Consider the following 288,358-nt stretch of genomic DNA (forward strand, 5'->3'; position numbering starts at 1 on the left):
AGGAGGCTGAGGAGGAGGAAGAGAGGGAAGAGGAGGGGTTGTTCTTACTGTGTCAGGGGTGGCAGAGGCAGGAGAAAATCCACATACCACTGAATGTGTACAGTTCAAACCCATCTTGTCCAAGGGTTAACTGTACTCACCAGTCAGCCCGAGCACCTTCCCCGTCTGCCATCTCTGCACGCACAGCGTCATTCCCATCCTTCTTGTTCCTCTCTTGGCAGACATGACCAACAGCTGGGACCTCCTTCTGTGTCCTTCATGCCCACTCCCTTCCCCCGTCTTCTCTTTGCTCAGTTCCCTGAACTAGTCATGTGAAACTTCATTTTCAAAATATTTTACCGTGATCCTGGCTCTTCAGAGAACTTCAAAATGCTTCAAAATGCTCCAAGTCTTTCTTTAATGATTGTGAATGAAGCCCTCATCCTCTAGTAAGAAGCTACCCAAGAGCCAAGTGGAATAGCAACATACACATATCTCATTTGAGACAAGAGATGTTTTTTCCTCGAAGCTGCTTGTGTTTTGATTTTTTTAAACTTGAATTTTAACTGCACGTATGGGTTTGCCATTAGAATTCCAGTTAAAATTTGGATTCTTCATTTCTGTGAACATAAGGCTTTAATGGGTGACTCTGTGCACACCATGCATCCATTGTTTTCTTAAAATGAGACACACCTGTAGTACAGACTTGGATATTTACAGAATGCACATTAAGAAGAATCAGAGTTAAATGTAGGCCATGAAGAGAATGCTAAATTCTTAAAACTGTAGCCACGTGAGACAGGGAGCTATACAAAGCCAAAAATAATTCTTCTTTTTCCAAGCCTGTCTATATGGCATGCAAAAAAACCAAGAAAAGTAAGGATGTAGCTAGGAGTTCCACTGTAATGCTTCTTTAACACACGCACTCAACACATCTGCTGGCCTTGCTCTCTGTATGGCAAGCCAGATTCTGCCCAATGCAGGTGTTCAAATGTCAATGCCTCTTTAATATACACAAAGATGGCCTCAGATCATTAGGGGTGAGCCAGGGTGAAAAGTGGGTCCTGCCTTAATGCCCATGCCTGCAAGAGTCTTATAATCTACCTGTATCCATGAGTGCAGATAGGAGTGAAGCCTCTTGGGCTTCCAGTCTGCAATGTCTCTGTCACGTGGAAACCTGATGGGTGCCACTGTGAGTGGGGCCAATTATGCACAGTGCACACTAAACACAGATCATTTTAGCCTTCCTAACTGGCCACTAATAAAAAGACGCTGAAGTATCCTGAAGATCAAAGAGAGATTTCCACCATGCCTCAATACAAACCCCAGTCCGGGCCTCTGCATGACAGGTGTTGTGCCTAGTGTTTTACACAAGTCATCTCACCTACATGATTTGCTTAAGGGGCACCTCTCTGTCTGGCTCTCTTGTCTCATCTGCCCCAACGTCACCCAAGTGCTCCTTGTTTAAATGTTCTGCCCAAGACACACAGCCAAAAAATCTCTAATCCCACCTATCTCCACTGGGGCTTTTTCTCTGACCTTTCCAGCACGAAATGTGACTGTTTATTCCGTGTGTCACAACTGGTTTCTTGTCAGCCCTAAGTAGTTGGTTATTGTAGGGACAGGCATATTTTATTCCTGACAAAAAGCTGTGCCATGTGGAAATCAGAACATTTCTTTTGCTATCAGGCTTGATATCAACCAGGCACACTTTCTCCACATCTTCACCTTCCCACCTAGAAGGCCAGATTTACTTCATGTCTGCAAGTCCTCTGATTCCAGCGGTGTATGCGGCAGCTCTCTTGCATAGCCTTGCCAGCGCTCCTAACGTGATGGATTCTTCCGAATGTTTTTTCTTTTCTTTTTTTCTTTTTTTGAGACAGGGTCTCACCGTGTCACCCAGGCTGGAGTACTGTGTGGTGCAATTCTGGCTCACATGGCAACTACAGGCGCACACCACGCCTAGCTAATTTTTGTATGTATGTATGTGTGTGTGTGTGTATATATATATATATATATATATTTTTTTTTATTTTTATTTTTTTTATTTTTTGTAAAGATGGGTTTTGCCATGTTGCCCAGGCTCGTCACTAACTCCTGGGCTTTGGTGATCTGCCTACCTCAGCCTCCCAAAGTGCTGGGATTACAGGCATGAGCCACCACACTGAGGCTTCAAATGTTTTCTCCTGGAGATTCATGCCTTTCCTGCCTTTCTTCAATAGAAACAAGGAAGGCCAAACCTTACAGACGAAGAATGAAAAGCTTGAGTGTGAACCTTGAGTATATTCTTAGCACACTCCATTAGTCACTTCAGAAGAAAAAAAAACCTACAGGGTTTGGTCAGACATAATTCAATTAGACCCTTTGCTGGAGATACTTACTCAACCCACAGTCTAGCTACAATATTCACTCATCCTTTCTGCCTACTAGAAAGCCAAAGCAGAGAATACCTGAACATGAAGTAGACATCGCGGAGACTCAAACCGCTTTGCTTCTGCGTTGCCCTTCTTGCTGCCTGGCCCATTTGTCAAGCACAGTCATTTGACAGCTCTTCTTTTATCTAAGCAGGTCATGTTCCCTACATGGACTCTGGTCAGGGCAAAACACTAGGCACAGCACCTGTCAAGCGGAGGCCCGGACTGGGGTTTGTATTGAGGCATGGTGGAAATCTCTCTTTGATCTTCAGGATACTTCAGTGTCTTTTTATTAGTGGCTAATTAGGAAGGCTAAAATGATCTGTGTTTAGTGTGCACTGTGCATAATTGGCCCCCCTCACAGTGGCACCCATCAGGTTTCCATGTGACAGAGATGCTGCAGACTGGAAGCCTAGGAGGCTTCACTCCTATCTGCGCTCATGGATACAGGTAGATTAGGGAACTGCTACAGACTGTCCCAGAGGTGTACTGCTGCCTTGAATTTTATCATGCATGCCACTCTCTACTTTTTGAATGCAAGTTTTCAATAATGTGTTTTAGTTTGCTGGGACTGTCACAACAAAAGACTATAGGCTGGGTGGCTTCAATAAAAGAATTTTATTTCTCACAGTTCTGGAGGCTAGAATTTCAAGATCAAGGTGCCAGCAAAATAGGTTTCATTCTGATCCCTCTCCTAGCTTGCTGGTGGCCACCATGTTGCTGTGTGGTCATATCACCTCTTCTGTATGTGTGCGCCAGGTAGGCAGAGAAACAGAGCAAGCTCTCTGGTGTTTCTTCTTATCAGGCCACTGAGCCTTTCATGAGGGCCTCCCTCTCATGACCTCATCTAGCTCTAATCACCTGCCAAAGGCCTCATCTCCAAAGACCATCACACTGGAGGTCAGAGGGTCAACATGAATTTGTGGGGATACATTCAGTCCATAATAATATACATAAAGTTATTCAAGGCCCTAATAACATAATAAGCCAGAACTTGGATATCAGATGGGTCAAAGGCTTTCAATGCTTAGGAGGCATATTCTGCTTAAGGCAATGGTGTCCCTTGAAGGCTATCTGTTTGCTTTTGGATAAAATGGACAGAAGGGCCAAAGTAAATACTCAAGTATTAGGGTTAGTGATGTTATATAAAACACCAAGCACAAATAGATTAAGATTGAGAAGCAAGATTGTGAGTAATGTTCTCTCTTACCAAGCTGATGAGCCCATCATTGCTGAGAGCAGGGGCAGTGGTTAGGCTGGCTGGTTTGTAGTAGATTACTCCTGTTTAAAATGTGAGAACAGTCATTCAACATGTTTTAAATTCAAAACACATCCTTTGACCTAGCGACTTCTACATCTAAGATGTAAGGTACTGGAATAATATATAGTTCAAGTACAAACGTCACATCAAAGAAATATCTAATGAACTCTATGCATCTCTGAATGTGTCTGTCAAATGTGGATATTTATACAGTCTTGCACCCATTAGGACTGGTTTTCCTTGGGGTCCTAAGCCAGTGCTATTTAGCAGGATAGGGGGTTCATTGGAGCAGTGTTTATAATTGCAAACAGTTGGAAACAACTGAATGTCCACCAACAAGGGAATAATTGAACAATTACGGACATCTGTACAATAGAATATTACCTCATTTAAAAGAATGAGATAGGTCTATAGGCACTGACCTGAAAAAATGGGGCATATTAAGTGAAATGTCATGAGATATATGTAAAATAAAAAACAAAACTTGTTGCAAACCAGTAAGTAGAGCATGACCCCCAAAAATGTGAGCAGGTGTGTGTGGCTGACTGTACAAATCAAGGAAAATGTCCAAACTAAGGAACAATACAGGCTAAATTGTTAACAGCAGTTAGTTACTTCAGGGAATCAGGAGGAAGAAAGGTAGATTAACTCAGTAAGGCCACAGTTTGCAGAGTTTTTTTAAAGTATTGGACTTAACAATTTTTAACTTTTTGTCTCCCATTATTTTTATATTTTTAAAAAGTGTAGAAAGTCCCATTATTTACTTTCGCATAAATAAGTAAATAATGCAAATCAGTGAGTGGTCTGTGGACTCCAAGTCACTCTTTTATAGTGTCTCAAACTCATTTATTGGCTATGTGACTTCTGAGTAAGTTATTGATCTCTCTGAAACTCAACTGTTTTCACCCTACACATCAGGGAGAATTCCTACTCTCATACCGTTATTAAACCAAAAAAATTAAAATGTGAAAAAAGATCAATTCAAAAATAATTTAAAAACAGAAGAGCAGGCTGGGCGCCTGTAATCCCAGCACTTTGGGAGGCAGAGGTGGACAGATCGCCTGAGGTCAGAAGTTCGAGACCAGCCTAGCTAACGTGGTGAAACCCCGTCTCTACTAAAAATACAAAAATTATCCAGGCATGGTGGCACACACCTGTAGTCCCAGCTACTCGGGAAGCTGAGGCAGGAGAATTGCTTGAACCCAGGAGGTGGAGGTTGCAGTGAGCCAAGATTGTGCCATTGCACTCCAGCCTGGGTGACAGAGCGAGACTCCGTCTAAAAAAACAAAAAACAAACAAAACTAGAAGAGCACTGCAGGACTGTGAGGCTGTAGTGGTAGAATTTAAGTTTTTTCTAAGCTAGAACAAAAATCAATTCCATTTAATTTTCACTTTAATACTAGAGCTCCCAGTTTTTACTAAGAAGGTGTGCATCTTCTGTAATAAAGGCTTTTGGCAGTACTCACAGACTGCCCTGGCTCCAGTTCAAATGCTTCACCAGGGACAAGTGTAAGATGATCTGGCTGCAGAGCCTCGACTCATGAGCTGGATTCGCTTCTTCCAATGCAGCCGACACTGTTTTTCTGCCTACCATTTCCTGCTTCCGAGGGCAGAAACATCTACATGATGCATGGAGTTGATCTTTCCCCTTTCATGCTGGGATATACAATTAGGCATTAGTGGGTTTTTCATTACAAGTAATTTTGGCCACCCCCAAAAATATCCAGGTGGGTAGCTGCTGACAGAACAAATGGTTCCACCTACTTCAACAAGGGCTATCATATGATGATCCATAAGCCATGATTTTAACTAGAGCGAACCTGAAACTAAGGGAGAATATATCATTAATAGCTGTGGACCAGTGAGCCACCTTGAGCACAACTGCCAATTCTACAGTTCAGGCTATTTCTCTAGGCATTTATCAACTGGTGTTATGTAGTTAAAATCAGTAAAATACTACATGTTACATTACATTCTTTTTCTCCCAGCTTTACAAAGGTATAACCTACACCTGAAGTACACCTACCACCTCAATTAAGATAAAATTTCCATCACCCCAAAAAGTTTTCTCTTAACCCACTGCAGTCAGTTCTCTTTCCTGAGGTCCTGCCGACCACCTGCTTTTGACTTTTTTAGACTCTCAGGTAAATAGAATTAAATAGAGTCTTTTGTGTCTCTTGCTTTCACTTAGCATACTGTTTTGAAATTCATTCATGTTGTTTTGAGGATCAGTAGTTCATTCCTTCTTATTGCTGAGAAGTATTTCATAGTATGGATATACTGCAATTTGTAACTACTATAAGTAACACTGTGAACACTTGCATAAAAATCTTTGGCCATATGGGTAAACCTAGGAATAGAATGGCTAGATGGTAGGTGTATGTTTCAAGAGACTGCCAAGCTGTTTTCTAAAGTCACAATGTAACATTTTACATTGTGACTCACCAGCAGTGCATGAAAGTTCCACTTGCTCCAGTCTCAGCAGTATTTGATTTATGAATCTTAAATTTTAGCCATTTTAATGGGTATGCAGTTTGTCATTGTGAATTTTAGTTGCATTTCCCTGATGACTAACGATGTTGAGGATCTTTTCAAGTGCTCATTCATATGTCATCTTTTGGGAAATGTTTGCTCAACTCTTGCACATTTTTAAAAAACAGTTGTTTTATTTTTACTATTAAGTTTTATTATTAAGTTTTAAGAAATCTTTATGCATGCTGGATACAAGTCCTTTTGGCATGCATTATTTTTAGAGGGCATATTTCATTTTTAAAATGTTGTAAGGATCTGCTTATAACAGAGCTGTGAAGGGTCAGCTGGAAGTGTGTGTGTTCACAAATCTTACAGAGTTAGACACTGCTGCCCCAATTCAAGGTTGTAATATGGTCAGGTTTTCTCCTAGTAGTAGACTCAGCAAAAGATCCATAAACATAATTCTTATTTCACTATCTTTGTTAGCTACTTCTTCTTTTTTTTTTTTGTAGACAGAATCTCACTCTGTCACCCAGGCTGGAGGGCAGTGGCACAATCTGGGATCACTGCAACGTCCACCTCCTGGTTCAAGAGATTTTCCTGACTCAGCCTCCCAGGTAGCTGGGACTGCAGGCCCACACCACCATGCCTGGCTAATTTTTATATTTTTAGTGGAGATGGCATTTCACCATGTTGGTCAGGCTGATCTCGAACTATTGGCCTCAAGTGATCTGCCCACCTCAGCCTCCCAAAGTGCTAGGATTACAGGCATGAGCCACAGCGCACCCAGCCTTTGTTAGCTATTTCTACTGGGACTTTAAAGTATTATATTTTATCATATTTCTTATTACTTCAATAGTACCTGGGAACTTGTCTCAAACATGAGACCCAGCTTTTTTCCAGAGATGGTACCTACTGGAGAATTCTAGATTGAAGTAAGAAAGGAAATTAGGATATAAAACAAGGAGGATTGGCTGAAGCTTAGCTTCAGAAAAAGAGAGGTCTAATATCTCCCTGGGACAATAGAGAAACTAGTAGCTCAATTAAGTATTTAAAACCATGATTTTATAACTGACTGATTACAGTAACATGTATGGCCTATGGCAAAAATAAGCTTCTCATTGTTTCCTAATGTTCATACTGCATTGATATCAATACTTGTCCATTTTAACTCTTACAGCAGAACAGATCTTTGTTGCATGTACTCTATCTTAGAGTATCACAGATAGAGTAAAAAATACCTATGCACCCTCACATATTTTGAATCCTTGTATTACAGATTTTTCTTTCACTTTAAACTGACCTCAGAAGCTATAATTGTTGGACCATAATTGATTCTTAAACGTTTTCTAAAAATATTGTTATTTTAGTGTTTCTCAATGATGAATACATGTCAAATGTAGAAAATCAAAGCTAAACCCCTCAGTTATCTCGAACTCATGCAACATGAATTCTCATCGATTATCTTGTTTTATCAATAAGGAAAGAAATGGGATCTTGTTATGCAGGAGTAATCCGTTCCAATGTGATGTTCTGATGTCTGAGGAGCACGTCTGCCTTTCAGAACAGATCCTGCACTCTGCTAGTGCATTTCTCCAGCACTCCACGGGGCTTTTACCCAACAATGCAGCTTCACACACAGACACCACACTGGTATATGGCACAAGCTGGCCTAATATGCAGGGAAAGGATGGTCTCTACCCACACAGCCAGACAGTGCTTTCTACTTTATTAAACATCAAAGCCCAAATAGATGTTCCCTGTGGAGGAGGACTTAAGGACACTAGGGGAGGAGAAAGGGACACCTGGGAAGAGAATCACACCACAGAGACCAATCTTCACAAAAAGGGTCCAACATTGATTTCTAGGGAGGAGCAGGGCATGGTCAGCTCAAATTTGGTGATAACGTCAGGATGAAGGACCCCAAGCTTCCCGACGCTTTGACCCCTGGCAAAGATCTCTGCACATCGCCCGGGGAAGAAAGCAGGCCCTGAAAAAGAGAAAGTAAGAGAAAAATCAATGTTTCTTCTGGCAAAACATCAATAGACATTTAACACTAAAAGCCCACTAGTCTACTTTAAAAATAACTATTCTTTAAATCACTGGCTATGAAAAGAGAACGCTTCCTCATACTTTCTAGTATTTAAAAGAAGGATTTGCTATCAAGAAACTCTTGCAAGGAAAAAATCCGGGGCAAATATGAAAATAAGGGCCCTGTATTTTTGGTAACAGGGACCCGAGCAGGAAGGATGAAATCATGGAGGCTGCTGAAGGTCCACAGTCAGAAGTCCTAGGGGAACTCTGCCTGCACTTGGAACTGGTCCTAAAAAGGCCAAAAGGAAAAAAATGAAACATAAAACTGATGAACTTAATGGGAAGAACCTGTTTTCAAACAGGTTTTTCCATAGCAACGCTCACTGGATAAGACATCGACACTGAATTCATTTGCTCTGTACAACTCTTCCTCACTCTTTCTCACCTTATTACATAAAGAAACTGGAGCCGCCGTGTCATAGGCCGGCTACTGGGGGAACCACACCTCTGATGACAGGCCATGCTACCAGAAGGCAACCCACATTCCCATCTGAAAAGAGCTTTCTAAGCAGTTCTGAAGCATCTACTGTAAAACCACAGCAAAGGCCAGCCTAACACAAGTCTGGGTTGATGCCTCATTTACTTCAAGACAGGCAGAAAGTTCTCTTTATCTGGGTGCCAATGCACTGATACAGCTTACCAAGGCAGTAACAGTTCTTGAGATTTACAGAGCTAAAAATGAACATATGGGCCCACTCCATATTCATGAAATTACCAGTGCCACAGTAAATTATCAGTGTTCTGTACTCTTCTGAAGTTTACAAATATGCTGACTCACTGCTCTCACCACCAACTTGAAAAGGGATCAGGCCTGCAGCTCCTGACAGATTCAACAGAAACATTTACTGGCATAAACTATAAACACCCATGCAGAGCTGGGCCACAGTGTCCAGCCTGCCACTTCAGAGTGAGTGCATTATTGATGAAAGAGTAAACTGCTGAGTCTCTACTAATGGTTCCAAGGTCAGCATGCTTAGGAAATACAGAATCAGGTTGGAGGGGAGGGGAACCGGCTACTGTCAAGTTAGTACCACAGAGACAAAGGACAATTACATATATTTCTTGACCAGCAGAGAAGGATCTTTGTTTATATTTCTGGGGAAAGAGCTGGAAAATATTCTAAATTGTCATTCTTAAGTAAACCCAAAGCAACAGAGGTGAAATATTAAGGTGGCCTCTTTTTCACATCTCTCCAAACTAAACAATTCTGCCTCACTGTCTTTTAAAGCAAGAATTTCAGTGACTGCATTTAACTATCTGGCTCTGCACACTAATCCACACTTGGGGTGAGGGATAGGGAGGGAAACCAAATAAAACAATGCAGAAACCAAACCCAACTAATATTATAGAGCCTTAGTTTCATATTAATATGAATATTCACATTCATATGAATATTACTAAATCTGATAAAGATGGCACATTTTAATTCTATCAAAATAAATGTCTAACTTAAAAGACAAAACTCTCCTCCCCTCGACTCCCCAAAGGAGAAGAAAAATCTTCAAATGACATGTAAGTGAAGATTATATAAGGTGTTGATGGTAAGCAATATAATCAAGAACTGCAGAACTGGAAGGACTGCTGGGAATTATTTATCCCAGCACCCCAGCACCCCTATACAGAGCTAGACTTGAATACAACCACACTACCTGAAAAAAGACACCAGCTTGCTGTGGTTTTTATGAACTTTTATCTTATTAATAGATTCAACGGGTACGTGTTCAAGTTTGTTACCTGGGTATATTGTGTGATGCTGATGTTTGACACCAGTCTATTTTTAAGGGACACTCAGAAAGGCAATGTTCAGGATCTTCCCTGATAACTTTACTGTGTTTAAGAATCCTCATTGTACCAAAATCCATCCTTTCATCTATCTTCAATTCCAATTTGATTGGTTTCATTTTTACAAGCATAAAACCAAACTATTTTGGAATCTAAGCCAGATGTGCTAGTTCTAACAATGTTAGCAAAATAAAGCCTAAGAGATAAGAGCTTAGAATTTTTACTTCATAAAACAACTTTTCGAATCAGCACTTTTTTTTTTAGCAAAATTCAGTTATATTCTTCTTCAGTTGCCAGATCTACCTCTCTCCAGAAGTTGGGATCAAACTTTGCTTTAGCTCATTAATCAGTTAGGTACTTGATCAGACAAAAAATATTTGTGTCACTAAGTATAATTTTCCCTCTTTCCAAAGAAAAGCAAAAAAGAACTAAAATTCATACTATGCTTTATTTAAAACATATCCAAGCATATGAGTATTCTACATAACATAAATATCAAAAGCTCTCACCTGTCACCTGGACACATAGACCCATCCAGGCCACTGCAGCATCTCAAACTGCTCTGGGGTCAGAAGGCCTTCACAGCGGTCCAATGGAGCTGACAGCACATACAGGAGCCTGCTGCCCTCTTGTCCAATACTAATCATCCTCCCCTACCAACTCACACGTAAAAAGGAAGCATGCTGCCCTATCATCCAATACAAATTATCCTTCCCTACCAACCCACATGTAAAAATGAAGCCCAGTCATAAGATTCCTGTATAAACTCGACTTTGCTGAAACTGCACACTTTATATCTGACCTTGTGAAAAATGAAAAAATGGCAAGTTAAAATTGTCATCACAGGTTAAACACTTCTTGTGATTTTCTTATCGACTCCTCTTTTCAGCAAGGTTAAGGTTCTGTCCTCCTCATACACAAATTAAGTGGTACGCACATAAAAGCTCCTTCAAGTTGTCTATTGGTACAACAGAGAGAACCTAAAAAATGTGCCACTTGACAGATATTACATGTAAACTAGAAATACTGAAGGAAAATATAACGTTACTAAAACAGAAGTATTTCTTAGTGCTTTTGAAAACCTTTAAGGTTCAAACCAAACTTTGCAGGCAGAAGGGAATTGCTTCAAAGGATAGAAGAGAGAATAACTACTTCACTAAGAAAACAAGGGAGATATAGCTGACCTGGGCAACCATTAGGCCCTAGAGTTCAAAGATGAGAGCATCTCTCTCCACTGTTGGCAGAAAGGGGGTAGTTGAGCACAATAACTCCGGTAGATTAATGTGATCATAGTGCTCTAGCTAGGACTAATGTGCCGTAAAGCAGAGTATTTCCAGAAATAAAAACAGTCACATCGAAATGGAACAAAATATGAGTCTAGGCTTGTGAAAAATCAGACCTGGGTGGTAGCCAAAGGCTAACCTTATAGCATCAACAAACAAAAACATATTTTTAGAGAAAGAGCAGCATGCTGTGTCTAGAAACATAAAGTTGCCATTTCAAAGAAAATGACATTGCTTTGTGAAATGGGAATTCTAAAATTCAAATTCTATAAAGTACATTAGTTTTCTCTTACTGATGTTTCAAGATGTGTAGTATTACAATTTTCAATCTAAGCCCAAAATGCTCCCCAGCAAAAAGCCTCCGAGCCCGCTTTTCTACCTACTTCCTTATACTGGTTAAACTCTCAGCTTTGCTGCTATCACAGTAAACGGCTTCCAACATAAAACAGATGTGGGGGAAATAGTGTTCTCTGTTGAAATACATGTGAAAGTCTGGACAAAAGAAACATCAGGTAAGCACAAAAAAGAATTCAATTTCCAAAACTTAGTGGGGTGTTAGTAAGTCCCTTAATTAAAGCCTTTGTAGCATCTCCTAGAGGTCTGTAATTGTCTCTGTGCTCAGACGGCAGGACCACTCTGAGGACCTTGGGGGTAATTCCTGGGCCTGTAATCCAGCACAGCACCCAGGCTTTAGCACATTTTCTGGCTAATTGACCATCAAAGAGTTTGTAAGCTCCCTCTCTTGCTCATTGCTAAACACTTTTCACAGTTTCTTTTTGCCTCATCTTTTTTTTTTTTTTTAAAGAGAAATATTATAGGCCCAAAGTTTGGATAAGCTTTACACGTAGAGTCATTCCTATAATTTTAGGGAGCATCAGAAGTAGAAGCTTAAGGAGGTAACTGAGCAGACCCCCTAATCTGAAAACATCAGAAGGTGTTATCAAGCACCTTCTTAATCAGGGTCTTAATTCCTGATCTTCATCCCCCTGCCACTGGCTATATTCGACTCAATCATTTGGTATTTTATTTAGCCCATCTGTAAAAAGTCATCTACTCATACAATTTTATTTTTCCTTTTTTTTTTACATTACTAATACATGATGTGAGGCTCGAACCCACATATTGTACTGCTTGCAATCTGATACTTAACCACCCAAAATTTCTGCAATAAAGAGATAAGAACAAAATATAAAGGGGGGGGCAGGGAACACTGGAAAAGGAATGTCCTTATGTCACATATGTCATAGCAAACAACAGAAACTATCATCATGAGTTTTAACTATACATAAGTCTCCAACTTCAGGGATGAACTAAAAAAATACAAAATTATATAGATATTGTAAGCCACTGGGCCAACTGAATGTACTGTAAATATGTTCTAAGTGAGTAATTATGTACTATGGAGTGAAGGGAGGAATAATCATTTCACAGGCTGATTCGGGGGCTGGCATCTACCCAAGCCCTTCTCCTCCCAGAAAAGGGGAATAAAACATCTCCAGTGTTCCATACTGGGGTGAAATTGACAGGGTGGGTGACAAGGCAAAGTGTGGAATGAGACTGGAACCATAATTTCCTACAGAGGAGGAACTTCCTCCTGGTTTCCCACTAGTTTTCTGAGAATGCAGTAACAGGAATTGTAGGACTCTGCTGCCAGCTCATCAACATCACCTTCCTTTTCTAAACAATGTTGATTTAAAGGAAGAGACAGCATATAGAGGCTATAAAATGAAACACACACTTATCCCACGTGAGCATGGTGTCATTCTTAAAGGTGGCTGTTCTCGAAGTTTTAGAACCAGCAGTTTTTTGAGGGCACCGATGGACTACAACAAGGGGAGAGAACTCAAGGGGGAAAACGGTACAATGTAGGTAAGACATTAGAGCTTATAAAAGGAAAGAAAAAGGTTTAGGAATATGAGGAGGAAAAAAATCATTATTGAGATATAAAACACACAAACATTTTTTCAGATCCTAGTACACTCAGTTGGGAGAAAATGTCTCTGCAAAGACCATTTAATTTGTAAGTGGAGACTGAATAATTTCCAACTGGTAATATAAAACACCTATTTTCCCCTGATGTATACAATTCTTCACCTTGCATTTGAAGTGAAATATTTATGGTACCTAAAGTCTGTAAAGAGAGGGGACCTAATCCCTTGAGTTTAATGACCATCTTTCATCCCTTTCTGAAGATCAAAAGAAAGAAAACCCCCTCACACAACTTTACAGTGCTAATCCCAACACACCTGCAGACACCATTAACTCTTAAAGTGAAGGCAACTGGATGTGAGGGAACTGGTACCTACTTAACCCCACAGCATGGAACTCAGGGAGCCCATGACGCAGCAACATTCCATCAACACAGGGCAGGGTATACTATTACAAATCCGGACAGGATCCTGTAGGACCTTATGCTTCAAAAGAAATCAGCAAAACCCACACTACCTAGTCCTCTAAGTGATGGAGCAATGTCTTCAATAAACAACCATCTTTTAACAATTACCACAATCTCCTTGTGACTAAATATTTAGAATCGTAACTCCAAAATTTCCCAGTCTTAATTTGTGTAGAGAAATTTATCATTTATCATTTATTCCTGTGATTTTTACTTTTTAACATTTCTTATGAAACATTTAGTTAATTAGGGCAAATACGAAATGATTAAATAGAAAATGCTCGGGAAACGTTGAGATCTATTTTAAAGTCTAATCTTAACTATGTGTCTCTCATGCACACATGCACACTCATATTTTAAAACCTAAAGGAGGTCAGGAATGTTGGAAGAGCTTCAAGATGACCCAGCTAATTGTAACTTTAAATCACTCTCAAACTGTGTAAAACCAAAGGATTTTTACCTCTAGGTTAAAAAGTACCCTCACTGTCAGTCTGTTTTGAAAACTTCTGTTCTTAAATAATGCCATCATCCTATATTTGTCTGACACCCATATCATTTTCCCCCAAAATTTTCACATTTCTTCAATATGTATAGAATATATTTAGAATAACAACTTCAAAAATAAAAGAAATCACTCTGCCTTCTTGGGCCAACAAATGGTTCTTTACCCAGTCTTTCACCTGACAAAAATCTTTAAGGGGATTATTTCTCAAACCAAAAGGAATAATTTATTACTTCCTCCACAAGTACAGTGAAATAATTAAAAAGAGACTGTGGTAGGGCTAATTAAGGAAAGAATGGAAATGTCGACTATATGAGATTGTATCCAAATTTCACAATTAGTTAACTTATTCAATTGAGACCTTTAGCTAACTTAGTGCAAACATAACTTTAAACATGTAATTTTGATAGCTGTTTTAGTTTCAGAGTAAGATTTCAGGTGACAAGTAGGGCATGTAAAAGAAAAAGGAGGCCGGGCACGGTGGCTCACGCCTGTAATCCCAGCACTTTGGGGGCCAACGCGGGAAGATCACGAGGTCAGGAGATCGAGACCATCCTGGCCAACATGGTGAAACCCCATCTCTACTAAAAATACAAAAAAATTAGCTGGGGCCGGGCACAGTAGCTCATGCCTGTAATCCCAGCACTTTGGGAGGCCAAGGCAGGTGGATCATGAGGTCAGGAGATCGAGACCATCCTGGCTAACATGGTGAAACCCCATCTCTACTAAAAAATACAAAAAAAATTAGCCAGGCGTGACGGTGGGCGCCTGTAGTCCCAGCTACTCAGGAGGCTAAGACAAGAGAATTGCTTGAACTCGGGAGGGGGAGGTTGCAGTAAGCTGAGATCTCACCACTGCACTCCAGCCTGGGTGATAGAGTGAGACTCCATCTCAAAAACAAAGAAAAGAAAAATGAAAGAATAATGAAATTGCAAAAACATGGCACCTCGCCTTCTATTCACTCATTCCCAGTGCAGCCCTGGCCAAGCCCTTTGTGGGACAGACAAGTTACAGATGGGAAAAAGTGAAGCACAAGGAGATTAGGAGGCTTGCCCTAGGCAAGCAATAGTAGAGGCTGGAGAGTAAGCAAAAGGTGAATAAGGGCCGTGGAATCAGCTCTTCTGTGTGTGGCCCACAGGCACATAAGGCCTAAAGCAGAATGTTTTTAAGCTTTTGGTCAAGCTGTCCATTTCGTGTTTACAAACTTCTTCTGGTTTACAATTAAATAAACAAACAAAACTTAAGAGAAAATAAGAAAGACTGACAGTTCATCATCTTCCACCTTAGGACATACCCAAGTAGGGTCTGTAATATTAATACAGCACAATACTGACAAAACCTAGAGCCTTCCATGGAAAACAGAACTATTTATTTTTTAAATCCCATATAACACAGGTACTTGTATGAATAAATTTCAGATTCTTGAAACAAAGCTGGAATTATTTCAGCAGACAAGTACCACAGGGACACCATCTACAAAGGCAAAGAAAAAGAGCTGAAATGTTAGAACTTGTGGCAGAAACTCCTTCTGAATTTAAACTCCTGCAAACTCTTAAAACTAGAAATGACCTTGGAAGCAATCCTGTCCATTTCCTTCACTTAATATATGAAAAAAATAGATACTAGACAGGTTAAGAAAACAGGTAGGAGCAGAATTGAGATCAGAACTCAGGTTTTCCTGAAACCCAGTCTGTAGCTCATCCAACGTTGCTTTTCTGAAGACAGATAGACCTAAGATCTACTCCAAGTTTACTCTGAGGAGATTTACACATTCCAAAATGCTTTCACAAATTCTTGCAACTGCCTCCCCTGACAACTCTAGGGTGTTGATGGGACAGATATCGTCATTGCCATTTTACAGATGAAGAAACTGGCGTGAAGGAATTAAGTCTTTAATAACATGGATTAGTGACAGAACGACTTGCCACAACACTCAGTGTTAAATGGACTCTATCACAGTTGATTAGCATGCATCCTAAGGTTTTACAAACAACATATTCATTACATATAAGTAAATATTATATACATGAATATTATACATAATAAATATTATATATAATGAATTAATGTCTATTCCATCTTGGGAACTGCTTTTTCAAGTGAGTTTGTATTCACGTGTCTAAAGACATTTTAATCACATTCCACTATATTTATATGTCATAGCTTGTCAACTTATTCTTTAAGTATTTAATCCTGAAGTTGTTTCCTATTATTCATTAGTATAAATAAGGCTTCTGTAAGCATAGAGTCTTTCTTGGATTACTTCCCTTTTCTAAAAGTAGTACTAAAGGTGAGGCATAGTGGTTGTACACCTGCAATCCTAGTGCTTTGGGAGGCTGAGGCAGGAAGGTGGCTTGAGACCAGGTGTTCAAAACTAGCCTGGGCAACATAGTGAGACAACATCTCAAAAAAAAAAAAATAGTGCTACATAGGTAAAAAGAAAATGAATCATTGTATAGCTCCTTATATAGCAAAATGTTAAACAATGCACTTCTAGTAGTGGTACTAGCAACAAACCACAAATAGATTATATTGATCTCATCTTGTACAACACCAATAAAAAACTTTCTCCTGCATAACACAACTACTGCCTTTAAAAAAAAATTCCACTGGTAGGAAAAAAAAATGCCCCAAATCAACCTAGGAAAATAATTCCAAGAGGAAACCTTTTTTCAGAGAATGCAATTCACAAACTAAGGGACTTTAGGGATTATGAGAGTGACTAGAAACCTTTATCTCCTGAAAGGTGAGCGACAAAATATAGTGACTCGGAAGGGGGAAAATGAGGGTTCTGGTTCTTGGAAGGGGAGAAGTAGAGGAAAGTACAACTATAACACAAAAAACCCTACAAGACAGGAAGGGCCAGGGGGTCTTGAGACATTTTACTTGGCCTCATAAGACCCTCAGCAAGAAGATCACATTCCTGACCCACAGCCCACATGAGCCAACAGGTGCTCAGATGTATTTCCAAGGTTGCCCAAGTCACCCAAATGAATGACAGCATTCATTTCTCAAAAAGCCCAAGGTTAGGCCACAGCTATTCAACCCCAGTGTAAAACAAAATAATTGGTCAAAGTAAAAACCACAACTGAGACTTCAGTAAAGTTAACGGGCCTCCTGTCATTTTTATGAAGGTATTGGGAATACTTTAAATGAATGTCAATCTGTTGGATTTCTGCAATGATGTAATATATATATAGAAGAGTAATTTAAGCTAAAAAGCAGAAAGGAGTCTCTCAAAAAAGGAATAATATGGGAGAGAAGAAATGTGCTGACAGATGAATGAAACTGGAGAAGACAGATCTCTAATGGATGTTCTGTTATGTTTCTGCATCCCCACTGCCCCAAAAGTCCATAGTAAAAGAAACATTTCCAATTTTTAAACAAAGCAGACTATGGATTAACATATTTTTAAAAATCAGAGCAAGCATTTAGTTATTAAAGGTTTCTAGAATCTTGCTTGTTAGAAATAAATACAGGAAATGTCAAAAAAGTGGTTTTTCAACAATTTTCTAATTTCCTAGATAAACCATAATAGATATGCTATTAGCTTCTGAGCAGTTGGAGTCAAAAGACAGTTGACAAACTGAAAAAACAGCATATGTATATCACGAAGGGTTGACAGCCACACTACATAGAAGGTTCCTAAAACTAGAGAAGATTGACAAACCTAAAGAAATAAGGAAGAAGACAGGTGGATCACAGAAAAGGAAATAAAAATGTCCTTGTAAACATGTAAATATGTTACATTTGCTCACGGCAAGGGAAATTCAATTAAAACTACAGTGAGACACCATTTCCCATCTGAAAGACTGGCAAAGACAAGAAGTCTGGTGACCATGGCTGTGGAGAAATAAGTCCTCTCAAGTGTTGCTGCAGCGTTTGTACAACGTTGGAACTAGAAATCCTATGGAGGGGTGTTTGGCAGTGTCTAGTGAAAATATGAATTTATTTACTTTGTCCCAGTGATCCCATACTTCTAGGAATCTGTCCCAGAGATACAGTGGCATTACCAAATAACATATGCACAAGACTATTCTCTGTAACACAATCTGTAATAGCAAAAGATTGGAAACAACTCAATGTTAATCAACAGGAAATTAGTTGATTACACTGTGGAACTCCATAAAATGAAGTACCCCAGAGAAGTCAAAAGAAAGGAGGAAGATCTCTATATGCTGCTACAGAATCATCTCCAATGTAGGCTGTCAGGTAAAACAAAGAAAGGTACAGAACAGTGTGTAAAGTATCAGCCCCTCAGCTGAAAGAGTAGAAGAGAATATGAACACACACACACAGGTGTGTGCACACATACATCAGAAGGATAAACTGAAAACTAATAAAAATCATAACCTATAGAGGCAGGGAGGGAACGGTGTGGAAGCCAGAGTTCTCTCTACGTCCCTTATTTATAGCCTATATTCTAAGTACAAAAAGTAATAAGGATAAATTTTAAGCTGCTTTCAATAATCATATTGTTGATAATAGTATTTTTATTTTGAAACTATGATAGATAAATAGATAAACAGAATGAGCAAACAAGCAATAATGTAAATTCGGGCGCAGTGGCTCACGCCTGTAACCCCAGCACTTTGGGAGGCCGAGGAAGGCAGATCACTTGAGGTCAGGAGTCAAGACCAGCCTGGCCAACATGACGAAACCCCATCTCTACTAAAAATACAAAAAATTAGTCGGGTGTGGTGGCAGGCACCTGTAATCCCAGCTACTCGGGAGGCTGAGGCAGGAGAATTGCTTGAACTCAGGAGGCAGAGGTTGCAGTGAGCCGAGATCACGCCACTGCACTCCAGCCTGGCAGACAGAGCAAGACTATGTCTCCAAAAGAAAAAAAAAAAAAGAGCAATAATGTAAATTCACTAGGAACCAAGATTCTCACTAAAGAAAAAGAGATAAACTAACACAGGAACAGAAAACCAAACACTGCATGTTCTCACTCATAAGAGGGAGTTGAACAACAAGAACACATGGACACAGGGAGGGGAACATGTTAAAAGCAAACTGAAGCCAGCTTCAAGGGACTCCTGCTGGCCAAACTGGGGACAATTTGAGCATCAAAATAAATGACTGTAATGGATCTAAATACACTGACTAAAATCAGCAGCAATGAGTCCATACTGACATAACTAAGTATATAGGAAAACTGATTAGAAACAGTATATTTACATAATTTCAAAGCTCTTCCCCCACAAGACATTTATTAATTATAATGGAGAAAAGAATAACTTTACAGTACAGATGACTGGTAGCTACAACCTTAATTAAGTGATTACAGTGAACATTATCAGTTATTGGATAAATGAAAATTGCGTGCCACTTCATAGCATGCATTGGGAAGTTAGCATTACTTCTCTACCATTCCTCCAAAGATGCCTAACAGGAATTTAATTAGTGAAGAAACATCAGACAAACCAAAATTGAGGAACATGCTACAAAATAACTGGCCTGTAATCTTCAAGTGTCAAGGTCATGAAAGTGAAGAAAAGACTATTCTAGAAGTCACCAGGAGACTAATGAGACATGATGGCTGAAGAAAACAAGTGACTCTTTGCTATTGATATGGTTTGGCTGTGTCCCTACCCAAATCTCATCTTGAAATGTAGTTCCCATAATCCCCATGGGAGGGTCTGGGTGGGAGGTAATTGAGACATAGAGGCAGTTATCCCCATGCTGTTCTTGTGATATTAAGGGAGTTCTCACAAGATCTGATGGTTTTTTAAGAGGCATTTCCCCCTTTACTCACTCTCACCCCCTTTACTCACTTTCCTGCCGCCCTGTGATGAAATGCCTTTCACCATGATTTTAAGTTTCCTGAGGCCTCCCAAGCCATGCAGAACTGTGAGTCAATTAAACCTCTTTTCTTTATAAATTACTCAGTCTTGGATATTTCTTCATAGCAGCATGAGAACGGACTAATACAGCTATAAAGGACAATTGATAAAACTTGCATAGGGCCTGAGGGTTAAATGGTGGTTAACATAAACTTCAATGTTCATCTGATTTTGATGATTATTATTATGGTTATAGAGAATGATGTCCTTGTTTATAGGAAATATACACCAAAGTATTCAGGGGTAACACGATATCAGATTAGCTCTCAAACAGTTCAGAAAAAAAAAATTTTGCATACCACTTGCATTTTTAAAATAAATTTTGACTATTTCAAAATAAAAAATTAACAAAATGGGGACTTCAGTTATAGAAGTTGCTTAAAGGGAGTTTCCATCCAATTCCCCCCAAAAAAGTTTTAAAAATTATTGCCCTGAATTTGGGGTCCAAGATAACCGAATAGGAACAGCTCCAGTCTACAGCTCCCAGCGTGAGCAATGCAGAAGACAGGTGATTTCTGCATTTCCAACTGAGGTACCAGGTTCATCTCACTGGAACTTGCTGGAAACTAGGTGCAGCCCATGGAGTGTGAGCCAAAGCAGGGCAGGGCATCTCCTCACCCAGTAAGCACAAGGGGTCGGGGAATTCCCTTTCCTAGCCAAGGGATGCCGTGACAGACGGTACCTGGAAAATCAGGCCACTCCCACCCTAGTACTGCCCTTTTCCAACAGTCTTAGCAAACAGCACACCAGGAGATTATATCCCATGCCTGGCTCAGAGGGTCCCACGCCCACGGAGCCTCGCTCACTGCTAGCACAGCAGTCCCAGATCGAACTGCAAGGCTGCAGCAAGGCTGGGGGAGGGGCATCCGCCACTGCTGAGGCTTGAGTAGGTAAACAAAGCAGCTGGGAAGCTCAAACTGCGTGGAGCCCACCTCAGCTCAACAAGGCCTGCCTGCCTCTGTAGACTCCACATCTGGGGACAGGGCATAGCTGAACAAAAGGCAGCAGAAACTTCTGCAGACTTAAACTTCCCTGTCTGACAGCTTTGAAGAGAGTAGTGGTTCTCCCAGCACAGAGTTTGAGATCTGAGAACCGACAGACTGCCTCCTCAAGTGGGTCCCTGACCCCCGAGTAACCTAACTAGGAGATACCTCCCAGTAGGGGCCGACTGACACCTCATACAGCCGGGTGGCCCTCTGAGACAAAGCTTCCAGAGGAAGGATCAGGCAGCAACATTTGCCGTTCTACAATATTTGCTGTTCTGCAGCCTCCGCTGGTGATACCCAGGCAAACAGGGTCTGGAGTGGACCTCCAGCAAACTCCAACAGACCTGCAGCTGAGGGTCCTGAATGTTAGAAGGAAAACTAACGAACAGAAAGGAATAGCATCAACATCAACAAAAAGGACATCCACACCAAAACCTCATCTGTAGGTCACCATCATCAAAGACCAAAATTAGATAAAACCACAAAGATGGGGAGAAACCAGAGCAGAAAAGCTGAAAATTCTAAAAATCAGAGCACCTCTTCTCTTCCAAAGGAATGCAGCTCTTCGCCAGCAATGGAACAAGGCTGAACAGAGAATGACTTTGACAAGTTGACAGAAGTAGGCTTCAGAAGATCGGTAATAACAAACTTCTCTGAGCTAAAGGAGGATGCTCGAACACATCGCAAAGAAGCTAAAAACCTTGAAAAAAGATTAGAATGGCTAAGTAGAATAAACAGCATAGAGAAGACCTTAAATGACCTGATGGAGCTGAAAACCATGGCAAGAGAACTATGTGACGCATGCACAAGCTTCAGTAGCTGATTGGATCAAGGGGAAGAAAGGTGACTGAAGATCAAATGAATGAAATGAAGCCAGAAGAGAAGTTTAGAGAAAAAAGAGTAAAAAGAAATGAACAAAGCCTCCAAGAAATATGGGACTATGTGAAAAGACCAAATCTACGTTTGATTGGTGTACCTGAAAGTGACGGGGAGAATGGAACCAAGTTGGAAAACACTCTACAGGATATTATCCAGGAGAACTTCCCCAACCTAGCAAGGCAGGCCACCATTCAATTCAGGAAATACAGAGAACCCCACAAAGGTACTCCTCAAGAAGAGCAACTCCAAGACATATAATTGTCAGATTCACCAAGGGTGAAATGAAGGAAAAAAATGTTAAGGGCAGCCAGAAAGGTCCAGTTACCCACAAAGGGAACCCCATCAGACTAACAGCGGATCTCTCAGGAGAAACTCTACAAACCAGAAGAGAGTGGGGGCAAATATTCAACATTCTTAAAGAAAAGAATTTTCTACCCAGAATTTCATATCCAGCCAAACTAAGCTCCATAAGTGAAGGAGAAATAAAATCCTTTACAGACAAGCAAATGCTGAGAGATTTTGTCACCACCAGGCCTACCTTACAAGAGCTCCTGAAGGAAGCACTAAACATGGAAAGGAACAACCGGTACCAGCCACTGCAAAAACATACCAAATTGTAAAGACCATTGATGTTAGGAATAAACTGCATCAACTAATGAGCAAAATAACCAGCTGACATCATAATGACAGGATCAAATTCACACATAATAATATTAACCTTAAATGTAAACGGACTAAATGCCCCAATTAAAAGACACAGACTGGCAAATTGGATAGAATCAAGACCCATCAGTGTGCTGTATTCAGGAGACTCATCTCACATGCAGAGATACACACAGGCTCAAAATAAAGGGATGGAGGAAGATCTACCAAGCAAATGGAAAACAAAAAAAAGCAGGTTTTGCAATCCTAGTCTCTGATAAAACAGACTTTAAACCAAAAGATCAAAAGAGACAAAGAAGGCCATTATATAATGGTAAAGGGATCAATTCAACAAGAAGAGCTAACTATCCTAAATATATATGCACCCAATACAGGAGCACCCAGATTCATAAAGCAAGTCCTTAGAGACCTACAAAGAGACTTAGACTCCCACACAATAATAATGGGAGGCTTTAACAACCCACTGTCAACATTAGACAGATCAATGAGACAGAAAGTTAACAAGGATATCCAGGACTTGAACTCAGCTCTGCACCAAGTGGACCTAATAGACATCTGCAGAACTCTCCATCCCAAATCAACAGAATATACATTCTTCTCAGCACCACATCGCACTTATTCCAAAACTGACCACATAGTTGGAAGTAAAGCACTCCTCAGCAAATGTAAAAGAACAGAAATTATAGCAAACTGTCTCTCAGACCACAGTGTAATCAAATTAGAACTCAGTATTAAGAAACTTACTCAAAACCACACAACTACATGGAAACTGGACAACGTGCTCCTGAATGACTACTGGGTACCTAACGAAATGAAGTCATTAATAAAGATGTTCTTTGAAACCAATGAGAACAAAGACACAACATACCAGAATCTCTGGGACACATTTAAAGCAGTGTGTAGAGGGAAATTTATAGAACTGAATGCCCACAAGAGAAAGCAGGAAAGATCTAAAATCAACATCCTAACATCACAATTAAAAGAACTAGAGAAGCAAGAGCAAACACATTCAAAAGCTAGCAGAAGGCAAGAAATAACTAAGATCAGAGCAGAACTGAAGGAGCTAGAGACACAAAAAACCCTTCAAAAAATCAATGAATCCAGGAGCTGGTTTTTTGAAAAGATCAACAAAATTGATAGACCACTAGCAGACTAATAAAGAAGAAAAGAGAGAAGAATCAAATAGACGCACTAAAAAAATGATAAAGGGGATATCACCACCGATCCCACAGAAATACAAACTACCATCAGAGAATACTATAAATACCTCTATGAAAATAAACTAGAAAATCTAGAAGAAATGGATAAATTCCTTGACACATACACCCTCCCAAGACTAAACCAGGAAGAATTTGAATCCCTGAATAGATCCATAACAGGCTCTGAAATTGAGGCAATAATTAAGAGCCTACCAACCAAAAAAAGTCCAGGACCAGATGGATTCACAGCCAAATTCTATCAGAGGTACAAAGAGGTGCTGGTACCATTCCTGCTGAAACTATTCCAATCAATATAAAAAGAGGAAATCCTCCCTAACTCATTTTATGGGGCCAGCATCATCCTGATACCAAAGCCTGGCAGAGACACAACAAAAAAAAAGAGAATTTTAGACCAATATCCCTGATGAACATCGATGCAAAAATCCTCAATAAAATACTGGCAAAACGAATCCAGCAGCATATCAAAAAGCTTATCCACCATGATCAAGTTGGCTTCATCCCTGGGATGCAAGGCTGGTTCAACATATGCAAATCAATAAACGTAATCCAGCATATAAACAGAACCAAAGACAAAAACCACATGATTATCTCAATAGATGCAGAAAAGGCCTTTGACAAAATTTAACAGCGCTTCATGCTAAAAACTCTCAATAAACTAGGTATTGATGGAACATATCTCAAAATAATAAGAGCTATTTATGACAAACTCACAGCCAATATCATACTGAATAGGCAAAAACTGGAAGCATTCCCTTTGAAAACTGGCACAAGACAGGGATGCCCTCTCTCACCACTCCTATTCAACATAGTGTTGGAAGTTCTGGCCAGGGCAATTAGGCAGGAGAAAGAAATAAAGGGTATTCAATTAGGAAAACTGAAGTCAAATTGTCCCTGTTTGCAGATGACATGATTGTATATTTAGAAAACCCCATCGTCTCAGCCCAAAACCTCCTTAAGCTGATAAGCAACTTCAGCAAAGTCTCAGGATATAAAATCAATGTGCAAAAATCACAAGCATTCCTGTACACCATTAACAGACAAACGGAGAGCCAGATCGTGAGTGAACTCCCATTCACAATTGCTACAAAGAAAATAAAATACCTAGGAATCCAACTTACAAGGGATGTGAAAAACTTCTTCAAGGAGAACTACAAACCACTGTTCAAGGAAATAAAAGAGGACACAAACAAATGGAAGAATATTCCATGCTCATGGATAGGAAGAATCAATATCGTGAAAATGGCCATACTGCCCAAGGTAATTTATAGATTCAATGCCATCCCCATCAAGCTACCAATGACTTTCTTCACGGATTTGGAAAAAACTACTTTAAAGTTCATATGGCACCAAAAAAGAGCCTGCCTTGCCAAGACAATCCTAAGCAAAAAGAACAAAGCTAGAGGCATCATGCTACCTCAAACTTCAAACTATACTACAAGGCTACAGTAACCAAAACAGCATGGTACTGTTACCAAAACAGAGATATAGACCAATGGAACAGAACAGAGCCCTCAGAAATAATACCACACATCTACAACCATCTGATCTTTGACAAACCTGACAAAAACAAAAAATGGGGAAAGGATTCCCTATTTAACAAATGGCGCTGGGAAAACTGGCTAGCCATATGTAGAAAGCTGAAACTGGATCCCTTCCTTACACCTTATACAAAAATTAATTCAAGATGGATTAAAGACTTAAATGTTAGACCTAAAACCATAAAAATCCTAGAATAAAACCTAGGCAATACCATTCAGGACATAGGCATGGGCAAGGACTTCATGACTAAAACACCAAAAGCAATGGCAACAAAAGCCAAAATAGACAAATGGTATCTAATTAAACTAAAGAGCTTCTGCACAGCAAAAGAAACTACCATCAGAGTGAACAGGCAACCTACAGAATGGGAGAAAATTTTTGCAATCTACCCATCTGACAAAGGGCTAATATCCAGAATCTACAAAGAACTTAAACAAATTTACAAGAAAAAATCAAACAACCCCATCAAAAAGTAGGCGAAGGATATCAACATGTACTTCTCAAAAGAAGACATTTATGCAGCCAACAGACACATGAAAAAAATGCTCATCATCACTGGCCATCAGAGAAATGCAAATCAAAACCACAATGAGATACCATCTCACACCAGTTAGAATGGCAATCATTAAAAAGTCAGGAAACAACAGGTGCTGGAGAGGATGTGGAGAAATAGGAACACTTTCACCCTGTTAGTGGGACTGTAAACTAGTTCAACCATTGTGGAAGACAGTGTGGCGATTCCTGAGGGATCTAGAACTAGAAATACCATTTGACCCAGCAATCCCATTACTGGGTATATACCCAAAGGATTATAAATCATGCTGCTATAAAGACACATGCACACGTATGTTTATTGCGGCACTATTCACAATAGCAAAGACTTGGAACCAACCCAAATGTCCATCAATGATAGACTGGATTAAGAAAATGTGGCACATATACACCACGGAATACTATGCAGCCATAAAAAAGGACGAGTTCATGTCCTTTGTAGGGACATGGATGAAACTGGAAACCATCATTCTCAGCAAACTATTGCAAGGACAAAAAACCAAACACCGCATGTTCTCACTCATAGGTAGGAATTGTACAATGAGAACAGTTGGACACAGGAAGTGGAACATCACATACCGGGGCCTGTCATGGGGTGGGGGAAGGGGGAGGGAAAGCATTAGGAGAAATAACCTAATGTAAATGACAAGTTAATGGTTGCAGCACACCAACATGGCACATGTATACATATGTAACAAACCTGCACATTGTGCATATGTACCCTAGAACTTAACAGTATTAAAAAAAAAAAAAAGATATCCTACCCTTTTAGGCCAAAAAAAAAAAAAAAAAGACAATTGGGAAAGGGGGACATTGACTGGATACTTGGATACTTGTTGATATTCAGAAATTATTGTTAATTTTGTGTGATGATATTGCAGTTATGCTTTTTAAAAGAGGAGTTCCTGTATTGTAGAGATGCATCTTGTTGTATTTACAACTGGGAATAATGCAATGTCTTAGATTTGCTTCAAAATAATTTAGTAGTGTGGAAAGTGGGTGAGGGTACCAATGAAACAAAATTGACTCTGTACTGATCATTGTTGAAATTAGACAATGGGGACATCGGGACTTATTATGCTAGTCTCTTTATTTTTATGTATGTTTTTAATTTTTTATAATAACAAAGTTTAAAAAAATTATTGCCCTAGTCCTACACCTTGATAGAAAAGGAAATAACTAAATGTGAACACATCAATGGAGATGGGACTTTTGGAACATAGATAAACTCAATAAACTCATTTGCTTGGACACTGGACATATCTACTTAAAAAATAAAAGAATTAGCTGGGTGTGGTAGTGTGTACCTATAGTCCTGGCTACCTGGGGAGGCTGAGATGGGAGGATCACTTTTGCCTAGGAGTTGGAGGCTACAGCGAGCTATGATCATCAAGCCAGGGTGCTCCAGCCTTGGTAACAGAGTGAGACCCTGTCTCTTAAAAAAAAAAAAAAGGAAAGAAAGAAAAAGAAAGAAATACGAGCTGAACCATCAATGTTCTGGCAGACATTCCTTTTTAAGTCGGTGTTAATGAAAAATAATTACTCTTAATTTTCCAGTATCCAGAAATGTCAAAAACCTTCAAGCACCTAGAGTTCCTGTGCAACCGGAACTAGAGAACACCCAAAGCCTGAAATTTAATTGATTTATGAATAGCTAGACAGATATCAATCACTTTTCACACTCACAATGTACCACCTCTATGTGATATGATGAGTTGGTATTGCTACAATCTTAGTACTCATAATCACAGCACACAAAAGAAAAGCAAGTGAAAGTAAGGTAGAAAGAGAAGAATAAAAATGCCTAATCATCTTTGCTGTAGCATTCATAAACTTCTTCATTTTCTACAAGGGTGGGCTTCAAACTTTTGTAAGACAGGTAACCCTTTGTTCAAATCTTACTTGGAAGCATATATACAATTTTTTTTTAAGTGGCTTATCAGTGGGAGCCAAGAAGACATTTTAAAAGCCAGTCCTCTAAAACATATTTCCTGGGAGTGGCCAATGCCTTCATTAGCAAATGCAAATGCAAACTGGAAATAAATGCCAATGGTTACCAGTAATAACCTTAAAGGCAATAATTTAAAGTGTGTCCAGGAAAACACTTTACATGTAGATACAAGAATGAGCCATCTAAATGTGTTCAAAATAAAGGGTTATAGTGGGGACAGGCAATGAATGAGAATGAACAATTTCACTAAGAATTTTAAAATAACTTAGAAGTTAGCTTGAAACTTGATTCAGTTTAGAGCTGGATGGCATCTTAATACTGCCAAGGGGTTCCGGCAAGTAGGAATTAAAATATGATTTGTAAGTGAGGATTAGTTTCAGCTTTAAGAAAGAAACTCCCAAATGGCAATGGTTTAAACAAGATGGAAGTTTTATTTCTCTCTCTTGTTAAAGCCATAGTAAGTGCTCCAGGGGAAAAAGGCCTTTATTTTTTGTGGTCATGTGCTCAGGAGATCACTCCACATTACCATCCCTACCTAGGGATTTATTCAATGTGTTTTCCTTCTTTCCAGCCACCCATCCATCCATTCTCTTAATCCTTCTGGAGTAGAGCTGGAACTGGCCACTTAGAGCGTTGACAGTTTATCAGAATACATCATGTTCTAGGAATTCCCAGGACAGTGACTCTTAACCAATATGCTGCAGCACACAAATGTGCCAAAACCGAGTGCTGCCCCATTTTGGCCAATGCATAAAACTGCTGATACCTGAGGAAAGTAAATCTGTCTCACATGTATAAGATAAAAACTGAGTAATCAGAATCATCCTAAAAATCCTTTGAACTTTCAGGACCCGGGCCCTTGAAAGATCACAAGCTAAAAATGAACTTCTTTTATAATTCTTTGTATTTGGGCCACAACATCGTTTTCTATAGAATAGTGGAGGCCAAGATCTAGTATGGATGCAGAAGAGAAGAGAGGACCATGAGGTAAATGAAAATATCTTCCTCTTTTTTTGCCCAGTATATACAGCTGGATGTAAATACAGTAGTCTCCATTTATATGCAGTTTTTCACTTTCCGTGGTTAACTGAGGTCTGAAAATATTAAGTGGGAAATTAGGGAAATAAATCATTCCTAAGTTTTAACTTGTGCACTCTTCTGAGTAGCATGATGAAAAACTGAGTAGAGTTGTCCCTCTCTGACCTCCCCAGGACATGAATCTTCCTTTCGTCCGGTGTGTCCACAGTGTATACACTACCTGCCCGTTAGTCACTTAGTAGCTGTCTTGGTTAACAGACTAAAAACGTATCATATATATAGTGTTCAATACTATTTGCAGTTTCAAGCATCCATCGGGGGTCTTGGAATGTATACCCTGCAGATAAGAGGAGACTACTATAATTCCAAAGTATTCATTATGTTATAGCACGCATTTTCCACAGGGGCGGAACTGGTTCTTAGAGGAAAAGGGGCGGGGCAGGGGGGTATGAAAAAAATCTTCCATATTAAAATGGTTTGCATTGCTCCAAAGCTGAGCCCTACTTGACAAAAACCTTACTCCTCAGTATTTAATTCCTCTCATTGTGTTTTCTTGGGTATCCCACAAGCAACATTAATATGGAAGATACAGTAAATGTGTGCAAGAACACTGCTATAAAACTATGGCAGCAGATGGCTGTGATTGGAAGACTCTATCCATTGCTAGATCTCCAAGTCACATTGAATGGGAGGCCATTTGACTGCCTTGTGGCTGATCTTTAGAGCTTTTGTGTGTAGCTTAGGCTCTGATAATTAAACAAAAATAGTTTATATGTTACTATTTAATTCAAAAGGTTATTTAACACATCATTAGTTATGGTAAGTACTCAAAAGACTAGGCGTGGTGGCTCACACCTGAGGCCAAGGCAGGAAGATCACTTGAGGCCAGGAGTTCAAGATCAGCCTAAGCAACACAGAGAAACTGTCTCTAAAGAAAACAAAACAAAACAAAACAAAAATTAGCCAGGCATGGTGGTACGTGCCTGTAGTCCCGGCTACACTGATGGCTGAGGTGAGAGGATCACTTGAGCCTGGGAGGTCAAGTGGTGATGGCGCTACTGCACTCCAGTCTGGGTGACAGAGTGAGACCCTGTCTCAACAACAACAAAAAGTACTCAAAAGAAAAAAATGCTGACAATATCTATCAACTAGATAAAAGTTATTTTCTTATATCAAGGAAAAGTTAAAAGTTAATTCACTAAAAATTATTTTAGCTGGGCGTGGTGGCTCACACCTATAATCTCAACACTTCGGGAGGCCAAGGCAGGTGGATTGTTTGATACCGGGAGCTTAAGACCAGCCTGGGTGACAAGGCAAAAACCCGCCTCTACAAAAAAAAAAAAAAAAAAAAAAAAAAGAGCTGAGCATGGTGGCATGCCCTGTAGTCCCAGCTACTTGGGTAGCTGAAGCGGGAGAATCACAGTGAGCCATGATCATGCCACTACACTCTAGCCTGGGCAACACAGCAAGACCCTGTCTCAAAAAATAACAACTGTTTTACTTTTGCTAAAATAAGTTTTGAATGATTTTTATAATTTTTTATTACTATTACTATATGTATACATTGCTGATTGGCAAATATAATTTGATACACTACAGTTTATGTAAGTAAATAAATAACATTAAGAGTTACCCAGCAGATATAAAGTGAAATGTTAATCATTTTTAAATTTAACTTAAAAATTTTGCTTAGTTATTGATAACCCTGCATCGAAATTTTTAAAAGTAAGCTTTACACTTACTATTTTTATGTATACAGCACAGCTATACGTACAGTACATAATAATACATATATACAGTATATATATAGTGAATCTGTGGTATTAAAATTTCATGAAGGAGCAATTAAGGAAAAAGAAAATATCTAAAAAAGGCCCTTAGTGGAGAGATTAATTTTAAAAAGGTTAAGAAACACTATTACTACAATATCTATCAGAGGGAATACCAAGCTGACCAAGCCATTCATCTTGGGACTTTATTCCAATTTGCTACAAGTACTAAAGTATCACGAAAACATCAAAATACCTACCCCTCAAAAAGAGTTAAGTGAACATGAGTGGAGAGAACTTTGCCTTGTGCATACAAGAGAGTGAGGCAAGAGCAGTAAAAACAAGGCAGGGCTAAGTGACTCATGTGATGATTGCTGAAGCTTCTATAAAAACAGTGCCTGTGTTATACCACTATTCCAACTGTGTAGGAATCACTGCTTATTTGTTTAATATTGCTTTGTCTTTTAATTCCTTCAAAGAAGCTAAGAAAAATGATAGTATTTGAAAGCTTGCCTCAAACACAAAAAAGCAGACATCCAGAGGAATCAAAACTGTTTCCATACAGACTAACCAAAGGTCAGAAGCTTAAAAACTTCCAATTTTTTTCAACCTGTTGTCTTCACAATTTATTTGTTGATGGTAACTAAATGTGGGCATGCTAGAAAGATCTCCCTTTATTATAGTCCAGAATGTTTTGTATAAATCAAACCATAAATTGAACACTTTTACTTCAACAAGTTGTTCAATAGATATTTTTCTCATATATTTCCAAGCTCATGTTACACTAAAAACCAGTGTGATGACCAGGGAAACATCACAATTTCACCCATATTTTTTAGCATCTGAAATCTTTCACAGGTGTCCTGAAAGGGGAAAAAGGTCATGAACTCCAGGTCATTAGGTATTACTGTAGCAGAAGGTACTACCCACTGTGTATACAGATGGTACAGGATTAAATGTGCATATTACTTACAAGGTTATTTTTCATTTCACAAAATGTATTCTGAGCAGCATGAAAACTAGAATTGTCAAAACTAAAGTTCTAAACCTTTTGTCTCTCCAACAGGGATCTTGTCACAAGTTAAATTCAAGTTTTCTGTAGAACTGTAAATAATCAAAACTGAAATAGGTAACAAGCTAAAGGGGAAAAAAAATCACAGGCTCAAGTCAACGCAGCCAATCACACACAAAGCCCATACATTCTACAAGAAATAATTTTTGCCACTGATCTGCCCGGCAACCACATAACTGTTCCAAATACAAAAATGTGGAGAATTTTCCTTGCCCAGAAGTGGTTTTTGAAAAGGATAGATGCCTCTTAACATACATAATTAAGTTTGCAACAAACCACAAAAAATGAAGGGGAAGAAGCCTGAAAAAAAGAAAAAGCATATATATATATATATGCCATAATAATCTGATCCAAAGCCACTAAAATATTTGGAGTTGAACCCTTTTGAAACTCTTAAAATGCTCTGCAGTCTGCTAAAAAGTTAAAGGTTCTTCTTTTTTTCCCACTCAACATTGATCTTATTCTGTCATCAACTTGACATTCTATCTCAAGTTGTTAACTGCAAGGATGCTCAGCAAATAAGAAATATGTAAGACCAGGGGACCACGGCTTTTCACTCTAGCTACAACTACGGGCTTTCTGGGTGCTTTTGCAGATACTCCACATGCTGCAGAGGACTGCCCCCTGCATAACAAGCAAGGTTACGCTCCAATGTCAACAAAACTCCATAGGTTAATGCGAAGATCAATCAGATGAATTTCCAGATTTCTTATAACGCACGGAGCCAGGTTTCTCAAAGGTGAATCGAGTTCTGTTCCATTCATCCCTACCACCAAACAAAGCAGTACAAAAGAAAGCTTAGTAGTGTACATTAAAAGGACAGGAAGAAATAGGTATAAGTGCCGACGTAACTGACATATGCAGGAATCTCTGGAGAACAGACTTAGCTCAATTATAACTGCAAAGCCACTAGAGATTTTTAATTATTAAAAAGTAAGCCATATGCCAGAGTAATATCAGACAACTCAGTAATCAAGAATGGCAGGGAACAGTAGTTCTTAATCTGCTTCCACTCTACTTTTTAATACTCTGAAGACCTTTTCTTAGTTGAAAAAGCTGTATGTAAAATAACAATAAACTGGAGGAAATGATGCAGCTAAACATGCCCCAGTAACAAAATTCCTGTGTTTACTGATTTGCTTAGGAGTCTGAAAAACAATTTTGTTCCTTAGTTGTGGTATGTATGTGTGTACGTGTGTGTGTATTTTATATACACACACACAAACACATACATATATATTAGATGAAAAACTTAATACCAACTTTATTACTGACTTATTTTGACAAGCCACTTCTTTATACATTGTTTTCTTCAACCATAAACAAAAAAGGATAATCATACTTGCCATTAGATAATCAAAACAGAAATCCCTATGAGAAATGAGGAACCATTATTTGTAATGATACCAATTCTCTGTGGCTTGATGGTTCTTGCAGAAAGCACCCTGAGAAAAAAAGCACTCAGAGCTAGATGTGTGCCCAGGACTCCAAGAGACTAATGCGGCCAATGATGGTGATAGGGGGTGAAAGTAAATCTCCTGCCCTTTTCCAAAGAAAGCCCGTTAGATATACTGAAATACATACTGATTCAGGCTGCCCATGTGTAAAAAGCTTTTCATGTTCATAAATCTTGGACATTTCATACATGGAAAAACTTCAAAAGATTACAATGTTCTACTATGACAGCCAATGTAGATTCAAAAGGAACCACAAGTCTGAGTCTGTAAATATTCATGCTAAATCAAAAACCAAAATAACAACCTGGCCTAACAAAATTGAACATAAAGACCTACAACCACATCAGAAGTAGTGACAGTTTAGGAATGTGTATTTCCTAATTAAAAAAAAAAAATTCTAAACAAAAACAGCAGACATCTACATGTTAGGAAACTAGATACTAAGTATTATATTCTGTATGGGTGCTAAATTATATGGAATTCAAATTATAACATCATAAGTTTAGAATTAGAAAAACCTGACTTTTAAGCAGAAGATCAACACAAATTAGCTGTATCACAAAAAGTTCCAAGTGGCACTATCACAAAATTTTCCAAATGATGAATGCTGTGGCTTCTATCTTCTTAAGGTTTCTTAAATCAGTCCTTTCCTTGGATCCTATGAGCACGATCCAGGCCAAGTCCTCATTATCACTCCTCTACAATGTGCTAAAATCCCTTCCCACCATTCTCTTCACCTCTGCTCTCCATCCCACCCAACCTACATATTGCTGCTAAATTAATCCTTTTAAAGTACAGATCTAATATCACCTACCTGCTTTAAAAGAAGAAAAAAAAGAAGCTTTAATGCTTTTCTCCTAACTAGCTGCAGCCTTTCCCTAGCATTCAAGACTCCAAATATAGTTTCAAGCTCCTTCCTCACCCTATAGCCAAACCACACTACACTGTCTGCTGTGTTTCCAAACATACAGCCTGTGTTTCCTATCATTAGTTTGCCTTGCTTCCCCTGTCTCCACCTATTCTTCCAAAGGCCCATCTCACTTTGCAGAAACTCCCTATTGTTTTTCTGGATGCCCTGAAGAAGTTGCACTTTCTTCCTCTTCGGAAACATCAAGACAATCATTTTAACATCTTGGTTTGAGGGTCGGTATGTGGTGGTCTTTTCCCTGGCTGGTTGCTTGACAGCAGCACCTGTGTCCTACTTATCATTGTCTTTTCTGAAGTCTGCCTTATAACTAGGAACTCACACTCTTCTGATAAATAAATATCTAAGGAACTGATTGAAGCAGGAGAAGTCACAATATTAAGATACCAGTTTACAGAAATATTATCCATCTAAAGGTTACACAAAGCATCACATCCACCACAAGCTATGCTCTCATTTACCATTTCAGCTCTTTGCAACCTTTCAAGTATGAAAGAAATTGGACCTCACGTTCAGGACGCAATCTGCATCAAATTTTTATCTAGCTAAACTGTTTAAGAAATAAGATTTCTGAGAAGATTGTGCATGGAAGGAAAAGAAATGCTTCACATCAGCTTACAGGTTGCCATAAGCCTGGATGACCTGGTCTTAAAGCAAAATTCTAGGATGGTAAACTGGTGAATGAGTATATACAGGCACTAAAAAGGCAGACAACACTGGCAAGGATACTGGGAGGCAGAAGCTGTGGGGTCAACATGCATGACCCGGCTCCGGCTTCTTTAACTTGCCTAACCCCAGTTCCCTCACTCATAAAACCGGGCTCGTGGGCTGGATGAACTCCAAAATCCAGTTCTAACATCTAGAACTCCACAAGCATAACAATGTCTGCATTTTATTATTTCTCATGGAAAGTGGGTAAGAAACAACTTCCTGCTTATTTAATCTCTCATTTATTTAAAAAAAAAAAAAGAACCACACACATCTTCAATCTAAAAAAACCCATAGATTTCAGGGTTATTTTCAAAGGAGTCTCAAAATGAAAACAAAAACAAAAATTAAACAACCACCAACAAAAACAATCCCTGAGGACTAATAAATAAAAGAAAAAAACATATTACCCCACCAAATCTCATTACTAACTGTTAAATAACACTTTAAAAGTAAATGTTCTGTTAGAAATTTAAGATGCCAAATAGAGTTATAAAGCACAGTGAGGTAAACGGTAGGAATAAGTGGTGAAATATTTCTCTCAAGTTGTTTCTGGACCTTTCATCTAACAAAATAAATTTAGATTGAAGCTGCAGAAATATGAAAAGCAAAAATTTCAGAGTTCCTTGGATAATGAGAAACTATTAATAGAATATTAGGAGCACATATATACCATTTAGTTAGCCTAGCTTAAACTCTCCAACAAAGATTTTACTGTACTTGGGATTTTATACACGAGGATTCCCACCCTTGCTCTGCAAACTTTATGACTTGATTAACATGTGTGAAATCTTTCAGAATAACTTCTGAGGTTTTTGTTTTTGTTTTCTTTTTTCTTTTGTCTTAAAGCCATCAGACAGGCAGCTTTTGAGTGCAAACCATCACTTTAGGTCTTACCAGCTTCCAGTTAAAACTTCTGGGTTCACCATGTGCTGATGGCTTAAAGGTGCCAGTGATTTAGCCATTTTGATGGCTTAAAGGTGCCAGTAACTAGGGGTTACAGCTCAGTTGGAACGAAAGTATACTGTGCAGCACTTACGAGAGTTCTGAAAAGTGTTTTCTTAAAATGCTGGAGGGAAAGGGGATATTTTCTGGATAATATTGACAATTAATTGAAATAAAACTCTCCCTTTCTTTCTAAAATCCCAAATCAAAACTACCAACTTCATCAAAAACAAGGTGTAGCCTCTTCCTGACACTGTCACTAACTCTGGATTCGGCTCATCTGTCTTACCTTCTGATGCTTTGATCACATATCCCCCCTTGTCTTCACCAGGAGGCACATCGAGCAACTGCATAATTCTGTCCAGCAGCCCATGAATGATCTCAAACCCAGGATTCTTGTTGTAATAAACAGCACAGAGATGTCTGTAGTTTTTTGCACCTACATCTAGAAAAATAAAGGAACTGGTCACAACGCTGTATTAACCATTGCTTAAGAAACTGATTTACCCCAGTACAAACTTAGAAAAAGTCAACAAAAAAGAAAACCAAATATTAAACATTCAGAGAAGGATTCAACCTCACAAATGCAAAATAAGATAAAATAGTCTTTTTTCAGCTCATCAAATTCCCTAAGGTGTTTTATTTGGGGGAAAGAGTGAAAAACCCTCAATGCTGACCAGGGAAAATAAGGCTTCACTGAGGTATAAGTTGGTAAAATTCTTTGTAAACAATTTACCAATATATCAGAGCCTTAAAGCTTCATACTCTCTTATTCATAATATTAATACTACCCAAAGGAAATAATCCTAAATTCAAAAAGGCTTTATGTAGAAAGACATTTACTACAACATTATTTCCAATAGTAAAATTATAAACAACCTATATTAGGGATGGCTACATAAAGTACAGTGCAATCACTCATCAGGATACTAAGCGGCTATTAGAAAGCATCTTTATGATGGTTTATCATAACACAGCAACAGCAAATACTTATCATAGTAAATGAAAATTAAAAAGAGACCACAAGGTTCAAAAAGAGGCAAAACTAAATTACATTGTTTAAAGAACAAACATAGATTGGAAAACTATGAAGCAAGTAAGGTAATGACTATGACCAAAGTTAGGCTAACAATTACCCTAGGTTAAAATGAAGAATCTGTGATGGGGAGGGGTCATATAAGAAGCTTAGGATACTGGCAATGTTCCATTCTTAATGTGGCTGATGGTTACACTAGTGTGTACTTTGTAATATTTTAAAAACTACCTATGTTGAATACATTCTTCACAAAGCATAAAAAAAGCAGAATACTAAAGTTTATGAAGCTATGCTACCACATGGGTGAATCTTGAGGACATTATGCTAAATTAAATAAGCCACTCACAGTAAGACAAATACTGCATGATTCCATTTATATGAAGTATCTAAGTCATGAAACTCGGAGAAACAGAAAGTAGAAAGGTAGCTGCCAGGGGTTGGAGGGAAAGGGAATGGGGAATTGATATTGAATGAGTATAAAAGTTTAGCCATGCAAGATGAAAAGTTCTAGAGACCCACAACAACGTGCACATAGTTAACACTACTGTAACTGTGCACCTCTAAAAGTTTACTAAAAGGGTAGCTCTCATATGTTTTTTACCACAATAATAATAATTTTTTAAAGTATATGAAGAATAGGGCCAGGCAAAACAGCTCATGCCTGTAATCCCAGCGCTTTGGAAGGCCAAGGCAAGAGTTTGAGACCAACCTGGGCAACATAGCAATACCCCATCTCTACAATAATAATAATAATAATAATAAAAAGATGAAAAACAGAATCACAACTACATAAATATAGCCATAAGCCAAAAAACCCCATGAACAGAGAAAAAGACTGAAAAGAAATATACCTAAATGTTAACAGAGGTTATGTTTGGGCAAGGATAATTTTTTCCAACTTTTATTTACTTCCCAGTTTTTCCATGATTAGTATATATTATTCTACTTTGAAAACTAAAACAAACTTACAAACTCAATATTTCATTTTATTTCACTTTATTTTTTGAGATAGGGTCTCGCTCTGTTGCCCACCCTGGCGCAACCACAAATAATATAAAAGTGCACTGCAGCCTCAACTTCCTGGGCTCAAGCAATCCTCCCACCTTAGCCTCCAGGGTAGCTGGGACCATAGGCACACGCCACCACACTCAGCTAATTTTTTAATTTTTTGCAGAGACAAAGTCTCACTCTGTTGCCCAGGCTGGTCTCAAACTCTGGGCTCAAGTGATCCTCCTGCCTCAGCCTCCCAAAGTGCTGGAATTAAGGTGTGAGCCACTGTGCCCAGCTAAAGGCAATATTTTAAAAAAGAATTCCAACAGTCCAAATGAACACTGATAACAAACTGGTACATCCATACAGTAGGATACCACTCAGCAACAAAAAGGAACAAACTGTAGATAGACTTGACAACCTGGATGACTCTCAAAGGCATTACGCTGAAAGAAAGAAGGCTCTCAAAAGGCTACAGACAGTATGAGTCCATTTATATGACATTCTGGAAAAGGCCAAACTTATGGGAACAGAGAACAGATAGTAGTTGTCTGGGATTAGGTATGGGAAAAAAATGCAACTAAAATAAGGCGTTTTTAGGGTGATGGAACTTTTTGATCTTGTAGTGATAATTATAATCATCTAAACCTCTCTCAATTTACAAATCTAATGTGATCTTAAAAAAAATACCAATAGAATTGAAAAAAATTACATAAATGGATTCTAAAGTTCATATAAAAAAACAATAGTGATAGAGGGAGACTACTAGATATTAAAATTTATACATCTACAGCAATTAAAACAGAGTGGCAATAATTTGTGAGTAGTCATACAGATGAGTGGAACAGAACAGTTCAGAAACAGATCTAAATACTTACAAGAATTGAGAATATGATAAAGGTGGCTTTTCTTTTTTTTTTTATACCATATTATCCAGTAATTCTACTTCTTTTTTTTTTAATTTTATTATTATTATACTTTAAGTTTTAGGGTACATGTGCACAACGTGCAGGTTTGTTACATATGTATACGTGTGCCATGTTGGTGTGCTGCACCCATTAATGAGAGAAGTGATATCTTTATGATGCTGCGTATTTCTATGAAAGAACGTGGTGTATCTTCCCATTTGTTTGGGTCTTATTTCATCTCTCATTAGCACTTTAACATTTTCTACAAATAATATTTCTTGTGTTTATTCCTAAGTATGTTATCATTTATGTTTTGTGCTATTATAACATGGGTCTTTTCTTCCCTTAGAGCTTGAAATTAGACATATTGTATCTATAAAAGCTATTGATTTCTGAAAATTAATTTATTAAATTTTTATTTTGTAAAAAAAAAAATCATCTAAACCTGTAACAAAACTCATTTTTAAAAAGAAGTACCTAAGTATAGAGAGGAAGACTGAAAGTCAGCAGTCATCATTTAACTTTATAACACTTGTGGCCCTTCAATACATTCTGGAGACCGCTGCTCTAACACAAACATAGAACGAATGCTGGCCTCATTTTGCTTTCCAAATTAAAAAGAGAAAAAACAAACTAATATCTGAGGGAATAAACTGAAAACAGAAAGCTGCTTCATGTTAGCATACATTGAGCAAAACTTCTTCCACGGATTTACTCCCATAGGTAAAAGCTACTAGCAATAGTTGACATAAAATACAGAATGCCTTTTATCTTCTAGATATCCAAGTAAAACATGAATATTTTAAGACACTGTACTCTAATATTAAAATAATATAAAAGTAAGCACATAAATGGAGGAAAACGAAAACTAACATTAACTGTTAATCTGTGGTATCGATTATCTGGCACATGCTAGGTATTAACTATCTGTCAATTTATCTATAATCTTATTTAATTCTCAAGACAACCATGCAAAGTAAGTATTATTATTCCTATAAAACAGATGGAGAAACAAAGCTCAGAATGATTAAGTAACTTGGCCAAAGTCAAACTAATTGGCTGGAGCTAATACGATTAATTATATTATTATTAATATAATTAATATTATATTATATATTATTATATATATTAGATAATAATAATAAATATAATATTAATTATATATATTAATTAATTATATTGCTAATACGATTAATTATCTGGTCAAAACCAGGATTTGACCAGAATTAACTGACTGTAAAACCCATGCTCTTTCCACTATAGGGTACACCCAAAAACATTTAAATGAAAACAAACAATATAAGGGCAAGCTTATGTATGGCTATATATCCACTTAATATGGTCAAAGATGTGCATTGTTGAGGCCAGGCGCGGTGGCTCACGCCTGTAATCCCCGCACTTTGGGAGGCCAAGGCAGGCGGATCACAAGGTCAGGAGATCGAGACCATCCTGGCTAACATGGTGAAACTCCGTCTCTACTAAAAATACAAAAAAAATTGGCCAGGCATGGTGGCAGGCACCTGTAGTCCCAGCTACTCAGGAGGCTGAGGCAGGAGAATGGCGTGAACCCGGGAGGCAGAGTTTGCAGTGAACCGAGATCACGCCACTGCACTCCAGCCTGAGCAACAGAGCGAGACTCCGTCTTAAAAAAAAAAAAAAAAAGATATGCATTGTTGAAATGTTTTTTATATGATAAACAGATGTTTTATTTTCAAAAGTTTTTGTGAAACTTAAGAATTCCATTTAAGCAACTGAAATAAATTATTTTTAAGAGTCAGTGAAGTTTCTAGCCATGAAAGTATTGTTACTTATGGAAAGTATATTCTGAGTTGAACTTCGGACTGAACAGATACAAAGAAATAACTGCCCTTGCCATTTAACATTTCTCAGTACACACTATATTCAAGGCGCTCTATTCTAGATATTCTTTGATGATAGAGGTCAAAGCCAGTACAAGACATCTACAACCTAAACCGTCAGTAATTCTTCTTTGTTTCTTTGAGACAGGGTCTCACTCCAGTAGCCCAGGCTGGAGTGCAGCAGCATGATCTTGGCTCATTGCAGCCTTGACTTCCCAGGCTCAGGCGATCCTCCCAACTCAGCCTCCTGAGTAGCTGGGAGTACAAGCACACATCACCATGCCCACTGAATTTTTTTTTTTTTTTTTTTTTTGTATTTTCAGTAGAGACAGGGTTTTACCATGTTGCCCAGGCTGGTCTCGAACTCCTGGGCTCAGGCAATCTGCCTGCCTCAGCCTCCCAAAGTGCTAAGGCTACAGGCATGAGCCACCATGCCAGACCTCAATAATTATTTTCTGAGTAAATGCCTACAGCCTAAAAAGAAGATAAGCACACACAAATAGCTATTAAACAGGGCCAGGAGCAGACAGTGGGCCATATCTATGCCAGCTGAGATAAGCGAGGAGCATACCACTGTCACCTCCATCATTTCCATTTTTAAAGATAAAGAAATTTGGTATCTAAAAGCTATAAGTCGACATTAAAATCAGACAGGCACAAAACCTCACTAAACCAACCATATTCATAAACTAAATTGAAGAGCCTGATTCCACTGTAGGAATACAAACTTTCTCTCTCTCTCTCTCTCTCTCTCTCTCTCTCTGTGTCTCCCTTTCTTTCATTCTCTCCCTCTGAAGGGAAAAAAATGAAACGAAACAGAACTAAATTATCCCTTTCATACTACTGACTTGCTTCTGGGTATTTTTGCCATGTGGTACCCATTTGTTGGTGTGGATGTCACATGCTTCCACTTTAACACACAGGCACGTATTGAAACAACTTTGGAGTTCCATTTTTGCTGTGAGAGAAGAGCCCAACAGTAATACTACCATTAAGAGAGAGCTTAGCAACTAAACTGGAAGCTTTATTTTGGTAATCTTTGCCAAATTCCAAGTACTTTTTTCCTGATTTCTAAATTATGTAAAGCTTTTATATTTCTGATATGAGCAGCAATATCTGGATTAAAAATTTAGAATTTTAAAAAACAAATTAAGTAAACTTGTGATGAGAATAATAAAATCACAATTAAAAAATATAGAATGTAGGCCAGGCACAGTGGCTCAGGCCTGTAATCCCAGTACTTTAGAAGGCCGAGGCAGAAGGATCACTTGAGCCCAGGAGTTTCAGACCAGCCTGGGCAACAAAGTGAGACTCCATCTCTACAATAAATTATTTAAAAAAATGTAAAGATTAGCCAGGCACACTGGTGGTGTCATATGCCTGTAGTCCCAGCTCCTTGGGAGGCTGAAGTGGGAGGATCCCTTGAGCACAGGAGTTCGAGATTGCAGTGAGCTATGATCATGCCTGAGTGACAGAGTGAGACCCTGCCTCAAAACAAAAACAAAAACAAAAGAGAACTTAAAAAATTTATACTCTATTTCATTCAAGAAAGGTTTCAGGATGTTTATAGCATACACATACAATAATGAACTATATATTTTTAGATTTAATTTTGCAATATTTTTAAGAAAAGCCTGATTTCTAGGGCTTTGTATTAAGCCCACCGTAATAATTAGATTAACCTCATTATTTAGGCGCCCCCTCCCAACTCCACACTGATTGGCTGGCTTTTTACGTTTCCCAAGGGTTATTGCTCTCTCCGGACTTACTTCCTTATATCTTGCTAAGATACTCCCTCTACTGTAGCTGAACTGAATCAAAGGAGAAAATAACCACAAACTTATTTCCACCCATTCCTCCTTGAAATTGCTGGGTATAGTAACATTCCCATTTCCTAGTATGTTGCACTAAGAGACCATACTACATCATAGAAAGTCCACTGACTACACACCACAAAATAAGAACTATTTAAAAGTCATGCCAAAGCTGGGGTTTGTTGGAAATGCCTCAGTTCTTTTATAACTCAGTTAACAGACTGCTTGTGTCATGCCATCAAACAATTCTGCTTTTTAAATGGGCCTGGCAAGTATGTCAGCCTAAATTATCTATGTATTTCACAGACTTCAAAGTACTGCCTGGAGAGGGCTGATCTAAGCTGCGCAAAGGAGGGGCGGCTAGCTACAATTCTATAAGATGAAAGAACACGCCAAATGATTTTTTAACAGAAAAGAAAAAGGAGTGGTACATGATGTCCCCTTGTAAATGACTATTACATATAACTCAAATTTTTCAAATAGGCTCCTGTTTGGTATAGATCCTCTTCCACCAAAGTACCAATGATTAAAAACTAAGGTGTTTGGTTATGTTATCATACATGGCACAGACTGGAAAAGAGCAGAGTCTTCCAGAGAAACTTTCCACTCCTATTCTCACATTCACCTAAAAGCCCAAAGAAAGATGCTAGGAGAAAACCTATTGGGAGACCAAAACAGCTTCTAGAATAATCAGAGGCTGATGTGGAGCTTGAGGTTAATAGTCTGGCCAAATTCAGAAAATAAAACAAAGCAACTTGATTCTTCTATTCCATCCAACAAATTTATCTCACATTGGAACCCACAAGACTATAATTTATATTGCAAATTTTATACATCTCCTGAAGAATTTCAGTGCAGGCCTAAATGATTCACAAATGCAACAAGAATCTTGTGAAGACATAATGCCTCCAAAAATCATATCAAATGTGGGTAAACAGGAACCTTTCTCTTGGTAGGATGCTAAGTTTGTAAAAAATCCTTTTATGAAGAGAATTCAACAAATTATCACACATTTAGATGTTTACACCTATGGAATGATCAATTCTAGTTCTAAAAATACCTATTTGTATAAAGGTACAAGGACATTTCTTGCAACAGACATAGTTTAGCAAAAGTTTGGTAAAAATCTAAACATTCATAACAATCTAAGCAAATAAATTATAGTACATTGATATGATGGAAGATTATCCAGCCATTAAAAAGAAATGAAGTTGATAGAATGTGCTCAGAGGAGAAACAAGGTGCAGAACAAGACAGGTAAAGTATATCCCATTTGTATAAACATTAAAAAGTATTTATCCATTATCTATGGCTGTAAATAAAAGCATAACATATGCTTGTATGAGCACAGAAAAGGGCCGGCAACTAATTCTAAGAGTAGGACTAAGGAGAAGTTGGATATTAAAAAAAAAAAAATAAGAAAAGATTAGAATTGCTTTTAAATTAAAAATACATATTCATGAAAGGTCTTAAAACATCACAAATATATTTTCAATTTTTTTAAAAAGAAATAAAGCTTAAGAACAATTTTCCTTAAAATGCCCTCCTATATTATAGCACCAAAGTACAGAACTTCCTTTTTAAAATAGTGCTGAAAAGCCAAGAAACAAATATGAGGAAAAATCTATGACCTTCTCAACGCATGAAGGAAAAAGTACGTCCTTGTGGGTTGGCTTTTATTTAGTTAATGTAAACCTGGAATGGATTTTTTACCTATTAAAAAAAAAACACAATATTCAATGCATGACAGGACACATTATACTCACGTTAGCAGATCTTAACTATGTGGAACCAAATGTACTAAAATAACTTTCTATATTAAAAATGATGTATTTACACAGTTAAGATGCCATCATGTATGCAAATGTGTTACTTCAAAAATTGTTAATGTCGATGCTCCTTACACCCATATTTTTTGAATTAATAATTGGAAATTCTACATGCCAAAAATATGAAATGGTGAAATTAAATTAATCCAGACTGATGACATAAGCTCTCTTTGGAAAACCACATTCCACATGTGGACGCTAGATAATCCTCCATTATTTGAGGGCTCCAGAATTACTGGATAATTTCTCAGAACTGAAGTATTTCACAAGCCCACAATGAAAATGCTTTTATTGAGTTATTTTTAAGCATAGAGTTACACAAAAACCTTTAAAGATCTGACCGCTATATTTTCGTAACTTATAAGACAGATACACAAACACCAACATACATATATGATACAAACCAATAGCAAATTGAAAGAACAAACCAAATCATAAAAGAACAGTGAATTAGGTTTGTTCTGTGATGGCCTTGGTGGTCAAGGGAGGAGAAAGGAACAAGAATCTTAAACATATATTGTGACTAAAGTTTAAAAAAAAATTCTGTATTTCTACATCCAAACTAAGCAGGTAAGAAGAAGTAGATCATTCGCTCATTTAGAAAAGTTTCAGGGAAAATGTGAAATTTTAAAAACTATTTTGTCAGTGATTTGAGGGGTAGAGGAAATGTAGCTTGCACCAGGACTACAGCAATGCTTTAGAGAAAGTTAATAATGCTCTGAGCAAAAAGTGAAGGCTTAGCCTGCTTCATGAAGAAAGTGACACTAACTGGAGCCCTATGAACGGTCAAGAGGCTTTAACCTATCCTATTCCATCTATGTTTATTAAAATCCAACATTTTGTAAATGTAGTAGTTATAAACAAAATGCATGGCAATTTGATTTTCAGGGTTCTCCACAGATATATGTCAAATTGACAATTGGAGGATTGTATCTTACTAAATCTAAATCACCCTCTTACATTGCAAAGCCAAACCAATCTTTCTTTGGCTCTTGTTCCTTTTACACTTAAACTCACTCAACCCAGTGATATGTTTTCTCTTGCCATTTCAGAGAGATTCTATCTATATACATTGGCAGCTTCAGTGACCATAAAGGAATAAACTGCAATCACAGAAGTCAATCTGTGTTTAAGAAAAAGCCTGAATATTGGATTTTGCAAAATACAGTTGCTTTTCTGGGCATAAGGATTAAGAATTCACAATTAGGTCCTTTGTTCCCCAGAAGTCATTTTTCTTTTAAACTATTTTGTTTATAGTTTAGTTGTTCCTGACATTTAACAGAAAAAATTAAAATGTTAAGGATTTAAACCAATCACCAACCAATAGCTCACACAGCAGCCTGATATGGCAGCTTCAATGCTGCGTCTGCTGACTTCCTTGTTATCAACTGAAAAATTTACCCCACAGCAGAGTCTGCATTCAACTTCTCATTCCAAAAGCATATGCCACTCTGCCCAACAAAATGCATAAATCAGCTGAGTCCCTTGAGTCATGACTAATTTTTTAAAATGTTGCAGCAACTTCATATCTAGAGTCTCAATAAATGCAGTGGTTGGCTCAGCCTCAAAGAACCTGAATGTGTCTGATTTAGAGTGGAAGTCTTAATGCTCAAAAAGTGTGCCTGATGCAGTCTCTAAACTGGCAGCCTGACGGCCTCATACAACACGGATGGTCAGTCAAAAAAGTCTACATTAGAATAAGAAACTGTCCAACGAGGTCAAGCATGAAAATAGGGCTAGGAGTCTTTCATCTACTCTTACAGGAATACTGGTCACATAAAATGTGTGGGAGGCATATCGAAATCCAGTATGGATTCTATTTTCATTTTGGAAGACATGCTTGCCCACCCCAAATTGATACAAGGCTGGGAAGGTTGGGTTTTTCCTTAATATTAGAAAACAAGTTAATGGCAACTGTTGCTCCCTTCTGAGCTACCAAGGGGCAACTGGTACATTCTCTCAGCATTATCTGTAAGAATCTGCTCACAGGTTTGTCTCCCTTAAGACTGGCAACTCTTTCTCTGATATTCTAAAGCAGTCTCTAGCAATGAAAAAGAACTTAAAAATCTTTTCCACCAATGTGCTGTGCTGAATGAGACTGCCTTGCTCATTCTTGCCACTCTATCTCTACTCTTTTGAACCAGTAGTTTAGGTACTGCTCCCACCAATGAAAATCTGAGGAATTTTCACATCAACTGGAAAACTATGGTTTAGACTTTTTTCTTCAAAAAAGTTTCATTATTTAGAAGGAAATTGCTAATGTGAATCCAACAGAGAAAAATGGTTACTGGTTTGAGAAACAGTAAAAACATGTTAATTCACTCAAAAAAAGTAGGTGACGAATTACTCAAAAAACAACATTCCTGTTTCCATAAATAAATTCCCACATTCGTCTGTTTTAGTTTTCTTATTCTAAAAATAAAAAATAGAAAAAATAGAAAATAAAAATTAAAAAAAAAGCATAACAGAACCAATTAAGTCAAAAGTTAGGATAAGAATTGGCCCCAAGTGCCTCAGCAAGGTGACATTAGCCCTTTAATGGACAGCTAAGGCTTTCAAGTCATTCTAGTAAAAAATTCCCATAAACCAGGATGCTAAATTATCTGAGCTTAGGAATTGTAAATATCTTAACAACAAGACCAAACACCAACAGTTCTTATTACGTGGCTAGAACTTTTCAAACTGCAATTTCATTTAATCCTTATAACATATCAATGAAATAAGTGCTATCATTATTCCCACTGTACAGATGAGAAAGCTGAGCCACAGAGAGAATAAACAAATTGTCCGAATTTAAGCAGCTGGTAAAGGCAGAACCATGACTCAAAGCCAAGCACTCTGGCTGCAGAGTCTCTCTATGGAACTGTGGTGCTTTGCTGCCTCCCCTGTTGTCCTCTATGTACAGCAGATGACAAGTAGGGAATCCATATGTACATTTTTAGAATACTCCATCAGAGAAGCTCATTTTGTTATGAAACAAAATCCAGGCCTACCTAAACAGAAAACATACTCCAAATAAACTAAAGCAAACCTATGTTTTCAAGATGGTAGACTTACCAAGCACATTTACCTCCCTTCATTTCTCAAATCCCATTGATGATGGAAAACTTTTTAAAAAAAGAATAAAGAAGAATGGTACAAGACAACAGGCAAAAGTAATACCAGAAATGAATCAATGGAGAAAATAGAGTGGTGTAATTATAACAAAAGACAGATATAGAAGAGGTTTCCTACAGAAATAGAACTATCCTTCCCAACGAAACAAAGTACTGCAGAAACGCAAATCTAAAAGATATATGAACTGAGTTTCTGGGATAATCACCTAAGTAATTTGTTCTTTCTTTCTTTCCTTTCTTTCTTCTTTTTGGGGGGGCGGGGGGGCGCGTGGGGGAGACAGGGTCTTACTCTGTTGCCCAGGCTGGAGTGTAGTTAGTGTAAACATAGCTTACTGTAGACTCAACCTTCTGGGCTCAAAAGGTTCTCCCACCTTGGCCTCCCAAAGTGCTGGGATTACAGGCATGAACCAACACACCTGGCCACCTAGGTGATTTGTTAGAAGATGGCCTATAGCACTAGCACTTAAGAACAGCTCTCTCAATAGGAAGTCATCCTAAGCATAAGCCTTCGGGCCAGAAAGAGAAGCAGAGTACAGTCTACACCTGGGCCTTTCCAACAAACACAAATTAAAACAAAAATAGCAAAGGCACCACTACCCAGGACTAAAATACTGCCAAGTGCCCCATCCCTACAACAGCCCCAGCTTCCTCACCCGCACCCTCTGCCTGGTTGTGAGCATGCCCAGCCCCACAGAACCGTGCATGGCCCTCAGCGAGCCCTAGCAATTAGGGAAGAGGCCTACTGCTGAAACAGTATTACAAAACTTTTGAGGAAACCTAGTGTAATTAACCTAACCCTGATTTATAAATGTAACCATATATTTATAAACATGAACAGATCATCAAGGATCAAAACAATACAAAACCCAAAGAAATAAGATGAATGGAAACAACTCAAGGCTAACAGAAAAATTTGACAATGGAATTATATCAAATTCTCAGTTATCTCTACCAGTGGAGGATTTAAGGCACAAGAACACTCAAAACTATTTGCAGCTGGCACTAAACATGTTTTCTGATTTCTATTATAGTAAATTTACCACCTAAAGAAAATTCTACATAGTGATATTAAACACGAACTTTCATTCTCTAAGGATGTGTGACTGAGATCTGTACTATGGCTCCAGCTCCAAGTTCAATATTTTATGCAGCCCTGGGCAAATTACCACTTTCTGTCTTAATTTGCCAATCCATTAAATGGGACAATATTGGGGAACAGATGGAATCCAGCCTTGGCTGGAGAGTTTGCCATGGACAGTAGTAGCTCTGGTCATACCTCTATAATTCCTAAGATAGGTCGATTTACAGTCAATAGTTGTGACTACTTTGGAAAGTTAAGAATGATATGTTTATCCTCTTCTGGAGAAATTGAGAATAAGGTCTCTGCTTTTGTCAACTGATTCAAAAGAACACACTCTGAATTCTGCAGAGTCTAGAGTAAGCATCGCTGCATAAACACTGCTAGTAATTGATCTGTTAAATCCAGAAACCAAGGAAACACAGCAATTGAGTCACTTAAGGTATTGCTCACCAAGGGACCAATGCACATACAGCTTCGAACAGTCAGATTTGTATCAGAGACTGGAGATGTGGAGTTTGAACAAGACTGAATTCCTTGGCAATCAAGTGGAGGTACTTACTAAATATATACTCATTAAATAACCACCAACCACCACATTCCAAGTGTTGGACCAAGCAACCCACTGTACTAACAAGCCCAGGGCTTACTCAAAAGTAACAAAAACTGGTAAAACACATTCGCAGTCACTGGTACAATGGTAATGGTGGACAGTCACTGCTAAACTAGAATGACATGATATCAAGTATGTTAAGACAATATGCATATAAATCACGCCATATAAGAAAATGTTCCACAGTGCTTGTCAAGTTGAGGTTTTAACAGTAATCTTCTTAATTATTAAATTCTTTGTTGAAAAATGCTTTCCATTAAAAGAAATGAGAGACATAGCAACCAAATAGCTGGACCTTAAATTCTGATTCAAATAAATTAATCATGAAAATTAAATTTATAAAACAAAACTGAAGTGGTAGTGCTTATCTTTTAGAAATACATACTAAAGTAGTTGGGCGCCAGTGGCTCATGCCTGTAATCCCAGCACTTTGGGAGGCTGAGGCGGGTGGTCAGAAGTTCGAGTCCAGCCTGGCCAACATGGTGAAACACCGTCTCTACTAAAAACACAAAAATTAGCCGGGTGTGGTGGCACATGCCTTTAATCCCTGCTGCTTAGGAGGCTGAGGCACAAGTATCACTTGAACCCAGGAGGCAGAGGTTGCAGTGAGCTGATATCAGGCCACTGCACTCCAGCCTGGGTGAAGAGTGAAACTCTGCCTCCAGGAAAAAAATAAATAAATAAATACATACTAAAGTGTTTGCTGATGAAATGATACAATGTCTATGATTCATATTAAAATAATATGGGAAGTTGATAGTGGTATAGATGAAAGAAGCCTGTCCATGTGTTGGTAACTGTTGAAGGTGGGTGCTGGGTACATAGGGGCTAATTATACTATTTTTTCTGCTTTTATGTATAGTTAAGGTTTTCATAATGAAAAAAATGTTTTAAATACACAAATCAAATCAAAGGTGACTTATTCTTACCTGTATTAGAATCTTTTATTACAATGTCAGAGATTTCAAACAGTTTCAGTGGAAGGGGCATCTTACGATTTGCTGCTATGGTCTTCAGGAGGCCAGGAAGAAGGGTAGTGCGTGCCACCTACAGGAAAAGACATGAAATTGCACTGACCAAATAGGACCCAAACAAAGACACTTGGTTAAAGACAAAGACCATGGCAGAAAGACTATGGCTTCATAGGAAGACACTTCTGGAAAATGCATTGCCCTAAAATATCCAAGTCACTTTCAATTTTCAATTCCAGGACACTGAAATTGAACTGAAAAGAACTGAAAACATTCTGGCTTCCAAATTTACAAAATGAAAAATCATAAATTTGATTAAAAAATAAACGAGAAACAAATACAACCTAAATATGTTTGCTTATATCTAAGCCTTGGTTATTTTATTCATTATCATTCATTATTTTATTTTTTCTTTTTTTAGAGACACAGTCTCACTGTTTTGCACAGGATGGAGTGCAATGGGCACAATCATAGCTCACTGCAGCCTCAAATGCCTCAAATGGCTCTAGTGATCTCCTGCCTCAGCCTCCCAAGTAGCTGGAACTACAGGTACACACCACTGCACCCAGCTAATTGATTATCATTTTAAAAACTAAAGTTTGCTTTCAAGATTTCAAATGCATGTTTGCAAGTTTTCATATCCTGCCTCATTTCACAAAGTAATTGAAATAGACTACAAGAAATACAAATGTTTAAATAGATTAAATATAGGTCAGGCACAGTGGCTCATGCCTGTAATCCCAAAGCTTTGGGAAGCCGAGGTAGGAGGAACACTTGAGGCTAGTAGTTCAAGACCAGCACGGGCAACATAGCAAAACACCACCTCCACAGATTTAAAAATTAGCTAGGTATGGATACATGCCTTTAGTTTCAGCTACTCGGGAGGCTGAGGTGGAGAATTGCCTGAGCCCAGGAGTTCAAGGTTACAATAAGCTATAATCATACCACTGCTCTCCAGCCTAGGCAACAGAGAACCTGTCTCTAAACAAATAAATAAATAAAACCATAAATAAATTAAATATGAATTAATCAGAATTAGGACCAGGAAAAATGTAAATGCAATTAAAATATCACAATGAGGAAAACAGAATACAAATATGTAGGTGCTAAAAAATATATACAGCTGCTATGGGTAGGCTGTAACTACAGTTCTAAACTTTTTATTAACTAAAGCAAATGTGAAAGAAAGCATGTACAGTCATTTCATTCTTCCTATTCCTAAGAAATGCATACCCTGGTACATTAAAAAAAAGCAAAAATTTCCTGCTTTGTCTGTAAAACATATTTCTCCCTGTAAGCTATACGGAATATATTAGCTTCCAACACATGTTACCAGAAGAGTTTTATAAGCAGTGGTGTAACATTATTGTGAGAGTCTGGGCTCTGCATTCAGACCACAAGCACTATTATCTTTTCCCCAGACTACTGCATAACATTCTTAAGCTGGCTTCTGTGCTTCCATTCCTGCCAACCTGTGGCCTATTCTCCATACGGAGTGGTCCTTTAAGATGGAAATCAGACCATGCAACTCCCCTGGTCAAAAATCTGCAAGAGGTTTCCATTAAATTTTGAATAAAATCCATGGCCTACCTGGGGCCCTATGTGATGTGCCCTGACTCCCTCTCTACCCTCAACCCCTGCTGCTTCCGCAGGCTTACTGCACTCCAGCCACACTGGAGGCCACACTGGTCAGCAAGATTTCCATCCTGGGGCCTCCATGCTTACTCTGCTCCTACATTCTTCCTCTAGGTTCACATGTGGCTTCCTTCCTTCCTTCAAGTGTCTGCTCAAATGTTCTCTCCTACAGAGGTTTGCCCTGAACACCCAAGCTAAAACACAGACACTCTTAGATCCTGCACAAGTAACCATAAGACCCTAAATGGAATTGTTAGATTGTGTTTTGAATGAAAAAGAGAACGTCTTTCCCATCACACTCACTATACCAACAAGCTGCTACTCGCCTTCAACTTGGTGCTTCTTAAATATTATTCATTTTCCCCATTGGAGGGCAAGTGCCCAAACCATTCACAAAAACAAAACTACAATGTTAAAAGTTAAAAGGAAATTTAACTTATTGAAATATAATAAACAAACTACTGTTATAGAAAACTTTTCTTAATTTTATCAGTGTATTTTATAGATATGCCTTATTTGCATATTTAAAAACCTACAGAAATACAAAAAATTAAACCTGAATCTGATCAAGCTTCTATATCCAACTACCAATTTACTGGAAATTTAGGGGGCCATTGGAACATATTCAGCAAAATCCTAAATGTAAGAATTCTATAGGACAAATGACTCAGTTTCTTCAACAAACTGAAAGGAAAAGAAAGACGGAAGGATGAGAGGTGCAAGTTGTAGATTAACAGAGACATGAAAAGCATATAAATCAATGTCAATGTATGAACCACATTTGAATCCGAACTCAAACTGTTAAAAAAAAAAATTGATGGGAGGCCAAGATGGGCGGATCACGAGGTCAGGAGATTGAGACCATCCTGGCCAACACGGTGAAACCCCGTCTCTACTAAAAATACAAAAATTAGCTGGGCGCGGCAGCGCGTGCCTGTAGTCCCAGCTACTCGGGAGGCTGAGGCAGGAGAATTGCTTGAACCCAGAAGGCGGAAGTTGCAGTGAGCCAAGATTGCACCACTGCACTCCAGCCTGGCAACAGAGTGAGACTCCATCTCAAAAAAAAAAAAAAAAAAAAAATGACAATTGGGAAAACTAAAACAATGACTGGATATGTGAGGTGATTAAGGAATATTATTGTTAATTTGGAAGGGGTGTGGTAATATTCTGTAAGTTTGTTTATTGTCACTATAATAAAATTTTACATATTTTAGCCAAGTTACATTTTTATCTTGCCCATTCTCCAACATATTTACTATCAAAAAAGAGCCCAAAGTTAAGAATTATGCAGGAGAAGGAAAGGATTTAGACAAGAAACTGAGTTATAGGCCCATGAAGAACTTTACATTTAACTTAACCATAAATATAAACCTCTTAGCCAAATTAATGATGGTAGGACTCACCTGTTGGTAAAGCAAGGTAAAATATAGAATCTGTTAGGTCAAAAGACAGGCACTCTCTTTGATCTTTAAGGTACTTTATGCAGAAAGATTGATTCTTTTTTTTTTTTTTTTTTTTTTTTTTGAGACGGAGTCTCGCTCTGTCGCCCAGGTCGGACTGCGGACTGCAGTGGCGCAATCTCGGCTCACTGCAAGCTCCGCTTCCCGGGTTCACGCCATTCTCCTGCCTCAGCCTCCCGAGTAGCTGGGACTACAGGCGCCCGCCACCGCGCCCGGCTAATTTTTTGTATTTTTAGTAGAGACGGGGTTTCACCTTGTTAGCCAGGATGGTCTCGATCTCCTGACCTCATGATCCACCCGCCTCGGCCTCCCAAGAAAGATTGATTCTTAAGTGTGCTAAGCCACAGCTATTTATAGTGACATTTAATGCATTTCTGATTATTTTCCTTCCACTTATATAAAATAGAAAAGACAGGATGTAAATCCTGAAGAACATAACAGTTACCACATCTTAAGAAATCTATCAAGCTTCACTAGGGGAATACAAGGCGAAGAGAGAGGTGGGGAGCAAGAGCTGAAAAACTACCTATTGGGTACTATGCTCACTACTGGGTGACGGGTTCAGTCACACTCCAAACCTCAACATCATGCAATATACCTTTGTAATTAGACCCACGCATGTACTAACTGAATCTAAAATAAAAGTTGACAAAAGGCCAAGCGAGGTGGCTCACACTTGTCATCCCAGCACTCTGGGAGGCCATGGTGGGTGGATCACTTGAGGCCGGGAGTTCGAGACCAGCCTGTCCAACATGGTAAAACCCCATCTCTATTAAAGTACAAAAATTAGCAAGGTATGGTAGCACACACCTGTAATCCCAGCTACTCGGGAGGCTGGGGCACAAGAATCGCTTGAACCCAAGAGGCGGAGGTTGCAGTGAGCCAAGATCAGGACACTGCACTTCAGCCTGGGCAAGAGAGCGAAGCTCTGTCTCAAAAAATAAATAAAAATAAAATAAAGTTTTTTAAAAAAGTAATCAAGCTAGATAAGTAAAACTGGGAGAAAAAGGTACATTTCGAATAAGCAAAAATCCATTAAGATTTACTGAAAAATCATTCTATGCAAATGAATTTGAATACCTCTTATTAAAAGGAACACCATGGGCAAACTTTAAAAGCAATAGGAAACTAGACCTCAGAAAATAAAATATAACAACTCATTACTACAATCCTTCCAAAATTAGTATAAGGATTCTTCAAAGTTCTGACCCTAAGTATAGATAAAGAATTCATATACTTGATATATATTACCAATTAGTTCTTTAATTAGTCTAGCTCTAATCTACAACATTAGCAGGTGGTTCTATAGATAAACTTTAGAATTTTTAAATTTAGTTTTAAACACTTTTAGAACTTTTAGAATTCTTTTTAGAACTAACCCAGTCCCTTATTTTTGTAGAAGTAAAAACCAAAATCCAAAGAAACTATTTCAAATCAGAATTCAGATATTATTTATAATAGCATTAACCTTCTTTAAAATATAACCTTCCAGTTCTAAGATTCCCCTTGATTCTAGAAGAAGACATGATTTTCTCTAAAATCTAGGTTAAAAAACATACAGACTTGCATATGCAAGAGAAACAGCACAAGAGCTTATCAGTATAAAAGAGAACTATTTAAAGTTATTAATAAGCAAAGATGTTATAATCTTAAAATGCCCTCCCTTTATAGTTAATATCCTAGTCTATAACACAAATCACTTAATACTCAATATTAAAGCAGTATCATTCTCATTTAAATATTCCTAACCTCTAAATGAAACTGCCAATAAACTTAGACAATTACAATAAAAGACATAAGCAGCACAGTCAAGAACTGATATAATGGGCAATTTCAAAGTGAATGACTTACGAAGGAACTGGGAACAGGTTTTGATTCATTTATTACAAATGAATGGAAAAGAGATGAAACCTGGCTAGGTGCTCATGCCTGTAATCCCAGCACTTTGGGAGGCTGAGGTCACTTTGCGGATCACTTGAGATCAGGAGTTCAGAACCAGCCTCGCCAACATGGTGAAACCCCGTCTCTACTAAAAATACAAAAAATTAGCCGGGCGTAGTGGCGGGCGCCTGTAGTCCCAGCTACTTGGGAGGCTGAGGCAGGAGAATGGCGTGAACCCGGGAGGCGGAGCTTGCAGTGAGCCGAGATCCCGCCACTGCACTCCAGCCTGGGCGACAGAGCGAGACTCTGTCTCAAAAAAAAAAAAAATTTAGCCAAGCATCGTGGCATGCACCTGTAATCCCAACTACTTGGGAGGCTGAGGCAGCAGAATCGCTTGAACCCAGGAGGCAGAGGTTGCAGTGAGCCGAGATCGTGCCACTGCACTCCAGCCTGAGCAACAGGGCAAGACTCTGTCCCAAAAAATAAAAATTAAAAAAAAAAAAAAAAAATGAAATCTGAAAATAGTATTAAAAAATCAATTATGAAATGGAAAGTTCAGACAAGAGAGATTGGGCCAGATAATACAAAGCAAGTAAGAACCCAGTATGAAGTTAATCAAGAAGATATTATTTTTAAAAGTGTAAAGAATTTTTGGCAGCAAAGCACGTAATAACCAACTATAAACTTACCCAAGAAGATATTATTAAAAAGCTCTAAGATTTCACCATCTCAGGTATAATAACTGAAGAGACTTTTCCTAACTCATGTACTACCTCTAGGTTTTTACATGAATTCTCACCTACTTAAAATTCTTACCTGAAATTCAGCTGTTTTAGGATTACTTATGTGGACTGCCTTTGTTGCAGAGATATCCACACCTAGTTTATCAGCAATATCTTCTTGGGAGCACTGTGAAGTACACACAAAACAGATTAATATGGAAAAGCAATTACTTAAGTTTAAAATAAAAAGTAATGCTGTAAGTCAACTTCTAAGAGCAATTTATATTCTCTACACATATCAGCAAGTTAAGAATAGGCCTGGTGTGAGCTGAAGTAAATGTAATAATAATAATAATAAAAAACAAACAAAAAAAGAATAAGCTAACAATAAATACACATCAATCTCAGGCCCATAGCAGATGGAATTTAACATTAATACTTCTTTCACAATGAGTCCTAGCCATCATACAGAGCTAAAGTAAATTTTTCACATGGAGATGGTATAAACTGTACTCGGGCCCTTCCTAAGCTAGTTTCCCATTTACCTTTCCAATCTAATCTCCCATGATGCCCTAGCCATTCCCTAAACCTTATGTTTCCCTACCTTACCTGAAATGTCCTCCCAGCCTCACCTGCTACCATTCCCTAAGGCTGACTTAAATGACCTCTCTTCCATAATATTCCTAATGACTCTAGTCAGAAACTTTCTCTCCCTCCTTGGTATTTCATGACTTTCCATTTTGACTACCATTATAACCCTTGCTAAATCCATACTGACTTGTGGCAGAACAGTAGGACTGACAACAGAATTCAAGTGACTGGAACTCTGCCCAGTGTTCTTTACTGTATCACTTAACTTCTGTGCACATGCCTGAAACTCATAACAAATAAACTGCTGAGTACCCACCAATCGAAGAGAAAGATGCTTGCCACCCTCAGAAACCAGCATTGTAGGCAGAAGTTATGAAATTAAAAACTCACTGACGATTAGATACATCAAGTCTAATAATAAATGATATAATGAGATAATGCAAGTATGGTGCCTGGCACAGAGTAAGCACTCAAAAAATACCAACAATGATGATAACTGACAAATCATTACTAAGGATAAATTATTATCATGTATATTAATGCTAGCTTTTTGAAAAAGCATTTAAAACGTAACACAAAAACTGATGTACCATCAGATTATTGTACTATTGTCCAATGTTAGGCAATATTGTTCATTATGCTGTTCTACAACTAGTTTTCAAAGGCTAGTTGGCCTGTATTTCACTTATTAAAACAAAATGATACACATCAACTGAAATGGTAAAAAGAATTCATTTCATGTCAATGTCAGTTCTAGTGATTCTTGCCATGCTTTCTTGAGAAAGATCCTGAAGCCACATCCAGCCATAGCAGAAAACAGCTCCCGGATCTGCTACAGCTGCTGAGATGGAGAATGGTGACATGCACACTGGGGATAAGCGTTTTCCCCACAGCATAAAGAAGTTTTACAGCAAGACTTAGGTATAATGTGACTGATTAATTATGAAATGCAACTGACATGAAGCAATCTATTCTCAAATGAAACTAGTCCTCTCTGTGTAAAAGAAAAACACTCTGCAGACACATGGCAACGCAGCTGTGTATCTGAGTGAACTTGTATTTTATCATGGCAATGGATAATAAGGGATAGTGACAAGAGGCAATTTAAATTAAGCTACCCTGAAGTGGCAGTAGTTAGTACACAGTAAGAAACTTTTTTTTGTTTGAGACAGAGTCTCACCCTGTCGCCCACACTGGAGTTCAGTGGTGCAATCTCGGCTTGCTGCAACCTCCACCACACCCGACTAATTTTTGTATTTTTAGTAGAGATGGGGTTTTGCCATGTTGGCCACACTGGTCTCGAACTTGTAGCCTCAAGTGATCCGCCCGCCTCGGCCTCCCAAAGTGCTGGGATTACAGGCATGAGCCACCATGCCTGCCAGGAACTTTTTTAATGTTAATATTTATGTGTTTATTTTAATGTGTTAGAAAAATACAACAAGTAAATGAACCTTATAGTTTTTACAGATATTATTCCTATAACAAGGCTGAAGTACATAAGCCAACTTAAAAGTGAGCCAATTTAAAAGAAAATATTACAACTACTATGCAGATATAGCAAAAATCAATATGATGAAGTGTGAATTATTTACACTTAGAAAGTCAGAGACTAGGCTTAAAAAAATGGCTGTTACTCTTGTGCAAAACTGGATTTAACAACATAGACCATCTTTGCTCAGCGATGCTTAGGCTTGCCTATAAACATCTTTATAAACATCTTTAATGTTGAAATTCCTACAGGAAAATTTAGTACAAATCTGAAACCCTCTAGGAGCTCACTCCTTTCTCTTCCCCCCAGTGATAAACATTGAATGTATTAAAGTGACTTTGGACAGCTAAACAGACTGTTTCTAACATCCCTGGTGTGACAGTTCAGTCACAGGCCTTGGATGCAGACAGGCATGGGCGGGAATCCCTGATCCACAGCCATGGCGTAGGACAAGTTACTTAAATTAACTGCTGTGAAAGACAGGAATGCCCACTTCACAGGAGTATACTGAGAAGAAATGGAATCATGTACACAAAGCCCTTGGCACAGGGTAAACATTCCCTGCAGAGCAGCCACTAGTCAAGACTCGGCCTCTGTGCTCCTTCGAAGACACATGAGGCTCTAAGGTCACAAAATCAAACTGGCAATGGATATTGTAATAAGTATAAAGTATAAGTATAAAAAGGATAAAGTAATAAGTAACTTTTTTCAAACTGGCACCACTAATATAAAAGGGCAGGGAAAAATGCATACCCAAGTTTTAACAGCAGTTGTTTCTGGGGAGGAAAAGAGGATTCGAAGTGGGGAAAAGAACTGTTATGGTTTAATCTACATGGTTAAAGTATGAGTCCTTTAAAATAAGATGTATTCCTGTGACACTCATATGTTTTAAAAAATAAAAATATATTTTTCAATGTTATTTTTGGTACTTCATTTTATATGAAATCCTGGATGCTCACAACTACAAATGTGTGTATATATATGTGCAAAGATGAATGACATGGCATTACAGACCTAGTGTACACGGTATGAGACCATGGAAAAGCACTGTTCTAGGAGGCTAAAGGTCAGGACCCTGCTCATGATATAATGAGATCATGCAGGTATGGTGGCCTGGAACACAGCAGTTCTCCTGCTGTCCGTGTAAAATGTGCTACGTACTTATCCTCTCTCAGCCTCAGGCTTCCTCATTGGTGCAGTGCCTGACATATAATAAATGCTCAACAAATGTTGAATGAATGACTCCTGAATCAGAAAAATCTTAATGCTTAATATTTATTAAGCAAACTAGAAGTAGAGTCCCTTAAATACTCTAAAATATTGAGAATTTCAGAGGTAGGGCTAAGTTGCAGGGGAGAAAAAGAAGAAGCTTCCTTTCCCCTCATAGATTAAACATACTTGAATGCTCAAGAACTACATTGCAGGCACCACAGAAATGCTCAGCAAGAGGGAAAAACGGAACTACAAATTGCATACACATTTTATTCTTTCAAATGGTCAATCTGGTGGGGGAGGGAAATTTCCTTCTGATTTTGTAATAAAAGTCATTTCCTGATTTAGGCCTTTTATGTCAGCTTTTCAACTCAAAGCAAATGTTTGTGAACATGTTCAAAGACAAAGAAATTAATTTAATGTGGAACAGTCCACAAGCCTTTACCCAGGACGGCATCTAGTGGGCACAGCCATAACCAAATTAAGACCAAATATTCTAACTTAATAAATTTGGTTATGAAATACATTGTGAACTCTCAACACTCACATGAAACTATAAAATACTTTGTCATCTCTCATTTGAGGTATTTTTTTCTAGGCCTTCATTTTCTTTTGTGGCTGTAAAAACAAAAGCTTCAACATTACTTTACCAGGAATTGTATAATCTCAAGTAACAAAGTTATTCTTCCAGAATCTGGAAGTTCTAACAGTCTAGATTTTATAAATTCTTATAAAGCATCATAGAATAAATAATTCAGAGAGTCTAAGTAAATAATCATCTGGGCAGAAAAAGCATGTAAGACATACCAGGGCAAAGGTAAGTGCTTCAGTGAAGCCAGCGGCTGCCATGTCATGTCGGAGAAGTTCAGTGAGCTTATTAAGAGGAAACTGAAAAAAAAAGCATCCACTTGATTTCACCGCAATTATTTCTTGTTTTTTAAAAGGGAGATTTATACAGAACATGCCATTAAAACTTTTTTAAATAAAAATGTTTAAAAGATTAAAAACCTTTTCACCCTTACTAACGTACTGCTAATGCCACTATTTCCCTATCAATATTACCTCCTCCCTCCCCACCGCTCTGCCACCCCTCTGCTCCTACACAGATGTACAAACCACCCCCACTTCCATCTCTCCCACACACAGCTTCTGCCTTCAGGCCCAAGTTGAGAAAATGAATCTCTGAGAGATTCAACAAGGGCTCCAAACTCAAAACTTGTCTTTCTTCAAAGAACTAGTCATCACAGGTTTTCAACTTACTCTAATCATTTGGGCATCTGTTTTGTATCCTCTCCACAGCAAATGCCTCTCATTGCAGAGCATGTCCAAATACTGCTTGATTCCTACGTTCTGTTTTCTCGAAGCCTTCCTGGCATTAAATAATCAGTTTCTAACAATAAGGAGTGTTTATTTAAGGGTGCAATCTTACTTGATTAGCTATGGTGTAAGTTTTCGGGAGAGTCATCTGAATGTTGTTATATCCATAAGCAATAGCTGCATCTTCTACAATATCACATGCATGGATAATGTCAGCTCTGGTTGGAGGGATTTCAATCTCAATCTGATTCCCATCACCTATGACTTCTGATTTTAAATACATCCTGGTCAGAAGTTTGGCAAGATTTTCTGGAGTTTCTCTGAAAAAGGAATGAACAAACCATAAACTTCATTGGATTATTTTTTTAATGTTTACATTGTGTTTCAACATATGCTACTAGCTGAAACAGTAACCTTTCTTTTTGAGTTCTATCAGAAACCAGATATCTTAACTGATGTTTTATCATTCCTTAACAGACTCTGAAGGATCGCAAAAAAAAAATTAGTCATACGTGTACTTTGTTCTTGAATTAAGTGAAGTTTTCAGAGCATACCTGATTCCAACTTTTTTGTTAATTAGGTCAGCTCTCACCATCTCCTTTCGGTAAGCTAATTCCTTAAATAGAAAGAGTTTAAAAAGTAAATCATTTCCCATCAGATACAGCTTTAGAGTCTTTTCCATTAGTCATTATTGCAGTTCTATTACGTTCCCAAGAAATTGTCATTAGAGCCACACATTGAGAATAAACTTGATGTTTCAAAAACAGTATTATGAGGGATAAATTTGCTATATTAGATTCATATATGAACATTCTACTTGCTAGACAGTTTGCACTGCCTGGAAATAATATAAAATGCCAAACAATTTTCCCTTTCAGATAGTCATTCCCCATTCCCCACAGTAAAACACTGTTGTGCTACATCATTCCAAAGACGTTTATAAATCCTGCTAAAGATTTTCAGTCTCGTCCTATGCAAGCAGATGGATATGACCAAGAAAGAGTAATTCCAATATCACAGTGTCCATCATACTAAGTCTAAGAGCATGATGAAGATATTCCTTTCTTACCATTTCCAGGTGGAGAAATGCAATGATGAATTTGGTACTCAGTCTCCTTCAAACAGTATATAACTCCACCGTATTAGTGAGGTGAGAACACACACACATAAATCCCAGGCTTTTCAACACCTTTGGAAATGTCCTTATGAATATTTCTTATCACTCATTCACTCTCAAAAGTATAACATGCCACTAGCAAAAAGGCCATAGATTTTAAAACCTGTTTTGATTCAAGTAAGGCAATGGTCTGGAACCTTGCTACTCAAAATGCGGTCCTCAGAGCAGAAGCACTAGCATCACCTGAGTGCTCGTGAGAAAGGCTGACTGCAGGTCTTGATAGCTAGTGGCAGTGACACCAGAGCTACTGAAGCCCAATCTGCACGTTTTCAAGATCCCCAGGTGATGAGAATGCACTGCAGGGTTTGGGAGGCACAAGGTGAAGATTGCAAAGTAATAATAACTTTTCTCAATAGTTACTATGACCTAAACAGTTATTATGAGCTGAACAGTACGAGATGCATTTTAAAGATAATCTTACTTAATCCTCACAACAGATGCTATTAGTATTCTCATTTGACAGGTAAGGAATTTGAATTTTAGCTGAATAACTAGTTCCAGGTCAGAATAGTAAACTGCCAAGTCCAAGTGCTGCTATATGCCCAGTGCTTATTATCTGATTATCAGATAATAAGCGTTTGGTATATGTATTTAATAAGTGAATGTATGCATACAAGAAGTAACAAATGGCTGGGCGTGGTGGCTCACGCCTGTAATCCCAACACTTTGGGAGGCCGAGGTGGGTGGATCACCTGAGGTCAGGAGTTCGAGACCAGCCTGGCCAATGTAGTGAAACCCCATCTCTACTAAAAATACAAAAAAGTTGGCTGGGCATGGTGGCACAAGCCTGTAATCCCAGCTACTCGGGAGGCTGAGGCAGGAGAATCGCTTGAACCCAGGAGGTGGAGGTTGCAGTGAGCTGATGCTACTGCACTCCAGCTTGGGTAACAGAGCGAGACTCCATCTCAAAAAAAAAAAAAAAAAAAAAAGAAGTAACTAATGAACAAATTAATGAATTAATAAATTAGGACAACCTAATTCCAAAGTACACACCATTAACCATTAGTCTGACTACTGACAACTTATCTCCCCTAGTTCTCTTATTTTAAAACTTTATTTTTTTCTATGAAATAACAAAACACAAGAAAAAAAATTTTCAGAGTTTGAGAAAATATGCTATTTCATGTGAGAAAGAATCAGTTTCCCCCAGAGGATCCTTCCCTAAGAAAAGCTGTTCTAATTTAAGTTTAGGAGGAAATAAATGAACAAATGCCAAAACACTCATGCAGTACTCCTTTTCAGAAAGCCCACCATTTCAAATTTACAAAAGGTCTCTATATTACAAATAAATGATTTTAAGGGTTTATCCATATGAGGAGAAGAGTGAACCAAATATTAAAATATATTTCTCCTTTTCTTCCCAAAAATATATAATCACTTTTATTAACACTTGACAAATCATCATATTGAAAAGAGGCTGGATGCGGTGGCTCACACCTGTAATCCCAGCATTTTGGGAGGCCAAAGCGGGCGGATCACAAGGTCAGGAGATCAAGACCATCTTCTCTAACATGGTGAAACCCCATCTCTACTAAAAATACAAAAAAAAATTAGCCGGGCGTGGTGACGGGCGCCTGTAGTCCCAGCTACTCGGGAGGCTAACGCAGGAGAATGGCGTGAACCCAGGAGGCAGAGCTTGCAGTGAGCCGAGATCGCGCCACTGCACTCCAGCCTTGGCGACAGAGGGAGACTCCATCTCAAAAAAGAAAAAAGAAGAAGAAGAAAAAGAAACTTTTCTCTGGCATTATTTTAAAACCATCTAAAAAGCTATGTCCAGCTAATCCCAATTGCTACTGTCATAAACTGCAAAAATGGCCACAAATTTCTCCCCTCTCTGTATCCATGGCCTTGCAATGTGACACTGCCAATCTTCCAATCAGGAGATGACATCTATTTCTCCACCTGTCAAATCTAGCCAAATGACTGGCTTTGGCCAACAGAATAATGTTTGAAAAATGCCTGGGCACTGGGCATGCTCTCTTGCTGCTAGGAACCCTGCAACCAACCCCAAGTCAAAAAGCCCAAGCTAGCCTGCTATATGATGAGGGACATGTGAGTTGTTGACCCCACTGCCAAGAAGCAGACGTGAGTGAGGCCATCCCAGATCATCCAGTTGCTAGCCAACCAGTCAACTGACTACATATGGGTAAGCCCAGCAGAGATTAGCCAAACTTGCTCAGACCAGGAAAACCACCCTATTGACCAAAAGAATCATGAGATAAATAAATGGTTGTTGTTTTAAGCCACTAAGTCTTGGGGGTAGTTTGTTAAATAACAAAAGCTAACTGACAATAGATATTTAATCCAAATCAACTTTTAAAAACTAATATTGCCTATATAATTTCAGTTATGCTTCATACAGTTATGTTTCTTTTGAAGTATAATTAACACTCTAGAATAAAATATGATGCTAAATGTTAATGTCTTCCGGAATGGGGAGGTTTTGATCTTAGCAGGTTTCATCTACTGTAAAAGCTATTTAAATAGCAGAAACTATTTCAGGCTGTGATTTACTTCATAAATGGCAAGGGAATAGTGAAAGATTCAAAGGGGAAGGAAAAGCTCATCAAAGAATGCTCTCACTGAATGAGAACCACGAAGTGACTGTGATACTGTTATGTTTTAGAACAGTCATCTTTATGTCAAGTCCCTTGGGGACAAAACCACCCAAGAATAATACTGGTTTAGATTTTTTACCAAGATCTTACGCTTGAAAATAACTATGTGGTTACTACTAAATTAGTCTTAATAATACATTTGAAATTATTTATTAGTTACAGTGATGCCTTCAGCAACTGTTAATTCAAGCGTGAACAGACTATGTTCGGAGGGCTGAGTAATCTTAAAAGGAGTGAGACTATAAATTACTTATTTAATAAGTTCTATTGTTCTACAGCACTGTAGGATGCTACAAAATAATTAACGACAATTTATTGTATATTTTCAAATATAGAGGAGCAGACTACGAATGTTCCCAACACAACAAAATAATAAATGTCTGATATGATGGATATGCCAACTACCATGATTTGATCATTACATATTATATACATGTATAGAAACATCACACTGTACCCCATAAATATGTACAATTATTATGTGCCAATTAAAGAATAAAAACATTTTTTAAAAAACTACTCAGTTAACTAGTTAATAGAATAAATCATAGGAATTATGACCACACAATGTTGTTGTATAATGTTGTGTTTACAGCTGCTGTCAAACTGTCTGAATTTAGATCCTAGCTCTACCACTTAAAAATAATAAGCAAGGTATTTAACATCTCAAGGTCTCAGGGACTCCATCTGGAAAAAGCTTAATAAGAGCACCTACCCTCACAGGATTATGGTGAAGACTAAATCCATGTAATGCACATAGTGTAGCGCCTGGCACACGGGTGGGTAGGTAGGGGATGGATAGACAGACAGAACATGAGTGCTCTATAGCCATTATTATTAGCATTGTTGTCATAATCATGAAGTCATTTCTTAAGCACTTACTGGAAAGGTATGTGATTTTCCATTAGGAAAAACCACTTCAGCAGCTTCGACCCTGAAAACAAAAGCCAGAAATAAAATACTTAAGAAAAAAATGTGCCATAAATTACAGACATGAGTATGGTTATCAAATCTTTCATTTGGGCTACAACTACAGCCTCAACATACTCCATCTATCGCATTCCAGCACTGTTTGGATTGATCTTGCTATAAACAATAATACTCTACTGTTTCATCTCCTAGGGCTCCGATGTCCTTTTCAGGCACCACCTACTTGAAAGGTTTATTTTCCAGTACTGCAAAGCATGCATCCGACAGGGACTCCTTGCCAATACTGACACACACATTCTAGGCTTTACCAGGGCAGTGTGTTACATAATAAAACTGAAAGAATCACTGAAATGAAAATCAGTTGAAAAAAAACTGATACTGCCCATATAATTTCAATCATGCTTTCTACAGTTATATATTTATTTTCAATTATATTAATATTCTAGAATAAACTATGATGCTAGTACCAAGGACCACATAGATGTGTTAAATAGTTTTTTAAACTAAAAATATGCTTTGGAAAAAATACAGTAATCTTACCGACATGGGATACATGCTTTGCTCTTATATATGCTTCTCTACCTCTGTTTAGCTGCTCTTTTGCTGTTCCTCCATCTATATATTCTCAAATCCAATGATCCCCAAACACAGCTTAAATTTCATTGCCTCCATGAAGCCTTCTCAGATTGTATCAGCTGGCAGTAACTTGCCCTTACAAACAGCCGGAATATCACCAAAACTTTTTAAAGTACTTAATGCTTATGACTTTATCCAATATTTATGCGTATGTCTTATCTCCCTGAACAGATTATATGTTCTAGTTATAGGAACCACATTTTTAATCTTTATATTTGTTTATTCATTCATTTTTTTAAAGCCAGTGTCTCATTCTGTGACCCAGTCTCAAGTGCAGTGGCACAAACATAGCTCACAGCAGCCTCGACCTCCCAGACTCAAGCAATCCTCCTGCCTCAGTCTCCCCAATAGCTAGGACTACAGGCGCAGGCCACCAAACCCAAGTAATTTTTTAATTTTTTGTAGATATGGCATCTTCTTGTGTTGCCCAGGCTGGTCTTGAACTCCTGGGCTCAAGCAATCCTCCCGCCTCAGCCTCCCAAAGTGCTGGGATTATAGGTGTGAGCCACCGCACCTGGCCTATCTTTACATTTAGCACAAAGCCTCGCCTTCAGAACAATGGGCCATCAATAAAGGTGCTGGATGAACTTACGTAAATTGATTCTCACAATATTCACTGAACATGGTGACAATAATATCAAGAACTATTTTTGCCTGCAAAGAAAAGAAAAACAAATATAGTAATCTATAAATATATTCTCTTCACTCAGATGGAAATGAATTAATATTTAATATAATTGTGTCCTCACATCTAATGGACCTTTACGTATACATTTTAAGAAAGGAAGTGGAATAAAAACATGAGTAGGCCTAGCCTTATCTTCAGGTGTTCTGCATTTACGCAGTTCTCTGACAGTTATAATCCATGACTGAGACAAATCGTTTCGTTCCCCAACCCCCAACCTCAGGTTCACTGGGCTTCAACAGAGACAAATGGCTAATTACTGGAATAAATCTTAACAATCTCCTAAGTCTCTGAGGCCAGGCTGCTTGAATCCTGGCTCAAGCACTTATTAACAGTATGACACTAGGCAAACCACTTTTCTTACCTGTTAAGGAGATAATGAAAATTCCTATCTTGTCTGGTACTTACAAAGATTAAATAATTGGCATGTAGTAAACACCATATAGATTTGTTAAATAATTTTTCTATTTCAAAAAAAATTCTTAGAAAAAAAATACCGTGACCTTATTGGAATATATGCTTTACTCTTATATAAATATTTCACTCCTATATATACAGGCTTCAGGAAAGACATTCAAGGTCTGTAAATGCACGAATTAAATTTTTTAAAAAATTAATATTAAAAGCTGTACTACCCTGACAATATTTCTGAAGGCAAGGAGTACCTAAAAGTTATAAAGGAAATACCTTACAATGGTCTCTAATCCTATAAGATGTACATGAATACCATTTATTTGCCCTATTTCTATACTCCAGCCTTCTCCTGCCATTTGAGGTTACCTTTTTTAAATTGTTTAACTGCCACCTCATTTAACATATGTAAAGAAGTCATATGTCATAGAAAAAGCTTTCATAGCAATCCATTCCAATAGATGAACTGACTCAAAGTGGGTGAAGAATTATATTCTAGATAATTTTGTGTGCATAAACCAACCATCTATCAATTTACTAAATAAAGCTTCTTCATCGCCAGTTCCTTTTTTTTTTTTAAGATTTTAACAAGTACACAAAGGTACCAAATTACTCCGCATATAAATTAAGTCAACTAGATAAACAATTTATATGGATTTCGCTATAGTACTCATTCCATTTTGTGTTTTATAGTTACGTATATGACTAACTCTCCCCCTAGGAGTTCTTTGAAGTGAAGAGACATGTAACTCATTATTAAATTCTTGGCACTGGAAAGACATTTGGTGCTCACTAAACATTTGTCGAATTAATGAAAGCACCATAACCAAAGTGTAGAATATCTCTATCTTTTTAATTGTCTAAATTTCTAAAATATGTTCCCACCTACAAAATGCACATATTTTAAATTTTAGCCACTTAGTCTTGGTCCGGAAATAAAATCTATCCCAGCTGATCATACAAAAATTGAGTAAAAGTTTTACTTACCTTAGTAAAGTCAGTTCCCGTGCATTCAATAAAAATATTTCTAGTATTTACTGTTATTCTGGAATGATCCCCTGCAATGAACACAAAACAATAACATTAAAATAACTAATTTCAGAAATAGAAGTGCACTATTAAGCTCAACAAAACAGAAACTACATTTTAAATGTAAAACATATTAAAAACTAACACCTTGGCCAGGGATGGTGGCTCACACCCACCAGCACTCTGGGAGGCCAAAGTGGGCGGATCACCTGAGGTCAGGAGTTCAAGACCAGCCTAACTAACACAGAGAAACCCCTTCTCTACTAAAAATACAAAATTAGCCAGGCGTGGTGGCGCATGCCTGTAATCCCACTTACTTGGGAGGCTCAGGCAGGAGAATTGCTTGAACCCGGGAGGTGCAGGTTGTGGTGAGCCGAGATGGTGCAATGGCACGACATGGTGCAATGGCACGACATGGTGCAATGGCACGAGAGTGTGCCATTGCACTCCAGCCTGGGCAACAAAAGCAAATCTCTGTCTCAAAAAAATAAAAATAATAAAAAAAAAACCTAACATCTTAAGAGCAAAGGGATAAACAACTTATATTTAAAGCTCCTACTGCAAGTTGAAGAATAAAAATAAAATAATTAACAGGCCTTTACTGAATGCATACAATGTGTCAGGTGCTATGCCAAGCACTTAACATAGGTTGTCTCCTCTAATCTTTACCACAATCCTATGATGTAATTGCTGGCAAGAAACTAAATTCAGAGAGATTAAACTATTTGACCATGATCATGAGCAGCAAGGCTAGGATTTGGGTCTAGAACTGGTTAACTCTGGGGCCCATGTTCTTAACCACTGTAACTACTAGGGTCCAAGATCTTGAGAAGAAGCTTCTCCTTCTCATAGCAAATCAGCTAAGCCTCCTTCTTACCTCCAGAAACGCAAACATCTATGTCTCAGACATCATTAAGTTTTGTAAATACATTCAAACTGCCTCATAAAAATAGCCTTCAGAAAGGAATTAAGAGGGCAAAATTTAAATTAAAAGTTTTTGTTTAACTATATAACTAGGCAAGGCCAGGCACGGCAGCTCACATCTATAATCCCAGGGCTTTGGGAGGCCAAGGTGGGAGAATCGCTTGAGCCCAGGAGTTTAAGGTTGCAGTAAGCCATGACTGCACCACTGCACTCCAGCCTGGGCGACAGAGCAAGAGCCTGTCTCAAAAACAAAACAAAAAACAACAACAACAAAAAAAAAAAACAAAAGAAAAAAAACTACAGACATGACAGAGTTTGACTTTGAGTTTAACCAAGTGAATTACTTGCTAAAACCAAAACATCAATAACCTTTGAAGAAACATAATAGAACCCAAAACCTAGCATCAGAAAATATTTATAAATGTATGAGCATAAGTTACATAAGAATCACCAATAAAATGTTGTTGAATAAATGAATGAAAAGAATGATTAGAATCTACAAAAGACCTGAGATACTCAGATTATGAGTTATTTGAATTTGATTCAGCCAAGTCTATTGAGAATTCTACAGAAATGCTGAAGATTAAAAGGAAACAGCAAAGATCTGTGATGCTTATAAAATAACTCACCATTGATGATGGGAGGCATTGAAAGGACGACACCATTGCTATCATAGATAACTGGATACAGGGGTTTGTTTTCAATGATATGTAAATAATGTTTCAGGTGATTGTCAGTCTGAAAACAAATTAAGTCAAATAAAATTAGTTTTTTTTTTTAATTTCTATCACTATAGTTCACATACTGACCTAATATTAAAAAAGAAGAGAACGCCAGGTGTGGTGGCTCATGCCTGTAATCCCAGCACTTTGGGAGGCTGAGGCCGGTGGATCACCTGAGGTTGGGAGTTCAAGACCAGCCTGACCAACATGGAGAAACCCCATCTCAACTAAAAATACAAAATTAGCCAGGCGTGGTGGCACATGCCTGTAATCCCAGCTACTCGGGAGGCTGAGGCAGGAGGATCACTTGAACCCGGGAGGCAGAGGTTGCGGTGAGCTGAGATTGTGCCATTGCACTCCAGCCTGGGCAACAAGAGCGAAACTCCGTCTCAAAAAAAAAAAAAAAAAAAAAGGAGGGGAAAAGTTAGAAAAACATTAAAACAGACCCAAATTAAAGAAAGCTCTAAATTTATAAGATTTTCTAATATAAATTAATATTCCAGTATTCAATGAACACAATTGAATCATTTCTCAAGAGTGAAAACAGATTTGCACTGGTATGCCTGAATCATTTCAAAGGAAACATAAACCATGACAAAACTATTTAGATAAATACGAAGAAGTCACTTGCAAATCAGGGCAAGGATGACCCTGCTTTTTCTAAACGACACCTATTTTTTCTACTTATTAAATACAATTCAAAGTGACTACTGAATTCATTTTCGCTGCTGGACTTTTAAATAATGGGAGATAGACAGCTTGTAACAGTATTTCCCACAAAAAACACTAGCTAAGTTTTACTGTTCTTTATACTTGCATGAGTTTCAATTGAAGATTACAATGTGGTATGGTCTACTTCAGTGGTTCTCAATCCTAGCAGTACACTGAAATCATATCAGAGGTTAAAAATTTAATAATAAATAAAATAAAACTATGTTCAGGTCCCACTCTAGATCAGATGAATCACTGTCTCTAGGTTGGAGTCCAGACACTGCTATTTTTTAAAAGTATTGATTACATTTCCCTAGTTGCAAGGCTTGACTTTGATGGAATTTCATGATTTTTGCAAAGCTGCTGCATAATCAAAAAGAATATTTACCTTGTATATGTTCATCAGTTCACAGGCTGTATACTCCTTGGTCTTATTTAGAGGCTTGAATTTGATATCTGAAGGACGCTTTGCAGTATAAGTAAATGGGCCCGACAAAGTGTCCAAATCATGGGTACCAATGGCAACCAGTGCTCTTTTCCTAATTGTTGAGAGGTTGAGGGAGAAGGAGGGAGGAAAGGAAAGGAGGAGAATGAGACAGATTTGAATATTCTAAAGCCGAAATTCTAAAGATAACATAAATATAGACTACATATTTTTTTTAATTATTTCAGATACTTCCCTGAAACAGCATATTGCTACTACATGGCATCATTAGTGGCATATAATGAACAAATTCTCACAACCATTAAGAGTACTGAGAAATCACAAAACTACCTGAAATACATGATTTCAGGAGCTGAAGAAAATTCCTTGCCATTATCTTTTCCCAAATATTGTTTCTAGGATATCTTCAAAGTTAGCATTTCCTTTACCTCTTTTAACCTATTTCTTCTTGATATACTCAAGTAAACATGTTTTAATAAATTAGAACGAACTATCGAATTGTGGGTTTTTTGGCTTTTCTATGTTTTCCTAAATTTTATCACATAGCTGCATTACCTTAGTCATGGAAAAAATTTAATTTTAATTTCAACAGCTCTGAATTACAGTTCAAGTTTACTTTAATGTATAAGGAAAGTTCAAAAGGTATTCATTTCACTTGTTCTACAGTTTATCCACAAAGGATTTAAGGTAATTTTAGGAAATTACAGCAAGCAACAAAATAGGAGAGAAAGAAATAGAAGTAGGGATGTAAAACCGAGCCAGGAAATGTTAATTCTGAATTAGAATCTAAAAGCCTAAGTCTTACCAGGAAAGGACACAAGTTTGGCTTTCTAACAGTCAATTTGAAAGGAGGAACTTGGTCAAAATTTGTGTTCTTAACATTCTTTAGTTTAAAGTGTATGTGCACTAAATTAGTTTAAAATGCTTAATATTAAATTTTGGTCAACTTCTAGGACTGCAGGACTGGTGAACTACAACTTTAATAAATAGGGTTAAAAAGAATTGCTAACAGGCAATAAGGGAGTGTTACTTTACTCAATTAGTCATATGCTTACAGAAGATAATAAACCCAGAACTATCATAGGATAAAATATGCATGGTTTGATAAATGCAGGTAAATTAATAATTGACAAATGCACAGGTAAGAAAGTCTGTCTTCTTAGATATTAACATTGGTCCCTTAATCCTAAAACAGTACCTCAAAACATCACCAAAATTTCAACTTCAAATCAGCAACAAAAAAACGTAACTCCAGATGAATCAAAGACCTAAGCATTTTGAAAAGCAAAAGACAAACACACAGGCACACATACAAAAGACACCATAAAAATTATTCAAAGAAAATACAGAGGCCAGGTGAGGTGGCTCACGCCTGAAATCTCAACACTTTGGGAGGCCAAGGCAGCAAGACTGCTTGAGCCCAAGAGTTCAAGACCAGCCTGGGCAACATGGTGAGACCCCATCTCCACAAAAAATGTAAAAATTAGCTGGCTGTGGTGCCACACACTTGTGGTCTCAGCTACTTGGGAGGCTGAAGTAGGAGGATCACTTGAGCCAGGAAGGTCAAGGCTATAGTGAGCTGTGATTGCACCACTGTAGTCCAGCCTGGGCAACAAGGTGAGACTCTGTCTCAAAAAAAAAAAAAAAAAGATAAGAAAATATAGAAGAATATGCTTAGGCCGCACGCGGTGGCTCATGCCTGTAATCCCAGCACTTTGGGAGGCCGAGGCAGGTGGATCACAAGGTCAGGTGATCAAGACCATCCTGGCTAACATGGTGAAACCCCGTCTCTACTAAAAATACAAAAAATTAGCCAGATGTGGTTGGCGGGCGCCTGTAGTCCCAGCTACCCAGGAGGCTGAGGCATGAGAATGGCATGAACCCAGGAGGCAGAGCTTGGCGCACTCCAGCCTGGGCGAGAGTGCGAGACTCTATCTCAAAAAAAAAAAAAAAAAAAGAATATGCTTAAAACTGTAGAGTCAACTTCCAGGACACCACTTCTTAAGTAGGTCATAAAATCTAAAAGTCAAACAGGAAGACTGATAACTATACCCAAATTAAAAACCTTACATGTCCAAAAGAAACTAAAAGTCAAAAAACACAAAAAAAGGTTTACAACATATATACAGTAAAAAGATTAACATTCCAAATATAGTAAGATATGAAAAAACTAAAAATATTCAGAAATCAAGGTTTTATCTAACATAATGGTAAAAATTTCAAAGTCTTGCTATAATAGAGCAGCAACTGAAAGCTGAAAGAACTGAGCAGAAAACTGAACCACTGCTGAGTCTGAATCTAGCTAAGTATTCAAGTCTTTGCCTGAAAGAACAAAAACCACTCTTCAGAGAAACATAGCAAAGTCAAGACTCTTCCCTAATATGATATTCTATATGCATCAAAAGGCAATGGACATGAGAAGAAATATGGAAGACATGACTCTTACTCCAGACAAAACTAGTCCATAGAAACCAACGCTAAGATGCCCCAGATTCTGATACTGCCACATAGATTTTAAAGCTGCTACTAAAAAATGTTCAAGAATTATGGAAGAACATACACATAATAAATAGACGAGGAAATATCTGCAGAAAAGAAGGAACTATTTTTTTTAAAAGGCAGTGGATTGCAGAGATGAAAAGTAAAATAACTGAAGTAAAAGACTCACTAGGCACTTCAAGCCAAGACAGAATAACACACTAGATTTACTCTTGCCTGAAACAACCGAAGAGCAAAATATATGGAGCAATAGTTTTTATGGCAACTAACAGCAGGCAATAAAGGGCAGCAATCCCTGAGACACAGGAAACAAGTGAGGTGAGCCCTGACTATAGGGCAGGAAAGCAGGCCCAGTGGAGTCCAGGAGACTCCCTGAGAGCAAGAGACATAGCTGAGAGTTTGGGGAGGCCAAGGTGGGCAGAGTCCCAGAGAAAACCAGAGAGCTACACAGAGAGAGAACTCTGAAGATATGCAGAGGGTCCCACTGGAATACTGGTGAGCTCAGTATTGATCAGAACATGCAGCTGAGAAAACTACCCAAGGCCAGGAAAGAATTACTCAACGGAATTAGAGGAAACAGTGCTCCATGCTCACACAGACTAAAACTTCACTGCTCATGTAGCAATGGATATAGTAGGCAAAGGGTCTTGCCTCAGCAGTAGGGACTAATTAGCCTAAAAAAGAGGCTTAATCAATAAAAATAGAGGAAAAAATAAGAGAAGAATCAATGAAACCAAAAGTTCATTCTTTGAAAGATCAATAAAATGAGTGGTTCATAACTGTAACCCCAGCACTTTAGGAGGCTGAAACAGGAGGATCACTTAAAGCCTATAAGGCCAGCCTGGACAATAAAGCAAGACCCCTGTCTCTACAAAAAAATTTAAAAATTAGCCAGGTGTGGTGACTCATGCTTGTAGTCCCAGCTACTTAGGAGGCTGAGGCAGGAGGATCACTTGAGCACAGGAGTTCTGGAGTTACAATGAGATGATCATGCCACTGGACTCCAGCCTGGACAACAGAGAAAAACCCTGTCTCAAAACAAACAAACAAACAAAAAGATCAATAAAACTGATAAACCTCTAGCCACACTGATCAAAGGAAAAAAAAGAGAGAAGACAGAGGAATGAAAGAGGTGACATCACTACAGATACCACAGATATTAAAAGGATAATAAAGAAACATTATGAACAACTTTGTCAATAAATTTAATAACTTAGACAATATCGATATATCCCTTGAAATACGTAAACTTCCAAAGCTCATTAAAGAGGTTAATTAGGATTTACTGACAGAAAAGAACTCTGGCACACCAAAGTATTAGGATGTGTTCAATTCTTCCCCTTAGAAAAAGCTCATGATTTCCAGAAATACCAAATAAAACAGAGCTTAAAGTTAAATTAAGTAAGAAAATGTCTGTTTAGATTAAAATAACTTCTTAAAATAAACAGATAATAGAGCCAGAGCAGATAATCTGGCTCAACCACTTAAGTTATACCTATACTTGTCAGAAATCTTGTATTTTGTTCTTAATTTTGAAATTATATTTAAATTGTTATTGTTTTGCTTAATAATGACATATTAGCAAGCTGACATATAAACTCTTTTATATACAAGGACTGGGAATAAATGCTATTTGGAATCTGAAAAAAATGTTGCTACTACCACATGGACAAAGATGTTTTTCACCACAGCAGAAAATGTCTACGGTTCTCCCTCTATCCTGTCCCTAGCCCATCCCATACACATAAACCCCTCCTAGGCTCTACAGTTTACTAAACTACAATTATTAGCAAATAGCTGCAGCAGATCTCACACAAAAAAATAAATAAAAATTCTTTTTCTATTTTTATTTGAGACATATATAACTATCAATCATACCTTTGGATCAACATGCAGTAACTTATGCTGATCTATTTCAGAACCAACACAAATAAGCTTAATATGTTAGGCTAAAGTCTGAGGTTTCTCATCATCAGTAAGTATACAGTTTCCATTAGGATTTTGAAATACTTAAATTTGTTCAAGGATTCCCGTTGTTACCTTCACTGACCTTTAAGAGTTCAGAAATTATACAGGTGTGAAGATTATTGCCCTAAAGGAGCTGTGCAGGAAATTATGCATAGTAATGTAAAGACTGAATAAGTAAAATTTAGTCATTTAAACTCAAGTTCTGTCAATTTATAATTACTCTCACTCAAAAAGTGAGAATAAGCCAAAATGTTATTTCCATTTTAAAAATGATATATCATACTTCATTAACACGGTTTATACTTAGTAGCATAATCCACGACTGATCTGAACCAAAACAACAACAACAAAAAGCAGGGAAGTCTCTAGGACTAGATAATTCTTCTCTATACAGTATTCAAAATATACCTCCTGTTTCTCCATGCATATGGCATTTACAAGCAGTAAAAGGTATCTGGTAAAGCAAAGTGAAATTCTCATATTCTGTCACATACTATTAATTTAGAAATGATTTGTAAAAAATCTGCAGAGGAAGAAAGGAAGGAGAGAGAGAGAAAGAAGGCAGAAGTGGCAAGAGAGAAGAGGGAGAGGGATCAGGATGGAAAGGAGATAGGGAGACAAAGGGAAAGGGGAAGGCAAGGAAGAAAGAAAATGCAACCACAAACCTGCAAATATTCTGATGTAATTTCTCCTGAAGTTCAATGAAGCTGTCATATCGATCTTTAGTAAACTTTATATTACGGAGAACTGCTGCTACCGCAAAAGGACGTATCTTAGCTGTCTGAAATTCATAATATCATTAGAGATAGCAAACAGTAAGGCTTTTCTTTGTAATATCTTGTAATAGGAAGGTAGCTGCATTCTTGCCACTGGCATACATTTTCATTCAAACAAGTATATATTAATTTATTCAGTCAACAAGTAATAAAGTGGTAAACAAGAGAAAAAGTCACTACCTTCACAGAATTTATATTTCAGTAAGATTTCTGAAAATGTATTAAATAATTGAGAAAAAGTTTGCTCATAATTCATATATTTACCAAACAACCCCTCTGAAAAGTTTAAAATCTTTTAAAATTTCATTAATGTTCCACAATTTAAACAATTATATCTCAAATGTGTTTTAAACATGCATTGGATATTATTATCCAAAATTATTTATGGAAAGCAAAGGCTTTGTTCTTTTTCATTCCTAGGTTAAAAAAAAATGTTTTTTTAAGGGCTAGGGGCTAAGTATATAATCATTTTAGCAAATGATCAAAGAAAATCACATTTTTTAGAAGGGTAAGCTTTGGACCAGGCACAGAGGCTCACAGCTATAATCCCAGCACTTTAGGAGGCTGTAGGGGAAGGATCCTTTGAGCTCAGGAATTTGAGAGCAGCCTGGGCAACATAGTGAAACCCCATTTCTAAACAATACAAAAAATTAGCTGGGTGTGGTGGCGTGTGCCTGTACTCCCAAATACTCAAGAAGCTGCAGGGGAAGGATCCTTTGAGCTCAGGAATTTGAGACTAGCCTGGGCAACATGGTGAAAACCCATTTCTAAAAAATACAAAAAATTAGCCAGGTGTGGTGGCGTGTGTCTGTACTCCCAAATACTCAAGAAGCTGCAGGGGAAGTATCCTTTGAGCTCAGGAATGAGACCAGCCTGGGCAACATGGTGAAACCCCATTTCTAAAAAATACAAAAAACTAGCCGGGTGTGGTGGCGTGTGCCTGTACTCCCAAATACTCAGGAGGCTGAGGTGGGAGGATCACTTGAGCCTGGGAAGCAGAGGTTGCAGTGAGCCAAGACTGCACCACTGCATTCCAGTCTGGGCAAAAGAGCCAGACCCTGTCTCAAAACAAAAAAAAAAGAGTAAGCTTTGTTTCTCTTTCCTCCCCACTTTATACAGACATGTACAAAAGAAAATTTTTAAAAGAAAAATAAGAATTTGTCCTTATTACCTCTTCTGTGATAATCAATTTCTGGATTTTTCCATCAGGCATTACCCGTTTATACACTGGAGCCTTTATCCTAAAATAATATTTAAATGAATTTACTCATAATTAATCAAGACATTATATAAAATAATTACATTCTATGCTGTATATAGGAAGTATACAAAATGAATTAGGGCAATGGGTTGAGTTACAGCAAGTCAAATTTTGGCTGAACACTAAAAAAAAAAAACAAAAAAAAAAACTAACAAACTTTTTAACATTTAAAGTTGTCCAAAAATGACATAAGATGCCTCATAGTAATGTATTTCCTATCACTAGCATCCCAGCAGAGGCTACAAACCATTAACTGAGCAACCGTTTAAGGAGCATTTCAACATCAGCTGAGGGACTGGATTAGATAACCTTTAAGTTATGATAGTTATTCTAACCATGAGATTCTGAGCTTCTAGGAAGAAACAGAGCTTATGGAAAATACAGATTCCCTGGTTCCATCTGGCCCTACTGAATAAAATAAGTGAAGACAAAGATTTGGTAAATGGTGCATTTTGAAGGCATCTCTAGGGAACTCTTATCATAGGGAGAAGTTGGGAACTACTGTTTTAAGGCAGTGCTTCTCAAATTTCAATGTGCTTACAATCAATTGGGGAGTTTGTTAAACCACAGATTCTGATTAATAGGTGTTGGGTGGCGACTAAGACTGCATTTCTAGTAAGTTCTCATGTGATTCAGATGCTGCTGGTCCATGGACTCACTTTAAGTAGAAAACATTTTAAGTTGCTTTCCTAATTCTGTCTGATCATAAAAATCACAAGGTGACTGGTAAAAATACAGATTCTCACTGGGCAGGTTTGGGAAACGAACTCTCAGGAGTTATCCTTGATCCTAAAATAAAAGCATCTGATTGTCCCATAGGAAACCAACTGAGTCAACTCTAAAATTTTAACCATCCTTAACCTAATGCCTAATTATCACCATTTCACCAATACCCATCACTCACCTAAACCCTCACAATTTCAGAATCTAGCCCATCAGTTAGAACTCTTATTCTTTTGCAGCTGACCAGATAATGAAGAAGTAATCAAAAATAAAAACAATTTTTAATAGCTGTTCATTTTTTTCACTGTATATATTTGTTATCCTCTATCTTTTTTTTTTTTTTTGAAACAGAGTCTCCCTCTGCTGCCCAGGCTGGAGTGCAGTGGTGCAAATCTCGACTCACTGCAACCTCCACCTCCCAGGTTCAAACGATTCTGTGCCTCAGCCTCCTGAGTAGCTGGGATTACAGGTGCACGCCACTATGCCTGGCTAATTTTCATATTTTTAGTAGAGACGGGGTTTCACCATGTTGGCCAGGCTGGTCTTGAACTCCTGACCTCAAGTGATCCACCAGCCTCGGCCTCCCGAAGTGCTGGGATTATGGGCATGAGCCACCATGTCCAGCCCCTCTATCTTCATTAAATGAAAAGCTGGAAGGGGCCTTATAAATCTTCTTCATTATAGATTAGGAAATTGAAACTAGAGAGGCCAACTAACTTGCTCAAGATCACAGAGCCGTCATAAGATCTTTGGTTTTTCCAGTTAGGAGGCTTCACTCCTGAGCTTCCTTAGAACTCATAATGTAAGGGTATTTATTGCTAGCTCTCCATTTCCTCTCAACTTTTAACACATCCAGTGAACTACTCATTCCAATTAGATCACGGAGGGGAATCACACACACCTGCTAAATAATTTTTTAAGACGCCATAAAAGCATTAAACACCAGTTTTAAAATATGTTCTCAAAGATGAATGGCTATGACTAAAATTTTCATGGAAATTTTCAAATGGCTACAATCTGCATGAATCTAATTCCTCAAATCAACCCTCTATTGAGAGCTAAAGCTACGTTCCTCTACAAGCTTTTTCCTAGAAATTTAAACATGGCTGCTGATAATGACAAGGAAAGAAAAGAAAACCCAACTTAGCAAAGTCTTTAAGGAACATATTTCCTTACCTTTCTTTGAAGACCTGAAGTCCTCGAACCAATCCTTCCAGACACAGGAGATCATATCTATTGGCAGGGACGTCAATTTTGTAAAGAACAACATCAGAGGCTCCTGCTGCCTTTACATTACCTTGTTCTTTACTTATTATTTCCTTCTCAGATGTCTAAAACAAGCCAAAAAGTAATGATAAAAATTAAATAATTTAAACTCTCTTTAAAAAGTAAAAGTTGTCAGCCCTATAAGGCAGTAACTACATTATACATATTTTCTATAACAAGAACATGGGATTATTATATCCACGACAAAAACAACATGAAAATATTAAGTGTTATAATCATAGCAGACAGAAAAATACTTCAGCTTTAACTGAGTTCAGATATCTGGCAACCTCAATCACCCCAGAAAAGCACAAATCCATCTAAACAAGGGTCAGCAAGCAATAGCCCCCTGGCCAAATCATACCTGATACTTGTTTTTGTAAATAAAGATTTATTGGAACACAGACAGACCCATTCATTTACATATTATCTACTGCTACTTACACACTGCAATAGCTGAGTTGTAACAGAGACTATAGAGCCAAAAAGCCTAAATATTTACTATCTGGCCCTTTACAGAAAAAGTTTTCCCATCTCAAGCTAAAAGAAAATTAAAACATCACCAAGAACATAAAGTAACAACAACAAAAGTGTCAAAGGGGTAAAAGAAAGATGATTCACTAAATAAAAGAAACACAACTTCTTATAGGATGACTCTAAAACCTAAATCCTGTGGGCACCCAAGTCCACATGAGAATGAGAGGGGTAGTATAAAAACTAAAAACAGTCAGAGACCATCAGACACTGGTAAAAATTAGAAGGGATAATAGGTACAATGGGAAGCAAACTAGTGATAGCAAAGGGATAGTGCAGCAGAATGAAGGCAGCCAAGAGGGAGATGACAGAAGAAACACCACTAGAATCACGTTTAATGCAGTGGCAAAGAGTTTAGAATATCTCAAGCACCACACTACAGCAGAGTAACAGATTTTCTTAAACATAACCACTGCAGAGAAGTTACACTCTATTCCTTATGTTTACTACAGCAGGGAACTGTAAATATATTTAAGAAATTTTCACTTGAAATGATTACAAGTTGTATTCCAACTGTTAATGTTACGCTTTAATTATGTGGAAACTCCACTTAACCAGAATTCCTACTATTTCCACCACCAACAACCTGCTAAAATAACTGATGGATTTCTATCAAAATATGTAATGATTTTTGTTTTACATGATGCCCTCCCACTGCCACAATATAAGTAGTTCAAATTTTTGTCCAAATTAAGAATTATATCCACATTTGCACAATATGCAGAGAAATTCACTTCTGGCCACGAGTATTATGTGCCAAAGTCCCACCTGAGGAACCACAGGAGTCTATGCAATGCTGGGGCTGTACAAGGTGGTGCTGGGCTCCAAAAAACCTCTACCTTGGGCATCTCAAACTTAGGAGGCAAATTTTTATAATTAGGGAAAATGAAAAATGAAAAACAAGAGAATGAAGAGGAGGAGGAAGGAGTAAAAAGGGGGAAAAGAAAAGAAGGGGAATGGGGAGAGGCAAAAAGAGAAGAGGAAGAATTCGAGTTTAAACAATGTTCAATCAAAGGGGTTAATAAAATTACTGTTTCAATAGTGAAGAAAGCTGAGTCACCTCCCAGGAGATGGCAGATCTCAGGAGGGACCTATATACAGAGAAGATAATATAATAACCGGAGAAATGAAGGCATCTGCATTCATTTTTCAGCAGCACCCCCTTATCCACAGGGGATATGTTTCAAGCTCCCCAGTGGATGCCTGAAACATTGGATAGGACTAAATGTTACATATACCATGTTTCTTCCTATACATACATACCTATGAAAAAGTTTAATTTATAAATTAGGCACAGTAAGAGATTAACAACTAATAATAAAATAGAACAATTAAAATAATATACTATAATAAGAGTAATGTGAATGTAGTCTCTTTCTGTCTCAGAATTTCTTATTGTACTATACTCACCTATTTTCAAACCACAGTTTGCTGCAGGTAACCAAAACTGTGGAGGCAAAAAACTGTGGATAAGGAGGAACTACTGTAAAAAAAGATCTAATTCCTTTGCAAAAAAAAAAAAAGACACAGAAGCTTACATCTTCTTTCAGTTTCAGCATCTCAGCTCATACAATGACCATATGTAAAGACTGAATTTGTCAGTGCTACCTGACAATAATCTTACAGAAATTTAAAATCACATAAATTTCAGAGTCAAAAAAGAAAACCATAAAGATCATATAATCCAAACCCCTTATTTCACAAATGAAAAGGAGGCCCAGAGAGACTCGTCTGGACTATAGAGTTCAGACAGGCAAAGTAATTGTCCATAGTTACACAGCTAGTAAATGTTAGAACTAGAACTCAAATAATCTAACATCCAGTCCAACACTCTTAGATATCACATAATTTCAAACATAATTCTGAGGTGTAGTAAAATTACGAATAGCAACTTATAAACTACAGAAATCTCAGCCAATTTCTCAAGTATACAAATAGATTAGTACAAAGATGATCTTTCTGTAACATTAGTAAGGCAGCAGGAAAAATAAGGTAAGATAATGTACAATTTTTTAGCCTGAACATTTTTTAACTTTACACCTAAGGTAGTGTTATAAAAGCACTGAATAGGTGAAGATAGAAGGCTTAGGAAAAAAATAATACTAACTATCAGAAAATTATCTTTTAAATTAAAGTATGTCTTTTTTTTTTTTTGAGAAAAAAATTGGGCTTTTATTGGCAATTACAAAAGTAATAGATTTTCTTACATAATACGTTCCTTCAGTAATATATTTTTCAAGTATTTTACCATAGAATTTCTAAAGTACTTTGTCATTGACCCCATAATTTATTATAAAGTAGGTCCCATAATCACATTTTTTGGAAGTTGCTGAAATTGAGATAAAAAATATTGTTTTTTTATGAGAAAAACTGGACAAAATACAGAATGGCCAAAACTAGATTAACTGGCTCAGTTATGTCTACTAGGTGAAAGAAAATACAGAATCTGTTACTGTAGAAATTTTAAGAGGTTTTGAGTCAGTTCCAGTATAAAAATAAGGCCAAAGTTCTCCTGTAAAATCATCATTAAAAGTACAGAGAAGAGATCTATCATTCAAATTATAAAAGGAAACCTCATTCATTTCACAGTCTAAAAAAATGCCAATCTTACTAGGTGTTACTTTTGGCAGCAGAATAATTTCCTTATGGCCCAATACAATATAATTATTCCGACTAGATTACCAAATTCTCCATAATCCATCCTGTACTAAAATTGGTTGACTCTTCCTCCTTGTGGGAGGAGAGTCACTACAGACACCAAGAATCCATTCAGGCATGTCTTTAACTTCTACTTCCCGGTACTGCCTGCCACAATTTTATCCCTTAGAACCCAGAACAGCTGGGAGCAGATAAAATCTTCTTGGGTTATGAGGTAAGTTTTGTGTTGTATTTCCATATCGCACAGTTTTTCTATCTTCTGAGACTATAAGTTTACGATGTGCTGCTTCAGGATCTAGAATTACATCTACTTGAAATCGCTTGATAATTTTGTTTTGGCCACAATATTGTGGAGACAGATGGTAACCATATTCTTTTAATTTGAATAAAAAAGGTTTAGGGAATTTTAAATTCTTATGTCTGTGATAGATATCCTTAACATCAGCCAGTAATTCCAGTTCTGACTTCACATATATGCTCTCTATCTTCTTTAGTAGATATTTTAATGAGGAGGTATAATCTGAAAATTTTGTTAGGCTTTCATTTAGTTGTGCTAAAATATCCATCTCGTCATCTTGTAATTGCCCAAAAACAGTCTCTTGCTCATTTTGCAGAAATAACCTAAGTTGCTCAAATTCAGACTTGACTTCTTCTGCCGTATGTTTTACCTTTTTCTTCAGTTCCAGTGATTTTCTGGTTTGTATAGTTATGACTTTTTCAATTAGTTCCACTCTCTCCTTCCACGGTGCATTGTATTGCTCCAGTTTTTTCCTGATAGGAGGCAGCCTTCTTTATGGGCCAAACACAGCGATGCTGGTGATCAGTGGACAAACTGCACCTTGGACATAAAAGCTCTAGGTCTTTCTGAGAGAAGAAAGTCAAAACCTGATTATGCTTCTTACACACATGCTTCTCTTCCTGCCTCTTCCTCTTGCTTCTTAGCTGGAGTTGCTTAGCAATTTCAGTCAAACTACCCAGCTGGGGATTGCTTATAAATTTCCTTTCTGGACAGCACAAGTGGCAAAAGGGGCAGGGGAAACTATCATCTAGATCCTTCCAGGACATAATGATGCAGGAGAGACAGAAGTTATGCCCACAGCTGATGGTCACTGGGTCTTTCAAGTAGTCCAGACAGATGGGACAGCTAGCCTCTGCTCGGAGGTCAGCCAGGGCTGTCACAAATTCTACGGAGCCTGGAACAAAGATGGTAGGTAAGGTAATTCTTTTATTTTAGCAAGGCCTAGCTCTCTAGAGCTCAAGACCCACTATGCAGTGGATTCCTCCCCAGACCTTGAAATCTGACCAGCTTTCAGTTTTACTGACTTGGCATGTTGATGGCAGCTTCTAGAAACTTGTTAAGCCCTCAGCTCCTTAGCTTCAGACTTCACAGCCTGCAGCCTATTGCATATTAGAACTTATTAGCTGGGCTGCTGCTCTTCCCACTAAATGAAATAAAGTCAAGTTTTCTTCAAGAAAGCAGCCTCAGGTCCAAGATAAGGACTCCTTCCTGTAATCCCAGCTACTCAGGAGGCTGAGGCAGGAGAATCGCCTGAACCCAAGAGGAGGAGGTTGTGGTGAGCCAAGATCGCGCTGTCGCACTCCAGCCTGGGCAACAGAGTGAAACTATATAAAGCACATTGGGCCAGGCATGGTGGCTCACACCTGTAATCTCAGCACTTTGGGAGGCCAAAGCAGTGGATCACTTGAGGTCAGCAGTTCGAGAACCAGCCTGGCCAACATGGTAAAACCTCGTCTCTCCTTGCATTATAATCACCTGGAGGGCTTGGTAAAAGGTTGCTTGGGCCACATCCCCAGTTTCTGGTTCAGTAGGGCTGGTTTTTTCCTAAGTTCCCAGATGATGCTGCTGGCCTGCGGACTGTACTTTGTGAACTTATGCTGGAGCAGATGGATCAGAAACCCCGGCCAGAGGATGCTCAGGACCCATCAAGCCCCCGCGAGGAAGGACTCAGACCCCCAACCCCACCAAATTAAAGTATGTCTTTAATAGATAATCATTATTAACAATATTAAAATGTATAGCCGACTTGATTTTTTTAAATATTGTAATCATTATACAATCAAAAGTCAAAGAAAATGCTTCCTCATTTTTATAAGCAAGTCCTTAAAAAATATTAGTTCATTTTACAAGACCAATGAATATAGTAATGCATTAGTACTGGTTGAAGAGGCACGGAGGAAGGTTATGGGGGCAGAGGAGCTGAAGGAGGAGGCGCTGGAAGTGAAGGAGGCAGGGTAACTCTGGTTGAAGCAACATTTCTACTGCTTCTTGGTCCCTTTCTGTGATTAATTTGCCAAAGGAGGGAGCTTACTTTCATACTGGGGTTATCTAACACATTCTATCCATTTCCACAGCATGAGCCTGGTAACAAGGTGATTGTAGATGGAATAAGGCATGAACTCCTTTTGAGATTTTAGTCAAGGCAACAGACAGACATGGAGCTTAGCCCTCTGAACACAGAAATCATGGCCCACAAACATTATCACCTTAGTCTAACTATAAGGTAACAAAGATGAAATACAGTATAACCCTGAAAAATAAGCTTATGCACACAATCTTTGAAAAATAGACAAATATCCAATACATACAATTTCATCAAGCTCCAGACCAAATTCAAAACATAGTTCATCAAATTCTTCGTCAGCTAGGAAAATAAAAAAGGAGATGGTTAATTTCACTCTGTTCAGTATAAGTGAAAACTACATACAAACTGCATTTTCTTATTACTAATTGCCTTACACCAATCATACTACTAAATATCAGGCATCACATATTATCATTTAAAAACAAACAGGCCAGGCATGGTGGCTCATGCCTGTAATCCCAGCACTTTGGGAGGCCAATGTGTGTGGATCATCTGAGGTCAGGAGTTTGAAACCAGCCTGGCCAACACGGTGAAACCCTGTCTCTACTAAAAATACAAAATTAGCCAGGCATGGTGGCGCATGCCTGTAATCCCAGCTACTTGGGAGGCTGAGGCAGGAGAATTGCTTGAACCTGGGAGGCAGAGGTTGCAGTGAGCCGAGATCATGACATTGCACTCCAGCCTGGCTGACAAGAGCGAGACTCCGTCTCAAAAAATTAAAAAAAAAAAAAAAAAAAAAAAAAGCTGGGCCAAAAAAATTTAAGATAAAAAAAAGAAAAAACTATTAAAGGCTTGATTAATCTACACTAATATCAACTGTAGTTTAGGTTACCTGCACTGGGAAGTTTGCATGTACACAGAAGAAAAACACCTGTTCACCTGTTAAGTAGAGATCAGATATAAAGTAGGCTCCAAATCACAGATCTCACACAACAGAATGTCACATAAGTCCTATCAGGTAAAATGGTCTGAGGTGGCCTGACACTTTTGGCTTTGAAGCCAAGTCAATCAGAGTTTGAATTCTATCCCACTTATTAGATCTGAGAGTTTGGCACCTTATGTAAACTTTCTTGGTATCTTGTGTCAACATTACAGCTGCCTCATCTATAAAATGGTATTTCACAGCCATTATGGCATGGTACTATTGGAAAGATTTAAATGCTAATGCATAAAATGGACCTGGCATAGTACCCTGAGACACAGTGAGTCTACAATAATTAATAGTTTATTAGCAATTAATAAAATAAGTTCTCTTCCTTATTTTAATATTATATCCTACTGTTTAGCTTTTCAGGGTTCTCACATTACCAAAAATTGAACACAAAACATCATTAGCAGTATATTCTAGCGAAAACTGGTCTTAAGATTCCTGATTCAGACACTAAATTTCAATTTAACATCTATGTACTGAGTACCCACCTTATACCAGGCACTGTACTAGGTACCAGGGTTACAAAGATAAATAAAACACAATTCCTGCCTTAACTACTTCCTCATCTAGTAAAGAAGCCAGATGTGTAAATAAATATGACTGTGTTAAGTACAAGGTACAGGGCTGGCACAAAAGAAGTAATCAGTTTCTCTTATGGTCAGCTAAACCTTCACAGAAAGGATGAGTTCGTTAGGCAGAGATTGTGGGGCGTGAAACAGCATGGCAAATTTGGAAACTCTTAAGTAGTTCAACATGGATGAAACATAAAGTTCATATCAGAAGATATGATGGAACAAGGAGAAAGGGGTCAACTAACAATTTGCCCTCTTTCTTACAGGCAGGCAATGGAGAATTATACTGAAGGGATTCTTCGGCTGGGCAAAAACATGATTAGATCTGCATTCTAAAGACTGCTCGCAGAGTAGAGGATGGATTGGAGCAGGGAGTCTACTGCAATAGTACAGATGCGATAGTGAAGACTTCATTTAAAGCAGCACCAGCAAGAATGAGGAAGAAGGGATTAATATGAAAAACGTTAAAGAGGTGGAATGTATAAGGCTCGATGGCCGAATGATGGGAGGTAGGAATAGGGAGTGTGTAGAAGGAGTCTAAGATGACTCCCCGATCTCTGGTTTGGGGGAAAAAATGGGTGGGGATATCATTAACTAGGGCAGGTAGTAATAGGTACCCAGCCTCCAAGACGGCCTGTTCCATGATCCCTGCCTCCTTGTATTCATGCTCCTGTGTGAACTGAGGTCTGCAGCAATCACCTGAGTGAGTCTGGAAGCAGATTCTCCAGCCCAGCCAAGCCTTGAAATGACAGCAACCCCAGCTGACAGCTAGACTGCAACATGGTGAGACCCAAAGCCAGAACCACCTTCCTAAGCTACTCCCCGATTCCTGTCTCTCAGAAATTTTGTAAAATAATAAAGGCTTGTTTTACACTCCTAAGTACCAGAGTAATTTGTTACGTAGCAACAGACTACTAATACTTTGGAATAATTTGTTACATAGCAATAGATTACTAATACAGACTTTAGTCCCTGGAAGTGGTGTACTGCTGTAACAAAAATGAAAAACATGGGAATGGCTTTGGAACCAAGCAGTGGGCTTTGAGGCGTGTAAATGAAAACCTCAAGAAAGAAGCCTCATAGTCTTTGGTAAGGATGCAGGTGAGGACATGGAGGAAAGTGAGGTAATGTTATCAGAAAGCAGAAGAAGAGGAATCCTGGTTAAGAAGAGGCGGAAGGCTTAGCAACACCATTCCTTGCAGTAATGTGGACTGTAAAAAATCAATGGGGTGATGTAACTAAGATTTCCAACCAGTGTTCACAGTGCCACCTGGGTTTTTCTTGTGCTTATGTGAAAAAAAGAGATAAGCTAAAGGAAAGGCTGTTAAACAAAAATGAGCCAGGATGTTGGGGATTTAAAAAATTCTCATCTTCTCCAGATGTGAAACAATGCTAAAATTAAGAAATAACTTCTGAGCAAAGACCAAATCCAAGGCACTGCCAGGAAAACATGGTCCAAAGATAAAATCAAGGATATGACCATAAAATCTTAAGACCCAGAAAGATCAAAGGCACTAATCATTCCAACAAAGGGTGCTATTAAAAATTATAAAGAATGCACCTCATAAATCCAATTAATCACACAATAGGGCTTAATTAAGAGCACTGTTATCAGCAGAAACTCAATATATTTCAGAGATGTGTAGGTGGTGTGGCTTTTGACTAATAAAATGGAAGCCAGTAACATGCACCAAAGACCTTCCAAGTTTTTAGAAGAAATACATATGCAGAAGCATTGCCAGCTAGAATTGAAAGGGATAGAAATAGGATAAAATAAAGTCTTTGAACTCTCAAAATTCTATTAGCAGTAAGTAGACTGAGAAAACCAACCAGCTGTAAAGCACATGCTTTCTAGGGATCACTCAGAGGGGTGGAAACCAAGAGCCTAGAGGGCAGGGCAGACAGCCATGGAGAATTATTCCAGGCCTTCAGACCTAATCAAGAACATCCAACATTTGCCACTTGATTCCAGAATTGCCATGGACCAATGACTCCTTTGTGTCTCCCATTTCCGCCCCTTTGAAGTGGAAGGGCTACAGGAGTTATCCTATGCCCATCCCACCACTGTATGTTAGGTATATGTGGGGCAGATAAATGGTCTCTCGAGTCTCTCAGGCCAACAGTGTACTAAAGAAGCTATACTGAAGGAACTACACCCAAGGAGCCACATCCACATCTGGTCCTGATTTAGATGATGAGATTCTAGATTCTGAGCTGCTGCTGTAATGGGATGACACTTCTGAGGGCCTTGGGAGGGGGTGAGTATATTTTGCATATGGGAGGAACTGAATCAGTGGAGGTTAGAGGGGAAACGGTGGTAGTCAGCCTCCAAGATGGGCTCCAATAATACCGGCCTCCTGGTATTCACACCCTTGTACTGTTCCCTTCCACATTGTGCTAGGATTGGTCTGTGATCAAGAGAATATGAGAAGGGCTAGTGTATCACTTCTGAGCTGTTATTGAAAACAGGCGTCTATCCTCGGCACTCTCTTACTTACCTACTCTCTCGGACCTCTCCATCTGGGGCAAACAAGCTAACATGTGCTAAGTAGTCCTATGGAGAGGATAAGGTGGGAGGAACTAAAGCCTATGGCCAAAAATCAGCAAGGAACTGAGGTTTGCCAACAACCACTTGAATGAACCTGAAAGCAGTTTCTCCAGACCCAGTTAGGCCTTGAGATGACTACGGATCTGGCAAACACCTTGACTGCAATCTGGTAACAGATCCAGAGCAAAAACCACCCAGCTAAGCCAGTCCCCAATTCCTGACCCTCAGAAACTATATAACAAATGATAGCTGCTTTAAGATGCTAAACTTTGGGATAATTTAGTATGCAGTAATAGATAACTAAGTGGTACAGAACTATTAAAATACGCTGAATCCTAATTATCATATGTTTTATTCCTTTCAGCTGTTATTTCATGGGTTTCTATACAAAGAAAAATCAACAATAAAATCGTGATTACTAATTTCCTCTAACGAAATGACACATCAAGTAACCACACCTTAGGGGTGTATATGATATACACAGAAGGTTCTGCCACTACTGCCAGCTATTACACCACGCCAGAACAGGACTATAATTGAAGAGCAGTGATAATAAATCAGTTAACAAGAAAAGGAGTGGCAAGAGGAAACCATCTGCACAGAAAGTCCGTTGAAAAGGTAGACTAAGGAGACAAAACTGCTCCAAAGGAGTCAGAAGAGCAAAATAACCAAAATGGCAAACAGCTTGAAAGAGAAATATCCTTGCTAAGCAAAGAGGTGGTAAAAAGGAAGGTGGGGACTGGTAGAAACAATGGAATTTCAAATAGAAAGCAACCCTTGGAGGGACTAAAGAGAGAGAATGTGGATTTTAAAAGTGTGAATGAGACATTATCTGAAAACAAGAAAAAAAGAGGAAGACTGGGGAAAAAAAAAAAAGGTAAGAAACAAGATGTATCCATACTACTTGGAAACCACATGTTTGCTGAACATGCTTTTTCAATTCTGACCTCAACCCAGTTAACAGTTTCAAGCAAGAACACAATAAAGGTAAACTAATGAGGAGAATCATTTCTGACCTCTTGAAAGTACATCTCAATAAATAACATCAATCCTTCTGACTGAATTTTTTTTTTTTTTTTCTGAGACAGGGTCTCACTTTGTGGCCAGGGCTGGAGTGCAGTGGCTTGATCACCGCTCACTACAGCCTTGACCGCCTTGGTTTAAGCGATCCTCCGGCCACAGCCTCCCAAGTAGCTGGGACTACACGTATACACCACCACACCCAGCTACTTTTTGTAGAGACAGGGTTTTGCTGTGTTGCCCAGTCTGGTCTCCAACTCCTGAGCTCAAGCAATCTGCCCACCTCGTCCTCCCAAAGTGCTGTGATTACAAGCATCAGCCATGTACCTGGACCTTAAAAGATTCAGTAGCTAACAAACACATATTTGTGAAAAAATCAATCTTAATTGATCACTGACAATATGAAAAAAAAAGGGAAGCAGACAGAATATGTTAAAACATCAGATGATAGTAAATAGGTTATAAATCTCACCATTTTTAAAAATCTGGATTATTTCTTACCTCCCTAGAAATGGAGACTGGGATGGGAACTGATTATAGATGTTTTGAACAAATATTTGCCACCTACCATCTTAGGCAATTCAGGTATACAGACTGAGCATTCCCAATCCAAAAATCTGAAATCTGACATGCTCCAAAACCCAAAACCTTAAAGTGCAGACATGATGTCACAAGTGGAAAATTCCACACCTGACTCCATGTGACTTGTCAAAAACACAGTCAAAACCTTGTTTCATGCAAAAAAAAATTATTTAAAGTATTCCATAAAATTAACTTCAGGCTATGCATATAAGGTATATGTGAAATATAAATCAATTTCATGTTTAGACTTGGTCCCACCCCCAAAATATCTCATTATGTATATGCAAATATCCCAAAATCCAAAATCCAAGACGCTTCTGGTCTCAAGCATTTTGGATAAGGAATTATTAACCTGTACCACATCCCATTAGTGAGAATATGGTTTAGAAGGGCAGGTAAGAAATATAAATAAGCTCATTATAAAATAAAGCGATTAGGCGATTAGAGCCAAGTACAAAGGGTAAGAGTAATACAATACCCTTGTATTTCCTTTACTTTCAGGGACTTATGGCAGAACTTACGAAGAATATCACATAGAGAATAGGTACTATCTAAAAGTACACACTTAGGAAAGATTCTTAAAAGCCAGCTTTATTTTCACTGTAACAGTAATCTTATTCTGGGAAGCGGTGGCTGTCATTAAACCAATTAGGCCTTTGTTAACACACTGAGCCCTAAAAACAAAAAAAACAGCTCTCACGAACCAGTTGGTCCAGCCTTTATACAAGCTAAAAATTATGGGGTGGGGGCCGGGCGCGGTGGCTCACGCCTGTAATCCCAGCATTTTGGGAGGCCGCGGCAGGTGGATCACGAGGTCAGGAGTTTAAGACCAGCCTGGCCAAGATGGTGAAACCTGGTCTCTCTAAAAATACAAAAAAATTACTCGGGCGCGATGGCGGACGCCTGTAATCCCAGCTACTCGGGAGGCTGAGGCAGAAAATTGCTTGAACAGGGAGACGGAGGTTGCTGTCAGCCGAGATCGCGCCACTGCACTCCAGCCTGGGAGTGCAGACTCCGTCTCAAAAAATAAAAATAAAAAAAAAAATAGGGTGGGGCAGCTGCTACGGCTGTGAGGTAACTGATAACTGCATTTAATATCTCCCTCCTTTTTTTCAATGGTTGTGTTTTTAGAACTGATTAAAAGATGAAATGTAGAATGAAGTCTACACCCATTTAATACTCCCCATTCAGGTCTCAGATCAAATGTTACCACCCTATCTAAAGTTGTTCTTGGCACAACACCTTTTCTTTCCTTGATGGCATTTAACATTATCCGAAATCATTTTATTAACGTGCTGGTTAATTGTCTGCCTCCATCAGACAGAACGTGGACCTGACGTGTCGTGTGCACAGCTCTAGTCCTAAGCTCTTAGAACAGTGCCTGACACATAACAGGCGCTCAGGAAACATTAATAAAACGAAGACAGGTGGAATGCCGTTCTCCACCCCGCTGCACAAATCTCTCCTCCTACCCCCTTATAAACTGAGTTCCCACAGCGCTGCTATTGCAATTAACTGGCTACGCTCGGGATGCAACCCCGGGTTTCCTTCCTGTTCTATCCCCTGGCTTGGATGTCGGTGCCAGGCACGCTGTAGGCACTCGATGGCAGATCGCTGAATGAATGACACGGCAAGCCGGGCACAAGCAGTGGCACCGCTGCGATGCCGGTTCCGAGGCTACCACAGCCCAGCCGGACCGCCACCATCATCGGCCTTCCCGCGTAAACCCCGGCCTCCCGGAGCCAAAACCTTCAGGAAGGCATGAATGTCGCCACATTGCCCTTTTGGAGGGAGGCCCTGCCTCCGAGAAGAGGCGTAGGGCCCAACGTATAGGGCCGCCACTCACTGTAGGTGCGGCCCAGGGCTTGGAAGAGCAGATCACGCTTCACGCTGACAGTCGGCATGGTGTGTCGAACTCACTGCGCCTGCGCAGCGAGCTGACCCGGGCTTCCCTAGCGAAGCGCGTAGGACCCGCCTCTTCTTGTGCGTGTTGTCTTGAATATCGCCATTCTGCTGGCAACAGTTCCTGTTCTCTTTTTAACCTAAAAACACTCATCATGCCATTACCTCGCTGATTAAATGTATCTTTATGAGACTAATAGCTTAAAAGCCTGTAAGAAAGATATAATTTGATAGAACTGGCTAGGATTTGTCAGGCATTGTAATGTACTGACCCTGAAGTCCCGGATGCTTCCAGGGCGCTAACGGCCGGGGACGCCCACCAGGTGGGCGGGGCGAGAGTGGGGCGCGTCAGGGAGGGGGTGGGGCCTCCACGTGGGAGATCTTGCCTGGAGGTGGTGGAAATGCGAGTGGAGAGGGTTCAAGGCTTCCTGCAGAGAAAGGTGTGCAAATCCTGGCGGCGGGAGAGGGGCTGTTAACAGACCTCAGTTTTTACTTCATTCTTTAATCTCTCCTCTACTCGTATAAGTGATATACCTGTGCTTTGTTTGAACTTTACGGCAGCCCTATAAGGGAGGCATTGTAAGAGACCTCTTTTTTTGTCTATTTGCTCAGTGCTCTCTGCTGTCAGTGGGCTGTGCTCAGCCCTCTGCCAGCATTAAATTTCCTCCTTAAAACAACCCTGAGTGTAATAGGCTGAATAACGGCCCCCAATAATATCAGACCCTAATCCCTGCAACCTCTAAATGTAACTTTATATGGAAACAGCGTCTTTGCAGGTTAAGTTAAGGATTTTGAGATGAAGATTATCCTGGATTCGAAAGACGAACACTAAATGGAATCACAGTATCCTCATCAAATCATAAAAGGGAGGTTGAGAGAGACGATTTAGCCACGGTGGCAGAGATTGGAGTATGGCAGCCACAACCCAAGGATGCCAGCAGCCACCAGAAACAAAGAGACAAGCACACACTGGGGGTGAGGGGGTGGAGGAGCGGGGAGCATCAAGAATAGCTAATAGATGCTGGGCTTAATACTTAGGTGATGGGATGATCTGGGCAGCAAACCACCATGGCATACATTTACCTATGTAACAAACCTTCACATCCTGCACATGTATCCCTGAAATAAACAGAGACAAGGACAGATTCACGCCCAGCCCATGGGGCAGCCCTATAATGCATGCTGATTTGGGCCCAGTGAAACTGATTTTGGGTTTCTGGCCTCCAGAACTGTGAGAGCATAAATTTATGGTTTAAGTCAGCAAGTTCGTGGTAATTTGTTTCAGCAGCCAAGGGAAACTAATACATCAAGATAGGTACCATTATCCCTGTTTTACAGGTAATGAAACTAAGGCACAAACTGGCAGTTCCAGGGGGAGCCTTGCCCTAATCCTTTCTACTGTACAGTGAGTGAGGGCTTCTTCCAAAGTCCTTCACATGAGGGGAGAAAAGCTGAGCCAGATGTAAGCCACCCTAACTATTAATCAAGCAGTTTTTCACTATACAGTATTAGCTCCCCTCCATGGGAAGGCAGTCCCTTCCCAGTGACCAACATAACAGATTGGCAACACCCCATAAATGGCAAACATCCCCAATGCAAAATACAGCTTTCCACCTAAAATTGGTGCTTTCTGCTCAATTAATAAGCAAAGGACTAGTGCCAGGCATGATGGCTCACACTTGTAATACCAACACTTTGGGAGGCTGAAGTGGGCAGATCACTTGAGGTCAAGAGTTGGAAACCAGCCTGGCCAACATGATAAAACCCCATCTCTACTAAAATTACAAAAATTAGCTGGGTGTGGTGGTGGGCACTTGTAATCCCAGCTACTGGGGAGGCTGAGGACTGAGAATCACTTTAACCCAGGAGGCAGAGGTTGCAGTGAGCCAAGATCACGCCACTGCACTCCAGCCTGGGTGACAGAGCAAGACTCTGTCTTAAAAGCAATAACAACAACAACAACAAAATAGTAATAATAAATAACCAAAGGACTTCCTGCTGACCTGCTCTGCTTTGGGCACTCCAAAGTGTTCTGTGGCCTCTGAACCTCAGTTTCCTCATCCATAAAATAGGGATAATAATATACACCTTAAAGAATTATTGTGTCCCATATCTGTAATTCCAGCACTTTGGGAGGCCGAGGTGGGAGGATTACTTGAGCCCAGGATTTCAAAACCAGCGTGGGCAACAGAGTTGGACCCCATCTCTAAACAAAAAGAAAAATTAGCCAGGCATGGCGGCAACACACCTATGATCCCATCTACGCGGATCACTTGAGCCCGGGAGGTTGAGGCTGTGGTGAGCTGTGATCGCGCCACAGCACTCCAGCCTGGGTGACAAAGTGAGACCTTGTCTTAAAAACTAAAAAAGAATTATTGTAAGAATTTGAAATAATACTCATAAATAACTAGTATAGTTCTTATCATGTCAGAGGTCCTGGAAATGGGGCAACTGTCATTTTTTTTAATCCTCCTAGTTAGTTTTCTGCTAGTCTCAGACCACCAAGGGGCATTTTGTTCCCATCTCTCACATCCCCCAACTGACCTATCCTACTTTTTATCATTGCACATGTTACAGGTACTCTGTCCCTTCTCTGTGAGAAGCTAAACTGTTAGAAGATTCTAATGGAAAAGAGGAAACTAGGCCACTAGGGCTCATCACAAATGGCATTAGCTAACTGAAAGGAAAGGTACATGGAAAATGATGAGATCGTATATCACAAAATGTAGGTACATGCTTCTTTCATCTAACTTTGGGGCCAGACTGAAAGCAGGAATGAGGTGGCAGCATTTCCTAGGAAGGAAAGACGAGCTGGACAAAAGGCATGGAAAAACTCTCAGCTCAGCAGAAATTAAGGAGATGCAAATAAAAATTATAAGGACATACATGTTTATACCTAGGAGACTGCTAGAAGTCTTAAAGTCTGAAAAAAATCAGATCTTGGCAAGAATTTGGGAGTATAAATTGATATAACCTCTTTGGAAAATATGGCCTTACCTAGAAAAATGGGGCATGTCCATATCCTACTACCCAGCAATTGCACTGCTAGGAATATTCCCCCAGAGAAACTCTTACCCATGTGCACCAGAAGACTCAAATAAGAATTTTCATGGTTACATTGTTCATTATAACAGAAATCTAGGAACAACCCAATGTTTGTCAGTACTAGAATGGGTAGACAGTTATGATAAATGTATACAGTGAAACACCATACAGTTATGTAAACAAATGAACTACACCTGCATGTATCAACTTGGATAAATCTTACGTTGTAATTTTGAGGGAAAAATGTAAATCACAGAAGAATATGTATCCTTGATGCCATTAATATAAACACTAAAAACCAGGCTAACCTAAAGAGTATATTGTTAGGCATACATAAATAGAATGGTAAGCCTGTAGTAAAAGCAGAGGATGACAAACACAAAATATGAGACCAGTGAGTTCTGAGTGAGTTGGCAGGGCTGCAGCCTGGAGTGTTGGAATACCTGTATTACTCAGAGTCCTCCAGATAAATAAATAGGAAACAAGTAGACAGATATTTATTATAAAGTATTGTCTCACATCATTATGGAAACTGAGAAGTCCCACAATCTACCATCTGCAAGCTGGAGACCCATGAAAATGAGTGAAGTAGTTTGAAGCCCTGAGAGCTGAAGAGGTGGTGGTACAGATGCTGTCTCAAGGCCTGAAAGCAGGGAGAACTGAGAGCAGGGAAAGATCTATGGCCCAGCTCAAGTATTCAGACAGAGAGTGAATGCAGCCTTCCTCCCCCTTTTTATTCTCTTCAGGCCCACCATGGATTGGATAATACCTACCCACATTGGGGAGGGCCATTTGCTTTACTCAGTCTATCCATTCAAATGCTAATCTTGGCTGGGTGTGGTGGCTCACGCCTGTAATCCTAGCACTTTGGGAGACTGAGGCAGGCAGATCACTTGAGGTCAGAAGTTTGAGACCAACCTGGCTAACATAGCAAAACCCCGTCTCTACTAAAAATACAAAAATTAGCTGGGCATGGTGGTGCACGCCTGTAGTCCCAGCTTGGGAGGCTGAGGTAGAGGAATTGCTTGAACCCAGGAGGCGGAGGTTGCAGTGAGCCAAGGTTGCACCACTGCACTCCAGCCTGGGCAACAGAGCAAGACTCCATCTCAAAAAAATAAAAACAAATGCTAATCTCTTCCAGGAATGCCCTCACACACCCAGACATAATGTTTAACCAGCTACCTGGGTACCCATTAGCCCAGTCAAGTTGGTACATAAAATTAACCAACACACTACCCAAAGGGTTTCAAAAGTATTGGTAGTGTTCTATTTTATCTGGTATACCTTTGTGGATGTATTTTAAGAAAGAAAAGATGAAGGTGGGAAACAACAGTTGAGTGTGGCACTCTATTTCAGGGGTGGGGAGACGAATGCTGGGTGGCAGATGGCTGAGCAGAAACACAATAGGAATACTTGACAGTTGATTTCGCTTTAAGGTGTTCTTTTTCTTCATAAAGGGCTTTTTTTTTTTTCCTTTTGAGATGGAGTTTCACTCGTAGCCCAGGCTGGAGTGCAATGGCCCATCTTGGCTCACTGCAACCTCTACCTCCTGGGTTCAAGTGATTCTCCTGCCTCAGCCTCCTGAGTAGCTGGGATTACAGGCACCTGCCACCACGCCCAGCTAATTTTTGTATTTTTAGTGGAGATGGGGTTGGCCAGGCTGGTCTCGAACTCCTGACCTCAGGTGAATCACCTGTCTTGGCCTCCCAAAGTGCTAGGATTACAGGTGTGAGCCACCGCACCCGGCCTGGATAAAGGGCTTTTTAAAAACTTTAGTCTAATTTATTATTCTTTTCCTTTATAGATTATGGGGTTTAGGTTATGTTTTAAAAGGTCTTTCTTAATCCCAAGATTTTTTTTTTTAAGTATGTTTCTCAGAGTACTTGAATGGGTTTTTATTTTTCTTTTGCATTTAAATCTCAGATCTTTCTGAAATTTGTTTTGGTTTTGGAGTGAGTGAATGAACCAGCTTTATGTTTGTTTTTAAACAATTCAGTTAATACATTATTTATTAAATAAGCTTCTTTTTACTCATGGATTTGAAATACATTCTTTATTAAATTTCCATATATATATCTATATATTTAGGTTTATTCCTGAACTGTGTGTTCCATTGCCTGTACGAAGCTTTTTCAATTACTATAGTACTATAATACATTTTAATAGTTGGAAAAGTTAGTAAGTTAGTGTACCTTCAATGCCTTCTTTTTCAAAACTTCCATGACTTTTATCTCATGTTGATTTTTCTAGATGAACTTTAAGATTTTTTCAAGTTCTGGAAAACATTCTTTTATCATGTATTTGGAATCAAACATAATTTATGGATTAATTTAGGAATCTTTCCATCCAAGAACCACAGGCTCCATGTAAGTTCTTAAGTGTGCCAGGCAGTGGCTCACCTTAGGCCTTCTGCTTGAATGTTCTTGCCCATAGATTCCCATAGAGCTAGATCCCTTGGCTCTTTGAAGTCTTCCCAGAAAAGCCTATCCCTGACTATACTATTAGTTATGGTTATTAGATATATACGTCTCTCTCTGCTAAAACATGAGCCTGTAAAGGCAGAGATTTTTGTGTTTTGTTCACTAACACATGCCAAGAACCTCAAACAGTGCCTGGCAGAGGGCAGACCATCAATAAATATTTGAAGTTTTAATGTTAGGAATACTTGCTATATTACCTTTTCTTTTTACAAATACATACTTCAGTACTAAAAAAATGAGCAAAGGAAGTGAGCACCAATTAAATACAAACAAAAAAAACAAGAAGAGAAGAGAATGTAAATTAAAACAACAATACAAGTTATGGATATTTTCTCCAGGGAGACCGGCAGGCATTAAAGAAACAAATCATACCGACCCTGTATTGGCAAAAATTTAGGAAGCTGGCACTTTAACTCCTGTTGGGAATATAAGTAGCAGTTTGACAATATAAATCAACATATTAAAGATTTTTTCTCTTTGATCCTAAAATTCCACTCCTATAATTATTCTAAGGAAATAATGAAACAAGTCTTTGCAATGTAGAAAATGTTGAAACAACCTAAACATTCAACAATATGAGCTCGATTAAATAGAGTAGGATACCTTTATGCAGTAAAATACTATGCAAACATTAAAAATGATGTTAGCTATCTACCTTTTTTTTTTTTTTTTTTTTAGATGGAGTCTCCCTCTGTCATCCAGGCTGGATTGCAGTGGTGTGATCTTGGCTCACTGCAACCTCCGCCTCCCAGGCTCAAGCAATTCTCCTGCCTCAGCCTCCCAAATAGCTGGGACTACAGGCACACGCCACCACGCCCGGCTAATTTTTGTATTTTTAGTAGAGACAGGGTTTCACCATGTTGGCCAGGATGGTCTCCATCTCTTGACCTCGTGATCCGCCCACCTCGGCCTCCCCAAGTGCTGGGGTTACAGGTGTGAGCCACCACACCCAGCTCAGCCATCTACATTTTTTAACATGGTACAAACTTCATAACAAGTGAACTTTATGATATGAAAGTACAGTTACTAAGCAATATACTTTATTTTTATTTATTTAATTTTGTTTCATTTTAGAGACAGGGTCGTACTTTTTCACCCAAGCTGAAGCACAGTGGCATGATCATAGCTCACCGCAGCCTTGATCTCCTGGGCTCCAGTGATTCTGCCACCTCAGCCTCCCAAATAGCTGGAACCACAGGCACACACCACCACACCTGGCAAATTTTTTAACTTTTTTGTAGAGACAGGGTCTCATTATGTTGCCCGGGCTGAACAATATACTTTAAATGACCAATATTTTGTTTTAAAAATGCATATATAGCTGGGCACAGTGGTTCATGCTTATAATCCTAGCACTTTGGGAGGCTGAGGTGGGCAGATCACTTGAGGTCAGGAGTTCAAAACCAACCTGGCCAACATGGTGAAAACCCATCTGTACTAAAAATATTTAAAAAATTAGCCAGGCATGGTGGTGGGCACCTGTAATCATAGCTCCTCAGGAGGCTGAGGCATGAGAATCACGTGAACCTGGGAGGTGGAGGTTGCAGTGAGCTGAGATCACGCCATTGCACTCCAGCCTGGGCAATAAGAGTGAGGCTCCCTCTCAAAAAAAGAAAAAAAAATGCACGTATGTATGAGTGTGAACAAAATAAAATGGCTACCATGATATACAACAAAATGTTAGCAGTCGCTATTCTTGGATTGGTGAGATTTTTTAAAATTGTATCTTATATTTTACAGAATTGTAACTAGCAAGTATTATTTTATTATGAGAAAATAAAACCAAGGCTATCATAAAACACAATCATGCTCACTCCTTTTCCCTGACTAATCAGACATTGGTAGATTGTCCAGCTCTCTCATTATCACCTGGAATCAGAGCCTGCACCCGTGGATTGTTTTTGCCTATAAAATATGTAATAAGCTCAGAGAAAATTTCTGAAATGATTGTGTCACTTTCCTGTAATGCTTGTGGGTTGGCCAGTAACTGTGAAAGCTATGCTGTCAGGTCTGAAGTTCTTCTCACACAGGTCCTAAATTGCAGTACGGGGTCAGATGACATTTTACACTAGAGCTACTGATAGCTTAAAGGGGCATGCTGATACTGTGTAGTGCTTTCCTGTCCAAAAGCAAACAGGCTCCGCTTGCAGCCTCAGTTTCTTCATTCACAAAATGGTGATAGTATTCCATCTGATGGTTGTGAGGATAAAGTATGTGGAGACAATTTGAAACCTGCAAAGTGCTATTTGATTAGTAGATATTTATACTGAAAGTAATTACCCAGTATATTACCTTCAGTATAAATTACCCAAGTGATCTGAGACTATGACCTCTTTCTGGTGTGAAGTTTAGTAAAACTTGAGCTGCTATCTCCCAGAGGGTGAGGCAGGGCTTTCAATACAGGTAATGGATGATACAGTTTACTGTAACTGGCCTTGCTTTTACTTGCTGCATATCCAAAACTGGTTCTGTTCTATCCATAATCTTATATGCCTTTCCTATAAATTTCCTGGGTGCACTCCAATCTCTCTGTAGATTACTCTGAAACTTTTAGGACATAACCAAAGTCCGTACATCTTTTTGGGTTTCTATTGCTAGATCCATCTAGAATCAAGAAGGTCTGAAAGACCTCACAAGAATCAGTTTGATCAGCACTAAGGAATTTGTCAAAACGATGGTCATTTTAAATTGGATTTTTTTTTTTTTTTTTTTTTTTTTTTGGAGATGGAGTCTCGCTTTGTTGCCCAGGCTGGAGTGCAGTGGTGCGATCTCGGCTCACTGCAAGCTCCGCCTCCCAGGTTCAAGCCATTCTCCTGCCTCAGCCTCCTGAGTAGCTGGAACTATAGGCGCTCGCCACCATGCCCAAGTAATGTTTTTTGTATTTTTAGTAGAGACAGGGTTTCACCATGTTAGCCAGGATGGTGTCGATCTCCTGGCCTCGTGATCCACCCACCTCGGCCTCCCAAAGTCCTGGGATTACAGGCGTGAGCCACCGCACCCGGCCTAAATTGGATTTTTCAAATAAACTCATTACACATTTTATAGTATTGACAATTCCCTCGTTCCTGATATTCTCCTTCCTTAGTTTTCCTGACTCCAGGCTCCTGATTAGCTCCTTGGATTTTTCTACTGTCACTATGCGATAGGCAAAAGCAATACAACATAGTATTGAGTTCTATCAGTCACAGATTTAAATCCTGGATCTACTGTTCACTGAGACCTTGGACCAATGACACAATACTGATGAGCCTCAGTTCCTCATCTGTAATGTGAAGATAACAACAATACCTACCTTGTAGGTATACCATGTGATGGTTGTGAGAATTTTAAGAGAAATAGTTCGTGTAGGGTTTGGCCTATCATGAACACTGAATAAATATTAACTCTGTTGCGGCCTCCTCTACCTCCTACACTGCACTTTCCCTTCCTTCTATGTGGGGTGCTATCCAGAGTTACGTGCTTAGAAATCTTCTCCTGGAGTGAGGTCTGCAGCCTCCACTACCACCTAAACACAGACGGCTCCCTTCCTATCTTCAGCCTTTATCTCTCTTTTGTACATATTTCTTTTTTTTTTTTTTTTTTTTTTTTGGGGATGGAGTATCACTCTGTCTCCTGGGCTGGAGTGCAGTGGCGCTATCTTGGCTCACTGCAACCTCCACCTCCCGGGTTCACGCCACTCTCCTACCTCAGCCTCCCAAGTAGCTGGGACTACAGGTGCCTGCCACCACGCCCAGCTAATTTTTTTTTGTATTTTTAGTAGAGACAGAGTTTCACCGTGTTAGCCAGGATGGTCTCGATCTCCTGACCTCGTGATCCGCCTGCCTCAGCCTCCCAAAGTGCTGGGATTACAGGCGTGAGCCACCGTGCCTGGCCTCTTCTGTACATATTTCTTACCAGCTTCTGAACATCTGCACCTGGCTGTCCAACATGCTGGCATCTCATACTCAACATGTCAAAAACTGAAGTTTCCCCAAGATTCATTTTTTCCCATGTCTGCCTTTCCTTTTCAATGTCACCACCATCCACTGAGTTATCCAAATTGGAAATACTGAAGTCAACTTAACTCCTCCTCACTCATTTCTCCCTTCTGATTGGTTTTGATTGCAGAAGCTTGGCATCATCTGCCCAGAATTTTCTTTCTCTGCTACAAGGGCAAATTTGACAGCCACCATGTTACAGCAATGGGACCCTGTATCTCATTTGAATGAATTGATACAGAAGTTGACGCCTGATGCCAGCTGGATTTTGGACTTGGGACCATAGGGAACTTAAGTCCATTTGATTTAAAGGCGGAAGCTGTAATGTACAAGTGTAGGGCCATTAGTGGCCATGTTTCCCACCCCATGGAGAAAATTAATCTCCAGCAAGGTAAAATGACTCTCACAGCAAGAGAGAAGACAGAGAGAGAGAGGGCCTAGACACATCAAACTGACTGGTTGTTCTTGAGACCCATGTGTCTCTTCCTCCTGAAACTTGACTGTTCAACAACAAATTAAGTTCAGAATTATTAAAGCTTAGCTTGCGAGTATTGGAAAGTTATAGCTGAGACTCAAGAAGTGAGATGTAGATGACCTATAATGCAGAGTCCAAAACCATATTAAAGAATTTGGACTTTATCTTGACAGCAATTGTGAAGAAATTCAAAGATTTTAAACGATGTTTGAAAAGTAATGGAAAAGATCACACTGGGCACGTTGTGGAAAGGGGATAAGGAGTAGTGGTTTGGAGGGTAAAACTCACAGCAAGAAGATCAGTTAGGAGGTTGCAATAATGCAGAGGAGAAATGATAGCAGTCAGGACTGGGAAGATGGCATGTGTTGAAGCAAAACAAAACATCCACTGGATTGGACTGTCTTTGTCCATTCAGGCTACTATAGCAACATATCATATACTGGGTGGCTTATAAACAACCACAATTTATTTCTCACAGTTCTAGAGGCTGGGAAGTTCAAGATCAGGGTGCTGGCATGGTCAGGTTCTGGTGAGGGCCCTCTTTTGAGTTGCAACAGCTGACTTGTTGCTGGGTCCTCCTATGGCAGAAGGAGCAAAAGAGCTCCCTTCAACATCTTTTATAAGGGCACTAAGTCCATTCATGAGGGAGGAGCTGTCATGATATAATCACTCCCCAAAGGCCACACCTCTTAATACCATTACCTTGGTGGTTAGGATTTCACCTAATGTAAATTTTGGGGGACTTGGGGAAAAAACAAACATTCAGACCATAGCCTGGATCTTCTTGGAAACTGGAGCTAAGTAATGGAAACTGCTTTGTCGTGTCCCCAAGGGCACTGTTGTTGGAGTTGCTGACTGCCTCTTTTATAAGATTGCCTTGGGTTCAGGACAGTTGCAGTAAACCTTCCGAATCCCTTTCTTCTTGTTCCTACCTTGAGTGTGTTGCTGGACCTCCAATTACTGTCCCAGGGCAAATGCAAATGAAGGTGTGGGTGAGGGTCATGGGAAGAGAAAGGATATTTAATAAATACTAGTCATTATCCTCATAATTTCTAACAGTAATCAGTCATAGTGTTACAACAATTTAAAAGAGCAATTAGGGGCTGGGCACAGTGGTTTACGCATGTAATCTTAGCACTTTGGGAGGCTGAGGCAGGTGGATTGCCTGAGCTCAGGAGTTTCAGACCAGACTGGGCAACAACATGGTGAAACCCCATCTCTACTAAAAATACAAAAAATTAGCCGGGCATGGTGGTGCGCACCTGTAGTCCCAGCTTCTCTGGGAGGCTGAGGCATGAGAATCGCTTGAACCTGGGAGGCAGAGGTTGCAGTGAACCAAGATCGCCCCACTGCACTCCAGCCTGGGCAGCAGAGCAAGACTGTCTCAAAAAACAGACAAACACACAAAAGGAGCAATTAGAGAAGCACATATTTTGTAGAGAAAATGTCACATATTAACATAAATTAACTAACGGAGAGACAACACTTGAACTTCTATGAATGGAGTTTTCGAAGGAAAATGTGAAAGGAAGGAAGGCAGGAATGGTACATGGGGTCTGAGACCTTGTGTGTACTTGTAGCAATAAGAAAATATGGAGGAAAGGAAACCTTGGATGGTAACCGTGGGGCTACAAAGCCTCACCTTCTCAGGCAAGGTTCCTGCAACTTTCCCCAGAGCAAACATACCCGAGCCTTGTCAGATTGATCAAATAGTTAATTGAGAAGACAATAAGAATGTAGAGGGACCACAGCAAATTTCTTAAACTTTGTTCAAAAGAGCCTTGAAAATAGAACTTCTTAAAGCACATTCCATTGAAACTACCATAGTGATGGCCTTCTATTTTACTTTAACCAGAGCTGGCCGCTCTCAGTGTTGTGTGTTTGTGTGTGTGTGTGTGTGTGTGTGTGTGTGTGTGTGTCTGTGCGCGCACGCGTGAGAGAGAGAGAGAATACTTACTTTTATGATTAATGCATCTTATGAAAATCAGAACCATGACCTTTGCCCTAAACTATCCCCTGTAAGGACTCTGTCTAGACAGAATACTAACAGAATACTATTTCCTTTTTAACCTAACAATGAGAACATTTTTACTTAAGTTACAGTAAAACGTCATGTTATAGAAAGACATTGTCACCTTTCTACTAGTAGATGTTAGTTATAGTAAAGTGCACAGGAAGAAATAATTAGAACAAGGAAATGATTTCTTATTTCTCAATTCCAAGAGTAGCCTTTCATAATTGTTGAGACAATCTGGCCTGTGACCTTATTTCTTCATCAGAGTTGAGAAGTAGAAAGAGGAACCATACCCATCAGTGGAATCCCAGATCTTCAAAGGGACTGTGTTGGTTCCTTCCCCAGGACTTGCCACAGCTGTGGTGCTTGGTACATTTTCATTGAATTATTGTAAACATATATATGTATTATTCACTCATATTTAGCCAATTCCAGGCCCATAGGAACAAAGCTGACACTTCTGCCAAATGTATTTTTCTTTAATCATTTGCTAAAATATTTGTTGACTGAATGGATAACTACACCTCAACCCAAATGACAGGTTCAGTCATCAGCACTCTTCTACTTACCCTTCAATGACTTGTTCCTCTGTTGTGACAACACTCCCTTTCTTCCTTATATTATTTGAGAAACAGCCTAGTATAGCAGTTAGGCTCTGGAATCTTAGGTTCATTTAGAATTGTTTTGAATAGCTTGATGAATTAAAACTTTCCCACTATGTAAATCCAGTGATCACTTAACTCAAGTAACTTGGCACACAATATGTAAACAAATAAATACATGTTGAATGTCAAAAGGATGAGCAAATAATTTAATTGTTGATTAAAATGGTGATGGACTGTTGCATTGACTGAGTGCTGGTGAGTCCATGCTTTGTTTCAGTTGGCTGTGATGGCTGTGACAGGATATGACAGTTCTTATCTATCAGCTTAGTGTTCTGGGAAAGTAACAAATACATTACTAAGCAAGCAAACTCCAAGTGATCAGGATCAGGAGTTCTCGGTGTTTTGCTCTTCTTTACCGACAGATTCGAAATCCAATGAATCAAAGAGTCCTACCATTTATATGTCCCATGCATATCTCAAGTCTATATTTTCCCAAGCTTCCACATCCTCTACAATCATCCTACAATAGCCTTCTTAGGGGATATGCCTACTTCCACTCTTGCTACCTCCAATCTGTTCTAAATAGGTGCCCATTATTCTGTATCAGCCTATGTGTTTCCTTCAGGGCACTGTCACACATTTGGTTGTCTACATAGGTAGGTATTTTCTGTTTCTCCCACTAGACTGTGAGCTGCAGCAGGACAAAGACTTTTCTTATTCACCATTGTAACTCATCTCCTTTCCCTACCCAGTGCCTAATACATAGAAAGCTTTCCACAAATAGTCAATAAGTAAATGTGTGTAAATTCTCAAAGGCACAGAGACCTCATCTTAATTCACGTTTGTGTCATCAGTACCAAGGACAATGCCCAAGGCAATGCAGGCACTCCATAAATGTTTGTTCTATGTTTGGTTCAGTTGATGAAGGGATGACTCGCCTCTCCAGGTTTTATAGAAATTTGAATCTTCTCTATTCTGCCATTTACCAGCTGTGTGACTTTAAGCCCTAATTTCCTCAGCTGCAAAGTTGAAGTGAATGCGTACTTTGTAGGGTTTTTGAGATTACGCCTGTGAGGTCTCTGCAGAGTGCCTGACATAGGGTGTGTTCGTAGTGTCCCCACCTAGCACTGGGGGAAGATTCAAGGAAGAAATCTAAAAGGAAAGAAGAAAGTGACTCCTTAAGTAGGAGGAAAAAGAAACCCAAACAAGTTTTGCATACAAAAAATCACAAACAACTCCTCCAAGTGGCCCTGGTATTTGTTTTAATCCAACTCCCTTTGTATTAAAATGTTGAAGGAGAAAAGGGCATAGGATGGGGGAGAAAGGAGGGCCAACTATATTGTTTTGCCCTGTTCCAAGTCCTCTTCAGCAATGACTTGACAGCTGCTCATCATTTTGAGTTTTTCAACTATGTGGTAATTAATATTTATAAATAAAGTGCAGTGGTTGCTCCCAAGGACTAGGCACTATTTAGAATCTAGCCATCCATTTAGCACATCGTAATTGAAACCCTTCAGTGTCTTGTACTGCTCTTGGGGTTCAAACTTGAACCCTAACTCAGTCTGCAAGGGTCTGGACCTTGCCCACCATTTTTGCCTGATGTCACCCCAATCTCACCCTTGTCCCCCAAGCTCTCACTCTTTGAGCTCTTCTTGGAGTTCAGCCACAGGACCTTTGCATATGTGCTTCCCTTTGCCCGGATGACTCCTGGGTTAACTAGATTTGGCTACAGCTCAAGTAAGGGCACTTCTTCAGACACTTCCCTGACCGTGCAGCAGTCTTGGTTTTGGAATCTTCTAGTCATTCACAGTAGGGTCTTACTTGTAATTATACACCAAATTGTGTAGTTGTTTTGCTTATGTCTGTTTCCCCCTGTACTCTGAGAACAAGACAATGAATAGCTTGTGTCAGGCCTCTGAGCCAAAGCTCAGCCATTATAACCTCTGTGACCTGCATGTACACATCCAGGTGGCCTGCAGGAGCCAAGAAGCCTGGAGCAGCCAAAAAAAACGCAAAGAAGTAAAACAGCCAGTTCCTGCCTTAACTGATTAACCAACATTACAACATTTTACCATTGTGACTTGTCCCTGCCCTACCTTAGCCGATCAATCGACTTTGTGACATTCTTCTTCTGGACAATGAGTCTTATGATCTCCCCACCCTGTACCTTGTGACCCCTTCCTCTGCTAACAATAGATAACCACCTTCTACTGTAATTTTCCATTACCTAGACAACTCCTATAAAGCAACCCCTTCCCCATCTCCCTTCGCTGACTCTTTTTCGGACTCAGCTGACTTGCACCTAAGTGAATAAACAGCCTTGTTGCTCACACAATGCCTGTTGGTGGTCTCTTCACACGGATGCGCTTGACAGCTTGGTTATCCAAGCGCCCGGATGGTGCTCAGCAAGTGGCAAGTGCTCAATAAATGTGGGTTGAATGAATGAATGGGTGAAAGATTCCCGGAGCTCCTGTAGGGAACTGAGGACCCAAGAGTGAGGAAGCCAGGTCCCCTTCCCCATCCGCGGGGAAATTGGAGGTTGCGGGGGGACACAGATCAATAAACTAAGAAACAAGTCTCGCTCATCTCTCCAGCTGGTGTGCGATTCCTCAAACTAACCCTTCCCCAATCACCGAGGGTTCGAATGAAGGGGTGGGATGCTGAAGGCAAGCGCTGGGTGATCGATCAGCTGAACAATGGTCAGATCCTGGTGGAGATCCCAGGTCCTCAGCCAGGCGGCAGGAGCCCGCGCTGCCCGGCTCGGGCTGGCTGCCAGTTGACCCCTCTCCCCGTCCCTCGTGTCCCACGCGGCGCACTCTCGCCAACGCCCGGCGCGCCAGCCAATGCGCCCGGGCCGCTGTAGCTGCTCCGGGGCCAGGGCGCTGGGCCAGCTCTGGCGCCCGGCGCTTGTGATTGGCTGCCCCCAGCCTCAGCCCAGCGCGCCCTCCCACCCAGGGCGCAGTTGGGTCCCCGCTCGCTGCCTAGCCTCTGCCTTTTCCTCTCCGCCCAGCCAGTGCCCAGCGCGGGGCCCGGATCCGGCCGGGCACTTCCCACAGGCGCCGCAGAGCAGCGTGGGTGCAGGCTGCAGTGGCTGGCGCCGTCCTCGCCCGGCCAGGCCATGAAGGTAGAGTTTGCACCGCTCAACATCCAGCTGGCGCGGCGGCTGCAGACGGTGGCCGTGCTGCAGTGGGTCCTGAAATACCTGCTGCTCGGTAAGGACCCCGCCCCCCGGGCCGCGGGGCTTGGGCTCCATATCCTCCCTCGGGACGGTCCGGATTCCAGGACCTGCATAGAACCTTCCAACCCTCGTTCCCCTGTCGGCCAGAGCAGGCAGGTCAAAGAGGGCATTTGGAGCTAACGTGGACTCTGGTTTCCTCACGAGAACCTCATCGCTAACGACTGTTTAATTTTATTTTCTCCTGCGTTACTTTTTTAAATTGAGGTGCACCTTGCCTACAATAAAAGGCGCAGTTATACGGATACAGCTCGATGACTTTTGGCGACTGTATCTACCAAAATGTAACCATGACCCCATCGAACGCATGAGCACTTTAACCCCTCAAAAGTTGGCAAACTCGTTTCTCGAACTGTTGATTCATAGATGGCAAAGTAATGCCTCAGTAGTTAAAACCTTGTTCCTTCTCCCTCTTTGTCTCCCCACCCTCCTGACAAAGAGCAGTGTTCCCTTTCCCGTTTTGGAGATTTCCTGGATGCATAGCAGTACCTTTCTGTAAAGAAGGCTGCACCACTCATTGCATTTGGTTGAGCGGTTTCTCTCTGGAAATAGTTTGACTCAGTAGCGTGTGTGTTCCAGTTGGTTCCCAAGTTGAGCCCATGAAACATACACGAGCCGAATCATTAGATGGGGCAAAAACGTGGGTGGTTTTTCTTTTTGTTTTTTGTTTTTTCCTTCATATTTGTTCTGCTCTTGAAGTAAATAGGGGTGATGTGGGAGGAGGGAGGAATTTGGGGGAGACCCTTCTATTGAAACATAAACTCTTCTGAAGACTAAGATCATGTGTATGCTGTAAGATCATGGATTGTACAGCGTTGGGGTGGTAATAATAGTAATAAGCCCATTGCATTGGAGAGTTTTACACTTTTAAAACTGCTTTTACATTTCGAAAGCCTGAATCAGTGGTTCTCAACCCTGGCTCTAGATGAGAATCACTGGAGAAGCTTCTAAAAAGTGCAGATGCCCAGGCTCCATCCTGGAATTTGTTTATTATTATTATTATTATTATTATTATTATTATTATCTTTGAGACGGAGTTTCACTCTTGTTGCCCACGCTGGAGTGCAGTGGCGCCATCTCGGCTCACCACAACCTCCGCCTCCCGGGTTCAAGTAATTCTTCTGCCTCAGCCTGCCGAGTAGCTGGGGTTACAGGCATGTGCCACCACATCTGGCTAATTTTGTCTTTTTAGTAGAGACGGGGTTTCTCCATGTTGGTCAGGGTGGTCTCGAACTCCCAATCTCAGGTGATCCGCCTGTCTCAGCCTCCCAAAGTGCTGGGATTACAGGCGTGAGCCACCGCGCCCGGCTCATCCCTGGAATTTCTAAGTCATTTGTTTCAGAATGAAGTCTGTACACCTTTTTTTTTTTCCTTTTTCCTCTTAAGAACTCTCCGAGTGACTCTCCTGTGCTGCTAGGTAGAATTTACCAAAAAAAAAAAAAAATGTAATTCAAAGTGTTAACTCATTAAGTCCTCACAGACTACACCGTGAGGCAGGGTTGCTCTGGATCAAAGCACCATGGAGATAACAACACACGACCTTATCTAGCGCTTGGTATGTGCCAGGTGCTGTTCTAAGCAACATCCACGATTAACTAGCAATCTTCACAACATCCCTGTGAGGTAAGGACTATTCCTACACTCCTGGTACAGATGAGGGAACTAAGAGATGAAGTAAATTGCTCAAGGCGATGCAGCTAGCAGGACGTGGTAGAGCTGGTTTCAAACCCAAGTATTCTGCCCAAAGTGTCTGCTTTAACCACTAAACTGCTCTCTTAAATGGCCTGAACTTGGAGTCCGACTTCCTAACCGATCATTCAACACATCTCTGATAGCCACTGTTCTTTTCTTTCATGGCACTTATCATTGCTTGTATCTGTGTATGGCTGTGGTGACTTCAGAAAGTTCTCTATGGCTGTCTTAGTCTACAAGCTTAGTGAGGAAACACACAGTATATGTCTGGCCCATGGAAGATATACACGAATACTTGAGATATACACAAATACTTGAGATATACACAAATACTTGTTGAATGGCTGTTTCTGGTCTATCACCCAGAATAGGAATTATGCACCCACCAGATCCCTAGAGTATTAACTCATGTAATCCTCACAGCAACCTGGTGAGGGAGGACTACCCGTTACCCTCATTTTACCAATGAAGGAACTAGGAGATAAAGTGAGTTACTCAAGATCACATGGCCCAGTAGTGGAAAGTCGAGACACATGTGACCGCATGTGAGTGGATTAGTGACGAGGACATGGCAGATGCTCAATGACCTGTGTCTAATTTGAATCAAACTACAGTGGTTCTAGATCCAATTCACCTCAATGTTTTTGTTTCACACATTTGACATTAGTGTTAGCAGGAGCATATTTTGTATTATATATCTTGGAAATTATATTGTGGGAAATTTCAAACATACAGAAACTAGAGAGAAGAGTATGAATTCCCATATACCCATGACCTAGGTTTATAATTATTTAATAATTTGCCATATATGTTTTATCCATTATTTTGCAAAAATATTTTAAAACAAATCACTTTTTTTGTATAATTTTTTTTTAAGTTTTAGGTTCAGGAGTACATGTGCAGGTTTGTTATGTAGGTAAATTGATCATCATGGGGATTGTACAGATTATTTCATCACCACAATAATTGGCATAGTACCCAGTAGGTAGCTTTTCCTCCTCATCCTCCACCCTCCACCCTCATGTAGGCCACAGTGTCTGTTGTTTCCTTCGTGTCTAGTGAATTCACACATTAAGATATTTTAATACTAAATACTTTAGTTTGCATATTTTAAAAATAAGTATTTTGTGTGTAACCATAGTACTCTTGTCATACCTAGCATAGTTAACAAAAATTACTTAAAATCATGTAAAACAAGTTCAGATATCCTAAATTGTACCAAAACTACACCTTTTTTCTTGTTCTTTTTTCTTTTTGGTAGAAATGGGGCCTCCTTATGTTGCCCTGGCTGGTCTCAAACTCCCAGGCTCAAGTGATCCTCCTGCCTCAGCCTCCCAAAGTAACGGGATTACAGGCGCTAGCCACTGCACCCAGACAAAATACACTTTTACTAGCAATTTCTTTGAGCCCAAATCCAAATAAGACCCATGCATTATATTTGGTTTTTATGTCTTTCAGGTAGAACAGTGTCTCCCCTTTGTTTTCTTGTCAGTGAAACCTTGATGAAACCATTTGACATGGGTCCTGCAGGATGTCTCACTTTGTGAGTTTGTCTGCTTCTTTGCAGGGTTAACTTGTTCCTCTATCCCTTGTATTTCTTTTAAAAGATGGAAGTTAGAGCTAAATGCTTGATTAGATTTAGATGAAACCTTCTGGGCAAGACTTCTTCCCAGGTGTTGCTGTGCACTTCATGTTACATCACATCAGGATGCACAGAGTGTCTGCTTGTCTCATTATTTGTGTCTACAATTGGTCAGTGGGTCTAGGAAGGAAGTAATCCGAGGTGATGACTGGCATGCTGCAATCTTTCATCTAGTGATTTAAGTCATGATGCTTGCCCGAATTACCTGTTTTATTTGAAACTGCAAAATGGTAATTTTCTTTTTCTTTTTTTTTTTTTTTTGAGACGGAGTCTCACTCTGTCGCCCAGGCTGGAGTGCAGTGGCGCGATCTCGGCTCACTGCAAGCTCCGCCTCCCGGGTTCATGCCATTCTCCTGCCTCAGCCTCCTGAGTATCTGGGACTACAGGCGCCCACCACCACGCCCGGCTGATTTTTTGTATTTTTAGTAGAGACGGGGTTTCACCGTGTTAGCCAGGATGGTCTCGGTCTCCTGACCTTGTGATCTGCCTGCCTCGGCCTCCCAAAGGGTAATTTTCTTATTCTATCATTTATTCTTCATTTATTAGCTAGAATTTCTGCAGTTAAAAATTTTGTCTCATCATGTAGCACCATTTGACTACCCTACAATTCAATTCTTACAGGAAATAAAGGATAAATACTCTTCTTTCCATTTAATTATCAAGTTTCAAGTAAGGAGTTGATACAATAGTTACTTCCAGTGGTGACGAGAGATGTTTTATTAATGATGTTTTAAGATCTCTAAATCAAAATCCCAGAATGCATTTTTCTTCCCATCACCAGGAAAGTGAGTTTAAGCTATTAGTACTTGGAATATATTTTAAAGTAGCAAAATGTTTCATTTAGTAATAAAATCAAACAGTAAGCCCTCCTTCTCTGGCCCCCAACCCCCCTTCCCAAGCAACCACTGATCTCCTTTTTTTTTTTTTTTAAATACAGACGGGGTCTCTCTATGTTGTCTAGGTTGGTCTTGAACCCCTTGGCTCAAGGGATCCTCCCACCTTGACCTCTTAAAATGCTGGGATTACAGGTGTGAGCCACACTGTGCCTGATCTGATCTGATCTGATCTGTCACCACAGATTAGTTTGCATTTTCTAGAGTTTTGTATAAATGGAATCACATCATATATACTCTCTTTTTGTCTGGCTTCTTTCACTCAGTGTAATTATTTTGAGACGGTTTCTCATATATATCAATAGTTCATTGCTTTTTGTTTCTAAGCAGCATCCTCTTGCATGGATATATTGCAAATTGTCCAGCCATCTATTGATGAATATTTGGCTCATAGCTATTATGAATAATACCACTGTGAACTTTCACCTACAGATATTTGTATGAACATATACTTTCTTTATTCATAGGTAAACCAAGAATGTAATGCCTTGATTATATGACAGTTGCAGGTTTAACTTTTCCAGAAACCACCAAAGTTTCTTCCAAAGTATTATATCATTTTACATTCTCACTGGCAGGGCATGAGAGCTCTAATTGCTCCATGTCCTTACCATCACTTGATGTAGTCTTTTTAATTTTTGCAATTTTTTTCTTGTGATACTGATCAATTTTAATTCTAGCACTTGAAGCTATATAAGGGTATGCTCTATAAACTTCATGGGATTTTTGTACACATTCAATAAAGTGACAACTTTGTACTTTAGTATCTAAAAATCAGGAACATGCTTTTGAATTGTTTAAACACAATCCACAGAATTAAAAAACAAAGTCAGAAGCCATCCACAATTATACTAATTGTCAACTAAAGTTTTACACTTCATACTTGAGATATAACAGTCAATATCTAGTAGGGAATACTGAAAATGATTTCAGAGTCTCATCCTGTTGTACTCTATTGGGAAGGTTTCTTGAGCAGATATGTGACTGGCCAAAGGTGGGTACAACCAAAACCAGACCAGCAAGTAAAAGTTCTACCACAGCTTCTATAGTTTCCACTTTTTATGTTTTGTCAGTTAAAAGTGAACAATGAGAATTAAATACTTATCTTTACATATTTACAAGGTATGTTGTGAAGTATATTTGCTCATAAACATATAAAAATACTTATTGGCTGGGCACAATGGCTCACACCTGTAATCCCAGCACTTTGGGAGGCCGAGGTGGGTGGATCACGAGATCAGGAGATCAAGACCATCCTGGCTAACACGGTGAAACCCTGACTCTACTAAAAAGCTACCACGCCTGGCATATATATTTTAATGAAATCAGAAATTTTGAAGCAGCCTTGGCATTTCCTTTAAATTTGTCTGGAAATGACTGTTATATTAGCTTCATGGGAAGGACTTACCAGCTTCTAGGTCTAAGGCTAACGTGATGATCATTTGTCTAAGGCTAGAAAGGTACTAATGAGATGTAAACTATAAGGAGAGAAAAAGAAGATGAGGGCTTTTCCTGGAGGCTGATAGCTAAAACTCAAAGGATTCTAGAAAATGACACAGTAGCAGCCTTTCTTGTCTTTTTCTTTCCGTGTCGATTCTGGTGAAGAAGGAAGTTACTGCTCTTGAAATTTCCTTATAACTTGGACAAGTTAATGGAAAGCTTAATCTACATTCATTCTAATCTTTGCTAATGCCTTCTGGGTATGCTGCCTTAAGTTGCCGTACTAACTGTGTCCTTCCTGTGTTTCTTGTCTTTAATGATCCAGATCTGCTTTATTGCCAAATAAAATCATTGGAAACTCATCATAATCCTTTACTCTGAGAATCTGTCTTTGAAATGTATAGATTTTTTCCAAAACTGCCTTGACCTGTGACTCAAAAGACCAACAGGAAGCCCTCACCAGTTTTGATATTCTGTTGTCTCATGGCTCCAACCAAACTCTTCTTGTTCTGCTTTATCTAAAATATCTAGCCAGCCTGCTGTGTTATCTGTCACACACTGCTTTGCATAGGAATCTTAAGTGATTGGGTCATAACCCATTAGAAAAAAGGACTGGATTAACTGGATGATGAGTGCCGACTTGCCCACATACTTCCCCCACTGACCACCAGGAGCCAAGAGAATGTTGCTGAGTCCCAATTTTTGCAGTTTTAATAAGTGTGTAGTGGTGTCTCGATGTGGCTTTAATTTGCATTTCCTCAGTGACTAATGACCGTGAGCATCTTTTCATGTGCTTAGTTGCCATCTCTATTCCTTGTTGAAGTATCTGTTTAAATCTTTTGCCTGGTTTTTATTGGATTGCTTGTTTTCCTATTGCTGAGTTTTGAGAGTTCTTGTGTATTCTAGATATAAAGTCATTTATCAGCGATGAGCTTTGTATAGATTTTTCTTTCAGTCTATGGATTATCCTTTCAATCTCTTAACAATGTCTTTTGAAGAGCAGAAGTTTTAATTTTGATGAAGTTAATTGTATCCATTTTTTTAATAGATTGTGTTGGGTGTCGTATCTTTAAAATCTTTGCTTAATCTGGCTGGGTGTGCTGGCTCATGCCTGTAATCCCAGCACTTTGAGAGGCCGAGGCAGGTGAATCACCTGAGGTCAGGAGTTCAACACCAGCCTGGCCAACATGGGGACACCCTGCCTCTACTAAAAATATAAAAATTAGCTAGGCATGGTGGCGGGTGCCTGTAGTCTCAGCTACTTGGGAGGCTGAGGCAGGAGAATTGCTTGAACCCGGGAGGTGGAGGTTGCAGTGAGCTGAGATCGTGCCATTGCACTCCAGCACCTGGGTGACAAGATCAAAAAACTCCGTCTCAAAAAAAAAAGTTCTTTGCTTAATCCAAGGTCACAAAAATTTTCTTCTATATTTTCTCCTACCAGTGTTAATAGTTTTAGGTTTTCCATATAGATCTATGATCTATTTAGGGTTAATTTTTGTGTGTGGTACAGTGTCTAAATCCATTTTTCTGCATATATATAATCCAATGGTTCCAGCTCTTTTTTGGTAGATCACTATCTGCTCTCTACTGCATTGCCCTTGTGCCTTTATCAAATATCAATTGCCCATATATGCATGGGTTTATTTCTAGACTCTCTAGTCTGTGCCATTGATCTGTTCATCTATCTTGATGCCAGTACCCTGTTGTTTTGATTATTATAGCTTTATAATAATTCTTGAAATCAGATACTGTTAGTCTTCAAACTTTGTTGGTGGTATTGTTTTTCACAGGTGTTTTGATTATTCCACGTCCTTATCAGTTCCATATGCATTTTAGGATCAGGTTAACAATTTCCACACCAAAAAACCCTCCTGGGATTTTGATTGGGATTGCTGTTTGATTGGAATTAGCTTATAGTTTAATTTGTAGAAAACTAACTGAACTGATTACAGTACATATGTCCTAAAACCAAGAACATTTCTCTTCCACAGCCACAGTACAATTACCCAAATCAGAAAAATAACAATACAATACTATGACCTATAGACATTATTCATATTTCAGAAGTTCCCTTACTAATGTCCTGTATAGCAAAGGAATCCACATGTTGTATTTAGTTGTGTTAAACAGAAATTATGAGCAGTCATTGTTTTGGACTGAGCTCCTGCACTAGGCTCCAGCAGACCTGAGCAAACCAAAGTGGAGTCACTCATCCTATGTGCCACATGATCAAACTTGAAACTTCAAGGAAGCAGGTAGATCTCCAAACAGACCAGTTTTCCTGAAAACAGGAGATTCAGTCTGCCTGAGTCCGTGTAATAAGGAAGTCTGCTTTGCTTTAACTTTATGAAAAAGCAACCTGAAGTGACATGACAATAGCCAATCCACTTTTTCTTCCCTCTTGTTCTGTTTTCTTTGTTTCTACCTTACCCACTGTTCCACCATTTCTCGGTAAAAGCTCTCCTTCTATTTTGCAGAATGGAGGCTGCCCTGATTAATGAATAGTGAATAAAAGTCAATTAGCTCCATAACTAAATTTGCTGTAATTTTGTCTTTTCACATTATTTTGTCTTTTTAGTTCCTTCAATCTGGAAAATTTGGAGAAAGTACATTTTAACATTACGCAAGGGATTCTTGGGCTTTCATAAACACTAGTGTGTCTCTTTTATTATGGATTATCTCCATGGATTTCAGGTTGAACTATACAAAGTATTTGTGTTTATAGAAACCTTCCTGAAAGATTTAGAACATGGGGCTGGTTTCAGCCAGATCTTTGTTATAATTTATTTGCCTTCATCAGGCAAGGAAGTAGGTTCAATATTGGCTGTGCTATAAAACAAGAGAAAGGTATTTCCCTGTATGTAACACTTTTTAAAAGCAGTGTAGAATAAACACACATATGAAGAAAACTAGGCTGCAAAATTCTGCAAAGGGGTCTGATGAGATTTGTCTTTTAGCACAATCCTTAAAAACTCTGGGAGGCAAGTTCTCTTAAAATAGAAATTTTTAAAATCAGAAGAATTTACACTTACATTCTTATATTCTACAGATGGCACGGATAGGTATTTAAAAAATATAGTGTCTCCGGGAATAAGAAGGAAAAGAGGTGCTAATGGATTTTTGCTTGCCTCTGAATTTTACTTACTTTCTCCATACTACGTTAAATGGTTAAAATAAGTATGGAAACAGTTTTCATGCAGAAAAAAATGAAAATTTTTTGGATGAGAATAGGAAGAAACAATACATATACAAGTTAAAGTCTTAAATTATTTCTTAATTATGGTCATTATTTAATGCAAGTAAATAAACATTCAGTGGCTTTCACAATGTTTTGGCTGATGCAGGTTGCTCATGGAGATTTTATAGAACAATTTCACTTATTGTAAATAGCTAGGTGAGTGGAATGGAGTCAGAAAGGGTAGCGACAAGAGAGGGAAAATCATTAATGTATGGGAATTGTCTGTGTAAGCACTTAAGCGCTTTCAAGAAGCCACAGACCTGGCCACCACTCCTTGTCGAAAGTCTTCAATTCATGGAAACTGAAAATTTATGTCCCTGGTTTTGCTGGACCAACCCTTCTCCAACTCTCCAGACACCAACTAGGTATTCTATAGTTCAGTTCTGATGCTGTCTACCTGGAGCTAGGTCTCACAGGTGAAGAGCTCAGTCTACAAGACTGCCCCAACTTTAGATGCCAACCACAAGTCCAGGTTGGCACTTGTGCTTCTTTCTGACGGCTACAAATTGAGGATTCACACGACCTCCTCCTTGGACTCTGTCATTTGCTATGATGGCTCATAGCACTCAGGAAAACACTTATGTTTGGCAGTTTATTATAATGGATATGATAAATGATATAGATGATTAGGTACCCAGGTAGGGGTCTGAAATGTTCCAAAGCACAGGAGTTTCTGTCCCCATGGTGTTGGGGTACACCAATCTCTCAGCTTGTGATTGTGTTCACCAACCCAGAAGCTGTCTGAACCCTGGACTTTATGGAGCCTTCCTCATTTAGGCATGATCAGTTACTAACATGATCAGTCACTAACTCAATTTCCAGCCCTTCTCCTCTCCCTGACGATGGGGGTGGGGCTGCAGGTTCCAAGCATCTTGGACTGCTTAGTCTTTCAGTGACCAGCCACCATCCTGGAGCCCACCAAGAGTTGTCTCATTAGAAGAAAAGACATTGCTGTCACTCAGGAAGTTCCAAGGGATTGGGAGCTCAGCGTCAGGACTGGGGTCCAAATATTAAGAACAAAAGATGGAAAGATGTACCTAGCACCCCTGTTGATCAGGAAATTACAACCGTTTTAGGAGCCCTAGGCCAGGAACTGGAGGCAGAGACCAAATATTATTATGTCACAGATATGGTACTTACAACTAACAATACTGCGTTATATACTTATTTACACAAATGTTTGTTACGAGGGTAATTGCATGTTAACTGCTCTTACCATAATAAAATAAAAATTTTTGAAAACATATTCCTTTTTATCTAGATTTAGCAACTTTTTAGCATTCTGCCACATTTGCTTTCTCTCCCTCTCACCACACACACACACACACATACGTGTGCACACACACACTTTGTTGTTGCTGCTGAACAATTTAGAAGAAACTAAATTGTAAACATCATAACACTTCATCTCTAAATACTGTAGCATGTATCGCCTGAAAACAAGAATTTTCTGTATAATCAAAATCCTACTATCATACCCAAGAAATTTATCAGGGATATGATAATCTTATTTAATATATGGTTTATATTCAAATTTCCCTCATCGTCTTCAACTTTTCCTTTATAAGTAGACCAGTTCCTCTACCTTTAATTTGTTTTTAAAGCTTTTACAAGGTTGATTATTTTTAAACAGCCCAAGCCAGTTATCTTGTAGAGTGCCCCCCAACCTGGACTTGACTAAGGTGATGGAATGTATTTCCCATTAGATCCTATGAGGAGGCATCATGTCATTTTGTCCCTTTATTGGTGGTGCTAAATTCGATGATCACACTTACACTTTGCTGGAGCCTTACTTGTTTCAAACATGTAGTAAGGTTCCAGTGATGGGGGCACTGTGGCATTCACAGTAGCCAAAGGTGGGAGCAACCCAAATGTCTGTCAACAGATGCATGAATTATCAGATTACAGTGTATATGTAAGTGGGAATATTGTTCGGCTATAAAAAGGAATGAAGTACTGATGCATGCTACAACATGGATGAACCTCAAAACCTTGATGTTAAACAAAGGTCTACAAAAAACTTGATGCTAAACAAAAGTCTACAAAAGGTCACATATTATACCATTCCATTCATATGAATATCAAGAGTGGGTAAATCCACAGAAACAGAATACAGCCAGGTACAGTGGCTCACACCTGTCATCCCAGCACTTTGGAAGACCGAGGCAGGTGGATCGGTGGAGCGCAGGAGTTTGAGATTAGCCTGAGCAACATGGCAAGATCCTATCTTTACAAAAACTACAAAAATTAGCCAGGTATCATGGTGTGCACCTCTAGTCCCAGCTACTTGGGAGGCTAAGGTGGTAGGATCACCTGAGCCCAAGAGGTCGAGGCTGCAGTGAGCCATGTTTATGCCATGGCACTCCAGCCTGAGTGACAAAGTGAGACCCTGTCTCAGAAAAAAAAAAAAAAGAAACAGACTTTAGATTGGTAATTGCCAGTGGTGGAGCTGAGGGAGGAATGGGGAGTAACTGCTTAATGGGTAAAGGGTTTTATTTTGAAATAAGGGGATGTTTGGGAACTAGATGGTGGTAGTAGTTGTACAACATTGTGAATTAAATGCCACCAGAGTGTTCTCTTTAAAATCGCTGGTTTTTTATGTTATGTGAATTTCACTTAAATTAAAAAAAAAAAAAAGGACCAGGCGCAGTGGCTCACGCTTGTAATCCCAGCATTTTGGGAGGCTGAGGTGGGTGGATCACCTGAGGTCAGGAGTTCTAGACCAGCCTGGCAAACATGGCGAAACCCCGCCTCTACTAAAAATACAAAAATTAGCCAGCCATAGTGGCACGTGCCTGTAATCCCAGCTACTTGTGAGGCTGAGGCAGGAGAATCACTTGAACTCGGGAGGTGGAGGTTCAGTGAGCCGAGATCACACCACTGCACTCCAGTCTGGGCAACAAAGTGAGACTCCGTTTCAAAAAAAAAAGTGAGTGAGGGACAGCTTCCTCAACAATCTGGAGAAAGTAGAATCTATGAGAGCTAAGTGAAAACAGAGTGCCATTGATAGGAAGCCAAGTTGTGGTTTTTAATCCAGAATAGAGATAAATCAACCCAGCTAAAATTCAGGCCTTCAACTCAACTTGGTTTGTGAATCTAGACAACTTTTAAAGTTATCAACATAAGTTTCGAGAGCTGCACAATGTAACAGCGTAGACCTTTGTATCTTCCTCTTCTCTTTGAACTCCAATTTAGAAGAATCAGATTACCCTGAATTGCTTAATGAGATAAAAATAGAAAATAGAGGTTATCTAGTCACCTAGTTTTTATAGTGTTTTCTTGTTTCAATCCCGTTTAGAATCAGAGGATTACAGGGCCAGGTGCAGTGGCTCATGCCTGTAATCCCAACACTTTGGGAGGCCTAGGTGGGTGGATCACCTGAGGTCAGGAGTTCAAGACCAGCCTGGCCATCATGGTGAAACCCTGTCTCTACTAAAACTACAAAAATTAGCTGGGCATGGTAGCACATGCCTGTAATCCCAGCTATATTCGGGAGGCTGAGGCAGGAGAATCCCTTGAACCCAAGAGGCGGAGGTTGCAGTGAGCTGAGATCATGTCATCGCACTCCAGCCTGGGCAATGGAGTGAGACTCTGTCTCAAAAAAAAAAAGAAAGAAAGGATTACAAAACTATTGTGATGCTCTTTATGATTTGAAACAAAAAATGTATGCAGTATCTAGAGTGGGAATTTAAATTAGAACAACTTCTTTGGATAGCAAAATATCAAAGTGTATCAGCTGACAAAGATGTTTCTGCTTAGCCATCCAGTATCTTACTTCTTTTTTTTTGAGACAGAGTCTTGCCCTGTCACCCGGGCTGAAGTGAAACGGTGCAATCTCGGCTCACTGCAACCTCCGCCTCCCAGGTTCGAACAATTCTCCTGCCTCAGCCTCCCAAGTAGCTGGGATTACAGGTGCCTGCCACCACGCCCAGCTAATTTTTGTATTTTTAGTAGAGACGGGGTTTCACCATGTTGGCCAGGCTGGTCTCAAACGCCTGACCTCATGATCCACCTGCCTCGGCCTCCCAAAGTGCTGGGATTGCAAGCGTGAGCCACCGTGCCCAGCCGTATTTTACTTCTTATTATCTTATGGAAGTAAATCAAAATGTGGGCAAACTTTATGCAAGATTACATTTATAGAGAAAAATTGTTAGAATCACAGATATTTAAAATGAAGAGAATGGTTGAATTAGCACTGGTAATCAATAGAATATTGATCAGTCGTTAAAAATAACATTGTAATACCAAACAGCTAATGTGAAATAATTGTGATAAAATACAGAATATTTAAAAATGTGTGGTCAGCCATATTAAAGAAACATAACCTGTTCATAGGGGAAAAAAGGCCAAAAGGAAAATTTTAAGAGTAATTTTTGTTGAGTGACAGGAACTTGCCTCATGTCCCATCTGCAGCTACATTTTGCAGTCTCCAAATGTGTAATAGTAAAGAAAGTTATTATAACAGTGGCTCACATTTGATGAATACCAGTTCTGTGCCAGGAACTGTACACCCTCATGTTATTTATTCCCTTTGTGGCATTTGGAAACAGGAGCTGTCATAAGCCCATTTTACTGGCAATGGAATTGAAGATCAAGAGCTCATAGAATTTGTCCCGGGTCAGGAAGCTAGACAGTGGCAAATTCCAATTAGCAGTTCCATTCCAGACCTACATCTTAACTATTATACATGCAAAACATGTAATGAGCATTAAAGAGATATGCAGCATGTATAGAAAATAAAAAATAGACGTTATCTAGTTACCTAGTTTTTATAGTGTTTTCTTCTTCTTCTTTTTTTTTTTTTTTTTTTTGAGAGGAGTCTCTCTCTTGTTGCCCAGCCTGGAGTGCAATGGTGCGATCTCGGCTCACTACAACCTCCGTCTCTTGGGTTTAAGCGATTCTCCTGCCTCAACCTCCGAAATAGCTGGGATTACAGGCACCCACCACCACACCCCACCAATTTTTGTATTTTTAGTAGAGACAGGGTTTCTCCATGTTGGCCAGGCTGGTCTCAAATTCCTGACCTCAGGTATCCACCCACCTCAGCCTCCCAAAGTGCTGGGATTACAGTCACGAGCCACTGTGCCCGGCTGTGTTTTCTTCTTTTGATGTAAAACATGTAATGAGCATTAAAGAGATATGCAGCATGTATTCAGGTAGCCGGGGTTCGGTTAGTGAAATATTGAATTAGTAGCTTGGGGACATTATTTTTGGATCTGTTCCTGGCTCACTCTATGATTAAAATTAGGTCAGTTTGCTTTTGGTGTCAGTTTTTCCATCTTTGTAGAAAGGAAAACAGAACCTCCCACTTGCCTGCTTCTTTATGCTTACGAACCTGCTTAAGCACCTGTAATAAGTTAGTCTACAGTGTTATTACCATTAGCTGGAGGATAGCGTGGCTTTGTGAAAAAGTGCATGGATTTAAGGATTAGGCAGATCCAGCTGCAAATCCTTTGGACGCTCAAATTCCCTGAGCCTCAGTTTCTACAACTGTAAAATGGGGCAATAACGTGTACCTTGGGGTTTCAAAGAGGAATAAATGAGATGCCCTATATACAGTGAAGGATAATCGTTCTCCACTCAATAACTATTCTTTCCCTGCCCTATTTCACTGTAGCTTATCTGATCAAACTTTGAGTACAAAAGAATGAGGCCCACATGTTTCCTGTCATTTTTTTGCACATCTTACCAAAATAAACAGAAAACTAACCAATAGTGGCAAATCATCAGTACTCAGATCTGGATAGAAGAAAGCAGAGGAAGCAAAATGGAATGATCCTGGTAGGAATGAGGGCAGAGGGCACTCTTTACAGCATGCTTTGGACTCATGGAAGCTTTTCTGGTGGGTCCAGAAGGTAACAGGATACCCCACAGAGGTGTGGAGGACACATGCTACCTTAACCTTTCATCCAGTCTTTCAACCTTTAACCAACTCTGGAGAGAGCAGCAAGTCAGTTTCCTGACTGGGTTCAATGATATATCTGAGAAATTTATTGATTTATATGTATCAAGAAATATAAATAGTCCAGGTGCTGTGGCTGACACCTGTAATCCCAACACTTTGGGAGGCTGAGGCGGGTGGATCACTTGAGGTCAGGAGTTTGAGACCAGCCTGGCCAACATGGCAAAACCCTGTCTCTACTAAAAAATACAAAAATTAGCTGGGCGTGGTGGTGCGCGCCTATAATCCTCGCTACCTGGAAGGCTGAGGCAGGAGAATCGCTTGAACCCAGGAGGCAGAGGCTGCAGTGAGCCAAGATTGCACCCATGCACTCTAGTGTGGGCAACAGAGTGAGACTCCATCTCAAAAAAAAAAAAAAAAAAAAAAAAAAGAAAGAACAAGAAAGAAAGAAAAAATATATATAAATGTTGTTTTTGGTAAAACATGTATGTCAGTATATATGTATATATTTCAATAACAGATTAAACGCTATTTCTCAGATACTTTGGTGGATCATTTGGGGACAGGGTTGTCTTTAACAAAGTTGATTGGCAGTAGATAAGAGTTTGGGGGTGGAAATGAACCCTAGATTGGAGACTGCAGTGTGTTATAGAAGAGAAAGCAGCAACGGCATTCCTTAAAGTCATAGTAGCTGACATTTAGTGAAGATTTGCTATGTGCCAGGGTTTATGTCTTCATGAACATTCTCTTGTTAGCATGTTTCTCTTTTCATAATTTTTTAATTGTAGTATATAACATAGACATTTAAAAAATGTATAGCTGAGCTTCATGTGTTACTTGAAGGTAACCATTCTTGTCACTACAACCCAAGTCAAGTTTTGACAGTTTTTGCCCCGTGTATTTTGAAGCTATGTTATTAGGTGCATAAACAATTAGGATTGCTCTCTCATTATCACATGTTGCAAGAAGTGATGCATGCTAAGATCTGAAGAGTCCCACCTTTGCTATTTCTGTCTCTGACAGTAGAGTTCCTGAAAATGAAGTTTGTTGCTAGAATGTGCCCTCTTTGTGGGCACATGAATAATGGCTGCTTGGTCAAGGTAGGAAGATGGAATTTTCTGTAGTAGGAAATTCTCTACATCCCTCCTGTCGGTGATGATTCTTCCATATGTTCACATAGGGGAGCCAATGTAAAGCTATGACTAAGTAGTTAGACCTTAACATCAGACAGATCAACCACTTATATGCTGTGTGGCTTGGGCAACTCACTTAACCCTTCGATAAGCTTCCATTCTCTCTTTTTTAAAAAGAACATTATGGCTCAGTGTTTCCTCTACCGATTCCTTCCACCTCCCCCTTCAAAAATAAAGAGTACTGTGGCTACTTTATTGGTATGTGGCTATACGACGATTAAATAAAAATACCTTGGCAGGGTCCATAACACGATGCTTGGCATATAGTAAACACCCAATAAATGTTAAATAATACTGTGTCATTACTGTCTTGTTATATTACCTTACCTGAACTGAGGCTCAGTTTGACATATCTTATATGTATTAATCCCCCTGCCATGGGCCACTGCAGTGAGCAGATACTAACAGACTGATTCCATGAGACTTTTTCTTTTCTTACAGGGCCGATGTCCATTGGAATCACTGTGATGCTGATCATACACAACTATTTGTTCCTTTACATCCCTTATTTGATGTGGCTTTACTTTGACTGGCATACCCCAGAGCGAGGAGGCAGGAGATCCAGCTGGATCAAAAATTGGACTCTTTGGAAACACTTTAAGGACTATTTTCCAATTCATGTGAGTACAGTTGTTTTATAAAGTATTATTTTGATTTAGGAGAAGAGTGGAAATTTGTTTTCATCACATATATCTCAAGCTTCTTTTTCAGAGGGGATGTCTTAGTCTGTTTTGTGCTGCTGTAACAGAATACCAAAGACTAGGTAATTTATAAAGAAAACAAATTTTTTTCTCACAGTTGTGGAGGCTGGGATCTGGCAAGATACCAAAGATGCTGGCATCTGGCAAGAGCCTTCCTGCTGCATCAGCCCATAGCGCAAGGTAGAAGGGCAGGAGAGGGCAAAAAAGAGCAAGAGGGGGTTGAATTCATTCCTTTATAAGGAACTCACTCCCAAGATAACAAACCCACTTCTGTGATAATGGCGTTAATCCATTCACTCTGCTTTCATTCCTAATTACCTCTCATTAGGCCCCACCTCCCAACACCGTTGCGTTGGGGATTAAGTTTTTAAACACTTACTTTTGAGGGAAACATTCAAACCATAGCAGGGAGAAAGGCTGCAATTTGGTTCCAATTACTAAATGAACTGTAAGCTGACTTGACAAAATCTAGAAGGCTATATATAAAGGGATCTGGGCTCAGAAGATAGTTTAGAAATTTGGAAACAGCTCCAACCCAGGGAACAAAAATGAGTCATGTTCTCCATTTTCTCTTGACATAAAAACTAGTCCTTTTGTTTCTCATTGGAAAATAATAAGGGAAGTTTCTTTTTTTTAAAATCTCAATATGAATGTGCTGTAGCTTATCAAAACTCAAGATTTGGATCCAAGTCACAACTATATATTTGGGTTTCACCCCCATGGAATAATGGCAGTTGGAGCCTTTGGGAATTTTTCTGTAAATTATTCTGACTTCAAGGACCTGTTTCCTGGCTTTACTTCATATCTTCACGTGCTGCCACTTTGGTTCTGGTGTCCTGTCTTTCGAGAATATGTGATGAGTGTTGGTAAGTGATGGCAGATCACTGTTTCCACAGTGCTTTGGGGTAGCAGGAGCACACAGAACATTCCCTCCCAGGCCCATGTGTGTTTATGGTCTCTTAGAGTAAAACCTGTTTTATCCTCATCTGGCACTTCCTATGGTGTCTGGGTGTTTCCTGCCCTCCCCCACTGGACTGTAAGTGGCAGAAACACAAACTGTGTCTTCTTTTCTGTTCCATCCCAAGTATCCAGCATGGTGCCTGGAACATAGAAATGTTCAATGAATATTAACACAATGATCAAATAAAGTAATGAATGCAGTTTGTGTATTCAGATGTAGAAAAAGAAATCAGGGATCAAGTAAGTGACAAATCACACCCTTGGAGAGGCACCATGCATGCTGTTACGAATACTAGAAATGGAAAATGTCTTTCATTGTGTCTTGAAGTAACAGCAGTGATAAAACTAAGCATATTCAACTTGCTGTCTTCCTAGATGAAAAATAACTTGGCTCAGAAATAAGAGTCCAGGCCGGGCGCGGTGGCTCACGCCTGTAATCCCAGCACTTTAGGAGACTGAGGCGGGCAGATCTCTTGAGCCCAGGAGGTTGAGACCAGCTTGGGCCACATGGCAAAACCCTGTCTCTACAAAAAATGCAAAAATTAGCTGGGCATGGTGGCACACATCTGTAGTCCCAACTACTCAGGAGGCTGAGGTGGAAGGATCACCTGAGCTTGGGAGGTCAAGGCTGCAGTGACCGGAGATGGTGCCCCTGCACTTCAGTCTGGGTGACAGAGAGAGACCCAATCACAATTAAAAAAATAAATAAAAAGAGACGAGGGCAGTGACTCACACCTGTTATCTCAGCACTTTGGGAGGCCGAGGTGGGGTGAATCACTTGAGGTCAGGAGTTCGAGACCAGCCTTGCCAACATAGTGAAACCCCGTCTCTACTAAAAATACAAAAATTAGGGCATGGTAGTGGGCGCCTGTAATCCCAGCTACTCAGGAAGCTGAGGTGGGGGAACTGCTTGAACCCAGGAGGTGGAGGTTGCAGTGAGCCAACATTTTGCCACTGCACTCCAGCCCGGGCGACAGAGCGATACTCCGTCTCAAAAAAGAAAGAAAGAAAAAAAAGAATTGTTCATGGTCCTCTAGACTTTTATTACGTCCTATTAATCTCTCAAGTCACTACTGTCATTATATACCTGGTAGCATATCACTAAGCACCCAGGTACCAGAATTCACCGCTGAGTTTTCAGGTTGTTTTCAAAGTCCAGCCTGGTCCCGAGGGCACACTAGAGGGCGCACTAAACCCTCCAAGCTACCGGAAGATCCGGCATCTGGCCTGCAGAGGGTGCACTATCCCCCTCTTAACCACCGAAAGTGGGGTTGGGGGGGAATTACTTCTCTTCCTTGTTTTGTATACATTGTGTTAGAGTTTTATAAAAGGAAGACAATTACAGAGAAAAATGTTTAAATTTCACAAAAGCACAGAAACATATTTAAAGTGTAATGTTTGCTTATTCAAAGCATTGCCGCAGTGAGTTTGAGTCGTATAGTTAAGAGCAGGTTTGGCAAATTCATGGACAAGAGATGTAGGTACCCCCTTCTCCATAGCCTTATCAGACACATATACTCCATCTTAGAGTCTTTCTCCGTATAGTGCCCCTACAGCCACTGCAGTTTACTAGAGTTGGCTTTGGAGAGGAAAGCTGTTTGCAATCCCTGGTTTCTTTTTATTTATTTATTTTTTATTTTATTTTATTTTATTTTTTTTGAGACGGAGTTTCGCTCTTGTTGCCCAGGCTGGGGAGTGCAATGGCGTGATCTTGGCTCATTGCGACCTCTGCCTCCCTGGTTCAAGTGATTCTCCTGCCTCAGCCTCCCAAGCAGCTGGGATTACAGGCTTGCACCACCATGCCAGGCTAATTTTTTGTATTTTTAGTAGAAACGGGGTTTCACCATGTTAGCCAGGCTGGTCAAGAACTCCTGACCTCAGGTGATCCACCCAGCTCGGCCTCCCAAAGCGCTGGGATTACAGGCATGCACCACTGCGCCCAGCAATCACTGGTTTCTGACATCATGAATAGTTTTCTGTGGTACAACCTTCAGTTCCTTAAAAGGTAAATAGAAATACTCAAACTTTCAGCCAGTGGAGGTTTGGACTATCCTTGTTTCTAAGTCTAAAGAATTATCTATACTTCCCAGAACCAGCTTCCTAGGACAGCCCTTGGTCCAAGGCTGCCCCTCTCCACTGTGCCTGCCCAAGCGGCTGCCTCTCTGGGTGTGAAAGACTGACAGACATAGGCACCAGACCTCACGTAGTAAGGAACCATAGGGCTTCAGAGGGCCTTTGTTGACAGCAGTCTGTTTTGCTCTTACCCAATAGGATTCTGCATCTGTAAGTCCTTTTAAATCCCACCTCCAACCCATTCCTCTTGTCCCATTTTGGGTGTATCTATACCTATCAGGTGTCAGCCAGAGCCAACTGCGTTTCAGGTTCATACTTCTTTCTGTTTACCCCTTAAGGCTGGACAGGTAACAGAATCAGATCACAACAGCCTTATATACCATACAGAGGACTTTCGATTTTATTTTGTAGATAAGCCATGGGGAACTTGGAGGGATTTTGAGCAAAGGAGGGATCTGATGGATTTGGTGTGATAGAAAGATAATTCAGGCAGCAGCTTGGAACGTGGTTACAGGCAGGTAGGCCTGGAGACTGATGATGGAAGCGGCCTGTTGAGTGATGAAGGGAGAGGTGATAAGGGCTATGCTAACAGTGGCAATGGCACTGGAGATACAGAAGAGGAGATTAATATCAAAAATATTTGATACAGTCTCTAAGACTTAATGATTGATTCATCCTCATGAAGTCAGTAACTATTTTGTCATTATTATCAATACTTAGCCCAGTACCTGGCCAGTAGCAGGTGCTCAATAAATGCTTTTAAATGAATGAATGATCAGTCAATGTGGTGGCTAAGAAAGGAGAATGTGGCTACATATGGAAGAAGCTGTGTTTTGACCAGATAGATGATGGTCCCATTCACCTTGATAAATAATGTTGGAAGAGGGACAACTTTAAGGGAGAATTTAATGCATTCGGTTTGGAGACGTGTAGTTTGAGGTGTCTTAGAGCTGTCACTGTAGAGCTGTCAATTGGGCATTTGGAGATATGGGCCTGGAACCTCAGGAGGAAGATCTCCTGACAGATGGATTTGGGAGAACTCAGCATACATAAATGGTAGTTGAATCCATGGGTGTAGATGAGGTTAGAGGACAAGAGAGATAAGGAAGGACCCCTAAGAAATAGCAGCATTGAAGGATGGCCTGAAGACAAGGAGCCTGAGGGAAAACGGAGGAGTGGCCAGAGGCAAGCTAGGAGAGCCAGGGGTGTGGAAACCCAAGAGGCCCTCTTCCTGGTGGAAGAGATGCACCCAACTCTCACTCAGGTTCACACAGAGCAGAATGGCATGTCTTGACCTCAGTGAAGGTTCAAACCCATCTAGGCAGGCTCAGGCTCTCTACCTCTAACCCAGCATCCTCTGCCTCTTAAGAGGGCAGTTGGTCATTCAGAATCCTGTCATAATTCCTCCCATAATAGAAACCCAGAGTAAAATTAGCATATCATTTTCTTCAAGTGATGAGATATGCTATGTCTTTATAAAGACTGTCTAACACTTTCTGTTATGACTAAATAAAAATGGATAAAACCCAGAATGGAAAGAAACATAAGACATTAAAAAGTGATTATTTCTGAAATGTAGTTCAAGACTGGTTTGTATGTTTGTCTTTATTCTTTCCTATATTTTCCTCCAAGAGTATGTAGAACATGTGAAATCTGAAAAGGAATCTTTTAAGTTATTTTTACATGGGAAAGCCTGAAATACAGACCGAACAATTATCTAACTGTTTTAAATGAACAATTTACCAAAGTCAGACTATACTTATTGGAAACATGTAGAGATCTGGCAAGTGATCTAGGTTGTCAAATGTCTTGTTTTTTTTTTTTTTTTTTTTAACCATTTTGTATTAGTTCATTTTCACACTGCTGATAAAGACATATCCAAGACTGGGAAGAAAAAGAGGTTTGAAAGACTTACAGTTCTACATGGCTGGGGAGGCCTCATAATCATGGTGGAAGGCAAGGAGAAGCAAGTCACGTCTTACATGGGTGGCGGCAGGCAAGGAGAGAGCTTGTGCAGGGAAACTCCTCTTTATGAAACAATCAGATCTCATGGGACTTATTCACTATCACGAGAACAGCATGAGAAAGACCTGCCCCCACGAGTCAGTTACCTCCAACTTGGTCCCTTCCACGACATGAAGGAATTGTGGGAGTTGCAATTCAAGGTGAGATTTAGGTGGGGGCACAGTCAAACGATATCACATTTATATTATAAATCCAGGTTTGGAAAATAATGATCCATATAGAATATCTGAAAACAGGCCATTATATATTCAGAAAATCCACTGCAGCCTCTTGGAGAATATACTTTTTGGTTCTGTGTAAAAATTCGCCATGATAAATATCAAGGCCACCACATACAGCTGTGCAGGTTGTGCACTGAACAACTCCAGGGGCAGGGGATCCTTTTACTTAGAATGCAATATAAATGGTGTCCTCTAGAGTTCAGTAGTGCACAACCTACCTAAACAAACAAGTGGTAGACCTAGTAATGACTGAATGACATTTTAAAGACCTAGCCCATTACCTGCCAAGATGTTAACTTATTAATAGAATACATTACTAAAGATTTGGCTATGAAAAATTACAAACTTACAAAGTGCTCCAAAGGTAAGCAGTGTAGGAAATTTTGTTAAATGTTTACTATTGTCATGGAATATTATGATAAAACATTGTAATATTGTTAGAAAAGGATAACTAGTTACTTTTTGTTTTATTCACTAAGGGCTGGTTTCAGTTTCCAAGAAAAGTGTGTCCTACATGGTAAGCAAGGAGGGAGGTGGAAACATCTCTGTCATTGTCCTTGGGGGTGCAAAAGAATCACTGGATGCTCATCCTGGAAAGTTCACTCTGTTCATCCGCCAGCGGAAAGGATTTGTTAAAATTGCTTTGACCCATGGGTAAGTGGCTTTTTGTATAAAGTAGGGGGTCAGAAAAGTTAAGACATTATTAAACAAACCACGAAGAAGTAAGGTGATTTTCTAGCCCTTAAAGACCTCCTCCAAATCGATCTGACAGTAAAAGCAGGTGTGGATGTTCTTGGGGAATGGAATATGACCTTTTTACTACAGTAGCTCAATGCCATGACATTCAGCAATTAAACTTAACTCTAAAAGCAAAACAACGAGAACAACAACAAAAACCAACATTCTATATATACAGTGTAATTTTCCAGCCAAATCAACAGTGGCCAAAGCTATAGATAAAAGAGAAGTTTCCTGGAACCCTAATTTTCTATAGAATAAAATCCTGTCAATGGCTAGCCTGCTGAAATTCCTCCCTAAAGAATGTCAAGTTTAAGACAGTTTCAATGAACGTGAAGTTAGCAATATAGGAAGGCTTGGGCACATTTAAAAAATTTTTCAGAAGTTGTTGCAAGAGTCAGCTAAACAGAATAAATTATTTGAATCCTTTTCATTGAAAATTCTCACCCGTCCCCTTTGTTATTGCAGCGCCTCTCTGGTCCCAGTGGTTTCTTTTGGTGAAAATGAACTGTTTAAACAAACTGACAACCCTGAAGGATCATGGATTAGAACTGTTCAGAATAAACTGCAGAAGATCATGGGGTTTGCTTTGCCCCTGTTTCATGCCAGGGGAGTTTTTCAGTACAATTTTGGCCTAATGACCTATAGGAAAGCCATCCACACTGTTGGTATGTACATAAAATAACTACAACTATTAGCTTACTTTAAGCAATGTTTCTTGTTATTGATTGAGGTGCTAATGCAAGGGAAGTGGCTTTGAGTAAGAACTTCCTGAAACAATAATCCTGTAGATGTTATTTGAGTTTTGTTTCTGGTATTCCTTTTATTTATGAAATGACTACATTTTCCACTAGAATAGGAATTGATTACTTTCAAGAATACTGCTATTGCACTACAAGTAAAATCCAATTTTCAAAATAAAGTTTCTAATACTCTATAATGAATCTATTTCTCTGTGCCAGCCAATTATAGCATAGCAATTCTTTGATGACAAGTCATATCAGAGTTTACAGATAGATGAACATTTCTGTATGATAAGTGTCCTCATTATGTTCAGTTCACATAAGCATCAGTTTCTATAGCAAAAGCTTTTTTTTTGCAGCTAGCTGTTTTATATATATTCTGCTATTCTGCTATAGACTTATTTTTTTTTTATTTCAGTAGGTTTTTGGGGAACAGGTGGTGTTTGGTCACATGAATAAATTCTTTAGTTGTGATTTCTGAGATTTTGGTGCACCCATCACTGGAGCAGTGTATACTCCACCCAATATGTAGTCTTTTATCCCTCACCCCTCTTCCACTCTTTCCCCCGAGTCCCCAAAGTCCATTGCATCATTCTTAATGCCTTTGTGTCCTCATAGCTTAGCTCCCACTTATGAGTGAGAACATACGATGTTTGGTTTTCCATTCCTGAGTTACTTCACTTAGAATAATGGTTTCCAATTCCATCCAGGTTGCTGAAAATGCCATTATTTCATTACTTCTTATGGCTAAGTAGTAGTCCATGATGTTTATATACATATATCACAATTTCCTTATCCACTCAATGATGGGCATTTGGGCTGGTTCCATATTTTTGCAATTGCAAATTGTTCTGCTATAAACATGTGTGTGCAAGTATATTTTTCGTATAATGACTTCTTTTCCTCAGGGTAGATACCCAGTAGTGGGATTGCTAGATCAAATGGTAGTTCTACTTTTAGTTCTTTAAGGAATGTCTACAGTTTTCCCTAGCGGTTGTACTAGTTCACATTCCTACCAGCAGTGTGAAAGTGTTCCCTTTTCACTGCATCCACACCAACATCTATTATTTTTTGAATTTTTGATTATGGCCATTTTTGCAGGAGTAAGGTGGTATCGCATTATGATTTTGATTTACATTTCCCTGATCATTAGTGATGTTGAGCATTTTTTCATATGTTTGTTGACCATTTGTATATCTTCTTTTCAGAATTGTCTATTCATGTCCTTAGCCCTTTTTGATGGGATTGTTTGTTTTGTTCTTGCTGATTTATTTGCATTCCTTGTTGATTCTGACTCTTAATTAGACTCATTTTATTTTAAAAAGCTGCATGTTTGGGAGAATCCAGTTGAGGGAGGAGGGTGAAGACCATGTTGATAAAAATACTGAGGAGTTGGCCAAGTGTGGTGGCACACACCTGTATTCCTAGCACTTTGGGAGGCTGAGACAGGAGGAATGCCTGAGCCCAGGAGTTCGAGACCAGACTGGCAACAAAGCTGGACCTCATCTCTACTAAAAATTTTAAAAATTAGCGGGGCACCATGGCATGTGCTTGTAATCCCAGTGCTTTGGGAGGCTGTGGAAGAAGGAGCACTTGAGCCCAGGAGTTGGAGGTTGGAGTGAGCTATGATTGTGCCATGACACTATAGCCTGGGTGACAGATCAAGACCCTATCTCAGAAAAACAAAAACAAAAACAAAAAACCCAGGAGCAAAGTATTTAGCTCCCTCAGATTGGAAGAGGATTGGAGAGCTAAAATGAGAATGTGCTGAGCCAGGCACTAATAGCAGAATTACTAAAACTATAAACATATTATGAAGCTGGAAGTAATATGTTCACCATGGATAGCCCATTAAGTAAAATTCAAATATAGTCAAATATTGTTTTAGGTCTGTTTTGCTAGGCTAGGATTTTACTACCATCAGTTTATAAGTGCTTTCCATTTAATATGCAATCACATGACATTATTTTTCCCACAGTAATTACGTTTATTATTATTAAATCTTAAGTATCTGAAAGGTATAAATGTGGGTCAAATGGAAGAAAATAGGAACTGAAATAAAACTATTGCAGACGCACATGAAGAGTGACTTTTCTGGTTTTCAATCTCTCTGAAGGGAATATTGAGGAGAGTAATTCTGATATGGAACTGAGTTGGGGATATATTTCTTTCCTGGGAGAAATTCCTGTGGAAGGGAGACAATTATCAGAATCTTTTTTTTTTTTTTTTTTTTTTTGAGATGGAGTTGCACTCTTGTCACCCAGGCCGGAGTGCAATGGCATGATCTGCAACCTCCGCCTCCTGGGTTCAAGCAATTCTCCTGCCTCAGCCTCCCAAGTAGCTGGGATTACAGGCATGCACCACCACACTCAGCTAATTTTTTGTATTTTTAGTAGAGACAGAGTCTCACTATGTTGGCCAGGCTGGTCTCGAACTCCCGACCTCAGGTGATCCATCTGCCTCAGCCTCCCAAAGTGCTGGGATTACAGGCGTGAGCCACCGCCTGTACAGAATCTTTTTTTTTTTCCTTCAGGTCAGATGGGTAATGTGCCGATGTTGTAACAAGGTTCAGAGGGTGGCACATTTCACATGTGCCCGTGAGCACCCAATCTTCACGCTCATGAACTACAGAAGGACCGAATTATCAGACTCTTAATGGACACAGGAACATATGTTTATAAGACATTGAGATTCTTATGACAAGAGACATCCCTGTAGGGAAGCAGGTCATAGACATAGCAGATGGGGTTTTAGTGAGAGACTGGAAAATGAATAGCATGAACTGAAATAAAATAAGGATTCCTTGTGCATTTGGTAGTACAATCTGGGGAGTAATTGCTAACTTCTCATGGACTAGTTGACCGTCAGGACAAAAGATGTTACTTCCATGTATTTCCTTTACTTCAAAAAGTTTCTCAATCCCCCAAGTGTAAGGGTGACATGGAAACAGGGAGGTGACATTAGATGTTGAGAAGAAAGCAAGCTAAATGTTATCTCTAAGCCAAGAAGGTAGACAACATTATAGATTTCTGAGGCTGGTTGGTGGCATATAAACAGGACTTCTTGTGACTGGTAAATATGTATATGGACCCTATCTCGGAAATGCTGGTGATCCTGAACAGGAAACATGAGATTCCATCTTGTACTAGTCAGAGAGATAGTCTTTCCTGCTTATGTTCAATTTCCCAGTGTCTCGAGTAGCCCTTGCACTGGCCTCACTTTCCTACTCTGTTGTTGGTAGTCGCAGCTGGAGAGTCAATCACCTTCACCTAATGGTTCAGGGAGGCTAATGGAGGGTCTCCGGCTTCACCATTGCCACCCTCCTCTCACACACATACCACCTCAACTCTCAGCAGTTCTTTGAGAAAGCCTTTCCATGGAGGATGGTCACACAGCCTCTGCTTCTTAGGGTAGTGCCATCTATTATAATATCAAAGAGTTCAGAAGAGTAAGGAGTTCCGTCCTTCCATAGCCAGGCCTTGCCATTGCCCGGGTGGAAGAGCCCTGTCTGATAAGAGTAGAAAAACTCAGAGTAGCTTTGAGACACAGCAAACTCCAGCATTTCTTGTGTGTTTATCTTTGGATGGTAGAGTTCTTAGCAATGCAGATATATTTACATTTTTGCCAACTTTCACTGTCTTTTTTTTTTTTTTTTTTTTGAGACGGAGTGTCACTCTGTCGCCAGGCTGGAGTGCAGTGGCACGATCTCTGCTCACTGCAACCTCGGCCTCCCAGGTTCAAGCAATTCTCCTGCCTTAGGCTCCCAAGTAGCTGGGACTACAGGCATGCGCTACCACACCCAGCTAATTTTTGTATTTTTAGTACAGACGGGGTTTCATCATGTTGGCCAGAATGGTCTCGATCTCTTGACCTCGTGATCTGCCTGCCTCAGCCTCCCAAAGTACTGGGATTACAGGCATGAGCCACCGCTCCCGGCCAACTTTTGCTATCTTTATAGAACTGGTAGCATTTGTCCCCATACACCTATTTTTCTGGACATAGGTTGCACCTGTGTACTCCAGCTTTGTTGCAGAGCTCATGACAGAGTTTTTCAGCCACATGCTTCAGACTTTCTGCAAACTTCATGTTCTGGGCTGGAGGAGATTTGACCTGTTGGGAGATATTTCTTTTTTTTTTTTTTTTTTTTTTTTGAGACGGAGTCTCACTATGTCACCCAGGCTGGAGTGCAGTGGCACAATCTCTGCTCACTGCAAGCTCTGCCTCCTGGATTCAGGCCATTCTCCTGCCTCAGCCTCTTGAGTAGCTGCGACTACAGCTGCCCGCCACCATGCCCGGCTACTTTGTTTTGTATTTTTAGTAAAGACGGAGTTTCACTGTGTTAGCCAGGATGGTCTTGATCTCCTGACCTTGTGATCCGCCCATCTCAGCCTCCCAAAGTACTGGGATTACAGGCGTGAGCCACCGCGCCCAGCTTCTGTTGGGAGATATTTCTTAATATTTCTTCCTTTTACGAGATGGTGTCTTGCTGAGTATTCGAGAGCTGGTATTAACTGAAAAACTGGAGCAGAAATGGATTTCATATGACATTATTCTTAAATGCTGTTTAATTAATAAAATGGAATGTTAACAGACTTGATCAGTTAGGGTAATGGGAATTTTGAGATAAATTTAAGTTTGCAATGGTATTGTTCAAGATAAGCTGGTTACTTTTTTGGCATAACATTCATTAACCATTTTTGATCTCTTATATGCAAAGTACTATTGTTAGCTTTGGGGATGATATAAAGGAAATTGTAAGGCATGATAATAGGAACTAAAAGTTTAATGAAATGTAACCATATGCTCACATGAAATAAGCTGTTGATGCTGAAAGCAAGTGTAGTCTGTAGGCTTAAATGATTGCACTTGTCACCTGGTTAAGCTTTTTTACTTTTTAAATGGTTTGCCATTTGATATCGCCCAGTTATACCTCTACTGACAAATAATCATCAGTCAAGGGTTGAATGGAATTACTGAATCTGAATTAGTTGTCAAGACTGGAAAACTGCAACTGTATTAACTTGTTTTCACTCATACTTGTCCAATGTGCTTCTCTTAAACATTCAGAAAGGGGGAAATTGCTTCAGTCCCTCCCTCTACTTACCCTGCAAACAGTTACAATGATTAGTAGTCTGTATCATCCTCAATATCCCGTTGTTGTTTCAAACGTTTAAAAACTCAAGCTAAGAATATGTTTTGTATATGTTTCATAAAGACTGACCTGCTATGATCTTAAGGTATAAGAATGGGAGTCCATAATGTAGAGCATCTCGATTTGTGTGAACTAGACCCTCAAGACTGTATTTAAAGACTTATTTACTTGAAAAAACACAAGTGGAGGATAGAACATTTACAATTCCATAAAAAAAGTAAAGCCATGTGTCAATCAAATGCCACAGAGAATAAAACACAATATAAGGCTGAAACAGTGATGTAAATGACTGTGTTCATTTCTATTTTAAATCATGCACTTGAAATGCAGTGTGGCTTCATTGCTGACTCCCTGACGTGAATTCTCCCTGTCCTACCCCAGGAAGGATTCAGGCAACATCTCAGAGCGGCAAGTTATTCTGTGGTCCCTCTGCTCCCTCTCCTACTTTATTAACTTAAGTAAGCGCTACCTTACGTCATAAGATAAACATCAACTCACTCAGTATTAGTTGGATTCATCCCAAATCATCACCTTAGCTAAATCCTCTCACAGGTGTCCAGAGAAGCCTGGATTCTCCATCCTTTAATAGTTTCCCGTGGCTGGCCGCGGTGGCTCACGCCTGTAATCCCAGCTAGTTGGGAGGAAGAGGCATGAGAATCACTTGAACCTGGGAGGTAGAGGTTGAAGTGAGCGGAGATCGTGCCACTGCACTCCAGCCTGGGTGACAGAGTGAGACTGTCTTGAAAGAAAGAGAGAAAAAGAGAGAGAGAGAGAGGAGGAGGAGGAGAGAGAGAGAGAGAGAGAGAGAGAGAGATAAAAGGAATTAAAGAGGGAAAGAAAGGAAAGGAAAAGAGGAAGGAAGGAAAGAGAAAGAAAGAAAGAAAGAGAGAGAGAGAGAAAAATAAAGAAAGAAAGAAAGAGAGGAGAGAAAGGAAGGAAGGAAGGAAAAAGAAAGAAAGAGAAAGAAAGAAAGAGAGAGTGGGGAGGGATGGAAGGAAGGAAGGGAAAAGAAAGAAAGAGAAAGAAAAAAGAAAAAAGAAAGAAAGAGAAAGAAAGAAAAGAAAGAAAAAGAAAGAAAGAAAGGGAGGGAGGGAGGGAGAGAAGAAAGGAAGGACGTCGGGAAGGAAAGAGAAAGAAGAAAGAGAGAGAGATAAAGAGAAAAGAGGGGTGGGCATGGGAGGGGAGGGGAAAGGAGGGGGTTCTTTCCATCCATAGGCGTGCCCTGATGGCTTGTGGCTGATGCTCCAGCGCTGGCCACATAGAGATTGATCTTGTCATTAAGAGGCATTTATTATGCAGCAGCTGGATGTACAGAAGGAAGTGGTATGGGTTTGAGGTCTGACTCTGAGCGACTTTGAATGTTTCATTTATCTTCTCCGAACCTCAGAGTTTACAACTATGAAAGAAGAGACCGTTAAAATTATTCTGTCTTCTCACAGGGATATTATGGGGATTAAATGTCATGATACATGGGAAGGCAGTCTAGACTCCAGGTGCTAGGCAAATGCAGGTTGGCAAATGGAGTAAAGGCCTCCTGCCTAGCTTGTTGAGAGCTTTCAAATGTGTTTCTAGTTCCCTGTGTAAGTAACTTGCCAAAATGTTAATCTGAATCAAATCATGAGGAAATAATCAGACAAATCCAGATTGTGGGACATTGTACAGAACAACTGGCCTGGACTCTTTAAAAATATCAGTGTCATAAGAGACAAGAGGGAGGGGGTCCTCAGAGACATACAACACAACAGCTGTTGTAGATTGATGGGAAAACAACTATGAACGATATTGAGGTGACTGATAAAGTTTGAATTTGGATTAAGTACAAAATAATATTGTAAAGAGGTTACATTTCTTGAGTATAATAATGGTGTTGTTATATAGGACATTGTTCTTGTTTTTAAGTAATACTGCAGAAATATTTAGGGATGATTCACATGATTGAATCATTGATGTCCACAACTTACTTTCAAATGGCCCCACAAAAATAGAAATAATAATGCACATGTATATACACACGTGTGCACACGTGCACAAAATGCTAGAAATTGCTGCATCTAGATGGGGGTAGGCAAGTGCTTATTGTATTCCTTCTGAAGGTTTGACTTTTTTTTTCAATAAAAAAGATAGGTAAGGGAATGCATTTTATTTAAATAAAACTAGTTTGAAACCACATGAGGACAAAAGTAATCCACTGTGTTTCAAGTCACTTTTATATTCTGATGGGAAAAAAGCAGACTGAATCTGGGAGGTGGAGGTTGCAGTCACTCCAGCCATGCACTCCAGCCTGGGCAACAGAACAAGACTTTGTCTCAAAAAAAAAAACCACAAAAAACAAACAAACAAACAAAAAACTGACTAAGTAAGGGATTTCGTAAAATATTTTTAAAAAAATAAAGAAAGGGAAACTTAATTTTTCATTGTAAAATTAAAGAGATTAAAGGAAATAATGTTAAGGGCACAAACATGGTGTTGTAGCGGAGGCAAAACTTTACCTCTAGCCTCTTAGGGTCACTGGCTGGGCCTGAGAATGAAGTTGACATCAACCAACAGGAGAAAAGCATGCAGATTTTTGCAAGTATGTGGGAACCCCCATAAGAAAATGAAGACCCAGAGAAGGGCAAGGGCTGAGTTTATATATGAGGTTGAACAAAGAAAGGCAATTGTGGAAAAATAGCTGAAGTAAATGGGGAGACTAAAGGAAGATAAGAGTTATTTTAATAAGGTCTGAACAGATTTCTCTTGGCCTGTCTCCACATCTCTGGTGATAACGTTCCTTCCTTCCTGCTATAGGGAGGGCATATTCTACAGAGGAATTTTGTTTCCTGCTTTCAGGAAGAAAAGGGGAGGTTAGAGTGCCCTTCTTGTACCTGAGGGTTTTTTTGTTTGTTTGTTTTGTTTTTTGTTTGTTTGTTTGTTTTTAGTGCCTTTAGCTCAAAATAATCTCGGTGCCAAAGTGGCATATTTTAGGGTGGCATGTTCTTCCACCTTTCAGTACCCAGGACAACATATCAAGTGCTCAATGAATGTTCATGAGTGAGTGTGTCTGTGTGTGGATCTATACATACTCACATGTACACAAGCTGACATTGGGCATCTTTTGAGCCTCCACCATAAGCCACGGGTGAGCCCTGATTTGCGTTCCAGCTTCATCTGACACCCAGGTTCCTGCTCCTTTTAACCCTTGTCGGCCACACAGCCCCTGCCTGTTTTTTCTCTAATATACAGCTATGTAGCATGTTGGAGAGCAATTCCTGCATGAGACTATTAGAACAATCAACTCTACAGAATCTTTACAATTACAGAATAGTAAAACAAAGATTTTTTTTTTTCTATGAATAATCTACTGGTTGCCTCCACGAGAAAAAAAATAATGCCCACTTCTAAATGCTTTTCCAGCTGTGTATACCACAAGCCCACAAAGCTCCCTCATCTTAGGTACAGCATAGCACCGTAGAAACTGAAGCAAGATAGCTGTGTAAGGCAATACATGCATAACTAATCTTGAATTGTTGGATGGAATTGGAAAATGGAGCAGTTGAGCATACCAGCTATAAAAAGCAGTGAAACATAAACAAAAGCTATGATTCCTGACTCTGTCACAAGTAGGCGTTGGCAGCTTTTTTTCCAGGGCAAGGAATTCTATTTCTAAGAGCAGCCTGATGCAGCCGAGTTTTTCCCCCTTTGTTTTGTAAAAAGGGAGTTTTGCAGAAGTTTCAACTTAGTCTTATGTTGAAAATGTTTTTTCTTCTCCTTAGTACTAAAAAGATGTTTCTGTGGAGAGAGAAAATTCTGGCCTTCTAGGGCTCCAGGGACCCTTTTAAGAGTATCCCGGCCAGGCGCGGTGGCTCACGCTTGTAATCCCAGCACTTTGGGAGGCTGAGGCGGGTAGATCACGAGGTCAGGAGATCGAGACCATCCTGGCTAACACGGTGAAACCCCGTCTCTACTAAAAATACAAAAAATTAGCCGGGCGTGGTGGTGGACGCCTGTAGTCCCAGCTACTCGGGAGGCTGAGGCAGGAGAGTGGCGTGAACCCGGGAGGCGGAGCTTGCAGTGAGCCGAGATCGCGCCACTGCACTCCAGCCTGGGCGACAAAGCGAGACTCCGTCTCCAGAAAAAAAAAAAAAGAGTATCCCAATTTGCAATAACTCACTATGGAACAATTCCAAGTAGATCTTTTTATTTGACCCTCACAACACTGGAGTTGGGTATGGCAGGGATGTTTATTATACTGGTTTCACAGATGAGGACCTTGAGCTCTCATGATAAGTAAGAGTAAAATGTGATGAAAGCTTATAATTCATCAGGTCTTTGATGCAGGCTGAGACCCCAAGTAATTGAATGTTGGGCCTAAGGGATTAGGGGTAGGTTATGATAGTGTTACAGGAGAGGGGTCCGGATTCATACCCCAAGAGAAGGCCCTTGGATCTCACACAAGAAAGAATTCAGGGCAAGTCCATAAAATGAAAGCAAGTTTATTAGGAAAGTAAAGGAATAAAAGAATGGCCACTCCGTAAACAGAGCATGGTTATTTTTTTGGTTATTTCTTGATTATATGCGAAACAAAGGGTGGATTACTTATGCTTCCCCTTTTTAGACCATAGAGGGTAACTTCTGACGTTGCCATGGCATTTGTAAACTGCCATGGAACTAATGGGAGTGTAGCAGTGAGGATGACCAGAGGTCATACGTTGCCATCTTGGTTTTGGTGGGTTTTGGCCGACTTCTTTACTGCAACCTGTTTTATCAGCAAGGTCTTTGTGACTTGTATCTTGTGCCAACCTCCTATCTCATCCTATGACTTAGGATGCCTTAACCATCTGGGAATGCAGCCCAGTAGGTCTCAGCCTTATTTTACCCAGCCCCTATTCAAGATGGAGTTGCACTGATTCCAGTGCCTCCGACAATAGGGCTAGGATTTGAAGCAAGCTAGGGGCCCTCAGAGCCAAGGCCCTGATGAGCTATTCTCTCCATCTGTCCTCCCTTTTGCAGAAGGTGAAGTGACTGTCTGAGAGCCAAGAGGGTGCATGGATACCTCAATGTCCTCATTTCTCTGTCTTTTGGCTGGAGCCCATTCCTTGAAGTTTTATATTTCTGACACCGTCATTCGGGTTTGTGGTGTTTTTCCATGGGCTGGCTAATTAATTAGCCTTCTTGTGCCCATTGTTCTCATTTGTAAAACAGGGACAATAATGGCTGTCTTGCTAGGTTTTTCCGGGGATTTGACTGAATAACATCTAGTAGACCCTCGATAAATAATAGCTTTATTTCCAATATAGGCACAAGTTAGCTTCAGGGCAGCTATATTGGAACTGAACTCACAATAGCAGGTTGTTTTCCACTGCTAATAGGCTGGTAGCTTTCAACCTCATTTCCCTGAGATGGGCTTTTTTGAATTATTTAGTAAAGGTATGATTATAATCTGTGTTCTGTTGCTTCTGGCTTCATCCCTAAAATGCAATTGAGAAAGATTTCTTACTCTCTAATCCGGTTTGGGGTTAGTTTAAGAAGCAGGGGCAGGAATGCTGGGTTTAAGTCGTATTAATTTCCTGGGCTTTTTTGAGTATAGTTTAGGAACTTTCAGCTCCTCACTTTTCCTACAACTAAGGCAAAGAAAAGAAGATTATGTCTATCTCACAGTTTAAAGGGATAAGTCTTATGATTATAAATTCACTCTAGGCTGGGCGTGGTGGCTCACGCCTATAATCCCAGCACTTTGGGAGGCCGAGGCAGGTGGATAACCCAAGGTCAGGAGTTTGAGACCAGCCTGACCAACATGACGAAACTCTGTCTCTACTAAAAACACAAAAATTACCCTGGCATGGTGGTGCGTGCCTGTAATTCCAACTACTTGGGAGGCTGAGGCAGGAGAATTGCTTGAACCTGGGGGGCAGAGGTTGCAGTGAGCTCAGATCATGCCACTTCACTCCAGCCTGGGAGAAAGAGAAAAACTCTGTATAAAAAAAAAAAAAAAATTCATTCCATATGTGAGCATGCTTAAGCTCTCTGGAAGAACCATCTGAAATGTAGTAAAACAATTAATGAGAAAAGAACAGGATTGAAATTAGCTGTAGGATAGCTCAGAGGAAAGAAGACTCACTAATTCAGAATGTACGAGTACTAGCTAAAGTAAGCAGAGAAGAACACACTTCATCTTCTTAGACCACTGAGTCTTTTTACTGGTCCCTTACCCCTACCCTGAATAGTTACATTAACCTCTCTCACTGGAATAATTTCACTAAGAAAACAGAAGCTATTTTAACAAAGCCACAAATTTGCTTAGATTTACATGTAGATTTCTCCATATCTTCCTCAAACAACAAAAAAGCTCAGTGCTGGAAGAATGCTTCAAGATCTTGGAATTCTTTTATCCTATGCATGTGAAAATTAAGGCCAGAGAGGCTGGCTGTGGTGGCTCACGCCGACCTAGCACTTTGAGAGGCTGAGGCTGGTAGATCACTTGGAGCCAGAAGTTTGAAGCCAGCAAGGCCAACATAGTGAACCCTGTCTCTACTAAAAATACAAAAAAGTTGGCTGGGCGTGGTGGCACATGCCTGTAATCTCAGCTACTGGGGAGGCTGAGGCACAAGAATTGCTTGAATCCAGGAGGCGGAGGCTGCAGTGAGACGAGATCACACCATTACAGTCTAGCATGGTTGACAGAGCAAGACTCCATTTCAGAAAGAAAGAGAGACAGAAAGAAAAACAAGGAAGGAAGGAAGGAAGGGAGGGGAAAGAAAGAGAAAGAAAGAGAGAGAGAAAGAAGGAGGGAAGGAAGGAAGGAAGGAAAGGAGGGAGGAAGGAAGGAAGGAGAAAGAAAGAAAAAGAAAGAAAGAAAAAGAAAGAAAGAGAAAGAAAGAGAAAGAAAGAAAAGAAAAGAGAAAGAGGGAGGGAAGGGAGGGAAGGGAGGGAAGGGAGGCAAGGAAGGGGAAAGGGAAAGGGAAAGGAAATTAAGGCCAGAGAGAAAGTCACCTGCTCAGGGCACTTACTGGTGAGCTGGGACTAGACCCAGCCCAGCCTTGTGCTTTTTGTGCAACTCCCGCTCCCAGTTCCACCTCATCACTACATTGGCCTCTGCTAGTCCATATTTCCAGCCACAATTGACAGTGAGATGGTTGTTTCCAGTTCTTTGTGTTGAGTTAAACAGGACTTATGTCTACTATGTATAAATGTGACATCCAAGCTATCAAAGAAAACCACATGAGCTTTTCAAGGCTATGTGTGGTTAAATTCTTAGCAATTTGAGAATATTAATGTTGCAGTAAGGATGTGTGTATGTGTGTGTGTCCTCTGTGCCCCCTCAGCTCCCATACTGATGTCATTTATCACTTCCTTCTCTGTGACTTAACATTTGTTCATATTTTGCTTAGCTAACCACCTACTCTTACTGACATGAATCAGAACCTCGTATGTGACATGGGATGACTCAGGATAGGACAAAGGTCGCTCTACTGTGGGTCCCATTCATTACCTAGAGCCCACCTGACCTCATGCCCAAGCTAATGAGGTCAGAGGCAGCAGTTTGCTGCCTCATTGAACTTCCTGTACATTTTCTTTTTTTTGTTGTTGTTTGTTTGCTTGTTTGTTTTGAGACGGAGTCTTGCTCTGTCCCCCAGGCTAAAGTGCAGTGGCGCAATCCGGTCTTACTGCAACCTCTGCCTCCTGGGTTCTAGAGGTTGTCCTGCCTCAGCCTCCCGGGTAGCTGGGATTACAGGTGCCCGCCACCACGTCCGGCTAATTTTTGTATTTTTAGTAGAGACGGTGTTTCGCCATGCTGGTCAGGCTAGTATCGAACTCCTGACCTCAGGTGATCCACCCGCCTCAGCCTCCCAAAGTGTTGGGATTACAGGCGTGAGACACTGCGCCCGGCCATCCTGTACATTTTCAACCCTTGGCATCAGTAGCAGCATCCGACCAGCAGGTGGCGCAGCGAGTGCAAGAGCCAAAGCCATGGGAATTTTTGTATTTTCTAAAAATCAGAGACAAGTGAGATGTTATATAAACACCTTTTAAAATATGTATAGAGGTTGCCAGATTTGTTTTTAATTAGTGTATTTGGAAAAACACAAATGCATTCTCATTTGTAGAAAATTTATATAACACAGTTAGAGTGAAATTTCCCCATCCCTACGTCCTTACCAAAAAGGAACTTTTATGTTTCTCTCTCTTTCCGGACTTTTTTCCATGCACTAAAAACGTATAATACTTCTAGGAATATAAACATTTTTTCCAAAAATGGATCATACTGTATTATTTTACAAATTATTTTTCCACTTAATACATTTTAGACATCTGTGTGTATTTGTGTATGTGTACACATATTTATATTATTTCATTGTTTAAAAATTTCTGCCTAGGATTCTATTGAATGACTATTACATGGTTTATTTAACAGTTTTTCTATTGAGACGTTAGCTGTTTTTCAGTTACCCGCTATTACAAACAATGGAATCCACGTCATTTATGTGTATTTCTCTAATACAGATACTTAGCTGTGAAGATATGTATTTTTTAATTGTTTAGAAAGACACTCAAAAGAGGCAGACTGGGCCTGGCCAGTCGCTCACCCTTGTAATTCCAGCTTGAGGTCAGGAGTTCAAGACCAGCCTGGCCAACATGGCAAAACCCCGTCTCTACTGAAAATACAAAAAAAAAATTAGCCGGGCATGGTGGTGGGAGCCTGTAATCCCAGCTACTCAGTGGGAGGTTAAGGCAAGAGAATCGCTTGAACTCGGGAGGCGGAGTTCGCAGTGAGCTGAGACTGTGCCACTGCACTCCAGCCTGGGTGACAGAGTAAGACTCTGTCTCAAAAAGAAGAGTCAGACTAGAGGACTGCCACGTGACGTGAGGATTCACAGTCAGTAATAATCAGGGCACTATGGTCTGGCTGTCAACTGTTCCAGAGGGAGGAAGCTGGTGACGTGGACACACAGCTATGTCCACTCACCTCCCAGCTGCAGTCAGCACAGTAGCTCATTTGACTCAAAGTCAAAACCACCAGGGTCCCGACAATCCAGTGTCTGCTGAGGAGGAAAGTTCTTTATTTGTTATCAGATGGAGTGGTGTGACCACTGCAGGCAGCCAGTGAAAGGAAACAAGGATTGGAGTGAGCAGGCTGGAGGGATTCTGATTGGCAGTTGTGTTCACAGCTGTGCATTAGGGGCGGCGGTCTGTGGTGGAGTGGTTTTAGTTCCTCACGTATGATGTATTCCCTGATTTGCAGTTGGCCGCCCGATCCCTGTTCGTCAGACTCTGAACCCGACCCAGGAGCAGATTGAGGAGTTACATCAGACCTATATGGAGGAACTTAGGAAATTGTTTGAGGAACACAAAGGAAAGTATGGCATTCCAGAGCACGAGACTCTTGTTTTAAAATGACTTGACTATAAAAAAAAATTAAAAAATAAAAATAAATGACTTGGCTGTAATAAGGCATAAAGAAGGATAAGAGACCATCCTATTGTGAGAATAAATATTTTAAAGACGTTTATTTTTTTTCTTTTGCCTGTGGCATCAAATTTGCAACAGAAAAGTATTATTTATGGCGATGAATGTTGGTGTATCTGTGGTAAATAAAAACACAGATGACTGTAGGATAAGGTTGGAGATGACTATAAGACATCTAATAATTTTCCTTGCCTATGAAGGCAAAATCATTTTACAGGTTATGAACAAGTTTAGAATTATTCATGTGCTCTGAAAAACAAAAGAAAGCTTCAAAAAGTAATTACACCCGGCCGGGCACAGTGGCTCACGCCTGTAATCCCAGCATTTTGGGAGGCCGAGACAGGTAGGTCACTTGAGGTCAGGAGTTTGAGACCAGCCTGGCCAACATGGTGAAACCCCGACTCTACTAAAAATACAAAAATTAGCTGGGCATTGTGGTGGGCACCTGTAATCCCGGCTACAAGGGAGGCTGAGGAAGGAGAATCGCTTGAACCTGGGAGGTGGAGGTTGCGATGAGCTGAGATCGCACCATTGCACTCCAACCTGGGAGACAGAGTGAGACTCTGTCTTAAAATAATAATAATAATAATAATAATAATAATAATAATTAGACCCTCTTACTAAACATCACAATAACTTAAGGTGGTGTTTTCACAAAATGTGACAACTGTTGTTCACAGCCAGCCCATTTGGGAGACACTGTGTAAAATAGTTCGCCATATACAGCTAGAGGAAATATTTTTTTCTGCTTGAACAGGACATTTGTTAGTGAATAAAGATACTTTTAATACTTAGATAGTTTGAGCCTTTGGTCATATCAACAACAAATTTTTAAATACTAGTGCAGGATTTTTTGCCATTTTCAAAATGGGATGAATCTGTCATACGAAAACTCATGTGGACAGGAGAATGGTTCCTCATTTCTATTCATGCTTAGAATCATGCTCCTTTGCTGTAGAGGGAAATCTATTTGGAAGACAGGCTTTTGCACATGATTCAGGACTAGAAATTCTGGAAATTCCATATCAGGAAATTCCAAAAAATTTTCATGCTAAGAGAAATGGTTTTAATTTGCTTCCTGAATGGCCTTTTCATTATAAAATAATCTCTAAAAGAAAGTGCCGGCTGGGCGTGGTGGCTCATGCCTGTAATCTCAGCACTTTGGGAGGCTGAGGCGGGTGGATCACCTGAGGTCAGGAGTTCGAGACCAGCCTGACCAACATGGTGAAACCCCGTCTCTACTAAAAATACAAAAATTAGCCAGGTGTGGTGGCAGGCACCTGTAGTCCCAGCTACTCGGGAGGCCGAGACAGGAGAATTGCTTAAACCTGGGAGGCGGAGGTTGCGGTGAGCGGAGATTGCACCACTGCACTCCAGCCTGGGCGACAGGGTGAGAATCCATCTCAAGAAAAGAAAAAAGAAAGAAAGTGTCCTCCCTGGTGAGATACGTCCAGTTCACAGTTCGCCGGGTTTAGGACTCTTCTCTGACCCAGCATGAGCAGGGACCTTGTCCTTCCTGTTTACTGACATCCCCTCAGTGCCCAGGTCAGCTTATGGCGCTTAGTAGGCAAAAAGTAAGTACTTGTTTGATGAATGCATTTATAGCTAAACATGCAAACAAACTTTTCCATTAAGCAGAGAATTTTTAAAGCTGTACCATAGGATGAGACCTGTTTTAAGGTAAGACCCACTTGCAGAAGGAGAATATTTGCTGTGTCTGATTGCTCTGAACCGGTAATCAACAATACCGTAAGCCAATTCACAGGGAGCAAGTCAGAAAGAGGTTTCTGATAATTAGTCACTAAGTGTTAAGTAACTAGTCATTCGACAAGAAGAATGTCTCGTTTCCAACCCATGTCCACTGCTAGATGTTTGCTTTTGTGCTTCCTCTTCTCCAGGTGTTCGTAGGCAACTTCAGGGAGCTGCCTCCCAACTTATTGGTAATATGTCTTCAGGCTTCCAATTTTTAAATATTCAGCTCTGGGCTAGAGGCTGGATTGGGGTTTAGTCACAGCAAAATACAGTCATGCTGGGTAATGCCTTAAGAAGGAGGGCATGTCACCTACAAAAAGCCTGAAACTTCTCAATTGCTCTACATGAAGTTTTTTGGGCCAGAATCCCTTTGGCTTCACCCTAGTTGAGGAATCCAGGGGTCCACTGACCTGTGGGCTTGAAATTACTTCAATTTTGGTCAAAGCAGGACCTTTAACTTATTTTTTAAAACCCATGAGTTGTATCCCCTTGGAGAAGTTTGTTAAAAGCCCATGCCACGTCATCATTTGCAATTTCACAGAGGTATGCGTTTTAATCTCACAGCTAGTAGTGAGGAGGTGAAGCTGACCACCCAACATCCGCTGGGTTATCCAGCAGGCAGTTAAAGCCCGTGCTTGTAAATCGGAGGCATTAAAAAGTGAAAAAAGTTTGCTCGCATGAAATTATCTAGAATTTTGCCATTAAAAAGTCTAGACATAAGCAACTTTAATTTTGGCATACATAAAATGTTATTTTTCAGTACACATGGCAGAGGGTATGCAGGATGGGTTATCTCTTCACGTATTACAATCTCTAGAGGTCTTAATTTGGCCATGCTAGAAGTCTTTTTATGTATTCAAAGTATACCTGTAAGTTTCATATAGTCCAGTCCTGTAGATCGCTAATGAATTTTTTCATATGAATTTTTGCTACCAGACAAATGTTGGCCATATTCACTAGTATGGCTTGATGGAGATATCTTCCATTGTAAAGGTTCCCATCAACTAGGTAATTGCACATAAATTTTAAACAGTGGCCGGGTGCGGTGGCTTATGCCTACAATCCCGGTACTTTGGGAGGCCGAGGTGGGTGGATCACCTGAGGTCAGGAGTTCGAGACCAGCCTGGCGGGGTTTCAACATGGTGAAACCCCGTCTCTACTGAAAATACAAAAATTAGCTGGGCATGGTGGTGCGTGCCTGTAATCCCAGCTACTCAGGAGGCTGAGGCAGGAGAATCGCTTGAACCCAGGAGGCAGAGGTTGCAGTGAGGTGAGATTGTGCCACTGCACTCCAGCCTGGGTGACAAGAGTGAAACTCCATCTCAAAAAAAAAAAAAAACAAAACTTTTTTTTTTAAACAGCAAAGCAAAACAATGATAATGCAAATAACCGTAGAACACTGTAAGAGAAACATTTCCTTGGGAAAATGTGCATGTATGCTGTTTGATTTGGACATTTTTCCCTGTGTTTCCATTGCACCCTGGGTGCAGCCTGAGTCATTGCTTTTGTCTTGCAGCTAGAAGCATATGAAATTGTTGATGACCAGCTACGTCTATCATGCTCACGATGAAGGTTGCAGCTTCAGTGCTTATGAAGGCCAGCCCAGTTTGATCTTTTCAAAGGGGAACAGTAAGTGATGCTAGATGTTTTGCTGCAAATCCCTTGCAACTACTATGAAAACATCAAAATGTGTATATGTTAGGGATGATGGGTGAACCTTTATTGTATGCGTAGGATTAAAAGTGACATCCCTGCTTTCGGTAGAATGTATGTTTCTATCATGGGAAACATGGAGGTGGAATCTGGTTATCATGTCCACACATCTGTAACTTTACGTCTCTTTCAAACTACCTCACTGATGCAGGCTACTAAAGTTTGTGATAAATATGAAAACAGTTTTGGGGTGCATTAGCTCATATTCTTTTCCTCTGACGAGAGACACCATTGGCAAGATTTGTTGATTGGTTGCTTTGTCAATAGCCCAAGATGGCTAGCTCTCATATTTGTGTTTTTTAACCTAAGTAGCCAAATGTCTATTTGTAGGGCTGGAGGAGTTACTTCAAGTAGAATTTGTATATCTTTGTAAGGGAGAAAAACAGGGCGACTTCTAAAATAACCACCCAGTTGTTCTGTTTCTCTAGGATTGCAAACACAGAAGCAGTTATTTATATTTAAAACAAAGAGATTTCTCTAGTACCTTATATTTTTTTGTTATAGTCAATCCTTCCCAAACACCTCCAGCTTAGTGCCTTACTATCTTATATCAAAAGGAGAAAGTTGATCTCAATCCATGTTAACCCATAGGATAATGAGTTCTTCAGTAGCAGAATCTGTGTCTTGTTTTCATTTCAATCCTGACCCCAACAGAGGAGGTCTCTAGTAGTCTCTTGGGGAATGTTTGTGGCACTAACCTGGAAATCTGGTGGATTGTGTCAAAGAAGCCAAGTTTTAGCACTAGAAGGGACTTCATCATCTGTCTAATTATTCCTTCTGCCGATGAAGCAGTTGAACCCTAGTGAAGTTTCATGCAGATTAAAAGTGACTCCATGTTCCTATTACTCTTCCCTAGATTGAGCAGGAGGTACTCCTAGTCCATGATTGCTGATTAATAAACCTAAAAATCCTCCTATAAAACAGAAGTGTCAAAAAAAAGTAGAGCGTAATTAAAAATCCACTTGAAGCAAGGGATTAAACAGTGCAGAATCAAGCTGTCTTATTGGCATTGAGAACATTTTTCTTTTTGGGGGCCGGTACACCACGTTGTTGATTTTTCCCTTTTGTAAGAGCTATTTTGGTGCTGTGTCTTGGGAAAAGTCCAAGTTTTCAACAACAAGTTTAGCCTCGAGAGCCTTGTGTATTGGAGCAGTGAATAAGGCAAGGTGTCATATGCCCATGACAACTGACAGACCCAGAAAAAAATCTTCCATCAGTCGTGTTGTGATCATTAGAGCAGGCCAGAGCAATCCTATTACTCAGACAGAGGTGGAGGCCGAGCTTCTGTCACCTCATTGATGGTACTAAGCCCAGACTCAATTCTGGCTCCAGCCTCATTCAGCTGAGTTATCACAGCTGCTTTTTTTTTTTTTTTTTTAATAGCTCTTAGATTCTGGTTAAGAATCATCTTAGGCTCTCTTGAGAACAGACATGAACCTGATGTTGCTGGCGTTCCCCAAGCCTGCTTAATTCTCTCCTACTCCATTTCCAGACCAACTTGGAGCCTTAGATCTTTCTGGTTGGATTCCAGACCCTGCAATGTGGGTTTGCAGTGATGTGGGGACAATCAGAGAACTAGAACCTGGTTGCCACATTTTTCTACTCTCCAGCCTTCTGTTTTAGATAGTCCTTCAGCCTCTGATCTTCTAGTAATTGGCTAGGTAACCTGGACTCTGTTCTTTCCTAGGTAAATAGAGTTGGGAGTGAATGATCCTCCAGGTCATTTCTGCCTGTATCTTATGGTCTCTGCCTGGCCTTTTATCTGTCAAGGCAATAACATCTAATTGGAGGTGTAGGTTTACCTGATAACTCTGCCTTTTCCTCCGCCTTTGTCACTTATTTCTGTTCCTCCAAGAAATGCAGTGAGCTGAAATGATTATCTCACTTTCTTGGTGTATGTATGTGTGTATATGTGCATATACACATACATGCACACACATGCACACGTTTTATATATATATAAAACAAATTATATAAATATATATATATATGAAACAAATTGCTACTGGAATTTCTCTAGGATCACAATAATATTTAGTCATGTGTTTCTGAGAAAAAATTTAATTCCCTAAATAAAAATAGGTGGAATTTATCTCAGAAGTTTCCTCCTTTCTATCATTCAAAACTATGGAATAACACTGTTTATTACTTGTTAAAATCTTTATAGGAGACTGTGAAATTTGTATATTTTCTATATGGGATTCGTTGTGGTATGTTTTTTAAAAGCTTTCCATTTGTAAAAGTTTTGACCAATAAATGTGTTTTTATGCCTGAGTGATAATGTATGAGTGTGGCTTTCAACCTGGATAGAATGTTTTTCATCTCCCACACTTTGGCGAGGCTGAATTAATTTAGACTTGAGGATGAATATCGGCGAGGAAACTGGTGTGAAACTGTGAGAATTGCAAATTGTCAGAGTGAGGAGTCAGTACTTTAAATTCTCTTGATGGAATATAAAATACAGCAGAAAGCGGGGGCGGGGTTAACTGACAACTGCAGGTGGACAGGAATGAAAGAAGAACTGGGGCTGGCAGGAGGAAACGAGTCCGCCAACTGCCGTGGTCTCATGTGCCTGGAGAAACAAAGAGGCTCCTCGGATTCAGAAATATTCAAAAACTAGTAGAAAAGATTGAAAATTACAAATCAAGTCAATCACTGCTAATGGGCATGGGGTTTCTTTTGGGGTGATGAAAAATGTTCTAAAATTAATCATGGTCATGGTTGCACAATGCTGCGAATATACTACCCCCCTGAAATTCTCCTTTTTAAGTGGGTAAATTTGATGGTATGTGAATTATATCTCAATAAAGCTGTGGTATAAAATCTAGTCAGTCAGACACTAGCCAAAACAATGGAAGAAGGTAAAAGTGAAATTCCTTTCTGGGTCAAGAATGAAGTTGCCTCCCTTTGGATGTCAGCGCCTTGTAGGACGAAGCTTCTACCTTGATTTGTGAGGCCTGTTTGTGTTCCTGGTGTTCATCATCAAAATCAGTGTTTTCAATACTCTTTTTAAAGTATTTTAGCCAGATACAGTGGCTCACTCCTGTAATCCCAGCACTTTGGGAGGCTGAGGTGGGTGGATCACCTGAGGTCAGCAGTTGGAAACCAGCCTGACCAACAAGGTGAAACCCCGTCTCTACTAAAAATACAAAAATTAGCCAGGCGTGGTGGCAGGTGCCTGTAATCCCAGCTACTCTGGAGCCTAAGACAGGAGAACTGCTGGAACCCAGGAGACGGAGGTTGCAGTGAGCCGAGATCGCACCACTGCACTCCAGCCTGGGTGACGGAGCAAGACGCCATCTTGAAAAAAAAAAAAAAAAAAGAAGAAGTATTTTATTGGATAAAGAACATGCTGTTGTATTACAGTGTAAACTACTGCTTGACTTTAATTTTTCCCAGTATTTTATTAATACTGTAGCATAAAACTAAGTATGCATTATGTTAACATATAAAACAATAGTCAACATTTGCCAATCAATTATCTAAAAGGTGCCAGATACAGGGTTAAATATTTTATGTATGTTGTGATATTTAGCTCTTAAAATATCCCTAGGAGGTTGGTACTGTTTTTATCCTATAGACTGGGGCTCCAAGGGGTTAAAAACTGTGCTTGAAGCAACCCTGATGGCGAGTGGTGGGGCTTAGCACAGTAATGCTGGGTCCTCTGGCCAGACCCCATGCTCTAGATGTAGGACCCGAGAGCCTTGAGGGTATGTGATGCTTGCTGTGAGATTCTGGGTAAGTAACTGCATACCCTTTACCTATCAAAGAAGAGGAAGAGGCTGGGCGTGGTGGCTCACGCTTGTATTCCCAGCACTTCGGGAGGCCGAGGTGGGTGGATTACAAGGTCAAGAGATCGAGACCATCCTGGCCAACATGATGAAACCCTGTCTCTACTAAAAATACAAAAAAAAAAAAAAAAATTAGTGGGGCGTGGTGGCGCATGCCTGTAGTCCCAGCTACCTGGGAGGCTGAGGCAGGAGAATTGCCTCAACCCAGGAGGCGGAAGTTGCAGTGAGCTAAGATCCCACCACTGCACTCCAGCCTGAGCGACAGAGTAAGACTCAGTCTCAAAAAAAAAAAAAAAAAAGGGAGAGGATGAGGCAGGAAGGCTAAGGTTCTTTTTGGGTCTATCTAAGCTGCGATTCTATTCTAAAGCCATTTCTGAACAGCCCTCTTTTCCAAAATCCAATGGACACAGCAGCCATCTTCAGCACTGAAGACAACACCTGGGGACTCTTTATGCAATGGCAAAATGGTATGTCCATCATTAAAGGGACAAAGCCAAAAAGCTTCATAAATGGACTAACATTTGTTGTCAAAGTTAAGCATTTAAAAAGAACACCTAGCCGGGCGCAGTGGCTCACGCCTGTAATCCCAACACTGAGAGGCCAAGGCGGGCAGATCACCTGAGGTCAGGAGTTCGAGACCAGCCTGGCCAACATGGTGAAACCCTGTCTCTACTAAAAATACAAAAATTAGCCAGGCATGGTAGCAGGCACCTGTAATCCCAGCTACTCGAGAGGCTGAGGCAGGAGAATCATTTGAACCTGGGAGGTGGAGCTTGCAGTGAGCTGAGATCACATCATTGCACTCCAGCCTGGGTGACAGAGGGAGACTGCGTCTCAATAAAATAAAAATAAAAATAAATAAATAAATAAATAAAAAGAACACCCTTTTGGTCAAAAGTCTTGATTTTTAGTAGCTATTACTATGGTGCATAGATCATTTGCTGAGGAAAGATTGCTTTTCAGAACTATATCTTTAAATTCATTTTCTTACATGTGCATACTAAGGGTGTGTGTTTCTAAGTACCTTGACACATGTTTCTTGTAAGATGATTGCTACATATTCCAAATTTAAGAAGAATCTTCACTGCCTTCTCTAGTTCTCCAACAACATCTTAAGAAATTCTAGATGTAAAGGAAATTTGATCTTTAATTTTACCTGGCATTGGCATTTTATGGGCTGCTGAAATAAAGGAATGGTGTAATTTATCTTAGGTTGGTTGATGATATAAGAGCAGAATCATACAATTTGTAATTTTAAATGGACTTAATTTAAAAATAACATTGGATCTATGAATATAGAATTTTCATTCATCTCAAAGAATTGTAACAAGATTATAGAAGGGTTTATATATTATATATAGTGTTAATACATTACATCTTTATATATTATATATGTTGTATATAATATAGATATAGATGGAGATAGATGTGGATATAGATGTAGATTCATTACTATTATTGAAATAATACCCAAACAAAGGACATTTAAAATCATTAATAAAAGCAAATGCGTTTCATTTAGCCACAAACTATACCTTGAAAGATGAATTTGGGCTGGGTGCAGTGGCTCATGCTTGTAATCCCAGCACCTTGGAAGGCTGAGGCGGGAGGATTGCTTGAGCTCAGAGGTTTGAGACCAGCTTGGACAACATGGAGAAACCCTGTCTCTACAAAAAATACAAAAATTAGCTGGGTATGGTGGTGCACGCCTGTAGTCCCAGCTACTTGGGAAGCTGAAGTGGGAAGATGGTTTGAGCCCAGGAGGTGGAGTTTGCAGTGGGCAGAGATCAGGCCACTGCACTCCAGCCTGAGTGACAGAGCAAGACCCTGTCTCAAAAAAAAAAAAAATAGATGAATTTGATTTATGTTTTGAATAAGATATGGTCAGTTGAACTTAGTACATTATTACATGGAAGCACTGGGGATGTGACCTAGGGATGCTTTACAACATTTCTATGGAGAGTAACACATTTTGCTGTTTCAAACCAGGACAGAAGCACACCTGTGCCTTAAAGGCACTGAGAGCTCTGGAGGCAATGGGTAAACTTTCCAGCCAGGGAAGCCTTTGATGAGACATCAACCCACATACCTTCCCTTTTCTGCCTCCTTCTGTTATTTTTTTCCTCTTCACATTGGCTTCTGCTTTGTCCATCATCCAGGATAAAGAAAAATAAAAGGAAGAGAAGTGGGGAAAGGGGAAAGTTGAATTGCAAGAAGCACTGAGAACTTGTTTTTTCTCAGAGGTAAGGTCAAGGACCAGGAAAGTAGGGAAGAGTTGAAAAGGAAGAGATGAAATGGTATTGAGGAGGAAGGACAGGAGACAAGCAGAGGAAGGTATCTAATCATTACACATTTCATATTAAACATTTTACATTTTCTATTAAAGTTTCTCTCACACCCCATTGCATGGTGTGTTCTTGTCCTGGGGGATGTCCATTTCAGTCACAGATGGTAGGAACACATTCGGTACTGCCTGAATGAAATGTTATCTTGGAAATGGTATCCCTCTGAAGAAAGGTATAGCCTCTTCTTAGCCCTTTCCTGGCAGTCTGAAGGAGTGATTTCTGCTTTATAAGTTGTATTAGTCCATTCTCATGCTTCTAATAAAGACATATCCAAAGCTGGATAATTTATAAAGGAAAGAGGTTTAATTGACTCACAGTTGCACATGGCTGGGAAAGCCTCAGAATCATGGCAGAAGGCGAAGGGGAAGCAAGACATATCTTACATGGCAGCAGGCAAGAGAGCATGTGCAGGGGAACTCCCCTTTATAAAACCATTAGGTCTTGTGAGACTTATTCACTCTCATGAGAACAGCACAGGAAAGACCTGTCCCATGATTCAATTACCTCCCATTGGGTCCCTTCCAAGATGAGACTTGGGTGGGGACACAGCCAAGCCATATCATTCTGCCCCAGCCCCTCCCAAATCTCATGTCCTCACATTTCAAAACTAATCATGCCTTCCCAACAGTCCCCCAAAATGTTAACTCATTCCAGCATTAACTCAAAAATCCACAGTCCAAAGTCTCATCTGAGACAAGGCAAGACCCTTCTGCCTATGAGCCTGTAAAATCAAAAGCAAGTTGGTTACTTCCCAGATACAATGGGATACAGCCATTGGGTAAATATACCCACTCCAAATGGGAGAAATTGGCCACAGCAAAGGGACTACAGGCCCCATGAAAGTCCGAAATCCAGCGGGGCAGTTGGCTGGATCTTACAGCTCCGAAACTATCTCCTTTGACTCCATGTCTCACATGCAGGTCACACTGATGTAAGAAGTGGGTTCCCATGGTCTTGGGAAGCTCTGGCTCTGTGGCTTTGCAGGGTATAGTCCCTGCTCCTGGCTGCTTTTAAGGGCTGGCATTGAGTGTCTGCGGCTTTTCCAGGCGCATGGTGCAAGCTGTTGGTGGATCTACCATTCTGGGGTCTGGAGGATGGTGGCCCTCTTCTCACAGTTCCACTAGGCAGTGCCCCAGTGAAGACTGTGAGTAGGGGCTCCCACCCCACATTTCCCTGTACTGCCCTAACATGAGGGCTCTATGCCTGCAGCAAATTTCTGCCTAGACATCCAAGCATTTCCCTACATCCTCTGAAATCTAGGTGGAGGTTCCTAAACCTGAATTCTTGACTTCTGTGTGTCCACAAGCCCAACACCATGTGGAAGCCACCAAGGCCTGGGGCTTGCACCCTCTGAAGCAATGACCTGAGCTGTAATTGGCCCCTTTTAGCCATGGCTGGGACACAGGGCACCAAGTTCCAAGACCGCACAAAGCAGCAAGGCCCTGGGCCTGGCCCATGAAACCATTTTTTTCCTCCTAGGCCTCCAGGCCTGTGATGGGAGGGGCTACCATGAAGACCTCTGACATGTCCTGGGGACGTTTTCCTCATTGTCTTGGTGATTAACATTTGGCTTCTCATTACTTATGCAAATGTCTGCAGCTGGCTTGAATTTCTCCTCAGAAAATGGGTTTTTCTTTTCTATCGCATTGTTAGGCTGCAAATTTTCTGAGCTTTTATGGCCTGCTTCCTCTTGAACACTTTGCTGCTTAGATTTCTTCCACCACATGCCCTAAATCATCTCTCTCAAGTTCAAAGTTCTACACACCTCTAGGGCAGAGGCAAAATGCGGCCAGTCTCTTTGCATAGCAAGAGTGACATTTACTCCAGTTCCCAAGTTCCTCATCTTTATCTGAGACCACCTCAGCCTGAACTTTATTGTCCATATCACTATCAGCATTTTGGTCAAAGCCATTCAACAAGTCTCTAGGAAGTTCCAAATTTTCCCACATTTTCCTATCTTCTTCTGAGCCCTCCAAATTGTTCCAACCCCTGCCTGTTACCCAATTCCAAAATCACTTCCACATTTTCAGGTATCTTTATAGCAGTGCCCCATTACACAGTACCAATTTACTGTATTAGTCCATTTTCATACTGCTATGAAGAAATATCCAAGACTGGGTAATTTATAAAGAAAAATAGGTTTAATGGACTCAAAGTTTCACATGGCTGGAGAGACCTCACAATCATGACAGAAGTCAAAGGAAGAGCAAAGTCACAGCTTACATGGCGGCAGGCAAGAGAGCGTGTGCAGGGGAACTGCCCTTTATAAAACCATCAGATCTCATGAGACTTACTCATTATCATGAACAGCATGGGAAAAACCTGCCCCATGATTCAATTACTTCCCACCAGGTCCTTCTCACAACACATGGGAATTATGGGAGCTACAATTCAAGATGAGATTTGGGTAGGGACACAGCCAAACCATATCAGAAGTTCAAACTCTCCTAGCCTCATCAGACTACTATCATAAAGATTTTTAGTATTTACCTGATTACTGTTATGAGTCCACTACCTCTTACCTAGACAACTAGACAGATGAAAATGTTAGCTGAAATTATGAGAGACTTTTAAAGTCCATTTCCTCCCCCTCAAATACTATGGTAAGTTGACGGGTGATATTATAGCAATGAGTCCAAAGATCAAATAGTCAAGTGAAAACAGAATAGTAAAATTGTTTTGTTCAGATCTGCATAGGCAAGGTGATCTTTAGAGCTATATATTTCCACTGTTATTTTTGAGAGTTCTATAAAACAAACCATCAGGATGACTTGACTGCAGTCACAGAGTTTAGATTTTTAGATGACAAAGCTTATGCAAAGCAGTGTGCCCAAATGGTTATTTGTGGCCAGAGAAAACACTCTTCATAAGGAACCATTGATAGTGAACCTTTCAATCTCACTGAAGCCCTTACCACATCCTTTTGGCCTGCCTTTATTGCAGAGGTTATTTCCCTTTCCACATCTTGATAGACTTAGAAACTGCCCCAGGGCCACCATTATTTCAAAGGAGCAATTTCTCTTCCATCTTGCCTGTGATTTCTCTTTGCTCTGGGCTCTAGATTTTGAAAACATGTGGATGCAGTGACTTCAGTCTGATACCCTATCTGGGGTATGTAATGTGTTTTCTGCTAATTCCCTCAGTTCCATCAGGGATATTTCTTTGCCAGAATTATTTGGCAAGAATCTGCTGAAGAATTACTTTCAGCTTTATTTGTGGTTACTAGATTAAATTGGAATTTCCTGCATCTCTCTGTGATTCAAAGATTCTATGGAGGGGCTAAGGCCCAGGCTGTAAGGCGTGTTTGTGCCAGTAAACAAAGAAGTCCAGGCTGGGCCGGGTGTGGTGGCTGATGCCTGTAATCCCAGCACTTTGGGAGGCTGAGGCAGGCAGATTACGAGGTCCAGAGATCGAGACCATCCTGGCTAACATGGTGAAATCCCCTCTCTACTAAAAATACAAAAAAAAAAAAAAAATTAGCTAGGCGTGGTGGTGGGCACCTGTAGTCCCAGCTACTTGGGAGGCTGAGGCAGGAGAATGGCGGGATCACGGGAGGCAGAGCTTGCAGTGAGCCGAGATCGCACCACTGCACTCCAGCCTGAGTGACAGAGTGAGATTCTGTCTCAAAAAAAAAAAAAAAAAAAGTACAGTCCGGGTGCGGTGGCTCACACCTGTAATCTCAGCACTTTAGGAGGCTGAGGTGGGCAGATCACTTGAGGTCAGGAGTTAGAGACCAGACTGACCAACATAGTGAAACCCCGTCTCTACTAAAAATACAAAAATTATCCAGATGTCATGGTGGGCACATGTAATCCTACCTGCTCAGGAGGCTGAGGCACGAGAATCACTTGAACCTCTGATGTGGAGGTTGCGGTGAGCTAAGATCACACCACTGCACTCCATCCTGGGCAACAGAGCGAGACCCTATCTCAAAAAAAAAAAAAAAAATTAAGATGTCCAGGCAGGTGCAGTGGCTCACACCTATAATCCCAGCACTTTAGGAGACCGAGGTGAGAGGATTGCTTGAGGACAGGAGTTTGAGACCAGCCTGAACAAGATGGCAAGACCCCCCATCTCTACAAATAATTTAAAAAATTAGCCAGGCATGGTGGTGCGTGCCTGTGGACCCAGCTACTTGGGAGGCTGAGGTGGGAGAATCACTTGAGCCCAGGCCATTGAGGCTGCAGTGAGCTGTGATCATGCCACTGCACTCCAGCCTAGGCAACAGAACAAGACCATGTCTCAAAATAAATCATAAGCCTGGATGCAGCACAGGGTCAGATGCTCAGGGCCCAGGGCTTCAATGCATCCTCCAGTGTGTGATGGACAATTGTGATCAAGCACTGATTCAGTGAAAAGAGCCAAGGCATGGACGTGTGTGCCGCCCTCTCTGGGCTCACACTTAGAGAAGCATCTCATAGGAGAGAGAGTGAAGCCAGTGTCATAAGAGCAGTGCCAACCCAGTGCTTTGGGCATGTGGAGAGATTCATTCTGGCTGAGGAATCTGGAAGGGAGTTATGGGGGGAATGGAATTGACCTGGGCGTGCAAGGATGAAGAAGACTTAGGTGGGCACTAAGGGACAGCTCATGTGAAGGATTCAGATGGGCTGACCAACTTGTCGCTGTTTGCCTGAGACTTTCTTGGTTTTAGCAGTGAAAGCTCCTGTCCTAGTGATGTAGGCACACCCCAAAATTGGGGCTTAGCCCAGGAGGGTTCTCAGTTTTGTACAGGAAAGAATTTGAGAGCAAGACAACAGAGTAAAATGGCTGCTCCAGAGACAGAGCTGGGCTACCCATAGGCAGAGTGTCCCTTGTGGATTGCTGACTAGCTACATTTACAGCTACTCCTTAATTATACACTAAAGAAGGGGTGTGATATTCATGAATTTTCCAAAAAAGGGGTGTGGAGTTCCTGGAACCAAGGGTTCTTCCAACCATATAAGGTAACTTCTGGGCATTGCCATGGCATTTGGAAACTGTCATGGCTCTGGTAGGAGTGTCTTTTAGCATGCTAATGAATTGTAATTGTGTATAATGAGCAGTAAGATCAACTAGAGGTGCTTTTCTTTGCCATCTTGATTTTAGCTGGTTTTGGCTTGTTTCTTTACTGCATCCTGTTTTGATCAGTGAGATCCTGACTGATGCACAGAAAACAAGTCCTACTTCTCCCCTACCTCAGTCCCAGGGAAAGTAGGATGGTTGGTCATTCTAGGCAAAAATACTGTACGACCCTGGTATCCAGTGCCCAGCTAGCAGCTCTCTCTACCTTTGGCAGGGATGGTAGGGGGTGTTTTGTTTTTGTTTTTTTTGACAGGGTTTCACTCTGTCACCCAGGCTGGAGGGCAGTGGTGCCATCATGGCTCACTACAACCTCTGCTTCCTGGGCCCAGGTGATCCTCCCACCTCAACCTCCCAAGTAGTTGGGATTACAGGCATGCAAACTATGCCTGGCTAATTTTTGTATTTTTAGTAGAGATGGAGTTTTGAGCTCAAGTGATCCACCTGCCACGAGCTCTCAAAGTGCTGGGATTACAGGTGTGAGCCACTGTGCCTGGCCAGGAAGCATTTTTTTTTTTTTTTGACACTCCAGAGGGCAGCTTTTAAACTAATTTTTGGAAAGCAACTAATTCCAACTTAGCTGTATAGCCTATGATACCTCGAAATTTCCCATTTACTGGGAATATAGTGTGAATAATGGCTTAAGGCTCTAGAAGTTCTCCATATGTTTGGGTGGGATTTTGTTCTGCGTGTCCCTTAATGCACTGTCTTGTCTGAGTGGCCACAAAACTTGACTATTCCATAAAAGTCTGAGTCCCACAGAGAGAGTTTTTCTGTGATTGTGACCATCTTTTCTGTGCTTCAGTTTCTCTTTCTGCAGGAAGAAAACTTTTCCTATAATGGATTTCTAACATATTTTTAATGAAGACGTGCCTAGACTCTGTGGCTTTGGAAACTCAAGATATAATTAAAGGTATGAAATGTAAGGAAATGCCCTAATCTTTATACAGCATTTACTCTAAGTTTTTACTGTATTTTGTTCATCCTTTTACTTGTTAAAAATATGCATATTGAGGCTGAGTGCAGCGGCTCATGCCTGTAATCCCAGTACTTTGGGAGGCCGAGGCAGGCGGATCACCTGAGGTCAAGAGATCGAGACCAGCCTGGCCAAGATGGTGAAATCCTGTCTCTACTAAAAATACAAAAATTAGCTGGCCGTGGTGGCGTGTGCCTATAATCCTAGCTACTTGGGAGGCTGAGGCAGAAAAGTTGCTTGATCCCGGGAGGTGGAGGTTGCAGTGAGCCGAGATCACGCCACTGCACTCCAGCCTAGGCAACAGACGGTGACTCCATCTCAAAAAAAAAAAAAAAAAAAAATATATATATATATATATATATATATCTTATTTATTGATGTCTTGTTCCCGAAAAGACCATGGATGGAATGGCCCTGCTAGAGATTTCATGATCTAAATTGCTATTACAAAATTTAACAATCAAGTCCTATTAAGTATTCACTTGCAATAATAAAATTATCTCTCCTCTACAAAAGATTCACTGAGTAGGCCAGGCACAGTGGCTCATGCCTGTACCCAGCACTTCGGGAGGCCGAGGTGGGTGGATCACCTGAGGTCAGGAGTTCGAGACCAACCTGGCCAACATGGTGAAACCCCGTCTCTATTAAAAACACAAAAATTAGCCGGGTGTGGTGGCACATGCCTGTAATCCCAGCTACTCAGGAGGCTGAGGCAGGAGAATCACTTGATCCCAGGAGGTGGAGGTTGCAGTGAGCTGAGATTGCACCATTGCACTCCAGCCTGGGCGACAGAGCGACAGAGCGAGACTCCATCTCAAAAAAACAAAAAACAAAACTTCCTTTCCAACTTAGACCCGGCAGAATGTCTCCCGCAAAGAAGGGTGGCGAGAAGAAAAAGGGCCCTTCTGCCATCAACGAGGTGGTGACCCAAGAACATACCATCAACATTCACAAGCGCATCCATGGAGAGGGCTTCAAGAAGCGTGCTCCTCGGGCACTCAAAGAGATTCGGAAATTTGCCATGAAGGAGATGGGAACTCCAGATGTACGCATTGATACCAGGCTCAACAAAGCTGTCTGGGCCAAAGGAATAAGGAATGTCCTATAGGGAATCCATGTGCGGTTGTCCAGAAAACGTAATGAGGGTGAAGATTCACCAAATAAGCTCTATACTTTGGTTACCTATGTACCTGTTACCACTTTCAAAAATCTACAGACAGTCAATGTGGACAAGAACTAATCTCTGATCATCAAATACATCAAATAAAGTTATAAAATAGCAAAAAAAAAAAAAAGATTCACTGAGTAGTGGGAATTAGCAATGATTGATATGTTTACATCTTTGCCACAGTTAATGAGCACATTTTATCTTGAAACACAGCTTTTTAAACTTGTGTTTATGTCCCTCCTACTCCAAGTACCCTGGCAGATTTAATTTGGGCTGAGATTGAACTCCCCTCAGTTGGAATCTGTGGTTACTAACCACAATTAAATTCCTAAAGAAATGGAGATTCCCACTAGAAGTATCTGTCTAAATTATTCTCTCCCCAGTGACCATTGTCGAGACTAGGTTTAGACAAACTAAACATGGCTTCAAATCAACTCCAGCTCTAGAGACAAGAAACACTGGATCTTTGACCAACATACCCAGGAATATCCTGGATAGGAGTGCTGTCAGCCTCATGCTTGTTTCATTATGGTGGCAAAATTGTCACCACAGTTCCAGATATCACATCTAGGTTAAAGTTTCCTACTTTATTTATTTATTTTTGAGACAGGGTCTCATTCTGTCACGTAGGCTGGAGTGCACTGGTCAATCATGGCTCATCGCATCCTCGACCTCCCAGGCTCAGGCAATCCTCCCACCTCAGCCTCCTGAGTGGCTGGGACTACAGGCATGCACCATCACACCTGGCTAATTTAAAAAAAAAATTATTTTTATTTTTATTTATTTATTATTTTATTTATTTTTTGAGACAGGGTTTCACTACTTTGCCCAGGCCGATCTCAAACTCCTGGACTCAAGTGATCTACCCTCCTTAGCCTCTCTAAGTGCTGGGATTACAGTCTTGAGCCACCACACCTGGCCGTTTTCTACTTTATTTAGGAAACACTCTTCTTTCCCAAAATCCCTCTTGCAGACTTTCCTTGACATCTCATTGTCAGAACTGGGTCACATGGGTCACTCCCAGGTACAAATAGGGCTGAGAAAGTATCTGACTTTCTATTCTGTATTGTAGGAGTCAACAAACTGTAACTACCAAGATAATAGATAACTTTGGCATTGCAGGCCTTTTGGTCTCTGTTACAACTAATCTCTGACATTATGGTGCAAAAGCAGCCATGGATAACATATAAATGAACAAATGTGACTGTATTCCAATAAAATTTCATTTAGGGATGCTGAATTTTGAATTTCATATGATTTTCATAAAATACTCTTCTTCTTTTGATCTCTCTTCAACCATTTAAAAATATGAAAACCATTCTTAGGTCACAGCTATACAAAAGTTAGCAGCCTACTGGATTTGGGCCATGGTGTGCCAGCCCTGACCCCATGTGTGAGAGGAGTGTAGGAATGGCTTTGGGAGGTCCATCCACAGTACTGCCGCATACAGCCTCTGTGCCTTGAATGTGGGATATTGGAAAGTGATGACAAGCTCAATCTATCAGACCCACTTTAATTTTCCTGAGAGCCACAAGAAAAGCCTGCTTCTAAATTATATTCTTTATCATGAGCAAATTAAAGTTTACCAAATACCTTTAACACTGAAAATCTGTATTCCTGGGCCAAGAGGCCTAATGTATTTTACATATTTTGTTTTAAGTTGTCTTATAGTGCTTGCAAAATGGTCAGATCTGACCTGAGAAAACTCTAGAATACAGTCTAGTACTGTAACCAGAAAATTGGCACTGTAACATAGACATTTGCATAATTGTTCAAAGGTCTGTTTGCATAAGCTTTATGAAAATTCAGAGATGAAAATACCCTAGATATATTTATTCAGAGACAGGGTCCCACAGTGTTGCCCAGGCTGGAGTACAGTGGCATGATCATAGCTCACTGAAACCTTGAACCCCTGGGCTCGAGAAATCCTCCTGCTTCAGCCTCTGGAGTAGGTGAGGCTACAGACACATACCACCACACCTGCCTACTTTTTAAAAATTTTTGTAGAGACAGGGTCTGGCTATGTGGCTCAAGCTGGTCTCAAACTCCTGGCCTCGAGCAATCTTCCCTTCTTGGCTTCCCTAAGGACTGGGATTACAGGTGTGAATCACCACACCTGGGCCTAAATACTATTTAAAACAGGTGAGTGATATATTAGATATGTTGATCTATGATTATTCTTTTTGAAAATATCTTTAAAATGTTACCTGTTCATTTACTTAGAAACGTGTTGTTTTTGAACTTGACAGTTAATTTTATAATTATAATGTGTGTATGTATAGATGTATAAGTATATATAAACCTATATTATATATAAGCTATATATGCATATATAATTATAATAAAATAATATAACATTATAAATATACTAATATGTATATATGCTTAATAGTCAGGACACTCTCCTCCTTAAAAAAAAAATTGAGTTACATGCTGAAAAGTCTAGGGATTTAGGCACAGATCCAGATACTCAAATGCTATCATCAGGGCTGGGTGCGGTGGCTCACACCTGTAATGCCAGCACTTTGGGAGGCTGAGGCAGGCGGATCACCTGAGGTCAGGAGTTCGAGACCAGTCTGGTCAAAATGGTGAAACCTGGTCGCTACTAAAAATACAAAAAATTAGCCAAGTGTAGTGGCACACACCTGTAATCTCAGCTACTTGGGAGGCTGAGGCAGGAGAATCGCTTGAACCCAGGAGGCAGAGGTTGCAGTGAGCTGAGATCATGCCATTGCACTCCAGCCTGGGTGATGAGCAAAACTCAGTCTCCAAAAAACCAAAAATAAAAAAAAAACAAATGCTATCATCAGAATGCAGTCTTGCACCGTCTCTCCTCTCCTGTCTCCACTGTGTGGACTTCACTCTTAGACTCCTTTTATGGTGGTAAGATAGCTACCAGCAGCTGCAGGCACACATCCCACCGGGTCAGCATTCTCTGGGGAAGAATAGCTTTTATTTTCCCTAGGACTGGGTCTCATTAAACTGACTTATCCATCTATGAACCATCAGTACGGTCAAGAGGTTGGAATATGCTGATTGCCCTGGTCTATGTTGTGCAGTTCAGTGTGCTCTCAAGAGCTAGGGGTACGATGCAGATGGCTGGTTTGTCTGAACCATGTAGACTGAGTATAGAAAATAAGGGGTTCCCCGGCCGGGCGCGGTGGCTCATGCCTGCAATCCTAGCACTTTGGGAGGCCGAGGTGGGCGGATCACAAGGTCAGGAGATCGAGACCATCCTGGCTAACACGGTGAAACCCCGTCTCTACCAACAATACAAAAAATTAGCCGGGCGTGGTGGTGGGCACTTGCAGTCCCAGCTACTCTGGAGGTTGAGGCAGGAGAATGGCGTGAACCCGGGAGGCGGAGCTTGCAGTGAGCTGAGACTGCGCCAGTGCACTCCAGCCTGGGCGACAGAGCGAGACCCCGTCTCAAAAAAAAAAAAAAAAAAAAGAAAAAGAAAATAAGGGGTTCCCCAAAGGAAAATCAGGGTGAAACGATTCTGGAAAAACAAAACTGTCTGCTACAATAACATTTACATTTGACTTTTAGCAAAGGAGTCAGGAAGAGAATATGGAAACGGAGAGAAAATGAATGGGGAGGGAGAAAAACATGGGAATGTAAAGAACACATGTTTCAGTAAATTGGACAAGGTCAGTGCTTCATAATCTTGGCAATGTATCAGAAAAATCTAGGTAGTTAAAAAAAGAAAGGATTTCTGCACTGTATCCCAGACTGAGTGAATCAACATCTCTGAGAGTGGCATCTGGGATTGGTAAATATTTTAATCGCCCCAGGCAATCGAAATGCAGCTTATCCATAGACTCACTTTGGGAGCCATTGAACAGGGTTGCATGAAAGCACAGGCTCAGCTGCAAAACAACCTCAAATTACAGAGGCCTGACCAAGAAGCTGATTTCTTTCTTACCTAATAGTCTGGAGGCGAATGGTCCAGGATGGTGGGTGGCTCTGCTTCACGTGTTCATTTAGAGACCCAAGTCCTTTCCATCCTGCTGTTCACCAGCCCCTAGGGTGTTGTCTTTGTTGAGCTGAAGCTGGCTGCTACCACATCCACATTGCAGCCCACAGGGAAAACGGAAGGAAAGGACCAGAGAAGCACTGAGTTGTATGTTAAGGCCAAGGCTCAGAAGTGGCACACACCACTTCCACTTTCATTATATTGGCCTAAACTTAGCCACATGGCAGCAAGCTGCAAGAAATCTGGAAAGTGTAGTCTTTCTTTAACCTAAGACATAAAAATTTTTGCCTTGACTCTCTAAATACACACACACACACACACACACACACACACACACACACAGAGGTAGGTGGGCATATGCTGAGCTAAAATTAGACACCTAAAGTTAAACATTCATTACTTTCAGTTAAACATCATAAATTGAGTGCCTGCACTAATATTTATTCCTTCCCGAAACTCCGTAAATAAAGGAATAAAAATGGTCAAAAGTAAGAAAGTCCCAAAGAGAACAGGAGATGAGTAAGAGGAGAAAGTGATGTCAACACTATTTTGCAAAATGGAAAACAGAAGGACAAGTGGAAACTGACCTGGCAGAGCAGAACAGGCAGAAACTTAATGCCAGAGAGAATTGAAGGGGAAAGTCCGGTAAGGAGTAAGCTGATTCCCACTGCAGAACCTGGGAGAAGCTGAGCTATGGAAGGCACCACCTAACTGAAGGTTGAGGGTGGAGGGAAAATCCAGAGAGAGGAATGGGAAGTCCCTTGAAGTAGCAGTCAGGCTCTCAGATTTCCTGCCCTAGTTCCTGGAGCATAGTCACCCTCTACCTGGATAGGCACCGGAGCTTTGCTCTTGGAAATTTTAGGGAACCTCTGAGCTCTGGGACACCAGGCTCAACCAAGGGGATGGGGGTGGTGAAGTGCCCTTAAAGCAGATTCAGTGGAACTTCCTATTAGATGGTAAATTCCTTAGTCCCCTTCCCACACTAGGTTCCCATGATCCTAGGCAGCCACTTTTATATTCCTCCAATGGGAGACTGGTGAGTTCCTCTCTGGGGAAACTGACCAACAGAAGAGGGAAGACCTGCCAGGTTCCAATTTCTGTAGGTCCCCATCTGCCACACCATAGTGAAGCCCACCAACAGTCTTTTCACACAGAGCTGCCACTCAGCTTTTAGTGACAGTAATGGACATCCAGGAATCACCAGACATTTCAAGAAAGGCTTCAACAGGAGAGAATATACCAAACAAGGAACATGGGAGAGATGAAGATAGCAGGAGAAAACTTCAGAAAATGGTCATTGATATTTTTGGAAAGATAAAATTTTACAACAGTAAAACAAGAACAGAATGTAATGTAAAAAGGAACATTTATTAAAAAAAGAAAGTGACATAACTACATGGAGATGATGGGTGGAGGAGAAAAATAGGTGCAAGAATGCGAGGGAGTCAAATCCTCCTGTTGCATGGGAGAGTGCTAACAGATGAGGTCTAAAATTAAAAAGTGAAGAAGCAGCAGTTTAAGCATGCAATGTAGACATATAGAAAAAGCAAAAGGAGTTGAAAATTACTGACGCTGGAAGCAGGATTGGAAGGTGAGGCAGAAGACTGCTGGTTTTCATTATAAGCTAGGACTGTTTGATTGATTCATCCATGCCCATGATGATGTTAAAATATATTTTAATATTTTTATTGGTTTTAATATTGACATTTTATACTTTAAAATAACAAAAAATACTACTTCATATTTTAAAGACTATCTTCCAAGAAGATGTTGAGATATAAATGTAGTAGAAGCCTCTATATGACGTGATCAGTGTGAGATTACTGTCGAAGCACTAGGGCGAAAAGGCAATTTAAAGGAAACTTGGACTTAAGACCTGAGACATTTGAAAGAATCCTGGAACTTTCCTGGGGGAAAGTGGGAATTCCTATTTTAAGAAATCTGAGCAAACTGTTATAGGCCAAGCTGCCAAATGTCTGTAGAGGGTTGGCAGGTGTTGTAGAAACTGCAGATCCTCTGGTTTTTAAAATTTTGTTTATATACTTGAATAATAGGAAGTCAGTTTGTTTGGATAATATCTGGAAATGAGACTTTTCTTTTTAAGTTATAACAGAAATACTTTGCATAGCTTTAGTCAAACACTAGTAATTGACTCCTCAGAAAACCCCCTCCCATCCCCCCAGCTGGTGTCCCATTAAACGAGTTGGATACTTGCTTTCTCTGTCTTCCTCTCAGCCAAGAATGCCCATGTGACCTAGTTTTGGCCAATGAGATATAAGGGAGTCTGCTTAGGGGCTTCTAGATGTTTCCTCCTGCCTGATGGGAGGTTAGTGCACAAGGAGAAAGATTCTGCATCCTGCTTTTGAACAGTGTGATGATATCATTTTGGAGCTGTCTGTGGTCATCTTAGCAAACCATGAGGGCAATTCCAAAGGAGTTATGAAGACAACAGTCCAAAACCCTGGCATCGATATATCCCAAACAAACACCAGTAACTAACTTAGGTGTCCCTGTTATGCAAGAGCAATATAGCCAAGATCAATCTGGTTTTCTGATGTTTGCAACCAAAAGCATCCCTACTCTCACCATTGGTCCGAATATGCCATTGGGTTATTTTTACAAATGATATCGTGGTCTCAGTGATTAGGCAGTATTGAGTGAAGGGAGGTAAAATGATTTACTCACATCAATGTGATCATTCCATTCAATTCATACTTTTGTAAGACAGTTTATAATGGAGCCCCTGAAGAGGTGTGCCTTGACACACAGATGTTGCAAGTGCGATGAATTTTTGACCCCTCAATCCTGGGGGTTAGCAAGAGAGGACTGGAGTAGCAGGAGTCTCTAGGGCTACCAGAGTCCCAGAGCAGTGAAAACTCCCTCTGGGCCTCTTTACCTGTTTACCCAAATCACTGTGCAAATCTAATCCTTTCCTCACAGTGCTGTCAAGTCAAATATGCCAGGAAGCCATACTCTGGGATTTACTTATGGCATTTATGTGCATTCTCTCTCTCTTGGTTTTCACAGAAGCATTCTGAAGTTATTATTAATCTCATCTTCCAAATGCAGAAATTGAGATTTAAATCTCAGCGCCCCAATCCGTACAGCCATTTGGTAGCAGAGTCAGAATTTGGAACTAGGGCTCCAGACTCACTCTCCTGCTGCAGAGAATAAGCATCCTTATTATTCCCAGCTCCCCATTCTCATTATACACTTTCCTCTGAGCGTACCTGACAATGGTCGACTTTCATTGCTGAGAGGGGGTGGCGGGAGGAGGAAGCGAATGGGGTGATGTGATGTAAGCCAGGAGAACGAGGGTGGCTCAGCCAACTCAAATCTCTTTGTTCATGGTTTGTGAAGATGTGACAAGACCAGAGAAGCCAGAACAGAAGATAGAGGCCACATTGTTCTGCTGGCCTGGGGCCGAATGTACTTCCTCACCATGTGTTTCTTTAGCCTCCTGAACTTTGCTCGATGGCATTGTACTGGCCACTGTGCCAGCTGCTCAGGGTGGGAAAAAGAAGGAAGAGTTTGCGTGGGAGCAATCTGGGCTATGTCCCAGCATATGTGGCATTTCTGCTTGTTTCTTTAACTTCCAGAGCTGTTTGTCTGAGACTTTCAGCCCTGGGGCTACTACTGGTCAGAATGTTTTATTTCCACTTGTGAACCAGGATGGTGGGGATCTGGAAGAGAACTAGAGGCATCTGGGGACCAGAGGGTTAGTCCAGCCTTCTCCAGGATGAATCCATTTCCCCAAATCACAAAACCAGTTAGTGACAGAGGCAAGAAAGGGACGAAATTCTCCCCCAAGTTAGTAGAGCTGGCTCAGGGAGAGTCCAGTTTGGAAGCCGCTTCCTGGATGTGTGACCCTGGCCAAGAAACTTCTCTCCAAGCTGGAGGTTCTCCATCTGTAAAGTAGGGATTATAAAAGTGCCTTTTCTGTAGGAATGAAAGAAGTAGTTGAGGTTATTCATGTAAATAGCAAACTCTACTGCCTGAGCACACAGGATGTGCTGAAATGTTTGGTTTCTATTATTACTGATTCCTAGACAGCTTCTCTCTGTTCAGTTTTGCAGCTCTTTAGTGTGCTAATAGCTAACTGTGAGGATCACAACAGAAAGTGTTCCATTCATCAAAACACACTTAGAGCTGGGCTAAGTAACTCATATCTGTAATCCCAGCGCTTTGGGAGGCTGGGACTATAGGTGTGAGCTACTCAGCCCAGGTCTAAGGAGTTCAAGACAGTCTGTACTAAAAATACAAAAATTAGCCTGGCATGGTGGTGTGCGCCTGCAATCCCAGCTACTCAGGAAGCTGAGGCAGGAGAACCACTTGAACCCAGGAGGTGGAGGTTGCAGTGAGCCGAGATCGTGCCACCGCACTCCAGCCTGGGTGACAGAGTGAGACTCTGTCTCAAAAAAAAAAAAAAAAAAAAAGAAAAAGAAGTAGAAAAAGAAAAAGACCAGCCTGGGCAACATAGACTCTATCTCTGTAAAAAATTGCCAGGCATGTGTGTGTGTGTGTGTCTGTGGTTCCAGCTACTCATGAGGCTGAGGCAGGAGGATCACTTGAGCCCAGATGCCTGAGGCTGCAGGGAGCTGTGACCATACCTCTGCACTCCAGCCTGGGTCACAGAGTGAGATCCTGTCTTAAAACAAACAAAAAACCAAAATCAAAACCAAAAAAACCCCCTCACTTTACTGTATGTAAGTTATAACTTAATAAAATTGAATTTGGTTTTATGTTGAAGTATTTATTCTATCACAAACCATCAAGCCTCATTAAAAACATGTAACGCTGTCATTTCAGCAGATCCTTACACAATTATAGCTGCAACTGAAACCATGACAGCAAAAGGTATCAGTTTAGAGGGAACTGAATTTTTTAAAGTGTTTTAACATTAGTCTAAGTGTAGGTGTAATGGATGTCAACTTGAGTGCAGTTATAGATATTTGCCCAGAGTATTGCTTAAGTCTTCTAAAAATCTCAGTATCCAATTTAAAAAATGTGCCTTGTGGTTAAACAATGATTGTTTGGGGGGCTTTAAGGAAATTGCTTATTTTTCCCTTGCAGCTTATATGCTTTTCCTTGCCCAAAGATTTGAACAGTTTTTAATGAACTCCAGACTTTATTTCTCTAAAGCTTTGTAAAGTCAGAATACATTTTCCTGCTTTCCCCTTCACCCAAGCAGAGGTGACCTGGCTCCTCGGGAACCTGGTGTCAATGGTGGCTCTCTCATGGTGGCATCAAGATCTACCCTACATTATAATGATGTGTGAACATGTCTTATTTTCTCTTCTGGATTTTTAGCTTTTTGAAGTCAGGGGCTGTATCTAAATGATGTTCCTACTCCTAATGCTTCTGAATATCATGCTGAATGCAAGAAAAAAATCAGCCAATCATTACTGCTAACTGATAAAATAGAATTAAGAAGTGATGTATTGTTTCATAAAGAACCTGAATAAATAGGGGGAAAAATGAACAAAATACTGTTTCATTATTATTAATGGGTAGAAGCAGAAATTAGAAGTAATATGCTGTTTCAGAGGGGATGCTAGGTCCTTGGTTTAGTAAATAGACAATCTTCCATTAACATGACAATTATTTCCAAATTAATGCTTCTGACTGAACCTGGAATTAGGGCACCTGAACTGTAATCCCAGCTCTGTGATTAGCAAACTGTGGAAACTTGGCCACATCCCTTGGGCTTCTGAATATCAGTTTCCTCCTCTGCACAGTGAAGGGATTGAAGTCGTTATTACATCATCACCCAAGGTCCTTCCAGTTTTAGCATCTGCCAAGTGCCTCCTCTTGGTGTCATCTCAGTTCCTTGGACACAGGAGACCCTCAGGAAATGCCTGTGAGTTGACTGAGGGAGTTAGTTAAGCGGTTGGACTTTAACATTGTTTATTTTGCCAAATCTTTTTTATGGATAAATATAAAACTAAATCTCAGCCCAGCCCCTCTTTACATTAGCATAAATTCCAAATTGGCAGTTTTCAAATTACTCACATTTTATATTAGCTATTTTTAATTTGGAGATGTCACTTTTACATCTTTCATGTCTGATCCATGAGTTACAGGGGTTTTTTTTCTAGATAAAAGGGATATTTAGAGATTGTCTCATCCAAGATTCTAAATCTAAGGTCTCTAAATCTATAGGCTTTAAGTACCCATGAACTCCCCCAAATGTAGCCCTCAGAATCTTGTCATTCATTATTGGTTTTCTCAACCTTCTTTTTATTAGTAGCACTTGTCACCACCTGAAATTCTCATGTATTCACTTTTGTCATCAAGTCTGTGCCAGAGCTCCGCACCGTGACTATGAGTTCCAGGAGGGTAACACTTCATTCTGTCCTATTCACCGCTGCATCCCACGGTTCACAGAACAGGACCTGACGTTCAGTAGATGCTCAATAAACATTTGCTGACTGAATGAATGTGTAAGCCAAGGAAGTCCCAGTTCAATATCACATTCCACAAACTCACACATCCAATTCCACAATCCTTTTTAAACTATGTAATTTCTGGAGTTTCTAGAATAAGTAACGAAAGGAGGTGGGAATATCTTCCAAATATACATCAAGCTTCCTAAAAATCCTCTTTACCCACCCATCTCTCCCACATTTCACACATCAAGGCAGAGATATCTTGAGCTGCCTTTTCTCATTCTTCCCAAAACTCTTTATGCTGGGACCTTGTCATCTTCATTTCCTCTCTCCTCTGTGCCCCCAAATCTATTCTTTTTGTTGAGATATAATTTATGTACCTTAAAATTTAACTTTTCAAAGGCTACAAATCAGTGATTTTTAGTATAGTCACAAGACTGTGCAACCATCACCAATTCCAGAACGTTTTCATCACCCCATAAAGAAACCTGTGCCCATTAGCAGTGCATCCCCATTGTTCCATCCTTCCAGCCTCAGGCAACCACTAATCTACTGTCTGTCTCTATAGATTTCCCTGTTCTTGGCATTTTACATAAATGAAATAATACAACCTTTTATGCTTGGCTTCTTTCCTTTAGCATCATGTTTTCAAGGTTCATCCATGTTGCAGCATGATATGAGTCCCTCATTCCTTTTTATGACTGAATAAGATTCCATTGTGTAAATGTACCACATTTTGTTTACCCATTCCTCGGCTGATGGGCATCTGAGCTGCTTCCACTTTTTGGTAATTATGAATAACATTGCTATGAATATTCATGTACAAATGTTTCTGTGAATATTTCTTTTCAGTTCTCTTTGGTACATAGCTAGGAGTGGAATTGCTAGGTCATGTTTAGCTTTTTCAGGAACTGACAAATTATTTTCCAGGGTAGCTGAATCACTTTTACATTCCCACTAGCAATGTGTGAGGGTTCTAATTCTCTACATTCTTACCAACACTTGTTATTGTCTATCTTTTTTATACTAGCCATCCTAGTTGATGTAAAGTGGTATCTCATTGTGGGTTTTGATTTGCATTTCCCTAACGGCAAATCAGACTAATGAGACTGAATATCTTTTCATGAGCTTTTTGGCTACCTTCACTGGGGATATGTCTTTTCAAATTCTTTGCCTATTTTTAAATTTAGTTATTTGTCTTTTAATTGTTGAGTTAGTAAGAGCTCTTCACATAGTCTGGACACAAGTCCGTTGTCAGATAAATGACGTGTGAATATTTTCTCTCTTTCCATGGGTTGTTTTTCACTTTTGTAATTTTGATGAAGTCCATTTTATCTACCCCAGATCTATTCTTACCTTCTACATCAGCGCCCTGACCTTTCTTAGGTAAATCAATCCAGCCTCTCTTGTTACGTCCAGTTCTCCTCTCTACAAGTTCCTGATCTGTTTAACAAAGATCCTGAGGAAAGTAGAGCAAATACAGTATCTTCTTCAGAATGTGAAAAGATGAGTAATGTTTGTCACCTATATTTTCATAGTTTTGTCCCTTTCAGATATACAAAAAATACCGCCCAATGGGTTCACCTTACCCACTGCCTACACAGAGCCGATTTCTCAAGACGGGAATCACAATAGAGAAAGGATAATTAATGCAGAGCCGGCTGAGCAGGAGACTGGAGTTTTATTATTACTCAAATCAATCTCCCCCAACATTTGGGGATCAAAGTTTTTAAAGACAATTTGGTGGGAGGGGAGGGGCAGTGAGTTGGGGAGTGCTGATTGGTTGGGTCAAAGGTGAAATCATGGGGCGTCCCTGTCTTCTTGTGCTGAGTCATTTCCTGGGTGGGGGGGTCACAAGGTCAGATGGGTTGGTTTCTTGATCTGGGTGGTGCTGGTTGATACATCAAGGGTAGAGTCTGCAAAACATCCCTAAACTGATCTTAGGAGCAGTTTAGGGAGGGTCAGAATCTTGTAGTGCCCAGCTATGTGACTAGTAAACCATAATTTCTAATCTTGTGGCGAATGTTAGTAGTTTAGTCCCCAGGCAAGAAGGAAGTTTGTTACGGGAAAGGGCTATTATCCTCTCTTTGTTTTAAACTATAAACTAAGTTCCTCCCAAAATTAGTTCAGCTTATGTCCAGGAATGAACAAGGACAGCTTGGAGGTTAGAGGCAAGATGGAGTCGTTTAAATTGGACCTCTTTCACTGTCTCAGTCACAATTTTGCAAAGGTGGTTTCAATATTTAGGCACAATATGCATTTTTCTGAGCAGATGAGTCTATAGATTTATTTCATCAGATTTTCAAAGCTGTCCTTGATGCCAACAATATTAAGAAATGTGCATGTAGACTCATTCTCTTGTGTTTCAGGAAAATGAGACCTAGAGCAGTTGAGTGATTTGGCCAAGGCCACCCAGCTTAGTAGTGACAGTTCTGCAGATACTCAGTATCTTGGTCTGTTTTTGTGTTGCTGTAAAGGAATATCTGAGGCTGGGTAATTTATAAAGAAAAGAGGTTGGCCTGGCACAGTGGCTTACACCTGTAATCCTAGCACTTTGGGAGGCCGAGACAGGTGGATCACTTGAAGCCAGGAGTTCAAGACCAGTCTGGCCAACATGGTGAAACTCCATCTCCACTAAAAATACAAAAATTAGCCAGGCATGGTGGCACATGCCTGTAATCCCAGCTACTTGAGTGGCTGAGGCATGAGAATCACTTGAACCCCAGGAGGCAGAGGTTGCAGTGAGCCAAGATTGTGCCACTGCACTCCAGCCTGGGTGACAGAGCAAGATCTGTCTCAAAAAACAATAAGAAAAAAAAAAGAAAGAAAAGAGGTTTATTTGGCTGATGGTTCTGCAGGCTGTATAAGAAGCATGGTGCCAGCATCTACTTCTGGTGAGGATTTTACGGAGCTTCCCCACTCATAGCGGAAGGTGAAGGGGAGCTGGTGTGTGTGGAAACCACATGGCCAGAGAGGAAGCAAGAGATGGGGCAGGCACCAGGCTCATTTTAACAACCAGCTCTGGTGAGAACGAATAGAGTGAGAACTCACTCACTGCCCCGCCCACACACAGGGAGGGCAATCATCTATTCATGAGGGATCTGCCCCATGACCCAAACACCTCCCATTAGACCCCACCTCCAACACTGGGAATCAAATTTCAACATGAGATTTGGAGAGATCAAACATCCAAACTATTGCACTCAGGTTTCCTTATCTTCCTCCCTGACTCACCATCACACCATCCCACTGTACCATGATGCCTACAGAATTTCACATTGCAGGTAAATTTCTCCAGGAGCAGCACATGAATCCAGTACCAATATTTTATCAAATATTTATTTTTCAGAGACTAAGGCCAGGCAGTATTGACTCGGAAGGCTGTGTGGGAGCTGGAGAACCAGGTGAGTCTTGGTAGGAAGCAGAAGCATCGGTCCTGAGGCTCCTCATGTTTTCAAGGTTCATCCATGTTGCAGCATGATGAGTCCCTCATTCCTTTTTATGACTGAATAAGATTCCATTGTGTAAATGTACCACATTTTGTTTACCTATTCATCGGCTGATGGGCATCTGAGCTGCTTCCACTTTTTGGTAATTATGAATAACGTTGCTATGAATATTCATGTACAAATTTTTCTGTGAATATTTCTTTTCAATTCTCTTTGGTACATAGCTAGGAGTGGAATTGCTGTGGTCCCAGCTACCTGGGAGGATGAGGTGGGAGGATCACTTGAGCCTGTGATGTCCAGGCTGCAGTGAGCCGTGATCACGCCACCGCACTCCAGCCTGGGCAACAGAGTGAGACCCTGCCTCCAAAAAAAAAAAAAAAAGCCGAAATCCTGATAAAGCTCAAATTAAAAAGTCACAAAAAGAAGAGTGGGGGAGGGGATGGTGAAGATAAGGTACATCACCACCTGGTCTGGGCTTGGATGGAAACAAACTGCAGATTTAAATCAAAGGCGGTGCATATGGTGAGAAATGGATGCGGAATCATGAAAATTAACACTTACTTAGCAAAGTGGGAAACAAGAAAGATGGTACAACTGACAACCTTAAGTGATCCCTTCTCCCATTGTAGACAATTGAAGAATTTTCTTTAGGCACTACAGTCAAAGACTATCTTAGAAACTTTCAGGCCGGGCACAGTGGCTCACGCCTGTAATCCCAGCACTTTGGGAGGCGGAGGTGATCAGATCACCTGAGGTCAGGAGTTTGAGACTAGCCTGGCCAACACGGTGAAACCCTGTCTCTACTAAAAATACAAAAATTAGCTGGGCGTAGTGGCAGGCACCTGTAATCCCAGCTACTCTGGATGCTGAGGGAGGAGAATTGCTTGAACCTAGGAGGCGGAAGTTGCAGTGAGCCAAGATTGCACCACTGCACTCCAGCCTGGGTGACAGAGCTAGACACTGTCTCAACAAAAAAATAAAAAGAAACTTTCTGGCCAACTTTTTAGTTCTGGGCTTTTTTTTTTTTTTTTTTTTTTTTTTTTTAGCAGTCAGCAAATAAATTTCTAAATGCTTACTTGGGCTTCAAGGTTAATACTTTGGCTAAAAAGTCTGTCTAGTGTAGTAATATGGTACCAGTGTTTACTTCCTGGTACTGGTAATTGTACTATTTATGTACAATGTTGACATAAGGGAAACTGGGTAAAGGATATGTGGGAATTCTGAACTTTTTATTACAACTTTCCTGTAAGTCTAAAATTATATCAAAATAAAAAGTTAAAAATTAAAGAGAAAAAACTTTGGCTGAATTTTTTTATTTTTTGCATTTCCAGAAATTTATGTTGTAGGAATATTTTCTTTATGAAATCATAATGCAAAATAGTAACCAATAAACAATCAAACATAACAAGCCTTATTGAACTTGTATATTTATTTTATTTTATATTTGGAGTAGATGTTATATTTTTAACATTCAAAATTTAAATATTAAAGAGTATGTAGTGAAAAATTTTCCTCCACTTTTAGCCACCACTCATACATACACACGCACGCGCATATACCACCTTTTTTTTTTTTTTTTTTTGAGTTGGAGTCTCACTCAGTTGCCCAGGCTGGAGTGCAATGGCATGATCTTGGCTCACTGCAACCTCCGCCTCCTAGGTTCAAGCAATTGTCCTGCCTCAGCCTCCCGAGTAGCTGGGATTACAGGCGTGTGGCACCACACCTGGCCAATTTTTGTATTTTTAGTAGAGATGGAGATTCACCATTGTTGACCATGCTGGTCTCTTGGCCATGAACTCTTGACCTCGTGATCCACCCACCTTGGCCTCCCAAAGTGCTGGGTTACGGGTGTGATATATGCCATGCCTGGCATATATCAACTTTTATACACGTGGCTGCGAACTCATAAACAATTTTATTCTATTTTGAAGTTAATTTTAAGGAAACAAAAGATATTACAATAAGGCATCATCTTTGCTAACCCCACTCCTACAACAGAATATTTCATTATTATTTAGTTAGTTAGTTGAGGTGGAGTCTTACTCCGTCGCCCAGGCTGGAGTGCGATGGCGCGATATTTACTCACTGCAACCTCCGCCCCAGGGTTCAAGCGATTCTCCTGCCTCAGTCTGCCGAGTAGCTGGGATTACAGGTACTGGCCACCATGCCTGGCTAATTTTTGTGTTTTTAGTGGAGATGGCATTTCACCATGTTATCCAGGCTGGTATCGAACTCCTAACCTCAAGTGATCCACTCCCCTTGACCTCCCAAAGTGCTGGGATTACAGGTGTGAGCCACTGCGCCCAGCCTATTATTATTATTATTGAAACAGGGTGTCAGTCTATCAGACAGACTGGAGTGCAGTAGTGCAATCAAGTCACTGTAACCTCAAACTCCTGGGCTCAGCCAGGGGCAGTAGCTCATGCCTATAATCACAGCACTTTGGGAAACCAAGGCAGGAGGTTACTTGAGCCCAAGAGTTTGAGACTAGCCTGGGCAACATAGTGAGATCCTGTCTCTACAAATAATGAAAAAATTAGCTGGGCATAGTGGCACAATCCTGTGGTCCCAGCTACTCTGGAGGCTGAGGCAGGAGGATTGCTTGAGCCCAGGAGGTGGATGCTGCAGTGAGTCATGATCATGTCACTGCACTCCAACCTGTGCAACAGAGAACCTGTCTCAAAAAAAAAAAAAAAAAAAGCGACCAACTCCATGTCCTCCCTTCCACTTTCTCCCTCCACCTTTCGTTCTGAAGCTTCTAACGTTCAGTGATTTAAAATTTCACTTTTTGTGCCTAATGTAGTCACATGTCAATATTGCAGCAATTCCTAGTATGCCTCTTGGTAGAAGAGAGGAAAAGCAATTCCTCTGCCCTGGGGAATGCCCTCAGAGCAGCTGATGCCATCCTGCAGCAGAGTCCATTGGCATCAAGACACACACAATCAGGGCGGCTGAGCTGGTGGTGGGCTATTCACAGAGGCTAAGAAGTTATAACACAGGAAATAAGTCAAGATCCTTCTTTGCCATTTAGACTCTGAAAGCAGTGATTGGGGGCATTCTCCCGGCTTCCAACCAAACACGCCACTTCCTTTTCTTCGCTCCAGCCTCAGACTTCCTTTCTCTCTTGCTCTCGTACACACACCACGCGGCATCACAGGAAGGGCATGAGACAAGACCTTATCTGACAATTGTATCAACAAAGCCTTTGGGAAAATAAAAATGAGGACTACTAAGTAGAGTCCATATATAGTCCATAGATATATGTAATATATATATGGAGTTACCCATCATCCTGTTTAGCAACCTTTATGCTAATTATACATTAAGTCCAGAAAAATATGCTCTCCTATCTTGGACCACCTTCTAGTGTTGACAACAATGCCAGCTGCAAGCTTGGGGTCAGGTCAGCAGATCAGCAGAAGACCAGGAAACGCAAACAGATGGCCTCCATCTACATCTGCCCCGAGTTCTAGAAGGCACACAGGCTTAAAATAAAAAATTTCTCGTAAAAATCCTGATTTCTAGTGTCTATTTAAAAATGAGGGTGGGAGGAGGGACAGGAGTAGAAAACATAACTATTGGGTACTGGGCTTAATTCCTGGGTGATGAAATAATCTGTACAACAAACCCACATGTACTCACAAATCTAAAATAAGTTTTTTTAAGACCGGGTGCGGGGGTCACGCTTGTAATCCCAGCACTTTGTGAGGCTGAGGCAGGCAGATCACTTGAGGTCAGGAATTCGAAACCAGCCTGGCCAACATGGTGAAACCCCATCTCTACTAAAAATATAAAAATTAGCTGGGCGGGGTGGCAGGCGCCTGTAATCCCAGCAACTTGGGAGGCTGAGGCAGGAGAATTGCTTGAACCCAGGAGGCGGAGGTTGCGGTGAGCCGAGATTGCGCCACTGCACTTCAGCCTCGGCGACTCATCTCAAAAAAAAAAAAAAAAAAAAAAAAAAAAAAAAAAATTTTTTTTTTTTTAAAGTAAAACGAGAAGGCCTGGCAACGCTGGGGCCTGCATTTCTGCATGGCAATAAGTGTCAGGAGATGATCCGTGAGTGGGCCTGTTTAGAAAGGGCTCACGCTCTCCCGTTTACCCCAGTTCCTCCTATTCCCTAAAGCAGACCATTTGGCTGGTTTCACTTATTTATGTTACTGGCCTGGTTTTCTGAAAACATTTGGGTTCAGGAGATCTGTGTTCTCCTTTCCCTAAACTCTGTCATGCAGGACTATGGGGTAGGAGGAAGAAAGAAAAGATAGTAGAACAGCAAAGTCTCCAGGCTTTTTTAAAAAAAATTGTGGTGAAATACACAGAACATAAAATTTACCATCTTAACCTTTTTTTTTTTTTTTTTTTTTTGAGATGGAGTCTCCCTCTGTCGCCCAGGCTGGAGTGCAGTGGTATGATCTCGGCTCACTGCAACTTCTGCCTCCCGGGTTCAGGCGGTTCTCTTGCCTCAACCTCCCAAGTAGCTGGGACTACAGGTGCATGCCACCACACCCAGCTAATTTTTGTATTTTTAGTAGAGACGGGGTTTCACCATGTTAGCCAGGATAGGATGGTCTCGATCTCCTGACCTTGTGATCCTCCCACCTTGGCCTCCCAAAGTGCTGGGATTACAGGCAAGAGCCATTGTGCCTGGCCTCATCTTAACCATTCTTAAGTGTACAATACAGTAGCATTAATTACATTCACATTGTTGTGCAGCCATCATCACTATATCCAAAACCTTTTCATTATACTAAGCAGAAACTCTGTAACCATTAAGCAGGCATTTCCCATTTCTCCCTCTCTCCCAGCCTCTGCTCATCTCTAATCTTATCCTCCAGGAGCAAGCATTTACTTCCTGGAGCAAGTAGATAAGATGGATTTGCTTATTATTTAACATCAGGACAATATTTCCTATCCCAGTATTGTTTAACACAGACACAGGAAATTATATGGGTTTCCATCCTCATAGGTAAGGAGCGGGGAATCTGATCTTGACTTGAAAAGCACATATTCATTGGCTGAGAGCCACAAGATAAGGAGGGATGGTAGGACCATCAGGAATAAAGCTGGGATGAGAATTCAGATGGGAATTACAGTCCTTCAGGCCAGTTCACTGAACCTACACCAAGCTGAATTCCTTCGCCCTTCATTTGAATTTGAAATTGTAGATACTTTTTAAAAGCTATATTATATGAACTGTATATCCAGATGGGGTTTTCCCAATGTTTTCAGTGTTGTCAGCCATTGAGGTAGCAGAATTCACCTCCTCTTAGTACCACCATCCATACACCCATGCAGTGGACCGCCCCCCTCCCCACACACACACACAAACACACAGACACAAGTGCACACATACGGCTTCTATTTCCTCCCACATCCCCTTTAACACAACTCTACTTAGTCTAAAATTGACAAAGAGCCATAAGAAAAACTAGGCCAGCTTCACAAAACACTGCATTGTTTTTGAGAAACAGGGAAAAATAGCACGTTTGTTAGCTTTAATCTGATACGTATTTGCATGTGCTGCCGTTTCAATTCTTACAATACTTTTGAGGTATTAAACTTCCTACATTTCTAAATGATAAAATCAGAATTTCATATCAGTTTCATTACAAAGGTCCACTGATGTGCTAGATTTTTGTCTGACAAATACAACTTCAAAGTTTACCACAATCACTTGAAACAACCAGTTAACGATAATGTTTTACACCAGAATTCCTTTTGAGAAAGCTCATTATTTACTGGAAAGAAATATTTTGCTAAGTTACTTGAGCTGGGAGGGTGAGATCTCAAGGACATGATTAAGTAATAATAAGAAGAATAGTAGAGAACACATGGAGCCTGAATCCTGTTAAACAGGAGCTCACTTGTTCCACTGCTCTGTGAGTTGATTTTGTGTGTGCCCGTTTGGGAGTGATAGCAACGAAAGCAGATTGTCCCTGCATAACACAGAGAGGAGACCTGGCTAGCCTGGCACTGCTGAAGAAAGGAGAGAGATAAACAATTCTCGGTCATGGTACATCTGAAAGCAGATTGAATTGCAATATCTAGTATTTGGCTATAGGGTATGATTGTAAACCCCTGGGTCAGGGTCTTTCATCTCTGGCACTGTTGACATTTTGGGCCACGTAACTCTTGATGGTGGGGCTGTCTTGGGCACTTTAGGATGTATAGCAGCATCCCTGGCCACTAACCACTAGATACCAGTGGCATCTTCCTGCTACCCACAGATATGATAACCAAAAATGTCTCCAGACATTGCCAAATGTGCCAAAATCATCCCTGGTAGAGAACCACTGGTAAAGTCCAATTTGCTTTTTTTTTTAAAAAAAGAAGTCAACAGTCAGCAGCCAAGATGAATGCTTTTATAATAGGAAACAGGACGTAACTATAGGCTTATTGTACTGGGACACTTTTGTACTAATGTTGTAGACATGTGTCATGCCCATACACATTCAAGTTTCAAATAAATGTCTGATACATATTGCAAAGACGAGAGGAACCAAGAGTTTGATCTTCTGCAAATTCCTAGTTCCCCTATGCCATCAACCTTGAACTTGCCTTTATTATAGCACTTTACCTTATACCTTCACTCCTGCATATATGTGTCTGTTTCCTTTGTAGCCTGCAGCACTTTTATCTCCACTGCCCAATACAATTTTAAAATTATTCTAAGCCGAAGTCACGAAGTGGCAGCCCACAGACCTGAAGCTATGTTTTATTTAGGCCTATTAAACCTCGAGAATGTTCATATTAAAACACAGATTTACCAGCCAGGCGCAGTGGCTCAGACCTGTAATCCCAGCACTTTGGGAGGCCGAGGCGGGCGGATCACGAGGTCAGGAGTTTGAGACCAGCCTGGCCAACATGCTAAAACCCTGCCTCTGCTAAAAATATAAACTAACTATTCCATTAGTTCTGTGCCTTTGGAGAACCCTAAGATAGGAATCCAGGCACTGGAAATCATACCCAGATTGACTTTTTCACAGCCACCAAAGTAAAAAAGATCCTGCAGATCCTGCAACCTCTAAGTCTGGTAAAACAACAGCAACACAAGCTGACCTCCAAGCCTTTATTGACTTGCTAATTGCGATTCTTACTTTAAGCTTTGCCTCTATGTCCATCTCTTTTGAAGCTGTTGTATTTCCTGGAAACCGCCCCCAGCCGCCCTTTTTTTCAACTCAGTCTCATTATGACTAAATACAAGAAAAAAAATCAGTTTCACACAATAACATGGTGGTCATTGCAGCATTCTATGTTTATAATTGGGCTTTCTACCTGAGCCAAACTGCTTTTCCCACCCTCTTTTAAATAGGCTTTATTTTATTTTATTTTGAGACGAGGTCTCGTTCTGTCTCCCAGGCTGGAGTGCAGTGGCTTGATCACAACTCACTGATGCCTTAAATTCCTGAGCTCAAGTGATCCTCTCACTTCAGCCTCCCAAGTAGCTGAGACTATAGGCATGAGCCACTATAGCTGGCTAATTTTTAAATTTGTTGCAGAGACAAGGGCTCACCATGTTGCCCAGGCTGGTCTGGAACTCCTGGGCTCAAATGATCCTGCTGCCTCAGCCTTCCCAAAGTACTGGGATTACAGGTGTGAGCCACCATGCCTGACTGCTTTATGTTCTTACATTTGTTTTAGGCCCACAGAAAAACTGAGCAGAAAGTAGAGTGTCCCCATATATCTCCTGTCCCCTACATGCTCAGCCTCCCCCACTATCAACACCAAACTCTTAAAATTAGATATTTCTTGTCTTTTTGAAACTCTTAAGCATTCTAGAATATCATATATTTTAGCAAGGGCAGTGTGGTGATTTCCTAACACTGCCAACTCTGTCTTTGATCATTCTGTTTCTTTCCGTTCTCAGCCCTTACCCTTCTTTGTAATTTTATTTTAGAATACTTAATTGTCAAATAAAGATTGTATATATTCAAAGTGTAGAATGTGATGATTGATATATGTATATATTGTGTAATGATCACTACAATAAAATGAAGACATCCATCACCACCCATGCTTTACATTAGATTCCTAGAACATATTCATCATATAACTGAGTGTTTGTACCCTTTGACCAATATCTCCCATTTCCCTCACTCCCTAATCCCTGGTAATCATTATTCTACTCTCCGCTTCTATAAGTTCAACTTTTTTAGATTCTGTATGTGAGATCACACAGCATTTGTCTTTCTGTGTCTGGTTTATTTCATGTGACACAATTTCTCTAGGTCCCATCCATGTTGTCAGAAATGCAGAATTTCCTTCTTTTTTATGGCTGAATTATATTCCATTGTATATATGAACCACAATTTCTTTCTCCATTCATCCATTGATCAATACTTAGGTTGAGTCCATATCTTGGCTATTGTGAATAGTGCCGCAATGAACATGAGCATGCAGATATCTCTTTAACTGATTTCATTTTCTTCAGTTACATAACCAGAGGTAGAACTGCTGGATCATATCATAGTTTTATTTTTAATGTTTTGGGTAACCTCTATATTATTTTCTGGTAATGGCTGGACAAATTTACATTCCCACCAATAGTGTACAGGTGCTTTCTTTTCTCCGTATCCTCACCAACACTTATCCCTTGTCTTTTCTGGAAATAACCATCCTAACAGGTGTGATATTATATCTCACTGTGGTTTTGATTTGCATGTTTCCAACGATTAGTCATGTTGAGCATTTTTCATATATCCATTGACTGTAAGTCTTCTTTGGAAAATGTCCATTCAGGACCTTTGCACATTTTTTAATCAGATTATTTATTTATTCATTTATTTGCTATTGAGTTGTGTGAGTTCTTTATATTTTTTGGATATTGACTCCTTATTGGATATATGGTTTTCAAATATTTTCTCCCATTCTATTGTTAGCTGCCTCTTCCTTTTTTTGATTGTTGTGCAGAAGCTTTTTAGTTTGATGTAGTCCCACTTGTTTATTTTTGCTTTTGTTGCTTGTGCTCTTGGTGTCATGGCCAAAAAAAAAAAAAAAAAAAAAAAAAAAAAAAAAAAATCATTGCTTCCAATACAAAGAGCTTTTTGGCCATGTTTTCTGTTAGGAATTTTATGGTCTTAGATCTTATATGTAATTCTTAAATTTATTTCAAGTTAATTTTTGAATATGTTATAAAACAAGGATCCACTTTTATTATTTTGCATGTAGATATTCAATTTTCCCAACATCATTTGTTAAAGAGAGTTTCCTTTCCCCATTGCATGTTCTTGGTGCTTTTGTCAAAAATTAGTTGACTATTTATTTGCATGGGTTTATTTATGGGCATATTATTCTGTTCCATTGGTCTATGTGTTCAGTTTTATGCACGTACTATCCTGTTTTCACTACTATAGCTTTGTAACATAGTTTGAAATCAGCAACTGTCTCCAGCTTTGTTCTTTCTCAAAATTGTTTTGGCTATTCAGGGTCTTTTTTGTTTCCATGTTAATTTTAGAATTGTTTTTTCTACTTATGTGAAAAATGTCATTGGAATTGTGATAAAAATTGCACTGAAAGCCCTTTAATAACCTTCTTTTATTTTTTTAAAATAAAATTTAAGCTTTTTTTTTTTTGAGACAGGGTGTTGCTCTTTGGCCCAGGCTGAAGGGAGTACAGTGGTACCACCGTAGTTCACCGCAGCCTGCAATTCGTGGATTCAGGCCACCTTCCCACCTCAGCCTCTTGAGTAGCTGGGACTACAGGTACATACATCTACACCTAGCTGTTTATTTTATTTTTTGTAGAGAAAGGGTTTTACTATGTTGCCCAGGCTGGTCTCAAACTCCTGGCTTCAAGCGATCCTCCTGCCTTGGCCTCTCAAAGTGTTGGGATTACAGGCATGAGCCACCATTATCAGGGAGTTTTATGAAGCAGAGAATGGAGGAAGGTTGATTTTCATCAAAAAATTGGAGCATATCACAGTCTTCCGTTTTAGTTAAAAAAAAAAGTCACCTATAAGAAAAATTAAAGCTAAAACTATATTCTGGAGCCATGTTAATAGCTGATATGGTAAATTGCTGCAAATAGCAGTTCCTTTGTAAAAGCCAGAGAAGTTAGAGGAAAATACAGATAAAATAATAGCATTTGGGTTTCTTTCAATATGTATGGCTTAAGGCTCTTGAGCTTTCCTTTGATAAGAATCAGGTCCACAGCTGCTGCTTTTGTTAATGCCGTAATTTTGTAGTGAACTCATAATTTACTGGTTACCCGCTGTATGCAAGGCACTGTGGGATGCATATGTCAAAGAGCGTGCCCACATTTCTTCAGCAACCAGCCACTGTGATCAGCACTCTGCTGGATGTTTTCTTCCTTCTTTTTTTTTTTCTTTATTTTGAGACAGACTTTCACTCCTGTTGCCCAGGCTGGAGTGCAGTGGCACGATCTCAGCTCACTACAACCTCCACCTCCTGGGTTCAAGCGATTACCCTGCCTCAGCCTCCCGAGTAGCTGGGATTACAGGCATGTGCCACCATGCCCTGCTAATTTTTGTATTTTTAGTAGAGACGGGGTTTCACCATGTTGGCCAGACTGGTCTCGACCTCCTGACCTCAGGTGATCTGCCTGCCTCAGCCTCCCAAAGTGCTGGGATTACAGGTGTGAGCCACTGTGCCCAGCCAAATACTAAGTTAATTTTAATCAGCCCCCAATACTGACATAGCACCTAAACTTGGCAATTTACGGCCCAGTTAAGGTTTAGCTTTGTCTTGTTAAAAGAAAAACTTCAGCAGAATTAAATTTAAAGGCGTTTAACTGAGCAATGACCTCACGAAACAGGCAGCCCCCAGAATCACAGCAGATTCAGATAGGCTCCAGCACAGCCACGTGGTGGAAGAAGATTTATAGACAAAAAAAGGGAAGTGACATAGCAAAATCGGAAGTGAGGTTCAGAAACAACGGGATTGAGTACAGCTCAATAAGGTGTTTGACTTATTTGAATACAGTTTGAACACTAGGCAGTGTGTGAGTGGTTGGAGCACGGCTGCTGTGATTGGTCAAGACTCAATGATTGTTACAGGCAAATACTCCTAAGTTAGATTTTCAGTCTTGTCTACTTATTACATTAGGTTGCAGTTCATCTACAAGGACTCAAATATGGAAGTACAGAGTCCTTCTCAGGTCGTATTTAGTTTGCTTTAACAGTCTATTCTCTTATACATGCCTTGCACTGTGGGTTATTAATTTGGGTTAATTGTATGGCCAAGGTGGCTGGTCATGATGAGTCTGATGAGGAGGAATTTTACCCATTTAACAGTTGAGGAAAGTGAGGCTCAGAAACTCAGAAAGGTTTTTACTTTTTTAGGTTTGCCTAAAAATGGTATGACTTTGACTTAGGCAGAATTTAAATCCAGATCTATTTGGCTCCAAAGCCTTCGCCGTGGTCTGGGTCTGAGTATTTGTGGTCCCCGCAAAATTCCTATGTTGAAACCTAATTCCCAGGGTGACAGTATTAGGTGGTGGGGCCTTCGGGAAGTGATTAGGGCATGAAGGCAGAGTCCTCATTAATGAGATTAGGGTCCTTATAAAAGAGGCCTCAGTGGGCTCCCTTAACGTTTCACCATGTGAGGACACAGCTAGAAGGTGCCACCCCGAGCCTGAAAGTAGGCCCTCACCAGACACTGAATCTGCTCCACTTTGGTCTTGGACTTCTCAACCTCCAGAACCGTGAGAAAGAAATTTCTGTTATTTAAAAGGTACCCAGTTTATGGTATTTTATGACAGCAGCCCAGATGGACAAAGGCAGCCTTTTCTCATTTCAGCTCACTACGAGATCTCTTTAACAAAGAAATAAATTTGTTAACATGTTTTCCTATGTAGAATAATATGTTTTATATTTGTTTAAAGAAATGTTTAGTGGGCTCCATCTCCCTACCCTGCAGCCAACCCTGTTTCTCCCCCTGCTGCCGTACTGCAAAAGTAAACAGGATCCTCTGAGGTTCTGTCGAGACAGTAGCCACAAGCCACATGTGGTCTATTGAGCCCTGGAAATGCATGTAGCTCGAATTGAGATATGCTGTAAAATGCTCACAGGATTTCAAAAACTTGCTAAGAAAAAGAGAACGTAAAATATCTCATTCATAAAGTTTGTATATCGATTATGTGTTGAAATGATAATACTATGGTTCTATGAGGCAAAATAAAACAAGAATTCAAATTCATTTCATCTGTTCCTTTTTCCTTGTTTGATAGAATGACTAGAAAGTTTAAAATAATCCATGCTGCTCACATTCTATTCCAAAGGATAGCTCTTCTCTAAGGCACAGGCTGTACTTAGAGCTTCTCCTTTGTTGCTTTCTTCATAGATTAAGTTGCTATTATTGGGAGTTTAGGGAGGATTTGCGAGAAGGAGGGCTGACAGCTTCTTAGCAGGCCTGGTGTTAGACGAGACCCTAATGCTGAGGACTTAACTAGGCTAATCCGCTTGAGCTGGAATTTAGTGCCCTCTGTCATTAATAGAGTTAAGCTCTTTAGCGAGCTTTGGCCTTTGAAAACACTACCTGTCTTTTTGGATTGTATCTTAAGGAATGTAAGAAAGGAGTGGGTGCGCAATAGTCAAAGAACAAAACAAAACATATTCTCACTCTGTTTTGTCAAAGGATAGTGCAAGTTCGATGTTTCTAAATTTGTCTTGAGTTTACCTGGGTGGCAGGCCAAGAGCTATTTCATTGCTTGCCTTCATTTATAAAGGAAATGCCTATGACTGTGTGACCATAGTCCTCTCTTTTTATACTACAGTTGAAAGAGATGGAAAAGTACATTTGCTTTGGAGAGGCTGAGAGACAGAAAGAAGCCCTGCAGGGAATATCACATTACCTCTTCCAGCTGGGAAAAAGACAGCTGGCCCAAGATGGGATTTCAGCCCTGTTGTTAAATAAGCAAACAATCTAATCATGCCATAGAATAATAATAAAATGAAAGTGGAGAGACAAATCCAGGTCAACTCCCCACATTCAGCAGCTGCAGATACAGAGGCCCAGGGAGGCTGGGCCAGTTGAGGTCACTGAACTCCACTACAGGGGTAGCCGATATCTCTAAGTGGTAGAGTTGGGACACAGCTTCACAGATAATTAGTTCAGGGCTCTCAAACTGCTAAGTACATTAGAATCACCTGGAGAGTGTTAAAATCCCCATGCCCAAAACCGTCCTCCAGACCAGTGAAGTCATCAGTGGTTGGAAAGTTTCCCAGGTGATTCCAAATTGCAGCCAAGTTTGAGAACCACTGATCTAGGTCACTCCCCTTGTTTCTGCAGATACTGGGACCTAAAGAAGATGAGAGAATTTTGCTCAAGTTCCTAGAGCTAGTAAGTGTCTGAGCGGGGACAAACCTTTTCTTTTCTGACTCTCAATTTTGTCCTTTCCTTTCTCTGCTTTCTCAGTTCACTATTTTTTTAATTTGAGACAGAGTTTAGCTTTTGTCGCCCAGGCTGGAGTGCAATGGCGTAGTCTCGGCTCACTGCAACCTCCACCTCCCAGGTTCAAACGATTCTCCTGCGTCAGTCTCCCATGTAGCTGAGATTACAGGCACCTGCCACCATGCGCAGCTGATTTTTGTATTTTTAATAGATACAGGGTTTCACCATGTTGGCCAGGCTGGTCTCGAACTCCTGACCTCAGGAGACCCACCTGCCTTGGCCTCCCAAAGCACTGGGATTACAGGCGTGAGCCACTGCGCCTGGCCTCAGTTCACTATTCATACATGACATCACTTTGCCTTCCTCAGATATGTCCTTATTTCAGATCTTTGCAGAGGCATCTCCTTCTCATTAGCATCTCGGCTTCCATGCAACATTTCTTGAGAGAGGGTGCCCTGACCACCCATACCACCTCCCATATCAGAGCATCACTGTTTTTCTTTTGGGCACTTATCTCTGTCCAACATCATCCCATGTGTTGTCTGCTTTCCCCATTAGACCACATCTTGTTGGCCAGGGTCACAGTTCTCTTGCCAGCTCCTGCAATTGTCCCTGGCCTGTTGTAGTGGTCAGTAAATATTTGTGAAATAAAAGAATGTTGAATGGATTTTTAATAGTGACATTCTCCTAGATGGTTGTCTTCTAAGGGTATAATTTCAAGGGAAGTATACTTCCTATTATGTAAGTTGGAGAAAATATTATTTAATTTTGGGAAACATATTTTCCAGCTCAACTCTTCCAAATCACATCTGTTCCATCATGTGAGGCTCATCTGGGTGGACAATTTGAATTTACTTCAGCTGAAAAACTCCTAGGCTATTTAAAGGGACAACATTTTATCATGATCCAAAAATGGACTTTGATTAGACAATGGAGTGTGATTGGAATAAGAAAGTGCCATGTGACTAAATGGAAACATTTGCTGCCAGTGAAAATCAAATTATAATTGCTCTTCTTGCAGTTGGATGAATTAACAATGTGGCAATTAAAGAAAGCTTTCCAGGTGAATAATATTACATACATAAATTAACCAGGGCTGCAGGCTACACAATGATGGCCTTCAGTGTATTTGTGGGCCCTCATATTCATGAATTCTATAAAATGGCATAAAGGGACCCTAGGAATACTCAGAGGCCACAGCCAATTCTCAAATGTATTAATGGAAAGCTACAATAAACATGACCCCCATCCCATTCAATGGGGTGAATATATGTGGGGTTTAGAGCCTGGTTACTCAAAAGTGTTCTTCCTAGAGCAGCAGCATCAGCATCACCTTGAAGCCTTTTACACAGACAAAATTTCTGAGACCACGCTCCTGGCCTACTGAGCCAGAACATGCGCTTTAACAAGATCCCCAAGGGAATTCATATGCACGCACATTTGAGAAGAATCAGTCTAGATTTAGACTCTAGATCTCTGGACAAGTAGTTCTCAGTTGAAGATGGGGCACGATTTTGTCCCCAAGTGACACTTGACTGGAGACCTTTGATCATCACAACTGGGAATGGGCATGAAAGAGGGTGGAGGGTAGATGTTACTGGCATCTAGTAGGTAGAGGCCAGTGATGCTGCTCAATATCCTGCAATACACAAGACAGTCCCCCACCATAAAAGAATTACGCAGCATAAAAAGCCGGCCATACTGAGGCTGAAAACCCCTGCTCTAGACCAATAGACTCTGTTGTTTTAAATACTAACATTATGGGCAAAACCCAGTGGCTCAAGTCTGTAATCCCAGCACTTTGGGAGGCCAAAGTGGGAGGATCACTTGAGGCCAAGAATTTGAGACCAGCCTGGGCAACATAGCAAGACCCTGTCTCTACAAAAAAATTAAAAATCAGCTAGGTGTGGTGGCACACACCTGTAGTCCTGACTACTTGAGAGGCTGACGCGGGAGGATGACTTGAGCCAGTAGTTCCAGGCTGCAGTAAGCCAAGATCGCTCCATTGCACTCCAGCCTGGGCAACAGAGTGACAGCCTATCTCTATTAAGCAAATTATAGACTATAAGCATTGGCCAATGAGAACTAACTGCAGTATCCATAAAACTGAAACTTGAAAGATGAAATAATTTGAAAATCAGTAATAACTCAATAGCCATGCACATAACTGATGAGTGGCAAAAAAGAAAATCTATCTTGAGAAGCTAAGGATTTAATAGCAAAGATTTTTTTCTTTCTTTCTTCTTTTTTTTTTTTTTTTTTTTTTTTTGAGATGAGGTCTCACTCTGTCTCCCAGGCTGGAGTGCAGTGGTGTGATCATAGCTCACTGCAGACTTGAACTCCTGGGCTCAAGTGAAATTCTTCTGCCTTAGCCTTCTGAGTAGCTGGGACTAAAGGCATGAGCCATCACACCCAGCTGCAAAGATTTTTTTAAAAATAAACTAAACCCACTGTCATCAACCTCACCCTACTCGTCTCCTCCTGTCCTCTCTGCACCTTGCTCTGGTCAAAACATTGCTTCCTGCTTCCTGTAAACCTCCATGCCTTTGTGCAGTGTTTTCTCTGCCTGGAATGTCCTTTCCCCTCTCCTTCATCTGGCATATTTCTACCTCTTATAGCCCCAAAATGTCACTGGCTGCTGCTCTTCTGAGCACTGCCCCTTTCCCTCCTGGCCTCATTCCTCCCCTTTCAGCCTCCAGCATCTCTCACTATTGCACACACATTCCTGGGTGTCCATGTCTGTCCGTACCTGCCCTTTGCTTAAGAGCCTACCCTGGGGGAATTACCAGGACTGAATCCCACTCCAGAGTCTCTGTTCATTGGGCTGGGTGAGGCCTGGGCATTTGTATTTTCAAGCACCTAAGCCAGCGTTAAGAACCATTGTTCTCAGACAGAGGCCAGTCTCCTCAACTCAGGGAACTCTGAGGCTGCCCTAACCAGAGTCTCTATTTCAGAATCATTTCTCACCCTCAGCATCTTGACCTCTTTACTTCCTAGCCATATTCCCAAATGCTCCATTCACACACAAAACCAAAAGAACAACTGCAATAATTTTCCTTAATAACTTAAGTCTATTTGTTTAAATTTTGGAAAAGACAGGGAATGATGAAGCTGAAATTGATTCACCACTAATCCCAGAGCCAAGGGGTAACCACTGGCATATTTTAGTATTTCCTATCAGTACTGTCCTGGGGCATAGTCATCCATAAAGTCACACCCTGTCCTGCAGATGTGCCTCTCTTCATATGACTACTCCTCCTTGGAATGTCTGCCCCCACCTCCATCCCTTAGCAAGCTACTGGAAAGTCCTCCATGCCTTCACTCTAAGCGTCTTTTTCAACGTATTTTCCTGACTAATCTCAGGTAGATGGAATGTCTTCTCTCATATCTTCGTTTCTATAGGACTGTACATCCACCTTGATTTTGGTGCTGATTACAAGCTGAAAGTCTCCTGCAGGACTGTGAGATCTATGAGTGTAGGGATTCATGAATTTTTCTCATGCATGCTTTTTGGTTTGCATTTTAATCCCTGATGCATAGCACAGGGCCCGGCTGGAAGACAGCTGTAGTCAATGTTTATTGAATGTTGAATTTGCTTCCGCAATTGAATTAGAGAATAAGATATGCTCCTTGGTGAAGCCATTCTAGAGGGTGGCAGTTCAGCAATTGCTATGGCATATATATTTTAATCCCATATATATATATGTATTTTTTCTTTTTTTGAGGCAGAGTCTCACTCTGTCGCCCAGGCTGGAGTGCAGCGGCGCCATCTCGGCTCACTACAAGCTCCGCCTCCTGGGTTCATGCCATTCTCTTGCCTCAGCCTCCCGAGTAGCTGGGACCACAAGTGCCCGCCACCATACCCAGCTAATTTTTTTGTATTTTTAGTAGAGACGGGGTTTCACCGTGTTAGCCAGGATGGTCTTGATCTCCTGACCTCGTGATCCGTCCATCTCGGCCTCCCAAAGTGCTGGGATTACAGGCGTGAGCCACCACGCCCGGCCGGCCTACAAATATATTTTAATTTGGCTTTCTTCCTTTTTATGCTTAACATTATTCACCAGGCACAGTGGCTTATGCCTGTGATCTTTAGCACTTTGGGAGCTGAGGTGGGAGGATTGCTTGAGCTTAGGAGTTTGAGACTGGTCAAAATAGTGAGATCCCATGTCTAAAAAAATTTTTTTTTAATTAGCCAGGTATGGTGACACATGCCTGTAGTCCCAGCTATTTGGGAGGCTGAAATGGGAGGGTCGCTTGACCCCAAGTGGTCGAGGCTGCAGTGGGCTATGACTGCACTATTGCATTCCAGCCTGGGTGACAGAGCAAGACCCTGTCTCCCCCCCACAAAAAAAAAAAATTCACTGTTCTTTGCTTTTGCGTTACTAAACAATTCTATTTTGATTGAAATCAAAATGATAGCAAACAGGCATAGTGAGTTCTCTTTTATTCATGTGTTTTAGAATTAGGCTATATAAGAGATGGATGGATGGAGTTAAGGGGGCATGAGAGCAGCAGCTTTGCCCTTTAACAACAAGAACAAGGGCCAGGCACAGTGGCTCACGCCTGTAATCCCAGCATTTTGGCAGGCCAAGGCAGGCAGATTGCTTGAGGCCAGGAGTTTAAGATCAGCCCGGGTAACATGGCGAAACCCTGTCTCTACTAAAAATACAAAAATTAGCTGGGTGTAGTGGCAGGTGCCTATAATCCCAGCTACTTAGGAGGCTGAGGCATGAGAATTGCTTGAACCTGGGAGGCAGAGGTTGCAGTGAGCTGAGATCACACCATTGCACTCTAGCCTGGGTGACAGAGTGAGACGCTGTCTCAAGAAACAAACAAACAAACGCCTCCCCAAAACCCCAAGAACATACAGCTAGGGCCCTCCCAAGCCCCAGAGGGGACCTTTGAGCTCTTTGTGCTGAATAGACTTGGCTTTACCTGGGAATGATGCTTTACTCAGAGTATGCTTCTGTCTTAAAGGGGCTCCAACATTCACAGCAGAAACACCACAGAGGAACAAGAGGAGGACATATGAACTCTCGCATTAACAGTAACTGCATTAGTCCGTTCTCAGGCTGCTATAAAGAACTGCCTGAGACTGGGTAATTTATAAAGGAAAGAGGTTTAATCGACTTACAGTTCCTCATGGCTGGGGAGGCCTCAGGAAACTTACAATCATGGTGGAAGGGGAAGCAAACACATCCTTCTCCACGTGATGGCAGGAAGAAGTGCTGAGCAAAGGGGGAAAAGCCTCTTATAAAACCATCAGATCTCGTGAGAACAGGAGCATGGAGGTAATCGCCCCTGTGATTCAATTACTTCCCACCAGGTACCTCCCATGATACATGGGGATTATGGGAACTACAATTCAAGATGAGATTTGGGTGGGGACACAGCCAAATCATATCAGTTACTTTGTTCACAACTACCACAGTTATATGCATTTTCCCATTTATTATCTGGGGCATAAAGATCCCAAATAGCAATAGTGAAAATCAGTAGATTCTACATGAAAAATATCTACTATTTGAAATAAAATATTTAATCAACCTAAATTGTTAATATTCTTACATTCTTAAAAGGCTTGCCAGGTATAGTGGCTCATAACTGTAATCCCAGCTCTTTGGAAGGCTGAGGCAGGAGGATAGCTTGAGGCCAAGAAGTCCAAACAAGCCCAGGCAACATAGCGAGACTATCTCTACAAATAAAAATTAGCCGACATTGGCTGGGCATGGTGGCTCCCAGCACTTTGGGAGGCCGAGGCGGGCAGATCACGAGGTCAGGAGATCGAGACCATCCTGGCTAACACGGTGAAACCCTGTCTCTACTAAAAATACAAAAAATTAGCCGGGTGTGGTGGCAGGCGCCTGTGGTCTCAGCTACTCGGGAGGCTGAGGCAGGGGAATGGCACAAACCTGGGAGGCGGAGCTTGCAGTGAGCGGAGATCGCGCCACTGCACTCCAGCCTGGGCTACAGAGCCAGACTCCATCTCAATAAATAAATAAATAAATAAATAAATAAATAAATAAATAAATAAATAAATAAATAAAAATAAATTAGCCAACATTGGCTAATCTTAAAGATAGAGTCTCACTATCTCTACAAAAAGAGTCTTGCTGGGTGACACAGTGAGACCAGTGAGACTCTTTTTTTTTTTTTTTTTTTTTTTTTTGAGACAGGTTGTTGCTCTGTTGCCCAGGCTGGAGTGCAATGGCACAGTCTAGGCTTACAGCAGCCTTGACTTCCTGGGCTCACACGATACTCCCAGCTCAGCCTCCCAAGTAGCTGGGACTACAAGCATGTGTCACCATGCCCAGCTAATTTTTTGTATTTTTAATAGAGAAGGGGATTCGCCATATTGCCCAGGCTGGTATTAAGCTCCTGAGCTCAAGCAGTTTGCCCATCTTGGCTTCCCAAAATGATGGGATTACAGGCATGAGCCACTGAGCCTGGCCATGATTCTGTCTTTAAAAAAATAAATCAAATAAATAAAAGGCAAATGTTACCATGCCAGGGAAGTACAATAGGTAATTCAGAGCTTCAGAAAAGAAAAAAATGCTAAATTCTAAGCAAGGCAATGTCCTTACGTAAACTAATTATCGTTATTGACAATTAAGATAGCAAGACTGCCCCCTAAATCCTCCCTGACAGCTTCCATTACATTTTAGTATCACAAAAACTCTCTGCAGTCATTGTGTTAGAACTGCTTGCAATTGTGTCCTGACAATTTGTTGGCTCATAGGGGACTGGGATTAAAAAAAAACAATGAGCCGTTTCAATTGCATTTCAACAAAAAATGGGACACTGCTGTTTGCAGCTTCCTCCAAGCTAAATTTCAAGGGACAAAATGAGGTTGATATTTGAACACGGGCTGATGCTGACTTGTTTGTTCTGCTAGGCCCGGCCATTGGCGTCTATGCTAGATGAAGGGTGCTTCCAGACCAAGTTCGTTTCTAGAACTTTTGAGGAAACTAGCTTTGGAGTCAGACAGACCTCTTCAGTATGATCTTGGGTAAATTATTTCACCTTTCTGAGCCTCAGGTTTTTTGTTAAAATAAGGCATAATGATACAAACTCATGCCAAGGGTATCTTGGGATTGAATGAGATCTGGCATACAAGCACTTAGCACAGTGTCTGCAGTGTGTGGTCTCAGTAAATGGTGGCAATTATGATAGCTCCACATTGTATCCATCATAATACATTTATGAATGTCCTGGGTGTCCTGAGTCAGGTCTGAACCTTTTCAGAGTTCATGAACCCCTGGAGGAGCTAAGAGCTTGCCCACAGGTAGACCTGGTTGACTCCTTTTTCAGGTCTGGACTTGGAGTTCCAAAGAAAGTCAGAAATAGATAGAAAACAAAAGATTAAAGAAATCTTTTCATTGGTTCTCCAGAGCTAAGTCTTGGGATTTTACTCTCCAGAGACAGTAGCCTTCTTTAATAATCTAGGTGTTATTCTGGGATTACTTAGAATGAATTCTCCTAAATCTTTAATTTTAAAGACCCCAAATAAAGACTTTACTATGTTTTCTGTTGAGCCTGATTGACTGAAGGTTTTGATGGGGAATATTATTCCTAATGCTACACCGGAGATACTCAAAATAGTAGTGACTCAGAGTGTGGCAGCTTACATCTGTAATCCCAGCATTTTGGAAGGCCAGGGTGGGAGGATCACTTGAGCCCAGGAATTGGAGACCAGCCTAGGCAACATAGGGATACATGTCTCTATAAAAAAGAGATATGTATCTTTTATATTAAAAAAAAAAACACGGGATACCTTGTCCCTATAAAAAATTTTAAAAAGTAGCCAGGTGTGGTGGTGTACACCTGTAGTCCCAGCTACTTATAAGGCTGAAGCAGAAAGATCAGTTGAACCTGGGAGGTCGAGGCTGCAGTGAGCCGTGATTACACTACTGCCCTCCAGCCTGGGCAACAGAGCAAGACCTTGTCTCCAAAAAATAAATAAATAAACAAATAAAAAGAAAAGAAAAATACTAAAATTAAAAAAAATAGTAGTGACTAAGACAAGATGAAATTTCATCTCACTCTCGTATAATAGTCACATAAGTGTCCAGGGCTGGCATGGTGGCTCCACAATCCTCAGGAGCCCTAGGCTCCTCCGATCTTACTGCTTTTCTGTCTGTAATGTGTGACTTTCACCTCTTGGTCCAAGATGGCTGCTCCAGCTCCCACAATCCCAAGCAATGGGAATGGGGAGGGGAGGGAAATGCAGAGTGAGGCTATAACCCTTTCCTTTTAGGGCAAAACTTGAAAGTTCACCCCAACACTTATTTTCATTCCATTGCCTGAACTTAATCACACACCCACATCTGCCTGCAAAGAATACTGAGAAATGTGATCGTGATTTGGGATGGGCATGTGCCCAGCTAAAAACTGGAGATTCGGTTAGTATGTGAAAGAAGGGAAAGATAGAAGGAAAAAGACAACAATCTTTGTCAACATTCACCATCCATGCAAGCCCACTGCTGTCAGAGATGAACGGGGATTGTATCTCATGACAAAAGCTTCACTAGCTCACACACTTTCAGTGACTTTTTCCTGATTGTGTTTCCTACATTCACAAAACACTTCTGGCTGAAAAACAGTGGCCGTCCCAGTCATTGACTACCACATGTGTTATTGAAGAAATTTTCCTACATTAAAATATTTTTAAGGCTGGGTGCAGTGGCTCATGCCTGAATTCCAGCACTTTGGGATGCTGAGGCTGGAGGATCACTTGAGCTCAGGAGTTTGAGACCAGCCTGGGCAACATAGTGAGACCTTTTTTTTTTTTAATTAAAAGAAAAAAAAATCTTAAAAAAAAGGTTGTGAAAGTAAAATATAGAAAAAACTTAATACAAAAAGATAGCTTCTCTATAGTCTCATCCATCCAGAGGTAAAACTGAAAACTGTTAGCATTTTGGTGTATACTTTTCATGTGATTTTATATTATTTCTCTTTATACATATGTAATATATATAGAATTATACCATATGAGTTAATTTAAAATTTCCTCAGTTGCTTTATATGTCAATTACATGTTTTCATTCCATCAGCTATTCTTTCTTTCTTTTTTTTTTTAAGAGACAGAGTTAGGGTCTTGCTCTGTTGCCTAGGCTAGAGTACAGAGGCACAATTATAGCTCACTACAGACTTCAACTTCTGGGCTCAAGTGATCCTCTCTCCTTGGCCTCCCAAAACACTGAAATTTCTGGCCATCAGGTATTCTATAGCATCATTTTTCCTGTTTTGTAAGGTATCATTTACATACAATAAAACTGGCCAATTTTAAGTGAAAAGTTTGATGACTTTGGGTAATAGTATACAATCTTGAGATCATCATAACAAGATAAAGAACAGTTCTTAATTTTAAAAAGTTATCTGTGGCTGGGTGCGGAGGATCACGCCTGTAATCCCAGCACTTTGGGAGGTCGAGGCAGGCAGATCAGGAGGTCAGGAGTTCCAGACCAGCCTGGCCAACATGGTGAAGCCCCATCTCTACTAAAAATACAAAAATTAGCCAGGCGTGGTGATGCACACCTGTAATCCCAGCTACTCAGGAGGCTGAGGCAGGAGAATTGCTTGAACCTGGGAGGCGGAGGTTGCAGAGAGCTGAGATCGCACCACCACCCTCCAGCCTGGGTGACAGAGCAAGACTCTGTCTCAGAAAAAAAATAAAACAAATAAAAAAGACAAAGTGCATTCTTAAATAAGGGCTCCCAAATTTGTCTCACTGAAGGATGCCTATTGATGTGCGAAAGCTTCTGAACATATTTTCATATTGTGTTGCCTCTTTGATTTAATTGTTGTATTTATTATATTAGAGACAGGGTCTTGAACTCCTGGTCTCAAGCAATTCTCCTGCCTGGGCCTCCCAAAGTGCTGGGATTATAGGTGTTAAGGCCACTGTGCCGGCAAATTGCCTCTTTTAAAAGACTCTTTATAAAAGGTAAATGAAAAGCTTAAGTGATAAGGAAAATTGAATCTGCTAATCTTTTGGCTTAGTTACTGTTGTGTTCTAAAGGTTAAAGAAAGCTGTCCTGGGTATTTGTACATATAAAGTGTTTATAAAAGGTAAGCCCTCAGGTTAAGTAGGTTTGTTTCTTTTTCAGATCTGCCCATGCTGAGTCCATACATACAGAATGCCTTTTTCACCATCTTGCTTGATTGGTTCTCTGCTAAACTCGGTAATTTTAACTAAGAAATAGAAGCTACATTTTTCATTCTTTTTTTTTTTTTTTTTTTTTTCGAGACTGAGTCTTTCTCTCTGTCGCCTAGGCTGGAGTGCAGTGGTGTGATCTCCGCTCATGGCAACCTCCACCTCCCAGGTTCAAGCGATTCTCCTGCCTCAGCCTCCGAAGTAGTTGGGATCACAGGCATGTACCGCCACACCGAGTTAAATTTTTTTTTGTTTAGTAGAGAAAGGGTTTCACCATGTTGGCCAGGCTGGTCTTGAACTCCTGACCTCAGGTGATCCACCTGCCTTGGCCTCTCAGAGTGCTGGGATTACAGGCATGAGCCACTGTGCCCGGCCAGAAGCTAATATTTTTTTCTTTTTTTTTTTAGACGGAGACTCATTCTGTTGCAAGGCTGGAGTGCAGTGACGCAATCTCGGCTCACTGCAACCTCTACCTCCCAGGTTCAAGCGATTCCCCTGCCTCAGCCTCCTGAGTAGCTGGGACTATAGGCGCATACCACCATGCCCAGCTAATTTTTGTATTTTTAGTAGAGATGGGGTTTCACCATGTTGGCCAGGATGGTCGCAATCTCTTGACCTTGTGATCCGCCCACCTCGACCTCCCAAAGTGCTGGGATTACAGGTGTGACACCCTGTCTGGCCAGAAGCTAAATTTTTAAAAAATAAACAAACACCCTTGAACCAGATGGGTCTCCAAAATATACCTTTCTGGCATTCAACTGGCTATTTTTAAAGACTTTTGTTAAAACGATTTATATCCATAAAGGAAATCTCCTTCTGTGAGGATGTCTGCCTCTGTGCACCTGGAAAAAGGGGAGGGCTGAGACAAGTCTTACCTTCGTTTAGGTGCTTTTCCTGGCCAACGTGTCTTGAAATTGAGCTTTCAGCTATACTCTCTAGGTTTGGGCAAATTATGGTACAATATTTAGGCCTGAAGTCTGGCTTTCTGCTTTTTGTTGTTATTGTTGTTGTTTGTTTTTCTGTTTTTTTGAGACAGAGTCTCGCTCAGCTGCCCAGGCTGGACTGCAGTAGTGCGATATCAGCTCACTGCAACCACCATCTCTACGGTTCAAGCGATTCTCCCGTCTCACGTCTCAGCCTCCCAAGTAGCTGGGATTACAGGCACCCACCATGACTCCCAGCTAAATTTTATATTTTAGTAGCGACAGGGTTTTACCATATTGGCCAGGCTGGTCTTGAACTTCTGACCTCAGTTGAACCCCCCTCCTCGGCCTCCCAAAGTGCTAGGATTACAGGCGTGAGCCACTGCACCTGGCCATGCTTTCTGCTTTTGAGATGAGATGTATGAATACATTTTTTCTGCCTTGTTTCACCTAGAAGCCATCCATTTGAGGGTGCAGATTTTGGGTTGCTTAGCTGACCATTGTTTAGGCAATTAAACAGTTAATTGGAAAACCGATGGTCAAAAAGGAAGAAATGTATTAAGATTTAGAACAGAAGAAACAAATAAAACAACTACAGAATGAGAATAAAATTACTGAGGTTATAAAAATACAGATTTAACAAGTTTTTTGTAAACTAGCATTAATTAATGGCACTAATGACTTACTGACCCAATATCAGAAAATACTCTTTAAATGTCCTGAAGTCCCTTGGAAAGGTAAATCTTGTCTGAAATGCTGACATCCAGCGAATTAGGTAAGCAGCATTCCAGCTGAAATAAGATCTGAAATAAGTTAAAACTCTTTAAATGCTCAAACTACCTGCTTTGGATTCCCTGTAGGATTTTAAAAAAGGAATGGGCACAGTGGCTCACGTCTGTAATCCCAGAATTCTGGGAGGCCAAGGTGGGAGAATTGATTGAGCCCAGGAGCTCGAGACCAGCCTGGGCAACATGGTGAAACTCCATTTCTACCAAAAATACAAAAACTTAGCCAGGCATGGTGGTGCACACCCGTAGTCCCAGCCACTTGGGAGGCTGAGGTGGGAGGATCACCTGAACCCAGGAGGTCAAGGCTGCAGTGAGCTGTGATTGTGCCTCTGCACTCCATCCTGGGTGACAGGGCAAGACGCTGTCTCAAAAAGAAAAAAAGAAAAGAAAAAAGAAAGGCTCTCCACTCTAGAACATTGTCTAGGATTTAGTCCTTTACCATTGCAGGCTAAGTTCGATTCCTGTTCAAGGAACCAGTCCCACTTGCTTTAATTTATTCCTATGATTTATGTTACCTTGGCATTCGTTTCAATTCCCCTTTAAAATGCCCAGGCTTCTTGGAGAGGCTTGAGTTCTCCGAGTGTGCTAGAGTGTAAATATGCTACCTCGTTTTCTCTAAAATTCGGTAAGGGTTTCAGCCATGTGGAGAAGATAAGTTTCAGCCTGTTCCATTTGTAGAGATACAGTTTGAATCCAACTGACCCTTTAAACTAGTGAGTTTTACCTGATTCATGGCTAAAGTTTTAAAACTAAAGCTATAAAATCCTTATGTCTGTCTATATTTTTGTGTATACATGTGTACACACATCTGTTTGTGTATTGTCTATAGTACAAATTTGGCTTATAAATAAAGGAGCATTCATAAATTAATTAAATAAGCCAGATGCTTTTCAAGTTCACATGACTTAGTAATCTTTTGTTGGATGGGACAAGTCTAATATTATTGGTTTGATGGGAATGACTGTTTCTTCTCAATTATCAGCAAAATGCGCATGTATTAAGTTTAAAGTTCTTGCTTTTATGATACTTGCCTGGCATACAGTAATGTAAAATTGGTTGACAGGCCGGGCATGGTGGCTCATGCCTGTAATCCCAGCACTTTGAGAGGCCAAGGTGGGCAGATCATGAGGTCAAGAGATTGAGACCATCCCGGCCAACATGGTAAAACCCTGTCTCTACTAAAAATACAAAAATTAGCTGGGCACGTTGGCGTGCGCCTGTAGTCCCAGCTACTCAGGAGGCTGAAGCAGGAGAATCCCTTGAACCCGGGTGGCAGAAGTTACAGTGAGCCAAGATCGTGCCACTGCACTCCAGCCTGAAAACAGAGCAAGACTCCATCTCAAAAAAAAAAAAAAAAAAAAAAATTTGGTTGATAGAAAATTTAGCTTGGGATGGTAGCTAGATTAGTCTAGAGTTTCATAAAGTTTTCCAAATATGATTGCTAAGAGTAAATGAATATAAAGGGGATAACAGTTTGTAAGTGAACTTCTGATAATGGTTATGTTTTGTAATATGTTTACCTAGAAATATTTCTCAAATCTCTTTAGTAGCTATACCCTTAGGGGTTTGCTAAGCTAAATTAAATGACAGAAGTTCATTGACTGGCTAGATCCTTTCCAGATAAGATGTAATGCTGAGACTAATCACATGCTGAATAAGAGTTTAGACTCATATACTTTTGGCTTCTTATTTCAGAAGAACAAAAGTTCTGAGGATCTGTTAGTAAAAATGTTCCTATTCCATATTAAAGAGTTGTTCTGTTGAAAAGCGTATGTCGCTGGACTTGTAAAATGTGTAGTCACGGATTGTGGGTACGTGATTGAAAGTAAGTTGCTTATTTTAGCCAAGCACAGTGGCCCACACCTATAATCCCGGCACTGCGGGAGGCAGAGGTGGGAGTATAGCTTGAGCCGGGGAGTTTGAGACCAGCCTGGGCAGCACAGTGAGACTCTGTCTCTGAAAAAAAAAATTGCTTATTTCCTAGGTGTTCACTGAAAATTAGAGTGCTAAGAGTTAACATTGTAATAAGTATATATATTGAAAACTGCTATATGTAAGACAAACAATTCTATGTAAAAAGTGTGTATAGGCTCGGCCCAGTGGCTCACGCTTGTAATCCTAGCACTTTGGGAGGCTGAGGCAGGTGGATCACCTGAGGTCAGGAGTTCCAGACCAGCCTGGCCAACATTGTGAAACTCCCTCTCTACTAAAAATACAAAAAATTAGCCAGGCGTGGTGGTGTGTGCCTGTAATCCCAGCTACTCCGGAGGCTGAGGCAGGAGAATCGCTTGAACCCAGGACGCAGAGGTTGCAGTGAGCTGAGATGGCGCTACTGCACTCCAGGCTGGGGGACAGAGCAAGACTCTGTCTCAAAAAAAAGTAGTGTGTATAAGGACAATAGGATGTGTTTTTGGTTAAAAAAAAAAAAAAGGTTATAACCTCTTAACCACATGCAAATGTGGTTTTTGTTAAAGGCAAAGTAATTTTGTCTAGTTTAGAGGTTTTTAAAAGTTGCTTTAAATGGAAGGAAAAGAGACAGATAAAACTAACTGGAGGCTGGGCGCAGTGGCTCATGTCTGTAATCCCAGCACTTTGGGAAGCTGAGGCATTGAGGATCACATGAGGTCAGGAGTTCCAGACCAGGCTGGCCAGCATGATGATACTCTGTCTCTACTAAAAATACGAAAATTAGCCAGGTGTGGTGGTGCGTGCCTGTAATACCACCTCCTCGGGAGGCTGAGGCAGGAGAATTTGAGCGGCAAAAGTTACGATGAGCTGAGATTATGCCACGGTACTCCAGCCTGGGCAACAGAACAAGACTTTGTTTCGAAAAAAAGAAAACAAAAAAACCTAAATGGATATAGAAGTTAAAAAAACAAATAATGGGAAAAATTGTAAGAGGTTATAAAAAGTTTATAAAAATCTTACATTTTGTGTTCTAAGCTGAATTGAGATTGGATGGATTTGTTTATAAGGTTTTGTTAAAATTATCTTTAGCATTAAAAATATACTGAGGCAAAGGTAAAATTCGGTTTTCTCTTTTGAGCAAGATTTTTGTGTAGCATTAATGAAAGATAGTAAATATTTTTGTTTACCTTTTAAGCCAACTGCAAAAAATAAAATAAAATAAAAAGAAGAGAGACAGATTCCATTCGTTTCATGCTGTCTTTATTAGGTTTCTGATTGTTTGAAAAAAATGAATCTCTTCTCTATCAAAGAGTAAAGGTTTCTGCTTTTTTAAAATCTTTGAATTTAAAATCTTTGAATATCAATTTGCCTATATGAATGACTATTATTTTACAGTGACCTGTAAGTCTATTTCGATCAAGTGTTTTAAATCTTTAATATTGACAAACTTTCCAAAATCAAATTTCAAATTCTAAATTCAGTCTTTTTAACCTCAAATAATTATTTGAATATTAGGACCTGTAGAAGTCTAAGAGATCCATATTAGGCTTATTTGGTATATTAAAATCATATGCGAAACATTGTCAAATAAAAAATGGTGTTTAACTTTGTTTGGGTTATGTATTAGTTTGTTTTCACGCTGCTATAAAGATATACCCGAGACTGGATAATTTATAAAGGAAAGAGGTTTAATTGATTCATAGTTCCACATGGCTGGGGAGGCTTAGATCAGCCACTCGCTGTTCTCAAAGACAGTGACCCTTTGCTCATTACAATAGTAAAAAAAAAAAAAAAACCTCTGGATGGAGATATAAGAAGCTAATGAGACATTCGAGGTATGAACAAGCATGTACAGCTACTGCACATGTGCACCCAGAGGACCAACCAGAACATGCTTACTAGCAACACCTCTTCCCACCTCCTTATGAATGATCGTGTAAGGGAGCCTCCTTCGTGCCAGCCTCTGCTGTCTCATCCTTATGAGCAGCCGCCCTGAATCCTCTCCCTCTTAGGGTGTACTGTCTATTCTGTGCTTTCAAAATATTCTTTCTCCTTTACGATAAGTTGTTCTATGCTGCATCTCCTTTGCTGTGTGTCTCCTGTTTAAAATATTTTAAACTAGGAAGACAAGAACTGAGGTATCACAGCAGCCGGTCAGATCCTGAGAGGACCTGAGACTGTCACTTTCACCACCTGCAGGTCACCATTTTACTCTTCAAAAATTGCTTCTAAAAAAAATTTTTTTTTCAATAGTTTTGGGGGAACAGGTGGTTTTTGGCTACATGGATAAGTTTTTTAGTGGTGACTTCTGAGATTTCGGTGCACCCATCACCTAAGCAGTGTACACTGTACCCAATGTGTAGTCTTTTATTCCTTACCCTGCTCCAGCCCTTCTCCCTGAGTCCCTAAAGTCCATTATCTCATTCTTATGCTATTGCGTCCTCATAGCTTAACTCCCACTTACAAGTGGGAGTTAAGCTTATATGATAACATTCGGTATTTGGTTTTCCATTCCTGAGTTACTGTACTTAGAATAATGGTCTCCAACTCCATCCAGGTTGCTGCAAATGCCATTATTTCATTCCTTTTTAATGGCTGAGTAGTATATATACTCATATATATATATGTATATATACATATATATATACTCATATATATATATGTATATATACATATATATATACATATATATATATATATGCCACATTTTCTTTATCCACTTGTTGATTGATGGGCATTGTATTAGTCTGTTCTCACACTGCTAATAAAGACATACCCGAGACTGGATAATTTATAAAGGAAAGAAGTTTAATTGACTCACAGTTCCGTATGGCTGGGGAGGCCTCATAATAATGAAGAGCAAAGTCACGTCTTACATGGCAGCAGGCAAGAGAGCTTATGCAGGGTAACTCCCGTTTGTAAAGCCATCAGATCTCATGAGACTTGCTCACTACCATGAGAACAGTATGGGGGAAACTACCTCCACGATTCAATTATCTCCATGCCCTGCCCTTGACATGTGGGGATTATTACAATTCAAGGTGAGATTTGGGTGAGGACACAGGCAAACCATATCAGGCATTTAGGCTGGTCCCATATTTTTTCAATTATGAGTTTTGCTGCTATAGACGTGTGGGCAAGTGTATTTTTCATATAATGACTTCTTTTCCTCTGGGTAGATACCCAGTAGTGGGATTGCTGGATCAAATGGTAGTTCTACTTTTAGTTCTTTAAGGAATCTCCACACTGTTTTCCCTAGTGGTTGTACTAGTTTACATTCCCATCAGCAGTGTAAAAGTGTTCCCTTTTCACCACGTCCACGTCAACATCTATTATTTTTTCATTTTTACATTATGGACATTCTTGCAGGAGTAAGGTGGTATCTCATTATGGTTTTAATTTGCATTTCTCTGATAGTTAGTGATGTTGAGCATTTTTTCATTTGCTTGTTGGCCATTTGTATATTTTCTCTTGTGAATTGTCTATGTATGTCCTCTGCCCACTTTTTGATGGGATTATTTGCTTTTTTCTCACTGATTTGTTGTCATTCTTCAAAAATCGTTGAGGCAAAACAGAGTTAAGGAACATCAGAGGAAAGAGCAAAATAAGCACTTTGTTTTTTAGGCAAAAATCTATCCATTGTTTTTTGTTTGTATGCTCTCACTATGTTGCCAGGCTGGTCTTGAACTCCTGGGCTCAAGCGATCCCCTCATCTTGCCAACCTATTGTTACTGTCAGTTCTTATAAGTAAAGGCTCAGGGGACAATGAAATTTTTATTTAAATTATCTTTAGACAAACAGGTGTGTACTTTTTTTCTTTCCTTTTTTTTAAATGGAGCCTTGCTCTGTCACCCAGGCTGGAGTGCAGTGGCACAATCTCGGCTCACTGCAACCTCTGCCTCCTAGGTTCAAGTGATTCTCCTGCCTTAGCCTCCCAAGTAGTGGGACTATAGGCGCATGCCACCACACCTGGCTTATTTTTGTATTTTTAGTAGAGACAGTGTTTCACCATGTTGGCCTGGCTGGTCTCAAACTCTTGACCTCAAGTGATCCAGCCCGCCTCTGCCTCCCAGAGTGCTGGGATTACAGGTGTGAGCCATCACGCCTGGCCAAGGTGTGTACTTTCCTTGGGAAGATTCTGCCACACTTTCTTGCTATAGCCCGAGGACTATAGTGTGTATGTGTGTGTGAGTATGAGTGTGAGAGTGTGTGTGTGTATGTGAGCATGAGTGGGTGTGTGTGAGTGCATATGTGTGTGTATGACAGTGTGTGTGAGTGTGAGTGAAAGTGGGTCTGTGTGTGTGTATGAGAGTGTGTGTGTGAGGGAGCATATGTGTGTGTAAGTGTGAGATTGTGTGAGAGCGTATGTGTGTGTGTGTGAGGTTGTATGTGAGAGAGCGTATGTGTGTGTGAGTGTGAGAGTGTGTGTGAGTGTGAGTGAAAGTGGGTCTGTGTGAGTGTGTAATTGTGTGTGTGTGTGTGTGTGTGTGTGTGTATGTGAGAGAGACAGCATGCAGTGAGGGGTGGGGAACAGGAAACCGAGTTTGAGAACAAGATAAACATAAACATGGAACTGATGGGATCATCCACCTTCATAGTGACCCAGCTCACAGATGGTTTGAAAACGAGGCATTAATTCATTCTTAGTCTCATTAGGAGCCTCATTAATTTCTTTAGCAAACTTTGCTGTGTTCCTTCACTGTTCCAGGTTCCTAGATGCTGGCAATGCCAGGATGGATGAATTACTTTCCTTGGCCCGGAGAGCCTCACCGTCTAGAAAGAGATACAGACGTGCAAATAATTGCAAGAGATTCCTCCAGGCAGCTGAGTGCACCTTCTGCATACCTTTGATATCTAATATTCAAGTCATATCCCAGCCCTTGCTCCCCACAAGCAGACAGAACCAAGAATTCTTCAACCTCTTCTGTCCTGAGACCCTGCCTGGGGCTCTCCTGATTCTCTCAGCCACCAAGCTCACCTCCCAGTCTGTACTTTGGGCTTTTCCTCTCTCTGCAGGTATGAAGTGGTCTACTCTGTTGCCGCATCTTGTCTTGGGCTCTATTAGGGGCTGAACCATGTCCCCCACAATCAATCCTGAGTACCTCTGAATGTAACCATATTTGGAGATAAGATCTTTAACGAGGTGATTAAGTCAAAATGAGGCCTTTAGGGTGGGGACCTAATCCAATATGACTGGTGTCCTTACAAAAGAAGAGCCACCCGGGATGCATGCCTGCATCACACACAGAAAAGGCCATGTGGGGACGCAGGGAGAAGGCGGCCGGCTGCAAGCCAAGGAGAGAGGTCTCGGGAGAAACCAACACTGCCAAAATCTTGATCTTGGACTTCTAGCCTCCAGAACTGTGAGAAGGTAAATTCCTGTTGTTTAAGCCACTCAATCTGTGACATTTTATTATGGCAGCCAGAACAAACTAATACAGCCTCTAACTCAGTCTTTCCATCTGAATAAAGCAGCCTTGTACCAATAAATGCTCTGAGCCCTGTTACCCAACTGATCAGGGACAGAAGGAACAGGACTTAGTGACCGATCGAATGTGGGGGGCAGTGATGTGAGGGACTCACAACGAGGTTCAGATTTGATTGAGCTGGGGCTGAACCCACTGCTGTTGAGGATGCGGCCAGACACTGATGGAGTGCTGCTGTCTGACATTGCCTTTTCAGACTCCACAGAATACCTTTCCCCACCAGACTAGATCATGGTTTTCTCTATATGATTAGATGGATGAAAATGAATCATATGTGAGTGAACCCAGGTTCCCTCTCCCCTCCTCCCAAAAAGGAATTTGGCTTCACTTACTCAGTTCTTTTCTCCCCTAGTCCTCCAACCGGGTCTTTCCTTGAAGGATTGACTCCTTTTGGCTTTTTCTGGCACAGACTTGGAAAAACTGGAGAAGGAAAAAGAAGTGAGGAAGCGCAAAGGCTAGAGCTGAGGGAAGTGTATTTTTCCCAGGGAGGGTTGGTGAATGGCGCAGAGGTCTCTGTCATCTTTAAATGAGGTTGTTGGGAAAGGAAAGAACATTTTTAAGAAGCACTTCTATGGGTACATATCCCTTTGTGATATTCAAAAAGACCAAGAGCTTGAGATTTTTTGAAATTACTTTGATTGCTGGAATATCCTCCTTTGAAGGGAACACTGTCCTGAGATGGATCACTTGGATCACGGATTCAACTGGGTTACATTTGCATTCTAGGCGTGATGATTCCCTTTGGACTGATTAGACCAAGAGACTTTTGGTTATAGGGCTTGAGACAATCCCCCTTCAGCTTCTCACATGTTAAACCTTCTTTCCGTTTATATCCATGCCATCACAGCATAGCAGACTCTAGCTTGCTTGGCACTATCATCTATAAATCCACAATTGCAACCCCACATTAATCCAACTCCCTGGCACATGGTTCATGGTCTTATAACTCATAAGAGTTATAAATTCTTTTTTTTTTTGAGACGGAATTATGCTTTGTCACCCAGGCTGTCACTCCAGGCTGGAGTGCCTTGCCCAAGATGGGCAAGGCTAGTCTTGAACTCCTGACATCAGGTGATCTGCCTGCCTTGGCCTCCCAAAGTGCTGGGATTACAGACATGGGCCACTGCGCCTGGCCTAAATTCTTACATAAAGTGTAACTTTCACAAGGATTCATATGCCTAGAAAAAATGTCAGAAGAATATACCCCCAAATACTAACAGTGGCTGTTAATAGTGTTGAGACTGTTTCCTTTTTCAATTTTCATCTGTATTTTCTAGATAGTCTATATTTCCCACATATATTACTTTTATAAAAAAGGAAAAAATTATTTAAATATTATAATTTTTTAATATTAAAGGATAAAAGGAATCACAGAAATTACCAGATACATTTCGATCTGATAACTGATAGATAACAATAGTAAGTAGGCCAGGCACGGTGGCCCACACCTGTAATCCCAGCACTTTGGGGAGGCCAAGGCAGGCAGATCACTTGAGGTCAGGAATTCGAGACCAGCCTGGCCAACATGGCGAAACCCCATCTCTACTAAAAATACAAAAATTAGCTGGGTTAGGTGGCAGGTGCCTGTAATCCCAGCTACTCGGGAGGCTGACACAGGAGAATTGCTTGAACCTGGGAGGCGGAGGTTGCAGTGAACCGAGACCACCCCACTGCACTCCAGCCTGGGAGACAGAGCGAGACTCTGTCTCAACAACAACAAAAAAAACTAAGTAGCCCAGGTCTGCATTCTAACATAAGTTGACCATTGTGATAGCACAACTTTACAATACACTTGTTAATGTCTTTTATTCCCAACTCTTTTGAAAATTTCACTGCACTCCATTTGCCTCTCTCTCCCCTTCCACTTGGGACCTCAGGGCATGTTTCAATGACTCATTCATTTAATTCCTGTCATGCAGAAATGCATCTTCTGCTAGGCAGCCCTTGAAGTCACCTCTTGTGTCACCCAGTGCTCCCATAGCACAGCACTCAGCAGATTGCATTGTAATGCCTGTTTGCCAGCTTCTTTTTCTCACTAAACAATAAACTGCTCAAGGGCAGAGACCATGTCCATGTTATTTCTCATGATAAATCCAACACCTGAGGCAGTATCTGGTGTAGTCCTGGGATCTATTATTTGCAACCCAGACCCACTCTCCGCCTCCTCTGTTCTGCTCTGTGCCCTGGGAAGTTGGCCCACAGTGACACCAACCAACTCCTTTGCCCTCTGGCTTTCAGGTGGGTTTGGCCCAGGGGTGGAGTAGGTTTTGTTGGGGCTTAAAGCTCACAGCATCTTCGGTGTTTTCCTTAAGAAAATAAGATTATAGGCCAGGCATGGTAGTTCATGCCTGTAATCTCAGCATTTGGGGAGGCCAAGGTGAGAGGATTGCTTGAGGCCAGGGTTTCAAGACCAGCCTGGCCAATATAGTGAGACCCCATCTCTATTATAAAACATATTTTTTAAATAAAAAGATTATAAAATTATGAATATAAAATAAGGTACAAAAGTAAATATTTTCAATAAGAAAAAAATACATCCTGAAAAATAGCATCATATTTTTTGTCAATGAACTTCCTGATATGCCTCTGTAATCATTTTTCCCCTACATTTTTGGTCTGAATTCTCTTGAGTGCCTCTTCATGTGACAACAGTTTTGTAATATTATGTACAATGAAGAGACTAGATAATTCAATTTTTCTTCTGGCACAGTGTACTATTTTTTAAAAGTTCTTTTATCTCATAGCCTATTACTGGTGACATCATTTAAATTTCTAGTATTTTTGTCAAATTCAGGAAATACATTGGCAATGTGTTTTTTTTTTGTTTTTCCCCTAGATGAGTTGTAAGGGTTGAAGAAATGTTCTGACTGGCTTCTGGATCTTTTCAACTCGATCCCTTAGCCCCTTCCCCATACACACACACACACACACACACGCACACACATACTCCACAGGACACAGTGACATCACAGTGTGACTCTGATCCTGCACAGAGTATGGTAGGAGTATTCCTGAAAATTCCTCCACTGGAAAGGAAAAGACACAGATAGGACTGTGAGCCACATGCATTTCCCCCCAAATGCAAAGTAAGCATATCTCCAAGTCAACTTCCCCTCAGCAGGACCCTTCAAATACCCATGATCATTTTCAGTACCACATGATATAGGAGAAGTCTAGTGGAGAGTGTGAAGAGACAGCAAACTTAACTAGCTGCAGGTGTGTTACATTTGGAGGCTGGGCATGGTGGCTCACACCTGTAATCCCAGAACTTTGGGAGGCCAAGGTGGGTAGATCACTTGAAGTCAGGAGTTTGAGACCAGCCTGCGCAACATGGTGAACCCCCATCTCTACAAAAAATACAAAAAAAGAAAAAAAAATGGCTGGCTACAATGGCGTGCACCTGTGCTCCCAGCTACTGGGGAGACTGAGGCAGGTGAATTCCTTGAGCCTGAGAGGTGGAGGTTGCAGTGAGCTGAGATCACGCCATTGCACTCCAGCCTGGGTGATGGGAGTGAAACCCTGTCTTTAAAAAAAAAAAAAAAAAAAAAAGAATAAAGGTGTGTTACATTTGGACATTTTACAAAAACCCCATGACCATGCGAACATTGCTAGGGCCCACCCAGAGTCTTAGAAGGGACCAGTGTACATGAAAGTTGCTGCTGGTTAACAGTCATTAGCTTCATGGCAAATCCACCTCTGGTTCTAGCAGTGGGAAACATTAACAGCAGGTCAGAGAGAGGGAGGAGGATAAAGGTAGGATATTTATTTCCCTGGCTTCCTCCCAGTAGGGTTGCTGCAAGCTGGCTAAGTCCTGCAACGAAGGTCACAGCTCCTGTGAGGTCGCCCTCTTCATAGAGAGGCCGCTATGCCCAAGTCCTAGTAACTGCTTTATCCTCTTGTCCTTTGAGGCTTAGGAATGGCAATAGAGCCCACTACATTATTCCTTGTGGTTTCCCTATAGTTTCCTGAACCTTTTAAACACTCTGTTTATTAAACTCTCCTCAAGCTCTTAACTGCTTCCTTTGTTTTCTCTAGGGTTTCTGGCTGATAAAGGTATATAGGAGGTTCTGAAATGTTATTGAGTGAATGAATAAATTAGCACTAGAAAAAAAGCATGGACTTTGGAAGAGGACCAGAATTTAAAACCAGACTAGAAGTGTAGAGTTGGGGGAACTCAACCCATTTCCCACCACTTCCATCGACCTCCTGTGGCATCCTAATGTTCAGAAGGAGAAGAACATTCTAGAAGGAGAACAAAATTCTATCAGCAAGAAGTATAATACTCTTGTGCCAAAGGTGTGCACAATCAGCCAAGTGACCTGAGAAATGCAAGTCCTGGCTCTATTGAGGTCATCAAGGAGAAAGCAAGCCGCTGGCAAGTCAGGAATCTGTCTCAAAGTAAACATGTGGCTTGTGACCTTGAGGATGTGCGTATGTTTATTGTTGGGGCAGTTGCTTTTTCCTTATCTCTCACCAGCTCTCAAAAGACCTGTTTAAGTTTTCTGTAAGAGGATATATCTCATGTGCAGTTGCAAATATGCTTCTTTATTCTTCTCTGGCTAATAATTATCAAAGTTACAGTCATGAATATTCACCTTCTCAGGCTGCTCTGTCAGAGATTTTTCTGGGTGGGCATGGTGGTTCACACCTGTAATTCCAGCACTTTGGGAGGCGGAGGTGGGCGGATCATTTGAGGTCACGAGTTCAAGACCAGCCTGGACAACATGGTGAAACCTCGTCTCTACTAAAAATACAAAAATTAGCCAGGCGTGGTGGTGTGGGCCTGTAATTACCACTACTCAGGAGGCTGAGGCAGGAGAATCACTTGAACCTGAGAGGTGGAGGTTGCAGTGTCCCAAGATCACACCACTGCACTCCAGCCTGGGCAACAGCATGAGACTCCACCTCAAAAAAAAAAAAGAGATTTGTCTTAAAGCTGTGAGCCATAAGGCTGGGCACAGTGGTTCACGTCTGTAATCCCAGCATTTTGGGAGGTCGAGGTGGGGGGACCGCTTGAGCCCAGAAGTTCAAGACTAGACTGGACAATATGGTGAGACCCTGTCTCTATAAAAAACCAAAAATAGCCAGGCGTGGTGGTGCAGTCTTGTAGCCCTAGCTACTCCAGAGGGTGAGGCAAGAACATTGCTTGAGCCCTTGAGGTTGAGGCTGCAGTGAGCTGTGATCATGCCACTGCACTCTAGCCTGTGCGATGGTGAACTTGTCTCAAAAAAAAAAAAACAAAAAACGCTGTGAGCCATGTCGTTTAGAGTCTCTCAAGAAACTGTTTTTTCTGGTCTTCATTCTTGGTGTCAAAGGCAACAAAATATTATACCAAAATACATTCCCATGCTTGAACATTTCCAGTGGAATATAACTTGTCTCAAAATGAGAACCAGAAATGATGCTTATGTCATCAAATCAGTGATTGCTATTGCAGAAAATATGACAGTCTGATTTGAAGAAATGCTGATCTGCTATTAAGGGAAAGGGTGCTATTTTAGCATAGTTTATTTATTTAGAGAAAAATCTCATAGGTTGGCAGCTTCACACCTGTCTATTAACCCTGCTTCCCGCATACTTCCATTTTGATGTCTAGTACTGATAATGCAGATTTCTTTCAATGCTATCATATTAATATTTCCCAACTCAGTTGACTTACATGTCGACAATAAACCTTGACAGCAGGTGAGGAATATGTTGGCTTTCTGGCCAATATGCTGAGCTTTTTGAGAAATGCTTCTTTGAGGGTTATGTGCTTTGAGTTCTGTTTATGGTTATGGAGATAGAGTTTCCTCATTCGATTATCATTTATTCAAAGTCTCTCAACTTATTCTCTCTTATGATTAATGGCATACATAATGGAAAATGTGAAGTTATAGCTACAATCAGGAATATAAAACAGCAAAAGGTTCTCTGGCCTGCCCAGAAACCAAACCTATGACAGTCATGTGATTAGCCCCATGTGTTGACCACAGGTTTAGGGATACCTCTTATAAAAGGACGATTGATATGAAGGTGGTCTTTCTATTGCAGCAAGGGACAGATCCTTTCATCTACTGAAAATAGTGCTTTAAAGTATACGAATTATTTCACTCATTAAAGATAACTGAACGTGAATTCCTCAAATAGAAACATTTCAAGTTGTACTAGGTTGGTGCAAAAGTAATTGCGGTTTTTGCCATACTTTCAATGGCAAAATATGAGAAAGGTAAGAACTGATGACACCTATGTTCATATGTTCTGGAAATTATTGCTCAGGAAGATATATGTAAACCAATAAATAATTTAACTGTTAATAATTGGCTTCAGGAGATTCCTGCAAACTTATTTATCTAGGAAAACAGTTTGCTCATGTGGGAAACCAACCCTCCTATCAGAAACAGATTGCTCACCTGAGAAAAAAGCTTGTGTATCACATCAAAAGCCTTCCCTCACTGGGTCCATCAATACTACACTGTTATGTCAACAACTATGCCTGGCATCAATCAGTTCCCTGTAGTGAAAAATCAGCCTAATGCCACTTGAGCCTGACCCCAAGTTCTATAAATAGCTTTTCTTGAAATCCTCCTTCTGAGACACTATCTGTCAAGGTGTGTTTTCCTTCGCTACAGTGAGTCTAACAAAATTAGTTTTGGGGGAGTTGACAGTCAACAGAAGGGAGGAACTAACTAATATTTATTGACTATAGATGTAGCTTCTCATTATATGTCAAACTATTATATTTTATTATCCGATTCCATTGCTAATTTGTATTGAACACATTAAATATATTTGCTATAAGTCCGTGTTAAGTTCCGCTATGACTTTGGCTAGGAGGAAGTAAAGTCTTTATCTTGTTATTCTGAACTCTAAGATTCATAGTGAAAAGCAATAGATATTTGAAACTTTCTTTACTCTTAGTTAAAAATGGTGAAATTTTAAGGCCTTAAAGAAGCTTCCACTTTTCACCCTTCATGTGAATCTGGCCTCTACAAATGCAGTGTTAACAGAAGTGGGTGTGGAAAATCCTTCCTTTCCACCTTCCCCTTCTGCCCAACCCCTACCGCCCTGAGGTTAGCTTCTACGTCCATTAACTATCCTGAAACATTGCACAACCCTGGTATTATGAGTTGAATTATATCACCTCCAAAAGACCTATTGAAGTCATAACCCCCACTACTTCAGAATGTGACCTTATTTGGAAGTAGGGTCAAGTCAACTTAAAATGAAGTCGTCGGAGTTGGGTCCTAATCCAGCATGACTGGTATCCTTTTAAAGAGGGGAAATTTGGATACAGAGACAGATACACACAAAGGGAAGATGATGTGAAGACACACAGGCAGAAGACAACCATGGGACTAGAGTGATGCCTCTATAAGCCTAGCAATGTCAAGGGTTATGGGCAAACACCAGGAGCTAAAAGAGGCAAGGAAGGATTCTCCCCTGGAGCCATCAGAAAGAGCATGGCTTGGGCAACACCCTGATTTCAGACTTCTAGCCTCCAGAAATATGAGACAACAATTTCCTTTTTTTAAGCCATTCTGTTTTTGTTACTTTGTTATGGTAGCCCCAAAAAACAAATTTATCCATAGTCAACATTTTAAAGGAAAGACTGATTACATAACATTTTAAAGGAAAGACTGATTACATAAAACATTTCATTGTGTTTTATCGTATATGTAATTCATCTTAAATTGCTACTTAATGTGGTTCAAGGCAATTGTATCAGTCCATTCTTACACTGCTATAAAGATACTTCCCGAGACTGGGTAATTTATGAACAAAAGGAGTTTGATTGACTCACAGTTCCTTATGGCTGGGGGAGCCTCAGAAAACTAACAATCATGGTGGAAGCCAAAGGAGAAGCAGGCACCTCTTCACAAGATGGCAAGAAAGAGAAGAGAGAGAGCAACAGAGGCACTGCCAAACACTATAAAACCATCAGATCTCATGAGAACTCCCTCATTATCAAGAAAACAACATGGGGGAAACTGCCACCATGATCCAATCACCTCCCATCAGATCCCCCACTTGACACATGGGAGTTACAATTCAAGATGAGATTTGGGTGGGGACACAGAACCAAACCATACCAGTGATATTATTACTGGATACCCATTATAACTCTTTATAATTCTTTATTTTTCTTTATAACTCGTTTTGAAATAAGTTATCTTTTCCTGAAATATGACTTTGGGACCTGGATCTACTCTGGGCTGGGTGCTTCACATATATGACTTAAATTGTTGAAGTAGTTATCAATAACCTTTTCTGAAGATGGGGAAATAATTTCTAAAATGTTAACTTGCTTAAGATCATAGGACTGATAAATAATGAAGTTAGTTATGTGAACTAACAGTCCTCTTAAAATAAAGTCCATCTTTCAAATCTGCAATTTCATTATTAAAGGCACTAATTATAAGCATTAACTTACACTAAGAAACAATCACAAGATCAATCAATGCCCAAGGTGAGAAAGAGAACAGGCTGCTTTGAAAAAATAAGATGGTAATGTCCAAAACCTTTTCTTTAACTTTTCAAAGAATAGTTATAAATAAGTGTATAAATATTTAATCAAGAAAGATTTAGGTTCAAATCTAGTGAGACCTCCTACATGTCAGATCTTATAGTAGGCACTTTCATAGATAATAACTGTTCAGTACTCATACCAGCAAAAAAATCTATTAATATGTATTAAGATTATAAAGTATTCATATTAGGCCAGGTGCCGTGCCTCGTGCCTGTAATCCCAGCACTTTGGGAGGCCTAGGCGGGCGGATCACTTGAGATCAGGAGTTTGAGACCAGCCTGGACAACGTGGTGAAACCCCCCCTCCCTACTAAAAGTACAAAAATTAGCTGGCAGTGTGCGCTTGTAATCCCAGCTACTCGGGAGGCTGAGGCAGGAGAACTGCTTGAACCCAGGAGGTAGAGGCTGCAGTGAGCCAACATTGTGCCACTGCACTCCAGCCTGGGTGGCGGAATGAGACTCTATCTCAAAATAAATAAATAAATAATAAAGTATTCATATTAAAACAACACAAACATACCTTACTGACAAGCAGGGATACCTTGGAATTCTCCACCCTCCCTCATGTAGTCCTAGAGATGGATTTGATAAAATGTTTAAAATGTTCTGTGATGGACTTCTTTTTATACTTTAGTATCTTGAGAACTCAGTGTTTCTCAAGATTTGACTTACTGTACAAGATTGTACATGGTGTACCATGCATACTATACTTTGTGAGTCATTTAAGGGATTTTCAAAAATTATTTTAATTACACATAATTTTTGCCTTTGTGCACACCGCTGGTTTAATGCGCAATTTCATAACAATTGCTGTGATTCAGCTCCGAATTTTGCTCTGGATTTTCAGTATCCAGTATTAGAAGGACAACATAATCATAAAAAGTTCTGGACTAGCATATGTAAAGGTTAATTTTGAAGAACTCAGAAGGGGAACTGGTGCTCTTAGAAGCTAGTGTGGACTCACTGGGGAAAAAACGTCCTCTACATAAACTTTACTAGTTTGATTAGGAGACGGCTTCTTTTGATCGAATTTTTGCAAAGCAGTTGAAAGAGGATCTCACAACATTCTTAGGACAAAAGTTGAAGTGTGAGCTGAATAATCACAATGTGAATTTATTATATGTTGAAGCCCCCTAACTAAAGTGGACACTGGGGACAGGTTGAAAGACTCTATCCTGACCTCCTTAGAATTATGAAGAGCATAAATTTGTCACATTTGCAGATAATGTCCATCTGGGAGGAATAGCATGCCCTGGATAATATAATTGAAATCTGAAAATAACTCAATGAATTAGAAATACAAGTCAAATCTAACACCGTAAAATATACTAATGGTGAATATAAATTTTGTTCTAAGGTCTTCAGTCCAATTACATAAGTAAAGGAAGATGAAAGGGTGGAAAAGATTCTTGTTCTTTAGTTGGCTCCATCCCAAGCAGGAAGAACATAGAAGGTAATGCAAACTTGAATTACCTTAGAGATAACCCAGACAATGGAAATAATAATCTGACATCTCTGGCTTTTCACAAGCTACCCCTTGACCAGTGGTGTCATCGGGGGCAATGAAGTCTAGTAGAAACATGGATAAACTGGAGCATACTCAAAGGAGAGCATCTAAAACATGAGAACTCTTAAAGTTCTGTCCCATGAGGACTCAACTGGAGATGCTTCATGTGGATGAGAAAAGAGTTAGAGGAGATATGACAGCTGTCTTCAAATACTTGTATGGCTGTCATTAGGAAGAAGTATTCAAATCCATTGGTGTAGCTCCCACAGGGCAGAACCAGCAACCACAGGGGTGAGTTAGAGGAAGGCTGATTTGGATTCAAAATAAAAACATCTTTCTGGACCTGCCAAAAATGGGATAGTCTGTCTCCTTTCCATGAAGATTTTCAAGCAAGTATGAAAGGTCCCTGATTGAGGAAATCTGGCCATCACTCACAGTGTCTACTCAATATCCATCCTCTACTTTCCTTCTTTCCAACTATATCTAATTTTACTTGAGGGTGAACAGACAACCCAGTTCTAACCTTTGATCTTAGATCTTAGATCTTAGAGGAATTCCCCGCTGGGGCATTTGGATAAGCTTTTGATTTCCTGATAAGAAGGGACAGGTATAGCTGGTGGCCACCCTCTCCCTTATTCTGCCTGGAATGCAGATGGGATGCTAAGAGTTACAGAAGCCATCTTAAAACCACAAGTAAAAACCAAGAAAATCAAGGAGAAATAGCTCTGATATCACTGAGCTGCTAAACCAAAGCCAGCAAGTGCTTACCTACAGACACCTTGCTGTGTTAGAAAAATACATTTTTGTTTGTTTAAGCTACTGCAGTCAGATATTCTGTTATTTGGGCCGGGCATGGTGGTTCACACCTGTAATCCTAGCACTTTGGGAGGCCGAGGTGGACAGATCACTTGAGGCCAAGAGTTCAAGACCAGCCTGGACAACATGGTGAAAATCTGTCTCTACTAAAAATACAAAAATTAGCTAGGTGTGGTGGTGCATGCCTGTAATCCCAGCTACGCAGGTGGCTGAGGCATAAGAATCACTTGAACCTGGGAGGCAGAGGTTGCAGTGAGCTAAGATTGTACCACTACATTCCAGCCTGGGCAATAGAACAAGACTCTGTCTCAAAAAAACAAAAAAAAAAAGATATTCTGTTATTTGCAGCTAAATGCATTCCTAACGTATCCAGGAAAAGTGGAATACAAAGAGCAATGGCAGCAGATTACATTCACTCCAGAGTCCTTCCAACCTTGAGATTCTTTTAGTCCACAATCTAAGTTAATGTTCTTAAACTGTTCTACATTTATCCCATAAGTATCCTTCTAAGTACTTACTGTATAGATGGTAGTATACTAAGAGTACTGAACACTCCCTTATATGTGTATAGTATCAAAGCCTCTTGCTTTTCGTTGAGAGTCAACAGTATACTGGAATCAATCCCATATTGATGTCATTGTAAGGAAAGATGATTTTACTTTGGAATGAGTTCTGCATAGCAATTCTAATACAATTTTGTAGTTGATGACCATTGTTTCAGACCTAGATCCATTTGTTCAAAGAGCTTATGTCCTTCAGCCCAGGGCCTATGAAGAGGATTTTGGGGATTTCCAATCGGTCAAGATCTAGGTCAACATTTAGGTCAACATCTCCCCTTCCCTCTAACACACACACAGTGTAAGAGAGATAATGATACTCTGAAACTACTTGGGAGAGTGTCCTGGGGAAGCAGAGTGTGTCCCCAAGCCAGGGGAAAACCTGTGGTCATATCCCTGCTTTTGAACATGGAGAAGAGTGTCAGGAGAAGTCTCAACCCCAGCACTTTGGATGGAGGCCTCCACTGAATAGCTTCCTCTGACACTGGCATCTCCTTTCTGTGCAATTATCCTAGCACAATCCTTGTTGGCTGAAGGTCTGGAGCCCTCAGATTGAGGGTCGGTGTCCTGCACACCAACATAACCTCAGAGACAAGGTGGACAGTGGCCTAGGAGCAAAGGTTTGCCACAGCACCTCTGCAAGATGGTAAGGTAGTCAAGCAGGGATGCCAGGGTCAGCTGTAGAACCAGAAGGGAGCCCAGTCTAGTAGAATGGAGACAGAGCTCAAGCCAACTCTGACCACAAGTGGAGGTGGACCCCATCCTGGTACCTTGGTAGTGTCCAAAGGCAACAACACCAACAGAACATGGGTGAGTGGAGGTGTCAGTTATCCTGAGGACGCCATCCTGATTTGCCAAGAGCCATGGTTTCCCAGGCAATTTAGAGGAGGGTTAGAAACCACATCCCCCTAGGAGATGGGAGAAAACCTCTGGAAACATAGCTGGGAAGTCCAGTTCACATTCCAGAAGCTTTTATTGTAGGCTTGAGCTGAATAAAGCTTCCATTGGACCAAGGTCCGAGATTTCTCAGCAACAGCAGAGGCAGGTGTGGCCTCAGAAATTAGGACATTGCACATCAGGCCATTTAATAAATATTTTTCAAACTGTGAACTGCAACCCATTAATGAGTCATGAAATCAACATAGTGGGTCTGTAACAGCATTTTTTAAAAATGAGAAAGATAGTAAAATAAAATAGGTTAGAAAGAAAAAATCAGAGTGCATTCCCTGTAGTAGAGGTAATTAATGTAAAACTTCTATTACTGTGTGTATGTATGTGTGTACATGTGTGTGTGTGTATGTGTGTATGTGTGTGTTTTCCAGATTTTTTTTTTTAAATGGAGTCTCACTCCATTGCCCAGACTGGAGTGCAGTGGTGTGATCTCAGCTTACTGCAACATCCACCTCCCGGGCTGAAGCGATTCTCATGCCTCAGCCTCCCAAGTAGCTGGGATTACAGGTGTGCACCACCATGTCGGCTAATTTTTGTATTTTTAGTAGAGACGGGGTTTCACCATGTTGGCCAGGCAGATCTCAAACTCCTGACATCCAGTGATCTGCCAGCCTCAGCCTCCCAAAGTGCTGGGATTACAGGTGTGAGCCACCGCACCCGGCCTGTTCCAGATTTTGATGTAAAATATATTTCTTACTGTGAGTAAGGGTAAAAAATGTTTGAAAGCCATGGATTCTTACTGCTTAGATAAGCACTTAATTTGTATAACATAGTCTTCAGGACATTTTGTACCCTGTTTCATTTTATGACTAAACTAACAGGAAGCAAAGTGATCCAGGGCATTGACTGAAATTAATTAAGCAAATATCTCCTAGTTTGAGGAGGATGACATGTTCTGGTTTTCTGTAGCTCTTTTGGCACATTCAAATATTTCTCCTTTATTCAGGGAGAGGATTGTTTGCTCTTTTGCTGCTCTTAGTTCCTTCTTTCTCATTATTAGCAACGTTATGTTAGTGAAATAATGTCCCGGGACATTGTTTACCTCAATTTTCATAATTTCGGTCATTGGTTCCAACATTCCTCCTTTCCATATGATACCACTTCACATCCACTAGGATGGCTATGATCATAAAGACGTGTTAGCCAGAATGTGGGGAAATTGGAAACCTCATACACTGCTGTTGGGAAAACAAAAATGGTGCAGTCATTACGGAAAATAATCTAGTAGGTCCTCAAAATGTTGAACACGAAGTTACCATATGACCCGGCAATTCCGTTCCTAGGTATATACCCAAGAGAAATGAACACATATGTCTACACGAAACTTGTACACAAATGTTCACAGCAGCATTATTCATAATAGCTCAAGGATGGAAGCAATTCAGATATTTATCAACTGATTTATGGATAGACAATGGTGATATATCCATGCCATGGAATCTTATTCAGCCATAAAATGGAATGAAGTTCTGATACATACTACAACATGAACAAACTTCTAAAACATAATGCTAAGTGAAAGAAGCCAGACACAAAATGTCACAGATTGTAAGATTCCATTTTTATGAGATGCCCAGAATAGGCAAAATCTTTAGAGATAAACAGTAGGTTAGTGGTTGCCAGGGGCTGGGGAGGAGAGAAGGAGAAGGGAGTTGTCTGGAAATGGAGAATGACTGGTAATGGGTTTCTCTGGGGGATGATTAAGATGTCCTAAAATTGATTGTGATGATGGTGGCACAGCTCTGTGAACATACTAAAAACCACAGAATTACACACTTTAAATGGATGAGTTATATGGTATGGCAATTAAAGCTATGGTTTTGAAGGAGCACAGGTAGACAGATGGGCTCTCAAACAAGAGTCAGGACTTTTTGGGATGATAGAAAGTTTCTATATCTTGACTGTGGTGGTGATTAAGAGATGTATCAATTTGTCAAGCCCCACTGCAATGTCTATAAATTAATCCTCAATAAAGTTAATGCTGGGGCTGTGTTTGCCCCAACTTACAAACCTGCAGCTTCAATTCTCCTAGGGGTTCAAGATGCTCCTCATATCATATTCATGGACGTGGGTCACTAGCCCTGTTGCTCCCGAGATTCCCTAAATTCAGCTGAGCTTTCTCTCATCCTCTGAAATGAATCCAGAATGTCTAGAATCCAGACAAGTAGGCCTGGCTGGGGCTGAAAACCTGCTATGAAGCTGGCAGGAGCCCCTTTACCTTCTCATAAGGAAGGACACTGACCCTGTGTGATGTGTATGACATCCTAATGCTCGCTCGGCAGCAAGGCTCAGCCAAGAGGACTCAGAAGTGGGCAGGAGATTCTAGGATTCTTTTTTTTTTTTTTTTTGAGACAGAGTCTCGCTCTGTGGCCCAGGCTGGAGTGCAGTGGCATGATCTCGGCTCACTGCAAGCTCCACCTCCTGGGCCCATTCCATTCTCCTGCCTCAGCCTGCCAAGTAGCTGGGACTACAGGCGCCCGCCACCACGCCCGGCTAATTTTTTGCATTTTTAGTAGAGACGGGGTTTCACTGTGTTAGTCAGGATGGTCTCAACCTCCTGACCTGGTGATCCGCCCGCCTCGGCCTCCCAAAGTGCTGGAATTACAGGCGTGGGCCACTGCGCCCGGCCGTGGGCAGGAGATTCTAACCCATGCTGTCACTAACCTTCGGCCTCAATCAGGTGCCTGATGTCTGACGTGAAACCCCCCTGACTTCCCACCATCCAGCGTCACATTCTTTCCCCACAGGATCACATCCCAGTTATTTAGCCTCAGGCTTCATAGTGTGGCACTCCCTCATGTTCCTTGACTAGATTACTTTGTTCCATTTATTCACATGGGGACCTCAGTAAACAGAGGCGAACTCTGCTTGGGTGACCAAGAATTCCAATTCCTGAGCCTCTAGGAAGCTGCTGGAAGAGAGCCAGAACAGTTGTTTCAAGGCGCTACCAATCGCAGCTGCATCTTCTAAACTCTCCTAAGAAGCAAGAGCTTTGAGTAGCTGGGATTTTTTTTTTCTTTTCTTTTCTTTGTTTTTTTTTTTTTTTTTTTTTTGAGACAGGGTCTCACTCTATTACCCAGGCTGGAGTGCAATGGCACAATCACAGCTCACTGCAGCTTTGATCACCTGGGCTCAAGAGATCCTCCCATATCACCCTCAGCCTCCCAAGTAGCTGGGACCACGGGCAAGAACCACATGCCTGGCTAATTCGTAAAAAAACAAAATGTGTAGAGACAGGATCTCCTTATGTTTCCCAGGCAACATGGTGAGATCTCGAACCCCTGGGCTCAACGGGCTCAAGTGATCCTCCAGCCTTGGCCTCCCAAAGAGTTGGGATTACAGGCGTGAGCCACCATGTTCAGTGGAGTAGCTGTTTTCCATAATAATTATTCATATTTATAGAATGCTGACAAGGTATCTGGGACTTGCAAGCATTATTTTATGTAATCGTCGCAATAATTTTATTGGTATGGTATTATTTTCCCTATGTTACAGATGAAGATTAGGCTTCAAAAGTTTAAGTAACCCGTCAAAGGCCGCATCACTGGAGCATTTTAAAGCAGGGATGCAATTGCAAAAGCACCAGTCAGAGCTCAGAATCCTGTTCCAGTTGGGATATACACATGGACTTCACAAATGAATGTAAGGAAGATACTCTTGTGAAGTATGAATTCATCTCCTAGAAACTTTATTTCCCGTGGGCTTCTCACCCACTGAAACAAGACATTTCAGGACTTTAGGTAAAAGGCAAATATTCAGTAGAGCAACTCAGTTACTTCTCAGATTTGACTCAAATTAAAAAAACTGCATCAAATGCAACAACACCATAGGCTTGACTGTCAGACTCGAGAGAGGGTGTAGGAGTGAGAGCAAGGATTACTAACTTAGTTATTAAAGTTATGTATCAAGAACTAAGCCTGGACAATGGAGTTTCTTTCTTAAAAATAAAAAAGAAGTCCTTTCACTTTTAAAACTTTTAAAAACCAATATGTCATTGTTTTCCACTTTTTATGGCTAGGAGGATATGATGAAGGGAAAGTGAAACCCACATCTGGCAAGTAGAAGAAGAGAGCAAAAGGGAAAGCAGAGAAGTTCAAACAAAGATTTCTACCTGCTTCTGCCTGAGGGCCACTGTGTGTGCATGCGTGTGTGTGTGTGTGTGTGTGTGTGTGTGTGTGTGTATGTGTGTGATGAGTGACAGGAGAAAGAGAGAGAGAAGGACTCAGCTAGATCTGGGGGAACCAGAGCATCTCAGGCCCCCAGGAGAACTGAAGCTGCAGGTCTGTAAGTTGGGACTGTGTAACTCGGCATGAGATGATGGTGGGCAGGTGCCGTGAGAAGCCAGGGGCTAGGTAAGCCTGAAGCAGTGGTCCTTTTCCCCAAAACCTGGCACACACAGGAATGAGACCTCCTCGTATGCTTGGAAGGGAGGTCGTGGCCGTTCTGAGTGTGCAGTGGACCAGCAGGGGCCTGGGTCAGCAGATGGGGATCCCAAGACCAGGGATACCAGCACCACAGGTGCCAGCTAGAGGAACCAGCGGATCTTCCTCAAAGCCATGGGATCAGGAACATCTCAGCTCTCAAGCAGACCAGGAAGGAGACCAGTCCCTCTGTGGAGATCAGTGTGGATCCAGCAGACAAGCATGGGTCATCATTCAACCCACGGTCCTGTAAACCAGCGGTCCCCCAGCTTTTAGGCAACAGGGACTGGTTTCATGGAAAACAATTTTTCCACAGACGGTGGCAGGGGAATGGCTTCAGGATGAAACTTGCTCCAGTTCATCAGGCATTAGACTCTCATAAGGAGCACACAACCTAGATCCCTGATGTGCACAGTTCACAATAGTGTTGGCCTCCTATGAGAATCTAGTGCTGGCACCGATCTGACAGGAGCAGAGCTCAGAAGGTAATGCTCACTTGCCCATCGTTCACCTTCTGCTGTGCAGCCCAGTTCCTAACAGGCCATGGACCAGTCTTGTCCAAGGCCCAGGGGTTGGGGACCCCTGGTATAAACCACATACACCCCAGTAACCCCAGAGGCCATGTTGGAGAGGAGCAGGCAGAAGGAGAAGAGGAAGAGACCTTGAGGGACCCAGCATTTGTCTACAGGAACTGTTTAAATAATAGAATTGGAATAAACTGGTCTGAGTCTTAGCTGTTTCCCCTGCTGTGGCCCAAGCTGTGTCCTCTGAAAAATTCATATGCCAAGCTACCTCAGAAGGTGACTATATTTAGGCCAGGTGCGGTGGCTCCTGCCTGTAATCCCAGCACTTTGGGAGGCCGAGGAGGAAGGATCACCTGAGGTCAGGAGTTTGAGACTAGCCTGGTCAACATGGTGAAACCCCGTCTCTACTAAAAATACAGAAATTAGCCTGGTGTGGTGGTGCAAGTCTGTAATCGCAACTACTCGGGAGGCTGAGGTAGGAGAATCACTTGAACTCAGGAGGCGGAGGCTGCAGTGAGCCGAGATCGTGCCATTGCACTCCAGCCTAGGACACAGAGAAAGGCTCCATCCCAAAAAAAAAAAAAAAAAAAAAAAAAGAATGTGACTATATTTAGAGATAGGGCCTTTAAAGACGTGATTAAGTGAAAATGAGATCTTTAGGGTGGGCTTTTATCCAATCTGACTGGTGTCCTTATGAGAAGAGGAAATTCAGCCACAGAAAGAAATAGCAGGGATGTGTGGATGCAGAGGAGAGATCGTGTGGGGACATAGCGAGAAGGCAGCCACGTGCAAGTCAAGGTGAGAGGCCTCAGGAGAAACCAGACCTGTTGATACATTGACCTTGGGCTTCTAGCATCCAGAACTATGAGAAAATAAAAATCTGTTGTTTAAGACTCCCAGTGTGCGGTACTTCGCTGTGGCAGCCCCAGTGAATAAATACACTCCATCTCCACCTCCAGCTTCCCCCACCTAAGTGTCCCCAGTAGGGTGGGGTCTTGAGGAAAATCAAACCATTTAATAGGAATATAAGGAAGCTATATTTTTTGACCTTGCTCAAATCATTTGGAAAACAAATGTTTTAGAACTTTAAAAGAAAAACTTTACTTAGAAATAATCTACTCTCATTTATCTAGTCATGTGAAGAAGAAAGAAAATGTTTACTTACTACCCCTAGATATATTCAAAAGCAAAAAACCCCAAACTATATTTCTTTAACATTTCTAATCTGATGTTTTCTTAAAGAAGTTAAATTAGCACAATTTATTCGAAACTAATGAAGTTCACCATATTTTAATTTCAAAGTCAGTCTTAGAGAATTCTAGTTTCATCCTATCTTCCATTTCGTAAAATTGAAAGGTCATGTTTTCCCACTAAAAAAAGTGCCCCTGAAATTAACTTCAGAAGTATTTCCTTACAAGTGGTATTTGAAAGTATGTTGCTTTTTTGTTCCTCGTCCATACTTCTATTTTAATATGTTAAATATAAAAACAGAGATGAGGAATTTCCTCATGAATACTTCTACTCAGGGACAGGATTTGAAGGAAATGAGACAAACACAGCCAGCCCTTGGTGGGGGCCGTCCTCTGTCTTTCTTCAGGCCCAAGCCCTTCCTTCCTCATTGTAAGTAGGACACTCGGTGCCTTAGCTGGTTGCCTCATTCAAGCTGAAGTGTACAGAACAAAACCACTGCCACTGACAGGGACACGGAGCCTGGACGCTGTGTGCTCCCAACTGTGTGTCCGTGGAAACATTTGCCAAGTCTTTAACAGTTGCAGCGGATTAAACACAATTTCCTAATGTTCACGGCTTCCTTGGGCATTCATTTAATTCATCACAGGCCCTGTCTGACAAGTATTAGGATCGAGGCCAAACACCATCCTAAGTTAGTCTGAAAAGAGGAGTTTCTAAGCTCTTGCTCCTTCCCCGCAGACTAACCCACTGGCCTCTCACAGCACACCAATCAATAGCTGGAAAGCTGGACCTTGGCTTTGACCGGAAGATTCTTCCGGCTAGTCACAGTCTCTCCTCGCCTTTCCAGTCCAGATCTGTCTGTCTTAGAGCAGAGAATGTGTGGATTCAGCACAAGTCTCCCCAGAGACATGCAAATGCAAAAAAGAAATGAGTATTTCGACAGAACACGTCAAGTCAATGAAGATGGCGTGAGGATGTTTGAAGGATTAGGAGGACAGTGGAGCTTTGTGGGGTCTGGGCAGGACAGCAGGTCATCCATGGTGCAGAGAAGTAACTGTTATTCTCTTCCTTTTAAATCTATTGCTCTTCCAAAAACAAGATTCCCTGTTAGTGGTTAAGAATCCCAAAACGCAAACCCGTGATAAAAATTGCTATGTCACTTTCTGGAAGCCATCATTTTCTCTTTATTTCCAAAATAAAGATGCTCTACCCTCCTCCTCCTCCTTCTTCACTAAAATGTTATGTCTGAGCATGGTCAATCAAAATTCAAGAGGTATAAAAAGAAATACTGTAAACCAGTTTTTTTTTTAAATGAAGAAATATTTCCCTTAAAGCATAAAGTGCAGAAACATTGTAAAAAAAAAATGCCATGTTTATCCTCAATTCTCCCTCTGAAGACAGTTTATTACCAGTTTCTTGTGTTTACTTCCAGAGATATGTTATTGGGTTGTGCAAAAGTAATTGCGGTTTTTGCCATTAAAAGTAATTGCAAAAACCACAATTACTTTTGCACCAACCTAATGTACATAAGTATATTCCGACATGTTATTTTGAGCTCCACAGAAACAAAACAAGATTTGCCACCTGGTGACAGACCATCCTGTTGTTCCCAAGGAGAAAGGTGAGGTCATGATGTGGATTATGTAAGGTCACGAGGCTCCCTCCTAGATATTCTGACCCCTGCAGAATTCTTTATGTGATTGTCCTGCCTTTTATCCATAGGTCAGAAGACACACTCCATCTCTGCTTAAGTGAGGCAGAATAAAATAAAATCTTATTCAGAGTATTTCCAAGTCTAAATTGTGGGGCACAAAAAAGTCTATTATTTTGCCAGCAGCACCTACAAGGTCTTTTGTCTACAAATGTAAATCAATCAGTGTTTTAGTCAGCTTGGGCTGCTATGAGAAAATACCATAGACTGGATGTCTTAAACAACAGATTTATTTTCTCACAGGTCTGGAGGCCAGAAGTTCGAGATCAACGTGCCAGCAGGGCCGGTTTCTGGTGAGGCCTTTCCTCCTGGCTTGCAGACCACCGCCTTCTCATCCTGTCCTCACGTGGACCTGGCATTTCCTGTGTGCATGAGAGGATAGAGATAGAGCTCTCTGGGGTCTCTTCTTGTTTTTTTTTTGAGACGGAGTCTCACTCTGTTGCCCAGGCTGGAGTGCAGTGGCACGATCTTGGCTCACTGCAAGCTCCGCCTCCCAGGTTCACACCATTTTCCTGCCTCAGCCTCCCGAGTAGCTGGGACTACAGGCGCCCGCCACCACGCCTGGCTAATTTTTTGTATTTTTATTACAGACGGGGTTTCACCATGTTAGTCAGGATGGTCTTGATCTCCTGACCTCGTGATCCGCCAGCCTTGGCCTCCCAAAGTGCTGAGATTACAGGCATGAGCCACCATGCCCAGCTGGGGTCTCTTTTTATAAGGACACTAATTCTATCAGATCAGAGCCTGACTCTTGTGACCTCATTTAACCTTAATTACCTCCTTAAGACCCTATCTCCAGATACAGAAGGTCTCCAACTTACAATGGTTTGACTTATGATTTTTTAACCTCATGTGGTGGGAAAGATCCAAATTCAATAGAGACCATACTTCGAGTGCCCATACACCCATTCTGTTTTTCACCTTCAGGACAGTATTTAATACATTGCATGAGATATTCGACACTATTATAAAATAGGCTTTGTGTTAGATGATTCACCCAACAGTAGGATAATGAAAGTATCCTGAGCAGGTTTAAGATTGGTTAGGCTAAGCTATGACGTACAGTAGATTAGGTGTATTAAATGCACTTTTGACTTACATTTTCAACTTACAATGGTTTTATTAGAGCGTAACCACATCTAAAAATTAGGAGCACCTGTATAGTCAAATCAGGGATTAGGGCTTCAACATATGAATTTGACAGGGGGTGGGGGAAGGACACAATTTAGTTCACAACAGTTAGCAACATTGATAACTATTTTAATAAAATAATAACGGCTACTATCTAAGTGTCAGGCAATGTGCAGCATGCTTTATGCATATTACTTAGAGTCCTCAAATGAACTCCACGAAGTGGACATTATTATCACCAGAGTGATTGAAACTAGAAACATTTAACAAGTGGTATGTTTGAGCACTGACTAGTCAGATTGAACACCAGCTATAAACAAGCACGGTGGCTGTTGTTCCAGTGCATGCTGGCCAAAGATGAGCCCCCAAATGATCACGTTTTTCAGGTAAAGAAGGAGAGGATTGGAGAGGAGAAGGGAACTGGACAAGCCCACGCAGCTGGCATATGGTGGAGCAGGGACACGTCTGTCTTACTCAACATTATTTTGCCTCTCTTCTACCTTGCCAGGAGTTATCTGCTGGAGATCCCCATATTTCTCTACTTTGGTGAGTCTTTGAGTGTTTTCCATCATATTCACAACTCAATGACTGTGCCTGCCACGACAGAGGCTGGTTTGGGATCAAGTCAGTTTGGCCACTGTCTCCTCTCTGAACAGACTCAGACTGCGGTAGCAGGGGATCGTCTTTGCTGTCCATGCTGGCTCACGTTTGACACTATTGCAATGTTTCTGCATCTGGGTCTTTGCATTGGACCAAGCTGTCTTTTTCCAGAAGACATATCTGGGTCTTTGGGGTCATTTGCCTTCTTCCCTGAATTTGACCTCTACTGTCAATCTAGATTTGGGTTCATGCTGACTCACCATACCCATTACATGCTGCCTTTGTTCCCTAGCCTGACCTGATCTTGGGCCTCAGGCTACAGCCTGCTTTTCCATTACAAAGTACCCAAACACCAAACACAATGCTGTCTGAGTGCCCCCTTTCCCTGCCAAATTCTTTTTTTGTGCTATTTGGACCTCAGCTGCTGACACTTTCCTCCATAAGCCTTTATTCCCCTCCCCAATGAACTAATGAACTCCGCTTCCTTTTCTAAGTGCTCCTCATTCTTTCTCTTTCTTATGTTTTTTATTTTTGTCTGTTTTTGTTTTTTGAGACAGAGTCTCACTTTTTCACCCAGGCTGGAGTGCAGTGGTGCAATCTCATCTCACTGCAACCTCTGCCTCCCAGGTTCAAGAGATTCTCCTGCCTCAGTCTCCCAAGTAGCTGGGATTACAGGCACACGCCACCACGCCCAGCTAATTTTATTTTTTCTTGCTTCCACATTCCCCCTTTTCTTCTTTTCCTTTTTCTTTTCCCCCTGTTTTAGGATTGCATTAGCACGTATCCAAAGAGCAGCCTTCACTCTTGATATTTGGGGCTTAGGAACATCCCTGTCTCCTGGGCTGTCAGGGGCATAGTATATCTGTGGGACATTCTGTAAACCTGTCAGTCAGTGATACCTACAAGCAACCAGAATTAGGCCATTTTCAAGGCACCTTCATTAAAGATTAAAAGGCAACCTTGCCTGTCCCAAATTTTACCACACTTCCCCCCAAATGTCACCTTGTCCAGAGGGAAAGGGAAATACGTGATTGGAAAATCTGCTATCATATGCAAACTTTACCTGGACATGCCCCACTTCTTCAAATAAAGTTCCACTGTGCAAACTATTCTACGGCCCTATATCCTGCTGTACTCATTGTTACTAGAATAAATATTTGCAGTATAAGCAGAACTTTGTTCTGAGGATAAATCCACAGGATACTTAGCACTCTGACAAATGAAAAGCCAGTTTTTAGCTGCCCTTTGTTTGATACAAACTGGATGTTGTGTTTTCTTTTCTGGGTTATGTATAACGTACAAATTCTAGGCAATCTTTGACAAGAACTTATAATAACAAACTGCCTTTTGACAATGACTCTAGAGAGCCTTCCTGTCTCCAGAAAATATCCCTCTGTGGCTCCAAAGGTCTCAGTCTCAGGGTGATGTCCTGGCTACTTTTCTTTTGCACCATAAATGAAATGACAGTGAAGACATCAACCTCGCCATGTTGGAAAACTGCCTAAGATGTTTCTTGGAACTGTGGCCAGTCCCAGGAACAGAAAGGCATGATGTTCACAGCTAAAACTTCCTCACAGCGGCCTGCTGTACCTCCTCATGCCTGAGAATTGCTCTGAGGAAGGACTCATTTACCACATTTGCACTGCAGAAGTCAACACCCAGCGATCAAAGGACATCCTGGAAAAGTCAGTATAGATCCTGAACCAAAAACCTCAGAAGTGATTCCAGGCTGCTGCCCAAGAGCTGACATGCATACATTTGTTCATCACTCAACAAATATTTATTGAGTGCTATCTCTGTTGTAAACACTGTACTGGATGTGAATGTCCAGCTGCAGAAGAAACAGACCCAAGCCTCCGGGAGCTGACTGTTCCCAGGAGGGGGCCCTTGGCTCTTTGCAGTGAGTTGTCATCCTGGGCACTGACAGGCAGTGGTGTGAGCCTGCTGAGCCAGAGAGACGATGAGCTGCTCCCACAATACCCAATAATCAGGCCCCAGGGTGCCTCCTCTGCTGTACCTAAAACACTTCAGATGAACTGCAGCTTTTCAAATCTGCTCTTCATGTGTCAAAGAAATTTTGGAATTTTTTTCCTACAGTAAAAGATGAAAAACAGGAGCCCGACAAGCAGAACCTATACCTAATGTTAAGGGGAAGACCGCCTAGGTTCCACACTTGAGAAATTATTTTTGAGAATGTTTAATCTTGTTAGAACGGATTTCTGTGACTGCTGCCAGGGTCTCTGAACCCTCAGCAAATAAATGCAGATGACATTTATTTGCTGAAGATAATGCTACCATAATAAATGTAAAAGGGTCACTATCTTTCCCCTAAACTTCCTCCTCCCCCAAAATAATCTTTCCTGCAGCTTATCTTCTTTGACTCTAGGGGGCATAGCCATTAAGTCTTTATTCCTTTTGAACTTGATGCCGTCTGCCTTTGGCAAAGAATTGCCCTATTATTGTTTCTGAAAGAAAGTATTTGAAAAATTTAAAAGCCAGTTCTTGGCCTTGTATTTTTTTTTTTTTTTTTTTTTAGGAAAAGCTCTAGCCATTCAATGACCAACTTTCTGCCTATTACTATATCAGTCATTTACTTGCTTTAAAGTAAATCATGTGTCAAATCATGATGTTTTGCTCAAAGATGAACTGCATCTATATACAATGTGGTCCCGTAAGATTATAATGGAGCTGCCCTAAATAGATGTTCCATTTAAAAAAATTTTATATTGTATTTTTACTGTACCTTTTCTATGTTTAGATACACAAATGCTTACCATTGTGTTTTAATCGCCCATGGTATTCAGTCCAGTCACATGTTATATAGGATTTATAGAACAACAGGCTGTACTATACAGCCTAAGTGTGTAGTAGGCTATACTATCTAGGTTTGTATGAGTACATCTATGACATTCAAATAACAACGAAATTGCCTAATGACACATTTCTCAGAATGTATCCTCATTAGGTGACACATGACCGTAATGATGATTCTTAAAAGACAGGGGAAGAGGATGATTAATGACTTATTTTAACTCCAGTGACTAAAACACAATCAACTTCCTATTTCTGAGTGGCACTCAGAAAAATAATTCCTCCTTTTCTTTTTTATTATTCTAATTTTCTTTTTCTTTTTTTGAGACAGAGTCTTGGTCTGTCACCCAGGCTGGAGTGCAGTGGCGTAATCTTGGCTCACTGTAACCTCTGCCTTCCAGGTTCAAGGGATTCTTCTGCCTCATCCTCCCAAGTAGCTGGGACAACAGGCATGTGCCACCACACCCAGCTAATTTTTGTATTTTTGGTAGAGACAAGGTTTCACCATATTGGCCAAGCTAATCTGAAACTCCTGATCTTAAGTGATCCACCCTCCTCGGCCTCCCAAAGTGCTGGGATTATAGGCATGAGCCACCGCACCCAGTCTTATTTTTCCAATTTTCTAGACAATATTTAAAGAATGCAGTGGATTGGTATTCTAAAATCCAAGTTTATATACTGCCCAGAAAATACCCTTTAGTTGATGCACTGAGAGATGACCCAACTGTGTTGACAGGTGATCCAGTCTTTTAGCTACCTCTGCTTACTTTTCCTGGGTTATGGGGAGCCTTGAGATAAGTATGAGGCTGTAAAGGTGTAGGTGTGGCCCAGGTGTCTGCAGCTCTGAAGGTGGAGGTGCAGCCCAGGTGTAGCTCTTTGAACCAGCATTCCCCTTAACATGACAGGTCAGCTCCTTTCAGAACTGACCCACCACTTGATTGGAGAATACTTCAGCAGGAAGCCACTTGGTTGTACAGTGGGAATCTCTTAGAGATGCACAATTGTTTCTGGACTCAATCCCAATCCCAGGAACCTCAGCGTGAGGTGAGATTTGGGTGTCAGGCAGGATGGGCCCCATGGCCTAACGAAACCTACTGACATTCATTCTAGGTTCACATTCAATTGTAGCCAGTACCTTAAAGGGAGCAATTTTACCAAGTTCTAGGCATGGACACTGTGCACATTGACAACATATCTTTGAGTTTAGTTCCCTCCTGATCTTGTTGGCAAATTGCTGTTCATAGACAAATTCTTTTCTGCCATATACTTCAGGATTTCCCATTTCCAAATTCAGATAACATTCTGCTATAACGAAGTTATTTTAGGATTAATTTATTAAGATGTTCCTTTGTTTCATTGCCTGATGTTGCAAATGTAATTTTGGAGATCATATCACTATACCAAAGAGATTGCGTTCTTAACACAAAGAGGACATTTCTTATAGGTCTTATAGGTTGTTACCTGCAAGCAATTTTGTAATTACTTTCTGAAGGTTTTTATTGTGTTGACTAAGAGAAATCAGTTGTTTTCATTGCTTAAGGAAGGATTAAGGAGTTTGTTTAAGGAGAAACACGAAATAGTTTCCCAACTGGCACATCTGTTAAGGGTACAGGTAAGCTGGCTTGGAAGCGTCCAGTCTGGAAATTCGCCTCTGCACTGTTTTCATGGTGAGAGTTGTGGATAGGAAGGGGAGGTGATGGAAAAGGAGTAGAGGGGTAAAGTGCAACTCTACACACAGGCAGTCAACTCCAGCAGGACAGGAATGTCTTCATGATTCTGCTGCTTAACTCACACACTCAGCTGATCATGAGGCGTGACTGTTCTCTTCCTGAAAGAAGGCAAGACATACAGACAAACGTTCATTGTATCCTTGCTCTGTGGAAGATGTGTGCTACATAAACTCTTCAGGGGAAGACAAGGGACTATAAGAAACAGTCTTAAAGCCATCGATTTAGCAGGAGTGATGTTAAACACCATTAAAGACATTAGTACAGTCTGGGCAACATGGCACAACCCTATCTCTACAAAAAAATACAAAAATTAGTCAGTCGTGATGGTGTGCACCTGTAGTCCCAGCTACTTGGGAGGCTGAGGTGGGACCTCTTGAGCCCAGGAGATTGAGGCTGCAGTGAGTTGTGATCATGCCACTGCACTCCAGCCTGAGCAACAGAGCAAGACTCTGTCTCAGAGAGAGAGAGAGAAAGAGAGAAGATGGTCACGTGGATGTCAGTGTAGGGTTTTGATACCTGTCCCCTTCAAAACTGCTCCTTGGGCTTCCTACGTGCACTCAAATGAATGGGAATTAAGTGGCTAGTCAGTTCCAAAGTACTGAGGACCCCCCTCTCCCCAATGCAGAGCTTCTTCCACAAGCAGCACTTGGCCCCTGGAAGCCCAAGCAGGGATTCCCTCACTGGTCTCCCTATCCCCCACTGGGCGCCTGGGCACATGGAGGAAGGAGATTCCAGGTCCTTGTCTCTACCGGTTTCAGAACAAGGAGTCGGATCAAAGAATCCACAATTCAGAGGGCAGGGAACACTGGAAGAATTTTGCTCACTACTACGTCCCCAGGGCCAAGTGTTGAGTAGAAACTCAACAGAGGCTGACTGAATGAATGACTGAATGGAGCATGACATAGAGTAAGAGTTTCTGTTTATATTTTATGCACCTAATGGAGTGGATTCCTGAAAGAAGGAATTCAGAGTGGATTCCATTAGATGCATAAAATACAAACAGAAATTCTTACTCTATGTCAAGGAAAACATGGCATTATTGTAGGTTGAATCAAACATACATAATTAGACATACATTCTTGCTGCATTTTAAAAAATCACAGCCACTCCAAAATTAATTTTAAACATTTTTCACTTAAGCCATAAAAAGTTATTTCTTTTTAAAAATCTATTTTTTCTAGAACCCTAGATGGTTAATATAGAATAAGCACATTAATTGAGATGACAAAATTGGGGTTACTGGTATTTAAAAATTATCTTTGCATAAAACCTATTTTGTTTTACCTAATCAAACAATTAAGTATTTCCAATGGAATGTTGATTGTTTGGAATACAAAGTACTAAGTAAAGTGCTCAGATTTTTTTTGTTTGTTTTTATTTTAAGAATTGACCAACTATCAATTATCTTTTTTTTTTTTTTTTTTTTTTTTTTAAGAAGGAGTCTCACTCTGTCGCCCAGGCTGGAGTGCAGTGGTGCGATCTCGGCTCACTGCAACCTCCACCTCCTGGGTTCAAGCGATTCTCCTGCCTCAGCCTCCCGAGTAGCTGAGATTACAGGCATGAGCTACCGTGCCCAGCCTAAATATAGTCACCTTCTGAGGTAGCTTGGCATATGAATTTTTCAGGGGACACAGCTTGGCCCACAGCAGAGGAAACACCTAAGATTCAGTCCAGCTGCCTTCTGACTTATTGGATGTCTATATCTATCAGTTCTCTCACTCCCATTTTTAGATCTGTTTTCTAAAATAAAAGGACTTTATCATTTATTAAGACTACAGAAAAATATTATTCTAACTATAAAAAATTGCAGATAAGTGAAATTAAAAAGTGAAAATATTCTTACTCCCCAATCACTGTTAAGAGTTTGATATAGGCCAGGCACAGTGGCTCATGCCTCCAATCCCAGCACTTTGGGAAGCCAAAGTGGGTGGATCACTTGAGGTCAGCAGTTCAAGACCAGCCTGGCCAACATGGTGAAACCCTGTCTCTACTAAAAATACAAAAATTAGCCAGGCGTAGTGGTGCATGCCTGTAGTCCCAGCTACTCGAGCGACTGAGGCAGGAGAATCACTTGAACCTGGGAGGCAGAGGTTGCAGTGAGCCGAGGTCGTGCCTCTGCACTCCAGCCTGGGTGACAGAGCAAGACTCTGTCTCAAAAACAAAAAACAAAACAAACAAAAAAAGAGTTTGGTATATATTTTTCTTCTAGTTTTCTTCTAAGCATAATAAAAATCATACTTTTAAAAGTAACATATGTATTAGATATACTGTTTTTTGCAATGTTCTTTTTTCATTTAATATATTTCCAAGTCAACCTTGTCTGGAATAACATTTTTCCATATTTTGCATAAGTTATTTTGCAAAACTCAGATTAAGGGCATTTGGAGCAAACACAGGCAGAAAGATGTTTTGGACAAAGTAACAAAAATGATGTAAGTGAAGAAATTAATGCTGATTTTTCCCTAATCTAAGAATTGTTCTTTTTTTTTTTTTAAGACCCTGTGGTATACTGCAGTTTGGATTAAATAGAATGAATAAATAAAAAATGACAACAGTGACTTTGTTTTAGGAGTGGCTTAATCTTCCCTATCTACTTCCCCACCTCTCGTGGAGTTAAGCAGTGTACAAGTGACTTATATGAAGGCTGATTTTATATACAGCATATTTAGTTTTCTTGCACTTACGATGTATTTGTTATAAAGGATGTTATTACTGTTAACAATTTGTCGTACGAAAGGATGCACTTCCTGTCAGTTCTTCACCACTAATTTAACAGGATTTTCCCTCATTTGTATTAACCATAGTTTTTCCTGAATTTTTTTTCTAACCCTAATATAATGGAGTAACTGGACAATTTACTGCCTTGTGGCCTAAGAGGAATGACATGCTTTGACATCTGAAGTTAGTATTTTTGAAGACAGACAACCCAACAGAACCCCTAGAGAAACACACTGAAAAAAATGAAACCCCCAGACATGGTTAAAGACCAACTGTGCTGTTAACTGTGGAATTGCTCTCCCTAGCTGGTGCGTCTGAGGCAACTCCCTGTCTCCCAGCAGCTGTTAGACAACATGATGGTATGCTGTGCCAGGTTTTGATCTGTCTCCACTGTGGAGATGGATTGCAATCCATTGAAAGAGCTGAGATTGTATTAATATTTTGAAATCCGTGAATTATAATTTTCTTTCATAAGTGTGGCATGAAGCAGAACTTGACAGCTGCTGCTTCATCTTCAAAGCACTGTCTGAAAGTGAATCTGTCCACGTGTTATTTGCCATCATTTCCCTTCCTGGTCACATCGGCCGGCAAGTGGGTGACAGTTTGTGGATGCCAGGGATCCTTGCTGCAGTGTGACAGTTCCTTGCACACAAGCTGAGGAATCAGAACAGAAGCTGAGTGACACCCTTTACAGCTCAGGGACACCTGCTTGGTGAAGCCAGTTCATCATTCATCCAGCATGCATCTTTTCATTTTTCTGGCAGTGACTTTTACTACCATTTTGATGAGTCCAAGTGCAAATAGGACTTCTATTAGAACAAATAGGAACTCTCTGGGCACTTTAATAAAGCTATCTGGCTGGGAAAAATGATGTATTATGTGTCTGGATAATTTAAAATGTTGTCCCATGATTGAAACATAGTGCTAAAATATGTACGTTGACTAAACCAATCATGTCAAATTAATATGGATAGCCAAGAAGTATAATAACAAATACATGGATGCTTTGGCTGTCTACACTCTTCTTCACCAAAGTGAGCACTTTAATTAGTTTCATGGATAACCTCATCCCCATGTTTCTTTATGTATATGAAAAAATGATACATTTTTATTTTCTAATTTTTCTACTCAAAAGATTGTACAATAACCTGACTAGTCTGCATTTTGTTCTTTTATTGAATATATCTTAGAGACCTTTCTATATCAGCATGAAGTGAGTGTCCTTATTTTAAAATTCTATTTATTTATTTATTTATTTTTGAGACACAGTCTTGCTCTGTCACCCAGGCTGGAGTGCAATGGTGCGATCTTGGCTCACTGCAACCTCTGCCTCCCAGGTTCAAGTGATTCTCCTGCCTCAGCCTCCCGAGTAGCTGGGACTACAGGCGAGTGCCACCACGCCTGGCTAATTTTTGTATTTTTAGTAGAGATGGGGTTTCACCATATTGGCCAGGCTTGTCTCGAACTCCTGACCTCAGGTGGGAATAAACGAATTATATTCATTTTGGCCCACTTTGGCCTCCCAGAGTGTTGGGATTACAGGCGTGACCCACCCACCACACCTGGCCCTTATTAGTTTAAACAACTTTATTGAGATATAATTCACATACCACACCATCACCATTTGAAGTGTACAATTCAGTGGCTTTTTCTAGATCTACAGAGTTGTGCATCCATCACCATGATCAATTTTATTGCATTTTTATTGCCTCCAAAAGAAGCCCTATACCTTTTAACCATCACTTTCCCCAGCCTCCCCACCCGACTCCCATCCGTTTGCCCAAGGTAACCACCAGTCTACTTCTAACTCCATAGATTTCCCTTTCTGGACATTTTATGCAACTGGAATCATACAATATGTGCTCCTTTGTAACTGGCTTCTTTCAGGTGACATAATGCTTTCAAAGTTCATTCATGTTGTCCCCTTGTTCTTTTTGATAGATGCATAGTATTTTATTATACAGAAGTACTGTAGTTTGTTTGACCAACTATTCCCTTATTAGACACATGGGTTGTTCCCAGTCATTGCTCTTTCAAGCAACACTGCAGTGAATAACCTTGAACATATGTGTTTTCCTATGTGTGCTGGTACATATGCATAACACATACCCAGAACTGAGATTTTTGGAGTAGATAGTAGCTACAACTGTAATTACGTTTGATAGTGCCAAATCACTGTATTACACTTTCACCAGCCACGTATGAGAAGCCTGTTTCCTCCAGCCTTGCCAGCATTGCATGTTGTCAAACTCCTAGGTTTTTGCTAATCTATGGGTGGAAAAAATAGAGCATCTCCATGTGGTTTTCATTTGCATATTTCTTATTATGGTTGAGATTGATATAGATAGTTATTGACAATTCTTAGGAGTTCCTTGTTTGAACTACATTTTTTTGGCTTCATCAGAGTGGTGGTTACAGTCTGTCAGCTATGATAATTTGGTTTTCCACAGTGTTTGATTTTTAACATCTTTTTCATATTGTATTTTTGAACTGAGAGTTATAATAAAGACATATATTTTAAGCATAAATAATTATTTGCATAACAAAAGTATCAAAATGAATATAATTTGTTTATTCCTAAGTTATTTTGCTCTTATTTTCCTAGAGTAATTTAATAGGAAATCAATTATCTTTTACTAGTTACGGTTATTTTGGTTGGCAACATAACTGTCCTTATTATGAAACTGCAATCCACATTAAATAAAAACTTCTATTTATAACCAACTGAACTACTTTATTATATGTTAGATGCCTGTCACCAGTCCCATTTGGAATTTCTCAGAAAAAAATAAGCTTTAGTATTTCCTGAAAAAAGAAAAAATACTCTTTCTCTAAATATTCTCCCTCCTTCATTAGATATTTTATCAAGTGAGTGTTCTTTTGAAACTAAGTTTTTTTAAGGACTAAGCGAATCTATCCATGTTTGGAATCATCTAAGCTCACTGTACTGAAATTCTGGGACTTCTGCACAAATTATTTGCATTTTTTCTTAGCAGCAAGTCGTGAGAGGTAAACATTTTTCTCTCAAAGAATACTATTAGGCATTGAGGTCTAATCTGCACACACACCTAAGAAACTCCTGGGTGTCAAAGCAGGACAGGAGACATGCTTGCATGGGTTACCCTACATCTCCTGAAAGGAACCATGTTGAAAGCAGGGCTGATGGCCAGGCCCCTTAGGACTCTGACATAAACATTCCCAAAGTAAAACCATAAACAAGCCTGCCCTAACTTGTACATGGACTGTCCTGATGCTTCCGAGAGAACCAGGCATGAGACAGAGAGCCTCAGGTAACAGGTGTCAGAATCTGGAACAGGTGAGTAATTGCAATCAGAGGAGGACAGAGGTGCTCTGGAGGGTGCCAAGGTGTTAGCCATCAAAAACTCTGAGACAGCTTCCTAGCGTCTGCAGCAGAAGTTCTTATTCCTGTAAGTCGGAATCTCTTGCATAAGCTGAATCCTCTGAGAGGCCATGCCATTTATTATTAGGCAATGGCAACCACAGCAACAATACTAATACAGAGTGCCAACGCGTTTGACCTCAGCTCACATATTTCCCTGCTCTGTGCATGTCCACAAATGACTGAGAGAGCACAGGGAAGACTGGTCTGGGGACTAAGTGAAATTTTAGCCAGTAGGTAAAGTTGCAAGGATAGAACCTGGTTCTAACAAGGAGTAACTGATACTGTCACCATTGAGAAAAAAAGAAAATTCCCCCTCACCTTTGAGGAACATAGCCCTGGTTGCAGAAGCCACAGAGCAAGGAAACTGATTACAAAGAAGAGCAACTCTGAGTGTTCCAGGGCTGCCACAGTGGGGCCAGCTTGAGGTCCGACACTGATTTTCTGTGGGCCTCTGGACATGTCACAACGTTTCATCAGCTTCCTCGTCAGCAAAACTGATATAACACTTCCTGACCTACCTTCTTCAAAGGGATGTTTTGAAACTAAAATGTAGGAACTCTGAGGAACTAAATAAATTAGATAATGAATTGCAAAATAAATAAATAAATATGTAAATCTAAGGATCGAGGGAAGTTATTTCTGTATGGGAATAGTAGTAAAGGTAATTTTTATTTTCTTTGATTCTCTCTAAATTTTTTTCACAATGATCTCTAATACGAATTATGTTTATACTCAGAAAAAAATCTTTAAAAGCCAAAAGCACTCGTGAGAATGACCTAAATTTCTATGAAACTGCTTGGAAAAGTCAAAATGTTAAAGATTATTTCATTTTCCTGAAATAAATCAATATAAACAGAGGGTTAGTAAACTGAAATGAATTCCAACCTGCTCTGTCATGAATGGAAAAACAAGTCTCACCTGGTTTGGATAGTTAATTTTGTTGTCAGAGCCATTTAGCTCAGGGCTACTTTTGTAACATTAAAGAAAGTCTCCTGCACTGCACAGACTCCACCTGTCCCCACCCAGCCCCCCAGAACTGCCCTTGACTTCATTTGCTCTGAAAGAAAAACAAAGGGAAGGAGGGCGAAGTTATTTTCTCTCAGCACGTAATAGAATATAAAGGGGCAGGGAGTGGGAGTCTAGGACAGTGTATGGCCCAGCTCTCCTAAAAGGAGAAGCCTGCACTAAGTTTCCCCTAGATCTAGTAATGCAGTTTTTAAAATGTAACATTTGTATGCTGGATCCAGGAACAAAATCGACCCACTGTTTAGAAGCACACATTTGTCTCAGCACTTTTGGACAGAGGAGGTTTGTCTGATTGGAAAGCGCACTGCCTTCCATAAACAGGCATTTACTTGCCATCAGATTCCTCCCTGTCATTTCGACTGGACACACAATTCTTTTTCATTTTCTAATCTAAACTGTCCTATGGTGTGGCTGACGGTAATTCAACAGCTGGGATGTTTTATGATAGAGATAGTTGGTACGCCATGCTAGGTAATGTGATCCTAAAATAGATTAAAGAGTGAAGCCTCCTTCAGCTCTCCTCTCTGGCTTACACATAAAACACAAACCTGGCTAATATATCTTATCAATTCCTAGACAATTAGGCCCCTTGCAAAAGTCAGCAAAAAGATCACTGTGTAAATATTTAAAACCACTTTTAGATATGCCAGAAGAAAGAACCACCTTGAAGAATTAATAAGGAATGGTCAACATGGTTATGACTTTTGTCTGTTCTTGATATTTTTCTTTTTTTTTTTTTTTTTTTTTGAAACAGGGCCTTGCTCTGTCACCCAGGTGGAAGTGCAGTGGCATGATCATGGCTCACTGCAGCCTTGACCTCGGGCTCAAGTGATCCTCCAACCTCAGCCTCCTGAATAGCTGGGACTACAGGTGCTGCCACCATGCCCAGCTAAAATGTTTCATTTTTTGTAGAGATGGGGTTTTCACCATGCTGCCCAGGCTGATCTCAAACTCCTGGCCTCAAGTGATCCTTCTGTCTCGGTCTCCCAAAGTGTTGAAATTACAGACACGAGCCACCGCATCCAGCCATGATTTTTTTTAATAAGAAGAAATATAAAGTAATTAATGCTTTCTGAAGCATTGTTGTAACGTTAATTCTGTTTACACAAATAACATGCTGTGTAAGCTTGACTTAAAACATTAACTGTGTCCCACATAAATTTTTATAGAAAAGTCTGTCGTTTCACAATAATCCTTCAAAACATTGCTTCAAAGGAACCTAGAAATGCTAGCCCACTTCGGGAGGGAGCAGAAACCAGCAGGGGTTGAGAATGGCCAGGGGTACAGTTTGAAGTCAGGGGAGGCAGAGAGTCTGGTGTCTGAAAGCTCATTAAAACAGAGATCCCTGGCCAGTGTGGTGGCTCACACCTGTAATCCCAACACTTTGGGAGGCCGAGGCAGGTGCATCACCTGAGCTCGGGAGTTCAAGACTAGCCTGGGCAACACGGTGTAACCTCGTCTCTACTAAAATACAAAAAATTAGCCGGGCTTGGTGATGCATGCCTATAATCCCAGCTACTCAGAAGGCTGAGGTGGGAGAATTGCATGAACCCAGGAGGCAGAAGTTGCAGTGAGCTGAGATGGTGCCACTGCACCCCAGCCTGGGCGACAAAGCAAGACTCCATCTCAAACAGACAAACAAAAAACAACAGAGATCCCAAGGAAAGAGGTTGGCAGATGACAAGCTGAAGGGAATCATGCTTAACTAATAGCTAACACAAATGGTGTGGGTAAAAATTTAATTTAACTAATTAGTTTATTTATTTTTTTGATACAGAGTCTCACTCTATCACCCAGGCTGGAGTGCAGTGGCGCGATCTCAGCTCACTGCAACCTCCACCTTCTGGGCTCAAGCGATTCTCCTGCCTCAGCCTCCCGTGTATCTGGGACCATAGGCATGTGCCACCACACCAGGCCAATTTCTGTATTTTTAGTAGAGATGGGGTTTCACCAAGTTGGCCAGGCTGGTCTCGAACTCCTGACCTCAGGTGATCCACCTGCCTCAGCCTCCCAAAGCGCTGGAATTACAGGCATGAGCCACCATGCCCAGCCTTGAAATTTTAATTTTAAACAAGTTTACCAACTGGAAGTGCTTATGAACATATGAAATATGTATTATCATCTTGATAAATATACTCACAGATCCAGTAATATATATATCATCAAGTCATTTAAATTTCTGTATTATGAGAATTTTTTTGCTTGTAAGTGAAAGAAATTCAATCAAACCAGCTTAAGCCACTAAAAAAGGGCAGGCAATATGGCAACTTTCTGAAATTTCCACTTGAAATTGCTGTGAAACTGAACCTGTTCTAAAAAATAAAGTTTATTTATGCAAGAAAGATGCCAAGGCTGGAAAAAAAAAATAAAGTCTACTTTAAAAAGGGGGTGACAGGCAGATCTGGGGGTAACTGACAGTGTGGATGGAATATTTTTGCCACCCAGATTCATTATTTAGAACAATCCAGATAAGGACTGCTCCTAAAACTATCCAAATGCATGAGATTTTGGTTGGACCTTCGTGATTTTTATCACAGATTAATTACGAGGATAATGCTTTATATATTCTTTTGTGGGGAAAAAAGATCTGTTATTGTACTGCTATGAGAGAATCACTAAAAAGTTCTTATATGAGTAAGGCAGTTAATCCTGATCCTAAAGATGAACATTCGGTAGTGGCATTTGTAAGAATATCCTTAGAAGGAAACTGAGTGTGGAACGTGGCAAAATTGATGATGGTAACCCTGGTGGAAACCAGTCTATTTTGACTTCTCTGTCAATTCATAGGCTTTGGAAAATATTTAGTACCCCCCAGGTACATTTTAAGGCATTTGAGAAGAGTCTTGAAGACTGCCAGATTCTCAGGCTGTTGGAATTTCATGAGCAAGAAGGAAAAATAAGTGAAAACAAAATGATATAAACTCTGGACCATGAAACAAGGATTTGGTTTTGTGGGACATTCAAATAAATATACAGGCAAACTATTTTTGCTGACATGTATAAAGTAAGCCTTCCTTTTAAGCCATTAGACAGAAGCAGATGTCAAAGATGAAATCAAAGAAGGTAGAATCTTGGGTTAGCTGAGCTCAGAGGGACCCCAGAAATCATCTCTCCAGCCTTGTCATCTTACAGTTAGAGACACCGGAGCCTAGAGAACCCAAGTGACTGGCCCAGCTGAGGCTCTTTCTTCCGTGCCACACTTCTCTTGAAATAAAACACACTGAAAGAGCGAGCAATTCCTAGAAACTCCTCCATGACTAGAGGGAAAAACAGAAGGAAGGGAAGGAGGAAAAGGAGATCCTTGCTCAAGGAGGGAGTTCCTCTTCCAGTGGCTCAGCCCAAAGTCCCTTTAATAAATTGTTCTTAAACTTCAGGCAGACATGTCTGTTCATCCCATCAGTTACTCCCAATTATTCATCATTAGTAACCAACGTTCTGTACCCAGTTAAAAATGAGACGGACTTGAATGGATAAAATGTGGTACATCTAGACAATGGCTTATTGTTTAGCACTAAAAAGAAATGAGCTATCAAGCCATGAAAAGACATGGAGAAAACCTCAATGGATATTATTAAGTGAAAGAAGACAACCAGGAAAGGCTACGTACTGACTTTCCGGAAAAGCCAAAATTATGGAGACAGTTAAAAGTATCGGTGGTTTCCAGGGGTTGGGGGAAGGCAAAGATGAATAGGCCTAGCACAGAGCGTTTTTAGGACATTGAAAATCCTTTGCATGATACTCTAATGATGGATACGTGTAATTATATACTTATCCAAACTCACAGACTATACAACACCAAGAGTGAACCCTAGTGTAAACTGTGGACTTTGGTGATAATGATGTGTCAATGTAGGTTCAGCAATTCTACTAATCGTTCCACTCTAGTGGGGACATCGACAATGGGAAGGCCGTGCATGTGTGGGTGAAGGGGGCATATGGAAAGTCTCTGTCCTTTCTCTTAACTTTGCTGAGAACCTAAAACTGCTCTTAAAAAAAGTCTTAAAGAAAGAATAAGACTATGAAAAAAATCAAGATTTTAAAAAATGAAGTGAGTTTCAGGATAGAATGCAAGGAAATGTTAGAAACGCACCTTATATATGCATATTAAAAGGAGTTAATTGGCTTTTAAAATATTAATCTTAATAAACTTATTGTCTTACTAAAAAGTTTATGAGACTATATAAGTACTAATCTAATAAACAATGCTCTATGACCTGAATATCCCAAATATTAGTTAGTAGGAGGATAGATGCCTGCAAGCATGAAAGAAAGATTTAGTTTTGGATTTTCTGTCAATTTCTCGAGTAACTTTGGGAATGTCACTGTACTTTAGTTGTAGCTTCTCAACCCATAAAAAAGGGTAATAAAATTACCCACTGAGGGAACCTCAAAGAAGTGTTCTTACGATTAATGAGTTGATGATGCTGACTTGGCTTACACACCTGAGATGAAAGGCTGTGTATAAAAATGTAATGCCATTGTTGTTATAATTCCTGTTATTGTTCATACACAAGCAAATATAGGTGCACACGTTAGTCACAGCTAAAGATTAGGCCACCCAAGAAAAAGAATGAGTGCCTTTATGAATTGTGATTTCATTTGCACTATTACGTTTTCAGCATTATTTTAGTTAGATATACACCCTAACTTGAGTTATTGTTATAACAAAATGATTTCAAAACCTGACTTCCTGGTAGGAGATGAGGAATATGTGGAATGTTCCAGTAGCCAGCACTGGGACCTTCATAGTGCCTCTTGGATCTCAGTTTCCAAGTCAGTAAAATCCAGTTGTAGGATTAGGTGATCTCTGACTTTTCTATTAGCGCTGAGAGTTTACAATTCTCTATCACTCCAGCAACCCTGAGGGCCAATCCTGCAGCTGATGAAAAATAGAAGCCCTAGGATGAGTACAGTGGCTCATGCCTGTAATCCCAGCACTTTGGGAGGCAGAAGTGGGCAGATTGCTTGAGCTCAGGAGTTTGAGACCAGCCTGGGTATCATGGTGAAACCCCATCTCTACAAAAAATATAAAGTTAGCCGGGCATGGTGGCATGCGCCTGTGGTCCCAGCTCCTTGGGAGGCTGAGGTGGAGGATTGCTTGAGCCCAAGAAGTTGAGGCTGCAGTGAGCCTTGATAGTGCCACTGCACTCCAGTCTGGGTGACAGAGTGAGAGCTTGTCTCAAAAAAAAAGAAAGAAAAGAGAGAGAGAAGGAAGGAAAGAATAAAGAAAGAAAGAGAGAGAGAAGGAAGGAAAGAATAAAGAAAGAGAGAGAGAAAGAAAGAAAGAAGGAAAGAAAGAAAGAAAGAGCAAGAAAGAAAAGAGAGAGAGAAAGAAAGAAAGGAAGGAAGGAAGAAAAAGAGAGAAAGGAAGGAAAAGAAAAGAGAAGTTGGGGAAGGTTGGTTTTAAAACTGAGCAGTACAGTGATGTTTTAATACAGCTGTGCTGTAATCTTCGTTCTGTTACTTTATATTACTTGTAGTCAGACTTCCTCATCTGCAAATGGAGCTCAGAGCTCAGTGACCCTTCAGAGGGTCATTGGGAGGATTACATGAAAGGCTTAGATAGTACCCGGCACATAGGAAATGCTCAACCAATGTCAGATTTTACCAGGCTCTGGAAGGACCTACGTAGCGTCAACTTCACTTGCTCTGGCACCTGTACAACATTCACCAAACACTCACAATGCTCCTAGCAGAGTGCCTCCCACCCAGTAAATGCTCAAGCTAAAGACAATTTTTTTCAAGAAAAGTTTGAATTGCTTATTAATTCAAATCATTGTGGGCTGCAAAGAGCCTGAAAAGTGTCCCCCCAAACTATGCAGAATGGCTTTTGCATGTGCTCATAGCTGAACCTGGTTCTGACCGTTCATTCATCCATTAATTCATTCACCCAAGCACTCATTTATTTATCACTTATTTATCTGGGTCCCTGTGATGCACTTTGTGTAGCGCTGAATGCCAAGAAACAATTTTGAACTGGACAAAATCCCTCAGGGATCTTGCATTCTAATGACATCTAAACTGCTTCTTCCATCTTCTCCGTCTCTGAATTCTCTTTGCTTGTTTCCTGTTGCAGCCAGGGACCTTTGAGGTGACAAAGCTCCCCAAATCGGTATTCATTTGGAAAGCGGAGAAGGCGCCTGTCCTTCTCTGTCGCACTGGCTTTGTATCTGTGACAGTATGCACTGTGCTTAATCATGACAGGTACCAACTATGTTTTTGGGTTTTCTTTGCCGGGCACTACACTAAATGCCTTGTTTTGTATTATCTCCTTTCATCCAACCCAGTGGGGTAAGTAGTAGGTATAATTATCAGCTCTTTTTGGCAGATGTGGAAACTGAGGCATAGGACGTTTAAAGCAACTTGCCCAAGTTACAGGGCCAGTAAATGTTTGAGCTGAGATGTGGAGGCTTCAAGTCAGAATTGCCTAGCTCTGTGTTTTCCCTATGTCTCACAAAGGTTTTAGTGAAATACTTGTTTTGGTTTCCACTTAGAGGCCCTCTTTGCCCCAGTCTTTCCTCCCCATCCCTTTAAGACTGACAGTCTCCATTGAGATGGTGCCAGACATAGATAAGAATGAAAGACTCGGTGCTATTCTAGGGACCGCTCCTCTCCTCCTCTCCAGGGCCTAAGACTTTTGTCCTGGGTCAAGCCTCTTGAGCATGGCTCTCTCTCCCTTGAGAAAAGGTTTTTCACCACGAAGTTCTCCAGCCCTTAATGCAAATTGACATGTGGCAGGCAGCTCCAGATCTGAGTATCTCTTCTGCCCTATATTGCAGAATTAGACAACATACCCACGTTGACCTTTTCTGCATGATCTGTTCTGGATATGACTAATATATGCAGTTGCTGAGACAAACAAATGATTCTGTTCACCCTCCCAAACCTAGGTGCCAAAGTAGCAGATTGCTAGTGGGCAGGGTGTGTCATCTCATTTACCCGCTCTTCCTAGAAGCACATACATATAGCGTTGCAGAGAGTTGCTTACAGAGTGGGAGAGGAAAATTGTTCTTATGTTAAGGAACAGGCTTAATAGTGCTTAGGCCAGCTCACTGCCTTGACATTGGGAGAGGGAGCCAGAGATCAGCTTCCTCATATCATCAATGAACACTGTTACAGTATATGATCTTTGCAAATTTATGTTTTGGTCAGCTAGGGCTGCTGGAACAAAATACCATAGACCGAGTGGCTTAAAGAACAGAAATCTATTTCTCACAGTTCTGAGGCTGGAAGTCTGAGATCAGGGTGCCAGTCTGAGATCAGGGTGCCAGCATGGTTGGGTTCTGGTGAGAGCTCTCCTTCTGGCTTGCAGATGGCTGCCTTCTCAATGTCTTTACATGGTAGTGACAGAACAAGTCCCCATCTCTTCCGCTTCTAATAAAGGCACTAATCCCATCAGAGGGGTCCCACTCCCATGACCTTATCTAAACCAAATCATCTCCCAAAGGCTCCACTTTCAAATTCCATCATATTGGGGGTTAGGGCTTCAACATATGAATATTGAGGGGACATAAATATTCAGTCCACACAATTTATAAAAGACCAGTCATAACTAAAGTCTTTTTCTGAGACTAAGTCTCGCTCTGTTGCCCAGGCTGGAGTGCAGTGGTCAGATCTCAGCTCACTGCCACCTCCACCTCCCAGGTTCAAGCAATTCTTGTGCTTCAGCCTCCCAGATAGCTGGGATTACAGGTGTGTACCACCACACCCAGCTAATTTTTTTGTATTTTTAGTAGAGATGGGGTTTCACCATTTTGGCCAGGCTGGTCTCCAACTCCTGACCTCAAGTGATCCACCCAATTCGGCCTCCCAAAGTTCTGGGATTACAGGCATGAGCCACCATGCCTGGCCACCAATTATAACTAAAGTTTAATAGGCATAAAAAGTGAAATCATAGTATCTATCCAACAAGAGGAAAGGGAGATGGGGAGATCATAGTAGAATGCACCAGAGGTGTCTGAATATGGGTTCCAGGTACCTAGGGACTAACTGAGAGAAACCAGGGAATGAGAACTCAATCCATTTATGAGGAAATGAATATTTTGGAGGGCATGGGCAAGTGCCTTTCTAATAAGATTTCTTAGTACCACACTTTTCAAACTGGGGGCCATATCCATCTGGGAGTAGGAGGAGCCTTTCCTCCACAATAAAACAATTAAACAATATATACACCAGAATCTATGGTAAAGTAAGCGTTGTTCTATGAAACCTTTGCTTATACACATATTTGTGTATGTGTGCACTGGGTTGCACACATCTTTTTTGTGTGGGTTTTGGTCAAAATGTTTGAAAGTCACTGCCAATCTCTTCAATAATAACTCAGAATTTTAAAAAGTTTCTATTATATAATTATTCTCTTCCAAAAATAAACATGGGCACCGTTTCACTGCTGTGGCCATTTTCTTCTTCCTCTTTTAAAATCTTTTCCAGTTCTAACAAATAAAATTTGATGATGTTCAATAGTAGGTTAAGGGACTTAAGTCTCCTTCCATGAGATAATGATGACTTTTGAAAGCTCATTGTTAAAAGAAATCTATAAAATTTAACTAAAGAAAATACGTAAGGTTGGGCATGGCTGCTCACACCTGTAACCCCAGCACTTTGGGAGGCCAAGGAGGGCAGATCACCTGAGGTCAGGAGTTCGAGACCAGCCTGGCCAACATGGTGAAACCCCTTCTCCACTAAAACTACAAAAATTATCTGGCTGTGGTAGAACATGCCTGTAATCCCAGCTACTTGGGATGCCAAGGCACGAGAATTGCTTGAACCTGGGAGGCAGAGGTTGCAGTGAGTTTAGGTCGTGCCATTGCACTCCAACCTGGGCAATACAGTGAGACTCTGCCTCCAAAAAAAAAAAAGAAAGGCTCTCCCTCTGCCTCTGCCTCTGCCTCTGCCTCTGCCTCTGCCTCTGCCTCTGCCTCTGCCTCTCCCCACGGTCTCCCTCTCATGCGGAGCCGAAGCTGGACTGTACTGCCGGATGGGCCGGTCTCCAGCCCCTAACCGCGAGTGATCCGCCAACCTCGGCCTCCCGAGGTGCCGGGATTGCAGACGGAGTCTCGTTCACTCAGTGCTCAATGGTGCCCAGGCTGGAGTGCAGTGGCGTGATCTCGGCTCACTACAACCTACACCTCCCAGCCGCCTGCCTTGGCCTCCAAAGTGCCAAGATTGCAGCCTCTGCCCGGCCGCCACCCCGTCTGGGAAGTGAGGAGTGTCTCTGCCTGGCCGCCCATCGTCTGGGATGTGAGGAGCCCCTCTGCCTGGCTGCCCAGTCTGGAAAGTGAGGAGCGTCTCCGCCCGGCCGCCATCCCATCTAGGAAGTGAGGAGCGCCTCTTCCCAGCCGCCATCACATCTAGGAAGTGAGGAGCATCTCTGCCCGGCCGCCCATCCTCTGAGATGTGGGGAGCGCCTCTGCCCCGCCGCCCCATCTGGGATGTGAGGAGCGCCTCTGCCCGGCCGAGACCCTGTCTGGGAGGTGAGGAGCGTCTCTGCCCGGCCGCCCCGTCTGAGAAGCGAGGAGACCCTCTGCCCGGCAACCACCCCGTCTGAGAAGTGAGGAGCCCCTCCGCCCGGCAGCTGCCCCGTCTGAGAAGTGAGGAGCCTCTCCGCCCGGCAGCCACCCCATCTGGGAAGTGAGGAGCGTCTCCGCCCGGCAGCCACCCCGTCCGGGAGGGAGGTGGGGGGGGGTCAGCCCCCCGCCCGGCCAGCCGCCCCGTCCGGGAGGGAGGTGGGGGGGTCAGCCCCCCGCCTGGCCAGCCGCCCCGTCCGGGAGGGAGGTGGGGGGGTGAGCCCTCCGCCCGGCCAGCCGCCCCGTCTGGGAGGTGAGGGGCGCCTCTGCCCGGCCGCCCCTACTGGGAAGTGAGGAGCCCCTCTGCCCGGCCAGCCGCCCTGTCCGGGAGGGAGGTGGGGGGATCGGCCCCCCGCCCGGCCAGCCGCCCCGTCCGGGAGGGAGGTGGGGGGGTCGGCCCCCTGCCCGGCCAGCCGCCCGGTCCGGGAGGGAGGTGGGGATGTCGGCCCCCCGCCCGGCCAGCCGCCCCGTCCGGGAGGTGAGGGGCGCCTCTGCCCGGCTGCCCCTACTGGGAAGTGAGGAGCCCCTCTGCCCGGCCAGCCGCCCCGTCCGGGAGGGAGGTTGGGGGGTCAGCCCCCCGCCCGGCCAGCCGCCCCGTCCGGGAGGGAGGTGGGGGGGGGTCAGCCCCCCTGCCCGGCCAGCCGCCCCGTCCGGGAGGTGAGGGGCGCCTCTGCCCGGCCGCCCCTACTGGGAAGTGAGGAGCCCCTCTGCCCGGCCACCACCCCGTCTGGGAGGTGTGCCCAACAGCTCATTGAGAACGGGCCAGGATGACAATGGCGGCTTTGTGGAATAGAAAGGCGGGAAAGGTGGGGAAAAGATTGAGAAATCGGATGGTTGCCGTGTCTGTGTAGAAAGAAGTAGACATGGGAGACTTTTCATTTTGTTCTGCACTAAGAAAAATTCCTCTCTCTTGGGATCCTGTTGATCTGTGACCTTACCCCCAACCCTGTGCTCTCTGAAACATGTGCTGTGTCCACTCAGGATTAAATGGATTAAGGGCGGTGCAAAAAAAAAAAAAAAAAAAAAAAAGAAAGAAAAAAAGAAAATATGTAAATAAAGAGAGATAATGTACCATATCCTTGAATGCAAAGACTCAATAGCATTTAAAGTCTTTTGCAATATTGGATTCTCATTTCCTCACAGGTAAACTTGCTTTTTAGTTTTGTCCATTTGGCTGTTTAATCCTTCTACTGACATTTGTCTATTATATTTAAAACTTTCAAGATATTAGTTATTTCATGTCTATGATATCCTCTCAAATTTTCTGAGGATATTAATTTTTGTCATAACATCTTTTGCCTGTCTAATTAGCTATATTCTCTCAGGCATTTATTCTTCTGTTTATTGAATTCGGTGCCATTTTATGATAGTGTTTCTCCCTAAATATTTAGTGATACTTGTTTTCCTCTTGATCTTTGTACTGAAAGTTTCTGGCCACCTGCCAGTTATACCTAGCGTTCTGGGAGCAGGTGGGGTGGACAGGAGAACTGTGTTGACAGGAGGAGGCGACCTTTAGCTTCTCCTTAAGTGTGGAAGCTACCAGTGCCCATAGGGATGTGTAATTTTCCACATCTTGTCTCTATAGCACCAGTGCCCACAACCAAGGCCTTAACTGTGAGCTAATCCCTGAGCTTTCCAAATTTCTCCTACATCTTTCCTTGTGTATTCTGCTCCTCAACCATTGCTTCTCAGTTGGATGTGTTCCTAGGACTGCTCTCAACATTAAACCTTGTTTTCTTCTGGTTATTAATCCATAGTGCTAGCCCTTAGGGATCTCTGTTAGTAATCCTTTAACTTTTTTGGTCCATTGAAAACACTCTTATTTCCAAGTCTAATATGAAATTTATTCCGGCTTAATGTTTGTTCCAGCTCCAAAACCACAAATTATGACATCATGTATATATCTCCTGATCTAACATTTTAACTGTATCTTTGATGTTTAATATTCATCTTTCTTTCTTTTTTTTTTTTTTTTTGAGATGGAGTCTCACTGTCTCCCAGGTTGGAGTACAGTGGCGAGATTTTGGCTCACTGTAAGCTCTGCCTCCCTGATTCACGCTATTCTCCTGCCTCAGCCTCCCGAGTAGCTGGGACTACAGGCGCCTGCCACCATGCCCAGCTAATTTTTTGTATTTTTAGTAGAGACAGGGTTTCACCGTGTTAGCTAGGATGGTCTCAATCTCCTGACCTCGTGATCCACCCGCTTCGGCCTCCCAAAGTGCTGGGATTACAGGCGTGAGCCACTGCGTCCAGCCCATCTTTCGTATCTTAAATCAGTACCTTCCCTAAAATGGATAAATAGTATTTTCACTATCTGTCCTCTCTTTTTAGCAAAGCAATATCCTCTGAAAAAGTAAGAAGGAAAGATCTCAAGTGTATAGAATTATCCTTCTCATGTCAAATTACTTGTATTATTAATATAGGCTGGGTCGGCTGGGCGCGGTGGCTAAAGCCTGTAATCCCAGCACTTTCAGAGGCCAAGGCAGGCAGATCATGAGGTCAGGAGTTTGAGACCAGCCTGGCCAACATAGTGAAACCCTGTCTCTACTAAAAATACAAAAATTAGCTGGGTGTGGTGGCATGCACCTGTAATCCCAGCTATTTAGGAGGCTGAGGTGGGAGAATTGCTTGAACCCAGGAGGCGGAGGTTGCGGTGAGCCGAGACCATGCTATTGCACTCCAGCCTGGGTGACAGAGTGAGACTCCGTCTAAAAACAAATTTTTATATATATATATATATATATATATATATATATATATATATATATATATATATATATATATGTTTCAAATCCAATACATTGGCTTTATCTATATAATTGGTTTTCATGATCAGTGTCATTTCATTTCCTACAGGAATAGCAGGGCAGGCACTTAAATAATGTCTTTACCAGACTTACCTTCTGTCCCCAGTAGATAGAAATTTGTAAAAGGCTGTTGAAAAAAATGTCGAAAGTCAGAAAAGCCTGTCATCTGAAGCTTCAGTTTCTGTAGAATGGGGCTTGTTGCCTTAATCTTTGTATTTCTGCAAAGTCTCTTTGCTTCTTAGGTTAGTTGTACAAATTACAATCCATTTATCATTCAAGTGTAAGTGTGAAAACGCCTTCTAGGGCAATTATTGAGAAAAGACTGAGTCTCTGACAAAAATAAATACTGACTTAGAACCAGACAGAAACTGTATATTACTAGGAAACCTTTCTCATTAATGGATCAATGAGATCAATCAGTAATTAAGCACTTCCCACAACTCAACACAGAACTCCCTCAATAGCAAAGCCAGTAAAAAATGAGTTTTTACTCATTTTTTTAGGCTAATTTCAAGAAATAGGAGAAAACAAAGAGACCAAAGAAACTAAGAAATCACTGCAATGATAATATGGGAGTCATTATAGGCAGGATTTGGGGACATTTGCCTTCACTTATTCTGGCCTGGTAGATAAATTGGGTCCTGTTTTTTTTCTGCAGCCTTATGTAACAGTCTTACTTTTTCAGGTTGAATGGAGTTCACAGTGGTTCTTAACCTCATTTTCTTCTAGCTAAAAGTTATGACTCATTTATATCTGCAATTGCCTCACCCTTTCATTTTTCAGTGGAGCTAAGGCATCGGGATTATGGGTGGGAGGCAGATCCTCAACAAGAAGCCTGAGGAATGGACTGGAAGATACTAAGGCTGGCAAAGGAACACAGGCTTCTGCCTGCTTTGTTTTCCAGAACTCGGTCTTCCTTTTCTTGGAATGTTGTCTTCATTCTATCTCATCTTAAAAGTCACCTCCTCCAGGCAGCCTTCCCTGACTCTCCAGACCCTCTGTCCTTATTCTTCTTCATCTAGGCATGTGATTATATCACTCCCTGGACCTTAAGGTCATGAAAACTGTGACTTTGTTTTGCCCACAAGTGGCACTGCCAAGATATCACATAGTGCCTGGTGCATAGCAGGTACTGTAAACATGTAGTGAATGTGTGGATTACATCTCTTTTCCGGCATCGAATCCTAAGTTCTGATTGGGTTTGTGAGGCCTGAGTCTGAGTTGTTGGCAAAAGTGAAATTTCCCCAGCACTTAGCAGAGTATCTTCCTTTTTCATCTTGCCTCTCCTTCAGTTGTCCTTCTTACTCACTCATTCCCATTTCAAGCTTGGCTCAAAAAGTGCTAAGTATGGCTTCAATATTTTGCTGATGAAATGGTATCTTTTTATTATCTGGCTAAATATCTTCCTAACCCTGTCATATTCTCTGTAAAAAAGAGATAAGAATTCAGTTATAAAGCCCTTTGAATAAGTTGATTATGATTTTTATAAACTGAAAATAAAATACTGACGTTGAGTGAGTTCAATTATTGCTATAATTGCAGGGAGTCATCTTTTCTGAAATCAAATTTGTAACTTAATCCTTTCAAGAAAAGTAATATTTTGACTATGGCTGGTAATCAGACAAAGAAAAAGTCTTAAATTATAACAGAAAGGCCCAATTAACATTCAAAATTGATTTGCCACCCAGATCATCTAATGGTATCAAGTACAGCATTATTTTCACAAAATGTTTAAAATCGAGGGGGAGATAAAAATTGTGTGAAGCATTTTACCTGAAGTATTAATTAAATGCAATCATTTAATAAGTTAAGAATGTTTAAAAATTTTTTAAATATCCATTTTAATATAGAAATAGAGCTGGGTGCGGTGGCTGACGCCTGTAATCTCAGCACTTTGGGAGGCTGAAGTGGGCGGATCACCTGAGGTCGGGAGTTTGAGACCAGCCTGACCAACACGGAGAAACCCCGTCTCTACTAAAAATACAAAATTAGCTGGGCATGATGGCGCATGCCTGTAGTCCCAACTACTCAGGAGGCTGAGGCAGGAGAATCACTTGAACCTGGGAGGCGGAGGTTGCGGTGAGCTGAGATCGTGCCATTGCACTCCAGCCTGGGCAACAACAGTGAAACTCTGCCTCAAGAAAAAGAAAAAAAAAAGAAATAGAAATGAGGTCTCACTATGTTGTTCAGTCTGGTCTTGAACTCCTGAGCTCAAGTGATCCTCCTGCCTTGGCCTCCCAAAGTGCTAGGATTACAGGCATGAGCCACCACACTCAGCCTAAAATTTTTAAAAATTTGCTCTGGAAATATTAGCAATGTAACAACTTTCAGAATAACAGATGTAGAATAGTGAGAAAATTGATTAAAACTATTAAACTAATTTTTAGGTTAATAATTACAGTTGATCTTCTTTATCTGCAGGTCTACATCCACTAATTCAACCAAAAGTGCATTGAAAACATTTTTTTAAATGGCTGAGTGCAGTGTCTCATGCCTGATATCCCAGCACTTTGGGAGGCCAAGGCGGGCAGATCACCTGAGGTCAGGAGTTTGAGACCAACCTGGCCAACATGGCGAAACCCCGTCTCTACTAAAAATACAAAAAAATTTAGCTGGGCATGGTGGTGTGTGCCTGTAATCCCAGCTACTTGGGAGGCTGAGGCAGGAGAATCAACTGAACCTGGGAGGCGGAGGTTGCAGTGAGCCAAGATCGCATCGCTGCACTCCAGCCTGGGCGACAGAGGGAGACTCTATCACAAAAAAAAAAAATTTTATATATATATATATATTTAAAAACAAACCATAGAAAATGAAACGACAAAGAATAATACAAATTAAAAAACAATACAGTATAATAATTACATACATAGCATTTACATTGCATTAGGTATAAGTAATCTAGAGATGATTTAAAGTATACAGGAGGCTGTACATAGATTATAAGGAAATACTATACCATTTTAAATAAGCGACTTGAGCATTCATGGATTTTGATATCCACAGGGTGGAATTCAATTCCTGGAACCAATTCCTTGTGGATACCAAGAGATGACAATATGTTGCTATATAAATTGGCTATACGGATTTTTCCATCAGTATATCACATTAACGAAGTTTAATTTATCCTTTCATCATATTTTTAACTCAGTGTGATTAAAAATACATTAATACTACTTATTTTTCCAATTCATTTTTTTTATATTGCAGGGAGAAATTTCTGAAAGATTTTACCCAAGAAGGAGAGTTCTTAAATAAGTAGTTAAGAGTGGTTAAATAAGCCAACTTAAAGAAGTAGAATGTGAACTAGTTTTATTTTTAAAGTTTGTTTTACCTGATCAAGAACTTTCAACTTATAACTTAGTTAAAATATTAAAACGTTAGGCCGGGCGCTGTGGCTCACGCCTGTAATCCCAGCACTTTGGGAGGCTGAGGCAGGCGGATCACGAGGTCAGGAGATCGAGACCATCCTGGCTAACACGGTGAAACCCTGTCTCTACTAAAAATACAAAAAAAGTTAGCCGGGCATGGTGGCGGGCGCCTGTAGTCCCAGCTTCTTGGGAGGCTGAGGCAGGAGAATGGTGTGAACCCAGGAGGCGGAGCTTGCAGTGAGCTGAGATCGAGCCACTGCACTCCAGCCTGGGCGACAGAGCGCGACTCCATCTCAAAAAATATATATATATATTAAAACGTTAAGGAGGGAGAAACATTAAGGTATGAATAACAATATAAAGACAGTCTGTATCACATATTTTTCAGAGCTAAAAATAAACAAATGTAAGACATTATTCAATGGCGGGCATGCTTATGCAAACCTAAACCCAAAGTCTGAGGAGGCGGAGAGGCTGAAGAAAGAGGCTGAAATACCTGGTGTCTCAAAAAGAAATGTTTAATAGGGGCTTACCAACAGAACGATATAGTCTTAGGTGGCGGCAAGACCACATGGTGAATCCTGGCACCATTACCCCCCCAGATCCAGGGCATACGTATCACAGGGAAAGGGTGTATGCGATTCAGAGGGGATGTGTAGACAACTGAAGTATGATAACATCAAGGCTATTTTGACCCAAGGGTGGAATACACCGTAAATACATGCTCTTACCTAAAGAACAATAGATAAACTGGAAAGCTTAGAGGCCTTCCCAGAACTGGGGCTAATCAGAAGATAACATGGCAGATGAGCATCCAAGATGGAGTTACTTTTGCCTCCACGGATGTACTAAATTGAACCGAGTGTATATGCAAGTAAAGGTTAACTGCATTCTGTTGTAGTCTGGTCTTGAATGCAGAGAGGATTCTTGTATTGAAGCAAACATGCCTGTTTGGTCATTAATGGATCTAGCGTGTAGAATATCCAGCACTGGCTGAGATCATAGCATGATATTATTTTAATTAGTATGATGTGCTTGATCATGTTCAAAGTTCAAATAAGGTCACATCTTCCTTTAATAATCAAGTTACTTAATCACTGGGGCGCTACTTGCCCAGATGTGCAGAATTCTGCTTTCTCTCTTGAGGGCTTCTCCCAAGAACACTAAGAGGTTACAGAGTCCAGCCAGGCCAGTCCTGCTTCCAAATATCTTGCCAAGGGAGCCTGGGAAAGCTGACTAGTTCACTGGTAGATTTCGCATTTTCTGAGGCTGTGGCTTTTGTGCATGGGCCCAGGTTTCCACTCTGTTTGGCCACAGTTCCCAAAAGCACATCTTCCTTGTCAGAGTAAGCCATGCACTCTGCTGGAACCAGCTCTCAATAATCTAGACCTTGATATTGAGCTTAGGAGTCTAGGCCAGTTCACCCTTTTCTTCTTGGCCAGATTCTCCTTGCAGACCATCTCAGTCCCATATACAGAATCTGAACCCCAAAAGGGTAGGAATTATAAATCTCTACATTTTCCCCAAAGCTTCTAGTTCCCCATGCAAATTTGGCCACATTCTCCCCAAAACATACCACTCCTGCATACCATGGAGTATTGATGGAGCATACTTTGATAGGCCAAAAAACAAAACAACTACAACAAACTAAGACAACTTCAAATAAAAATTTAAAAAAAGCAATGCTTTCCTAAACCAAGACAACATTTATTTGCTGCTGCCATCTAGGCTGAGATGTGTTCAACATTATTTAAATGACAATCTCTCTAAGTAAATTTAAATTCAGCACTAAGCAATAAAACAATATTCAAAGTACAATAGATTTGAAAATAAGTTTATTTCTCAATCTCTTCTTGCGTTAACTTTACTTCCTTCCAATCTTGCGGGTAAAGTGTCTTTACTTCTGGATGAGGAAACTCTAAGACCACTGAACAACACATTGACAAGGAATAGAGCTACCCCTACAGCTTTGATAAACATGTTTCATTGTACACACAACCAAGAAATAGCTCTTAATATTATATTTCTCCTAATTCAACTTTCTGTATATTTTTGAAATCCTTATTTAACTTCAAAGGGTCTCTTCTTGGAAGAGAATTATGAATCCAATCTATGTTATCTGACTAAAATACAAGAAATAATATAAATTTGTTGCAGATGGGTTACAATTTGATTATGTTCCTCATCCTTAGCAAACCTTGGTAGTTTGTGATCAAATACAGACTTAATACCTCCATCAAGTAAAATCAAACAAATCCAGAAACCTCTCTAGCATCTTTCTACCAATTTTTAAATGCCAAATTTTTACCTTCTGTGTCTTCATGGTAGGAATTCTTAGATATATTTTCTTTAAAAAAAAAAGTCTGGTTTTAATTTTTGTCTTAGTACTCATGCTTGTACTCTTTAATCTTCAGAGCTGAGAATTATTCTCTTCTACACTTTTAATTTAAAATCTTATTTATGAGAACAAAGACTTTCTGTTTCCAGTCACTTATGGAGCCTCCTTTGAATTTCAAGAATTAAACATTACTCTAAATGTATGTTTTTTATTTCTTAGTCAAATCTAGATGTCTCTAGATTTTGTTGTAGTATAAAAGACTGTGAAATACCATGAGTAGTTCTGAATATATATAGTCTCCAGTGATTTGTTAAGCAGTTATTTGTTAAGTAATGAACCACTCAAACTTCAAAATTTCTGTAGGGTTTTACAGAAAACCCCTCAGGGTAGAAACTCAGTGGCTGGCAACTAAATCTATTCTGAACAAGATCTTTCAAAACATTTGAGGAGTTCATTTACAAGATCATAAATATTCTCAGACATTTACTTCAGTTGGATTTTATTTCCAAGTCAGCACATCGGCAACACTCCACATGGCATAGAGCAAAAAGGATCCTATGTATTAATTAAGACTTTTTGCAAGTGACAGAAAAACACCTCTAGCTAATTTAGACCATGAAGGGGATTTATTGGCTCACATAATAAAATGCTCCAAGATATACAGCCTTCAGACAAGATTTGAGCTCATGGTTCAAATGGTCTCATCAAGAAGGATATCATCTTCTTGTTCTTCCGGGTATCTCACCTCTCTCCATCCCTCCCCAGAAGCTCTAGGGGGCAAAATGGCAGCAGCATTCAAAGACCTCCCATCTTCACATCACACCTTCTAGGATAACCAGCTCCTTCGGGGGCCTTGGGTATCACCATCTCTTTGACCAAAATCGTGTAACTTGTTGTTTCAGGAAAATTCTCCTCAAAGAGTGTTTTGATGCCTACATACCAAGCAGCAGGCACCAGCTGGGTGTCCTCCAATTCCATTCTGACACTATCTACCAGGAGATAGTGTCAGATCCCAGAGGCTGTGGGCTCAGTCCCTAAGACTGTCCCCCTCTTCAGCCACCAGTTGCAAGTCTGGGCATCCAGAAGTTCCGGCTGACTGGCTTCCAGTTGGGGTTCCTAAGACCCCTCTTTGGGTTCAATTAATTTTCTGGACAGCAGCTTGTGGAACTCAGGGAAACACCTGCATTTACTGGTTTATTAAGAAGGACATTACAAAAGATACAAATGAAGGGATGTGTAGGGTGAAGTCTGGGGCAAAGGGTGTGGAGCTTCCATGCCCTCCCTGTGCCTTCCACCCTCCAGGAACCTCCATGTGTTCAGCTATCTGGAAGCTCTCTGAACCTGTCTTTTTTTTTTTTTTTTGAATGGAGGCTTCATTAGATAAGCATGATTGCCCTCTCTGTGTAGCGTTCCTTCCTCTAGGATGTGGGGCAGGACCCTCTCTGGAATGAGGGGCTTTATTTTTATTTTTATTTTTTATTTTTTTAATGTATTTTATTTTATTTTATTCTATTTTATTTTATTTTTTTGAGATGGAGTCTTGCTCTGCTGCCCAAGCTGGAGTATAGTGGCACAATCTCACCTCACTGCAACCTCCGCCTCCCAGGTTCACGCCATTCAAGGAGGGGCTTTTGACCCACAATGAGTTTAGAGTTTTGTCTTGGGCAGGTGAAAAGAGAATAGGAGAGGGTTAGAGAGAGAGATTCTATTTCTTAAGACCTGCTTCTGAGGCTTAAAGTGCCCTGACATTATAACAAAAGACTGCAGCAAGGGCTATGAGAGTTATGAGCCAGGAGCCATGGACAAAAACCAACATATATATATATATATATAAAATCAGAATATCACACTTGTCTATCCCTGAGCCAATCTCTGTGGCCAAGGGGATGGAACATGTTGATAAATCTTAGATCTAGCACCCCAACCCCCTTCCCAGAAGTGAGGTTGATTCCTTAGGCAGAGGTGGAGTGCTTGCTGTACCCTAATGGCAGGAGATGGGGTCATAGTTGGATGGATGGTGATGGGGCATGACACCCTTCCTCTCCATACTCTTTTCTTTCCCATTGAATTTTAGTGGAAGACATTGGGATATAGAAAATAGGTTTCTAGATGTTGACAACCTACTTGACTGCTTTTAGATTTATGTCCTCCAGAGTAGCCTGTTGTCTCTGGCCATTTCTGCAGGGCAAAACATATGTTTCTACACCTTTGTTGATGTAATTCATTCAGCCATCATTTCACTATTTTGTTCATTCATTTGTTCATTTAATATATATTTACGTGCCCAGTTCTGTGCTTTTTTTCCCATATCTTCTCTTAAGACTGAGTTATAGGCTGGGCGCAGTGGCTCATGCCTATAATCCCGGCACTTTGGGAGGCCGAGGAAGGCGGATCACTTGAGGCCAGGAGTTAGAGACCAGCCTGGCCAATATGGTGAAATCTCATCTCTACTAAAAATTCAAAACCTAGCCAGGCATGGTGGTGCACACCTGTAGTCCCAGCTACTTAGGAGGTTGAGGTGGGAGGATCGCTTGAACCCGAAAGGTGGAGGTTGCAGTGAGCCAAGATTGTGCCACCACACTCCAGGCTGGGTGACAGAGTGACTCCTTATCAAAAAAAAAAAAAAAAGACTGAGTGAAGATGCTGGGCCTGGTGGAGCTGAACCCAGGCAGAGCCAGTGTGCTCAGAGGTAATGGGAGTAGAGGGGACGATGTTTGAGTAATTTTCCTTGCTGATACACAGGTCTGCCAAGAGCTTTTCTTTATAGGCATATGACTAACTCCACCCACTCTCACCTAGAAATGCCTGGGAGTTTTCCAGGTAGTTAATTAGCTATTCACAGATAATCCTTGGGAAGCTCCAATTTTCAAACAAAGTATCTTTTAATGGCACTTTTAAATTATCTCCTTAGATAACAAATGTAATCACTGCCATTTATTGAATGCCTACTAGGCACTAAGTTATTCATTTTACTTACATTAGGTTATTAATTCTTTACACAAACCACTAAGGTAAGAATTATGATTTTACCATTATAAAATGAAGGCATAGAAAGGCCAAGTGAATTTCTCAAGGTGGAAAGCAACAGAACCAGGGTGTAAACCTAGGTCTGTCCAATGCCAAAACCAGTGCTTATTCCACGGGCCTCTCTCTCCCATGGTACACTGCAGCATTACTAAATATCAAACCTTATTTTCATTATTAGGTCACAATGAAACCCAGCTATCCTAACAGTGTCTATTAAATTCAATTTAGTAAGTAATTCTGAAACTAAGACTTAGATTTGGAATGGGGCTGGGCACGGTGGCTCATGCCTGTAATCCCAGCACTTTGGGAGGCTGAGGCAGAAGTTCAAGACCAGCCTGACCTATATAGTGAAACCCCATCTCTACCAAAAGTACAAAAAAATTAGCCGGGCATGGTGGCGTGCCCCTGTAGGACTACTTGAGAGGCTGAGACAGGAGAATCCCTTGAACCTGGGAGGCGGAGTTTGCAGTGAGCCGAGATTGTGCCGCTGCACTCCAGCCTGGGTGACAGAGCGAGACTACATCTCAAAAAAAAAAAAAAAAAAAAAAACAAGATTTGAATGGATCTAGAAGACTATGCTAATAGAACTACATTTTTACTGGGAACTAGTAGTAGAATTTAGGTTTTCTTTTTTTTTTGAGACAGGGTCTCACTCTGCCACCCAGGCTGAAGTTCAGAGGCACAATCTTAGCTCACTACAACTTCTACCTCGCAGGCTCAAGCTCAAGCTCCAACCTCAGCCTCCCGAGTAGCAGGAACCACAGGCACAGGCCACCACGCCTGGCTAATATTTTTTGTATTTTTCGTAGAGACGGGGTTTTACCATGTTGCCCAGGCTGGTCTTAAACCTCTGGGCTCGAGTGATTCATCCACCTTGGCCTCCCGAAGTGCTGGGATTACAGGGGTGAGTGACCGCACCCATCCGAATTCAGTATTTCTAACTCCCAACTTGTTCTTTTCTGAATCCCTAAAAAGAAACTAAGACACAGACCCTTCCTGAACTTAGAGTCTAGTTGGATTACAGGTCTTACAGAAACAACGCTGCTCTTAATTGTCAAAGCGAACTGTACAAATGTAGTTGAATGTCAAATGGAATATTAACAACAGTAAAAACTGCCGGAGGAACTTTAGTGTGCATTCCTTCTGCTGTTTCATTTTGTTTTCACAATTTTGGGGAAAGCTTCTTTTGCCTTTTCCCATTGTTCCACCTGGAGGAACTTCCATTAGAATAATGCATTTATCTTAGAAGTGAGTTACTTAATGGTGATAGTGAGGATTCCACACCTAGTGGTGCATGTTCCTTGATTGTGTAAAATTAATTTACTTAAAAGCTGCAAGGCTGCATTCATCAGAGATTCATTCTCTTTCCTCTCTACCAGACCAGTGCAAGGCAGTGATTCCAGATAGGTGCACCTGCCAAGGTGCTCTGTCCTACAGTTCACACTGCGTGAGATGGGCTGGAATGTTAGCCAGCCCTGCCTTTGGCTACAGGTGTAAATTCATGTTCTCCCATCAACTGCCACTTTCCCTCCATCTGTCAACTCCCTGTGTCTTATGTCTCAGTTGCTTCAGAACTCCACAGAGGAAAAAGGAAGTGGTTTGTTTGTTTGTTTGTTTGTTTTGTTTTTTTGTTTTTTTGAGATGGAATCTTGCTCTGTCTTGCCCAGGATGGAGTGTAGTTGCGTGATCTCAGCTCACTGCAGCCTCCCCTTCCCGGGTTCAAGTGATTCTCCTTTCTCAGCCTCCCGAGTAGCTGGGACTGCAGGCGTGTGTCACCACGCCCAGCTAATTGTGTATTTTTAGTAGAGATGGGGTTTCACCATGTTGGCCAGGCTGGTCTCGAACTCCTTCTGACCTCAGGTGATCCGCCCGCCTTGGCCTCCCGAAGTGCTGGGATTACAGGTGTGAGCCACCGCACCCAGGCTTCCTCCTTTCTTATCTCTGACTTCTCTCTCACTCCTGCTACCTGGGATCACCACCGATTAAACTATACCTGCAATTGAGAGGCCAAGGCTGCTGGATGGCTTGACCCCAGGAGTTCAAGACCAGTCTGGGCAACATGGCAAAACCCCATCTCTACAAAAAAGTACAAACATTAGCTGGGCATGGTGCATGCGCCTGTAGTCCCAGCTGCTCGGGAGGCTGAGGTGGGAAGATCATCTGACCCTGGGGAGGTCGAGGCTGCAGCGAGCCAAGATCGCACCTCTGCACTCCAGCCTGGGCAACAGAATGAGACCCTGTCTTAAAAAATAAATAAATAAATAAATTATCTGCACTCAAATCCTGGCTCTGCTTTTGCAGAGACCCAAACTAAGTCAATGGCAAAAGAAGATGGGATATGTACCTATTTGGAAATTAATAAAAAAGAAAAGAAAAAAAGAATCTATCCAGGTGGAGCAGACTGCTCCCTTGAGATAGACACTCCCATCCCAGCCTATCTCAGCACACACAGCAGTCTTCCTCCTTGTCATTGCCCTTGTTTAGGTCTAGCTGTCATCACCTAGGGTAAAAATAAAGCCCCTTCTTCCTCAAAACCATGCCTGTGAATCCTCGCCTTTTCTCACAGCCTGGGCTTATTATCCAGCTTCATTCTTAATTTGCGCTGTTCACTAGAATCAAGCAACTAGTTCAAGTTTAAAACAGTCTCTTATAACTGTGAGCAAACGTCAAGATCTTACTTGAGCTGAGTTATGAATACAGTGTCAAGTTCCTCTGTTGGCTTATCCTGACTTCAAACTGTTAAAGAGTATTTTCTGGCACTTACTGCTATCCTTTCCCCATTTTAGACAATAGGCTTTTTCTTTTTCTTTTTTTTTGAGGTGGAGTCTTGCCCTGTCACCCAGGCTGGAGATCTTTGCTCACTGCAACCTCCACCTCGCAGGTTTGAGTGATCCTCCCACCTTAGCCTCCTGAGTAGCTGGGATTACAGGCACTCGCCACCATGTCTAACTAATTTTTGCATTTTCAGTAGAGACGAGGTTTCGCCATGCTGGCCAGGCTGGTCTCGAACTCCTGACCTCAGGTGATCCACCTGCCTCGATCTCCCGAAGTGCTGGGATTATAGGCATGAGCCACCACGTCTGGCCATGGCTTTTTCTTTTAGATCCTAACCCTTAAGTTTTCCCTAGACCACTCTTCCTCTTCATTCTTTAGTTTGGGTTATTGCCATTGGGTACCTTTTAGGGTTTTTGTAGATACACACACACACACACACACACACACACACACACACACACACACACAGAGAGATAATCATGCATCATTTAATGGTAGGGATAAGCTCTGAGAAAGGCATCATTAGGTGATTTTATAGTTGTGCAAACATCATAGCATGTACTTACACAGACCTTAGTGTTATAGCCTACTGTGCACCTGTGCACAGGATATATGGTGTAACCTATTGCTGCTAGGCTACAACCCCGTATAGCATGTTAAAAACACAGATCCCAAACCATATCAGATGGGCTGCCACACAGGTGCAAAAGGCCCCATTTCACAGAGAGCCCTGAAGCTGGATGGCTCTTCAGAGTTGTCCCAATGCTCGGCCTTGATGAGCTCCTGACAGACCAGTCGTTGGATGCAGGCTGCTCTGGAAAGAGATGGTGACCTTGGGTGTGGCGGGTTGACTCAGTCCAGGTAATTCCTAAAGAGGGCTGACAGCTGAGAGCTGTTGGCTTCCAACATTCCCAGCAGCTGAGGAAATAAATCCTTCATCCCCGAAGGAGGGAGTAGGAATCTGGGAAGCGTGGCACCTGGAAGTCTACACTCTTCCACTCCTAAGTCTCTACCAATCACTAAATCCTCACCCTAATCTCTGCCTAGAGATCTTCAGGTTAAAAATCAGAGATCTAGCATCGTCTCAAAAAACAAACAGAAAAACTTGTAAAAATTCTGGTACCAGATAGTCCTTTTTTCTTTTTTTTTTTTTTTTTTTGAGACAGAGTTTTGTTCTTGTTGCCCAGGCTGGAGTGCAATGGTATGATCTCAGCTCACTGCAACCTCCACATCTCGGGTTCAAGATATTCTCCTGCCTCAGCCTCCCAAGTAGCTGGGATTACAGGCACGCGCCACCACACCTGGCCAATTTTGTATTTTTAGTAGAGATGGGGTTTCTCCATGTTGGCCAGGCTGGTCTCAAACTCCTGACCTCAGGTGATCCACCTGCTTTGGCCTCCCAAAGTGCTGGGATTACAGGCGTGAGCCACGGCGCCCAGCCAATAGTCCTATTTTCTTAAGAAAAGCCCTTTTTTTAAATGATGTCTGATGTTCAGACATCAACCCTTTTATTTGTAAATTAACGTCTATGTTCCAAAACACATTTCCGATGCCCTAAGCATTCTTTTCCAGATGCACCAAACTTTGTGAAATCTGTAGGAAATGAAAACTTGATTTCAAAAATAAACCTTGAAGCAATTTGAAAATAAAGAGGACATTCCATTTGAACCAATGCTAAGAGTTAAGCAGACCCACAGGTGCTGTGAACAAAAGTTCTTCAGAGTTCTTCAGAATTCGAAAAGATTGTAATAACAGATATCCTAGAGTGTGTGGCAGAATTTTAAAGTAGCTTAAGGAATACTCAGCAGGCTTCCAGCTAAAAGCTTATATGTTCTTTTTTCCCCTGAATTTAGAGTACATTCTAGGACCATTCAGACTTTATGAATTGATGTGAAGTCAGGGATGCAAGCCCACCTGAGGGTATGAACAACTCAATGTTAAGTCAGAGTTTGGGGCCGGACGTGGTGGCTCACACTTGTAATCCCAGCACTTTGGGAGGCCGAGGCAGGCGGATCACCTGAGGTCAGGAGTTCAAGACCACCCTGGCCAACATGGTGAAACCCCGTCTCTACTAAAAAAATACAAAAAATTCGGCACGGTGGTGCTTGCCTGTAGTCTCAGGTACTCAGGAGGCTGAGGCAGGAGAATTGCTTGAACTCGGGAGGCAGAGGTTGCAGTGAGCCAAGATCACACGACTGCACTCCTGCCTGGGCAACAGAGCGAGACTCTGTCTCAAAAAAGAAAATAAAAAGTCACTGACTGTTAGGGGTGGGCTGTGTTCTGCCTCCCCTCCACAAAAGATATGTTGGAGTCATAATCCCTTGTACCTCAGGATGTGACCTTATTGGGAGATACAGTTTTTACAGAGGTAATCAGGTTAAGATGAAGTCACTAGTGTGAAACCTAATCCAGTATCACTGGTGTCCTTATAGAATAGAGGAATTTGGACACAGAGTCACCATCTACAAGCCAAGAAACCCCTGAGGGTATTAGAAGCTGGGAGAGAGGATGCGAAACAGATTCTGTCTTATATTCCCCAAAAGGAACCAATCCTGCTGCCACCTTGATTTCAAACTTGTAGCCTCCAGAACTGAGACAATATATTTCTACTGTTTAAGCCACCCAGCTGGTGATACTTGACTACAGCAGTCCCAGGAAACACATAAGGCGACTCTGACAGCACCTTTCCTGTTCAGCCTTCCATTTCATATCCATACCGTCATCTTCCACGAAGGTAGCTCAGGAGTTGATGAACAAGACTCAATCCTGGTTTGATCACTTGGTTAAGTTACTTTGTTTCTTCAAGCCTGAAATAAGAACATGAATAATACCTACTATGGAGACCTTTTGAGTATTCACTGTGCTAATATAGATAAGATCCTTTCTAGGTGCCTATAAATTCAAGAGGGTCACATAAGACCCATTGGCTACTTGCCAACAAATGCTCATGGTCTAATGGTGGGTAGTCTGATCCTTGTAATTTGTATAGTTCTTAGAGATTCAAGCTCAGCACCACATCTTCTGTCCACCAGTGTCTATTATAAATATTGCTGTTATTTTCTCTTATCGACTCCCAATGACCAAAGCCGCTAAGTCTCCTGAAGCAAAACAATCAATTATCTTTATGTATTGAGGAAGCAGTAAACCAGAAAGATGACAACCTTAGAGCCAGAACTCAGCCTTTCTTGACAAGTCATTGTGGATCAATCTGGGGACATTGTATATTAATTAGCAGCATTGGGCCGGCTCAACGAGTCACCCAGCCAGAGACCAGCTTCCAGCCCCTTTTGACCCAGATAGGCACACAGGGCTTTATTATTTTAAAGGTATTTTTTTAAACCAGATAATCATGCTTGGTTTATGTGGTGCAGGCACTTTAAAATCATACCTAAACATTACAAAACCAAATACAGATGGTCTTTGGACTGTTGATTAGATTTGAGTATTCGAATGTTTTTCTTGCTTTGTCAGTGATAACTAGAAGCTGATTAAACCACGAGATATCACTTCACTAGGATATCTATACTAAAAACATTGAAAAATAGCAAGTATTGGTGAGAATGTGGAGAAACTGGAACCCTCGTACATTGTTGGTGGAAAGGTAAGTGGTACAGTGCTGTGGAACACAGGTTGGTGTTCCTCAAAATGTTTAACATATAATTACCATATGACCTACCTAGCATTTCTACTCCTATGTATGTGCCCCAAAGAAATGAAACCAGGTGGGGTGCAGTGGTTCACACCTGTAATCCCAGCACTTTGGGAGGCTGAGGCAGGAGGATCGCTTGAGCCCAGGAGTTCAAGACCAGCCTGGGTAACATGACAAAACCCCATTTCTTACAAAAATACAAAAATTAGCCGGGCGTAGGGGTGCGTGCCTGTAGTCCCAGCTACTTGGTAGGATGAGGTGGGAGGATTGCTTGAGCCTGGGGGGTTGAGACTACAGTGAGCTCAGTCAGCTGTGATCACACCATGGCACTCCAGCCTGGGTGACAGAGTGAGACCCTGTCTCAAAAAGAAAAAAATGAAATGAAACCAGAGACTAATGAGGATACTCATGTGCCAATGTTCATTGCAGCATCATTCACAACAGCCAAAAGATGGAAATAATCCAAGTGCCCATCAACAAATCAATGGGTAACCAAAATGTGGTATATGCATGCAAAGGCATATTATTCAGCTACAGGAAAAGGAATGACGTTTTGATATGCACTACAACGTGGATAAACCTTGAAAGCATTATGCTAAATGAAATAAACCAGATACAAATGGACAGATACGCATGCTTTCACGTATATAAAATATTTAGAATAGGCAAATTAATAAGAGACCGAAAGCATATTAGAAGTTACCAGGGGCTGGGGTTAGAAGTGAATGGGAGTTAAGTGTTTAATGGGTACAGAGTTTCTTTTGTGGTGATGGAAAAGTTTTGAAAACAGATAGTTGTAATATTAATAGTTGTACAACGTTGCGTGTAATTAACGCCAATGATTGTATACTTTAAAAAAATAACAAATATACATTTTACCATAATAAAATTAAAAAAAGGCTGATTACATAATCATTTTGTTCTTTTCAAAGTGAAACCAGAGGCTTTCCAAACTGCTCACAATGATTATCTCATTTCATCTTCACACGTGTCACGAGGTAAGGATTATTGTCTCCACGTGACAACTAAGAAAACTAAGGTTCAGTGAAGGGCTCATGGCCAAGTAGCTACTCACTGAGCTGGGATTGTGCTTGAGTCTACCTTTCTCTAACACTAAGTGGTCAATACATGGATTTCTCTGTCTATGATCTTCCGAGACAGCCCAGACGTATATGTGTGTATCCATTCCTTCTTTACAGCAGCAGATCCAGGTTAGTGGGGAGGAAGAATACTCTGGGCTCCATAAGGAGAATTTCCTGATTCTGAGGGGAAATTGAACAGAGTTTTCTCAAGGAGTCCAGGTGATTCTTTATAAATATAAGGTTTGCCTTGAAAGTGCCACTGTAATGCCTCATGTATTTTATGACCTCAGTTATCTGGAAGACAGCCAAGGATCCAGCACGAGCAAAAATCACCTGCTGACAACATAGGAGAGCTGAAAATAATAAAGTTATGCAAAGGTATCAAGGTTAGCTATTCCGTTGGGGGCTGCAGTCTCTGCATACTTTTACAACGCCTTTTCTCATTGCCATTCCCTGTCTGCAGCTTTAGTAGAGAGAAGCTGGAGCAGAGAAAGGAGGTAGCTTTTCTTTTTTTTTTTTTTGAGACAGAAAAAAAAAGGGTCTGACTTTGTTGCCCAGGCTGGGAGTGCAGTGGCACGATCTTGCCTCACTGCAACCTCTGCCTCCCAGGTTCAAGTGATTCTTCTGCCTCAGCCTACCGAGTAGCTTGGATTACAGACACATGTCACCACACCCAGTTAATTTTTGTATTTTTAGTAGAGCCGGCATTTCACCATGTTGGCCAGAGTGGCCCTGAACTGGGCTCAAGCGATCTGCCCACCTCAGCTTCCCAAAGTGCTGGAGTTACAGGTGTGAGTTACCTTGCCTGACTGGAGGCAGTTTTTCAAGAGAATTGCAAGTGACTGTAAAGAAGTGAATCTGGCCAGGTACAGTAGCTCATGTCTATAATCCCCACATTTTGGAAGGCCAAAGCAGAAGAATTGCTTGAGCTCAGGAGTTCAAGACTGGCCTGGGAAACAGTGAGACCCTTCCTCTACAAAAAATAAAAGATAAAAAATTAGCCAGGTACAGTGGCTTATGCCTGTAATCCTAGCACTTTGGGAGGTCATGGTGGGAGGACTGCTTGAGCTCAGTAGTTCAAGACCAGGTGGGCAACGTAACATAAAAAAAAATAACAATAAAAAAAATAAAACGTGGGCATGGTGGCGCATGCCTGTGGTCCCAGCTACTAAGTCTAAGGTAGGAGGATCATGAGCCCAAAATGTCGGGGCTTCAGTGAGCCATGATAGAGCCATTGTGCTCCAGCTTGAGCAACAGAGCACGACACTGTTTTAAAAAAAAATTAGCCAGGCACAGTGGCTCATGAGGCTGAGTCAGGAGGATTGCTTGAGTCCTGGAGATTGAGGCTGCAGTAAGCTATAATTGTGCCTTTGTACTTAGCCTGGGCAACAGAGTAAGACTCTCTTCTAGAAAAATAATAATTATAATTTTTTTTTCAAGAAGGCTGGATGCAATGGCTCATGCCTGTAATCCCAGCACTTTGGGTGGCCTAGGTGGGTGGATCATTTGAGGTCAGGAATTCGAGACCAGCCTGGCCAACACTGTGAAACTGTCTCTGCTAAAAATACAAAAATTAGCTGGGCGTGGTGGCATGCACCTGTAATCCCTGCTACTTGGGAGGCTGAGGCAGGAGAATCACTTGAATCCAGGAGATGGAGGCTGCAGTGAGCCGAGAATGTGCCATTGCACTCCAGCCTGGGCAACAGAGTGAGATTCCATCTCAAAATAAATAAACAAATAAATATAAAATAAAATAAAGAAAGAAGAAGAGAATCTGTCCTGCCTGGTGAGGTGGACATCCTCTTTGCACTCTTCCATGTCCGGTTCCTTCGTTTTTGTCTCCTTTCTGACTTCTCTTTATTCACTGGATTTTTAAATGTTGGTGATGCCCAGGGTTCTGTCCTTCCAACTTCTCTTCATATTGTACGTTCTCCCTTGACTGATCCCATCCGCAAACATGGCTTCAGCTACATTGGCTTGAGGACATCTACATCTCTAGCCTGGCGGCTCCACTGAATTTAGATTCATCTATCCATCACAAATTTCCAACCGGATGCACCCAACCGTAGTCATCATCTTTTTCCAAAACCTGAGTTTCTGTTTGAATAAAAACACCAACCAGCCAGTCACCCAAGCCAGAAACCTGGGAACCGCTCCCAGAATCCCCGCTTTTCTCTTCTCTTTTCTTTTCCTGCACTCTACTTCCTTTTCCTGTCCTGTCAATAGTATCTCCTGTACGTTGCTAATTCAGTCCCTCTTCTCCACCCTCACTGTGCTTTAGTTAATTCCTTTTTATCAAAACTTACCCAGACCACTACAGGAGACTGTGTTTCTCTCCCTATCTCCAGTCTTAGTCTTCTGCAATTTTTTTTCTCTAAGGAATGCTTAAACAAACAAACGAGATTACATTTGGTCATACTTTTCTTCTACCTAAAAGTGACTAATGCTCAAGGTAAATTTCACAAGATAAATTTCAAACATCCAGGCTTGACATGGCTGACAAGTTTATTCATGTTCTTCATCACATGTTCTCGGGCCACTTTCCTACACACAACTTGAGCTGTAGTCATCCTGGCCGACTCGTAATTCTAAAAATATGCCATTGCCCATCTTGCCTATGTGCTTCTACACAAATTGTTCTCTCTACTTGGAATGTCTACCCACTCCCTTGTCCTCTACCTCTCTGCCCAACTTTTATGCATCCTCAGGGACTTAGCTCAAACATCATTTCTTAGAGGTATGTTCTGACAACTGAGCTGATCTGGAAGCTTGTTCTTTGTAACTCTCCCAATTATTAGCCTGTGCAGAACTCTACTCCTTATCACATGGATTTTCTTGTATGGTGCCTTCATTAGGCTAATTATTATAGATGAGAACTGCATCAAGCACATGTCTGATACATAGGAGAGAATGAATGACATGTTGAATCAATGCTTCCTGCTTAGAAAATTATTCCATCTCGGCCGGGCGCGGTGGCTCATGCCTGTAATCCTAGCACTTTGGGAGGCTGAGGTGTGTGGATCACCTGAGGTCGGGAGTTCGAGACCAGCCTGGCCAATATGGAGAAACCCCCTCTCTACTAAAAATACAAAAAATTAGCCAGGCTTGGTGGCGCATGCCTGTAATCCCAGCTACTTGAGAGGCTGAGGCAGGAGAATTGCTTGAACCCGGGAGGCGGAGGTTGTGGTGAGCCAAGATCGTGCCATTGCACTCCAACCTGGGCAACAAGAGCGAAACTCCATCTCAAAATAAAACAAAACAAAATAAAATAAAATAATTCCATCTCAGTCCAAATCACAAGGAGTTGATAGACAACCCCTCCCAGCAACAACAGTAATGTCCTAAGGGCTCCTTAAGATGCCAGGGTTGAAGAGAAAAGACAAATAGATTGAGACTGAAAGTCAGAGCTTGTTAGACAGACATTGGAGACATCAAAAGGGCATTAATGACAATGAGCCTGGATTATTCAGTGCGACCACTCATCCCGGAAGCTGGTGGACATCCCTTGCTTTTGCCTCCCAGTGATACTTCGCCTTTCTTTTAGTAATGGTAGCTTAGTATGTCTTAGAGATACCAACCCAATCCCTGTGGTTCAGGTGGGGCTGATTCCAGGCTTTCACTCCATTGATAAGTACAGGTCCTAGGTCTGTCAAATCATAACATTCCATTCCCTTTGCCTCAGCAGTTGGTTCAGTGATAGGCACATAACACAAGCCAGACCAATGATACTAAACACCAAGACATTCTCTGGAGCTATCTAGAAAGAGTTTCTTTTTCCAGTGGGGTTTTTGGTGGAAATATAAGGTGGAATTATAAGCCTGCGGTGACTAGTTACCATTTTTGCCTACATCTGGAAGAAGAGTTGAGAATGAGGCCTATGTAAAAGAAAGAGGTCCTGAGAGGCAGGAAAATACATTGCTGCTGGTAATGTTTTGAGTATCTAATCCAACTTTGCATAACACCAAGCCTGTTTGTTTTGATTTTCTAGTTACATGATAAAATAAACCCCTCCACCCCCCCTTTTTTTTTTTGAAGCAGAGTCTTGCTCTGTCACTCAGGCTGGAGTGCAATGGTGCGCTCTCAGCTCACTGCAACCTCTGTCTCCCAGGTTCAAGCAATTCTCCTCGCTCAGCCTCCCAAGTAGCTGGGATTACAGGTGCCCACCATCACGCACAGCTAATTTTTTGTATTTTTAGTAGAGACAGGGTTTGCCATGTTGGCCAGGCTGCTCTCGAACTCCTGACCTCAGGTGATCCACCCACCTTGGCCTCCTAACGTGTTGGGATTACAGGGATGAGCCACCGCTCCCGGACAAATTCCCCTTTTTGAATACGGAAATTCAATTTGGATCTCTGTTGCTTGCAACCTAAAGAGTGTTTATTAATATAGAAATCAGAATAGCCAACACATCTATAGAAAAAATGTGAATACAGATGTTCTGTGATCATGTGACATGGATGTGCTTCCTTCCATCCAAATCATCTCACCCAGTGACTCTCTGGGCATGTAGTACAGTAAGGGAGTGGTAGTCTCAAACTACTTCAACTGTGGTCCACTTACATGGAGCATACCTACTCCCCATTCCATTCACATATTAAAAAAAAAAAAGGGGTTTCCAAATTTATTTTGTTTTACATATTTAATTACTAAGCAAAACATGAATACATTCTTGTTTGAAACATTATAGATAAAGGAGAAAGTCCCCTGACTTTTACTTGACCATTCCCTTCCAGAGGTCACTCTGCATCCAGCTAGTATCCTTTAAAACCCTGTAACTCAGTGAAGGAGCATATAGGCATGTAGAGGTTTGTGTCACACGGTGGCTGTGCAGGTGACAGTGAGTGTGATTATGTAGGTTCTGCCCACATATACAGCAAGAGTAAAGTTGAATTAAAATGTCCCAGCCACAAAAAACACTTCCTGTCTTACTCCATCATCCAACCCCAGAGATACCTGAAACCGAACTCTCTTTTAAATCCCTTCTATGTATTCAGAAATCCTCTCTAAAAGGCTGCTATTTAAAACTTTCTTGGGAAGGGGAGGATAAGCTAAATATAATTTTTCTCATATTTTCTTTCACTCATTCAAAATAATATATAGGTAATATATGAACATGTGCTTAATTTAAAAGATTACAAAAGACAGAAATACATGGAACAAAAGGTAATCTTTCTTTCTTTCTCTTCCTTTCTTCCTTTCTTTCCTTCTTTCCTTCCTTGCTTTCCTTTCTTTCCTTCTTTCCTTCCTCTCTTCCTCTCTTTCTTTCTCTCTTTCTTTCTCTCTTTCTCTTTCTTTCTTTCTCTCTCTCTCTCTCTCTTTCTTTCTCTTTTATATTTTACTTTAAGTTCTGGGATACATGTGCAGAATGTGCAGTTTTGTTACATAAGTATACATGTGCCACGGTGGTTTGTTGCACCTATCAACTCCTCAACTAGGTTTTAAGCCTCGTATGCATTAGGTATTTGTTATATGGCATACTTTTCTAGTCCTTTTTCTATTATGTTGGTGTAAAAGTAATTGCAGTTTGCACCAACCTAATATGTACTTTTATTTTATATATGTAATGCAGCAATATATTTTAGAAACTTTTTCAAGTCCATGTCATAAGATTAAAAGATTAAGCTGTGAAAAACAGCGAATATGCCATTTGGTAATGACGTACAGGATGGGCAAGTTTTGAAGGGCGGGAAGGGTTTAGGAATGGTTGTACCCAAGCCTAAATAGGGAAGGCTGGGCTGGGTCGGGTGGTGTGTTGAACATTCATATGGGTGGAGGCACTCAGTGGGGCCGTGTCAAAAGCAAAATTCACTGACTTTCCAATTTTTCCAGACCTGCTTGTCAAATCCTGAGCCTGGGAGGATGGCTGTGTTAGTGGCAGTAATGGAGCTCTAATGGTTTGTATTCTTACTTGCTATTAAAATTCAGGGTTTTTTTTCTTTCTTTCTTTCTTTTTTTACCACAATGCTTATTGTTCCTTTTTTTCAGATAAATCAAGGTAAATACCTTTTTCCTTCCTATGTGGTAATTTTGTAAACTGAATCTTTGAAGAATTGTTCTTGTTTTGAGTTCTCTTCTTTTTAATCTGGTAGAAATTTCCTCTTCCTTGTGCTCCACTTCCTTCTTAACTTCTTCCTCTTCCTCCTTTTTTTTTTTTCTTTTTCTTTTCTTTTTTTTTTTTTTTTTTGTTTTTTTGAGACGGAATTTCACTCTGTCACCCAGGCTGGAGTAAATGGCACCATCTCGGCTCACCACAACCTCCACCTCCCAGGTTCAAGCAATCCTCCTGCCTCAGCCTTCCGAGTAGCTGGGATTACAGGCATGCGCCACCACGCCTGGCTAATTTTTGTATTTTTGTAGAGACAAGGTTTCACCATGTTGGCCAGGCTGGTCTCGAGCTCCTGAACTCAAGTGATCCGCCTGCCTCAGCCTCCCGAAGTGCTGGGATTACAGGCATAAGCCACCGTACCTGGCCCTAATTTAGGCTCAGTCTCATGATTACTTATCTAACATGCCAACTGTTTTACGCTGAGGTTCACAGAATGTTGAATACACTTCCAAGAGACTGGAGTATATGGGCTTTGGTGTGATATAAAATATACCACCAGATGGCTGGGCACAAGACTTTGCCTTAGGAAAAAAAAAATAATATATATATATATATATATATATATATATATATATATCACCAGGATGACTGACCATACTGCCCTTTTTTCTGGAAAGTAATGTAGTGCCAGGGAGAAAGTGATGGGCTATAGAAAGTTAGACAGGCCTGGGTGTACATCCAGGTTATACCACTCACTAGTTTCATGATCTCAAGAAGGTGCCTCACAGGTCTCAGTGTTTTCTTCTATAAAACAGGGAAATGCCTGCTGGGGTAGTTGTCAGATTAAAAAAAAATTATACATATAACACTGATTCAATAAATGAGTACTTCTACTAATTCCAGGAGATAAAACAGAAAGACAATAAAGGAGTACTATTTTCCCATCTTAGCATTTTGATTTTGAGAATAGTCTGTGGAAATTTTATACTACCCATCAAGTCAGCCAAGGCAGAAAAGAAGAGAGAAATTCAGTCAGATTATCTGTCTGAAAGAAAACACTGCTTTATGTTTCTCTTTTGCTGTATTCACTCAGAAACCTGAGCTTGCATGACCTAGTGCAGGAAGAAAAGGAAGCTCTAGAAATATGATTCCTGCTTTACAGAGACAGGATGATAGAATATCTGCAAAACACATACAGGAACTAGCATAATGTCTTGCTAAATGTTTGTTCAGTAAAGACATTAACCCCAATTTCACAATAGTAACGAGCTACCTTTCTAAGAGTCAATGAATTTCCTTTTAACATTCTTTCATTTTCCTGTTTGTATATATCAGGAAGTTTGAGTTATGAATGACCTCAAACTAGCTTAAGTAAATGCAAGCACACACATACCTTTCCACAGAGTATACTGAATCATGTTACGGGAAAGAATACGGGTAGGTGTTGACCTCAAGAAGTACTAGATTTGGGGATCCACATACCCATCTCTTTGCTGGGCTCCACTCTCTGCTTATTGGCCAGATGGCTTCTGAGAGAGAGTAGATATGAATTCAGCAAACTTGAAGCTTGGATATTCCAAATCAGTCTCTCAGGATACAGATGTAAAATGCCAGGGATGAACTCTAATTGGTCTTCCCTAGACCATCTGACCACCCTTTGAACCAATACCTGTGGTAAGGGGAGAGGGGATGTTTTGATTGGTGGGTTGGTTTCTGTACCCACTTCTGTGGCTAATGTGGATGAGGTTTGATGTCCTGCAGTTCCAACAGAAACATACAGAATTGGGAGGGGCTATTTTCCAAAGGTAAGAGATAGCTTTTAATATAAAAAGTAGGAGGGGGTTGCAGGGCAGACAATACAACCAGAGGTCCATGCTGGAGATAATCTTTTATAAATGATCGAATAGCTAGAATTTGTTGTGATTATATAGATTAGAGTTTTGAAATTTTATGTATCACGTTCTTTATTCCCTAGGAGAGTGTGTTTGTCACATCATTACTCCTGATAAATGTGTCCTAACGTATTGAGGGAAATTATTATTTTTTAGAGTTGCTTTAATAGTGGTAATAGGGAGGGCTATGATGAGGTATCTCACCAAAACCAAAAAATTCTTACTAATTGTTAATTTGGTGGTTTTCTTTCTGTACTTGCTAAAAGTAGCTGATTCAGAAGTGGATAGATGAGAATTTGCAATTTTGTAGTTAAAATGAATGTGTGATGAATTACTTTGATTTTCTTGAATTAATCCTACTGATATAAAATGAGGCTGGGAAGCATGTGACTTTGTTGCATACGCATTGTCATCACTCAGTTTAGTTCCATGAGAGGATGGGAGTAGGGAAGGTTGTCTTTAAGGTTAGGTGACACTTTGGAATAAACCTGGTTCTTTTGTTTTTTTTTTTTTTTTTTTTTTTTGTGAGACAGAGTCTCACTCTGTCGCCCAGGCTGGAGTGCAGTGGTGTGATCTCGGCTCACTGTAACCTCTGCCTTCCTGGCTCAAACCGTTCTCCTGCCTCAGCCTCCCTAGTAGCTGGGATTATAGGCATGCACCACCATGCCCGGCTAATTTTTGTATTTTTAGTAGAGACGGGGTTTCACCATGTTGGCCAGGCTGGTCTCGAACTCCTGACCTCAAGTGATCTACCCACTGTGGCCTCTAAACTTGGTTCTTTAAAACAGCAAAACAGCCATATATATATATATATATATATATATATATATAGTTGTTGTTGTTGTTGTTTGGTTTTTTTTTTTGTTTTTTTTTTGTTTTTTTTTTTGCTTAGCCCAGATGCTCAGGGGCTGGCAGGAGCTCCTGCTTTTTGGATGAGTAGTAAACAACTAGTATAAACATCAAGTCTGTCTTCCCACGGCTCTTCCCCCAGCCTTTTCTCCATCTATGTGCAGAAAGCTCCACAAGGTCCCTGTTCGGCATGCCAAGGCACTAGAAATCAGAGCTCCTGTATCTGTTCTCTGGGCCTGTCGTTTTCTTCTCTCTGTGCCTGGCTCTAAAGTAAGCGGCAAATATATCCACATTTGGTGGTAAAAGGAACTGACAATAATGTTGAGTCAGTGCTTCTCAAACCTTAACGTGCGCATGAGTCATTTGGCTAAACTCTTGTGAAAATGCAGATTCTGATTCAGTAGATCTGGGCATAGCTCCGTAGATCTGGGCTTGAGACTCTGCTTTTCTAGCAACTCCTAAGTATGGCTACTGCTGCTCCTGGTCCATGAACACATCTTAAGTAACAAAGCAGTAAAGTCACAGGGTTTCCCAAATTTTAAGTAAAGCTGTTTTGTACCTAGGTGAGGTAAATAGGTACTCTCGTTTGACTTTTAGTTAATCCTTTGATACTTCCACAATTTATGCAAGTTTGAGAAATATGCTCTTAAGCAAAGTATGATGACATAATGAATACAAGATTGTTGTGGTTTAAAGATTACATAGAAAATATATAAAACAGATAAAATATACAACATATAAAATGTTTTTATATTTGTGTGTGGGTTCTAGAAATGTTCCCCAAGATCATTAGAGATGCAATAAAAACAAGAATAAATTACTAGCAAGATGCATACTAATAACCTTTACAAGGAGTTTATTTTTAAAACATTGGTTGTGATGGCATGGTCTTGCTTCATTAAAAATTTCTAGACTGGAAACTGTCCTTATAATGGTAAGAAAAATATAAATGACAAAAAGCTTTTCTTTTCTTTTGAGACGGAGTCTCGCTCTGTTGCCCAGGCTGGAGTGCAGTGGTGCCATCTCAGCTCACTGCAACCTCTGCCTCCCGGGTTCAAGTGATTCTCCTGCTTCAGCCTCCCAAGTAACTGGGATTGCAGGCACACACCACCAAACCCGGCTAATTTTCATATTTTTAGTAGAGACAGGGTTTCACCATATTGGCCAGGCTGGTCTCAAACTCCTGACCTCAAGTGATCTGCCTGCCTCGGCCTCCCAAAGTGCTAGGATTACAGGTGTGAGCCACCACACCTGGCTAATAAAGCTTTTCGATAGGCAAGATCTGAAAAAGCAAAAAGAGAAAAATTAAAATGACTTATCTGCTTTGTCAGCACCTTTGCTGACAAATATTTTAAACATCCTTCCCCTCAAATATACTAATTCAACAAACACACACTGGGTGCCTGTTACACATCAGGCACGGTGCTAGGTGCTGGGATACAGTGGTGAGTGAAACAGACATACTTTCTTGTTTTCATGCATCTTATAGTCCAGAACTGACCTGATCAATACAGTAGCCCCTAGCCATATGTGGTGATTGAGCACTTGAAAGGTGGCTAGTCCAAATTGAGATGTGTTGTAAATATAAAATAAACATGAGATTTAAAGGACTATCCCCCAAAACCTCACTAATAAGTTTTTATATTGATTACAAGTTGAAATGATAATATTTTGGACATCTTGAGTTGCACAAAATATATTACTAAAATTAATATCACTTGTTTTCTTTTCTGTCTTTTTCTTTTTTTTTTTTTTTAGAGGCGGGGGTCTCCCTATGTTGCCGAGGCTGGTCTTGAACTCCTGGGCTCAAGCAATCCACCTACTTTGGCCTCCCAAAGTGCTCAGATTGCAGCATCATGCCCAACCCTTTTTACTTGTTAATGTGCTGTCAGAACATTTTAAATTACATACTTATCTCCTATTCCGTCTCCAGTGAATGGTGCAGGTCTACAGCAGTTGGCTAGCGATTCTCAAACTTTCTTGTGTCTCTAAATCAACCCGAAAATCTTGTGAAAATGCAGATCTGGGTCACATAGGCCTGGGTGGGGCCTGAGATTCTGCAGTTTTAATATGCTTCCAGATGATGCTGATGCTAATTCTGCTGTTCCATGCAGCACACTTTGACTACCAAGGAACTAGAAGATTTATGAAGATTAAACGTGGATTGAAATATGTGATTAAGGGCTAGGCATGGTGGCTCACCCCTGTAATCCCACCACTTTGGGAGGTTGAGGCACGTGGATCACTTGAAGCCAGGAGTTTGAGACGAGCCTGGCCAACATGGCAAAACCCCATCTCTACTAAAAATGCAAAAATTAGCTGCCCATGGTGGTGCATGCCTGTAATCCCAGCTACTTGGGAGGCTGAGGCACAGGGAGAATTGCTTGAACCTGGGAGGCAGAGGTTGCAGTGAGCCGAGATGGTACCACTGTACTCTAGCTTGGGTGATAGAGTGAGACCCTGTATCAAAACAAACAAACAAACAAACAGAAAACTATCCCTCTGAAATATTAATAAGAAAAAACATATAGGAATAAACTCATTGTAGAAAGAATAACAAACTGAAAATATCGCAGAAGAAATCACTGAAGTATATGTAGCATGAGGATAGTTTTTCAGTTAAACTTTTAAGAAACAGTTTGATGTCTTGTGAGATATTTAAATGTTTAGCCAACATTGGTGTATGTACCCCTCTGAACATGTGCGTGTATGCACAGTTTTCATAGTTGAATTCAACAACTGTGTATTGGGAGAGACATTGTACCAATCACCACATTGGATGGATCTTAGGGATAAAGAAATGAAAGTGATGTGCTCCTTGTTCTCAAACAGCTTATCATTGTGTTACAGAAGGAAATAAACACAACGGACAGTAATACAGCACAAGAAGTACTAAGCTCAGGGTGGTGCCATCTGATATTTTGTTCCACTTCACCTTTCTACTGATAACTGTATTTTTCCTGTGGCGAATTCACACCTGCCTCCCCAGCTACATTCCCTCTCTGTTTTGGGGTGTGCATGGCTGAACTCCACCCTCCCTAGAATCCAGTGGTGGAGCAAGTGAGTTAGGCTGAGACAGACAGAAAGATTGAGTGACGGCCGGGCGTGGTGGCTTATGCCTGTAATCCCAGCACTTTGGGAGGCCAAGGCAGGTGGATCACGAGGTCAGGAGATCGAGACCATCTTGGCCAACATGGTGAAATCCTGTCTCTAGTAAAATAAAATAAAAAAAATAGCTGGCCATGGTGGTGCGTGTCTATAGTCCCAGCTACTTGGGAGGCTGAGGTAGGGGAATCGCTTGAACCTGGGAAGGGGAGGTTGCAGTGAGCTGAGATTGTGCCACTGCACTCCAGCCTGGTGACAAAGTGAGACTCCATCTCAAAGAGAAAAAAAAAAAAAAAAAAAGATTGAGTGAGGAGGGACACATAATCTCTCAAAAGAAATAAGATTTCTGGGAAGAGACTCTGAATTTCCAGTGAGATAGGAGTCTGAAGGGGCTTCTAGCCATCTTTCTGACATGGGGACCTCAGGCTGGAGCAAACACCAACACCAAGGAAACCGATCTGTGGAACAGACAGACAAAGCTGTTCTTTCTGATTCTTTTTTTTTTTTTGAGACAGAGTTTTGCCCTTGTTGCCCAAGCTGGAATACAATGGCACAATCTTGGCTCACTGCAACCTCTGCCTCCTGGGTTCAAGTGATTCTCCTGCCTCAGCCTCCCGAGTAGCTGGTTTCATGCGCGTCCGTGTGAAAAGACCACCCAACAGGCTTTGTGTGAGCAACATGGCTGTTTATTTCACCTGGGTGCAGGCGGGCTGAGTCCGAAAAGAGAGTCAGCAAAGGCTGGTGGATTATCATCAGTTCTTACAGGTTTTGGGATAGGCGGTGAAGTTAAGAGCAATGTTTTGCGGGCAGGGCTGGATCTCACAAAGTACATGCTCAAGGGTGGGGAGAATTACAAAGAACCTTCTTAAGGGTGAAGGAGATTACAAAGTACCTTCTTAAGGGTGGGGGAGTTTACAGAGTACATTGATCAGTTAGGGTGGGGCAGGAACAAATCACAATTGTGGAATGTCATCAGGTAAGGCTATTTTTACTTCTTTTGTGGATCTTCAGTTACTTCAGGCCATCTGGATGTATATGTGCAAGTCACAGGGGATGCGATGGCTTGGCTTGGGCTCAGAGGCCTGACAGCTGGGATTACAGGAATGCGCCACCACGCCCGGCTAATTTTTTGTATTCTTATTAGAAACGGGGTTTCACCATGTTAGCCATGGCTGGTCTCGAACTCCTGACCTCAAGTGATCCACCCACCTCAGCCTCCCAAAGTGCTGGGATTACAGGCATGAGCCACCGTGCCCGGTCTGTCTTTCTGATATTTTTGAGCCCAGTCTCGAGTGTTCCCTGAAGGCAGATATACTCCAGGGCTGTTTAATTTTGTAAGCCAATAAATTCCATTTGCTCAAGCAAGTCTAATTTACATTTTCTGTTCCTTGTAACCTAAGGAGACCTAACTGATAACATGTTACCTAAACAACAGATAACTGATAACATAGCTAATAACTGAGAACATGATACCTAACCAATAGATAACTGATAACATAGCTAATAACTGAGAACACAATACCTAACCAATAGCATAAACAAAACAGAGAGAATGGGAGGAGTAATTTTGCATGGGAGCCTCACAGACCGCTTGATATTTGAGTTCAATGCCTAATGGACCTGTAGATGATGAGACTGTATTCCTTGTTACATTTATGGATTCTGCAAATAGGGCAGGATTCCTAAAAATGTCAGGCCCGGTCCACAGGATACAACAATATGTTCCTAATCTCTGGCAGAGGCTCTCGAAAGCTGGAGGAATCTTGTTCGCACTATAAATATCAGCCACTTCCTCATTGGAGCTTAAATGTCACCTCTCTGATTTGCCTTCACTGACCTCCCCACCCAAAATTGTCTCTATTTCTTTTTCCCGAGTCATCTGTTTAAATGTCTGAAGAGCACTTTGATTCTGTAATTGTCTTTTAAAATAATATTGTTTGCCGGGCGCGGTGGCTCACGCCTGTAATCCCAGCACTTTGGGAGGCCGAGGTGGGTGGATCACGAGGTCAGGAGATCGAGACCGTCTTGGCTAACACGGTGAAACCCCATCTATACTAAAAATAAAAAAATCAGCCGGGAGTGGTGGCGGGAGCTTGCAGTCCCAGCTACTCAGGAGGCTGAGGCAGGAGAATGGCGTGAACCCGGGAGGCGGAGCTTGCAGTGAGCCGAGATCACGCCACTGCACTCCAGGCTCCGCGACAGTGCGAGACTCTGTCTCAAAAAATAATAATAATGTTTACTATTTTTATTTATTTATCATAATGATTTTATCTTAGAATATAAAATCCTTAAGGGTCAGAATCTCTTCAGTTTCCGTAAGTGCTATATCTGCAGTGTCTAGCATTCTTGTCTGGTGGCACTTACATTTTGTTGAATTGATGTTCAATTAATTAGGACATTGAATCCAGGCTTGACTTCCAAATATTTTCATTGATAGAGAGAAGCCACAGCAGTTCTAGAGAAAAGAGAAGTAAGTTCACTAAGGAACTTCAAATGAAATTAATATGAATGATTTTGGAGAACACTCAGGAACCATTTATGTATTTCACAATTATATAAAGGCTCTTTATTAGAAAAATGTAAAAAAAAAAAAAAAAAGCAACTGCTCTGTATTGTCACAAACTTCTAAATCAAAAGGAGAAACAAAGAAGAGGACTTTCACTGGCCCTAAAGAAGAACTTGAACTATCTTCAGGTTCTGGGAAGTAGTATTTTCAGCGCCCAACATATTGTGCCTTTCTTCAGCTACCCTACCTTTATCAAGAGGGCAGAGACTGTTGGTTGCTTACCCGGTAACTCTTCTCCCCTTCATGGTTAGTAACAGAACCCTGATTTTATTTCAGATGCCATTGTGTGCTTCTAAGAGATTGTATGTTCCGGCTTCGTTAGTATGTGGTGATATTCTGATCAATGTGATGTAAGATGAGGTGTTGTGTTGAAAAAAAAAAACTCTTTAAAGGAATTACTAGGAATTGCATCTCTTTTGTATTGTCCTCTCCTTTCTTTCTGATGCCTGGAACACAGATGTGATGGCTAAAGCTCCAGCAGCCATTTTATGACTTTGGATATAGACATCAGATGCTAGTAAGTCACATACAGAGACTGGAAGAACAAAAAGAGAGAAGCATCTTGGGTTGGGTGCCTGCTGATTTCATGGAGTTTCCATACTGGCCCTAAATTACCAAGTTCCAGATTCCTTTTATGTAAAATAAAAATCCTTATGTGTTTTAGCTACTATTATTTTGCATTCTTAGTTACATACAATCAAACTTAATTCTAATGATCTTGCTTTTCTCTTTTTAATCAAATATATAAAATCTATATTATAAAAGATCTTAAGAAATAATAGAGAAACAGCTATTTTGGAGAGAAAATATTATTTCAGAAACTGCCTGAATTCAGGGTTCTTTACATATATACTTATAAAATAGAAAGGCCCAAATAAATGGATAAATTGCAGGGAAGCTTTAGTAAGTATAATATAAAAGATTTTATATGCAGAGTCTCATACATAGAACGACAAACAAACAAGTCCAACAAAAGATTCAAAGAGACTTCTACACACATAAGAGTGTGTAGCTCATAAATGTTCACTTCCTTAACTGGGAATTATTATCAATCAAAATGAAACAGGAATAAGAAAGTATGCTTTGTTACTTTAAAAAGCAAATGCATTTTTAGGATATTTTAATGAAATTCTGATGTATAAGGGCTGGGAATAGACCCTTTTAATATATTTTACAATTGTCAGGTCCTTGGTTAAAATCTGGGTATGCTATTTTATTCTCCAAATGATGAAAAGGGGAAAAGTGCACTAAAAATAATCAAAGGGATAGAAAATAGGTCATTTCAGAAAGACTTTTTTTCTAAAAAAAGATTTGTCTACAAACAAATGGAAAAACATTCTGTGCTCATGGGTTGGAAGAATCAATATTGTTAAAATGGCCATACTGCCCAAAGCAATCTACAGATTCAGTGCTATTACTATCAAACTACCAATGTCATTTTTCACAGAACTATAAAAAACTAGTCTAAAATTCATGTGGAACCAAAAAAGAGCCCAAATAACTAAAAGAATCCCAAACAAAACCAACAAGGCTGAAAGCATCACTTTACCCAACTTCAAACTACACTACAAGGCTACAGTAATGAAACCAACATGATGCTGGTACAAAAAAAGACACACAGACCTATGGAACAGAATAGAGAACCCAAACATAAAGCCACACATCTATAATCATCTGATCTTTGACAAAGTTGGCAAAAATAAGCAATGGGGAAAGGACTCCCTAGTCACTAAATGGTGCTGGGATAACGGGCCATCTATATGCAGAAAAATGAAGCTGGACCCCTACTTATCACCATAGGCAAAAATTAATCAAGATAAATTAACAACTTAAATGTAAGACCTCAAACTATAAAAATCCTAGAAGAAAATCTAGGAAATACCATTTTGGACATCAGTCTTGACAAACGATTTATGGCTAAGTCCTCTAATCAATTGCAACAAAAACAAAAATTAACAAGTGGGATCTAATTAAACCAAAAAGCATCTGCACAGTAAAAGAAACTATCAACAGAGTAAACAGACAACCTACAGAATGGGAGTACTTGCAAACTATGCATCCAACAAAGGTCTAATATTCAGAGTCTGTAAGGAACTTAAAAAAAATTACAAGCAAAAGACAAATAATCCCATTAAAAAGTGGGCAAAGTCTGTGAACAGACACTTCTCAAGAAAAGGCACACAAGCGGCCAACAAGCATATGAAAAAATGTTCATCATCACCAATCATTAGAGAAATGCAAATCAAAACCACAATGAAATACCATCTCATATCAGTCAGAATGACTATTAAAAAGTCAAAAAATAACAGATGCTGGCAGAGCTGCAGAGTAAAGGGAAAGCTTTCACGCTGTTGGTGGGAAAGTAAATTAGTTCAGCCACTGTGGAAAGCAGTTTGGAGATTTCTC

General features: G+C 40.8%; 2 protein-coding genes, 3 long non-coding RNA genes, 1 other non-coding gene and 3 pseudogenes across 11 annotated transcripts, besides 13 other annotated features; 5 read left to right on the forward strand and 4 right to left on the reverse strand.

The window, feature by feature from the left end:
* Positions 1–2,992: 2,992 nt before the first annotated feature.
* FARSB (phenylalanyl-tRNA synthetase subunit beta) lies at positions 2,993–92,186 on the reverse strand. Of its 4 annotated transcripts, none has more exons than NR_130154.2 (18): positions 92,110–92,186; positions 84,834–84,889; positions 82,895–83,090; positions 78,945–79,099; positions 76,956–77,025; positions 75,674–75,789; positions 70,485–70,635; positions 69,293–69,401; positions 67,698–67,768; positions 66,207–66,268; positions 64,931–64,982; positions 60,808–60,869; positions 60,366–60,573; positions 59,744–59,824; positions 55,739–55,831; positions 49,905–50,022; positions 36,022–36,177; positions 2,993–8,116 (listed from the first exon to the last, which is right to left on the reverse strand). NR_130154.2 is itself a non-coding variant. In XM_011510466.3 (18 exons), the coding sequence occupies exons 5-18, from the start codon at positions 76,995–76,997 to the stop codon at positions 7,965–7,967; spliced, it is 1,473 nt and encodes a 490-aa protein (XP_011508768.1). In that variant the 5' UTR covers positions 76,998–77,025; positions 78,945–79,099; positions 80,979–81,015; positions 84,834–84,889; positions 92,110–92,186; the 3' UTR covers positions 2,993–7,964. The 4 variants fall into 4 exon arrangements, 3 of the variants coding, with proteins under 3 accessions (XP_011508768.1, XP_006712232.1, NP_005678.3); XM_011510466.3 differs by lacking the exon at positions 82,895–83,090 and adding an exon at positions 80,979–81,015; XM_006712169.3 differs by having other exon boundaries at positions 82,895–83,064.
* Positions 74,341–74,488: a silencer, noted in NCBI's record as "fragment chr2:223502966-223503113 (GRCh37/hg19 assembly coordinates)". NCBI's record gives its function as "represses an EF-1alpha promoter that drives an FKBP-Casp9 reporter gene in an ReSE screen in K562 erythroleukemia cells {active_cell/tissue: K562}" and the evidence as "EXISTENCE:reporter gene assay evidence [ECO:0000049][PMID:32094911]".
* Positions 81,716–86,993, forward strand: LOC105373902 (uncharacterized). Of its 2 annotated transcripts, XR_923947.4 has the most exons (3): positions 81,716–82,440; positions 84,075–84,219; positions 86,380–86,993. It is a non-coding gene; the product is annotated as an uncharacterized LOC105373902 (long non-coding RNA). The 2 variants fall into 2 exon arrangements; XR_007088094.1 differs by lacking the exon at positions 81,716–82,440 and having other exon boundaries at positions 83,935–84,219.
* Positions 82,010–83,414, reverse strand: LOC100420353 (tripartite motif containing 60 pseudogene; annotated as a pseudogene).
* Positions 92,247–92,296: an enhancer, noted in NCBI's record as "active region_17167". NCBI's record gives its function as "activates an Ori minimal core promoter by ATAC-STARR-seq in GM12878 lymphoblastoid cells {active_cell/tissue: GM12878}" and the evidence as "EXISTENCE:reporter gene assay evidence [ECO:0000049][PMID:35858748]".
* Positions 92,413–92,609: a silencer, noted in NCBI's record as "fragment chr2:223521038-223521234 (GRCh37/hg19 assembly coordinates)". NCBI's record gives its function as "represses an EF-1alpha promoter that drives an FKBP-Casp9 reporter gene in an ReSE screen in K562 erythroleukemia cells {active_cell/tissue: K562}" and the evidence as "EXISTENCE:reporter gene assay evidence [ECO:0000049][PMID:32094911]".
* On the forward strand, positions 92,527–107,096 carry LOC124907985 (uncharacterized). Its single transcript, XR_007088095.1, has 2 exons — positions 92,527–92,605; positions 106,730–107,096. It is a non-coding gene; the product is annotated as an uncharacterized LOC124907985 (long non-coding RNA).
* Positions 107,097–107,751: 655 nt separating this feature from the next.
* On the forward strand, positions 107,752–146,024 carry MOGAT1 (monoacylglycerol O-acyltransferase 1). Its single transcript, NM_058165.3, has 6 exons — positions 107,752–107,973; positions 124,438–124,616; positions 125,359–125,563; positions 130,456–130,630; positions 131,183–131,382; positions 145,830–146,024. Exons 1-6 carry the CDS (start codon positions 107,880–107,882, stop codon positions 145,982–145,984), a joined length of 1,008 nt encoding a protein of 335 aa, NP_477513.2. The 5' UTR covers positions 107,752–107,879; the 3' UTR covers positions 145,985–146,024.
* Positions 112,868–114,276, reverse strand: RRAS2P2 (RRAS2 pseudogene 2; annotated as a pseudogene).
* Positions 124,705–124,907: a silencer, noted in NCBI's record as "fragment chr2:223553330-223553532 (GRCh37/hg19 assembly coordinates)". NCBI's record gives its function as "represses an EF-1alpha promoter that drives an FKBP-Casp9 reporter gene in an ReSE screen in K562 erythroleukemia cells {active_cell/tissue: K562}" and the evidence as "EXISTENCE:reporter gene assay evidence [ECO:0000049][PMID:32094911]".
* On the reverse strand, positions 133,990–134,094 carry LOC124906151 (small nucleolar RNA U13). The gene has a single exon (XR_007088740.1). It is a non-coding gene; the product is annotated as a small nucleolar RNA U13 (small nucleolar RNA).
* Positions 145,384–145,678: an enhancer, noted in NCBI's record as "tiled region #9925; HepG2 Activating DNase matched - State 1:Tss". NCBI's record gives its function as "weakly activates a minimal TATA promoter and a strong SV40 promoter by Sharpr-MPRA in HepG2 cells {active_cell/tissue: HepG2}" and the evidence as "EXISTENCE:reporter gene assay evidence [ECO:0000049][PMID:27701403]".
* Positions 145,384–145,918: a biological region, named in NCBI's record as "Sharpr-MPRA regulatory regions 6546 and 9925".
* Positions 145,488–145,677: an enhancer, noted in NCBI's record as "active region_17168". NCBI's record gives its function as "activates an Ori minimal core promoter by ATAC-STARR-seq in GM12878 lymphoblastoid cells {active_cell/tissue: GM12878}" and the evidence as "EXISTENCE:reporter gene assay evidence [ECO:0000049][PMID:35858748]".
* Positions 145,624–145,918: an enhancer, noted in NCBI's record as "tiled region #6546; HepG2 Activating DNase unmatched - State 1:Tss, and K562 Activating non-DNase unmatched - State 1:Tss". NCBI's record gives its function as "activates a minimal TATA promoter and a strong SV40 promoter by Sharpr-MPRA in HepG2 cells, with weaker activity in K562 cells {active_cell/tissue: HepG2 | K562}" and the evidence as "EXISTENCE:reporter gene assay evidence [ECO:0000049][PMID:27701403]".
* Positions 162,524–162,969, forward strand: RPL31P17 (ribosomal protein L31 pseudogene 17; annotated as a pseudogene).
* Positions 166,751–166,870: an enhancer, noted in NCBI's record as "active region_17169". NCBI's record gives its function as "activates an Ori minimal core promoter by ATAC-STARR-seq in GM12878 lymphoblastoid cells {active_cell/tissue: GM12878}" and the evidence as "EXISTENCE:reporter gene assay evidence [ECO:0000049][PMID:35858748]".
* Positions 170,184–170,478: a silencer, noted in NCBI's record as "tiled region #7025; K562 Repressive non-DNase unmatched - State 24:Quies". NCBI's record gives its function as "represses a minimal TATA promoter and a strong SV40 promoter by Sharpr-MPRA in K562 cells {active_cell/tissue: K562}" and the evidence as "EXISTENCE:reporter gene assay evidence [ECO:0000049][PMID:27701403]".
* Positions 176,057–216,202, forward strand: LOC105373903 (uncharacterized). Of its 2 annotated transcripts, none has more exons than XR_001739904.2 (4): positions 176,057–176,625; positions 186,247–186,368; positions 208,500–209,162; positions 213,313–216,202. It is a non-coding gene; the product is annotated as an uncharacterized LOC105373903 (long non-coding RNA). The 2 variants fall into 2 exon arrangements; XR_923948.3 differs by lacking the exons at positions 176,057–176,625; positions 186,247–186,368 and adding exons at positions 196,540–197,025; positions 200,126–200,200.
* Positions 230,657–231,579: an enhancer, noted in NCBI's record as "OCT4-NANOG-H3K27ac hESC enhancer chr2:223659282-223660204 (GRCh37/hg19 assembly coordinates)". NCBI's record gives its function as "activates a minimal SCP1, AML or CMV promoter by ChIP-STARR-seq in naive and primed H9 embryonic stem cells {active_cell/tissue: H9 hESC(naive and primed)}" and the evidence as "EXISTENCE:reporter gene assay evidence [ECO:0000049][PMID:30033119]".
* Positions 231,580–232,502: an enhancer, noted in NCBI's record as "OCT4-NANOG-H3K27ac hESC enhancer chr2:223660205-223661127 (GRCh37/hg19 assembly coordinates)". NCBI's record gives its function as "activates a minimal SCP1, AML or CMV promoter by ChIP-STARR-seq in naive H9 embryonic stem cells {active_cell/tissue: H9 hESC(naive)}" and the evidence as "EXISTENCE:reporter gene assay evidence [ECO:0000049][PMID:30033119]".
* Positions 253,804–254,098: a silencer, noted in NCBI's record as "tiled region #2575; K562 Repressive non-DNase unmatched - State 13:Ctcf". NCBI's record gives its function as "represses a minimal TATA promoter and a strong SV40 promoter by Sharpr-MPRA in K562 cells {active_cell/tissue: K562}" and the evidence as "EXISTENCE:reporter gene assay evidence [ECO:0000049][PMID:27701403]".

Source organism: Homo sapiens, chromosome 2 (genome assembly GCF_000001405.40).
Source record: "Homo sapiens chromosome 2, GRCh38.p14 Primary Assembly".
NCBI lineage: Eukaryota > Metazoa > Chordata > Mammalia > Primates > Hominidae > Homo > Homo sapiens.

Bases quoted from the DNA above. Each gene is read 5' to 3' on its own strand.
- MOGAT1 (NM_058165.3), top strand. From the start codon at position 107,880: ATGAAGGTAGAGTTTGCACCGCTCAACATCCAGCTGGCGCGGCGGCTG. The intron at 124,617-125,358 runs GTGAGTACAGTT...AATGTGCTGTAG, and splicing joins AGGACTATTTTCCAATTCAT to CTTATCAAAACTCAAGATTT. The intron at 130,631-131,182 runs GTAAGTGGCTTT...TTGTTATTGCAG, and splicing joins AAAATTGCTTTGACCCATGG to CGCCTCTCTGGTCCCAGTGG.
- FARSB (NM_005687.5), bottom strand. From the start codon at position 92,167: ATGCCGACTGTCAGCGTGAAGCGTGATCTGCTCTTCCAAGCCCTGGGC. The intron at 70,636-75,673 runs GTTTGTGGTTGC...CTCAACAATTAG, and splicing joins TTACATCAGAATATTTGCAG to GAAAAGAGCACTGGTTGCCA. The intron at 60,574-60,807 runs GTATGCTCTGAA...TTCCTTTTTCAG, and splicing joins AACAAAAAAGTTGGAATCAG to AGAAACTCCAGAAAATCTTG.